Source organism: Microtus oregoni, unplaced genomic scaffold, assembly GCF_018167655.1.
Source record: "Microtus oregoni isolate MIOR12 unplaced genomic scaffold, Mior012 000018F_ref0000195, whole genome shotgun sequence".
Classification (NCBI taxonomy): Eukaryota; Metazoa; Chordata; class Mammalia; order Rodentia; family Cricetidae; genus Microtus; species Microtus oregoni.
Genome location: NW_024543077.1, coordinates 39,058,519 through 39,346,876, shown reverse-complemented (window position 1 = coordinate 39,346,876; position 288,358 = coordinate 39,058,519). Strand labels below are relative to the sequence as shown.

The following is a 288,358-nucleotide window of genomic DNA, read 5'->3' as shown; positions in this document are numbered from 1 at the left end:
GTCCCACTGTTGGCACCGCTGAGGGCTTCCAGGAGCCTTGGACCCGGTCCTGGGACCAAATGTTCTGTGACCCCTTGTAAAATAGTCTCTAGAAATACTGGTTTGGTTCTTGAATTGTCCCCCAATCCCACAAAACAAACAAACATTATGTCAGCTTTCCCCTCTCGTTTTTGTCCCTCCCAGTTTTAGTGAAGCGTGTGTTTCAACCCTGGTCAGCAAGTTGAGAGTGAGGGGCTGTTCAGAGAAGCATGAAAAGCCACTGGACAGAAGGGTCCTATGAAATTCCAGACTTCTGTGACTCAGGTCTGCCTTTGCAAGGCCTCCTGGAAGACCTTCAGGGGCTCTGGTGACCCGCACAGCAGCCCTCTGGCGTTTGCTGTTTGTTCTTCAGAAGAGGAACACTGAATGCAGATATAATGAAAGTTAAAAGTCCGTGTACTGTCTGAGTTCGAGTGGCATAAAAGACACTTCAAACACAGGGACTCTGGCTTTAATTCACTGAAGTTGGTTCCCCTCTAGGAAATCCTGGTTCCAGAGCAGAAGAGGGGGGTCATAACATGTGTGTGGCAGGTTCAGGAGTTCCCTGGGGGCACGGCAGCTGCACAGGTGATCAGAATTGTGTCTTAGAGCTGTTGCTCCTGCAGACCAGGGTCTCAGGCTGCAGAGAGACCACAGAGAGAATCGTTTTCAGACATCCGAGGAGCAGAACCTGGTGACGCTGATTGCAGTGGGCAGAAAGAAAGAGAAAGTTAGAAATATCCCAGTTTTCAAACCTTAGATGTCCTGGCAGAGAGAGAGGCTCTGAGCCGGTTGGGGAAAAGAGGGACGAGAGTAAACTCAATTAACATGAAGGTGTCTGAAGGCCAAACTTATCATATTGCACAGTCTTCCTTATTGCATGTTCCTCAAAAGGACTTGCTTTGTCCTGCCGGTACCGGAGTAGAGTCTCAGGGGAGGAGTCAGCACCGGGTGTGTGCCTTCTCCGCCTTCCTTCCCAGAGGGACAAAGTAGCACAATGTGGAGAAGGATGATTGGCGTTTAAAGCAAGCCATGCTTCTTCTGCCTGTTCTGTGACGGCTGAAGGAATCTCAGATGTGTGGGACATGAAAACAGAAGAGGATACACGCTGGTGGCCCTCAGGGGGAGGGGATGAGTTAAAAACAAAGTAAAAATGCCACAAGTCCATTATTTTATGTGATAAGTTAAAACATTCAATTCAAGTCTTATTTTATGTGTATGTGTGTTTTGCTTACATATATGTCTGTGCAGCAATGCATGCTCAAAACATTAGTTTTTAAATAATTTAATCAAAACAGAGAAAGGGGGATCCCAGGGGACCATGGACTCATCAGTTTCTGCACATGGCTCTCTGCCAGCCCAGTTGCTTACGTGTGCCTAGCTGCACAGCCTTGCGTGTGCCTAGCTGCACAGCCTTGCGTGTGCCTAGCTGCACAGCCTTGCGTGTGCCTAGCTGCACAGCCTTGCGTGTGCCTAGCTGCACAGCCTTGCGTGTGCCTAGCTGCACAGCCTTGCGTGTGCCTAGCTGCACAGCCTTGCGTGTGCCTAGCTGCACAGCCTTGCGTGTGCCTAGCTGCACAGCCTTGCGTGTGCCTAGCTGCACAGCCTTGCGTGTGCCTAGCTGCACAGCCTTACATGTGCCTAGCTGCATAGCCTTGCGTGTGCCTAGCCGCACAGCCTTACGTGTGCCTAGCTGCACAGCCCTGCAAGGCTCTGCACAGGCATTTGCTCCTTAGTCTAGGTATCTGGGGACATGGCTGGTCACGGTCTCCACTAACTTGGCAAACGACTCTTTTACGTTAGCTGCATCCTTCTCTCGGACACTCCGCTCTGCCAGCATCTCCCCTCTCTCCTGCCTTTCTCCCTCCCTACTCCACTGCTCTGTTCTGCTCTAGGGTCTTTCTAGGAGAAGCAGGGTAGAGTCGCCAGTGTTCCTGGGAGTGGGAACAGCTGTGATATTAGGGAACAGTGATGATTCCGGATGAGGGACAGGCAGGGCTGGACGGTTACACTTTCCCTGCAATGTTAATGCTTGCACATCCCGGGTGCCTTTCCCACAGGTCGGCAGGGTCCTAAGCAGTGTGAACATAACTCATACCAGCTCTTGCGCCCATCACTGTGTTTCTCTCTCACAGGTGATAGAAAAGCATGCCGACCCTGAGATGATGCTGTTACCGTACCTGAGGAAGACCCGTATCCTTTGCTGTGTGCTGTGAGAGCGTGTGCTTGTGAGTCTGTGAGACTGAGGGTCTATGTTTGCCTGTTAGAGTTCTCAATTGCTTAGCCCCAAAATAATCACACAGAAACTATATTATTTAAGACACTGCTTGGCCCATTAGCTCTAGCTTCTTATTGGCTAACTCTTACATATTAATTTAACCCATCTCCATTAATCTGTGTATCGCCGCATAGCTGTGGCTTATCTGGTAAAGTTCCGACATCCGTCTGTGGAAGCTCCATGGCTTCTCTCTGACTCTGCCTCCTTTCTCCCAGCATTCAGTTTAGTTCCCCCCGCCCGCCCCTGCCTAGCTCTGTCCCCTATAGCTCTGCTATAGGCCCAGAACAGTTCCTTTATTAACCATTGATGTTCACACATACAGAAGATATTTGAGAGAGCAGTTAGAAGTCTCCGCTGACAAGATGCAGGCAAATGACTCACTGTGTTTCTAGTGTGACACAGACATTTCATAGAGCATTTATAACATAACATTTTAACATCATATAACATCAGAGACCCACACGATGATAAGGGCAGATATACAGTGTGCCTCCACCTGCACATTCTCAGAGCACTGCCAGGCACAGCCTCCTCTGCAGTCTGGCCCTGTGTTTGGCAGACTGAGCTCCAGCTCCATACAAAGGATGGGTGCAATCCGTAACACACAAAAGGAAACAGGAAGTTATCAGACTTAAGCAGCGGCCTTTGGTGAGTCTACATGAATCTTTTTAATGCATGACTATAATGGTGTTTTGTACTAAGTCCTGGCTATTCTGGACATAAATCCATAGACACCGCGATCTTTAACTCAGCCTCTTCCAGTCCGACTCCCAGGCACAAAGTACGGCTGCGGAGGGGGAGGCTGTGGCGCCTGCACGGTGATGGTCTCGCGGTACAATCCCAGCACCAAGACGATCAGGTACCAGCTTTATTTCCTCCTCTCTTGGCGACGGTGCATGGTACATCACCGTGTGGGAAGACCTGTGCGGGCGCTGGGGACCCAGGGATAAACAGGAATACAGAAAGGGTGGGAACATGACCTCAGCAGAGGTGAAAGGCCGCCGACTCTGCCGTCTAGGAAGGAAGGCCTCCGTGAGATGACCATGGAGGAGACAGCCGTGGTCACGCATGCGTAGTGGGGGCCCGCTAACTTCTCCGTGGTCCTACACGTGCGTTCTCCGTTGTAAGCCAGAGACCTCTCACTCAGGAAAGGATCAGGCGGCCTCGCTCTCCTGCTCACAGTCACCTGTTGCTTTGTTTTCGCGCTCTGTATTATCTCCAACGCATTATTGTTCCACATCTCCATCTGTTCCCGTCTCTCTCGTCTTCTGGGATTTTCCCATCATGCATCTGTCAAACCACTTCCCTCATCCCTACGTTCCAGATGAGGTCGAGGATCTGAGCAGCAGCCAGAGCTATGCTGGGCCTGCATTAGCTGGGAAACCACTCCCTGCCTCCCAGCCTGGCTGCCAGCTCTTTGGGGTACCGGAAGTTCTCTTTGGGCTCCTCTCTTACCGATGCTTCAGGAGATCTTGGGTCACCATGCTGCCTTATCCGTAGCCCCTAAAGGGGGAATGATGGCTTTATAATCAGTGAAAGCTTAGCGCGTTCTCTCAGCTCTGCCCATCATGGGCTTCTTTTCTTAAGAGGCTGGGGAACCTCGTTCAGCTTGGTCCTCTCCTCCACTTTGAGCCACACATCGGGCATCTTCAGTAGTGGTCCTGTGGGGTGGAGCAGCTCTTCACCTGGCGCTACCTCTTCTTCTGAAGAGCGACAGCAAACTCACTTTATCGCCCACGTAGCCTTCGCCCAGCTCCACCCGCAGGACGCAGGACGAAAGCGGCTTTAGTTCATAGCCAATCAGTTGCAATTAGAGAGAGTCGGCCCCGACTTGAGAGGGAAATAATTTAGGTTGGTGGAAGCTTTCAGGGGTTGGAATCATGAGGTCTAATTTCCATTCTGCCACCGGCTCTCCAGCTGTGACCCTGAATCCATCACTCTGATTCTAGAACCGTTTCTGTAACATGCCTAAGTGCTGAGAATGAGCCGCCTACGGGAGGTGCCCACGGGGCGCTCGGTCCCCTTCTCACGGGATGTCGTGTAGTTTGTCACCTGTGCTTCTCTTTGCTTCTGAAGGCATCATCCCGTCAATGCCTGTCTGACCCCCATCTGCTCTCTGCATGGCGCAGCAGTCACCACAGTGGAAGGCATAGGCAGCACCACGACCAGACTCCACCCTATTCAGGTGAGGCTGCGCGGGTCCCTAAAGGGACTCTGAGCTCCCGGGCCTGAGAATGGAACATCCGGACCCTGCTGCTTGGTCAGGGAGGACAGTAAAAGTCTCTGGAGCTGAGGATAAAGCTGGGATGCGGGGACGGATGAGGAGCTGACTTCTCGGGAAGGTGCTCTTGGAAGACTAGAAGATTCCCCTTCCTAAGCAGATGCTGGCCTGACCGGTTTTGTTTCCTCTGCGTTCCAATTAGAGGGAGATACCCATCTTGTACCTCCCCAAACCCAGAAGGAAACCCCAGCCACGTGCATTGACACATACAATTCTGTTGTTGTTGTTGTTGTTGGAAATTGAAGAATAACTTTATTTAAAAGCTGAATTAAAAGAATCAGACCCCCCTTCACCCCATCCCAAATGCTGTGTGAGCTTAGACTTGTCAGAGGAAGATGTAAACACTCATGAAAGAGAGAGAGAGAGAGAGAGAGAGAGAGAGAGAAAGAGAGGTGTGGAGTTGTGCCCACGTTCATTCCCAAGTGTGTGCACTATCACACTTTTTCCATGTTTTTCAATTTGAACAGAGTTTGGTCATTTCTCCAAGCTCTTTCTCTGCTGCAGGGACTCACACTCCCCCTGCATACTGAGGAGTCTTTCACAGACATGCAATGTTCCCTCAGCCTGATCTAACAGTCAGTTGATCTGGTGTGCTGCTGGGGTGGAAATCACAAACTCCTTGGCCATGCAAAGTCTCAGAACCACTGTCTGAAGTCAAGCCGAGCAGTTTATGGGGCTCAACCATCAGACTGGCCCAAGGGAAGCCGCCTGAGATGTGGGCTTTCAGGGGGCCTCCTCTCCAAATGCAGTGAGCTCAAGAATGTCCTGGGGACGCTGCTCTGACTTTGTAGGCCTGGAAGAGAGCGCATTTCTAACCTTTGCTTCCAGGAGAGGATCGCCAAGTGTCACGGCACACAGTGTGGATTCTGCACTCCCGGGATGGTGATGTCCATGTATGCCCTGCTCAGGAACCATCCAGAGCCCACTCTAGATCAGCTGACAGACGCCCTAGGGGGTAAGTATGCTTTTATTTTTATGTGATAATGACAGAAATAATTGGACACATCCTACATGTCATGTGCTGAATTAAATGCTATTTGGAAATTCATTTAAATATGTTTACAAGATAGTTACCATTATTATCATCATTTCGTAGAAGGAGAAGCTGAGATTTAGAGAGGGTGGTGTATTAGAAATGATCCCTGTAAGCAGAAGCATTGATTTCTTGACGTCAATCTGCAAACCGGATCTACACATTGACTTGGAAGAGAGGAATAGAGGCTTTGGATGCACACTCTGAGGAATTTCAGGCCGTCATGCAGAGTCCACCTGGAATCCCACTGGGGTGTTTGGCAAAGGAGACAGATGGAAAGGACGGTAGAGATGGCAGGTGTCATGCTGGGTTTGGTTACCATCACTGCCTGTGGGCCCAAGGGAAGAGTCAGCAAAAGATTGTTTAGCAAAAGTAGCTTCTAAGTCCTGTGATAGATGCCCTCCCCACCCCAGAGCAAGGGTCGGAGACTGTCTTTGAGTACAGCTGGAAGTTGGGCCAAAATCTGCTGGGGATGCTTATTTTAATGACTCTCTCTCTCTGTCTGTCTATCCATCCATTTGTCCATCTATCATCTATCTATCTGTCTGTCTATCTATTATATCTATCATCTATCTTCATCATCATCACCATCTATCTCATGTGCACGCATGTGTGTGTATGTGTACGTGTGTACATTCATTGATAATGTTCTGAACACATTCTAAGCATTAATAGCTTCTTAGATTCTATGTCTGTCTGCTGAAATGCTCCCTGGCTCTATTTCTCTTTGTCTCTTACCTCTTATTTTCCTGTCCAGGGAACATGAGTCTAAGCTTACTTGTTTGCTTCCTCTACAAAATATTTCAGGGGCACTCTGAGCAAACACAGGCAGAAAGGAGTGACCCAGCACCTAACCTGGATCCTGCCTGATTTCCAGGAGGTCACATTTTGCTTTATGGCTGTTTATGTTATAAACACTGATGAAGGATTTTCAAATTTTAATAGCTTAAGACAAGGGTGGGAAATGTATAAATGATGAAGATTGGAGGAAATCTCTCAGCGGAGAACTCGATCTTGTGCTGTTTCTAAAATGAGGCCTCAGGAGCTGGGGAAATGGGCTCAGTCAGTGTCCTTCTAGTTTTGGTCACTATCACCCACGTAAAAGTCAGGGACAGATGGTGTATAACCACTGTCCTGGGGGAGGAGGGTGCATCAGACACTGGGGGACCCCTAGAACTCATTGGCCAGCCAGCTTCCAGGTTCCAGACTCTGTCTCAAAAAAAGGTGGAGAGAAATTGAGCAAGACACCCAGTGTCAGTCTCCAGCCTCCGCATGTACTCACACACTCGGTACACACACCGACAGATGAGTACATAGAACACACACACATGCACACACACAACTATAATATGACCTCATATTGGGGTGGGGTAAGGACACAGACCCACTGTGAGAGAAACACCGACCGAATCATCTATTGCAGTCACTTGTGTGTGTAATCGCCTCCAGGTTCAGAATCTACCCACTTTTCCCACCTTTTCTTTACTGTTACAGAGCAGCTTTGATCAACTGAAACTTCCCTCTCTGTGTCTCTCTCCTTCCTCCCTTTGCTCTGCCTCTGTCAAAACTGATAGCTGCCACGGTAAGTATTAATTCTGAGAGATATCTTCCTTTTTGTCTTTAAAAAAAAAAGAGGAAAATCCTTCACTAGTAACAACACGCATGGACTATAGCACAGGATGCTAAGAGAAAGAAGCCAGGCCCAGGAGAACAAACATTGTATCATACGGACAACCTGGAGTAGAACATTAGCAGCAGGGATAAGAATGGTGATTGAATAGCGATTACCTGAGGTTGGAGAAGGAGAAAATGAGGAATAATCAAAGGTTGCAAAGTTTATTATGCGAATTAAATAAGTCCAAGAAACGCAACTTGGTCCCCACAGCTATTGGTATTATGCTATAGAAACAGTTGTCATGAGGGTCGATCTTTTGTTAGATGCCTTCCTTCTGGTTGAATGGTTAAATAAATAGATGGCGTGAGGAAACAGAGTGTTAGGTCTGCTCACAGAGCAGACTGGGAATACTTATCTCAGATACACCAATCACTAATCAGTTGATTAGACACAGGAGGGTCCGTAGCGTCTCGACAAAGTGGCTATTGTTTTAAATTGAGCTCTTGATTGCAGCTACAGAACAAGTTTTTGTCTTAAAATTACTGTGTCCTTTGAGCATCTGTCCTAAGAAGAGGGTGTAAGATGTGTCTACAGAGAGTAAGTACAGATGGCCGAGATGTTAAAATATACTCCAGGACTCTTGGCTAAATATCCCAGGATGCTGATGTAAAAAGGAAATCTCAAACGCAAGATTTCAAAATGAAGGCGTCAGGCAGAGCTTTCTTCTAAGATGGGGCCCTTCATGCCATCATTCACCTGGCGTTCCATGGCTCTGTCCAGGGCCCTTGAGTAACCACACCTGCTCTGTCTCCTTCAGGAAATCTGTGCCGCTGCACTGGATACAGGCCCATAATCGACGCATGCAAGACTTTCTGTAAAGTGAGTAGAAAGGAATGCATGGCCAAATGTGTTCTCCAGGAAATAAAACAAAGCAGCGTAGGAGTTCCCTGGTGTGTTATGGCAACAGTCATTTTTACTAAGACAGGACCACTTCTTAGCTCAAGGTCTACAATTCTGTGTGTCATTTTGTCCTGAGCAGGAGGCTTAATATCATTGCCTGGGTAGTCAAATTGTGAGCATCCAAGAAGTTTGCAGTTGGCCGTAAGTCATTCCTGCCAAGAAGCTGCTCTTGACCTGTTCGCCTAAGTTAGGGACCTGCCTGGGTGCCCGCAGCCCCCTGCAAGCGTGATGTGTATGTATGAGTGACCTAGCATGACCCTGGTCACAGTATGGTTCAGCATGACCCTGGTCACAGTATGGTTCAGGATAGCCCTGGTCACAGTATGGTCCAGCATAGCCCTGGTTACAGTATGATCCAGCATAGCCCTGGTCACAGTAAGGTCCAGGATAGCCCTGGTCATAGTATGGTCCAGCATGACCCTGGTCACAGTATGGTCCAGGATAGCCCTGGTCACAGTAAGGTCCAGCATAGCCCTGGTCACAGTATGGTCCAGCATGACCCTGGTCACAGTATGGTCCAGGATAGCCCTGGTCACAGTAAGGTCCAGCATAGCCCTGGTCACAGTATGGTCCAGCATGACGCTGGTCACAGTATGGTCCAGCATAGCCCTGGTCACAGTATGGTCCAGGATAGCCCTGGTCACAGTATGGTCCAGCATGACGCTGGTCACAGTATGGTCCAGCATAGCCCTGGTCACAGTATGGTCCAGCATAGCCCTGGTCACAGTATGGTCCAGCATAGCCCTGGTCACAGTATGGTCCAGCATGACGCTGGTCACAGTATGGTCCAGCATAACCCTGGTCACAGTATGGTCCAGCATGACGCTGGTCACAGTATGGTCCAGCATAGCCCTGGTCACAGTGTGGTCCAGCATAGCCCTGGTCACAGTATGGTCCAGCATGACGCTGGTCACAGTATGGTCCAGCATAGCCCTGGTCACAGTATGGTCCAGCATGACGCTGGTCACAGTATGGTCCAGCATAGCCCTGGTCACAGTATGGTCCAGCATAGCCCTGGTCACAGTGTGGTCCAGCATAGCCCTGGTCACAGTATGGTCCAGCATGACGCTGGTCACAGTATGGTCCAGCATAGCCCTGGTCACAGTATGGTCCAGCATAGCCCTGGTCACAGTGTGGTCCAGCATAGCCCTGGTCACAGTATGGTCCAGCATGACCCTGGTCACAGTATGGTCCAGGATAGCCCTGGTCACAGTATGGTCCAGCATAGCCCTGGTCACAGTATGGTCCAGCATAGCCCTGGTCACAGTGTGGTCCAGCATAGCCCTGGTCACAGTATGGTCCAGCATAGCCCTGGTCACAGTGTGGTCCAGTGGTCCCTGTGCCTCTGCGTGTGTTTACTGGACTGTTTGACAGCGGAGGCAGTCCTTCTCCAGGACAGGGCCACCACGTGCCAGTTAGTAAGATACTCAGTCATAGAATAGACTAATAAAAATAGAACTAATAAAAAGTTTTTAAAGTTGTTGCTTTTTTTTCTTTGTTTTTAAACTATTATATAAAGCAATAAGCTCTTGTGGAGTTTTAATACACGTTCCGTCATGGTTGGTCCTCCCCCACCACTAGAATCAATACCATGGAATCAATACCTCATAGATAAGATCAGAACAACCTGTCAATTCTTGTTACTACTATTAGCAGTATTTAAATATTGTTAGTATCAATAATTAACATGGTTAATGTTTATTGCTGTATAACAGGATTATCTAGTAAGGCCTTTATAAACTTTATTAAATAACCGCTGGCATTCAGAATTGTGTATACTTGGTTTTCATTAGCGTTACCTTCGATGTGTTGAAGGGTAAATGGTTTTCTTTTACAACGCCTTACAATATTGGTTCTGCAGCTGTAGGCACCCAGTTAACAGTCGAACCCCCCAGGGAATTCTCATTGGCTCATTTTGGTCTTGTTTTCCCCACTAGGCTTCTGGCTGCTGTCAAAGTAAAGAAAATGGGGTGTGCTGTAACGGGGATCGAGGAGTCAATGGGTTGGCGGAAGTTCAGGAAGCTGATGAGGTCCGTGAATGGGGACGCTTTCATACATTTGTTTGAGACATGAGCAGCTGCTCACCGAGTCTTTGGAAGAATCAGTGACTGCTTGGGTTGACAAATTCGTCTATGTTGAGATGTTCCCTCTCCTATCCTCACTGTCACCATATAGTCTAAAGATTCAGCCCAGGAGGCGATTGGGGGTAGAGGAGGAGGATGAGCAGGTCCGTGGTGCAGCAGGCTGAGAGGATGCCTTCTAATTGTTCTGTAGCATAGCCGGGTGACTTTGTTTGACAATGGGTTGTTATTTCAGAATAACTAGTAGAATCTTTATCATTCTCACAACAAAGAACCAATTCACGTCTGAGATACCAGATGCTAAACAATAACAAGATCTTCTCATGCACGTGCGTGTAATGTCACTCTGCCCCACAAATAGATGCAATTATCATACCAACTGGAGGATTAATAATCTGTTTATAAACCTGTCGCATCCACATGGTCCCTCATTGCTCACATCAGTCCTGCTCAAACGCTGCCGTCTGCAGGACAGAAAAGCACTGGCCCCCAGGGTCTCTCAGTTGTTAAACAGCATCTTTAGTGACCAGAAGCAGAGTGGAGATGGAGACGGAAGAACAATGACAGGAGAGGCGAGACTCTAGGTCTCCCTTAGGTCCTCAATGTCTGCCTGCTCCTGCCTGTCCCCTCCGCTGTCCCCAGACTCGAAGGGAACAGGTAGGGAGCTGAGGACCGCAGAGGTGTTCTAAGACCTGCGGAGTTATGAGAGGTCAGGTCTGCAGCAGAGTCCTTGGCTGGCAGCTGGGACTATGACCGATCTGCTCCTGTTTGTCCTCTGTCTGCCTGTCTGTCTGCCTTCTTCTGGGGGGGGGGGGGATGAGGTCCTGTGGAGCCCATTCTGTCCTCAGATGATCCTAGAACTAAGCCTGGCCTTGAATTCCTGCTGTTCCTACCTCTGTCTCCCAAGTTCATGATAAGTTCACGTGCCACCATCCCTGGACTGTCTGAGCATCTTCTTCCGGTCTTGTTGCATAAAAGCTTGAAGTAGAGGTGCCAGACAATAATACAGTATTCACCTCTTATCTACAGATTCTCTTCCTGCAATCTGAATTACCTGTACTTAACCATATTCTAAAAATATTAAGTGGGAATTCTAGACATAATATAGGTTTCTAAACACATGCTGTTATGAATCTCATGAGATAGTCCCACTGTGCTCATCCCTGGCTCACTTGGAAGGTGAACCACCCCTTCTTCCAATGTATCCATGCTGCATACCTTACCTGCACACCTGTAACTAAGCAGTTGCCATGGTTATCAGATTGACTGGCTCAGCATTGCAGTACTTGTGTTCAAATAACCATTGCTTTACTTGATAATGGCACCAAGCCTGTATGTTCAGATATGCCAATGAGTGGTTACAGGGTATTTTTTTTTTTAGGGAAAAGGTATGTTTAGTACTAGAGTGTGTTGCTAAGAATGAATAGGAAAACTGGAGTGTGTTCACGAACCTTCTAAAGTTCAACCTGCCCCTGGTTTTGGGTACCCACAGGGAGAGATGTCTCCTGAGAATAGGGGATATTTCTGTAACTTCTGTCATTTTCTATTTTTACAGACAAGTCCAGAACTCTTCTCAGAAGAGGAGTTCCTGCCTCTGGACCCAACCCAGGAGCTGATATTTCCTCCAGAGCTAATGGTAAGGAAGGCAGCTGCTCACCTTCCTGGTGACATATCAGGGGGAGTCTTGTCAAAAGCTGAGGGCACAGCTCTCTGACCTCATCAGAGACACGTACTGCAGCAGACAGGGGTTAATGCAGACTTCACAGCTTGTCAAAGGGCAGAGAATGTGTGGGTGCTCAGCTCAGCATGAATGGGACATCTACATTACACCCACTCCCTCCACGACTCAGGGACCTTTGAGAAAAGAGGGTGGAATTAATGTCTTCTAGAAATGACAGGGTCATTGCCCCATGAACTCATTGCCTACACATGCTCATTCCAGTCAGCATTCAGAATGGAGAGTTGAGAGTCTTGCCAGCCCCTACCCTTAGCTGATGAAGTTAAAGGCAGCTAGGGAGGGAGGGTCAGTTTTCTTCAAGGCTGTGACCACTTCTAGGTTGAACATGACCCAGTGGATGACCCCATATCCATGAGTCTATGGACATCACAGAGTGTACTGAGTGTACTCAGTTGGCTGGGAGGGTGGGAGGTGAACTTTGGAGGAGTTAGGTGGAGGAATGGGAGGAAATATAATAAAAGTACACATGTTCATACACGAAATTCTCAAGGAATTAGTAAAATTGTATAAAGAACAAACTGGTGGGCAAATAGGCAATGTTCACCCATCATCCTCACCCCAGAGTCCAGAGAGTGTGAGCCCAGCAGGAGGTGGAGAGGGGAGGGTGGAGCTGCCATGAGGGCTGGGACATGAGACACAGCTGATGACGTCTGTCAAAGCCAGGAGGCACAGTCAATGGGCTTCAGTGTAGACTTGTTTCTCCTGTCTATGCAGAAATTCATGTTCTGTAGAAGGATTTGACCAAATGAGCACATTTTTATGACAGTGAGCATCAAAATGAGTTACTCTGAGTTTCCCAAGGGCCAATGGGAGCTTCAGTTTCCAGATCTAAACACTGCCAGTCTTTAATTTTGAACTCTGATCCCTGGTGGGGCTCAACTTTATGTCACAGAATTTAGTTTTTAGAAGATAAGCATTTCTTTTCTCTGTTTCAATAAAATCGAACGAGAAAAGGAGGGAATTTTGTCACAAGCTCTTGTATCCCTGTTGCCTTCTCAACAGACAATGGCTGAGAAACAGCCACCCAAGACCAGAATGTTCAGTGGCGAGAGAATGATGTGGATTTCCCCAGTGACTCTGAAGGAACTTGTGGAAGTTAAATTCAAGTATCCCCAGGCCCCCATCGTGATGGGGAACACCTCTGTGGGTATGCGAACCCCCTGGGATATCTTATGAGGGAAACAAGCTTCACGTGGGTGTGTTGTCAGGACCACAGCCAGGAAACCCAGTGTTGTTCAAGAGATGTTCCAGCATCAGAAAACTGCCTGCCCTGTGCTTCACTGGTGCAGAGGCTGGCTTGCTGATCCCATGCTAACCCAGCAGCAGGGCTAGCCTGGGCTTCAGAGGTGCAGAGGCTGGCTTGCTGGCCCCATGCTAAACCAGCAGCAGGGCTAGCCTGGGCTTCACTGAGCAGAAGCTGGCTTGCTGGCCCCATGCTAAACCAGCAGCAGGGCTAGCCTGGGCTTCACTGAGCAGAAGCTGGCTTGCTGGCCCCATGCTAAACCAGCAGCAGGGCTAGCCTGGGCTTCACTGAGCACAGGCTGGCCCCATGGTAGGTCAGCATCAGGGGTGCCAGTGCTCTGGTTTTCCATCTGGGGACCACATCGGCTCTCATCCTGAAACTTCTTTGTCCTTGCTCTCTGGGTGTGTCTCTGTGACTATAATGTGCCTTACCTAAAAGGCAGTGTCAGGGCCTTCTCCTTTTCAACATAGGCCTAGGGTGGCTGCCCATCTCTCTGCAGGGCCCCCAGGATCTTCTTCCACTGACATCTGAGCGTGCCATACAGCACAAGTTTTAGGGCTAACAATTCTAAAGAGTCCCCGAGTTTTAGCAGTCACTGTCTCTGCCTGTGACAATAAAAGGAAACAATGTTTATATGTCCCAAGACATGGGGTTAATCATAATTCAAATTTAAGAGAGTAGTTAAAATCTTTTTATTCTAATCCTGTGTCTCTTCCACATTCCCTCAGGGCCAGAAGTAAAGTTTAAAGGTGTCTTCCACCCCGTCGTAATTTCTCCTGACAGAATTGAAGAGATGTGTGTTGTGAGCCAGGCCGGTGACGGTGAGTTCATACCCTCTGTGTTTCCCCGGTGTACTCCTCTGGTCTGCAGCTCAGCCCAGTGATGGACAGCGGAGAGCTGTTTCTAGGTAGACTTCCCAGTTTCTCTTCAGACAAAGAAGGGAGTGTCTGGAGGGAGTCCAGGCAGAATTCTCTGAAGTCCCAGTTGACCCTGTCTGAGAAGTCAGACTGTCACTGAGGGACTTTCCTGTTTGCAGTATCAGGGAAACTAACAAGGATTCAAGGGGCATCTGGGCCATGGAGGAGAAGATGCAGCTGAATGAGACATGCTGCCTGCTCTCCAGAGCGAGGCAGAAGGAAAAGAGGGGGTGCTAAGCCTCTGCTGTCTGGCCTGTGTCATTCTCACGAAGGGAGTGTGGTTAAATGGCAGTGAGACCCAGCAGTCCTCAGGATAAAGTTCCTGAAATCCGATTCTTGGTGATGACATAATTTATCTAAGATCTTGGGGCCGTGACTGAGCTGAGTCTTAGTTTTCCCATCTCTGAAGTGAGCCTATTAATATCTCGTGGTTGTGTTTACCTTTGTGGAGGTTTTTAAAATCACTATCAGTATAATGTGTGATAGACTCAGTCTTCAAGGAATCCAGCCTTCACGCTCTCCACCATCGATCCACGCATCACCGCCAATCCCACACCACCTGCATCACCGTCACCATCACCACCACGGCCGATAGGCACAGCAGCGTGGATCCAATATTAAGATTTCCACGCCTGTAGCTTTGGTCCAACACTTGGAGGCCATCACTGACTACGTGCCACTACTCACAGGAGACTTTATTTCAGGGCTGACCCTCGGTGCTGGCCTCAGCCTGGAACAGGTGAAGGACATTCTGGCTGATGTGGTCCGGAAGCTTCCCGAAGAGAAGACACAGACGTACCGCGCCCTCCTGAAGCACCTCAGAACTCTCGCCGGGTCCCAGATCAGGAACATGGCTGTATGTATTTAGCAAGTCAACTCTGGCATGGTGACTTCTATGACTGTAACTGGTGACTCCTTCCTGCTCTTTAAAACAAACCAAAAGAACCACTCTCCGATGCATCGCTTGACTTTTATTTTAGTGCTTGTGCTTCATAACTGTGTAACAGAACTGACAGTGACCACTTTTTAAAGTCTCTAGGGGGCCACATCGTGAGCAGACATCTTGACTCTGATCTGAATCCCCTCCTGGCTGTGGGGAACTGTACCCTCAACTTACGGTCCAAAGGTAACAGCAGCCTCTGCTTGGGGAGTTACTAAGCTTGATTGTTTCTCTCCCTCTGGGGAGGCAGGAAGTCCTGTGTGGAACATGACTGTTCTCTATAACATCAATAATTTCCTTTACCTTGCTGAGTCTGAGAAGTTGCTCAGTCTGTCCCAGGGAGGAGGGCTAGGTTAGAGGAAACATATTAAGATTCTGTCAGACATCACACACACACAAACACACACACACACACACACACACACACACTACCACACACAACAGCCCGTAGCATCATTTCCCAGGTTTGGGAAGTTGGTTCAAGAGACTGAAGATTCCAGAGAAGGTGTCATGTTTCCACAGATGGAGATCGACAGATCCCTGTAAGCGAGCAGTTTCTCCGCAAGAGTCCCGATGCGGATCTTAGGCCTCAGGAAGTCTTGGTCTCAGTGAGCATCCCGTGTTCCAGGAAGGTGAGGATGGCCCTTCCTCTCCCCGTCAAGTGGCCCCACCGGCTGTGGCTTGTGTGGGCTCAGGACACAGACGTGTGTGTGCAGAGGGGATGAAGTTCACTCTAGGAAGTGACAGAAGCCACTGATGCAGGGGGGACTCGGACACAGTCACTGTCACCTTGCTGTGTAGCCCCTGCCACTTCTAGAGCTAGGAGACCTTCTTCCCTCTTCCTCTGCCCCAAACTCTAAAGTTGCTTTTCCAAAGACGTCCTTCGCCCTTTCTGACGTCTTCCCCTAAGTAAGACAGCTCTGCCTAGATCCTGGGGCCTGAACGAAGCTGAAAAGACATTTACAGGGCAACTTGGAGGGGGAAAGCACGGGTTTGGAGCTGGATATCCTGAGGCTTGAGTTCTGGTTTCAAGACTTGAACTAATTAATGAATCACCCCCAAGTCCATGGCTCCTCACTTGTAGTGTGGGAGAATCAAACCTGCCACGTGAGATGTGATGGTTTACGCAGACTGCCGTCCCAAAGAAGCGCACAGAGTGGCTCAAATAATGGAGCTTTAGTTCCTGGGATGTCTGGGGCTAGAACTCTGATATTGAGGTGTCAGTAGGGTTGGTGACATCTTTTAAGACCTCAGACCTTGACCGTAGTTGCCTCTCTTCTAGCGTTTTGTGGTCCTTTTCATGCCTCTGCCCAATTTGTCTCTTCACAGACACCAGTCAGTTGGGATTAGGGTCCCGATTTATTGGGGCTTCTCTTTACCTTGTCCCCAAGAACTGAAGTACTGGGATTTAAAATTCCAGCATCTGAACTTAGGGAACACGCAACAGAGGCCAGAAAGTGCTGAAATCAAATCACCTCTTTAGCATGGGGTTGTCTCTCAAGAGAGTTCTGTTTGTGTTTCTTTCCCTCAGTGGGAGTTTGTGTCAGCCTTCAGACAAGCCCAGCGCCAGCAGAATGCACTAGCGATTGTCAATTCTGGAATGCGAGTCCTCTTTAGAGAGGGAGGTGACGACATTAAGGAGCTCTCCATTGTGTATGGCGGTGTTGGTCCGACCACCGTCAGTGCTAAGAACTCCTGCCAGAAACTCATCGGAAGGTGAGACGCTGTGTTCTTAGCTTCCAGGTACCTGAACCACCTGCCCTGTGGGAAGCCGCAACAGAAAGAAGACACAATGCTTGGGATCTCTCAGTTTGATGGCTGGGAACGCCAACAAGATATCATCATCCATGTTGCTTCTTAGCAAATTCAGAAATGAGCATCTGTAATCTGTGTACATAGTGTGTGAGCATGTATGAAGTGCACGTGTGTCTGGTGTGCATACATGAGTGTTTGTATATGTGTATGTAAGAAAGAGACAGAGACAGAAAGGGGGTCAGATGCTCATTTTTTCTCGTATAAATTTATATTCTTTTCTAGGGGGAATCTGAAGAGCTTATTCTGATTAAAAATAGAGTGTGTGCTAACTGGTTGCTAACCTTCTCTTTTGCTTACCTGAGCTGTTTTACCTGTAGGTAACAATAGCTAATCTTTCCTGAGAACTTTCTAGATGAATTAAGAGAGAGCAGTGATTCGGCACTTGTATTTTAAGCCTTCAGTGGCTCAGACTGCCTGGTGCAGACTGCCTGGTGCATATCTTAGTCTCCTTTCCTCCTTAACTTAACTCAGTCAGCCTATTTCACACCATGGAGCCTCCCTTTCGTGACCTGTTACAGAGAACCAAACCTACCTCACGAGTGGCTGAGCAGGTTACATATACGAACACACACAGTGCTACCCTAGGAGCTGGCGTACAGAAATGTCTAGGAGTAGATGAGGCAGGGAGTGACTCTTGAACTAAGGACTTCTGTTGGGTGAGGATATGGTGAGACCCAGCCAGATGCTTGGAGAGTAGCTGAGCATCCTAAACTCGGCTTGCCTGGCTGTAGACCCTGCTCTCCTGCTTCCCATAAAGACTGCAGCCCTGGGCCTTATCTGTTAGCCCAGCCTGTGAGATCATGAGCCCTGGAAGACTGAGTCTCCTCCCGTGCCTCTCACAGGCCCTGGGATGAAGAGATGTTCCACACAGCATGCAGGCTGGTTCTGAATGAAGTCACCCTGCCAGGCTCTGCTCCCGGGGGGAAGGTGGAGTTCAAGAGGACCCTCATTATCAGCTTTCTCTTCAAGTTTTACCTGGAGGTGTGCCAGAATCTGAAGAGAATGGTGAGTGGGGCCATTGTGTGGACCGTGATGCCCAAAGCAGGGCAGCAGACCCTGCTGAGCATCCATGGACCGGAAAGGATGAGAAACTAGAATCACATCCTCCCGACGGCTTTCACTGGGCGGTCTCGCGGATGGCTGTATGTCTGAGGAGGGATTGCAAGGAGGGCACAGACCTGCACAGGGGTTTGCTTGACACCTCAAGTTATTAGGACTTCTCATCTGTCTGCATAATGCTGAGAAAACTTGTTAAGGAGGTGAATGCATTTTCTTCCCACCTGCTGAAGCTTACCTTATTGTGTGTGATTCCTTGTCTGGGTTCACCCTCATTCATTCTTGGGTGGCGGTCAACCCCGTATTGGCACGTGAGTCAGCAGAGGGAGGAGGCTCGGCGTGGTCCCCAGCGATTCAGAGAATGCTGGGTAGAATGACGGTTCTTAGCGATGCTGGTGGCCCTCAGGCATTCCTATCCTGCTTTCCCTGAGCACAGGGCCACGTGATTGCTGCCCAGAGAAAGCACACCTGGAAAAAGTTCTCTGAAAAGCATTTTCTGGGTGAAAGGAACTTAAACCTAATTGTCCTCATTAGCCTCCCGCCACAGGTAACCCAATTAGACGAGAAGCCAGGACTCCTTGCCTTGTACAGAAATCAGACCGTAACTTTAAGTCGGAGGGAAGAGTTGGGAGAGGGGGCCAATTGGATCAGAACACATTATACAGAGCTCTCAAAGAATTCCTAAAAGTTAATACATAAATAAATCAGGAGAGGACAGGAAGTCCTCTCGTGGAGGTCTTGAAAGGCTGCCTTCTCAGTATAGATGAGAATAAATAAGAACCAATAGGCCGTATCAGATGTTCACAATGATGAGCTGGAAATCATATATAAATGACGTATTTCCACCAGGTCTCCAAAAGTGAGAAAATAAAGCAACTGTAGACCCTCACTCCCAGTGACCAGCAAACAATACAGTTCTTGGTGAATCCGCTGATAAATTTGACAACGTCTGCCACCATTTACCTTCCTCTCTTTGAAAATACTACCTGCTGTCGGCTTTATTTTCTAGTAAATTCTTTTAATTATAAAAGTTAAATCATGAAGTTTATCATTTAACGTCTTCTATAAAGTAGCGCCTGACCTCCTGTCTGTTCTCAGAGGTCTCTTCTGTGGGGAGACGGCAGCTGTTCCCCCTCTGCCCTTCTCTGTGCCTGCAGATGTCACCAAGCAGCTTTGGGGACATTTGCTATAATAGGCATTGGTTCTGACTTTTTCTGCGTATCGACTTTTGTTTCTTCTGTTTTATTTGACTTCTTTCTGTTGCTGTATTGGTGCATACCCCCCTCCTGCTACTTAGGAGAGCAAGTCTGTCTATCTAGACAAGGTTGAGAAAATAGTGATGACCAGATAATAATCTAATAGAACAGAGACGGTGGCAGTGAGTGATATTCTGATTTCGTGTGGTCTGTCCCATCACGGAGGAGGATATGTACCTGCAGGGTCCTGTCCTGTGGTCAGGAGGGCGTTTAGATTTCCAGGGTGAATACTTAATCAACTCCAGACTTCAGGGTAGAGATGTTTGCTGGGAGCTGCACCAGCGTTCTCCCCTAGAACATTCTGGTCGATTTAAATTCCCACTGTTCTTTTCCTCTGTCTGCAGGACCCTGCTCACTATCCTAGCCTGGAAGTCAGGCATGAGAGTGCATTAGAAGATCTTCATTCAGCTCCTCACTGGAGAACATTGACCCACCAGGTTAGTGCGTGTGTACGTGTGCATGCATGTGTGTGTGTGCTCTCGAGTGTGGGTGTTAGCGTGTGTGTTAGTGTTTGTGCACACGTGCGTGTGTGTACACGTGCTTGCGTGTGTTAGTGTGTGTGCGTGTGTGTGTCTGTGTTAGTGTGTGTACATGTATGTGTGTGTTTAATTTCAAATACAAGAAGGGCGTTGAGGGCACATGACTTTAATCCCAGCACTCAAGAGATAGAGGCCGGAGGATCTCTGTGAGTTCAAGTCCAGCCTGGTCTACAGGAATGAGGTCCAGTGTAGCTAGGGCTACACAGAGAAACCCTGACTCAAAGAACAAAACAACCAAATAAGCAAATCAAAGAGGGGACTGCAGAGCCTTTGCCTGTTGGAGACACGTTGCCTTCTTCAGTATTTATCAAAACTTCCTAACTAGGTTGGGCGTGTGGTTCGGTGGTGGAGTATGGACAGGGCCTTGATTTTGATACCTAGTACCTCAAAAAGGGAAAAAGAAAAGTAGCCCAAATCAATTAAAAAATCACGCTAAAAAACCAACCCCCCCCCCAAAAAAAACCCAAACAACAAAACAAAACAAAACAAACTAAAAACTAGGAAATGTTAAAGAAATATGCCTGGTTTTATCTTAAAGCCCCCTCCCTTTTTTTTTTTAATACTATGGCTTCAGGCCATGGACATAAACAAGTTGGCCCATTGCTCCTGGCTTCCTACCCTGGCTTTGTAGCTATTCATCAAAGCCTAGTTCTGAGTTGGCCGGTGAAATGTTTTGGTACATTTCAGAGGACAAGAACACACCCCTGTCCCCAGGGGCCATGGAACCACAACACAAGATGTTGCAACAGCTGCTAGTTTGTTTTTCTCCTGTACTGTTCTACTTTCTTCCGGAGTCCTTCCAGTCCACGTGGGTTTCCACAGGTTCATATTATTGTGAAATCAATCAGAGCACTGTGAGCAATTCCCCAGGTTTCCTGCTGCAGGCTACACTATGAGAGTGTGCGACCCTGTAGCTTTGGTTGTTTTGGTTTGTTTTTCCAGACATGGTTTCCTGAAAGTATAGGACTCCAGTAGCTTGGGTTGTTTGTTGTTTGTTTTTTTGTTTGCTTGTTTTTCCAGACACAGTTTCTCTGGGTAGCCCTGGCTGTCCTGGAACTCACTCTGTAGACCAGGCTGGCCTCAAACTCAGAGATTCACTTGCCTCTGTCTCCCGAGTGCTGGGATTAAAGCTGTGTGCCATAGGGCTGGCTTTCTCATAGCTCTCAAATGGAAGTTCCTGTCATAACATCATAAAAATACAACTGGATAAGATTTATGTGTGCTTTCTTGAAATAATTGTCAGGAAACTGGACCTAGAGTTTGTTAAGCAAGGAATGGGAAGCAATTTTAAAACCTCAGTACACCCAACCTGTTGACAGATTTCTTTATAAAAATTCAAATCACACCACAGTGAACACTAAATTTGCTGAGGGTCCCTGGAGGTTTGCAGTTCAATATGTTCAAAAAATTTAAATATGCCAAACTGCTTTGGAAGTGAACATTTTGAAAGTTAAGAACAGCTGCCTTTTCCCTAGTGTTCTGTGAAGAACATGCTCACGGTCTGTGACTTATGAAGAGATAGCACTTTGGTATGGATGGCATCTCGGGGAGGAACCAAAGTCAGTGATGGTTGTTCAGGTGATCAGAGAAAACTGAGTCTCCTGAGCGGTTGATATTAAATGGGTGTAATGAGCATGGAAGTCCCCCAGCTCATAACAATGGGTTTTTACAGCAGTGTTCTGAATTGATGTTTGGAGTGTTCTGTGTCTCCCACATAGATAAATTTTGTGGTCTCAGTCTCTCTCTCTCTCTCTCTCTCTCTCTCTCTCTCTCACACACACACACACACACACACACACACTCATTCTCTCTCTCTCTCTCACACACACACACACAGACACACCCACACACACTCTCTCTCTCTCTCTCACACACACACACACACACTCACACACACACACATGAATATCCAAGTTTCTAGAGTTATTTCAGCTCTCACAACAAACACTTCTCCCAATCACGTTCTTGCTTTGGAAGTTTGCTTTCAGACCCTCACAGACACAGGTCATCAGTGACAGAGGAGGGTTGTTGGCCATCAGGGTCCTTGATGAGTGGACCCCTGCTTTAAAGCTCTGCCGTGAGGAGTAGATGGCAGGGTGAGGGACGCATGGCAGAGCCAACTGTGACCCTCATACCAGCAAGTAAGAAAGAAACAGGATACGCTCCCCCAATGGCCTAACACCTCCCACTCCACCCCGTCCCAGTAGAACCAAGCCTTTGGGAGACATTCTGCAATCAGACCGCCCATGGTGACTCCAGGAGATCACCTGACTGGGGGCTAGCCACCTTCGCCCACTGTCTCTAGTCATGTAACAAGCAGAAGGAGGTAGCCAAGTGTGCTCGCCCGGGGTCCACTCCAGCTGGCTGCTACTTTGATAAATCAGCGTTCACATCTGGCTGTCACGGCCTTGAAATTTTCCTCAGTCTTTTGGAACACCGAACACAGTAAAGTTTGAGAAGATTTTCTTCACGGTTGTGAAATGTTCTATTATTTACAGTAAAAGGTGTTAGCATTAATAATAGAAAACTCCAGGAGCCTTTTAGATCCCTGGGAACACGTTGGCTCAGTGTCCAAGCCTATAAATTACCTAGAATTCTGTTCCTCAGGATGGAAACAGAAAATCTCTGAGAGTATTTTATAAAAACAAAAAAGAGATGTGGGTAATTTTTCACTCAAATAGTGTGGAAGCTGAGAGCCTATATAATATGATTTTTCTGTACTTTGGGGGGCAATTTTTTTCAGAGAAACCAATTTCTCCCTCTGCAGCATTTGAGCAGGCGTACCTGGTGATGCTGTATCATCTGTTTGTGTTTTCCTCCCCAGCTCAGGTCTCTGAGGAGAGGGAGGGGGCGCTGTCAGGGAGCAGGGCAGTGAGTTGGATAGGTGGAGCCGGTGGATGTTGGGGCCCGCTTCATATCCCCGCTCCAGCCTGAATCCCAGGGTACTGAGAGCAGTGGCGTTTCCGTCAGCGATACCTGGGATCTGCGTTTCAAAATCTAAGAAAGTGAAAATGTGTCACACTTCCACGTTCCAGTCTGACTATTAAAGTGTTCTGATAGGCTGTCTGGAATAGTGAAGGCAATGGCAGTTTTCACACTCAGGAGTATTCTGGCATCAGCATACATGTGCACCGCTACTCTCTCATGGGGGACACACTCTGTGATCATCCCTGCAGTCTCTATGGAAACCTAAAGCTAGATGTCGGTCCTCTATTCCACAGAGCGTGGACCCAAAGCAGATTCCTCAAGACCCGATTGGGCGTCCCATCATGCACCTCTCCGGGATTAAGCATGCCACCGGCGAGGCCATCTTCTGTGACGACATGCCTACAGTAGATCGGGAGCTTTTCCTGACTTTGGTAACCAGTTCCAGAGCACACGCTAAGATTGTGTAAGTGTCCTCACCCCGCAGCTGGGGAGATTCTCCTCCATGTCTGACTCCGCTCTGTTAATGGAAAGTAGTGGAATGGAAGGGGTGAACGGAGGCTCAGTGACCTCCAAACTAGAGAGGACATGGGCTTGAAATGTCGGATTCTGCACGAACATCCTGCACACAGTCACTTGACTGTGCCCCAACTTCGTCCTGTGTCTGGCAGAGAACTGTCAGAATAGTTACCTCTCCTACGATCCTCATTTCCCAACTGCCACATTCTCCGTGTCTCTGGCCCTCGTGTCTGCTCTGAGGAGCTGTCTGCTCTGTTTCCCAAGGTCCATGGACCTGTCAGAGGCGCTCAGCCTGCCAGGCGTGGTGGACATCATTACTGCAGATCATCTTCAGGATGCAAACACCTTTGACACAGTGACATTCCTGGCCACAGATGAGGTATTGCCTTTTTGCTTTCTGTTTGAACAATTTTCCCAGTCAGTGGTACCTCATGTTTTCATAGAGATAGTGTCTAATTTGTGGTGGGAGGAGTGAGAATATGAGCAAAGAGGTCAAACCATGATGGGTTGACCCACTAAAACAGTTTACCTGAGCTAATGGGAGCTCACCAACACCAAACTAATCCCTCTGAATGTGGTTGACAGTTGCATGGCTGGGGCACACTGAGGGGCCACTGGCAGTGGCACCAGGATTTATCCCTACTGCTTGTACTGGCTTTTTGGGAACCTGTTCTCTTTGGATGGATACCTTGCTCAGCTTAGGTATAGTAAGGAGGGCATTGGGCAGTCCCCAAAGCAGTGTGCCTTACCCTCTCTGAGGAGTGGATGGGGGTTGCTGGATATGTGGAGGGGAAGAGAGAAGGGGAGGGAGTGAGAACTGGAATTTGTATGTATAACGAATTCAGATTCTAGAGGAAGGAATCCACGGTTCATTCATCCACACTGTTCCATATCCCATGGCATTTTATAATGAACTCAGCAAAGACAAGCAGACCCTGTCCTTACACCACTTCCCCTCCAGGGAAGACCTAATGGGCTCAGCCCCCTCTCCTTGTGATAAGTTCATTTACATGTTGTAGATAACCCCCTGCCTACCGTAATTCCTGAAGTGAGAGCTCACGCTTTATTTATGTGTCTGTTTCATGTACTGCTTCCCAGATGGGGTGAAGCCGAGGGGAGCTGTTCTAACACAGGCCAGGTGAAGGTGTCAAATGATTCACTTTGGCCACGGGATCTCAGGCTACTGCAATGCAGCAAAGACGGGATGGAGATTCTCTGCATAGCTGAGATGTCTCAGTCCTCTGTCTACCCAAAAGAACTTCCTAATTTCAAACAGCCCCGCCTCTGGCTCTCCCTTAAAGACAGCTAGGCCCTAACTAGTCTGTAGTCAAGTGTGAAGCTCCCCAAGGCAGGCCTGTGCACACCGTTAGAGGCCATGTGACTCATGGCCTTTCCATGTTAACAAGCCAGTGCCAGGCTGCACACAGGACCTGTCTGCCCCACAGTCTACCCCACACAAGCAGAGTTTTGCCTCTCTAAGAGTGGGAGCGAGGACCACAGCCAATGGGAGGAGCCCAACTGCATGTGCCTCCTTTCTGTGTCTCAGGTGCATTGCGTGGGCCATCTGGTCTGCGCCGTGATCGCTGAGTCTGAGACCCAGGCCAGAAGAGCAGCGAAGCGAGTGAAGGTCGTCTACCAAGACCTGGAACCGCCGATCCTGACGATTGAGGTATGAGGTCAAGCTGATGGAGGCAGATCAAGGGCCAGAGCGCCGGTGTGAGTGGTCAGCCGTTGGTCCGTTCCAGGGCTGTGGTACCTTGGCAAGCCTTACATGAGCCGTCAGTCAGGGGCTGATGGCCCCTGGTGCCCCACTGCCCTGCGCAGAGGAAAAGCTCATGGCTCTCCAGGACGAGCGTGACTCTAGCAGACAGAGCCAGTGACTCCAGTCATTGGTGGTTTAGCCAGCATTTATAGGTGTTTACGCCATGGAGCCCTTTATGTGTCTCATGTCACCGAAGGCTGTATGTGCGCCTGCCACGGATGATGCACAGAGAGGCCGGGCAAACACTAGGAAGTGGGGGCAATGACCAGGGATGGATAGCTCTGTCTCGGTCTGCGTCTGCCTGGATCACAATCGTTCTCCACTGGGTCCCCTAGGTATTTGGTGTTTCTGAGCAGGCTGCGTCCTTGGACTCACTGGTCACGTTTCCATTCGCTTCCTAAAGAATCTCTGAAGCTTGGCTTTCAGCTTAGCGTCCCAGGGCCAGTGGGGGAACGCCAGGATTCCTTCCAGAAGAGGAACGCGACCCAGACCCGATCTTTTTCCACGGGGCTTGGACTCCCAGGCTTTCTAACCCAGGAAGCCTCGCTTTTCTCCCCATTTCCGTTCCAGGAAGCCATACGGCACAAGTCCTTCTTTGGGCCGGAAAGGAAGCTGGAGTGCGGGGATGTTGATGAAGCCTTCAAAATGGCTGATCAAATTCTTGAAGGTAAAGCTTGCTTTAGCAGGGAGCCGCAGGGAAACTTTCTAGTCATGTCTAGTTTAGGTCTTGCCTTGCCTCCTAGAAACCATCCCACAGCTTCAGGGGTGCTGCTCCCAGGGAGCAAGTCCCCATTCAAACCACCTTTCCCTGTGTCTCCAGTGGCACCCACAAGCCACATGAGGGACCCAGAAGCAGGGCGTCTTCTTGTCCATCGCCAGCCTGCTCTGTTACTGTGACTTCCCCCTCGTTGTTGGAGGATATTTTCCTCAAATACAGAATTCTGGGTTGACTACAGTCGAAAGTTTTGTTCCAGTTCCTCTGTCACCATGGTTACCGAGGAGGAATAACAGTGTTCTCCGAAGTGCTTTCTTCTCACAGAGCAGGCACCGACCTTTTCCCTGGCTTAGTTTAATCTTTAGTTTTTTTTTTCTGAAATTAAACCATGCTGTGTCATGCCGAGGATTGCTTTGGATTTATCCAGCTTAGGGGTCACTCAGCATCTTAAATCTGTGGGTTTCTATTATCTGCCAAGTTTGGACAATTCTCAAATACTTGATTTCAATGACACAAGCACCCGATGCCCTGTTCTTGGCCACATGGTTTATGAGACTCCATTTTTTATAGTCTAATTATTATATTTTTTCAGATTGGCGTATTTTTTTATTATTGTTGTTGATGCTATTATTATTATTATTATTATTTGAGTTTTTCATGGCATGTTTTTTTTTTTTCCCTGTCTGTCATGGAACTCACTAGGCAGACGAGGCTGGACTTGAACTCACAGAGATCTGTCTGCCTCTGTCTCCCAAGTGCTGGGATTAAAGTCATTACTACCATGTCTTTCTTGTTGGAATCATTGACGTGGCCCAGCAAGGAGTTGGGGAGTACTCATAACACCCTGACATGGGTGGGACTCTGGCTCCCCTCTTGACCTCTGCAGATGGAGCTGGGGCTCCAGGTCCTTCTGTGGCATCTGTTGGTATCGACTGCTTCCTGGGTAAAGGGATTCTGCTTCTGAGTTTTCTCTCCTTAGGGTCCTTTGGTGTTCATGAGGCTGTTTGTTTTTCCATAGCTCCAAAATTAGTTATGTAACCAAGCGGGCATCTTTTGATGTCCTCTTGGCTGTTGAGAAACAGAGGGAAAAGGAGAAACACCTGCCCTGTCAAGTGATCGGACCCGTTTTACAAGAAGCAGTTAGGAGACAGTATTGGAAAAGACGTGGCAAGGCACTAAACCCGCTAAGTCGAAAATAACCTGAGTGGAGGAACTGAGAGAAAGGAGAGTGGGCCGAGGGTCAGAATCACCCAGAAATCCTGCAAAGAAGTTTTCATTTACCTCTGTAGTGGGAGTGAGGTTTGTACTTCGCCTGTGGGTGTTTTGGGATTTCTGGCTTCTCTAGAGCCAGTACTGGCACACAAGAGGTGCAGGATAGCAGAAACTCTGAGAGCCAACTGCTGTTGGGGTCCTTTATTGTATCCTGAAGTCCCTACTCACGCTGCTTTGTCTCTCTAGCTTTAGGGACTTCTGTCAGTTTGTAATGAGAGAGAGAGATAAAAAGAGAGAGAGAGAAAAGAAGAGAAATAAAATCTTGAATGGATTTATTTGGGGGATAATATACAAAAAATAGAGATTTCAGTATGGGAGATGTATGCAGAGAAGGGCTACCCTATTATCTAGAGAACAAAGGGAAAGGTCAGGTTTGTTGGTGGAGAAAAGAGTATCCAAGTTCCGTTTACAGAAGCCCAGTGACGTTGGCAGCATCGCCGCCAGAACAGGGGCACACTCTGACTGGCGTGTGTCAATATTTGGTAGATAACAATTATGTGTAATATTACATTAGGTCCTCTTCACTTTGGGTTGGGCTTGGGAGATAGTTCTGGAATGCAGACACACAGGCCGTGTTCTCTCCTTTGGCCTCCTGCTGCCATTTCTGTTGTGTTTGACCCGGTGACTCGATTTTGGACAATTAACTGTCATACTTCTTAGGTTAGCTTTCATGTAGGGTTGAGGGGACTAGATATATTTAGGAGGAGGAATGGGGAGGAGCACAATATTCTTCTTATCTTGGACCTAGAAGTCTCCTGTCACAGAATTTTGACTCTAGAGACCCAGAGGTCTTTCCTTAGACAGGCCCAAGATCCCCCCTATAGCTCTGCTTTCACTCTGGAAGCTGAACATCGGGATTCGTCACCTTCGTGGTGAGGCTTTTCTGTCTAGAGCTCACTCAGTGGAGTTTCTGTGTCTGGAGACCGTGGGAGTGGGTGGGAGAGATTGCCTGCTTTTCTGCCAGCTTCTGATGTCTAAGTATTTCCTGTAACAGGTGAAATACATATAGGAGGCCAGGAACATTTCTATATGGAAACCCAGAGCATGCTTGTTGTTCCCAAGGGAGAGGATGGAGAGATTGACGTCTACGTGTCCACACAGTTTCCCAAGTACATACAGGTAACACAGGGTCCTAAGGAGGGGGGCGCGGCTAAGTGCTTTCTGCCAGCAAAATGTACTGAGAACAATTACAGGCAGAACAACATATTAAGTACGAATAACCATACTAAATTGGATATAAACAGCCATATAGCTTCCGAACATAGAAGAGGGTTTTTATTAAAGTAGAGAGAAGACTTTGTCTGTGGATCCATAGCTTTAAAATCAGCAACAGCAGGCATCTTTTGATGTCCTCTTGGCTGTTGAGAAACAGGGAAAACGAGAAAGGCCTGTCCTGTCAAGTGATAGGACCAGATTTACAAGAAGCAGTTAGGAGACAGTGTTGGAAAAAAACGGGGCAAGGCACTAAACAAAATAAGTGGCTAAGTCAAAAATAACCTGAGTGGAGGAACTGAGAGAAAGGAGTGTGTGGCGAGGGTCAGAATCACCCAGAAATCCTACAAAGAAGAAGCCTTAATTTGCCTCTGTAATGGGAGTGAGACTTTTTAGATGGCGGAAGTGAGGCTATCTCTGGCAGTTCCGCGGTTCAAACACCACTCAGCCATTCAACCACGGGTCTCTTCTGAAAGCACTGGATGCTTTGGTCGGCCTCACTGGTCTAAGCATCTAGGTATAAGTTAGGGGGCAAAGCAAAGGGACCTGGAAGCCATGAGGAGGCACCAAGGAGCCAGGGGAGGAGGAGCGTGGGGGTGAACAGGGCACTGGGCAGGTAGAGGGACCAGATCACTGCTGTCCACAGCTCTCCTGCTCCACTTCCTGAGTGACAGTGGGCCATTAATCTTGGGCTCCCCCTCAATAAAAACCAGTTGTTTAGACAAAATGGTCTATAAGTATTAGGATGTTCAAGACATCCTGGGAAGTCCAGCTGGGCAGTATTCTCAGTTTCCCAGTAAGGACAGGAAAGGTAGAGACGGGCAAATAGAGAAGCTTAGAAGACCACAGAATCCAACTGATTCAGAAAAGCTCCCTGAGGGATTAGGGGGAAAGATACTCTGGTCTAGTAGACACAGGACTATTTCACTGCTATAGAAAGAACTAGTTAATATTAACAGTGGTTTTGGCAATGTCATTGCCAAATAAGCTAACTGTGAGCCAGGGTGTGGGTGATGTAAGGTTATTGGACATTTTCCTTCTGTTATTGATGATAACTACATAAACCTCATGGTTTGTGTATTGTGCTCAATATTATGAAATCCATCTGTGTAATGGCCCGGGCACTTGGGGAAAGACTTCCTGTTAAGTCTGTGGGTATAACAGTGATGGCCGTACATTTTGCTGAAGATGGGACTAATGAAAACTGTTACTGTCCCCAGGATGTAGTTGCCTCTACCTTGAAGCTCTCAGTCAACAAGGTCATGTGCCATGTAAGGCGTGTTGGTGGGGCGTTTGGAGGAAAAGTGGACAAAACCAGCGTCTTGGCCGTCATCACTGCCTTTGCCGCCAGCAAGTAAGTGGAGAAACTCATTACCAGATACCAGGTTAGGAAACGTCTTTGCCTTATTTAAGAACCAAAAGGAGTATCAATTACTGAAAAATATGATGGAAACCAGTGTGAAAATATTACAGAGAGGAAGAAGGATCTCTGAGTTCAAGGCCAGCCTGGTCTACAGAATGAGTTCCAGGACAAACTAGTCTACACAGAGAAACCCTGTCTAATAAAGCCAAAATAAATAATAAACAAACAAATAAATATTATTGTACTTGGAAAGTCAACAGGAACAGGTCCTGAGTGGATGAAGTCCCTTGCTTTGAGTATTGAGAGTCTGATCTGTATGCTTATTGATCAGCTCTGTAACTAGTTAGTCTCCCCAAGTCAATCAACCTCCCTCTTTCCTCCCCTTACTTCAGTGTGTTTGTCTTTCTTTCTCTCTCTTGAATTAAATAGATATTTTCTGGGTTAAGCTTACATTTATTTGTCTCTCTCAAAACCTCACCATAGGAAATTGTTAGCATACAAAAGAGTTCCACAATAGCCCCAAATGGATATTTATTTATGTGGGAATAATCACACAGAAAGAGTAGAGATCTGTAGTTCTCTGTGTACTCCGGGAACTGGAACTGAATCCAGCAGCCAAGAGGCATGCATGCCCCTACATCTGCATAAATAGCACACGAAACCATGCCCAAAGTGGGGTAGCATCCCAAAGGACATTGGCTGGATGATTTCCCACAGCAGGAAATTGTCTTTGGAGCCAACACACCTAGAAGGCATACTATCATTGAGGAAAACTCGCTAGCTCACTTGCTCGCTTGTTTCACGCTTCTTTATTTTCTGTGGCAGACATGGTCGCGCAGTCCGCTGCATTCTGGAAAGAGGAGAAGACATGTTAATAACTGGAGGCCGCCACCCTTACCTTGGAAAGTATAAAGTGAGCAGGAGAAGGAGCCGGGAAAAGAGTTGTGCTGCAGATAGAATATTCTATACAAGCAGATGTCAGTGTCTGTCTGCTCTGCCAGGGAGAAAACACGCATCAACAGATGTGTCCTCTTCAGGGTGTCTACAGCTGTGATGAAATGCCATGACCCAGCACTTCAGGGAGGAAAGGGTTAATTTTACCCACAGTTGAATATTACAGTTCATCATTGAAAGCATTTAGGGCAGAAACTCAATCGAGGCAGAATCCTGGATGCAGGAGCTGATGCAGAGGCCATGAAGGAATTGTTTGTTTCCCGTCACTCGCTCTACCTGCTTTCCTATAGCACCCAGGACCACCAGCTCATGTTGGCATCACCCCAATGAGCGGGGGCCTCCCCCATCAATCACTAATTAAGAAAATGTCCTACATCCTTGACTACAGCCCAATCAATTGCTGTTCCCTCCTCTCAGGTGACTCTAGCTTGTGTCAAGGTGACATAAAAACCAGGACAGAATGATCATCTGTTTTTCTACTTATGTGCTCCAGTTGAATTACCATCTAGTTAAATGAGATTTCCTGCTTTGCTCAGAGGTGTCAGAGAGAGAGAGAGAAAGAGAGAGAGAGAGAACCAGCTAGAATTGTGCACTGCAGAGTGAATAATAGGAAAACCTCTGACTGTGTATGTCCATGAATGGAGATCTGATAACCATTCTTTTCACAGAAAAGGAAAAAATAGAATAATTCCTATAACAATAGTGCTATATGAAATTACAATTATTTGCAAATTGTTCCTCATTTTTAATATATAAAACATATCTTGAAAAACCATGACCCAGAAATTCCTAGAAAAGGTTTTATCATAGAAATTCATTATCTTTTGCCTTTTAAAAGACCATTTTACATTTTCAAGTTGTCTGATAGCTTTAACAAATAACCAAAATCTGTCAGGATCTTAAGCCTTTATTATGTCATTTCTCATGTAGGTAACAGCTTTGTAGCAAGCATAGATTTGGGGAGGGAGGCCTTGCTCTAGTCATTCAGGGACCTGTTTCTCTAATGACAACTTTATCCCTTAGACTGCACTCTCTAACGCTGTGACCATGAGCTGTGCGTAACTATTTAAATTAACAAAATACGATTAAACTAAGATTATGTTCTATAGTGGCATTAGCAATATTTCGAGTGCACAGTGGCCACCTGTACTTACTGACTGCCATGGTGCACGTGTAGTCACGATGTTGTCATCATCCCCAAGGACTCTATTGCAACTCTCTACAGGGTCTCTGAGTCCCCCATGGAGCGGTATACACAAGGCAGTGGGCAAAGGCACACGAATGAGGCGATACATCAGGCCCAGCCCTGTAAGTGGGGGACTTAGCTTCTGTCTTTGAGACTGACTTTGCCACTCCCTGGCTAGGAAATGGAGTGCCCAGATACCAGACTGGGGGAGCCTCAGAGCCTCAGAATAACAACTTTAAACTTGACCTCACACAGAACAGTGAGACTGAGTTGATGGTTGATGAGTTACAGCCGTAACTGGTTTGAGTCCTCACAGGAGGCTCGTGATACTGCTGCAGGCAGGATGGTCTGAGAGTGAGAGGATGGAGCAGGATGTGGCTCAAGAGGCAGGATGAATGCAGGCAGGAAGAGGTAGCGTGGAGACATGGTTGTAGAATATGGACCAGATGAGCTCCCGAGTATACTGTGTACAATAAAACAGTGTTTGTTGAAAACCTTAGCACCACGTGACAAAGAAGGCCACAGAACACAGCCTAGAGATTTCTTTTTTAAATATTTATTTATTTATTATGTATGCAATATTCTTTCTGTGTGAAGGCCAGAAGAGAGGACCAGATCTCATTACAGATGGTTGTGAGCCACCATGTGGTTGCTGGGAATTGAACTCAGGACCTTTGGAAGAGCAGGCAATGCTCTTAACCACTGAGCCATCTCTCCAGCCCCCAGCCTAGAGATTTCTAAAAGAAAAAAAAATCAGAAAGCAGTGAGCATTCTGGCAGGAAACTGGTGATCTGGCTTGTGTAAGTTTGGGGGAGAAAGGAAAACTGGACATGGAAACAGAAATGCCCTTCACCTAAATGCACCTTCACTAAAAGAAGTGGGCCATAGTTCCAGAGGCCATGACTATGGCAGTGATGGTCAGTGGTGGAGAGCAGTGTGAGGACTGGGAATGAGATTGGTATTTACATGGTAACACGGATGCTCTGTCTAAAGAACTCCTGTGTTGATCATCTTTCCCTACCTCTGCATATCCCTGATTTATTTCCATTTCAAAGCTAGGAAGAGAGGTTCCCCGTGTACTCTCTGTGTTTCCCGTGGCTGTGACAACACACCCTCCAAACATCTTAAAGGAGTAAGGATTTATTTCACTTTCTAGTTGGAGGGAAGTGCCCATCATGGCGAGGGTGCGGAGAGGGCAGGAGCAGAGCGTGAAGGGTGTTCACACTGCAGCGCAGTTGGAAGGAGGGGAACTGCCTATCATGGCGAGGGTGTGGAGAGGGCAGGAGCAGAGCGTGAAGGGTGTTCACACTACAGCGCATACCAGAGGAAGGGAAGTGTTAGAGCTGTGCTCAGCTCCTGGTCTTCTCTGAAGCTGCTAGGACCTAAGTCAAGGGGATGGTGCCACCCACCGTCAGGGTTGCTCTTCCCACTTCAGTTAACACAATCAAGATGATCCCACCAGGGATGTCCAGAGGCGATTCTAGATCTGTTAAACTGATGATTAACTGCCACACAGTGTTTTCCCAGGGTCACTAAGCCAGCTCCACATCAAAGAAACAGACGTCCAGTCTGACTCTGTAAAGCTTTCCAAAGCATGGCTAAGCAGACTTTCTGTAGACTCGATCTCATGAGCCAGTATCAACAGGCATTTCGCTGCCCTCTGCCCACAGGTGGGATTCATGAAGGATGGCCGAATCGTGGCCCTGGACATGGAGCATTATTGCAACGGAGGGAGCTCCCTGGATGAGTCGTTATGGGTAAGCATATTAAAGGAGGTTTTCATTGTCCAAAGAGTGTGACAGGAAATGACTCCACTCAGGAACCTTTACTCTATGTAACACTTAAGGAAAGTACGGAGACTCACTGCACAGTAGCATAGAGTTACTGCAAACCACAAGTGGAGAGGAGACCATGGCCAAATTGTGTCTCTGCTTCTTCTCCATGCTGCCCACACCCAGCTGTGAGCTCTGGACTGAGCTTTCTCAGCTTTGGCTCTCTGGATATTTTCCAACTGTGTAACTCTTTATGGGGCCATCCTGTGCACTATGAGATGTCACCAGCATTCTTGACCTGTAGATATCCCTGTCATGCCAGGTCCCAATCTGAGCAGCCAAAACTATGTTCAGACATTGCTAAATATCCACATTTGGTAGAAGGATTTCCTCTGGTTGAGTATCGAGCATTAAAGCAGATACCAGAATGCCTTTAAAATTTCTAGACTGTCTCAGTCTATAGGCCCAATGCTTAGGGGATACAGACATATCCAAGGCTTCTAGAAATAGCTAGAACTTGAAAAAATGATTTGCGCAAAAGTGTGAAAATCAAAGGCAATAATTGAGAAGAACTCAAATCCCTTAAAATTGTATTACAGCAAATTGTATGGACCTGGGGTGTCACGTATTTCGGTGTTCTTGTTGAGATGTGAAGAGGGAGCTGTTTCCAGCCTGGTTTCACTGGGAGGTGTCTGCATGATAGGACATTCACAGAAGGCCAAAGTTTTCTCATGTCCATTCTGGGTTTCTGCAGGTGATTGAAATGGGGCTTCTGAAGACGGAAAATGCGTACAAGTTCCCCAACCTACGCTGCCGGGGCAGAGTCTGCAAAACCAACCTTCCATCCAACACGGCTTTCCGTGGATTTGGCTTTCCTCAGGCAGGACTGGTTACCGAAGTCTGTATCACAGAAGTGGCAATCAAATGTGGCCTGTCCCCTGAGCAGGTAACCCTCCTCTAACTTGTGTATAAAATATGCTGACTATCTGAGCTGGGAAGGCTTGGGGTCTTTCCGGCTGAAGAATTTGAGAGGTGATCCAGAGAGGAAATCACTGGCCTGAGTCTGTCCAGCCTTTATGGCCTCTGTCCTCTTATTTTGGTAGCAGGAGTGAGAGAGGAAATACTCAAAGGTATCCCTTCCTGTCGATAGCAATGTAGATCTCTTAAAATCCACAATACCTCCAAAGGCACATTGCATTTTGTTCCACTTTTTCTCTTACAGGGATCTAGGCAATTTCTAGACCGGTTTCTGGGGGAGCGTGTGTTTTTATAATGGCCTCTATCTGCTGTGGACGGAGCTGACCATAACTGGGAGGGTTTCTCATCTAGGAATAGAAGACACTTGGTGTCTTTTGCTCTTGGGTGAGGGTCTTTGCTGCTGGTTCTGGGAAGACAGTCACCGTCTACTCTGGGTGTCAGACTTCTGGGGAGATCAGAATATGTTTGGTTGTGGTTTCCTGTGTAAGACCTATCCAAGACTGAGCCAGTCAGTATTTCATCATGGGTAGTGCAAGGAGATCATGCAGCTTCACCCTGCCTTGAGGGAATAATGGCTGTTAGTGGTCACTCTCGGCAGGGCATGTCGCTTTCTTCAGTGGTGTAACCACTAGTCAGTTCCCCATGCTGCAGAAAATAGCTTCCTACCCAAGACTGCATGAGCCACAGGAGTTGTGTAGAGTTGTTCATACAAAGCATGCACAGGTGGGAGAGCCTGGGAAGGAGAAAGGTTTCAGTGGGATGGGCCAGGGGCTAAGGAGGACAACGGGAAGGGAAAGAGCTAAAATGTGCAGTGCGCATGCATGGAACTCTCTAAGAATTTACAGAGTAATCTCATCTGTCCTTCCTCCTAGCCATCAGTTCAATTTAGACAAATATCCCCGTGGGTTGGCTTTGGGAATAAGTGGTCCTATCTCGCCAGAGCATCTACGTAACCCAGGTTACATAGCCCAGGCACCTTTCAACAGATGCCCACAAATACAAGAACTGAGAGTCAGGGATGTAACCGGACCATACTGAGACACACAGGAATAGAGGCCAGGGGCTCCATCCTATAAACTTGAACAAGAATGGCATATAAACAAGAGAGTCTAGTATAGCTGATGCGATTCTGAGTGGGGGATAAGGAAAACGTCGTGCCTGAGAAGGGCTTTAGCGCCCACGGGGCAGCACATAAGTTGGCCCTTTCAGGATGGGCAGAAGTGGAGGAAGAGGACAGGGGGTGAACAAACTGTGTCTTCTGAGCTTCCCCTCACTTCTCATTCTCCTCTCCTTTCATAGGTTCGAACCATAAACATGTACAAGCCAATCGATTGTACCCACTACAAGCAAGAGATCAATGCCAAGCCCCTCCTGGAGTGCTGGAGAGAATGCATGGCCAAGTCTTCCTTCGCTATGAGGAAAACAGCTGTAGAAAAATTCAATGCCGAGAATTCCTGGAAGAAGAGGGGGCTGGCCATGATTCCCCTGAAGTTTCCTGTGGGTCTTTTCACAGTAGCCATGGGACAGGTCAGTTCTTGGAACCCAGGCTGGGATGTCACCCGTCCGAGACCTGGGGAAACAGAGGAGCTGAGGAAATATCCTTCACACTGGATCAGCCTGTGATGGCCCGGCCCAGCTGTTAAGCCCCACCCAGGCTGGGTTTAGCATAAGCTGCAGTACTCTGGGACGCAATGGCTCTTCTGCTTATGCCCCCACCGTGGGTAGGGACATTCTTGGTGGGAAATGAGGCACCTGTGATTTACTGCAGGCTGACACTAAGCAGCTGAGATACCAGCTTTGGGTCCTGTTCATGTGTCCAGGAAGAGACTCCTCTTCTCCCACTGGGACTTGGTGTTTCTAGATATGAAATAGACATGGGACATTGTGGGGCACTGGGTGCCCTACTTCTTGCTTGGTAAGGGTCAGCTAAACCTGGAAAGGTAAATTATTTAACTTTTTAAATGCAATTTTAGGAGTTGCTTTTCCTCGTAACTTTTTCTTTTTTTAATGGGTTTTTGAGATAGAGTTTCTCTGTAGCTTTGGAGCCTGTCCTGGAACTAGCTCTTGTAGACCAGGCTGGGCTCAAACCAGAGATCTGCCTGCCTCTGCCTCATGAGTGTTGGGGTTAAAGACAAGCACCGCCACCACCTGGCTCTCCTTATGCCTTTAAAGAGAAAAGTTTTTGAATTGCTGTCCTGGTTCCTTTAGCTGACTAAATCAGTCTTTGCTTAGCCCTTAAACCCCACTTACTCTTTCTGCCTCGGGTTTTGAATAGAACTTGCGTGTGCTCACTGGTGAAGGACCTCTGTGTTCTAGCTTGCTGTATAGCAGCGATGGGGACCCCTCATCTAATCTATTACACGTATGTGTGTATGTTGTGCATGCACACAGAGATGCAGCCAAGCCCTGACGTCACTGGTTGTGCCTCCTCTGTTTGCATGGGTCTCATGGAGGGAGAACCAGGAATGGGTGGGGCCGTGGGATGGACTCCTATCGACACCTATGCACCGTGTGGCGGGAGCGAGAAGACCGTGAGCAGAGAGTAGGAGGGTCCCTTCCTCTCCCCATCTTTATCCTGTCACCTTCTAGATAAACAGTCACAGTCGCACACTGAATTAGAATCCACAGTGGACAATTCTAGCCTAGTAAGACTTGGCAGAAGCCGCAGGCTCGTCAGTTGTAAACGAGGTCACTTAATCTAGCTGCTTCTGAGTAGACGAGCTTTATATTCTGTGGGCAGCGTGGTTGCTTCGGCACCATTCGGAGGAGCTGTGCGGTCAGGTGATCCACTCCAGAGGTCTGCAGCTCCGTGCCAAGATGGCTCACGTCAGTGGTTCTCAACCTGTGGGTCGCGACGCCTCTGAGGGTCACAAATCAGATATCCTGCATATTAGACGTTTACATTAAGATTCATAACAACAGTAAAATTACAGTTATGAAATAGCAATGAGAGAATTATATGGTTGGGGATCACTACAACTTAAAGAACTATGTTAAAGTGTTACAGCATTAGGAAGGTTGAGAACCGCTGGTGTATTGTGGTTCTGGGTCATTTTGCAACTAAACCATAAATGTTTCTCTGTGAACCTTATTTGGATTAGCATTTTGGGGTGATCACCATGCAGCACTGGCCCTGCCGTTGCCCTGGTTCTGTTAGGATATATATTTTGGGGGACAGGGACTGGGGAGAGGGGTGGACAGTGTTTTAGTTTCAGCGACAAGTCCTGACAAGGGTCAGCGCCTCTTCTGATTCGCCTCTTTTCTTCCCCTCCCCAGGCAGCCGCCCTGGTTCACGTTTATCTCGATGGCTCAGTACTCGTCACTCATGGTGGCATTGAGATGGGGCAGGGCGTCCACACTAAAATGATCCAGGTAAGTGTACAAACTCTGGATTCTCTTGAGTGAGTCCATACAGATGTGTTCACGAGCGAAGACGGTGAGCGTACATCGCTGTCCCAAAATAAAAGGGTAGGACACTGTAGCTTGACAGTTTAGCATTAAACTGTTAGCAGAAACTGGGCAAATAAGTCAGTTTTATTACTGAATGCCAGAAAAGTGTGTGCCAAAAGATGGGTTTGTTGTATTGCTGAAGATGGCTGTGTACTTGCTTTCTGCTACCATTTCGATGATTGACAACTGAATTGTCCTTTTCTGAGTTCTTGTTGGGTGGTGAAAAGATGTGTAAATTCAGAAGGATTGTAATGGTTTCTTGACCAGGCTGGCCTCAAACTCACTGAGATCCTCCTATCTCTGCCATCCAAGTGCTGGGATTAATGCCATGTGCCACCACCGCCCAGCCGATTTACCTACTATAAAAATTACTAAGATGTTGCTGGTGTTATGCTGTTCATTGTCAGTTTTTTTGCAACCGGCTTACACAGGAGGACCACTGCTTCCTGTCATCGCAAATTCTTCACAATTTGCCACACTTGTGCCTGCCTATAATCCTAGCCCTCTGGAAGCTAAGGCAGGTGGATCAAACTGAGGCCAAACTCATCCTTTCTCAAAGGCAAAACAGACAAGCAAAAGAGATTCTTAGCAATCAGGACTTTTAATGGCTGCTTGGGGGGGATGTATTTATAATCAACTCTACCCCAGTTACTGAGCTATTCCATGAATATTTCTCAAAATAAACCTGTGATCCTCTCAGCAATTGTTTTCTTAACGTGACTCACCAGCAGAGGAATCACTGGATCATGGGTCATGGGCATTTGGAATTACTTGACATGGGTTGTCAAATTGTTTTCCATAAAGTATCTGTTGTTTCATTGTGCCGTTAACTAACGCTAAGTTTGATGAATTGTTGAAATAATTAGATAATTTTCCAGGTGAGTGAAAGCAGCTCAAGTGATACCATTTAGATTTTTTAAATTACAGGGACCTGGGATATTCAGCGGTTTTTTTTGTTTTTTGCTTTCATGCTGCTAAAACTTGAGAGTTCTTGTTCTATTTTTCAGGGAGTTTTCAGTGTTTTTTTTTTTTTTTCCTTCCTTGAGCCAAAGTCCTTATGTTGAGAGCCTGTGTACTCTGTCAGGATGCTTCTCTGAGAGCCTGCTATTTTGGAAGGGTTCAGAAGGCCCGTGTCCTTGGACAAGTTGTGAAAGAAAAAAAACTCTAACAAGCATACTGCTAGCCAGACAGAGGTTAATTTGAATCAACTAAAATGTAAAGTAATAGACCAAAGCAATCCCTAATCCCTATGTTGGCCCCTCAGAGGCCCCAGCCCCATCCCCTCTTCCATGGTTCACGTGTTCCTGAGGCCCGAGTCCTTCCTGGGAGGTGTTCATTTCCTGCAGTGTGTTCAGAACTGCATAAAGAAACATACAGCTCCTGCTAAAGTCATATCCTCTTGGCTAGGATTTTGCAGAGTGTGGTGGTGAGATTAGCTTGACAGTGCTGATTTCATTAACCCAGAAATGGGGATGAAGCTTCTCCCCTGCACTATCCTGGAGCCTTTCCTTCCTTTGTTTCACACGAGAAAATCAGCAGAAAAGAAAGATGCATTTAGAACTTGGAATCTAGACTAGCTAGCCACCAGGATTTTAGAAAAGAGGGGTTTTGTACTTGAAGGAGCTCAGGATTCTGCTTCTTCATCCCTGTCCTGCATCTAAGGGTGACATACATGTTCTGTGTCAACTACGCCTGAGCACAGGATGCAACTAACCAAAGCGCCTGAAAAGAGACCTTGTTCCAAACCTAGGTGGTCAGCCGTGAGTTAAGGATGCCGATGTCCAGTGTCCACCTGCGTGGGACAAGCACAGAAACCGTCCCCAACACCAATGGCTCTGGAGGGTCTGTGGTGGCCGATCTCAATGGGTTGGCAGTAAAGGTAAAGCCTCCTAAAGTAGCATCATTCACAAGCCCTTCGGGGTCAGATCCATGGCTGGGGATCAGAAGAGAAGAGTCGTTCATTTCCCAAGTCTCCTCAGTGCAAGGCTGGGTGGGCGCACAGACCCAGCAGGGACGCAGCACCCAGCAGGGATTCAGTGCCTGCTGCTCCACTGGTCACCAGTCCTCTTAACTCCGCCCCAAACCTCCAATGTCTTCCCCCTTCTGTGTTCAGTCAGATTCCTACCTCTTGCCAGGCCTTTGGGCGATGCCCTCTCCATCCCTGTTCATTGTGTTTCACTCTGGTTTCTTGAACCCTGAACAACATGCCCAGAAGATTCATGTTCTGCCACCAGTGTTTAGTAGTGTAGAAGGGTCCCCCTGTTAAGTGTTGCCCTAGTGCAGGATGTGAGGAGACTGTCGCTTATACCAGTGCGTGCCTGACGTGCTCACACCTGCCAACATCCCTGCATGACGTCTTTCATGCCATCCTCTACTGCACGGATACCCTATGTCTCCTTGTTCCTCTGTACCGTGGAGGGGACTCTGTGGGATGGCATACCGTGTTGTTTGGACATTGATGTCTTCATGAAATTATTAGAATTGTAACTTAAAATCACTTACAGGATGCTTGCCAGACTCTTCTAAAACGCCTTGAACCCATCATCAGCAAGAATCCTCAGGGAACGTGGAAGGATTGGGTGAGACTCACCGCTTCTCTGGGTTTATCGTAGAAGCTAACGCGCGAGAGGAAGGGGCGGGGGGAGAGACAAGTGCGGGTTATGTTCATGGAGAGGGTAATTCAAAGGCTCTGTCCTTGCACAATGACAAGCAAAGGCTGCTCTGCCTGTGGCACATGGAGACCCCATGCAGTGGGAGAAGGGGTGCACGCAGGCGTGTTTCTGTGACACAGAAAGATGGTGTCCGTGCTCCGGCTTCTGCCCTAAGCTGTGTTCATGCATGTTTCGTCCCGTGGAACCTGGGTGCTCCCTGGATACCTGCGGTGTGTGAACCTGGATGCTCCCTGGATACCTGCTGTGTGTGAACCTGGATGCTCCCTGGATACCTGCTGTGTGTTCTCCTCCTTCAGACTCCCTGTTCCTAAACAGAAAAGCAATGCTGGAATCATTCTGCCAAGCTCAGATAGATGCTCACTCAGAGATGGGAAACCAGAGGCAGGAGAGACGGCTCACAGGTTAAGAGGACGTGTTGCTGTCCCGATGGACCTGGGTTCAATTCTCAACACCTACACGTCAGCTCACAGCTGTCTGTGACTCCACTCCTGAGGGATCTGATGCCCTTTCCCAGCCTCTGTAGGCAGTGCACACACAGTCAAGCCTTCAGGGAAAACATCCATACACACAAGAATAAAACAATTAATAGGGCATATTCTCTACAAGTCACAGACTGGACCAGTGGACTGGAAACATTCGCCTGCTTCCTGGTGCACTGGCAGTCTGGTTGGAGGAGAAGACACACGCCCTGTCATAGACCAGCTAAGTTTTCACAATGGCGGATTGTTAAGCGTTAGATGATGTGGAGCTTACATTAATAACCCCTGGTGCGGCTGCCATGCCGACTGCTCTACGTGATTAGCTCTGCAGTATCAAAGGACAGGTTTGGCAAAGGTTTGCATACCGTTCTGCTTGGAAAGACCCCAGCGCTGAGCTAGCCCAGTATGAGAGTTTAAGCAGTGTGCCTTAAATCCTGATGGCTCAGTTCAGTCACCTTTCTCTCACCCAAAAGCTCCTGCTATCATAAAGGCTGATTTCATAATTCCCAATTATGGAGTAAGCTGGGTGGTGCTGGTCCATGCCTTTAATCCCAGCACTCGGGAAGCAAAGGTACACTGATCTCTGATTTCGAGGCCAGCCTGGTTGACAGAGTGAGTTCTAGGACAGCCAGGGCTATTCAGAAAAAAAAAAAAAACAAAACCAAAAACAAAAAACCAAAACCTGTTTTGAAAAACAAACTACCTACTTCTACTACTATTATTATTATGGAATAGGAGAATATGAAACTTCTGCATCTGTTCTGGGCATCATAGTTTTCCCCCTTCCTAGTGTCACCTGACCTCAGAAAGGTTGAGAATGGCTGACTGGAGAAAGTTGCCCCCAGATGTAATTCTGGAACATCCTCCTTTGCCATCCATTGGAGGATGCTGCCATGGAGTCTGTCTTCTTCCGTAACGCTGCGCCTGTCACCGTCTCTCTCGAGTCTGTTGGCCTGACCTTTGGTTATCTGTTGAGTAGCCTTGCAGAAATGGGAGACCTGTTGATGTCATGGCACAGTTTAGCAAAATCAATCTGTCCGACTGAAACTGTAATGTACACATGATATCAAATTAAACAGCCAACCATTGTATCCCAGAAGTAATAGCCCAAGTCTCTCCAGATGACTGAATGATCCCTTCATAAGCAGGACGTGGACGACCATTATAATTCAGTTGGCGAGCATAACATATCCCAGCAGACATTTACCACAACCATGTACACTGAGCTAGTGTGGCTATTACACCCATTGAGCCATGGTTGCTTATGTCGATGGAGATTGGTGACAGGAATTGTTCATCTCGGGCCATCCTTGTGACTGTAATACGTAAGACATGTTGAGATAAACCAAACTCCTGAGCAGTTCTCTCGGGACTCCTTCTTATATCTTGCTCTGCTTGTTCCTCTCAGGCGCAGACCGCTTTTGACCAGAGCATCAGCCTCTCGGCTATTGGATATTTCAGGTAAGACCGTCCCTTCAATTCAATGTCATGGAAAATTCCGGTATGAGCTTGAGGAAGAATTTCAGTTCTATTTGCGATTTTGGCCCCCAACCTGATGCACGACGTTCAGTTAGCCTGCTGTGGGAAGAAACTTTTATCTGCTACTTAATCCAAGTTCCCAGGCGACCGGCTCTGGGGAAAATAGTTCACACAGGTGAACGTGGTGCTGATTCGGTTCCCACTGTGGCCGTGAGGTGGCTTTCTGTGAACTGGTGCTTGAAATCCACAGCCATGGCTTTTGTTGAGAGTGCAATTTATCCCTGAAGTTAAGACCCAAGAGTATGGGTGAAAGTGTAGCCAGAATGAGGATAGGCGCCTCCTGTGTGAGCAGAGATCTGAGTAGCTGTGGAGCATCCCACCGTCTAGGAAACGGTTGGTTGACTGTTTCCATGGGGGAGTGAGTGCTGAGACAGGGCAGGGTCTTAGCTCCTGTTCTCACTCTGCCTGGGACTCCAGCTGCCTTTCAGGGACAGACACTGGTAGTGTTTTTTCATGGCCACCTCCAGGCTGGGGACAGAGGGGAGACAGGGGAGTGGACTCAGCAAGCTGCTGGCCTGGACTTCTTTTCTCTTTGACATTCACCTGTTCTTACTGATGAGAGGGGGATGGAGCAAGCATAGAGCCAGCTCATGGGAGCCAGGGGACCTGAATCCTCACAGGCAACACTGAATCCTGGAGCCAGAGGGAGAGAAAGCAGGCAGATAAGGCCCCCTTGAAACCGTGTTTGCTTTAAGATGCAGGCTGAACCCTCAATCTGAGGACCATAGAAGACGTGTTTCTTGGACACATGTGTTAGGCATGTGTTATGTGCTGGCATGGCCCTAGACACAGGTCCTCCTCTGAGTGCCACAGCTCCCTTTTTGCTGTCTTAATCATCGTTGTCTGAGATTGCAGGCGTTGATCACCTAACAGTGCTCCTCAACAATTTTGTTTCTTTCAGGGGCTATGAGGCGGAAATGAACTGGGAGACAGGGGAAGGCCATATCTTCGAGTATTTTGTGTTTGGAGCTGCCTGCTCAGAGGTGGAAATAGATTGCCTGACTGGGAACCACAAGGTCAGTTCCACCAGGGAATGTCCCCTGACTGTACTGAGTGAGATGCTAAACATTCCACACATGGTGCCTACTGGAAGGAAGTTGGGTGTGTGGCAGCACCATACATTAGCCCTAAGGGTGATCTCTCTGTATTGCTAGAAAAAAAAATGAAACTCACGAGTTTCCTTAGCATTATAGTACCCTCTGTGGAAAACAATAATCCTTCTTCTTAGGTGTTTCCTTCTTTCAGTTTTAACTGGAAATAGGAAAGAAACTACTTCGAAACAGCCCGACAACAGCTTCCATGCAGACTCTTTTCTCAACTAGCAATCCTACCTCGTATGAGAAGTGTCTTAGCATGATGCTCTTGAAGGGCACCACAGGTGTCCACAGCTTGTTAAGAAGGACCAAGGGTCAGCTCAGGAGAGGCAGTGGTCAATCATGCCCTCTCCTTGGATGTCTTAAATGTCATCTTATACTTTTATAGGATGGGTGGGGTGTAGATGCACACTCCTGGACACACACAACAGCTTCAAGGACTTGGTTTCCTTTCTTGTACTTGGCCTTTTGTGGTAAAGAAAGTATTCATTGGTCATTGTATAATAAATGAGCACAGATACATCAAATGGGACTGCGGTAGCCTTCACAATGTCATGTCACTAAGCTACTAGGTTAGTGACAATCTGCCCCAAAACCTACCAAGAAGTAACCTCCAGCTTTGATATTTCCAAAATTTTGTGTCTATGTTCTTAGATTGTTATGCATAACTTTTCATTTATATCTTCTTAGCATATATTTTCAAAGTAGAGTCAGCCTTATCTTTGAGATTAGGTTTAGCCTCATTGAGCCTCCCTGCTAGAATATCAGATTTGTCTGGATTCTAGCGCAGACTGCATCTCTCTGGGGAACTTGGGACAGAAGCAGTGAACTGTCACCTCAAGCCTGACTCTTGGGTTAGAGTGGCTGTCCCACACTACGCTGAGAGTTCTCTCGTGCTAACTAATCTCTGAATCCCTTTGCCCTCAAATAAAAAGTCAGCGGGAACATACCTGTTTAGGTTTTTCTTTTGTCTTGGCCTTGTGGGCGCTCAGAACAGTAATGACTAACCTGGTGTTGGTTCAGGGTTTTGTTTCTTTGCTTGTTTTACTGTAATTGGACCTTTATGGACCCACTTAAGCTTCTGCCTCTGCTCCGGAGTGCTGGGATTAAAGGCGTGCGCCACCACCACCCAGCTCTGCATTTTCTTTGCTCCTTAACTATCAACAGAGTGTGTTTGCATGGTGGAAACCATCATTCACACCAAGGATCTACCGACTTGTTGGAGGATGGAGGTGTTGCCAGCACATAGGCAGGGCCCGCTCTTTTCTGCACTTTTAGGTGAGCAGAACACAAGCCCTAAGTTCATGTTTGTTCTTTCCCCCGCCCACAGAATGGAGTTCTATGGCAATGGAAAGCAGTTTGACTTTCTGTTGCCCCGTCCTGATCCATGGCTTGGTGATGTCACCGGGCTGGGTAGACTCCATGGATTAGCTTGGATAGAAGCCACAGGGCTTTGTGACGAGGCTTTTGAAGGACAGAGATATTGACATTTGTTGTTTCACTGTTTGTTGTGATAGACTAAATTTAGTCTCTTGAATCAGCCATCTTGAAGCTAATCCAAAGCAAATGAACTTTTTTATCCCCCTGGAAAATAAATATTACTTAATCTGGGGCTAAGAGCATTGTGTGGGGCTGAAGAGATGGTTCAGTGGTTAAGAGCCCTCGCTGCTCTTGCAAAGGATCCAGGTTCTGTCCCTAGTCCTCACATGCTGGCGTTCAACCATCTGTAACTCCAGTTTCTGGTGGTATGACACTCTTCTGACCTCAGTGGTCACCAAGCACACACAGAGTGGCCATACATACTGTGATATGAGAGGAAAAGTGTATTGGCTCTGGACCCCCCCAAGGTCAAGTTCTTGGCACAGTGGAGATTTATCTGCCCCAGAGGGACAGAGGGCAGAGAATGAGAGACAAAGACAGGAGACAGAGGACAAGGGAGACCCGGCATGGGTAATTGTCTCCAATGACAAAGTTCTGCCTCTGGATACAGGGACACAGACGTGTCACAGAGGAAAATGGTGGTTTATAAAGGGAGAAGGGGAAACCCCATGTTAGGATGAGGTGTTAATTAGGCGAGCCAAAGGAGAATTTTGATTGCTTGACTTCAATAGTTTGATAGCTGGACATTGATAGCCTCAGAAGGAGGAAGCAGCCATATTAGTGACCAGACCTTGATGGCTGTCTTTGGGAATGTAATCTGATGGTTTTTAGCAAGGCAGAGAGAAAGGGAGAGAAGGGCAAGGCCAGTGGGAGCCACACCCGCCAAGATGGAGCTGCCTAGATTCCCTTCACAGGCATGGAGGCAAACACCCAACCACAAAAAATAAAAATAAATAAATGTGGTTTTTAAAGCCATGCAGAATGGAGGGTGGGAATGGAGCTCAGAGGATGGAGCGTGTGCCTAGGATGTACAAGACCTTGAGTTCGATCCTCAATACCATATAAGCCATGCATGGTGGTGCATGTCTTTAATCAGTGGGGAGGTGGACTCAGGAGAAACAGAAGCTGAAGAACAACTTTGGCGACATTTAAAGCCAGTATGGCCTACATGAGACCCTATCTCAAAAACAAAGGTTTTAGATAACAAACGTGGTTACACAATGACAATTTGGTTGCTTCTTTATCATGAAAATAACATGATCTGTCCAAAGAAACACTTGACCCCATACCTGGAAGAAGGCATTTCTCAGCTTCTTCTCTCTGTGTTACCTGCATTAAACATTTATTTTTGTAGACCATCAGAACAGACATTGTGATGGATGTTGGCCACAGCATAAACCCAGCCCTGGACATAGGCCAGGTACGTGTAACTGTTTGTTCTTGTTTCCTGTTTGGGGAGCAGGAAGTGCAGTGAGTCTGAAGAGGAAACATCCCCTGGGGACCTTTACCCTGGTAGATGGGTCCGTGAAGGGTTCCGTCTGCCTCACTGGAGGAAGGCATGATGGTGTGTGCACAGGCCTGTGCAGACTCATTTAGAGTTACCATTGCAATGGCTACAACTAAAACCCAAAACCACCGACTTGGAGTCTAGCACTGAATGGGACATACAGAAATGGCTGTAGATGGGGTTCTGGGGACATTCTCCAAGATGCCCTGTAAGGCCCCTTGAACTGCAGTTCTCCAGGTCAGGCAAGCCACAGGCAGCGGGCATGCTCCTGGGAAGCCTCCTGGTGGGACACATTCCTTCTCTCCCCTCAGGTGGAAGGTGCATTTATTCAAGGAATGGGACTTTACACCATAGAGGAGCTGAGTTACTCCCCTCAGGGCGTTCTGTACAGCCGCGGTCCAAACCAGTACAAAATCCCCACCATCTGCGACATCCCCACAGAGATGCACGTCTCTTTCCTGCCGCCGTCTGAGCAATCCAACACCCTGTATTCCTCTAAGGTGAGCTGTGCTCGCTGACAGAGCCAAGGTTTCTTTGTTGTCTGTAGGGCGGGGAGACACTGGTCTACTTGGTGTTTGAGGTCTTTAGGGCACTACAGAAGGAGTCCAAAGTAAACATTTAATTATAAAGTAACTTAATGACATGTTGCAATATTTCCAATATGCCTAACATGGACTATCAGATCCCATTAGACTTTTTATATTGCAATCATCAACTTCATTTCTATATATGCTTGCTCCATTTGAAATCATTTTCTTAAGCTAGAATTCTAAATATAAAAATATTAAGGTCAGTGGGTAAAATACTTTTTCAAAAACAATATATGTATGGCAGTCTGAAGGTTTTAATATATGTGTGTGTGTATACTACATGTGTGTACATATATGCATATGAAACTATATTCAGAGAGGGAGGGGCATGTTGTGTCCTAACCTACCTGGCTCATTGCTCTCAAGGGTCTAGGAGAGTCTGGGGTCTTCCTGGGTTGTTCGGTGTTTTTTGCCATCCATGATGCAGTGAGCTCAGCGAGACAGGAGAGAGGCATCTCTGCACCACTGAGGTTCACAAGTCCACTCACTCCAGAGAAGATCCGCATGGCCTGTGAAGATACCTTCACAAAAATGGTATGTTGCACTCGAGATAAAAAAAATCATAAAATTCTTCATTTCTGTCCCCTGGCTCCATGGCCACGTTTCTTTAGCCCACTGCTGTGGTTTTCCAGGGAAGAAAAGACGGCAGGAACCCCTTAGGGCATGTTAGCTGGATGGAGTAGCTCTTGAACTTGTGCCCCTTGGTTATGGGTTTCCATCAGCCTGGCCTCGGTTGGTCTCCTGGGTGCTCGGGCCCTTATCACTTGAGGGGACCAGAAGGTTCGTTCTCTCGGTTTTATGTTTCCCCTGAGTCAGGCTTATGAGTTCAGGGGCTGTGGCTTGAACCTGGGGCACAGCCAGGAGTCAAGGTCACTGAGCTACAGTCCACTGTCACCCACGCAGGCCCTGGCAGCGTGAGGGAAAGACCCCCCTCCAGTGCAGCGTCCACGCTGAGCACACACTAGGGTTCTCTGCTCTCTGTACAGCAGCACGATTTGTGATATTTCACAGTAAAGGAAGCCACGCCACTCAGTTCCCTCCCCAGCTACAAGACAAGTTTCCTTCACTTGTGGGGGTGTCCCTTCCGCCCTTCTTCCATGCCTGCTCTGCATAGGATCCTGGGCCTCACCCTGGACAAACAGCCACCACCGACTCCACGTTTTCTTAGTCCTCTCCACACGGGGTGGAAAGCTCTCCACCCTTCTGCTGGATCCTGTCCAGGACGCCTCTGTACATCACGTGATGTGGTTCTCTGCTCTCTCATTGGCCCTGCTGCCTGTGCTGGTTTTAGCCTTCACTGTCTTCTGCTATTTATTTAACCTAAGTCACCAGCGTGTTTCTAACTGATAAGCATCCAAACTTGCTCTTTCTGTCCAGATTCCAAGGGATGAACCTGGATCCTTTGTTCCCTGGAGCATCCCTGTGTGAGTCAGATGCGAACTGCAGGGACTGGGTCCACCCGTCTGCGGGATGCACCTCCCGGTCTCTCTGCTGGAAGATGGTAACCATTAAAGCCAGATTTTCACAGCCCGGAATCATCCACAGCTGATTTTCATGAAGCTGATTTGGAAGTTTCACTTCAGGATGCTCCAGCATTATAAATTCTCTAAGTAATTATAAATCTTCTTGTAAATCGCACAGATATTAAATCGTTTCCTCTGAAGTGGTTTCATTCATTCATTTCTTCATTCATTCGTTATTCTGCCCCTCACATCTGTACAGTTAAATACGACAGCTAGGCTGTGCTCGCTTTTGGTATGTATACACCAACACAATTATACTATCTAATGAATGACGATTTTATAAATGATTTCTTTCCTATTGTGATCTGGAAATGTATTTATTTTTTCATTTCTCCCTGAGAGCAATCACCCCACTTTCCTAATCAGGACAGATATGGGCCCCGTATCTAAAGAGTCTCTGGGACCACGGGAGTCAGGAGGAGAGAGATAAATGAACTTCATCAAAACTTCAAAGGTGGCAACAGCATTCCCACTAATCAGGAGGGTGAGGAAGGAGGGTCTAGAGTCCAAGGCTAGCCTGGGCTACATAGCAAGACCGTGTCCCAACAAAACAAGGGCTAAGGATATAATTGGTGATGGAGTGTTTGTCTAGTGTGTTCAGGGCCCTTGGTTCATTTCCAGCACAGGAAGGAGAGAGAGAAACCCACAGAATAAGACAGAATTTTTGAAAATATATGACAAACGTCTTGTGTACAGAACACTTACAACTTAGAGCAAATCACTTTTCAGTGATTCAGGGCAAAGCACAAGTGGGAACGGAAGGAGGAAGCAGGCACACGGGCATGTGTAGACCCCAGCCAGCAGGCATCCCATGTCAGCCTCTCCCTCAGCTCACACTCCATGACGGAGCAGAGTGGACTGTCCCACTGATGGTTTGATGGGCACGGAGAGAGGTGCAGCTTGGTTCACGGGTTGGCAGGCAGCAGATGCAGGTGCAGACAGGATGGCAAGTGTGCTTGACAGTCTCTCTAGCAGTTGGTGAGGGGCACGTTTTCCCAATGGACAGAGTTAGATAGTGCATGTGATTATCACCTTCTTCTGGAACATGCAGGTGTCCAACGAATAGAATGATCGTGGGGTAACAGATGGTTTGGCCAGGTGTTCAGAGCGCAAGAAGAGACCGGTGGGGAGTGCAGACAAGAGCTGCATAAATGGAAGAGCGTGAGCCCGCTGTGTGAGGGGTTTTATATCACAGTGTCTTAGTTACTTCTCTAATGCTATGATAAAACATCAAGACCAAGACAACTTATAAAGGAAAGCATTTAATTCGGACTCCTGGTCCAGAGGATGGTAGAGTCGGTGATAGTCATGGCAGAGGACATGGCAGCAGGCATAGCCTTGCGCGGTAGCCAGGAGTTCAGATGCTGAGACGACAACCATGAGATGTGGGATCGAACTGGGAAGGTGTGGTCTTTTTAAACGTCAAGGCCCACCCCTGCGCTACATCTCCTCAAACAAGTCACACCTGCTAACCCTTCCCTTACCGTCCTGCCAGCTGCAGAACAAGCCATGAGCTATGTGAGCGTACAGGTGCCAAACACATTCAACCACAGCAGTCTGGCACCCGGGAGAAGGCCTCTGTGATCTAAGGTGCCAAACGAGCAGCTGGATAAACTGGCCCAGCCTCTCCCCTCCTCGGTCGCCCCAGTGCGGACACAGGTGTGAAGTTGTGGCGGCCATCACCATCCCAAGCATGCGCCTTTACACTCGCCGTCTTAAGGTTTCACAAGACACGGTGTCAGAAGGGTTCACCGCACGTGGGAGCGCGGAGCCCCCCACATCACGCATGCTCTGTGCTCCAAGACACCGCTCACGTGACAGTGCCGCCATGGCCGCCATGGCCTCAGAGACGCGGCTGGAGTGTCAGGTGGGACGTCCCGCCTCTCAGGAAGCAGATGTGTGATGGAAAAGACTTAGCAGTGTGCTGCCCTGGTGACCATAGGGGAGCAGAAAAGAGTCGGGCATTTATAGGTTATGCAGCTATCCGTTGTGTGCTTGAAAATTCCCCAAATAAGAAGGTAAACAACGCTGATAGAAAACAAAGGACACAAAACGAAATAGAAATGTTTAGTAAAAATAGAGCAAGGGGATCATGTCAGGTTCAGAAGAGGAACGCTAGGTACATCCTCGTGTAACCGGACCTTACTGGGGCACCGGGCACTTCTCTGGAATTATCATTAAGGAAAACATCAGTCTGGACCAGTAAGGCCAAGTGATGTTAAGGTGATTGTTCCACTTAGCTCTTCAGAGGTGGGTGGTGGCCTGGGGTCCTGTTTCCACTGAGGTTTCACCGCACATCTTGGGTGAAATGATCAAACCTCTTTGGGGTGCAATCTCCTCTCCTATACATTAAATGTACCGGTCCTTTTCACCGACCTGCTTTGTGGATCCAAGTGTCCCGACCCTAAGAGCTGGGTGGGGAGAAGGTCCATTCTGACACTGTAAGACATTGTTGAAGGAGCTGGCTATGTCTACTCTGGAAAGATCCGCACCTCTGCATGCTTAAGGTATTTGCTGCAAACTCTATTCTGTTTGCTTCTCTATGCCAAGGCTAATTAAGAAATAAAAACCAAAGATGCCAGTGGCTATTGTAAACCTTTTGACCTCATACCTTCCCAGAGATGGGCATGAAAACCAAGATGAACGCTTGGTCTGGCTGCAGGCTTGCGTCTGGTAGTGCGGCAAGGAAGTGATCATCCAAAGGAATCTGCTGTGCTCCTTCTTCCAAAGGAAAAGCATTTTATCAAAGCCCTATACCACTGTACCTTTTATTGATAATATCCAGTGGTGTTCTTATTCTAAAAACAAGTTACAAGTCGGGCAGTGGTGGTGCACACCTTTAATCCAAGCACTCGGGAGGCAGAGGCAGGCGGATCTCTCTGTGAGTTCAAGGCCAGCCTGGTCTTCTACAAAGTGAGTTTGGTTCCCGCCACCACTGTGGGCAGTTGACACCGGCCTGTAACTCAGGCTTCAATGGCTCTCTCTTACCTACACAGGCAGCGCCCCCCTCTGTCCTCACACAGACAAAAGCACATACATTAAAACACAAATAAGATTTAAGTAAGGTCTGGAGAACTAGGATATTAGCTCCTTTCCTGGTTACAGGCACAAATCCCTGACACATAGTGATTTAAGCGAGTGAGGTTTTCTTCAGGCTGCAGCTGGAAGGGATCAGGTCCACCGTGGTGGAGAAGGCATGGAGCAGGCATGCGAGGTCGGGGTCCCATCTCAGCCACAGTCAGGAAACAAGGTTCACGTTGGTGCCCAGCGCACAGGTGACCCCAGTCTGTGGGACAGGGCTGCTCTTCCCACCTTCGCTAGTCAGGAAAGCCAGGCACAACAGGCCCAGGGTTTGTCTGCTGCATGACAGCTACCATGGCCTGGGCGCTAAGATTACAGATAGTGGAAGTGATCAAGAAGCTGACGGCTAACGAGTATTCCTGAAATCAGCATGGCGGAGGAAATGGTAACAGGCAATAACGTTCAAACCCTCTTTCATCTTCATGTCTCCTCAACGCTCAAAACAGAAAGCAAGGTATCCTGCTGTACAAGATAACCAATGCAAGTGTGTTTATTTGGCTAAAAGGAAATGAGTTGAACTGCTAAATGACGTTCGGTAAGAATTTAAATTAACAAGTTATGTGATGGCCAATGCTTTTTAAAAAAAGTTTCCTATTTAAAATATAGTTATTGGATGCACACACACCTCAATGTAAGTATAGACAAACAATAATCCAGGAAAGTCCCCCAAAATAGAAAACAACAGAATACTTCATGTAAAAACCAAACATAATACTCCTTCATGTCTCATGTCTTGATCTTTGTTATGCTTCTGTTCTGACTTGTGCTTTGAGAACTCAGAAAAGCTAGGATTCATATCTCCTTCATCTTCTCATCTTGCTGCAAAGAAAAAGAAAAGGCAAGATTAGCAATAATGATTCCACACTAATTATCTCTTTCTGGAAGAACTGAGAAGAAAACCATTTCCAGGAAGCGGTTTCCTTAAACCATAGCTTTGTCCCAAAGATGAGGGGGGCACCGAGATGCCGAGCTTTTCTCTGTAGTTTTTGGCACCTATGATTGTTCTCCTACAAAGAGCACTGGGGGTTACTACATCAGGTCTCTTTAGCTCAGTGAACCACACTGTGGGTTTTTCTGGGACTTGCTGTTCTCATTCAACATCCTGGTCACCTTCAAGTGTGCCCTGGCTGGAGCACAAACCCTCAGCTCCTACTCTGTATGGCTGCACCATTGCTTCTGCGGAACCGCGAGCTCTCCTGTGTGCGCTGAGGTTTGCGGTGGCTTCTTCTGTTTGTGTGCTGTGAGCCAGCTGTGCGCTTCCCTCAGAACAGCAGCTGTGGGAAATGCATGAGGCCTGAGATGCAGGCGTCCTCCTCCAGAAAATATTTGTCTTCTTCTTACGACAAAAGGGGACACTCCAGGTCATGGGTCGCTCATCCTCCATCCTAAACTCCACGTCTGCACTTACCAGATAGTAGACCCCAGATGGAACCAGAATAAGGACTTAGTATTCATTATAAATTCTCAGGTTTGCTCTACGTTCAGGACTTTTACTCTGCTGCTCTGTTGAGACAGTCCCACTGCACCGAGAGAGTCTGCATAGACTTTATTTCAGTCCAGCCCTAGGCTTCATTCTGCCCCAGGACTGTAAGGCTGGGAATATAGGTCAGGCTCCCCTAGATAGACAGGTGGCTTCCGGTAAAAACCAGCTCCTGGTCCATCTACCTCTCTGGGTTCCTTCTCACCTCACTCTGATCTGAGTCTTTTTCTACTTTAGTGTTCGCTAAAACGTCCAGTTCACTTTTCCATTTCAGTATTTCACCCACATTCCTGTGTTCTCAGAAAGAGGGCTGACCCTGCTCCACAGTGCTGTGGGTGGGGTTAATCTCTTCTCTACATTGCGTGTGCATGCACACGTGTAAGGTGTGTGTGCTTTTCATGAAATGTATGTGTATAGCCTCAACATGAAAAGACAGAAAAGGCAGGCAGGGAGCAGATCCCTTCTCTTCCGTAACTCATCTCCAGAGACAATGACGCTACCACTCTGAGTAATTGAATTTGATAAAAATTTTAAACAAAGATCACAATATATTTTCAGGGAAATACTGAATAATAACAACCCAGCTGTGGAAACAGAACACTGCAGATGTGTCCGTCTCCAACAGACACCTCCGCACTCGAGGGCTGGAATGCAGGAGCGGATGGAACAAACATATTTTAAAAATCTTTATCTTTTAAGTTGCAAAGCATTGAAGATGAAAAAGAAGACGTTACAGTAAAATCCACAAGCCATAGTGAATATATAATCACGATTTCATATTAAATCAGAACAACTGTCTTTCTGAAACAAAGACCAAACAGGGGAGACAGATAGGGACACACAATACAAAGATTTCACTGCAGCACTTTTAATATAAGGAAGATTGGTCAGAGAAGAAGTAAGAGCTGAGGACAGAGAACACCTGGGCCAGGACCCCAGAATGTCAGGGGCAGGGACAGGGTGACAACTTCTCACCTACTGCTGGCAAGAACTGTAAATACGACAGGACGTTCTGTTACGGCTGCGGTGCTCTCCCCCAGGACTGGTGGGAACACACATCGGGACGATAAAGAGAAGCAGTGTGGTTGAACCTCACGGGTTTATGAAACCATCTAATCTAAGGCAAAGAATTATACATCACCCCAGGTGGTGAAGTGCTTCTAATGCGGATACGGGATAACAGTTATGAAATTATGTGCTAGAATTGAACAAACAAGCAAATACTTTCAGATAATGAGAACTAGGCTTCTCACTGATTGAGAAATTACAAATTAAGCAAAGGGGAATGCTAAAACGAACCCTGTGGTATTGAATTCAAACCAGAGGTATTAGATCAACTCTAATATATCATGGTTCCATTACACACCACATACAGGAATAAAAAAGCATATGTCTATGTGGATGGTGTATCAGTTTCCTCTGAGATTAGAACATTCCATCCTGCGGGTTCCTTAAACAGGAAGGTAAACGACTCAAAACAGCTTCAAGAAGTTCCTGAAACTGAGCAGATCCACTAGAGCAGTGGTTCTCACCTGTGGGCCACGACCCTCGGCGCGGGGATCACCTAAGACCATTGCAGAACACAGATGTTCAGGTATGAAGTAGCAATGACAATAATTTTATGGTGTGGGGGCCACCACAACACAAGGAACTCTATTCAAGGGGCACAGCATCAGGAAGGTTGAGAACCGTGACATCAGAGCAAGCAATCAACACGGAGAGTCTCACTCGGACGGAAGGAAGCTAAGCCTTGAAAAGGACTCGCACATCAGTCGAGCTGCAAAGACTCTGAAACCCCAGCCGCCTGGAAGCAGAGACCAGCTGAGCTGTCTGCAAGGAAGGTCATTGGCTAATAAAGGCACTGCCCTGGCCCATTTTATTGGTTAGAGGATAGGTGGGAGGAGTAAACAGAACAAAATGCTGGGAGGAACAGGAAGTGAGGGCAGAGACTCGAAAGCTCTCCTCTCAGCAACAGACGCCTGAGAGAGACGCCATGCCCCGCTCCCGGGATGAAGCTCCGACCCAGGATGGACATAGGCTAGAATGTTCCCGGTAAGCGCACCTTGGGGTGCTACACACAGATGATTAGGAATAGGCTAAATTAATATGTGAGAATTAGCCTAGAAGAGAATGGGCCAAGCAGTGATTAAAAGAATACAGTTTGTGTGTTGTTATTTCGGAGCATAAGCTAGCCATGTGGGCGGCCGGGTGTGGGGGACGCAGCCCTGCCGCCCCTATTACTACATATGGCGCCCACGTGGACAACTGCTTCCACATAAAGCCTGAGACAGCTTGGGAAGTAATTCTAGGACAAAATGAAAGCATTGTCCCTGGTTTCTTGGTAGCAGCAATTTCTCGGTTTTACTCTGCTTGCTAGAGGCAAGCAAGCGCCTCATCTAAGAGAGGCTTCCTGACTCAGCTTTAGCTGCAAAGCCGGCAGCTCATTAAGAGGTCCTGCCACGAAACACTTAAACAGTGTTGACGAAAAGCTGAACACATGCTTTTCGGTTTTCAGCCATAGCAGGAAAAAAGCTGCGCCGTTTAAAAATGCCGGCTTTCTGGGCTGTCCTGCCAGGACAAACTCTGACTCTTTTATGCAGGCGGTTTGTGCGGTTTGCAAGCATAGGCTGCTGAAGCTCGCTTGCTGGCTACAGCCAGTACCTCAGCCATGAGGCTGGAAAGCTAAGGAATGGACTGGATCTAGCTGGCAAAGCCACGCCTTTAGTCCTACTGAGATAGCTTGGTAAATTAAAGATTCATGTGGTCAGAAAAAGAGAGATATACAGTAAAGAGAGATTCAAAGACAGAAAAAAAATGTAAATGGTTTAAATTGTGTTAAAAATATATGCAGACTAAAAGTTGAAGTTCTTAAAGTAAAAAACAAAAAAAGGAAGAGAGTTGTTGTGTGTAGTAGCACACGCCTTTAATCCCAGTGCCTAGAAGGCAGAGGCAAACAGATCTCTGTGAGTTCAAGGTGTAGTAGCATACACCTTTAATCCCGAATGCCTGGGAGGCAGAGACAGGCGGATCTCTGAGAGTTCAAAGACAGCCTGGTCTACAGAGTTACTTCAGGTCAAAGATACAGAGAACCTGTCTCAAAAAACAAAGAGTTAAAAGTAAAAATAAACAAAATAGAGGTTAAAACACAGCTGCACAAAGATGGAAAATACACAGAGAATTTTGATACTGTATGCTATTATGCTCTCTTTGAATTGTTTAAATGCTGAGGAAGGAGAAACAGATGCTAAAAGATATTTATTTATAAATACTGCTGAACTAATCCAACATAGATATTATGAATTTGGATCTAAGGATATGATACTTTGGAAAGGAGTTTCTTATTTTGTTTTCACAGAGGCTGAGACTTTGTTCATTTCTTCTATTCCGATTTGGTATGATGGACCACGCCCTCCTGAAGGGTTGGTGTGAAGGCCTTCAGAAAATTGCTTTGCTCAACTGCCAACTGAGATGAAACTAGCACACAGGTTATACCATGAAAGACCTAATTAACGACGCCCCCATTCAGCAGGAAGCAGTTTGGAGAGAAATAACTGCGCCCATATTCCCAAATATGGTTTATAAACGTTCTTTTACATTTAAAGGGGGATATGATATAGATATGAATAATTTGCATTAGTATAGATTTTGCTTTATTGATAGAGATTTAAGGTCAATTTTGTTATATGTATAAGTGTTTCTGATTTTGATTAAGGTATTGTGATTGTGTAGTTCATTTAAATATGTACTGTATAATTAAGAAATATAGGTTGTTAATGGATAATCATCGATAATAGTAAAGCTTGTAGTCATGTTAGTTAGATTTTCTAGATATATAGAGATATATTTGAGATAGACATTCTTCATGTCTTTCAAAGGTTACAGAATAGGACATTTAATGTTTTAATAACTGAGGACTTTTCATGACAATGAGACACTCTGCTCCTGGCAGCACCAATCTACTTCAAGAGGAAGATGGGCATCGAAGAGGCACCTTATGGAGTTTGATAGCCATTTGGGCAAGAAACTGCTCCTGCCTGGACTATTGCATAAACTGGACACAGAGAACCCGCAGAGAGAGGACTACTAAACTTGCCTAAGGTGAGATGATCTTTCGGGGTTCCTGATTCATGAAAGAGTCTGCGAGACATTTTGCAGGACACAACAGATAGTGACTGAACTGACTTTGAATTTTCCTGCTTTATGGAAATGTCTGCTGGATACCATGGGCCTGAAGGCTGAAGATGGATGCCCCAACGGTACAAAAGAACTTTGGGTGACTGTCCAAGCAGAGAGATGTCTTTGTCATTTCTAGAGTTTGAAGTTTCTTAGTTCTTGTTTACTTAGGTAATATTATATTTTTCTGGAGTCTTTGATGGAGTTAAGAATAGTTAGTTATAGTTATAGTTTTCCTTAGTTATGATAAAGATTATTGTAACTTTTACTTGATAACTGTTTTGTTATATGTAATTTTGCTATGTTAAAGTTAAAGCTTTTTTTTTGTTTAAACCGAAAAAGGGGAAATGATGGAGGAAGGTCATTGGCTAATAAAGGCACTGCCCTGGCCCATTTTATTGGTTAGAGGATAGGTGGGAGGAGTAAACAGAACAAAATGCTGGGAGGAACAGGAAGTGAGGGCAGAGACTCGAAAGCTCTCCTCTCAGCAACAGACGCCTGAGAGAGACGCCATGCCCCGCTCCCGGGATGAAGCTCCGACCCAGGATGGACATAGGCTAGAATGTTCCCGGTAAGCGCACCTTGGGGTGCTACACACAGATGATTAGGAATAGGCTAAATTAATATGTGAGAATTAGCCTAGAAGAGAATGGGCCAAGCAGTGATTAAAAGAATACAGTTTGTGTGTTGTTATTTCGGAGCATAAGCTAGCCATGTGGGCGGCCGGGTGTGGGGGACGCAGCCCTGCCGCCCCTATTACTACAGGTGAGACCAGTGGAGGCACCTAAAGGACTCTCTCCAGCCTGTTGAGCTATCTGCACGCTACTCAGGGAGCTCCTGCTTCCCGGCTCTGTGGGCTTCACCCATGCTCAGTGGGCTTGGTGATGCAGCTGTGTCTGGGTCATTTCTCCTCTGTAAGTAACCCCTTACCCGTATAAGCACATTCCTGTAAGTGAAGTTGGACGTTGGTGGTACCTGTCTGTTGTGGGCTTCCTATCGGATGTGAGTAGATGTGTGGGTGCATCCCCCAGGAAAGCTGTGTCCCCAACACTGGCTTAACAGAAATACATATGCTTCCTAGTGCTGTCTGTGAGAGGGCCCAGCCACAATCCCTGGATAGACGGACTTGAGCCAGGACACCACCCACAATCCCCTCTACTGGCATTCGTGCCTTTATGTAAGCCCTTCCCGATGGTGACGGGAGGAACAGTGATTTGTGTCCAACCACGGGTGACACGGGTGAGAGAGAGGTCGTCTCACTTCTGAGAGCATATTTCACAGAAAAGACGATCTCACTGCAAGGTTCTGCTGTAGACTCTTTCTATAGCTCTGAGCCTTGTGGGAGAGGGAGGCTGGAAGTGAGAACAGTCCAGGGCCAAGATCAAGATGAGGAAAGTCTCCCGACAACATCTGTTAGGAGATCCTCAGAGAAGATCCAGTCTCTCTGACACCCTGATTGTGGTACTATAAAGCCCTAAGCCGAACCCCCATGAAGCCACGCCCAGAGTATGAGAAATGATAGTAGGTGCTGTCTTCTCAGCAGCTAGATTTACGGTGATGCTGTGCAGAATAGATAGGAAGACAGTACCACACAGTGTCAGCCATGAGCACACGGAGAGTATCATCTGATCCCAGGCCAGGGCAGGAAGAACATTATGATGACTGAACACCTGTGTGGTCAGACAGCAATGGACCGGTCAGAAGAGGAAGACGCCTTGTTGATGGAAATCAGAAGCAATTCTGAGGGCTCCCAATGCCAGAGTTGGGATCACGCAAGTAATGAAGTAAAGATGGACCACGTTGGATTCCAACTAGAATATAACAGCAGCTATTGGTTCACCTCACCGTGTCAATATTAAGAAAGAAAGGACACTATTTCCTCAGAGAAGCAGAACAGAAACTCAGCGATGCTCTCACGCATCACACTGGAATGATTTCAAGCAAACCCTACTAAAAATATTAAAATCAAAAAGCAAAATTTTGTGGAACAGGATGTATGTACTCAAAGCATCTCCCCCAATCCTTAAGGAAAAAATAAAATTTTCACACCGTAGAAACCCAGCAGGTCAGATCAAGATGAGCCTTCCCTGCTAGTGGAACAGACCGACATAGCGAAGCCCTGACATGTTGCGCCGAGGATGTGTCCTTCACGTGGAACTCATTCAGAAAAGCATCACACGTGTAATTATGAGAACAAACAGGAACAATCCCCAAGCCTCAATTTGTGGATATTCTAACAAAATAACTGACCTGCGATCTTCAAGTGCAAGGAGAACAAAAGGATTAGGGAACCGGCAGGTGGGGTAGCCTAAGGAGAAACAGAGGCTGAACGAAACACAGGGCACAGACGAGTCCTAATGCAGAGAAAGGCCATGAGCCGCGTGCAATTGGCCAGCAAGTACATGGAGAGATGATGGAGGAAGGTCATTGGCTAATAAAGGAACTGCGTTGGCCCATTTTATTGGTTAGAGGATAGGTGGGAGGAGTAAACAGAACAGAACGCTGGAAGGAAGAGGAAGTGAGCTCAGAGACTCCACAGCTCTGCTTTCCGGAGCAGACCCCTCAGCAGAGACGCCATGCCCCATTCCCGGGCAGACACACGCCATGAAGCTCCGACCCAGGATGGACTAGGCTAGAATCTCCCCGGTAAGCGCACCTTGGGGTGCCATACACAGATGATTAGAAATGGGCTAAATTAATATGTGAGAATTAGCCTAGAAGAGAATGGGCCAAGCAGTGATTAAATGAATACAGTTTGTGTGTTGTTATTTCGGGGCATAAGCTAGCCGAGCAGGCGGCCGGGGTGCTGGGAACGCAGCCCTGCCGCCCTTATTACTTCAGAGAGATGTTCGGCAACCCTGCTCACCAGAGCTTCACAGAGAGGCTAGAACCAGAGAGCCAAACAAGCGATGAGCGTGAAAGGAACTGGATTCTAACACAGGGTGGCAATGTAAAACAGTCTGGCTCCGCACACAATTTCCAGCCTGGGTGTAAGATCAGAGAGAAATCAAAACATGGCCATGCGAGCATTTACATACCACCTTCCAGACCGCATCGTTCCTGACAGCGGGAACGACAGGGAAGAGAAATGAACAAAGGTCCGGTCCAATCCCGATAACGGGGGAGCGGAACTGTGGTCTGGACACACAGCAAAACGCTGTTCATAGAGCACAGGACGAATGCTTGCTCATCTACCACATGGAGGAGCCCAGAAAACCCCGTGGTAGCAGAGTAAGCCAGTCTCAGCGTCTAGATATGATTGTGCTCACACACGTCCAGAACAGAGGTGGCTACAGCTAGGAAGTAGAACAGTTAACTCCAGCTAGAAGGTGCACAGAGGACAGGATTCCTTTCTCGGATAAGGAAATGTTCTAAATTGATTGTAGTAGTGGCTGTACATACTCGTGAGAGGGTTTTCTTGGTGGTGTTCAGAACTGAATCCATGGCAAGGGCTCATACACTCAAGTATGACCTGCATTCCTTATCTGTGCGCATTTAAAAACCTATGATTCTGTGCACTTCAAAATGGGGCAACATATAGTATGCCCCCAAAGACACAGTGTACATCTCAAAAAAGATAAGTTGTAAAAACCCCTTGGCCCTGCCTTCCCATCTCACCCTCTGTGGAGTACTGCCACCTGCTGGTTCCTGCTTGGAAATGCCAGACAGAATCATCAGGGTTTGACAGGAGGAGCAAACACTAAAATGACCCAAAGGACATTTTGTGATCATTTTCTCCAGCTTATGGAAAATATTTGTACACAATAGGATTTTTTTGAGAATTTTGAGAAAAAACTGATTTTATGAGATAGGCTACTTGACTTAGTTTTAAAAACCTGAGATTTCTGAAGAAAACAATGTCAACAGTCATTGGGGATGAAGGAAATGTGCAAAGAGTGGTTATTAGAAGGCAGTAAGAATTTATAGAGTTTTGTGAACTACAGTCTCATGCAACCAGGGCGAGGTCTACCCTGAGCTGTAACCCAGTCCTGCCGCATCCTAATGCGGTAACTTCGTTAAGAAATTCCTGAGTGTGCACGTGTGTGTGCATGCGTGCGTGTATGTAAGAGGGAGAACGAGAGAGTACATACATATGAGTGTGCATATGTGTGTGTGTAGAGCCCAGATGGACGTCAGTGTCAAGATGCCTTCCTCGGCTGGCTCTCTCTGAGCTGGGGTCTCCCACTGAACTTAGATCTGCTAGACCGGCTGGCCAGCAAGCACGGGAACCCTGCTGTCTGCCCCTCCCTCTCCAGGGTTGGGAAGACAGGCGCACGCTGCCCTGCCTGACTTGTACGCGATTTCTGGGGCTCTGAACTCAGGTCCTCGTGTGTCTTCTAGCTCTTTACTGATGAAGTCATCTCTCCGGCCCCAGAAAAACCTTATTCTTTAAAGACAAACACATAAGTGTTGTGTGAATGAAAATCATTCAGCATCAGAGACCTGCTTTAGAAGCACAGCTGAATCAAACCCAGCACACTGTCGATGACTACTAAAGCTGGGGGGGGGAGGAACTGGGTAAAGTGGCTACAAGTCTTTCTCTGCTAGTGTACATTTACAGTGAAAAAAATTAAGAAAAAAAATTGTTTCTCTTCGGGACCAGAGGAAATATAAGCCACACTGACTTCTAGGGAGCAACGCAGGAAATAAATGTGGGTAATAGCTATGAAAACAGTGGTTGGTAAATTGTATTCAACAAATATAAAAAATTATAGCTACCAATTAAAGTTTCTAAAATGACAGCAGTAAGATGGAAATTAACTGAAACTAATTTAAAACCAGAGCTGAAAGAGAGAGGAGAAGTTTCAATTGATGGCCTCTCTCCCAAGTTCATCCTGCGTACATATGAACATGTTTCAGGAGTGTTCAACACTAATCCAGGCCAAGCGCTTCTCGAAGTACAGTGACAAGCCCTGCCACACTTGCCTTATGAGGTTCGGCTCTCTCAGGTTGAGAGGGGCGCACTGCCTTTTCCTTCTCATCTGCTCTGCAGCCTGGTCTTCTGACCCGTTCTTGGGGTTAGCGGGGTTGCTTGACACAGAACTGGTGTCCACCAAGTCTGGGAATATTCCTCTACCTGAAAGGAATATTTTCACAAATATTTGTAAAAGCATATATAAAGATATGGAAATAAGTATGAAGTAAATAAATACAGTTGGCCTAGCAAAGAGAACACATTTTAAGACATAAAATTCATTTTGTGAAGAAAACGGGCTTACTTACTTAGGGTTCTCACTACTGTGACAGAGACCCTGGTCATAAACACCGTGGGCAGGGCAGGACCTACTTCACTCACAGTCCGTCACGGGAGGCTTCAGGGAAGGAACATGGAGGCGGGAGCACATGCAGAGGCCATGGAGGGCGCTGATTACTGGCTTGCTCCTCTTTGTTCAGCCTGCTTTCTTATAGGACCCAAAACCAGCAGCCCAGGGAGGCCACTACCAACAACAACAACGGACTGGGCCCTCACCATCAATCACTAATCAAGAAACTGCAATTTAGGTTTGCCTACAGAAGGCATTTTCTCAGCTGGGAGTCCCTTGCACAACTGACTCTAGCTTGTGTCAAGCTGAACTAAAACTAGCCAGCACACCACTAACAAGGGCTACAATGTTGCAGCTCTAAAACACAAAAGTTCTTCATGTTCAACCCTTCCTGAACCTACAGCAATCTCTGCACACTCATTCACACACACACACAGCTCTGGCTACTCGGTGTGACTGTCACCTGGGGGCAGACAAAGAGGAGTTATTCTTCTAACATATCCTACCACCCGGACTCTTGTGACTCTTTTACCTAGGGCCCCTTTTATCTAGACTAGCCTTAGCCTGTAAATTCCAGTGTTGTATAGACACACTGAAATGTTGGTCCCAAGTAGAAAAATTTTTACATACAAATGTCTAATGCTACAAAATCTTACAAACTCTCTGATGACAAAGAAAATCTTTATGACTGGGCTTTCAGGAATAAGTGGGGTAAGTAGTTTTATATAAAGCATGATTATAGTATATGTTTAAAGATCCATAATGGTAAATGGTGACAGCCAGTTTCAGCAATTTTTTTCCCATCGTTGTATTTGGTTATTGGTAATAACTATTATTTTTTATAAGCAGGGTTAAACAAAAGTAAACACTAATGCTGAAAGTCTTGACAACCCATCAGTCTACAGTGCGACCTACATGATCATCTCTGCAGCTCACTGTCTGCTTTACAAACGACTTCCCGCACACTGCGCGGCGACCCTTACATATCTGTGTGCCCACCCTGCGGGGAGGAGCAGTCTTACTGCTGCTCTGACCACACGAACTGAAGGCACCTTCCCAAACTCACAGTTTCCCTCCCTAGAATAAATTCAGTGCAATTAGCCACCACAAGCATTTACGACATTTAATCCCCTTCCAACACACGAAGAGAGGTGTGATCTGCCCCACACCATCATTAGATAACGCCTAGTAAAGCCTGAATCGGGGTTTAGATGCAAATGTGCAAGAGAATCTGTTACCCTCTCAACGTACAAACCTTTCATTTTTCTGTTTCCATATGTGCAGTCATATACTGCTTTAAAATTTTTGCAAAACTGCCCATTTCAAAAGCAAATACACCAGTGGTCAAGTGAAAAGAACATAACTCTAAAACCTTGGCCTACCTATTCCGGACTTCTGCCTTCTGCAGCAGCTTTTCTGAGTCCTCTCCTTTGTCTTGTCAGGAGCAGGCCCAGGCCCGCCTGCTGGAAAGATGCTCGCACTCTCCAGGAAGGAACTTCCTTCCATCAGCAGAGTTTTACAAGAAGTCGTCGTCAGAGGCAGTGAGCTCTCCCACATGTCGTCAAAGGAAGAATTCTGTATGTTAGAGGAGCGCATCTGAGATAAAGGTTTCAACGCCTTTGGGCAGAAGTCCAGTTTATTCTTGGCAATTTTCCCATCCTCCAAGTAGTTTTCCTTATCGGCCTGCTGGGAGTCGCCTGACTTTGTGTGGTCAGTGCTGGCTGTCATTTCCACCGCCCCATGGGTATCTGAAGGAAGAGCTAGGGGCCTCTTTCTTTTCTTTGATTTGGATGTCACTCTATCTCTTCTTTTGGCTGGGCAACTTCCTCCTTTGGCCACGCCCAAAGAGCCGGCATCTCCCAGTGCAAGCACAGAGCTCTCTTCCTGGCTCTTTGGTGGGTTAGTGGGCTCTCCGGGACCAGCATCTGGTTCTCCAGGACCAGCATCTGTTCCGTTCCTGCCCTGGGGTGATCCAGACTCCAAGGCGACAGACTGCTGTGAGGCACCTGGAAGCTGTGAAGTATGTTCGCTCTTCCCTCCTGTCAAGATGTTCTCCGCTATGCCTGCAAAGTCTCTCTGCTTTTTAACTAGTACACACGAATCTGGGATTGGCTCACCATTTCCCTCTTTATTACTCTTGATTCCTCCAGAGTAGGAACTCGTAACAACTTGGTCTTTGACACAGCTCTTAAAGCCATTCACGTCTGCATTAGTATTCTCGTGTATCTGGCTCATTTGAGAAACAATTTCTGATTTATTGACCTTCTGGCAGACCTTATTTAATGGGTCATGCACACTTCCTTCATCATTTTCATGCATTTGGTTGGTTTTAGAAATTATTTCTGTCTTTCGAAGTGCCTTTTGTCTAGGCTTCTTATCTTCTTTTGAGTCCTTGTGACTAGCAGGTGGCACCTCACGGTCGTGCACTCTCATCCCCAGGAGCGTGTGACTCTTATGCTCATATAACTTTGCACTATCTTTGTTACAAATGGCAGGCACTTCAAACTTACTAAAATCTTTTAAGGTTCGGGGAATGTCTTTATCCTTTTGAGGTAAGAAAGACTCGTCCATTTCTGAACAATGACCACCTTCGTCATTACTAAAATTATTCACCTTGGAGATTACTTCTGTCTTGCGATTTACCTTGTGCCTAGGGATCCTGCTAACATGGGACTCTATCCAAGCAGGGTGCACACTGGTGGTTTGCTTGGACAGATCCAGAACATTCTGCGCCCGACAATCATGTAAGCGTCCGTTGTTTCTTGCGACAAGTGGAGGTGCTTCTAACCCTTCTGCAGCGTCGACGGCTGCACGGGTGGACTCTTTACTCGCTGGGGTTTGGAGGGGGACGTCTTTGTCAGTATCCTCATATATTTGGTTCATACTAGAAATTATTTTTGTCCTCCGATTTATTTTCGGCTTAGGATTATTTAGCTTGGACTGAATGTGCTGCACACTGACCAACTTTTTCAAGTCCAACATAGTCTGGGTCTCAAAGTCGCATACAGTTTTGTTATCTTTCGTGGAAAGATCAGCTCTATGGAATTCATTTGCCACGTCTAGCTTTTCAGAACTGGCCTCTTCGTCCTTCTGGTTTGGATATAAATGATCCTTTTCTGAGTTACGAATCACAAATGTCTGTCGAGAAGGCTTATTTTTATTACAATGCGGGGCGTTCTGACATTGATCAAACTCACTACCTTGAAGGAGTCTGACTGAACATGGAGAGAAAGGGCGTGTTTCCTCTTGCTCGCCTGTCGTGCGTCTTTGTTTCCTCTTTTTATTTTGGATGGTCTCTTGATCCAAGCTGCTCGGGAGGGTTATTTCCTTCAGCATGTTTGCCTGAGGTGGCTCGGTATCGGCAATACAATTTGGATCTTCCGAGTCCCCTCTGCCACCTAAGACAACAGAGCCTCGTTCTGGTCCGTTTTCCGTCTTTCCCTCCGCACCCATTTCCGAACTACCTTTACATTTTCTCTTGGCTCTTTCTCTCCTTTTGTCAGAGCTTGGATCTTTTACTTTTCTGAACGCTTCCTTTCCACAATCTGTCTTTTTCTTCCTTTGATTTTTATTGCTTTTTGAAATTGCAATGATTTTGTTCACTTCACTGGCAGTTAAATCCATGTCGGCGTTTTCGTACACAGATTCTCGCAACTGAAACCCATGGGTGTTCCGCACTGTGGCCACGGGCTGTGTCTGAGGGTCGCTGGCAGCCTCAGCAGGGAAGCGGGGAGAACACTGTGTTTCTCTTTGCGTTTTAGTACTGGTTTCACTAACACAACCATTTATCTCAACGTCCCAGTTGAACCCTGGACTGGACATCTGTGGGTAACCTGAGTCTGTGCCGTGCAGATTCTCTGCAGAAGACCCGCGCTTTCTCCTCTCAGTCACGTTGTTAAGTGACGGTTTTTCCCTGCTGAGGCAGGAAGATGGCGCAGTTTTCACCTCACTCAGAGGACTCTTAGGGCTTTGGGTTGAGTCATCACGGCTTTCTGCAAAATAAAGAAATATAAAAGTAAGTATGCTACAGTAAACAAAACATACTTGGCTATTGCCGAGAAAACTTCTGCTAAGCCGTTCTTCTCAGATCCTTGCATCTGTTAACTGTGTAACGCTGACCACAGTTAGTCCGGTAGCCAAGTTCCTAGAAGCTGTGCTGGCGCCACTGTTGGGCACAGGCCATCCTAATCCTGAGCAGGGTGCGGCTGTGTCCATTCTCATGGATGTGAGGTAAAGTGGGACGTGGGAGCGCTCCATTATCCTAGTTAATGTTTCTCAGCAGGCTCTGAGCTCAACAGTTAGGGTTCCGTGATCCAGTCTGAAAATCTCCAGCCAATCTGTGAGCACCGCAGACTACAGCCCAGGACCGTCAATCAGGAAGACGTGTAAATGGAATGTCTTCTCAGTGAGCCAGGATCAAGCTCATTAGCACGACAGTCTCGTTTCTGGCACTCTGACTAAACAGACACTAGCACTTAAGGGAGTTTATTCAGCTCACAGTTCTTGTTACAGTTCACCCTCGCCAGGAAGTCAAAGCAGCAGGACCCTGAAACGGAAGTGCCCTCCCCCTCCGCAGAAGAGTCAATGGAGGGTCACTCGCACTCAGCTGGCCTTCTCCACTTGAAAGGTCAAGCATTGCCTACCTGGGGAATGGCGCCACCTACAGGGGACGAGTCCTCCCAACTCAATACAACCAAAACAATCCTCCACAGACCTGCCATGGCAACCCTCCTCGCAGGCAATCTCTCACTGAGATCACCTCTCCAGGGCCTCTAGATTATGTCAGGTTGGCAACTAAAAACTTATCATCATAACCAGTAACTGGTTGTGATTAAAAAAGTCACTATATCCATCTACACCCCCACTTTTCAGATCCATGAAAAGGATTAGATAAGACTAAATCAATGTAGTAGAGTTGTTCAAATCACGATAAACAAAGTGGGAGTCTTAGTCCTGCTCATTTTTCAAGATTGCTTCCAGACTAACAGTCTTAGGTCCCAGAGGATGTGACATTTGTGGAGCTTCTTTCTTCTAGTTGAAATTTTCACCAGCAGTTTTAAGTGTTAGAAGTTGGAAAGTACAAGTTAGTAATGCAAGAGACCTGGCTGACTGTGGCAGACTGAACATGACTGGCCCATAGTCTCAGGGTGTGGACCTACGAAGTGTGGCCTTGTTGGAAGAAGCGTATCACTGTGGGGGTGGGCTCTGAGGTCTCCTATGCTCAAGATACGGCCCAGTGACACAGTTCACTTTCCTGTTGTCTACTTCTCCAGCTGCATGCTCCCTGCCATGATGATGACGGACTAAACTTCTGAAACCATAAGCTAACCACCTCAGTGAAATGTCTTCCTTTATTAGAGTTGCCTTAGTCAGGGTGTCTCTTCACAGCTATCGAAACCAGAACTAAGACACCAACTCATGAGCTTTTTAGACATTGTTATCTTCAAGAAAGTCTGATGAACAACTACATAAAGTTTCTAAAACAATCCTACCTTTAGGATGAACATCAACACTAGAAGAAGTTTGTTTTGAATAACTGGAGACACATGTATTCTGGTTATCTTTCGTGGGAAGCAATATTTCCAAGTCACACTGGCGTAAGGACAAAGATTGTCTTGAGAGCGAGGAGGTGACGTCAGGTGACGTTTTTGATGCAATTCTGCTGTAACACTTTGTTCTCCATTCATCACCATCACCATCATCGTCGTCATTTTCTGAAGTTAATAGAACCCTAAAGGCAAGTGAAAAATCAGACAAGAAATTCTGTGTTTTATAAAAATCGTATAGAAAAAAAAAGATACCACTGTACATCTGCCAATAATCTGACCTGTTTCTTAGAAGAAAAGCAAAAATTATGTGAAGAAAAAGAAAACAGTAATAAGCAAAACATAGGGATTATTAAAGAACTGGGATAGCAGCTGGAGTGATGGCCGAGCAGCTAAGAAAAGGTACTGCTCATCCCGCGGACCTAAGTGTGGTTCCCTCCACCCAGGCTGGGCTACTCCTGCTCCAGAACGATCTGTCTCCAGTCTGCATGAATTAAAGATAATAAAATATGCTAAAAGAAATGAGATACAATCTAAATTTCTCTGCAAGAAAACTTAGATAACTTTCCTTAAGTTCTTAAGGAAAAATAATCCTTTATGATATACTTCCAGAAAACAGAATTTGTATCAATCAGCGCTACGAAAATACCTAACCCTGAAAAATAATTGCAATAAAAAAATTATGAATAATTTTCATTGTAACACACATGCAAACACCTTTAAACAACAACTGTGAGTCTGTGATTCAGAAAAACAATGCAATGGAGGGTCAATATTTAAAAATCGATCACTGAGAGACACGGCCCAGCACGTCAGCGTATTTGCTGTGCAAAGCCTGAAGACCTGAGTTCAATTCCTAGAACCCATTACAGAGAGATTCCACAAAGCTGTCCTGACATCCGCAGACACGTCATGTGCTTGCACACCCAGACACACATCATGTGCACAAACACACACACTAATAATAATGAACCAATCATTGTATTCTGTTACACGAATAGGAAATGTAAAAGCTCATTGCACTAACAGAGAAAAGTCGTCTTTTCAACAGTGGCAGGAAAAGCCCTCGTTTAACTCTGCAGCTCATGAAGAAACTTTTACTAACTAGCAACAAAGGAATTTTATCTGTGTTTTGTTTCCTGAGACAGCTGACTGTGCAGACTGACTTTATTAGTTATAATTTGACCCTTTAGATGATGGAGAAGAAATGGAAGAATCCTTTAAAGAGAAGTTAAAAACTTGACAAATAGGAAATCTGAATGCCCTTGTTAGTAATGAAATGGGATATTGTCAAAAACTTTTGACAAAAAACTAACAAACAAACAAAAAACCCAACAACTGCAGGCGTAGGCCCAGTGAGGTAAAGTGGCTGCCATGTGAGCCTAGAACACCGTGGAAGGAAATGACCATTTAATGTTGTCCTCTGACCTCTGTACAAACTCTGTGCACACACCAGCCACACACACACACACACACACACACACACACACACACACACACTCACAAACACAGACACACACACCAGCCACACACACACCATACACACTGTAATAATGAATGCATGGAAAAAACCCAAAAAACCAAACAGCTGTGGGCTTAGATAACTCTGGCTAGTTTTTAGCTTGCCTTGAACTTGTGACATTTCCCTCAGTCTGGACCTTTGTTGGTCTGACTGTACTGACTGTAATCTGACTGTACCCTCTCAGGGGCTGCGATTACAGGCAGGCACCACCACAGCTGGCTGAATATGAATATATTCGAAAGAATAAATGCCTAACAGCCAGTGTGTGCTTGAAGAAATAAAGGTACAGACAATACAATTTACCATTTTAAAAATACAATAATAAAATGTACTGGTAGAAAGCGGTATCAATACAGATAATAGATAAATCGACAGAATGAACTAGAATAAATAAATAGGAAGCGAGATAAGTGATCTGACAGGAGGCTTCTTTTTTCTCCTGTGGTATAGGATATTTCATATCTAAACACGCCTTCCTGTTTAATGTTTTCATTACAATGCGAAGGTTCCCCTTCATTAAACTACCCAATGTACAACTAAAATTCTACTGATGCTTCTTGAAATCACCTTCTAATTTTCTGCTACGTACAGGAGTAGTATACGTGCATCCACCCACACATACTAAGACCTTTACACAAGGCAATGCATGACTATGTACAGGAGTAGTATACATGCATCCACCCACACATACTAACATACTAAGACCTTTACACAAGGCAGTTCATGACTATGTACAGGAATAGTATACGTGCATCCACCCACACATACTAAGACCTTTACACAAGGCAGGTCATGACTATGTACAGGAATAGTATACGTGCATCCACCCACATACTAAGACCTTTACACAAGGCAGGTCATGACTATGTACAGGAATAGTATACGTGCATCCACCCACACATACTAAGACCTTTACACAAGGCAATGCATGACTATGTACAGGAATAGTATATGTGCATCTACCCACACATACTAAGACCTTTACACAAGGCAATGCATGACTATGTATGCACTATGTAATACACAGGGTTTGTAATACTTCAACACAGATAAAAGCACCAGACTGATGAAGCCATACACCAGAGGCACCGAGAAGCAGACAAAGATTCCGGCCACTGCTGTCCACTCTCACTCAGCCTCAGTGTTTACTGTGCAATATGTCAGGGTTGAAACTGGGTACTTTGATGACTTGTAACCAATAATTAAAACAAGAAAAGACTTCAGAGAAGAGAATATCCAAAATGAGAGTTAATCTCACAGGTTAAGACGTGATGTTAAAAGTGGAAAGAGTTATTTGCTAAGAGAGGAGGAAAGAAAAAAAAGAGTCCAGAAGAAAAGTTAAACTACTATAGATGAACTTAGTTATCTGCATTTGGGTACAAAGTTTCCCCAGAGCCCCGAAGACCGAGTCTAAAGAGTCACCACACACAGCTCCCATTTCCACCTGAGTAGCACAGCCACAGGCTGACCAAGAGAACAGGGTTTCATGAAGCCAGGGCCATTCGAGCCCAGGTAACACATGAACATGTCTAATTCAACAAAGCAACGTAACAAACTATTTACAGCTGTTTTTCTGGTTTAGGATGTGAGTAAACAAAACACTTGAAGCCCAACCTAGCATCTTCTAAGGCAGAAACATATAAGTCGGTATCTAACCAAATTTTAAACAATTACCTTGCAAATGGAAGATGCGCGGACTTGCTTTGCTTACTGATCCTTTTCCTCTTCCTAGCTGACAGGAAAAAAGGACTCTGATGGAACTGTTTGTGAATAAAACAGAGAAAATGGTGAAATAGTTGACCATCTCAACCTTGTCATTAAAATAGCAAGCTATACCAGGAAACCAACAGAGACAATAGCAAAATAGCTCCCTCACTGCGTGCGTGCGTGCATGTGTGTGTGTGTGTGTGTATGTGTGCGGCTGCAGACTGACTGCACTGTGCATGTGTGCGGCTGCAGACTGACTGCACTGTGCATGTGTGCGGCTGCAGACTGACTGCACTGTGCATGTGTGTGCTGCAGACTGACTGCACTGTGCATGTGTGCGGCTGCAGACTGACTCTGCACTGTGCATGTGTGTGGTGCAGACTGACTGCACTGTGCATGTGTGCGGCTGCAGACTGACTGCACTGTGCATGTGTGTGGCTGCAGACTGACTGCACTGCGCATGTGTGCGGCTGCAGACTGACTGCACTGCGCATGTGTGCGGCTGCAGACTGACTGCACTGCGCATGTGTGCGGCTGCAGACTGACTGCACTGCGCATGTGTGCGGCTGCAGACTGACTGCACTGCGCATGTGTGCGGCTGCAGACTGACTGCACTGCGCATGTGTGCGGCTGCAGACTGACTGCACTGCGCATGTGTGCGGCTGCAGACTGACTGCACTGCGCATGTGTGCGGCTGCAGACTGACTGCACTGCGCATGTGTGCGGCTGCAGACTGACTGCACTGCGCATGTGTGCGGCTGCAGACTGACTGCACTGCGCATGTGTGCGGCTGCAGACTGACTGCACTGTGCATGTGTGCGGCTGCAGACTGACTGCACTGTGCATGTGTGCGGCTGCAGACTGACTCTGCACTGTGCATGTGTGTGCTGCAGACTGACTGCACTGTGCATGTGTGTGCTGCAGACTGACTGCACTGTGCATGTGTGTGCTGCAGACTGACTGCACTGTGCATGTGTGCGGCTGCAGACTGACTGCACTGTGCATGTGTGCGGCTGCAGACTGACTCTGCACTGTGCATGTGTGCGGGTGCAGACTGACTGCACTGTGCATGTGTGCGGCTGCAGACTGACTCTGCACTGTGCATGTGTGCGGCTGCAGACTGACTGCACTGCGCATGTGTGCGGCTGCAGACTGACTGCACTGCGCATGTGTGCGGCTGCAGACTGACTGCACTGCGCATGTGTGCGGCTGCAGACTGACTGCACTGTGCATGTGTGCGGCTGCAGACTGACTGCACTGTGCATGTGTGCGGCTGCAGACTGACTGCACTGTGCATGTGTGCGGCTGCAGACTGACTCTGCACTGCGCATGTGTGCGGCTGCAGACTGACTGCACTGTGCATGTGTGTGCTGCAGACTGACTGCACTGTGCATGTGTGCGGCTGCAGACTGACTGCACTGTGCATGTGTGCGGCTGCAGACTGACTGCACTGTGCATGTGTGTGCTGCAGACTGACTGCACTGCGCATGTGTGCGGCTGCAGACTGACTGCACTGTGCATGTGTGCGGCTGCAGACTGACTGCACTGCGCATGTGTGTGCTGCAGACTGACTGCACTGTGCATGTGTGCGGCTGCAGACTGACTGCACTGTGCATGTGTGCGGCTGCAGACTGACTGCACTGTGCATGTGTGTGCTGCAGACTGACTGCACTGTGCATGTGTGTGCTGCAGACTGACTGCACTGTGCATGTGTGTGCTGCAGACTGACTGCACTGTGCATGTGTGTGCTGCAGACTGACTGCACTGTGCATGTGTGTGCTGCAGACTGACTCTGCACTTTAGCCTTTAATAGTTGAATTAGTACAGTATAAAGATAAAATTTACTTTTCAGTGATAATCATTCCTGATACTTTTTAGGCAATTTTCTAAGTGTTCTATAAATAGAAATACAAATGCATACACCCATATATGTGTATACCTCTCTCTCTCTCTCTCTCTCTCTCTCTCTCTCTCTCTCTCTCACACACACACACACACACACACACAAAATAGTTGTAGCTATATGCAAAATGTCTGCTACATGTGTGTTATACAGCATGGAGACACACATTTGGGAGTTATCAGTACTTGTCAGTAATTAAACAAAGACTGGAAGAATTACGCAGTGGGAATGAGTACAGACAGAACAGAGAAACCTGCGTCTGGGACTCTGAAAATTAGCAGCTGGGGAAGGAAACCAACACAGGCTGAAAGAACAGCAGAAGGTGGAGAAAGGGCTTGGGGGGGTGTGGCCTCCGGAGAGCCCTAAGACTGGCCCGGGACCTGGAAACACTAGAACCACTGCTCACTTTCTGAAGAGCTGCAGCAATGGAGAAGCCCAGACTGTGACTCCAGAGGAAGGAGTATGGGAACAACTCTCTCAAAAGTAACACAGACAGTAGCTGAGAAGGGGACTTAGTCTTTGTTGCTGCTTTCAAGATTAGTTATAATAAGTTTTTTGTATAAGGATGCAAAATAATCCAGAAAAGAGAAAAATGTAATGATACAGGAGAGGAAAGTACTCTACACTAACCAAGGCAACAGGAAAAGACAACCACGTGTCTAACAACAGGAGATGCTGTGGGTAGAGGGGTGGGGGCTGGAGGAAGTCCTGACAGGTCTCCCGAGGCTCAGAACAATGGCGAAGCTTTCCCCTGACTCAAATATGAACGTTGACACGGTTTCCTGTTAGCTAAAACCAGCATGCACAGAAAGTATCAACTCTCTGGGATGCCCTCAATCTGAGATCGCTCCCCTACAAAGACCTGCTACATTAAATAGCTAATCTGCCTCCTCCTCGGGCTGTGTCTGGGCTGCTGGTCATACATCTCCATCAGCATGCATGGGTCACCTGATTCCAGCTTTTCACTTGGTGTGGCTATTGTTTCTTCATTCCCAGGCATTCTAGTTAGGTCAATGCCTAGGCCATCACAGCATAAAGGGATTGCCAAGGAAGCCTGAGCTCAACCCCTGGAATCATATTAAGGTAGAAGGAGCGAATCGACCACACAGAGTTTCTTCTCACTTCCATATGCACAACAAGACTTGGAAAGAAAAAGAAGTATTTACTTTGGGTTTGCAAGACGGATCAGAAGGCATTTACACACAGATCTGATGACCTGAGTTCAATACCAGATCTCACAAGCTGGTGGAAGAACCAGCTCTGTCCTCTGACCTCCACACCCCATGGGTACCCACCACATCCATACATACAAAATAACAAAGAAAACTAAAAATGAGAGCAAAAGACAGAAGTAGGTGTGAGACCTCATTGTATGCTCATGTATGCTCGTGATATTGCTCCCGAGTTAGAAGGGTCTGGGCCTTTGTCTCCTGTCAGTGATAACTGCAGGGAGAAGAGTCTGTGCAAGGTGAGACAACAGTTCCAAGAGCCTGGACAGCACAACCCCAGCTCACTCCCCACTCTCACACGCCTATAACAGACCAATGACAAGGTTGTCACAGAATTCACAACAATAAGCTAAGCAGTGCTCCTGGGACAAGTATCCAAAGTCACCAGCAACCATGACAACCATGACACACCCCCCTCCACAGCTCAGCAAGCCCTTGCTTTCACTTCTCCAGGTCAGTTCCTATTCTGAGTCTGTACATCCATTTATCATTTGTTTTATGTAATCATGCAGCCACCTAGAATTTATCTTAGAGACCGATACACAATAGGATCAGCCTCTGGTTTTCACCCCAGTACATTTTCAATTTGTCTTTTTATTTTAAAATAAACTCTTTTCTAACTTGAAAGACTACCTTTCTACTGAGACTTTGTTTCTAAGTATGTCTGGAGGGCCATCATGTTCCAAAGAGCTATTCAATCTATGATTTTAAATCAAAATTTGATTTTAATGAAATAATCTCAATAACCAATTATAAAAATGATAAATTATTTTATATAATTGGAGAAATGGCTCAGCAGTTAAGAGCACTGGCTGTTCTTCCAAAGGTCCTGAGTTCAATTCCCAGCAACCACATGGTGGCTCACAACCATCTGTAATGAGATCTGGCACCCTCTTAAGGAAGAGACCTGGTAGGTCGTCCTCATCAACTTAGACCATGAAACCCACTATGGACAAGTTCAACACAACCGCCATACACAGGCAGCCCACGCATGCTCCAGCACTGCTAGGGCATAAACTTCAATTTTTTTTCAGATTGTGCAAGATTCCTGTTCTTTTTTTTTTTAATTTTTTTTAAATATTTATTTCATTTATTATGTATACAATATTCTGTCTGTGTGTATGGCCAGAAGAGGGCACCAGACCCCATTACAGATGGCTGTGAGCCCCCATGTGGTTGCTGGGAACTGAACTCAGGACCTTTGGAAGAGCAGGCAATGCTCTCAACCTCTGAGCCATCTCTCCAGCCCAAGATTCCTGTTCTTTCTTTGCTCTGCACACCTGAGGCTCTGGCCCTGATGCCCCATGGTTTGGCTCATCCAGGCTCCTGTCAGCTACTACATGGTCCCATGGTTTGGCTCATCTGGGCTCCCATCAGCTACCACATGGCCCCATGGTTTGGCTCACCCAGGCTCCTGTCAGCTACCACACAGCCCCATGGTTTGGCTCATCCAGGCTCCCGTCAGCTACTACATGGTCCCATGGTTTGGCTCATCCAGGCTCCCGTCGGCTACACACGGCCCCGCTCACAGGGGCTCACTTACCTCAGACAGGCTGCTCATTTCGATTGCCGTGATCAGATTATTGTTCACAAGGGATTCTATTTCTATAAGCTTCTTATTCTGCACATGCAAAATAAAGACACCTTTGAGTTAAAATTCGGAGTTGGTTATAACGATACCACATTTATGGAGAGCATCAGTATAAGAAGAGTCAGTTTTAAAATGGTTGTCTTTATTCTTGTGTTTTGAGACAATTGTCTCACACTGTAACTCAGACTGGTCTACATAGCAGAGAGTGGTTTTGACTCCATAGCAAGCCTCCTGCTTCGGCGTCCAGACTACTGGGGTTACACCATGAACTCATGGCAAGCCTCCCGCTTCGGCGTCCAGACTACTGGGGTTACACACCATGAACTCATGGCAAGCCTCCCGCTTCGGCGTCCAGACTACTGGGGTTACACCATGAACTCATGGCAAGCCTCCTGCTTCGGTGTCCAGACTACTGGGGTTACACCATGAACTCATGGCAAGCCTCCCGCTTCGGCGTCCAGACTACTGGGGTTACACCATGAACTCATGGCAAGCCTCCCGCTTCGGCGTCCAGTCTACTGGGGTTACACCATGAACTCATGGCAAGCCTCCTGCTTCGGCGTCCAGTCTACTGGGGTTACACCATGAACTCATGGCAAGCCTCCTGCTTCGGCGTCCAGACTACTGGGGTTACACCATGAACTCATGGCAAGCCTCCTGCTTCGGCGTCCAGACTACTGGGGTTACACCATGAACTCATGGCAAGCCTCCCGCTTCGGCGTCCAGACTACTGGGGTTACACCATGAACTCATGGCAAGCCTCCTGCTTCGGCGTCCAGACTACTGGGGTTACACCATGCAGTCAGGCCTGGCAACTGTTCTCAGCCGAGCGCACACTGAGCTCCAAGGCTACTGCAGTGAACAGTCAAATCAGCTGTGCACACACGCAGACACACTGTGAACACTTACAACACCAGTCATAAAGATCATTTGCTTTCCCATTTTCTCACTCTTACATATCTCACGGAAAATAACACAGTTGGTCAGGAATAGGAATTTAATCATCACTTTATTACAGTCCATTTTTTCCATTTTAAGCTAATTTCTTCTCATTTTTGACCTAGATACTGGCTCTCACTGCTGTCTGCCTGTGGTTGGTGGTGGGTGTGTAGCCAGTGATGTGCAAGGCCGGAAGAAGGCAGAGACCCTGTGGGAGCCCCTTCAGTTCACTACAGGAGCTTTGCTCACAATTTAAAAGGCATGGACAGCCAAGTGCTGCTGATTATGGTGTTATGCTGGTTTGCAGAGCACACAGCATGCGTTTAGAATAAGACTTAAGATGTCTATTCTACTGCCAGGAGGTATCTGTCCTTAAGCATGGATTTCCATGGCATGCTGACTTTCAACAGTTCTTTAAGACTGGAATCTAAAAACATCGTTAAAGTTTCTACACGATTTAGCTATGAGGTTCTATTGTAATGCAGAGATTAAAGCAATACAATTTCCATACCAAGTTACTTAGCTTGAGGCGAAGAAAGGTATTTTCAAAGTTCAGTTTCTCTACTTCCTTCTGTAATAGCATCTTCTCCGTAGTGACTCTTCGGGAGTTCTCCTTCTCTCCACTCAGAGCCCGGGCTAAGGCTCTGTTGTTGTGCTTTAGAGAGATCTTGAAAATAGAAGAATTGTCTGCAACAATATTTTTTAAAAGTTAATACTGAACTTGTAATTTATATTTCCTTAATAAAACTGCACATTCCTTAGTAAAATAATTTCAGAAAAAAATGCAATTTACTTTATAATATCAAATGATGGTTGGAAAAGAAGGGCAATACACGTATAGTTTCAGAGAAAGAAAATATTCCCCAAGTTAGAAGCTGAAGAAACAAAAGCTAGAGAGAAGCTGAAAAGCAGAGAGGCATGCAGCTGGGCAAGGGAGTGGTGGCTCTGCAGACAGAGCGGTCACGGGGGTCACGGGGACTGTGACTGCCCGCTTCCATCTGGACAAGAAGCAGGCTGGGAGGCTGACCGCACAGTGCTCACTGGAGACCCACAGGAGCTAGGGCAACCAACCTGAATGTTTACACATCTTTCTGTGCTCCACACTCAATAAAATCATCTATGCTCCCAAATCCCTTCTCTTAACCCTCAAATGAAAGGATTGATTTGTCCAGGACCTGTGAGATCTTCACCTCTCCCCAGGATATTATTCCTTTCTAGTAATCTATTGCAATCTAGACTTGACCTCTTTTACTGAACAGAAGTATGTCAGACTAAGTGAAATCAGTACTGAAGTGGGAACAAAGAGATTCAGTGAGGATTTAATGGCTATAGTTACCCTAAAAGTTTATGTCCCACCAGGCAGTGGTGCACGCCTTTAATACCAGCAGTGGGAGGCAGATCTCTGTGAGTTCAAGGCCAGCCTAGTCTACAAGAGCTAGTTTCAGGACAGAGAAACCGTCTCAAAATAACCACAAAGAAAGAAAAAAAAAAAAAAGAAAAAAGTATTATATCCCTTTAGTATAGTTAAATATAATTAGAATTTAGATTCTACTACATGCCAATAACCTACCTACTCCACAGTATAATACACACAAAGAGTTTGTGAACGGGCCTTGCTATGTAGTCAAAGGCTAGCCTTAAAATTGTGATTCACCTCTGTTAAATATATCTTTTTTAGATATTCAGAGAAGGTCTAGAAATCTTCAGGAAAAGACTCCACAGCAGGACCGTCTATGGCACAGAGTGCCCCACTCGGCCCTCCTTGGCATACCCCAGAGAAACAGACCGCAGCTGCAGGATTTTCAGAGGCTCAGAAAGAATAATAGCTTCTTGCTGTTTTCCAAACAGTCTTGACAAATGAAGGAAGACAGGTCACTAGGGGAGGAAGGCAATTCACAGGATCTTTCTACAGATCCTGATAGGTGTCTGTCATGATTTCAAGATATTTAAGAGTCTTAGGTGTGACATCAGCAGGATATGTCACTATGGAAGGTAGTGTCCGATGTAGCTAACATGGGTATAAATGACTGAGATAATCTGTCGGAGCAATAAAAGTTTAATTTGGGGAGTTTTCCACCTCCATGGGTTTTTTTTTTGGGGGGGGGGTTGTTTGTTTGTTTGCCTTCCTGACACCTTACTGCCAGCACTGATAAAATCTCATTTCCAAAGCCCACAGTGCTGTCTTAGCCTTGGCCTATAGGAAACCACGAACTACCACACTCATCGTGGCCAAGAACCTCTAGGTTACTCCCTGCCTGCCACAGCACACGCCAGGCCAAATGTTTACTCTCTTTAGCTCTTCTCCAGAGAAGCCATACTGGTGCTGTCATCGCAGGCTAAGAGGTAGCTGCCTCGGGCGGGACCCCCCAGCCACACAGCTTACAATTCAGCTGTCAGCAAGGGTAAATTAGCTCCCACTCAGCAGAGGAGCTGGAGGCCATGGAAATAGCAAATGGAAAAGGTACCAGCTGACATTTTAGTAGCAAATGAACGAAATCTTCAGAGAGCCAAAGGTAAGTGGAGTTAAAGATGAATGGTGCTTACTTAATATTTTTGTTTTGATTTTTGAAGCAAGAGAAACATTTAACTTTGTCTTTACAATTCTGTCTTTCACTCGTCTCTTGATTCCTGAAGTAACAGTGGCAGCTTCCATCACTGGGTACTCCATCACTATACGAAAGGAAGAAAGGATGGGGGAGACTATTAGTTAGTTACTGGTTACTAAGAGTAAAATAAGAGCAAACTGATACATTCTAAAGAGAAGCCACCATAACTTAAAATAAACTGTGTACACAAATATTTACAAAATCCTTTGCATAAAACCTGAAAACAGGAATTTATATGATCAGGAGAACTAATAAATTCCAAAAAGGTAAATACTTTGTCTTCCCATTCAAGCTTGTATCGTACACCTGGCAGGCACGAACATGTAGGGGCAGGTGGCAGGATAGGGTCCCTGCTACCATGGAAGAAATATCCAGCCAGAGACGGGCAAACGTGGAACTTTAGGTAAGAGGGGTTTAACGGGAGCACAAAAGAAATAACTAACACAGGAGCAGAAGAGGGCTGGAGAATGGACGGGAAACTCTAAGCTTAGCCATGCCTACTACATGTATGGTCTACTAGGTTTACAGCATAATAGGAACAGGCGGAGACACAATTACGCAATCTGACAAGAATACTGAAAATCACACAAGATAACAGAGAAGGAGTCAATGCTGCCTGGGCAGAGAAAACGGACCAGAGAGCCCTTCACTGGGGTGCAGGGGTGCTGACCTTTGTGTTTAAATGGGGAAGACCTCCCAAACCTACACTCCCTCCAGGAGCCTTCCTGTGTCCACCTGCTTGTACCTATAGAAACCTGTCACCTGCCCCAGACTCAGCTGCTCCACTACTACCTGCTTTGAGTCCACAGGACTCTCTCAGTTCACCTTTCACGTCCATCACAAGAATCCCTAGATTCCTGTCATCCTCATCGTCCTCCCTCTAATTCTCCTCCAACTCTGCACATCTTGTAACTGGTCCTACATAGGCCAGAAGACGACAGCCAGGCCCCTGCAATTCTGTCTATGTCGAGTCTGCAGATTTAAGGATTCAGGATGAGATTCTCATTCATCGAGGCAACACCATACCTAAATACCATCCCAAGCATCTTTACAGGGAAGAGCAGAGATTAGAGCCATGCTGTCACAAGCCTTTGCTCAAATGTCACTTTCTTAATGAGCCTTCCATGTTCAGAATACCCCATCGTCCGTCTCTACTGGACACGATGAAAAGACCAAAACTAAGAATAATAGGTTCAGAGGAAAAAGAAGAAACCCAGGTCAAAGGCACAGAAAATATTTTCAACAAAAATCATAGAAGAAAATTTCCCTAACCTAAAGGAGATGCTTATCAAGGTACAAAACACCGGACAGGACCAGAAAAAATATACAGAACACCAGACAGGACCAGAAAAGAAAGTCCTCTCGTCACATACAGAACAAAGAACGGATATTCAAAGCTGCAAGGGAAGAAGACCAAGTCACATACAAAGGCAGACCTATTAGTCACACTGGACTTCTCAATGGAGACTCTGAATGCCAGCCCAGACTACTATACCCGCAAAACTTTCCATCACTACAGAAGGAAAAAATAAGACATTCCATGAGAAAAACCAAATAAATATATTTCATTTATACAAATAAATATAGCCCTATATACTAGAAGGAAAACACCCACCTAAAGAGGTTAACAACACCCAAAAGAACATAGGCAATAAATAATCCCAGACCAGAAAATTCAAAACCAAAGATTACTATCCCATAAACAGTAGACTATAAAAAAAAACACATAGCCAATAAACTGTCACCCCTAAACACACTCGAAAAGAAACCCAATATTAAAAAATCAGCCGGTTTCCAAATACTCCAGTCAAAAATAAATAAATAAATAAATGCCAGCGGAACTTTCCTTCCCCATCAGCTGATCCTCTTTAACTTCATAAATGTCGCTGTCGCCCATCCAAATGCTTGTGTTTCTACTAGAGTCTCCCTTAACCGCCCAGCCCACCTCCTACATCAGTGACTTCACCAAGCGGCACGAACAGAAGCCAGAAGCAGGCCCCTTGGGGTACGATATAGACACCGAAACATTCCGGGCAACGGTTACGACTCTTTTGGGGGTCCCAGCTCCAAAGCGCAAGGAAATAATGGCTAAGTCCCTCGTAGGTGCTGGGCGAACGGATGTGTGCGGTGCCGACAAGGGGACCGGGCTGCCTGCTCCGCACTCAGGACTCCTCCGTTATCCCCCGGCCACTCTCGTGCAGCCGGGGTCTCCCCTCCCCGAAAACCAGAACCCGCCGCCCGTGCTCCCGGATGAGATCCTCCATCTCATCCCAGACAGCTTCCTAGATCCGAGCCGAGCCGGCCGGACACTCGAGCCCGCCGGGAGCGCTCGGCGCGCCGGCCCCGGGGCCCAGATCCCGTTCCTCAGGGAAGGCACTGACCTGCAAGCCGGTGGCGGCGGCCGCAGCGGCCTCACCGGCGCCGACTCACCGCCCCTGCAGCCTGGGAGACCGCCTCACGCCCCGGGAGCTCCGCCGCCCAGCCGACCCGTCCTCCGATTCAAACTCCGCGACGGTTGGCGGCCGACGCCACAGCCAATCGGAGTGCGAGGAGGCGGCGCGGAGGCGCGCTGGTCCCCGGATGTGGAAGCCGGAAGGGGCGGGACGCGCTGCTGCGGAGAGTAAAGTGGGCGTGGCTAGGCGTTGCCGGGCGTGGCTCCCATCGATCCGGTACCCGGAAGGTTGCCAGGCAATCTCTGTCAGGGCTTGGGATCACTCGCCTGCGTCCAGTTTCTGCATCCTTGCCTCCCAGTGGTGATCCTCGCTTCTTGCTCTTGTAATCCTTTCTCATTTTGTGCTTGCAAGAGCGGCGGTGATTCTCTCTTTTAACAGGACCGCGAGACTGGCATTTTAAACTGTCACAGCTATATTTTAAAATGTGTGAGCCTCTTTATTTTCCAAGACAGTTTGGTTCCCTTCACAAATGATTATAGTGCATATGAAGAATTTAGAGAAACTATACAATAACTTTTGCTTTAGTCCATCGTATTAAAAATGCAATAGGGACCTGGAGAGATGGCTCCGAGGTCATGAACATTTGTCGGTCTTGCAAAGGACCCAGTTTGGTTCCCTGCACCCACACGGTGACTCGCAACTCTTTGTAATTCCAGTTCCACGGACTCTATACCCTCTTCTGGCCTCTGCAGATACACATACGGTGCACATACATATATGCAGGCCAAATATTTATCCACATAAAATAAAATAATAAATCTTTTAAAAAAACTTTTAAATAACTTGTCTTTTAATTGACCATAAAGTAGTCATGTCTTGACATTATTTTTTATCGTTTGAGGAGATTTGAGCATTATTATAACTGCATCTTAAAAAGTCTATGAAATGGCAGCTTGCTTTATAAATGCATTTGGGGGAGGGAGATATGTAAACATCTTTTGCTAAAACAGTGAAAACCATTTGACCAAATTTGAGAATAACAGTGAACAAAGGAAGCCTAGATATAAAGAAGAAAACTTTAGATCTTGACATAAATATCACTTAAATGTTTTAGATTGGTTTATGTTCCTCACACATAGTGCTATGCTTCATAATGACAAATTTAGGTATAGCGGACGTTTTGACAGAATTCAACCCCTGTCCCGTCCACTTCCCTTCTTCCCTTTGTGTCTCCCATTCGTTTCCTCCCATCCCCTCGTCCTCCTTATGATTTCATGTTATGTACGTCTGTGTAAACCGTTTTATCATCTATAAAGAATTCTAGTGCCTACAGATGAGAAAAATGTCATATTTGCCTTTCTGACTCGTTTCTTTAATATGTTGATCCCACTTGAATCCCTTTAGGAAAACATAGGGGAAATATTTCAAGATAGCAGCATAGGCAAGAACGTTTTTTTTTTGTTGTTGTTGTTTTTTCCGAGACAGGGTTTCTCTTTGTCACAGCCCTGGATATCCTAGAACTCTCTTTGTAGACCAGGCTGGCCTCAATCTCTGCCTCGGCCTCCCAAGTGCTGGGATTAAAGGTGTGTGCCACCACACCCTGCTAGGCAAGAACTTTTTAAAAAGGATTCCGGTGTTTTAGGAAGAAGACTAAACGCTGGCAATTGGGACTGTGTTACATTAAAAGGCTTCTGCATGACAAAGGAAGAAATGGAAAATGTATGGATGAAAATCTTTGCTGCATCTTGGGAATGTGCCCAGGTGAAGTCCTGGTCCCACACTGGATATGGGTATCTAAAATAAAAAGCCTCTTCTTCCTAAAATTTATTTATGGTCCTGGTGAATCTCTGAGAAAGCCCAGACCCACAAGACTTTTGATGGTTCATTTTGATTGTTAGCTTGACTGGGCTTGGAATCACCTAGGAGACACACCTCTGGGCCTATTTGTGATGGTGTTTCCCATAAAGACTTACCCGAGGAGGAAACACCCACCCTGAATGTGGTCAGCACCCATACCCTAGCCTGGAATCCTAGGCGGAATGGAAAAGGAAAGAAAGGAGAAGGCGGCAGAACGCCAGCACTGATTTCTCTCGACTTTCTGATTTCAGTTGCAGTGCGATCACTTCCTTCATGCTCCCAACTACTACCTCTTTCTTGCCATAACAGATTCACTGTATAACAGTTTCCTCTGAGATTGAAACCTTGCATCCTGCAGGAAGCTCTTTAAACAGAAAGGCAAGTAATGGGAAGTCCTTGAAACTGACCAGATTCACTACGCCCTCCCTGCCAGAGTAACCAACAGAAGCCGAGTGTTTGAGGGATTTGAGATGCCAAGAAGACAGTGAAGTCAAACGCAAAGAGGATTCTCTGAGAAGAGCTGCAAAGACTGAGACCAGAGCAGCTGCCTGCAACAAGCAGAAACCAGGGGAGCTGCCTGGGTGAGGCGTAAACCAAATGAGGCACCTGGAATGGTTGTTTTCCAGCCTGCTGAGCTGCCTACAGGCTGTGCAGTGAGCTGCAGGTTCCCAGCTCTGTGAGACGTCACCCATGCTGGGGGGGGGGGCTATGGTGATGCAGCTGCCTTTGGGTCATTTCTGCTCCTGTAAGTAACCCCCCACCCATATTTCTGTAAATATCGCAATAAAACTCGCTGGTTTACCCAGCTGGACTTAGGTGGTATCTGTAAGTTGGTCTGTTATGGGTTCCCAGCAGGGGTGAATCAAAATGTGTGTTCCGTCTCCTCCCAGGAAACGCTTTGCCACCCGAGAATGTGTTGCAGAATATGAGGACACCAGGGAAAGACGCCACGGGACAAGCTTCAATTTAAAATATAAGAAACCAGTGTGGCAACAACAGCGTCCATTTCAAATCTGAGGGCTGCTGCAGAAGGGGAAGACAGGCTGGGGTTTTTAAGGCAGTATTGTAGCCCATGATGTTTTCATATGAGGCTCAATTATTGTTAATCAAATTAACAGCGTTCCCGGTCTAGTTGTGACACTCCCCGAGGGTGGACAATGCCTTTCCCCCAGTTCTCCTTGATTCCTTCAGCAATTAATTGTCTGCTCTTCTATACCTCAGGCAGAATTCCAGGCAATTAAATTCCGATTGTCTGGAGACACCTACCCACACACCCAAGGAAGCTGGAAGAGATGAAAGTGGGGGAGAGCTTGCTACATGTAAAGAAATCCTCCTTAACAAACCAGCATGACCGAAAGAAAAATCATCGAAGAAAAATGATCTCTGAGAGCCGGAGCCCGGCAAAGGACACTGCAGATCAATAAACCAATAAAACAAAGCAGAAACAGTGTCGTTATTTCATTTAGCCACCTGATCTTATTTGTAGTAGTCTGGGAGGTAGAACTGCTCCGTTACAAATTATGTCTGGCTGACAGAAGCGAAAGATATTGTGTGGTGTAAAGCATCTGTGGAGAAGACAGAGAGGGTGCCTTGGCGAAGGGGCAAGGCTCGCCACAGATTCCCTGCCTTAGTTTTTCCCCGTTGTTGTACTAAACACTGCAGAAGCAGGCCCAAGAAGGGGGTTTGGCTCACAGTTTGGGGGTACAGTCCACCGCAGTGTGGAAGTCACGAGGGACCAAAGCTTAAGATGAGCGGTCTCATTGCACCCACAGTCAGGACGCCCAGAGAGGGCTCAGCTCAGTTTCTTCTTCTTTTTATTCAATCCAGGACTCCGACCCATGACTGGTGCCACTCACACTGAGGGTGGGTCTTCCTGCCCCAATAAACTCGGTCTACGAACTCGCTCACAGGTAGGGAGAGGCGATTCTGCATCATTTCAAATGGACGATATTAACCGCCACGCATCTAATCCTTGTCAACTCGATACCCAAACGTATCCCTTTTGAGTCATAGCTTCTCCACCCCTCCTCCCCGTAGACTCAAGGCCAGCTCACCATTCAAAGTGCATTCTGCTCAACGTCAAAGTCCTAACTAACAATATACCCACCTCCTCATTGAGGTTAGGGAGTTTTTCTTCTGTGATTTTGTTGAAAATATAATACATATAATGAATTCTCCTACTTGCGATCCTTTTAATATGTCTGCGTGGAGTCCAGTGGGCACACTGATAGGAAACCATGGAGCTGACAGTAGGTAACGGCAAAGTCCTGCCCTGTCATGGATGGCGACCTTATAGAAGCTGCACAGCAGAGTCCCATTGCAATCAGGCTTTTACTTCATATTTCACTAGCATCTCCTAATGTCACTTGAGCTGGGGATGGAGGAATAGCTGAAATCCCCTGCTAAAGGCAATCCGTAACCCCGTTGCCATCACCATGGCTTTGGCGACTAATGTTCTGTTTCGCTCTAGTTGCCATGTTTAATTTTCCATATCGTCCTTGCTCTCACCCAGCTTCAGATAGCCTAGCTTCCTTTCTTGCTACAGATTTCCAAGTTCTTTTGTGCCGCAATGACCTTCCACCCATTCTCTCTCTTCTCGAAAATATTGTCACGGAGTCTCTTCAACACCTCGGCTCTGAACTCGCTCTCATTTTTCAGCTCTCGGCTTAAAGTTCCCCGTATCGGTAAGGGACTCTCCATTTAGGTTTTGGTCTCAACCCAACACCGCCCTGACGCTGCTCCGAGGGAGCTATCACTCCCTGTAACGACTGACGGTCCTTAGTGTCTGTGTCTCCCACAAAGTATGGCACAGAAGCCGCCATTCTGATTTTCTACAGCCCGTGACCCAAGAATCGGTATTACATATTTTAGTGCTACGACAAAACTTGCGCGTCTTGGGGCTGGAGAGATGGCTCAGTGGTTAAGAGTATTGCCTGCTCTTTCAAAGGTCCTGAGTTCAATTCCCGGCAACCACATAGTGGCTCACAACCATCTGTCAGGAAGTCTGGTGCCCTCTTCTGGCCTGCAGACATACACATGGACAGAATATTGTATGCATAATAAATAAATAAATATTTAAAAAAAACTTGCGCGTCTTGAAGAGGAATATTTCACGACCTGTACAAGAATAAAACTCGCATCTTATTCCGAGGTACGAAATTTCTAAAGATCTAATAAAAAATATCTCTAGAAACCAACTGCCGCCTTTGACAGTTGTCACAGACTAAATTGAAGAATCCGGAGTGAGAAAAGTTTCTGCAAGCCACGCCCTATGCAAACGACAACACTCAAGTTATAGATTTATGAATGGAGGCACCTTTCCTTTTCCATCAGAGGAGCCGGGGGCGGGGCATGGTGCTTTGGGTCGTGACCTATGCCCTGGGGGCGGGGCTAACCGGGGGCGTGGCCTCCCTCCCTCCTCCCTTCCGGCGCCCTGCGCGTCGGGACCGCACGGGGGCGCCGCGCGGAGCGGGCGACGACGGCTCACTTCCGTGTCCGGGCCCGCGGCTTCGGGCGGCTGTGCCGAGGGCCGGGCGGCCGCAGGTCAGTAGGCGGTGGCCGCTCCGCTCCGCCCGCCGGGGTGGAGGCCCCGGGCGCGGGGTGGGTGGCGGGGCTCGGGCCCCGAAGCGTTGGGGGCGTCCCGAAGGAGGCCCGGCCGCTCCGACGCGACGGCGCCTGCGCGGACCGAGGAAGACCCCGGCGGGGCCTGTTGATGCCCGCTCGCCCCCAGCTCGCTCGCTCGCCTTGCCCGGTTTTGTCCGGCTGGGCGCAGGGCCGTGAGCCCTTTGAAGTGTGCTCCTCCGAGTGGAGTCCCCGGCCCGCCGATTCCCCGCCGATTCCCCGCCGATCCCCCGCCTCTCAGGCTCTCTGAATCCTGCCGTGGCTGGGGCGTGTGCCTTTTCGGCAGGCATCCTCGACGGTTCTGCGCGGAGGGTCTTCCCACCACAGGAGGCCCCAGGGGGTGCATCTGAGCAGTGCCCTCCCCGGGACTGGCCTTGGGCAGCTGATAGTGAGGGCAGGGCCGAAAGCGGGAGCCCTGGAGGTGGGGTGGACTGTGGGCGCATCCCCTAGGTTCACCCGGCTTCCCTGGGTTATCTCTGGTTCCACGGCTTACCCCCCAGGCAAGTTCGTGTGGCTGCTGCACAATCCAGTGATTCCATTGCCCAGTGTTGTCATCTGTCTGTAGGGACAAGGATTCTTGTGTGATCAAGTCTTTTCTGTGTATTAGGTGATGTCTGTCTAGTTCTCTTCGCAGTGTCTAGTGCACAGTAGGTGTTCAGTAAACGGGATTATCGACAAGGACACTGCCCTTGCCTTCTTGAGTTTAGGGGAGCAGGATGGGGTGGAGAAGAAGAGATTAAACACATGCCATAAAATCTGGGCAAGGATTCTAACTCTGCACAGAAGGACCTTGCAAGAGATAAATGAGACTTATCTAGGAGCAGGAAAAATAGGATTGTAGGGAGCAGGTAACTGCGGGCAGCTCCGGGACTTTGAGGCAGCAAGAGGTCGCCTCAGTAAGTGTAGCGTGAATAATCAAAACCCAGAGACAGATATTGGGTTCAGCCTGAAGATCAGAGAAGCAAAGCAGCCAACTACTAGAAAGCTCTTAGGTCTTTGTAATCTTCAGACTGAAGGAGCAAATTCTGTCTCATCCCGCCTTATATTCCTCTAGTGCTGGGATTAAAAGCGTGTGTGACCACTGCCTGGCCTGTATGGCCGACTAGTATGTCTGTTTTGCGTTCTGGTCTTCAGGCAAGCTTTGTTTATTAGAATACAAATGAAGCTGTAATCCCAGCACTTGGGAGGCAGAGGCAGGCGGATCTCTGTGAGTTCGAGGCCAACCTGGTCTACAAGAGCTAGTTCCAGGACAGGAACCAAAGCTACAGAGAAACCCTGTCTCGAAAAACCAAAAAAAAAAAAAAAAATAAATAATAAAATTAAAAAAAAATAAAATATATATATTTTACAAATGAAATACCACTACGAGTAACTGGTCTTTGGAAGACCGAACCTTGTTGGATTCCTAATGCTTTTTGTCGGTTGGCCTTCCTCAGGCTCTAGTGGTTGGCCTTCCTCAGGCTCTAGTGGTCTCCTTCCATTTTATTGGCGTTTGTTGAAGTTGGTGTCTCTGGGAAAGGATTTCAGTTGATCAGTTCATACAACTGAATTGGCATGGATATAGTTGAGTTTGGCAGCCACCTTAAGACTTTCTGTGAAAGTTTAGATACTTCAGATTCTTAATGGAGAGTACATGTTTCCAGTCCATTTCAGATTCTGTAGAGAACCATGGTCATTTGTTAACAATGTTCGGAATGGATAAAGAGATTTATAAAAGAACATCCCCAAAGCGTTGGCCGTTTTGGAATGTAAGAGCCAGATGACTGACAAGCTATCACCTGTAGGTCTAGAGCAGTCTGGCTACCTGTATTAATAGAATTCATTTGTGGACATTCTGTTTATTTTTTGTGTATGTGGGTATTTTGCCTGCATCTGTATCTATCTGTGCGCCATGTGCACGCAGTGACTGCAGAGGCCAGACGAGGGCGTCCGATCAGACAGTCCTGAGCCGTATGGTGCTGGGGATTGAACCCAGGTCCTCTGCAAGAAAAACCTCATGATCTCAACCAGGAGCCATGGCGTAAACACACTTCTGATTCCAGTTAATAAAGGATACATTACCTAGTTATATAATTAGCTACAATTTCAGGATCACAGTTATCGGCTGTTCCTTATCTTCAGTGTTTGTCTCAAGTCCCTCAGCGTGTACCTTACGGGAAACTTGTGTCACCGTGTAGAATTCGTCATTTGCTGCGTTTTGAGTTTGTGGCAGATGTTTTTTTCTTTGTGTGACCTAAACTGCTTCTCGGGAGATCTGTGGACCGTTGCTGCCTCCATTTTATATATAAGGGAACAAGAAAATTAAGACGATTGACCCAAGCACCAGAGGTTGTAATTGGTAAAGCCCTGCGGTTCCCTGTTACACGCCGATCTCTTCAGTCTAGATGGTTTTTTCAGCCTTGTTCAAAACCCACGCCAGTGCCAGAGGTCACAAGCATGTCTTGTCTTTACTTTCCATGTGCCTGACTGTGCCTTATCTTGTATAATCTTTAGTGATTTTATCAACTGTGATTTATAATCGCTGGATATTTATAAATTCTCAGATGCAAATTTCCCCAGCTTACTACATTGTGGATGTCTTTCCTATCACACAGAATAGAATCTGTTTAAACTACATTAAACTATATTTATCTTATCCATTTATTTTCAGCAAGGTCAGTGATATTTGTCCTTTGTTTCTACAGACATCTGGGACAACTGTGATTGTTTCAAAGTGTGTGAGAGCTTCCGTCAAAACTTTAGGCGTCCAAGGGAGCAATGGCAGGCCCCCAAGCAGAAGAGCTGCTAGATATTCTTCGTCTGAACGTGGGCGGCTGCATTTACACGGCCCGGCGGGACTCTCTGTGTCGCTTTAAGGACTCCATGCTGGCATCCATGTTCAGCGGGCGTTTCCCTCTGAAAACAGATGAATCCGGTAAATGTGCAAAGTCAGGAGCATGAGTGTGAATATTCCTCCAAGTGGGGCTCTGTTGTAAAGTCCTTTTCTTAGTTGTGTTAGAACGTATCATATCAGCCCACTAATTACTGAGCTGACTAGGACTGTATGGAGATTCATAGAGAGATTAAATAGCAGTTTCTGAAGTCTGTGGTGCCGCTGCTGCACGGAGACAACCATGACCTAACGATGGGGACGACTGTATTTTGAAAGTTGATGCTTTCCTGCGGCATTCCGGGTGATGGTACTGAGGCTGACCGCACACTAGCTTCTCTCTGCGTTCTTCAGGGAAGACAGCGCGTTTCCCTGGAGAAGCAGCTGTCCTATAGTTGACAGAGCAGCCAATGCTGGGCTCTGTGATTGGTCCAGCTGTGTGTGCACGTGCGTGGAAGCTGATGTGCGTGGGAGCTGATGTGTGTGGCTGAGACATGAAGCGTCCAGATTGCTGACGGGTCTGCCCAACTGTCTCGGGACTGTCTTCCAGGGGCGTGCGTCATCGACCGCGACGGACAGCTGTTTAAGTACATTCTGGATTATCTCCACGGAGAAGTGCAGCTTCCCTCAGATGCGCAGACCCGAGCCGCCCTGCAGGAAGAGGCCGATTATTTTGGCATCCCTTATCCGTACAGCCTGTCTGACCACTTAGCCAATGAAATGGAGACATATTCTTTAAGGTCAAATATAGAACTTAAAAAGGTCTTGGCATTTTCTCAAGTTTTAAAATACATGTTTATTATGCACAAAGAAGTATATTATTCTGCATAGTTGTGATGTCAAATACCGAGCGTGAGGCAGTTTGTAATCATTTTTGAACACGCTTCTTAATTATTCCTACTCATACTGAGAGTCCAAGATTAATTCTAGGGAAAAAAGCTTTATTATATACCGTACTGAAGATGTAACACTTTTCATTCCTTTAGATAGAACTATTCTTCTGAAATCGTTGTTTTTATTTTGAGGTCGGGTCCTGCTCTGTAGCCCTGGCTGGCCTAGAACTGGCTTTGTAGACCAGACTGGCTTTGAGCTCACAGTCATCCACCTGCCTCTGCTTCCTGAGTGCTGGGATTAAAAGTACACACCACTACACTTGGTTTCTGAAGTTCTTGTTAAATTAGAGAAATAATATCATTAATGAGGGTGTAATGGTATTATTTTATTTACTAAGATAACTTGTTTTTACAAGAATTGTTCTAATAATAAGCTCTTACCTGACTTGTGAGTGTAGCAGTTTGTAAATGAAGCATGCCGAATTCACTTTAAGAGCAGCAAATCTTTCTTAAAAGATGTTTTTACTTTACACCACATTTTAAAGATACTTACATGACTTGAAAGTTTTGTTATCCATGTCCTTTCAATACGTATTGTATTTTTGGCTATTTAGCACGTAAGAAAATTGTTTCTGCTGTCAGTTGTTGATCCTGAAAGTTGCTATGCACTGATTTGAGCTTTAGCTTCCGGTGTCAGCTCAGGACAGACTGACGGACGGTTGGTTATCGGGACTGCAGCACAGAATCCCTTAGGAATTTGCATGGGTGTATGAATTCTGCTATTGAGGTTTCGGACTTTTAATTGTCAAGTGATAGTCTTGATAACGCTACTTACCAAACTAGAGAATGGGGTAGAAAAGCCCTGCAGGAAGATTAGAGCGGGTTAGCGTTCATCTTCTGAATCCCAGCTCTGTAGTCCTCGGCTCCTGATTCGTATTAAAAAGGATAAAGTGTACCTGCATTTATTCCAGCATCAGGCTCATTTATTTCAAATGTTGTGGCGTGCATGGCGTTGCACAGGGGCTGTGTGGAGTACCAAGAAATGGAGTCCAGTTCTCGCCCTAGAACAGTTCACAGTGTAGTCTGGGGTTCACATAGGTGCTCACATAGTGTTAAAGATCAGTGTTTAGCCGTATTCAATGAAAGCGCCAGCCGCCCGTGAGGAGTAGCGGCAGGTGTCATCTTCCTGCCGCCTGCTCTCCCTGACCCGAAGGATCTGTCAGTGGACTCAGCAGACAGTGCAGATGAATGAGTGACATCAGCGTGTGAATGCCGGATGAGTTCAGACCCTGCTGGGCCGCACCATAGCAGCCCTGCAGTGTAGAAGGACAAGTTAATCTGGTTATCCGTAGTTGGAATTTGGAGTGGGAATAAGGACCAGTCGTGGGGCCAGCTAATAGAAAGAAAAACGGAGGCTAAGTGAGAAGTTTGAGAAGGCGTTCTAATAAGGAAGGTGGAGAACTGACTTTAGTTACTATATGAAGACTAAAATCAAAAGTGATGCTGGCAAGTCAAAAGAAGAGATAGAAGAGAAGCTCTCTGGATAAGTATTCTCTCTAAAGAGTTGTGGAGATTTTTGTTGTTACAAAGAAAAAAAAACCTCCCTTCAATTAATTCATTACCTTTATGTTTATAGACTAAGTCAGAATTGATGGTCTTTTTATTTCCCTTTATGACCAGCTCAAATTTTAGCTTTACATGTAAGTAATAACAGCACATTTATCTCGTGTTCCATAATTAAATCTCAGTTTGTATACATATTTGCTTTAGGCTTTGACAGACTTCTGTGACTCGTACGGCGTAGTCTGTAGTAAGCCGACAGTCTGGGTTCTCCACTATCTTAGCACATCTGGTGCCAGCTGTGAGAGCAGGATTACCGGTGTCTATGCCACAAAGGCCGACGGGACCGACGCCATGGATAAGCAGCTGGGTGGAAGGATGCACAGCAAAAGCATCTTCAAAAGGTGCGTTCCGATCCAGGGTGCTAGAGAGCGAGGGCAGGCCTGACATCTCTTAGCCATTCTAGGAGTCGTCACTGTGTGAAAGACTGCGCCCGACTCAGGGCATCCGGAGCTTCTCAGTCACTCAGCCCCCATGCCGGGTCTTCAGAGTGAACAGAAGAGCCACACACTAGCGTCTCCCCACAGTGTGGGCAGAGCACCAGCCTGGAGTCCATGCCCACTGCTGACCCAGGGTCAGGGCTAAGCTGCCATGGCTTGGACGTGTTATATTCTTACAGGTTGTCCTCTTACTATGTCCCTGTAGTATTACTGCACCAGGAAAGTCACTTAACGTATTTTCTGTCGTCTTCATGCTCTGTGGGAGAGTGAAGTTGGTCACGCTCGTCACTAACTTGTAGCCGTGTGAGCTTGCTTTCTGAATCCTTTCCGGGCAGTAGTGTTTCTGCGTCAGACACCCGAACACCTGCCTGATGGAAGGAAATGGCAGCACAGTTGGATCTTTTCTAATTAGAGTAGCGGGTTTTGTTTTGTTGCCCTTTTGTTTGTTTTTGAGACAAATTCTCACTATATAGCCTTGGTGGCCTGGAATGCCTGCCTCTGCCTTCTAAGTGCTGGGATTAAAGACATGAGCTACTATGCGTGTGTGTGTGTGTGTGTGTGTGTGTGTATTTTAAAAATATATTGAGATGAGAGTTATGAGTGCACACTTGAAGCTTAGGGTCACAGAGGAACAACATGGTGCCTAGATGTTTTGTAACTTGCTTATCAAGTATTTGTTGAGCATATGTTAGCTGGATATAAACAGACACATCCATACATAAATAGTAGATTTTCATATCATTTTTGAATGTTCCTAGAGAGGCGGGAAATAATGTTCAGTACATTTGGAGCTATTACTCAGTAGCCGAGCTGAAGAAAATGATGGATGCCTTTGACACCTGGGAAGGAAAAGGTACAGTGCAGTTCTTCCGTTTCATGGCCTCCAGCCCGTGGCCTGCCCTCCCCTCGCTCTTCCTCCGGCCCTTCTCTTCCAGGGTGTCAGCTGTCTGTCATAAGGGGATAGATGTCAAGGAGCCTGCTTTCCAGTCTTCATACCCACCATGAGGTGCTAGATGTTGTCACCTGTCCATACATAGCTCAGTGACTTCAAGGATGGCTCTCTGAGTGTCCCTGCTTAGTCAGAGTTTACATAGACCTGCGGTGTAGCTGGCAGTGCTCTAAGAATTGCTTCTGACCTGAGCATAAGGTGTAAGCCAAGGAGTCTGCTTAACAGGCAACGGTGCTTTTCATCCTAGAAGCCACGAGGTGGAAGGAAGGAACTGACTCCTGGACCTTGTCCTCTGACCCCGGTGGAGACTGCGCCATGTCCATGTCCATGTTCACACAAAGTAAAATACATATGAAAAAAAGGAGAACAAGCCGGGCGGTGGTGGCGCACGCCTTTAATCCCAGCACTCGGGAGGCAGAGACAGGCGGATCTCTGTGAGTTCGAGGCCAGCCTGGTCTACAAGAGCTAGTTCCAGGACAGGAACCAAAAGCTACGGAGAAACCCTGTCTCGAAAAATCAAAAAAAAAAAAAAAAAAAAAGGAGAACAAATGGACAAAGAGTGGAATTGACTGGACGCATGCCTCACTCCTGAACACTGAGCACTGAGGAGGCTGAGTGCTTAACATGTTCTAAGGACTTAATGGCTATTAACTTAAGACCACAGCAGCCATGCAGGGTGCATGCTGTGACAATTAGCATTTCACCAAGGAAACGAAACTTAGGATGAGAAAGTAACTTTCCCAAGGTCACATTAGTAAGTGACAGTGGGATTTAGACACAGGGTCAGAGCCACTACCCTTAAAGCCAGCGTACACTCAGTCACTTTCTAGGAGGCAGCGCAGAGCCCTGGCTTGCAGCCAGCGCACGAGCTGTCTCCCTCTGCCGTCCTGGGGCCACTAGTGAGCTCCTGTTCATGCTGTGAGCACCTGCATCCATCACCTGACAGGAACAAGCTACAGATGGTTGCTGTGCAGTCTTGGATGGCTAGTGTTCACCCATGGCTCTTAATTCTCTTTTTATCTTGAAGGTGTAAGCTACTGGCGTGTGCCTCACGAGCTGATAGAGTGCTGGACTCTGGAAGAGCAGCCGTTGCATGGAAGCCTGCATCATATGGCCCCCATCCGAAAGAGGTTATCTGTGATTCTGTTGTGTTTTTAAAGCTGTAGCTGCTAAGATTTGCCACCGTGGAAATAACTCTTGACTTCACTAAGCTGATTAATCACCTGCGCGGGTGTTATACATGTCAGTGAAGTAAAGTTACCACCACTGTGGAGAAGTAGGGGCTCTCCTCGAGTTGTGATGTGCCTTATGCTCTTGTTGGAGAAGGCGGCTGTAAGAGCTGTGCTGACCCTGGGGCTGCTGTCTCCCCACAGATGTGAAATTGGGCTTCATTGGCAGTAGTGAAGAGTCTTTAGGCTTGACACTTGAAATCTCCTGTGGCATCTTGTACGTGGAGGCCAGGGATTATGGCGCATACCCTACTGTTGGCATCTTGTAGGCAGAGGCCAGGGATAATGGCGCATACCCTACTGGCAGTGTCCCCCAAACAAAGAAGTATTTTGCTCTAATGGTGATTGTACCTTCGTGGAGAGTCTAGTTACATAGACAGCGGAGCAGGGGGAATGGCTGATGGTGACCTCCCTCTTTTGTCAGTGATCTTTCCTCTGGGATTTTAGGAAGCATTGTTGATGGTAGACAAGACAGTGAAAGCCATGTATTCCTTTGTTCAGTGAGGTTTTAAAGTTGAGTGTAGTAGCATATTAAGCTATATATGGAAATTTTCATAAAACCTGACTTCGATTCTGTTTCCAAGGACAAGTGTTCGCCATGTTGTAGTTGCCTCTAGCCCCCAGACCGTGGAGAGGAAGTGCTCCGGGAGGCCCCTGCTCCCTGTGTGTTCAGACGTGTCTCAGGACAGAACAGGCAGGACGGTCAGGAATTTTAAGGTCCATTCTGGCAGTGCTTTCCCTGTAGGCTGTTTATAATGAATGGTTGATTGAGTTCAGGACTCTCTGGGTAATGTGTTCAATACTTTTCATATTCAAAAATACCTAGCTTCAGAGTGGGCTTGACTGTCATAGCAGGACCCAAGTGTGCCCCATGGCACACAGGCTCTGTGGGTGTCAGGACAACGGTGGCCGGCAAACACAGCCGTACCATTTAGTAGCCCCTTTCCTGAGACCCTGCCGGCCTCTCTGTGTCACAAGGGCTGCAGACCCCCTTTGTCATTAAGCGTGTAAATTCTGAAGTTCTTGGAAAAAAGCACTGCCTATTCTCAGTTACTCTGTGGGTCCCGGCAGAGCCCTTGGGAACAGAGTGGTGTGTGGTCTGGTTCCTGTCCAGGGCTCCAGACTCTCCCTGGTGGAAATACTGTAAGCCACAGTTTGTAAAGCCACGGAAGCAGTCTCTAGTGAACGTGTTCCCCTTCAGTTGTCCTCGGTGGGAGTAAGCGAGGAGGCGGCTTGCTGTCTGTAAACTTATGCCTCTTCTTGGTAACCCTGAATGTGAACTCTGGAGACTTGCTCTTTAGTGCTCCCCAAAGCGGAAGTGCTGAAATGGATGCTTCTGTGTTTCCAGGCGGCTGCTAACCCTCGGTGAGGAGGACGAAGGTCTGAACTGCAAGGCTGGTCCTACGCCGGTCAGGTTTCTGGGCCCTTCCACAAGCACCCAAATTAAAGTCAAGAACTCTGCTTCTGTGAGAGTGTCGCCTGTCCGTGCTGCCCAGATCTCCTCTCAGGCCACAGCAAACTGGTCTCGAAGAGGCAGCTGTGGAAAGGCCCCTGTGGCCACTGGGGCATCTGGGCATGCTCCTGCTTCCCCTCACTCCCAGAATGCTGAGAACCCAGCCACACAGCCACCGCCTGCCAAGGTGCTCCTCTCTGACAAGAAGTCTCTGCCGCACCGAGTGATCAAGCTGAGGAGGACTCCACTGTGTCTGGGGCCTTCCCCGCCCACCCCCTCAGCAGGGAGCCAGGGCAGCTCCCCACAGCAGCCTTCTCCAGAGGTGTCCATCACTTCGGTTGTGCGGACTGAGACCAGGGAAGATCAGCCTGATGGGTAAAGTGGACTGAAAACTGCCTGTCTGTCCCGCGGCTTCCCGTACACCGGTTCCAGCAAGTGCGCTCTGTTCCTGGCAGCAGAAGGGAAACCCAAGTGGATGTCTAGGGTGTTTACAGGGAAATTGAGTTCCATGACGTGGGGTAGAGGAAGAGACTTGGCGGTTGTGGGATTACTTCCTTTGCGTTTTCCTAAGGTTGTCTGTGTGCAGTTTGGATTCTAGCTTTTAATGTAAGCTTTATTTAGATGGTTAATTGATGTCAAGGTGACCGAGCAGTGTTCACTGGAAACATCTCCCCTTTTGCAGTAATACTACAGGTTGTCTGGCCACTCTTAGGATGTTACTCCTGTAGCCCAACGGTGGGAGTGAGGCCTGGCATAGGTTCCTGTCAGATGGAGGGCACCAGTGCTGGCCACACTGTATGGCAGCTGGGCGCGTCTCCGCGGCAGTGTGCAGCTACAAGCTGCTTATTCTTCAAATACAGCCTGAGAGCAGTGAAGGGGAGAGGAAATAACACAGTTACAGACCAGACTTGGGCTCTCACTTGATCGGGCCATTCTCTTTCCAGATGTCTTCAGGCACACCCTGTGCTTGTGGTAGGAGCTGCAGAATGGGTTCTGGGATGGTTCAGATTTTGGTTTCAATAGTCACGTTTCAAAGTGCTTTGGAAAAGAGAAGTTGAGCAAGTTTAACTTTTTAACTCAAGTTAATTTGTTCTTAGAAGTGACCATTGAAGAGTCCTTTGGTTTATACACTATGTTTTATGCACAGTTTCCATATAACTTGAATTTCATAGTTTTGAACAAAATATTTTGATTAATCCTCTATTTTTTTCATAAACATTGAATTGTGTGTGTTTACTCTTACACATTGTTTGGTAACGGGATCGTCAGTTTCTACTTTTCATGGACTCTGTGCTTCAGTGGTTAAAGATGGTTCTAGAGCACTGTGCTCCTTACTTGGGTCCTGGGCACACACTTGGATTGCTCTGGAAGAGTGAGACAGGCATATGTGTAATGTTTCTTTTAAATAAATAAAATGTTTCCACAAAACCGTGACATTTTCCATGACAACTTATTTAAACTCGGCTCCCTGCAATAGTGTAAGAGCTTACTAATTTATGTAGGTTTTCTCTTCGTGTTTCCAAAATTACTTTGTCTTGCTAATCCACGAAATAATAAAGCCAACTTTGTTTTTTTTTGTTTTTTTTTTTTATAAGCTCAATGTCCTTTATTTAAGGCTAGAAACCAAATATGAGTGAGTACATCCCATGGTCCTCTTTGGGTCTGGCTTACCTCACCAGGAGACCATCCTACGTATAACCCCAGCAGCACAGACACTAAGGGCATCATTGAATAAATGGGACCTCCTGAGGCTGAGAAGCTTCTGTAAAGCAAAGGACACTGTCACTAAGACAAAAAGGCAACCCACTGACTGGGAGAAGATCTTCACCAACCCCGCAACTGACAAAGGTTTGATCTCCAAAATATATAAAGAACTAAAGCCAACTTTGAATAAATATCTGCTGGTCCCTTTCTCAGAAGATGGTTTAGCCGAGTAGAAAGGCTTTTAATTGAAGATCCATAATGACATTCTGGAATATTAAACTGTTTAATCACCTTTAAAAACTGCTATTTTAGAGAACTCAATCAACTTGACAATTAAAGATGAATGCATTCTTGGGACTACCAATTTGGACATTGCACTTGTTACCTGACCTAGGATATTCTGAATGGCTAACTCACACACATAACCAGGAAAGGGAACTTGTGAAGATGGATCATGGGCGAATCCGTCAATAGCCTCCCTGTCTCACAGCAGGTAATCTGAGGACATGGCTGCATACAGCACACCTAGCCTTTGTCAGAACACACGAGGGCCGTGGGTGAAGGATGCACTAGACAGGAGAGACGGCTCGGCAGGTAACGGCACCGCCACCACCAAGGCCGATCACCTCCCTCAACCCACAGGGTAGGAGAGAACCTGCTTCCACAAGTTGCTCTTTGACCTTCACACAGAAGTGGGTGTCGTCCCCTCCACTATTAATTAGAAAAGGAAATAAATGGTAAGACTGCATTTGGGGCTGGTCCTAGGTAGCAGGGGTGGGGCACGTGGGTAGATCCACCGATCCAAACAATTAAGGCCAAGTTCAGAAAACTCGAGTGTCAGAGAGTATTGCTTGAGAACAGTTCCCTGGATGTTGCCTTTACCTTTTGTGGGAAAAAAAAGTTAAAAAAAAAATGTTTTACTTCTTCTTTGTCCTTACAACGCTTTATTTAAGCCTCTGAAACAAGAGTAGGCAGCGCACCAGAAGTCAGTGCTTTCCTGGATTGGAAGAAGGAAAAAAGTGAAAAGGAAAAGTGTGTAGTTTGAAAAGTCGTTTCCTGTGTCTGTGTCAGGAGGCAGTGACTTTAGTCATGAAGACGTGCGGGCATTATTAATCTGAAGAAAAATGTGCCCATCCGGGACTCCTTGTTGGAAACTGGTTGGTCCTGGTCAAGTCCGGTTTCTCGTGAAGTGAAAAGCTGGAGGCTGACCTAACAATGGATTTTTTTTGGTTGTGTTGACACGTACTCTAGATCACAGAGTATTTTCCTATGTTTTGTTTACTTTCTTTCAGTTTCAGAACAGCATCAGCATTAAGGAAGTCTTTTCTAGTTCTTAAAGATCCAGAGAACGAGGTTGAGAAAGTTAATCCTGAACAGGAATGAGCACACTCCATCATCCCAGCCCTGGCGTCTTCTTGCCAGAGGGAGGACATGGGTGTAAAGCTTGGGAAATTGACCTGCAGCGGGCAAGACTTTTTGTAGGACTGTACTGAAGTAGGATCGTCCGTCTTGAGGTCTCTTCTGTAGTTGTGGTGTCCGGTACCCAGGGGGCCAGTAGCACATTTCCACACAGTTGGAGGCAGCCCCTGGCCGTGGATCAGAACATCTGACACCTTCAGGGATACAGGAGCGGATTTCTGACGGACCCTGCAAGGTTCCTGCTATCTGGAGAAGGAGGGATGTGCTAATGATCAGTTGCCATTAGCAACCACGGTCCGAGTGATAGTTCTGGTGAAGTCATCACAGTAGTTCAGAGACACACAGCTCCCAGGGCTGGAGTAGGTGGGGCCACGGCTTCCTAACCTTGGCCTGTCTCTCCTAGTACCTCCTTAGCAAGTTTATCCACTCAACCTGTGTCTGGTTAAATGTGTTGCAACTGTCTTGATCTCTAAAGAAGGGATTGACTCACAAGCATATTTAACTTGGCCTGAGAAATCTTTTGATGTAGCATTTTGAATATATACGAAGTCCTGTGGTGGTAAAGTGTTCCCTAAAAGCTAACATCATGAATGGGCGGTTGTCTTATAGAAGACTGTGTTACACCTTCAGCTCCTTTGAATAGGCTTACTCCACACTGGTACTGATGTTGGTTAAATACTGAATTGAAAGCGTGAACGTGATGATGGAAGGGGCTTCTACTTCAGCAAAAGTGTGTTGTAAACTCACTAGGACCCTTTCAGCTACGGTGAACACTGTCCCTCCTCTCGTGTGGAAACTCTCCCTCGCAAACAGTCAATGGGTTGCCATTTCCCCAGCCAGTGAAGGGTGGACGGGTGACACTTGGTTCTGACCGTAGTACAGCCAGGGAAAGAAACATCATGAATAGCTAACAGGGGAAAAATACTGGTTTTCAGCTGTTCTTAGAATTACGAATTCACAGAAGCTGGCTGGTGGTGAGGCCTCGAAGGAGCCGTTTCACGTTGCTCCTGTCAGCCTCATGAAATACACATGGTTTACATTGTTACAGAGAAGCTAATTTTTCTTTTTTCGGGTTTCTGTAGACAGCCCCTACACATTTCATATTCGCTAGCTAGATGGCTTCTGCTGCTGGCTGTGGCTAAGACGAACAGAATTTTACAGTGACTGCCAGTCCGGATTTCTGCCCTACTTGTTTATTTAACAGGTTTTCCTTCTATAAGGCTCCTTTTTAGACTTTATGCTGGCTTCTTCCACCCCAAAGCCCTCATTATTTTAGTAAAATTCTGCTGAGCTCCAGGTATGAATTTGGGGGGCGCTGGAGCTTAGAAAAGAGAAACTGGTTTCAAAAGCAAAGAGCGAACTTGCTCAAGTTGGAAAAAGGCAAAAGTCACTTCTTTCTGTCAAGGTTTCTTAAGAATTCAGACATTCCTAGCTCAATTACAGATCTTTCAAGAATTCGCCACCTAATTTCTTTATTTGGAAAACTTGGGAACTCAGCTTGAGTGTTGACAACATGGACAGTTTAAGGACATCAGAAGCCACACATCTGGACCAGGGATGTTGGTCAGCAGAGAAATGAGTTGGAGCCAGTAGAGAATGCAGCCACCTGACGTCCAGGTACCCCGTGGTCTCCGTCTGTGGGGTCATCTCTTTCTCCAATCCCTAGTATCTATCCTCTTTCTTTTGCTGGGACAGGGGACCAGAGAGACTCAGTGTTTCTAAGGAAGACTTCTTATAGTTCTGGAAGCTAGGAAGTCGAAGATTGAGGAGCCCACAGGCCTTTCCTGCTCCATCTCGTGTTGTAGCAGAAGGGCAGAAGGGAATGAGAACACAATACTAAACGAAAAGCCCCTAGGCCCTTTGTATTGACATTAGCTCACACTCATGAGTGTGGAATGTTTGTCAACTAAATGCTTTCCCTTAGGCCTTGCCTCTAGGTGTGGTTGCATTTGGGATAAATGCATGATCTGGAGGTGACAAACAGCATGGAGCCCTTCTGGATCCCGCAGAGTGATCTAGTGGCCTTGGTGACATCTTGGTCTAGATTGTACTCTGCACTGGAGGGTGTCTGGTGGCACCCGGTCAGCGATCAAAATTACCCAGATGCCTTCTGCAAGTGGCGGAGGTCACTTGGCCCAGTTGAGAGCCATTGCTCTTGCGGGGTGACTCAACCTGAGCAAACGATGCCTTCTTATTAGGGGGTATAGGCGAGTGAGAGAACATTGGGGCCGGGAGGGGCAGGCAGGGGTGGCACTAAGAGGGAGGACGCCAACAAAAAATGACAAAGAATGCCAACCAATGAAGAATTCTCTCCTTTGAGTTCCCAATTACATTTCTGGCTTTAGTACAGTGTTAGATAGAAGTGCATATTCTTTGAGACAGGGTCTCACGTAACCCCGGCTGGTCTCGAACTTGCTAGGCAGCTGGGGATGACTTTGAATTCCAGGTCCTCTTTCCTCTACCTTCCAAGTGGGAGGATGATTGCAGTTATGTACCATCATGCCACGTTCCCTGTTAGAAACATTTTGTTTATTATCTGATCAAGCCTTTACCTAATAAGGACTAAGCTCTAGGGCCCCAGCAGTCACTACTGTTTCCTAACCGTAGTTGCTGGGCAATCAGTAGCCTCACGCTCCTGCTGCCATGGTGCCCTCGTCACGATGGTCTGCACCCTCAAATCATGAGCCGGAATAAATCCTTCCCCTCTTAAGTCACCAGTCATAGTAACAGAGAAGCAACTAACAGGGAATATTGGGACCAAAGCGCGGGGCAATTAATGTAATACACCTGATTCTGATTCGTAGGCCTTTGGGGCTTGAGCATGGGAGAAACAGAAGTGTTTAGAGCTGCAGGCTAGAGGAGTTCTAGCATTGTCCTGAGTCTAACTCAAAGTTGAGTTCTCAGGTTAAAAATAGGATGGTTTATTTTACCCCTTGACAAGAACTATGTTTAACAGTTTTCAGTAGCTCTTTGGGCCTTGTTGAGTCACAGTTCTGGGTTTTGTGTGTGTGTTGAAGTTTGCTAACCGCCCCCCCCCCCCCAATAAATAAATTTCCTTTTGAACTGCGTTTTATGGAAGCGTGTGGCGACTTCTCCTGTGAAACATGAACCTAGTGGAAGCGCCCGGAGCTTTTCTGGGCATTGGGAAGGGACAGTCCTCAGATAGAGGGGCCTCTGGAAATGAAGCCTGAAGTACGTTTGAGAAGCCTGTGTGGCGAAGTGGCTGAGAACCACAGTTCTCATCTATAATAGCTAGGTTCAGAAGCCACGCCCCTGCCCATGGGACTGCAGCCGTAGGATTCAACACTGGTGTTGGTCGATCCGCCTTCATGGATGGGAACTGAATCTCAGAAACTACGAATAGACAGTAGTCTTTTTCAGGACTTATAAAGACTTGTTTATGTAAAACAAGAGGGTTGAAAAAAAATAACCCTATGTTTTGTAAGTATAGTATTAAAATTGAGTTCACATTTTCATCTAAATGATCCCAGGGACTTCTCAATTCTTCATACTTGTTTTTCTCAAACATCACAACTACTAAGATGTTCAGTAGTTTCAGGAAAACTCAACTATATTAGTCAGTTAGGGAACAATGATTGATTCTTTTGTTATTTTGTTGTTGTTTTTCTGGGGTTTTTTGTTTTTTGTTTTTTGTTGTTTTTTTTTTTTTTTTTGAGACAGGGTTTCTCTCTAGCTTTGCAGCCTGTCCTGGAACTAGCTCTTGTAGACCAGGCTGGCCTTGAACTCACAGAGATCCACCTGCGTCTTTGTGAGTGCTGGGTTCTTTTGTTATTTTAAAGGTAGCCTTTTTAAAAAAAAATTTTTTAATCAGTACCTTTGCTTCCTGGGGCCATTTGGGTCATGGCCCTTCTGTGCCTGAATTTTAGGGATTTTCTCTCAATGGAGGAGGGGGAAAAACACATGACATTATTTCTTAAGCTGTCACTAGAATGTCTGCTGGAGAAGCAGAGTGTTTACTCTTGTTAGACACACGAGGGCACCACAATCAGCCAGCAACGCTGCCGGCCTTGCATAAAGGGTGGGAGAGAGAATGAGAGAATGCTGTGTCAGGGGCAGTGAGGAATCCAGACATCTTCTGTACAGCTGGGGAACAGCCCAGCCTCCCGGTCCTCACTGCAAATGGGTCTAGGAAACACTGGTCTCTGCTTCTCATGATTAAATCAGCATTGAAACCTAGGCTTAGAAAAATCAGAATTCTCAAGTCTGTTACTTTAACAAAAACTCTTAGCTGGTCACTTTTCCCATCAGCTCCTCTGAGAATGTTTAATTAAAATCCCCGTTCCTGAGGTGAACAGAAGCCCTGCCTGTAACCCGAGCTTTCGGTCGGGACTCCTGTTACTGGTTCCTCCCACTAAACTCAGTCTTTACTGAGGGTGAATTTCTTCGTGGTTAAACGCACTGCGTGCCGGCAGGCAACATTCTCATGGCCACAGAGTGGGACCTGCAGACTCCCCGGTGAAAAGTGTGAATTTGGAATGTAATTGGGCAGCCATCAGGGAGCTTGGATTTCAGAGTCTGGATGGAAGATCTATGTGGTGAACTGTAGGGGAGATTTGAAATTATGCACACATTCTTACCATTAAACAGTTCCGACCTCTATCAGAGACGTGTTAAAGAGAGGGCTCTATTCCTACTTCCCTATGTTAAGTAGAGAAATCAGTGTTCATAAAGCTCATGGCTTTTGAAAAGGCATTTAGCACTCTTTATTGAGAATGGCAGAATTGGGCTGGAGGATGGCTTGGTCGGGGCAGGGTGTGACATTCTAGCACAAAGAGTTGACTGCGACGCTAATAACCCACATACAAAGCTGGGCAGGCACCGGTAGTCTTAGTGCTGGGGAGGCAGCCCCCGGTGGATCCCTGGGACTCACTCCCGAGCACAGAGAGAGTCTGATTAGGGAGCCTCAGGCCAGTGAGAGGAAAACCAAACCAAACTAAGGTGGACATCCGAATGGTGAACAATACCAGAGCTTGTCCTTTGGTGTCCATGTACAAACATGCATCTACACATGAGTGCACACACAGGTACACGCACGCGCACACACACACACACACACACACACATCTGCACACACGCATGCACACACACACATGCACACACACTTAAGAAGTGAAAATGGAAGACTATGACCCAGATCCATCGGATTACACAAATGGTTCTACCAGAGGGGAAGAAATATGCTATGGTACAATGGTCTGTGCCCTGTCACTTGTATTTTAATAAAACGCTGATTGGCCAGAAGCCAGGCAGGAAGTGTAGGTGGGGCGACCAGACAGGAAGTAGAGGGAAGTGACAAGAACAGGAGAATTCTGGGAAGAGGAATGAGGCAGTCTGCAGTGGTGACCCAGCTGCAGAGGAAGCCAGATGAGAATCCCTCGCTGGCAAAGGTACCAAGCCACGTGGCTAACACACACAAGAGGAATGGGTTAATGTAAGATGTAAGAATTAGTTAGTAAGAAGCCTGAGCTAATAGGCCATCCAGTTTATAATTAATGTAGACCTCTGTGTGTTTCTTTGGGGCTGGACGACTAGACTGGGCAGGACAGAAACCTCTGAACACAAACACAGTATTTGTTTCAAAGAACTGATAGTGGCCTAAAATATCTAATTACCACTTTAAAGTGAAGATTGGGAAATGCCCCCATGACAGAGTCCAAGGCAAAAAATCGAGGGGGGGGAGAACTGTCATCAGGTCTGAGCACTTTTCAGCATTCTTTCGTCCTTCCCAGTGACCTGGGCGTGTTTGCTCTGCACTCAGGAATGTGTCTGAGCTTTCTTAACTCCAGGGCAACTTGAGGGAGCAGGGCCAGGAGAAGAGCGGCTGACTCGAACTCTGGAGAGGGCACATTCCTCCCTGGCATGTCCATTTTCCTTCCCTCTCTAAGAATAATCTGCCATCTTTACGGCTGTCAGATAGCGACTGACATTTTTCAGGGGCTTGGCAGGATCTTGCTACACGAAACTTGTGTAAAATCCTCCTGCTTCGTAAGCTATGAATTCAGGGCCTCAGATGGGTTAACAGAGAGTGTGGTCCCAAACATTCATCTTCCTTATTTGAACCAGTTCCTCTTCCTTCCTTCCTGGAATGTGACTTGACATTTTGAATTCCTATTAAATGTCTGGGTACCCTCAGAGACCTTGGAAAGCTCTGGTGAGAGGAAACATCCTCCTGTACTTGGCAAAAGAAGAAACGGATGCCTGTGTGGCTTGAATGCTGGGCTGTTCAGGAGAAGAGAACCAATGAACCTGGAACCAATGAACCGGGAACCAATGAACCCAGAACCAATGAGCCCGGAACCAATGAACCGGGAACCAATGAACCTAGAACCAATGAGCCCGGAACCAATGAACCTGGAACCAATGAACCTGGGCTGCCAGGAAAACAAAAATCTCAACATGGAGTTGAAGCGTTTGCACTTGGAAGTAGCCAGTGAAGGAAACCCCACAGTCCAAAGAGGGGAATTGGGGCTCTTCGGTTTTGGAGATACTCTATGTTCATTCCCCTTTTCTGAGGTCGCAGTAGCTTTACACAGCCAGTGCTTCTGGAGAAGCCCAATGTCAGTGTCAAGGGCTCTGATTGGTTCATGCTAATGTATAGTATAGGCTATACTATACTCATTAGTATAGGCTAATGGGCTTGTTCTGTTAACTCGTTCTCCCCATGGGTGACCAACAACAATCCGGTCTGTAAGTCATGGCATGCCAGGGCTTTGCTGTGACTTCTAACAAGACACTTGCCCCACACAGAAGCCACAGAGAGAGCTCAGCAAGTTAGTCATTATCATTATTCTGAATACAGTGTCAGCATATGGAGGACAGAATTCAGAATTAAGAGAAAGGAGCAGGAATCATGAACAAATTGGACCAAAGGCATGCTTTAATTCTGGACTTTGGTTCATGAACCAATCATCTCCAATGAACTAACAACTATCATCTCTATTGTCAAAGCTATACGGAGGGAAACTTTGTTACAAACATGGTTTCTAATTACCACGTAGCATCCGTGTCTGGGCGTCTAGCACCTATCCGAATAGTAACTGAGGGAATATCACTGCTTCCTAAGAGTTCTTGTTTCAGACAGAGCTTGGCATTAAACCTCTGGTCTTTACCTCTGCTTCAAAAGTGTGTCAAAGAACATTCCACACCAAGGTAGCCATCGATGAAAGAACCAAGCCGGGCGTCAAATGCAGCATATTTTAATTTGTTTCAAATAAAGCAATATATGTTTATATATATATTTATCTATATTTCAGAAAAACACCAGATGTTAAGTTCTACAAAAGCACATGTGTCTTCAGCAGATCACGCTTGTCTGAGCGGGAATTTCTGGTTCCAACATTGAACTCTCTAAAGACAACCAACGGATGGACGCCAAGGCCGCAGCGGCGACACAGGTCAGCTAGCAGAGCCTCCGATCCCCAGCCTCATATTGGTTTCCCTAACAACGAGTAAATACGGCCTGGCTAACGTGAGGAGAAGCGACAACAGGAGCAAGCAAAGCATGGGCACGATGGAGCGAGCTAGAGCAGGGCATCGGGATGAGTAAAAATGACCGAGAGAGAAGGACACAAACACACGGGGTTTGTATATTCTCACCGACTCTCTTTTGGCAGCGAATTGGGTCAGCACCTCGGGCGGGGAACCAAAACCAGGCAAAGCCTGCTCTTTCCTTTCCCGGCTCAGGCCACCAACGTCACAGCTGGGACGGAGAGAACCGTGGCCTCCGTGGAAACCTCTATTCTTGTGGGACAAAGATTGCACTGTGTTACCCTACCCACATTACCCCGGAAAGGCCTGGCCTCTGAGTTGTCTGCAGCATGCTGCCGTCGACGGGGCTTTTCAGAATGCGTTGGGACCTCTGGGGCCTTTGTCCCCGAGGAGGCCTCTTGGTTTTTGGCACCACCTTTGTTTTTGGGACGGAAGCCATTGTGCGGCTGTCTTCTGTGTTCGTGCCGACTGTTGCTCTTCAGTACGGGGTCGGCTTCGTTGCCACCGCCCTGGGACTTGGCAGGACCGTTTAGCCTATTGTGATACTGCGGGTTAAATCTTCGTCTTTGGCTAGAAGGTCCATTCTGCTAAAAAGAGACATGAAGTAAGGGTCTGAAGCCAGCAAACCACAAAGACACTGGTATTGGGGAAACCTACCCCCTAAATCACAGACAAACTTTTTCAAACCACAGTAGTGAAAGACAGTAGGCAAACTGGCCAGGTTGACATAATTCTCAGATCTAGCACTACAGTCTTGTAAATGGAACTGGAAGAAAGTTAATCATCTTCAAAGAGAAGAGGAGGAGGGAGAAGAGGAGGAGGGAGAAGAAGAGGAGGGAGAAGAGGAGGAGGGAGGGGAGGAGGAGGGAGGAAAGGGGGAGGGAGAAGAGAGTGCTGATTCTGGGTATATATCTCCTTGGCTTCACTGACCCCTAACTCTGTAGAAGGGACAGTGATGTGGGACTCATAACAGTTATTCTGGAACACAGGTCCCTTCCTGCCTGCTCTTCCCTGTTGTGCTTAGATATACAAGGGAATTACCACTTAAATTAGCCATCACCTACACGCTAACTTCACCGAGCTGAAGAGGAATCTACATGACAGCAATGGGTTTGGCAGATACTGTGGAGACAGAGACGCACTTAGCCTGTGCGTTTGTACCCTGCTCCCTTAACCAGCCACTACTTTCAAAATCATGAAGTCATTCAGGACCACAGAAACGCCTGGCAGCATCAGCAGCGGGAACTCCTAAAGGCCAAGAGAAGGCGACTCCCCAGGGCACTTGCTAGCAAGCCAGTGGTTTGAAACACAGAGGAAGGGAGCTGCAGAGATCATGAATGCTATCTCTGCAGTAGGCTCAACACCCACGTCACCGAATCTGAATCCCGCTTCTTTTCTACTTTCTAAACTCGGGCTACTAATTCCCTCTCAGAAACAGGAGGAGAGGTGGAAGACTGTTCTTTGAAAAGTTCAGGGTTTTTTTTTGTTTGTTTGTTTGTTTTGTTATTTCGAGACAGCGTTTCTCTGTATAACAGTCCTGGCTGTCTTGCAACTCTCTTTATAGACTAGACTGGCCTTGAACTCACAGAGATCCTCCTGCCTCTGCCTTCCAAGTGCTGGGATTAAAGGCATGCGCCACCACCAGTGAAAAGCTGTATTTTTAGAGGCCATGGAAGACAGGAGTGAACCAAGATAGTCATTTTGAAATGTGTGTCCCTCACTGAAATTCCACGGCAAGACAAGTTTGTCTGACTTTGACCCGTTACTCCAAACCTAAGCAGGAACTTTTTAAAATCATAAATAACAGCAACGGCCACTTTCCCTCTCACTAATGGTTTCAGTGGACTGTCCAGGACCTGGAGATGCTGGCAAGAAGAGCATGAGAGGACCTGTCTCCATTAGGTGAATGAGGCAACATGGTGAAGCTCATAAGGCAGGAGGTGAGGCCAGGCAGCCAGTGCTCTCGAGCTTGAGGGAGCCCGGACAGGACCCCTAGCTCAGTGGCTCAGAGCTGTTAACTTTCTTCCTCTGGAAACGGGCGGTGCCCTTGCTGGCATCATGTACCAGCACCTGCAGAGACCCTGCAGGCAGTGCCACGAGGCCCTCCCGGAGTGGCTTACCTGCTTGTTCGTGGGCATGGTCTGGTGACAGGCATCGGCAGTGCTGGGAAGACCGCTCACCATCTTGGGGTTTGCCACTCTCCCCTCCGAGGGCTTGCTGTGACTGGACGATTTCCGGGCAAAGTTCCCTTGTTTCCCGGAAGCCACGGCGGGAGTGTTCAGCAGAGGCAGCAGGGAGCTGCAGGGGGTTCTTGAGGAATAGTTGTTCTTTGGATGTGTGACTGCAAGGGAGAATGGGTTTGGTGTTAGGGGCTGTGCCAAGAGCACCGCTGCCCAAGGAGCCATTAGAGACTGCCACGGAGGGGAGAAATTGGCAAGAGCTCCAAACAGAGATTCAGGGTCATTCTTTAAGATGTAGTTCGAAAGGACACATTTCTCCTGCGAGACTCCATGAGGAGAGGCATTTGCAGGAACAAAGACACACCTCTGTAACTTAAAGATTCTTCTTTAGGTCAAGAACCAGCACGGATAGCGAGGTAATGACATTGTGTGTTCCCTCTCTGGCTCATGCGTAAGTGAATTAGTTCTTCCATTTATCAGGTTCTGTGTTAGCCCGTGCTGCAGACACGTAAGGATGGAGAGGCTGGCAGAGTCCTGCATTCTGAGAGCATGGGCGTGGATGGACGTTATGCCTCAGAAATTCTGTAGCCCTGGGTCCTGAGTATCCCTGATCATAGGGCAGGCCGGCCAGTCCCCGGCATCTCCTATACTCCACCAGGGCTACCCAGACGAGTCTTTAAGCACAGACCTGCATCATCCCCGGGACAGCGTGCTCGGCAGGCCGATCAGGCAGCTGCTTTCGGGCACACATTCGGGTCAGATAGGTCTGTTCAATGCTTATTATTGTCAGTCCTGTTGTTTCTGAAAGTGGTGGTTTCGGGCAGGGTGATTTCTGTGTGATTATACTGAATCGAGGCCAGAGGGAATCAATTCTAGGATAAAGCCGTGACTTCTCTCACAGCTTTCTGGGATTCAACTGCCAGGCTGGACAGGGAAAGACCTTCTTGTGAATTTTAAAATTGCCACCAATTTTTCAAAGCAATTTTCTCTGTTCCTTTTGTCGGATCAGGACTTAATCCCGGGGTTTGGCAGGAGGATTAGGAGTGGCTAGCAAGGCTCGGCAGAATGTTAGAAGTGGAAAGGACGGGGGATGCAAGCTCCGGCCCCTTCATATTGTAGGTAAGGTGTGATAAATGATTCTGGGCTGTCCAAACACAGCCAGGGGATTTCAGCAGCTCTCGGGCTCACCAGGTTCAGGCGCCTGGGGTCATTATTTCCCGTTTCCACTTCTGGGTCAGTTGCTGCAGCGATGCACACCCTCCACGCAGGATTTTCGTGAGGATTACTGTCACAAACACTTGAGGCTGGCTGTTTTTATGTGGACACTCGTAAATTTGATAAGGGGCGGCTTCTCTCACTAGCTGGCGCCTGGAGGGAAGCCAGTGGAGTGCCCCTCCCCCTCCCCCAGCAGAGCCAGGTGGCACAGATTCACCCAGGATTGGAGCCCAGCTTATTTTCCGATTCAAGGAGAACTCGGGACGTGCAGGTTCCTTCCCCAAGGTCAACCAAACTGCTTGTTTGGAGAAGGGCCAAGAGGGAGGTCCTGCCATCAATATGAAGAAAAAACAAAAAACCCTAAAAAGCACAGCAAGAAAATCAGGTGGCTGGCAAAGATGGCCAACAGGAAGCCGAAGGCATTGTTTTCTGGCGCTCAACGGGAGGTTATTTAAAGGCTACAACTTCAGGACTGGTCACATCAGTTACATAAGTGATCAGCTGAACATGCGGACACGGAAAAAGGTCTAGCATCTACTGTGACGAAAGTAGCTTGTATTACTACACATGTACGTGGTATGTAATCGGTAGACAGGTGACCTGAAAGCAAGGTCACATGCTAGTCAACGCAACTTGGTAATTTTTAGATTGCGCTGATAGACTTTTTTTATTTCGAGGAGGAGAGAAAAAAAGAAATTTCAACGTAGAAAAAGAAGCGCAGTCAAATCTTAGCTTCCTGCTGATTATGGGGGTTGTGGAAGGCTGCCGGTCCTCCTCAGTGACTGTCCTCAAAGCCACCGTTAGCGCTTGTCACTCATCCCCGCCTCCCCTCGTGTGTGGGCCTGAGAACAGGAAAACGCAGCAGCCAATTTAGCTGCACATCAGCCTCTCCAATTAAGGCTTAATAGGGAACAAGACTAAACTAATGGCTGACGCGAAGTCTCTCATTACCTCTGGCTTCACTCAGCAAGGGAACCCAGGCTAAGCAGGGAGCGGGGCCCGAGGGAGTGGGGGCGGGGCCCAGGGAGTGGGGGCGGGGCCGAGGGTTGGGGGCGTGGTGCTCAGGGCTCTCAGGCAGGCTGCAAGCGGGGCAGCAGCCTACCTGGACAAGCTCAGGGGAAGCCTGTGAAAGGTAGCAACCAGCTGACCTGCTCTATTCAGCTTAAATCCTGGGGATCTGCTGACGGGCAGTGGCATCTGAAGAGTCTAAGTTCAAATCCTGACATTTCCAGTGACTAATGTCATGGCCATATACCATTAAAGCTCCTCAGACCTCCGTTTAGCCATGGGGGAGGGGGGCGCGACTGTCCACCTGACCTTTCTGCCATCAACCCCAAACCGCATTAGGCTGACTCACGCGGAATTATTTAGTACGCATGCACAACAACTCACTTTCTCCGCAGATCATGATTTGGGCTTTCAGCTGTTCGATGTCGCAGGAGAAGCGGGCCGCCTTGCCCAGCTCTTCGTCATATTTGCGCTCGCTGACAAAGTGCTGGAGGGAAGAAAAGCGGAGGAGGAGTTCCAAACCGCGGCCAGGACACCCGCGCACCCCCTCACTGTGTTCTTCCTGTGCCCACAGATGGTGGACCTGAGGAGTCTCATTCGTGTCCAGTTGGCCTGAGCCTTGGTTCTGCCTCCGTCACCCTCCACCTTCTTCTGGGAATAAGTTAGGAGACCCGACGTTCCCCACTGCAGCTTAGACAAGAAGAAGCTCTATGTCCAGGCTCATCTATTCAATCCTTTAGCATCCCTCACTAGTGTGGTTTTCCGAGATTCATCCCATCCTGGACCGCCTACCTTGGCCAAGGGCCTGGTACGATATTAACCGTCAAAAGAAAATACGCCGTCCTCCCTGGACACCTCGTCTCTATCTTAATAAGAAACCAAGTCTTCTGCGTCTAGAAAACACAACCTTCCTGACGGAATCTCAAGTGCCGCTGTGGGGGAGTGGGAAAGATTAGCTTTCAATTCATTTAAATTCCACTTGAAATTAAGATCGCGGTGTAGACAGCGCAGTGAGAAACACAGAAACAACTGTGACTCACACCCTCCTTGAGTATCAGGGAGTTTACTAGAGAGGAAAGACATGCCATTCAATCCAAGGGTGAAGTGGCTGGCACTTGGGAGACATAGGAGCGGAAGAAATTATCTCTCGCTGAGTGGCACGCGGAGAGGGTCTTAGAAGAGAGAACACGGGAGCTGGAATACTTTAAAAAATTAAACCGGACGCTGACTGAATGACTTCTTAAGAAATAACCTCATTTTCGCCTGATCACGTTATCCTGAAGTCAGTATTCTTATTACCTCTATGTTACAGATGAGGGGGCCGGACTCTAAGAACCTAAGACAATATGTAATTTACCCAAGCCACAGAAGTAGAAAATTTGGGAGCTATCCTGTTTCACGCCAAAGCCTGTGCTATCAACCATGTAATGAAAAGTGGGATTCTGATAGGCAGAAATGAAACCTGAGAGAAAATTGATTTCAATTGACTAGGAAGCTGCGATCCCACACTCTTCGCTTGAAGTTCTAACAAGCTGGAATTTTCAGAGGAAATAGGCGCTGCGGTATTTACTGAGTCCTGTACTGTATTGGATTCTGAGGCGGGGGGATGGCTTGTACTAAGGGAGTACAAGCTAGGTCTGTTTGGGAATTGAACTCTGGACCTGGAGCAGAGAAGCTGGAAGAAGACAGGAGGCCCTTGCAATTGGCTGGGTAGGAGGAAGCAAGAGCCAAGGGGGAGGTGAGAAGGGAAATACCTCCAGGGTTCTTGACGCCCAATCCCCTGCTCCCTTCCATATTTAACCAGGATGGAGGGGATGCATCAAATGCCACCTGACCCTTTCTGCTCTTGCCACGTAGCTTTCTCCTGCGACAGACAGACTGTTCTAACGCCAGCAGCCGCTCTATGCTGAAAGGACCCTGGGTTTCTAGATGCCAGGCGGAAGCTGGGTGCAGACACACTGTGTGTTTAATAACTGGGTGTTCGTCACCTTCCTACTTCGTTATGAGCATTTCTTGCCTTCCTGGTGACCACCTCCCCTCTGACCACTTTACCCCGTGCTGTTTACAAGAACCATCTCAGTGGGTCTATAAACTTAAGGATAGCGATTGTTTCTTCACCTTCTGTAGTCTGTGTTCCGACCCCATGGGAGGGCGCGGGGTATATATGGTCTGAGTAGCCAGCTATTGATACAAACCACACACAGCGGGATCAGAGCGCCAGCTCGGCATTCTGCTGGAGTTTCACAGAACTGACCTTAATCTCCGCTCTGAGTTCGGCCAGCTGCATCTCCGCCATCTGACTGGCTAGGTCGGTCAGTCTCTTCAGCTCTTCCGCTTTCTTCTGACGGGCAGTCAGGATCTCCACTGCCAAAGGAGAAGGAACGACATGTCAGGACAGGGACTTAAACACATTAAATGGCAGGGTTACTTGGAGTCGGTTCTCTCCCAACAGGCAGGTCGCCGTGCAGGGCCATGACCGAGTTGCTCATCAAGGGGGCGTGGCTCTTCATGTTCATCACCAACAACACATTTCCTGGTGTCCTCATCTGCCAATCCCCTAAGAAAACCCAGTCCCCTGAGTTACCGCTGTCCCCTCACACTGCTTTCCTTCATTTTCTACCCTGGTCTCTGAACTCACTTTCTTAATTCAGAGGCTTCAATGTGTTGTTCAGAACCAGCTCTGAAAAAAAAGATGTTAAAATCCTACGGAATGAGATTATGAAAACAGAAGGCCACTCCGTATACCCATTTTCCTGTAGGTGCTATTAGACTCTCTAAATCTTACCACATACAGACTCAGGTGGAGATCAGTGGCAGAGCTCTTAAGTAGCACACAAAAGGCCCTGGATTCGATCCCTAGTCTGGAATATTTCAACACAAAGTCACTTGGGGTAATGAGTTGCAAGACTGGAATATGACATCCAGGATTTACTCTATTAGCTTTTGATGAGCTAAAAAACAAAACAAAACAAAACAAAACAAAAAAAACCCTGCCTCTGCCTCTGATGTTCTGACACACACTTCTGTTTTACAAAAGAAGAAGTTCCAGGCTAGAGTATCTCGGGTCTTTGAAGCGTCTCTGGTAGAAAAAATTTCGAGGCCAGTCAAGCTACCATGACGTGGATGTGTGTGTGTGTGTGTTCCTTAGCATCTACACCTGTAGAGATGACAGTCAAGAATTCCCTGGTCCCTTACTTCCTCTTCTCTGACACGTGAACTCAGGTTTCGGAGAGATGCAGAAACCCAGGTTAACTTGTATGTGTTTCCCCGAGAGACTACAGTGCACCAAAGCCATAAATAAGACGTCTGAACTCTCCGTACACAGACTTCGGGCTCTCTCGTTCATCATACACGCATTTCCCGCATTTCTCTTGGCCAGTCACACTGAGCCCTAAGAAACAACAACCCATGTGAGATTACACGCACGTTGAACTCTGCTCCATCCTTGCTGTGAAAGGGCAAACTGCCCTGTCAGATTGCATCCTCAGTACAGAGCCAACAAGGGATCTTCTTGATTTTGAGTTTTGATGTATGACCTCATTGTGTAGGTCAGCTGGCTTCGATGGTGCATCCCTCCCGTCTCAGCCTCCATGGCTGGGATTTCAAGCCTGTGATTTCTGATTCTAAGAGACCTTAATAAATACAGCATCAAACAAGTCGCTTAAAAAAAATCAAAGCAAGCAATCAAACAAACAAAAATAAAGACAGCTGCACACAGTCAAAGGTTAAGATTCCTGCACACCGAAGCCATTCTTCAGACAGATGTTATGTTTACGTCAATATCCATGTTGAGATGCCAATAAAATAACCCTCAACGTAAGGCTCAATCATCTTCCAATTACACTAACCATTCTTTGGGTATTTACCTGACTGCCCCTGCCTAGCAGAGAGCTGGGCAGACTGACCTATACCTATTGGTCTCAGGATTCAGAAAAATCTACAAAACCATGTCTGGATAACTTTAGTGACTAATATGTACCTGGATGCCGACGGTGTCGTACTGAAAGATGTCTTAGGGTATCTAGTTGTGCCAGAGACCACGGCATTGCAACCTGCTATTACTTTTAGCCAGAGAACACGTTTGGTTGATCTATACATTAGCTTTGCAACAAACTGAGTGTCCACATTTAGAAAGTAGGAAATACCATTTGAAAGAGATTTCTAGAGGTCCTTAGAATAATGGAATGTGGGCTAGGGGCGTGGCTCACTTGGCGGACTCACCCCATAATGAGGCTCGGTGCTAGGGGTCCGCAATCCCACCACCTGGGTGGGAGAGGCAGAAGCATCAGAAGCTCACGGTCATCTTTGCTACACAGTGAGATGAGATCAGCCTGGGATATGTGAAGCCCCTGTTTTTAAAACTGTGATTTCCAGCCACCCTTGCTCAGCATCCCAAGGGACAACTGAATGAAAGCGTGGTACCCAGTGTGCACCGTTCCCAAGGACCCTCTGACAGCATTTACGTTACCTGCCTGAGAGTGTAGAGGAAGACATTCAATGTTCACCTCTAACCTCCACATGGATGCACACAAACACGTATGGACACTCACTCACGTGCCACATATATGAACCAGTATGTCCCGCCCATAGTAGTGACGCCATACTAGTATAAAAAAAGTTTTTAAGATCCATGGCTTTGATTACTTGCTTTACTTGTCATTATAATTCAACATACAAATGGGACTAAAGTCTGCAGCATGAGGAATGATTATTGGGTAAGCATAGGAAATGCTATGCTCCCTTCTTGCAAAGTGCGATTAAAAAAATATATATATATAAATTCCGAAGGCTGAGATTTGAAAGGCAATGAGTAAAAGGGATGGGCAGACAACAGTGACGGCGCGGTGAAGCCGATCTCACTTTTCTCAATGGATCATTTGGGAGGCTGGTGCCAATTAGAGGTCATTGTTCTTTTTGATTGTGCAGAAGTTGGGCATTCACTTGAGACGGGAGCCTCTGTAAAAATAGATATAAATGGGCCCTAAACTGGGGATGCAGGTGCAAGATCGCCAATAAGTTCTGAGTTTAAACTCATGCAAATCGTGACGATGAAGACCGCGTATCAGCAAATGCCAGGGTACAGTCTCATTAACATCTCAAAGCCTTTCTTTATGAAAAAGCCTGAAAAGTTAAAATCCAGCGCCCGTGTTCTTCAGGGGCTCACATTTTCACCATCAGCAATGCCCATGACAAAAACAAAAAGCAACGACAAAACCAGATCAGACCTTAAGAACGGGTACCCATAATTTAAAATCGAGTAACACGTATGTTTCGAAAGCACCACGCTTTCAGAGATCTGTAGAGGGAGACAGTTCCGTGCAGCTTGGGTCCCCTCTACATGCAAGACGATGTATGCAGCTTTGTAAACGGAATCTGGCATGCTAAAATCCATTTTCTCAACTGGATTTGCAAATCCCTTCAGATTCTTAGACCACACTGGAAGCGTGGCTCATATTGCTTGAACCATGTACAGCCTAAGGCTTCTCCAATAATACTCAACAGTGCAAGGCTTTGTGCTCAGACCTGTGGGGCCAGGTGTGGACTGCTAGCGCTTCTTCAAGCGTAGAGACTCTTTGAACTCCTTCGTATTCCGTAACGGTTCTTGAGAATTTGCTGTTTTGCTTCATAGTGAGCTCTTGTTTTACAAAGTCATGTTTTCTTCCCAAATCGCCAGAAAACCTGTCAAGAGTATGTCTGTGTGACCTTCAGTTCCCTGGGGAGGCAGACAAAGTCTGAAGGCCTGGTATGCATGCTGACTTGTTCATCTGTAAAATGTAACAATCCTTCACTCCCTTCAGGGTCGCTGTGTAGTTAAACAGCAACATTTGCAACTCGCTGAAACACACACACACACACACACACACACACACACACACACACCATGCTAACGTAGTAACCAAGTGAGATACATTCATCTAAAATATACTCTGAGAATAATTACATTAGTGTTTGCTAATATGGATATTGCCATCTGTAGACACGGATGCTGATTGTAACTGTGATGGTTAGTTAGTCTTGGTCGTCAACTTGAATACATTTGGAATCAACTAGAACCTAACTAATCAGCTGGGCATGCCTGTGAAGGGACGTCTTGATTGGATTACCTGAGGTGTGAAAACCCACCCTAAGTATGGGCCACTCCTTCTGATGGTAATCCACCAAAAAAAAAAAAAAATAAATAAATAAAAATAAAAATGGAAGAAGCAAATGTTTGATTTTTTTTTTCCTGCTTGCCTTCACTTTTGCTGGCAAGTTCATCTATTCTGCTGCTGAAGCCTTCCTTCACGAGAATTAGAATCTAGTTCTTCACCATGGAAGGCTAGGTAAGACACTGAGCCTCAGGACTGAACAAGTACTGAATTCTAGGCCAGAATTTACAGAAGTAGCAGGCCCACCACACACAAGCACAGAGTGGGGGGTGCGGAGCCCCTAATCCGGGCAGAGACTACACAAAGGCACCCGAGGTTTTAAAAACAACTCTGACTTTGGGTCCAGTCCCAGCTCTTCCAGACATCTCCAAACCTTTTCAACTGTTTGTTCACAAAACAGAGACATTATAAAAGGGGGTTTAACCCAAGCTTTGGAGCCAAGGAAAAGCCCTGTGACATACCTGTCCAAATGACTGGACCCTGTAGTCACAGGATGGCCCATCTGGCAAAGAGCTGTGGCAACTACTACTAGTCTAATTAGACACACACACACACACACACACACACACACACACGTTAACAAGTTAACTCTGGGCTAAGATACCTCTCAGCACTCCATACCACGGTGGCCCTCCTCCAGGGAACACCAGAATGCGGCTGGCTATTTAATTCCTGTGTAACCCAGCACCAGGTCCTACTCCTGGAATCACCCTCTTACAGTCTGAAGTTGGCAGGTGATGGCATTTTTGGCAGTGTTTGTAAACAGAACGGGGGTATTTTTTTTTTAAATTCATTTGGTGCATCTCTTTACTTGAATTATTACTCTTGTACAAGTTGCTTCAAAGCTTGGGGGATCTTCTGCTTGTTTGGTTTATCAGTGCAATGGAAGGTTCTGATAAATGCTTGAAGAGAGAGACAGGTAATATAAACACACGCATACGCCCCTTTACAAATATTTAGGCAGCCCTGAGTGGCGCAAATTTTGTCGTTTGTTTTGTTTTTCATTTTATGAAAGTTCCTCATTGGCTCCAGGTTCCTCCAAACTCACTATGTTGATCTTCTGGCTTCCACTTCCTGACGGCTGAGATTACAGGCATGCATCACCAAGTCTGGTTTAGGTCACGTGGGGAATCAAACCCAGGTCTTCAGCATGCCGGACAAGTGCTCTCTCAAATTGAGCTACATCCTTAGGCTAAACAGGAGCAATTTAAGGGAAAATCAATAACTTGAGTTATTTGAACTTAAAAGAGAATGAGTGTCTCAGTTAGGGTTTTCTATTGCTGGGAAGAGGCACCTTGACAAAGGCAACTCTGATAAGGAGAACATTTAATTGGGGCAGCTCACTTACACCTTTAGAAGTTTAGTCTATCATCATCATGACAGGGAACATGGCTGCGTGCAGGCAGACGTGGTGATGGAGCTGAGAGTCCTACATCTTGCCGGCAACAGAAAGATGACGGACTGTCACACTGAGGGAAGCTTGAGCAAAAGAAACCTCCAGGCCTGCCCCCACAGTGACATACTTCCTCCAACAAGGCTACACCTCCAAATAGTGCCACTCCCTTTGGGGACCATTTTCTTTTAAACCACCCCAATGAGTCAAAACTACTCTGAATGACATAGTGAGATTGTAAGTTGTATAGACTTCAAAACGACTGTCTTTAGATTTAATGCCTGCTGCTTTCATATCAATGCCAGGGCTGAGGAGATGACCCAGGCAGTAGAGTGTTCATTGTTCAATCTGGAGGACCTGAGTTCACTTCCCCAGGACGCACATGAAGAAGGTAGGACAGGAGCACTCATCTGCAATTTCAGCCCTGGGGTGGGGATGGGGGGTGGCAGAGGCAGGTGAATCGCTAGAGCCTACCAGCTGTCTAGCCAAACCGATGAACTTCAGGTTGTGACACCCTCTTTCTCAAAAGATATGGTGGCATGTGATACAAAACTCGAGTTGATGTCTGGCCTTCACACCCAGGTGTGTGCACACCCTCCATGAAGTCACACGCACACGTTTACAAGCCCCACCCAAACACATGTTGCACACATCTACATAGATGTGATATTAGATTCATTGTCCTTTTAAATTTAAGTTTAGTTTCTGTGTGTATACGAAAGTCCTCTTGAGTTAAAACAAACAAACAAACAAACCAGTAGACACCTCTTACTTACTCAGGGAACACCCTGCACAGATAGCTCAGAGGAATGGACAGCAGCTCTATCCTTTTGCCAGACGGTGTAGCAGAAATACAGAGACACAGAGACGAGTGACCTGCCTGGCATTCCGGAGCTCACCCACCAGAATTTCAGTGTGAATTGTAGGGTCTTTTCCCCAACCCAGAATTACTGCTGTCAAACTGTGTGATGGATCGCTTTGGGTTGGGGGGGGGGCATCTTGTCATACAGCCACATGCCTACTTACTGGCTTCCTCTTTGACTTTATCCATTTCCGCCATCAGTGAGACTTCTTTGTCAATGATGCTGGGGAAAAACAGAAACAAAAGGGACAGAAACTTAGGAACTTTACCAGGCGATGGGAACACACAAAGGAGGATTGTCATTAGGCAAAATTACCCCAAATATTTTGTATGACATTGCCAGGAGGACACCCTGTCTCTAAAACAAGCACATGGAAGAGATGTCCCCGACGATAACACAGTGACATCTGCTGATTAAATCACTGTCAACACATCTGAAAAGAAAAGGCCTTTCTGACTTCCAGAACTGCATGACTTTGCATTTAATTCTGGCTATATTTTTCCCTTACACACTCTAAAGTTTCCAAACAATAAGTACTGAAAAGCTGGTACTTAGGCCGTCAAGGGCAGTTCCCAAATGATTCTGAGTTCTTGTTTCTGAGATCCTAGCTTAGGGGGAGGGAGGTGAACCCAGCTCTGATGGTTCTAGGACTCGGACACACCTGTTCCAGGGTGCTGCTCCTGACAGCTCTGTAATACAAGCACACACTCTCCCACCCTCCTAGCATGGCGAGGTTCTGGTGAACTCATTCTAATATAGTTTATTAATTAAAGCAATTATTCAAGTTTATTTCTCCCATCTCAGCTCCTAATTTCCCAGCTCCACTCCCCAAAGCAGTAACACATCATAAATCCCTTCTATATCTCTTCTCAGATTTGTCTTTAAATCATAGATATGACCTGTGCTTTTAATTTTTATTTGATCACAAATTATCTATCACCTATCTGTGTATTTATCTATGTATCTATCATTTATCTATGTATCTATCTATCACCTATCTATCTATCTATCTATCTATCTATCTATCTACTGTCTGTCATCTACCCATCTGCACACGCACACATGCACATATCTGAAATTTAAGGACTTGCTGAAATCACAACCACATTACTTTATCACCTAAAACATTAATAATAGTTTAATGCCTCAGGTAGCTACCCTTCAGGTTTCTACAGCTGTTCTCGAATTCTTCAGTAGTTTGTTTAAACCAAGATCTAAAGTAGACTTGTTATCGTAACAGGATGACTCTCTTCAGTGTGCTTTAACTGACCAGTTCTCTCTCATCCGCTTTCTCATTTCCTCTGCAATTTATCTGAAAAAACCAAGTTGTCCTCAAGGGATACCCAAAGTTTGAATTTTGCTAATTATTTCTCGATGGCTTTATTAAACCCATTCTTTTTATATTTCCTGTAAAATTATTAGATGTAGAAATTTGTTTAGATTCAGGATTGACTTTTTCAGACATGGAAGACTTTATAAATGTATTGTATCTTTGTGTATGTGCAGACAGAATTATACACTTAAAATATTTCTCCAGAAGACAGTTCCGACCTGATTTTCATCACCTAATAAAGACATTGCACTGAATACAAGACGTTCTTCTTTTTGTTATTAACAGCCATCAGCATCATTGTCAAGATCAACACAGTTTGTAGGGAATTCTGATTTGTCTGAATCTTTCTTTCATTTATTTCCTGAACTCTTTCTGTAAAGATAAACTTCACAGGCTTGGGTTCAGCTCAGTGTTAGAGTGCCTGGCTAGCATGTTCAGATCTGGGTTTAATCCCCATGGTCTCTGTCTCCCAAAGAGACACAAACACAGACACAGAGGTGGGTAGAGAGGTGATCAATTGTTTCGTTACCATTAAATATCCTTTGTATAGGTAAGGGAGTTGTTTGATTTTCTTTTTGTAAATTGGTTTTCAAGCTAGCTAGTTTTTTTTATCATCCTCCAAAGGGGTCAGTGAGTTTTTATTCTTGTTTATATACTTTAATTATGAATTCATATAGTATGTGTTCCAATGCATTGCAGTTATTATTAGTTTAGATTGTTCAATCACCTGTACCTTCAACATTTACAGCTCTGACAACTTCCTTCTTGGTTGTTTGCAAAACTGGGCAAGGCAAGGAGTGGTCTGTGAACATTTCTAACCATTTGGAACTCTGAACGAGGTGTTATAACCCAGACGTGGCAAATGATGCGTGTCTGCTCAGCTCTTCACAACCAGGAAGTCACAGTGGAAAGGGACATGTGCTGTGACAGGCACATTCTTCAAGACCAGCCTCTGAGACTCATCCCTCAACCACAGACAGCATCAGGAGACCCCATGAATCACACGGCTTAAGGTCACGGGGTTTGAGCACTTTCGTGTAACCAGTCTTCTGTATGGTCTTTATTGATGAAACATAGATATGACGATAGCCTCTTAAATATGGGAAATCCGCAACACTGACAGGTTAAATGGGGAGAAGGAAGTCTTTACCCCATCCCTGCCCCCAAACAACTCAGCTCCTCTCTCTAAAATTCTTCATCCTTCCAAGAGTCTTCTCTTTCTTTTAAGTACAAATCGGCATATACTGAACAATGTGTCAGACTGTGTCAACACACCTGGGCTTCCAGTGATTACCAAGTAGATGTAATTTCTCTTGTCGAATCTACAAAGGCCGCCATAAGAGACACAAGTGTGGTTTTGGTTTGTGGCGCTTGTTTTAGTTAACATTTTTATAACTCTCTTACAGTGGGTACTTCCGGTTTAGTTTAGGGGAACCAGGGTTAGCAAATAAGCTGTTACAGAGATCAGGTGAAACTGGAGTCAGGAGCTCAAACGACAAATTAACTACTCTGACTGGGAATATGTTTTGAGCTTTGATTCTCTACAGAAAGGTAGGAGAGAAGATTCAGCGAGAAGGCGGAGAGCCAGTTGCAACCCCAGCAGTGGGGTAAAAAAGACCCTCCCAGAGCCAGGCCATTTTGGGTGCCATCTTAAGTGGTTGCTGTGGCCTTGCACAGTGGCAATGGGGGTGCCTGTATCACCTTAGACTTGGTGTGGATAGCTGAAGTGAGCATGGATGCACGTACACACACACACACACACACACACACACACACACACACACGCTGTGGACGTGACTGGGCTTCACACCTGGATTTTAGGGAGAACAGATGGAAGGAGGTGGAGTCTGAAGGCACAGCAACGTAAACCCACTCACACCCTCAAAACTCACACATATCTTGAAATAGGCTTTCGATTTCTGCAGAACCTAGAAATGTTGGTCAGAAAAAGCTCAAGGGCTGGGCAACCTCAGTAGACCGCTGGGTTGACAGAATGACCGAGTCACGTAAGACGGGCCTGTGACTCGTGCTACATGCTCTTCCCAAGTAGAGCGACGCAGAGGTATGTAGGGTCTAGATGTCATTTAGAGATACGGTGCAAAGAGAAAGAGAGAGAGAGAGAGAGAGAGAGAGAGAGAGAGAACTGGGAAGAACCACAAAACATGAAATCATTCAGTCAATACTTGCTAAAGAGTTGCCATGGGCAATCAAGGGTTTTGAAGTTGGGAGCACAGCCACAGAAACAAAGAAAGTGGGGGGAGAAGGAAGTGGGAGAGAGCTAAGATTTCTTCTATCATCGCAGAATCTACATTCTTTCTGCAGGACTCACCAAGAGGGTAAGCTGGAGAGAAGAACGCGATGACGGTCAGAAGGAAGACCTAGCAGACATCTAAAGAGAGCTGAGGGCTTTGAAGCAGACCTAGGAAATATGTGAAGGGAAATCCATCCATCCATCCGACAAGGTTGGCCTGGCCTCAGGGGGCTGAGAGTTGGGAGAGGCTCAGACAATCTTAGGAGGCCGGCAGTCTCCACAAAGCTACCTGCCCGCACTACCCCAGTTCCTCTGCAAAGAAGGGAGTCCAGGAGCTATGAAGCCTGCAAACTGTGTGTGTTCAGACCCCAGGAGGTGTGTTGGGTAGGGAGCATGTCGTGGGGAAGAGGCTTTGCTAGGTTTGTTACCAGCATGTCCACGATCATACTGAGTTTTTGTTGGTAGGATTTGCTAGTATATTATTGTGCTCAGAGAGCTGACAAGATGGGCATCGGTGGTATAATACATAGCCCCAGGAGGGACACATATTAAACAAAGCCAGATAGTCGCACAGTGGTTGGTTTAGACCTTCTCGGCTGGCAACTGGAGGGATGGAGGCTTACACAATAAACTCGTAATCTGTTTAATGCGTGCACTCGGGGATGTAGAAAAGTCCGTGAAGTTGGCATCAAACCAGGCATCTATTCCTCCCTGTGTGTTTCAGCACTGCTCTCTGTTAGACTGTTTTCAAAACTCATGCAGAAAGGCAAGCCCAAGATTTTAGCTCCGATCTGACACCAAGCTCAGGACGCTGTGTAAGGAGGGTCCGTTTGACCAACCCCCAAGGATCTCATCACACTGGATCTGCGGTCCCTGGGTTTTGCTTCCAAGGCATTAGGCTTGGGAAAGGGAAATGGATGTGGCAGATGGATTAGTAGAGGCTGGGCTGTCCCTTGTAAGCTGTCAGACAGTAAGGAGCCAGCAACACATCATCCTGAGCCCCAGACGAAGAGCAGGTCAAGAAGAAATGGCCACGTCTAAAACCTTTCAAAGCCTGGGTTTCCCAGTCGGCCTCGAGAGTGATTTAATCAGGACCATTTGCATGACTCAGTCTTCTCAGAAGGACAAGGTCAGGCAGCAGGTTGAACAGGGACTGAGGGCCTCTTGGCGGAACTCTGGCACAGAGTCATCAGAAGGGAATGATGGGAGGTCCCCTCGGAGAGGACTGGCATCGGCACACACCACAGGTATGCTGGCACCCATGCTTTGGAGGTTCTCCTCTGCAGGTAGACATCAGCTTGTAGCTGCTTCAAGGCGACTTAGCCGGTACTGAGTGTGAATTGCCTCTGCCAGGCCCATCAGCTGCTGGGCCAGTGCCATCCGGGACTGAAGCCTCCCAACACCCCAAGTGGCAGGAACCCTGCTCAGTCTCCACCACAGAGCCTTGCTGGCACTCTGCGTCCAAGACGATGTCCCGCTTCCTCCCCAAACGCCTCTCTTCAGCTAATGAACTCTCTTCAAATCTTTGCTTAACTGTCAGTGCCTCAAAAAACCCCTCGTTGAGGTTTTAAAACCTTACCTGTGTGCTCTTACTGTGTTATGGATTGTTCACTAATGGCTGAACTATAAAGGAAGACAGCACGCCCATATTTCTGTGGCATAGCAACAATGTAGCTCCTTAGTGGGTCTACTATAGTGCTTGCATATAAATTGCTTCTCGGTAAAAATACATACGCTTTTGGTAGGTCTACTATAGTGCTTGCATATAAATCGCATCTAGGTAAAAATACATACGCTTTTGGACATGGACTGTCTCCCATCACTTAAGATATAAGCCGAGGAATAAAACTGTAATGATATTCACCAAACAGAGAATGAGCACAAGGAGTTGGTGGCACTGTTGCCTGAAATGCCTGCTTTTCCATTTATCCAAGGGCCTAAGGATGGAGTGGTCTTGCTTTCCAGTAGTGATGCCCGGTACTTGACAGAAACACGTAACTCTTTAATTGTCTTAGACTTAAGATATATCCGGCGTGTTCTCCATCCATCCAGCAGAATGACCATAAACCCCACGCCAAACTCACACATTTCAGACGCACCTTTCCACCCTTCCAAACACATCTTCTCCTTTTATCTCAACCACTTGGATAATAAAATTTTATCCTGTGGCCATAAAAAAGCCTTTATTACCAAGGCAATAAGGTCTAAGGAGGAGATTACCATGGCAAAAACTTTATAATTTATTATGTAGTTAATCACAAAGATAAAGTGTCATTTCATAAAAACGTTCCCACTGTCTGCATTCTTCCTATAGGGAACTGATACCCATGGTAAAAAGGAAGCAGAGGGCTGTTTGTGATTTTTCTGCTCTGTGGAAGACTCCCCTTTAATTCTCGAGACCGAGACACTGGATGAGAAAAACAGCTTCTTCTGGGAGACTGGATGAGACACACAGACTGTGTTCTTATATTTTTGGTTGTGAGCCTAGCCTTTAACGGCTGAGCCATCTCTCCAGCCCCAGACCTGTGTTCTTAAAGAATAAAGATGCTACAGAAGGAAACACTCACGGGACGACGGCGGTCGTGGGCCTGCCTGGTCAACACTAGCCCCAGAGCTGGGGAATTTACTTTGTTCTACACCAGTCTGAGTACTGAAGGGAGGAGTCTGTGCTGCCCAACATCTTGGGGGGGGTGTCTTCGTCCCTCGGAGGAGGGGCTTGTGCCCACCAGGGAAGAGCAGAACTTCCTCTACATGTGAGTCCTCATGCCCTGGTCCCATGGGCCGCATTTCCGTTCCAACTCAAATATTCCAACCGTTCTTGAAACCAGAGCGAAACAAGTCAGAGACTTCAGCTCGGCCACTTCTTAATGATTTCAGCTGTCAACGGGGCTGCTTCCTGGGTTCGAGGAATACAAAAGCAGCAAGACCATGTGTGGTTCTGTATCCCTAGGCTGGGGGTGTGGGGTAGCAGCTCTAGCTGCAAGTGATGCCCCATCTTCCAAGCTGCCGACCCCAATTCCGTTCTTCCCATTAAGAATCCTGCCACCCCGTCCCCTCTCCTCCACCCTGTGCTGACTGCAGAAGCCATCCCTCACTCTTCCCTTCCCACACCATTCTGTCCCCAGAAGTCTACCCCAATAGAGAAATAGCTCCCCTACCCGCTTCCACTGTAGCGGGTTTAACCCTGACCTCATTAAAGAGTAATGGGTTGCCTGTGTTTAGATATTAGTTGCATTGCTGGGATTCCTGGACTGCCATCCTCTATATTTCATTTGGATTTTTACAACGACTTGGATTCTGTTCATAACTGGAAAGGAAGGATATTTTCCCTTGAACAGAACAAAGGTGACAAGTGGCTCTTTCTAAAGATTTAAAACCCACACAGGACATGCCCATTTAAAAACAACAAAAAAAAAACCCCAAAAAAACAAAAAGGAGGGTAAAGCCAACTATTTCAAAATAAAACTTAAGACATAAATCTTTCTTCGCCTCGTGCACAAAACAGAGCCAACCATTCTCAGCTCCCTGCCATCTCTTCTTCCACAAACATTCTTGGGAAGCCAACCGCGGCGGGGGATTATCTCTTATCTCTGTGGACGCCCTCATGGATGTTCAGCGCGAGTGACTGGGACTGGAGAGCGTGAGAGACAGCTGTGGTTTGGAAGAACCGTCATACCTAACAAGCCAGTCCCGGCCTTTACTGTCCCTGGCTATCTGGCAGGCTTTACAGTTCTGTTGGCTCTTGATGGAGAGGGGAGGAAGGGAAAATGCGTACAGGGACCCACCCTCCAGTCAAACAAGTCACTGTTATCTCAGTAACACCCCGCTCTACGTAGCTCCACACTGGGAAGGCAAAGAAATATCAAACTCTCAAAAGTAGCTCTCTTGCATACAGGTGAATGGTGACGGATTTTCTGATTTGAGAGGCACGTGTTCGCAATTCATCAATGAACTGGCCGGGAGAATTTAGTCCTCCCGGGTATACTGTGTTCTTTCACGCTTCTGCTTCCTTCTGTTTCCTTCTTTATCTGGAAAAATCTCTACCTTCAAGATTCAAGGGCCACCTTCTTGATGAGCCCTTTCCTAAACAGCCAATCAGGACTTATTTCCTCTTGCTTCTCCACACCCCTCCCCCCCCCCCCCCCACTGCACCCCGTGCTGTAGAGGATTCAGTGTATCTGTCTGCACCCCCCCCCCCCCCCCCAGCCCCACGGCTTTGTCGGGAGAGAAACCGTTCTATCCTTCAGTATTTGTCTCAGTGTTCTCCAGCTGTGGTGAGCAGACTTGGGGGCTCAGGGTAACTCGCAGAATGCAGATTCTGGGGCCCTATGTGGGTGGAATCAGAATCTCTGGGGGAAGGGCTCGGATGATCCCAAGGCACAAACAAGTCTGAGAAGCGCCACTGAAATTGGATGAATGGATGATGAAGGGGGAGGGGGGAGGGAGAGACAGACAGACAGACAGACATAGCAAAACACGAAGGGAGGGTGAACTATCTTGGAGCAGATGCAGCCACTCAGAATCGGGAGCTCCTTTATTCCACTCCTCTCTCTACCCACAGAACAGTAAAGTTGTGGCGAGCTGCTCACAGCTCATCCCCGAGATCCAGCACTTTCTCAACGCCCACAAAGCTGGAGGGTAACAAGGCGACGGAATCTTCCAGACCCAGCAAGACTAACACACACATGAACTCACAGAGACTGTGACAACACACACAATGTCCAAACCGGAAAACAATCCCAGCAGTGAGGAGGGGGAAGTGGACACAAAGTTCCACCCCTAACCAAGAAGCTCTTTACAAGTGATACCTGGCGGGAAAGGGAAGCCCTGTTTTCTTCATAGAAGGGTCACGGGGTAGATCAACCAGACTTTGGGGCAGGGCGCATGCTCAGGAGTAAACAGCCAACACAAAATGAACTCCACTTTTTAAATTTTTTTGGTCCATTTTTTTTGTCTTGTTAGTTTGTTTTTCTTTCTTTCTTTCTTTCTTTCTTTTTTTTTTTGAGAGTGTCAGGAAACAAGAAAGAGGGAAAACAGATCATGAAGTGGGTGGGTAGGGAGGTAGAAAGGATCTTGGGGGGGGTGAAATAATATGATTATAGTATAATTATGAGACAACCTTTTTAATTAAGAAGAGCTGAGAAATAACTTTCTGCCAGTATTTCTTGGCAGAAAGAAAGAATGTTCCAAAATGCAATGCTAGAAAAAAAGAAAGACTTAAGTGAGCACCCACCATGGAGCAGGCTAGTACTTTTCTAGAATGATCTGACGTCTTAGTGTGTGGGTGCACCCCTCGTGGTCCTGAGTTCCTTGCTCGTGCTCCGTCTCCTTCTGCTCCTGATTTGGACCTTGAGATTTCTGTCCGGTGCTCCCGTGTGGGTCTCTGTCTCTGTCTCCTTTCATCGCCTGATGAAGGTTAATATTCCTGAGGATGCCTATGTGTTTGTCTTTGGATTCACCTTATTTAGCTTCTCTAGGAACATGAATTATAGGCTCAATGTCCTTTATTTATGATCCTACTGCACGTACTGGCTTTGTGGGAGCCTAGGCAGTTTGAATGCTCACCTTACGAGACCTGGATAGAGGTGGGCAGTCCTTGGGCTTCCCACAGGTCAGGGAACCCTGATTGCTCTTCGAGCAGATGAGGGGGGGGACTTGATCGGGGGAGGGGGAGGGAAATGGGAAGCGGTTGTGGGGACGAGGCAGAAATCCTTAATAAATAAATAAATTAAAAAAAATGATCTGACGTGCTTACAGACTTACAAGGGAATATTCACACAACCCACAGAAAGTGGTTAACTGTATCCTGGTTTCAAAGCCGAGCAGATTCTGAGTTGGAATACAGGAAATGAAATCCAAACCCCGTTTTGTCTAACTCCACACCACGGGCTTCCTTATTAAGTGCTTAATAAACCTTGGGAAGTGGGACTTTTATTAGAATACGGCCTCTTGAGAATCAAGAGTTTACAGCCGCCAAAATAAAGCTGCGTGCACTGCAGGAATTCTTTGAATCCTGCTTCACGCCCAGAGTAACTCCTGACTCCTGTGCCCTGCTAGCCTCACAGGTTAAAAACAAACAAACAGCCCCCCAAAGCAGCAACAACAAAACTCCAAGTCCCATTCTCAAATTATAACACAGAATAGTTCTCTTTAAATATTATAATGCATTTGCTACTCATGATAATGCTTAAGAAATGCATCTTAGTTTTCCTAGGGAAATGCACTATATTATAAATTGTTTTCTTTCTTATTTTTGGGTTTTTCTTTATTTTTCTTTTTTTTTATTTCAGACAGGGGTTTCTTTGTGTAGTTTTGGCTATCCTAGAACTAGCTCTGTAGACCAGGCTGGCCTCAAATTCACAGAGACGTGCCTGCCTCAGCCTCCCACGTGCTGGAATTAAAGACGTGTGCCATCACCGCCTGGCTGTATTATTAATTCTTAGAGATATCAGACCCAACAGGGGTATGTAGACAGAACACTTTGCTTAACTTCCCCTTCTATTTCCATTCTAAGACGTAAAACACGCACTTCTTTTCAGAAGCGCATGGCCAGCGGGCTGATGGGCAGCCTTCATCTGCTGAAAAGATGTAGATGGATGTCAGAGCAAACTCGGGAGCAATCCCGAGTCCCCTCTTATGGGTGTCTGCTCTGCAAAGAAGCCTCCAGGGGACGCGAAGCCGACCCCCAGGGCCTGTAGTGCCTGTGTAGCTGACGTAACATACAGCGGTAATCCACAAACGGGGCCCAGGGAAACGATTCACGTGACATGCTGCTTATGATGATTTCCTGGGACCATACCTAAACCCAAAAGGCCAGTTCGGTACTTTTTGTATTTATCGGCCTGCTCCTTCAACTGACTCATTCAGTCCCAGTCCCAGTAGTGGCCCCAGGGGAAACATCTAATGTAGAGGAAAATCCCGAGGGAGGAAAGAGAATAGAAATAAAGTTCTCCACCTCCACAGAGCGAGCGGCACCTATTGAGAGTGACATATATTCACAAACGAGGCGAGGTCTGGAGGCGCGCGGGACCACAGGGACATGCCACGGTTGCAAAGTCGCAGGCACCTTGAGTCTCTCCGCATCATGCGGCGTTTACCGTTTCCACGGTTTTGGGACGAATCCCGGAGACCACCCCTGTTGATTACACTCGTGCAGAGAGAGGAAAAGGAGTCATTTGGGGCCATTTGTCAGCTAGACGGCAACAGAATCCATCCTTATGGCTCTCTTGAGGCATAAATATATTTATTAGCTTCTTTCCTTATTGTCTCCTTGTGTCCTTCGCAAGTGTGGGCTAACGCTCATGCGGTGTTTCTTTTAATATTCTCAGATAATATGGACTGGTGTGTGTGTGTGGGAGGGAACAGGTTTAATTTCCTTTGTACAGTGTCTTGTGCACGGCACAAACAGGTGGGCACCGAGAGAAGCCATCTGATGCGAAAGAAAGGGATTCCTGAGAAAGTCTGGTTCGGCAGGTTTTGATAGTTTGCAAGATTGCATTCCCTTCCAGAGCAGAAAGGCCACGGAAGCCTTCTATTACATTTTAAAAATAAAAGCATAAGTCAAACTTCTGATTTTGATTTAAAAAAAAAAAGAAAAGCAAAAACTGAAAATCACATCTCCTGACCTCTCGCTTCTGCTCTTTGTTCCGTGTTTAGGCTATAGCCAGCGTTTCACACACTTCTTATAATTAAACGGGGAATTGAAAACCTTGCGCGCGATCACTATGTAGCGGCGCCAGGAGGGCTGGAAACCCTCCTCGGGTCATCCCCGTGCTAGCAACCCCCCGCGATAAATAGATCTTATGGGAAGGGACATGGAAAAGCATCATTCTGTGACTGTAGGATCACGCTACGCCAGGAGCCAAGGCTCAGTCTTTCAACGGCGCTGGCTTTACAATTGGGATTCCTACCCATCCCCCACGCTTATGTCAAGATCCTTCGAGTGACTGAACTCAAAGCCACATCTACTTTTGATACCATCTGTTCTGGGACCACAGACCAAATTCTAGGGTCGTTTCTTTTAAAAAAAACCAAACCCAACTATGTGTCATGCCTACCAAAGTATATGTAACTCCATAATGCTAACGGTTCTCTTAACTAAGGGACGGTAAGTAAATGACCAAGGATTTGTTCAACGACCGCTGCATCATCAGCTATCCAAAAAGACCTTCTGCTTCCATCTGGCGTGAACAGAACAAGGGCTTGCCCACCTGAGTGGGCCACTGCGTTAGAGAGACTGGACATGAACCATGGATACTTGGGAATGCCAAGTAACCTTGCTGCCTGCCCGAAGCCAAGGAAGAATACCCCCAAACAGGTGCTTCATGAAACAATTCCCTACTGTACGTATCTTATTGTGCCTCGGATCTCCGTCCTAATCCTGGTCCCCGCTGTGATATCTGGCTTTCTTGTAAAACGACCAAAGGGCTCTGGTAGAGACAGAATCGCTAATGAAAGGGCCTGCCTGTCATTAGCTGCAACCTCCAGTTCTTAATTTTTCCATTTCCTTCTAAGGGCTGAGTTGAATTCTATAATGAAAAACAGAGACCCCCCCCCCCAAGCGAAGCCTTCAATTTCCTATACTACATTGTAATTGTTTTTCTGATCTCAAGGAGGCAAAAATCTAATTTGACCTTTAAAACGTGTAGCTGGAAGGGTTATGTTTCAGGCAGTATGGAAAAAAAATTTTTTTTTTCTACCACTGATTGAAAAGGGAAGGCTTTGTGGTTCGAAAGCAACGGGGAAGAAAATCCCCCTTCTTGTATCCCCGTTACTGGCCTTGGAGGATGGGGTGCCCGAAGATAGATACTCACAGTGTTATAGAGTCTGTCTTTTTCTCAACGTACTGCATTCTCTTCCCGTAGGGAAGTCTCGGTACTACCGACATCTTGGACCAAAGATGCTCTTGCTGTAGGAGTGTGGGAAGGAAGGAAGATGGGCAGAGAGACCATCCCATGCATCCTTGGCTGTTTAGCAGTGCCCCTGGTCTCATTTGTGCTACCAGAGACTGGTCACATGCCCTCCCTGTCGCTCTGATAGTCAATGATATTGCCAGACTGACCGTCTGCCAGAGGGGAGCCACTGTGAGACCAGTGAGAGACCTTGACGACACTGGCTTCGGACTCACTCTCTCCTCCACACGCTTTGTGACCAGTGACTTTCAACTGTTACCAGACCCAAAAGGGAACCAGCTGGATTTAAATGGACACAAACAAGTTTTCATTACCTCATCATCCGGTGAGGGGCACTAGCTTGGTCCAAATTTCTTGCTATCGTGAATTCCACTCATCTGTTAATGGACACCTACTAGGCTGGTCCCAATTTCTTGTTATAGTGAATAAAGCAGCAATATGCATGGGAAATTTGGTACAATAACAACAATGAAAATTACATATATTTACTATATACAGCATACTATATATGTGGTAATATATATGTATATATATATATATATATATAAATACTATTTAGTTCTAAGAAAAATAAAATCACAAAATCGGCAGGAAAATGGATGGACTTGCACAGGGGGGAGAAGAAGCCCTGAGGGAGTGAGGTTCTGGGTGAATGTATATAATGTTGACATGAGCTGAACAGCCATGTCCAAGACCCAGAGACTAAGACCCATGGAGTAATGGCAAAGCCTTCTTCCTGGGAGGGGAGACCCAGAGGGACATGGCACAGCCTTTCTCTCTGGTTCATGTGTGGATGCTGAGAATGTGTGCAGAATATGTCCACCATAGCTCTCTCCCACCTAACGTTTAGGGCATAAAGACCGTTTGCCTACAGAGACCGTTCCTACCTAGACCGTCTCGTGATCCACCTGTACACCATCAATCCCGCCTCCTTGTCTATCTGTACGCGATAGCCCCACCTCTCTGTTCAACTCTATATAATACACACACTGAGCTGTCAGGGCACTGCGGGTTTCTCCGTCAGACTCTCTCGCCTACCTGATCCCAGCCTTCTGTCTGTGTCTCTGACTCTGGGTTTTCCTTCACGTCCTTGCTGCCTTGATCAGGTTCATCCCCGGAGCCACGCTGGATGCATTAGATATAGAATATATAATATCAAGCAAGGACACAAGCTCAGGAAGGAAAATGCTGCGTGTCCCCGCTTACACACAGACACTGACCAGCACATGTATGTATAAGTGCATGTGGGTACAGTGTAACATGTAGGAAAACACTCAAGAGTCCAAATCAAGGGGTGAGGAAGGCCATGAAGGAAGTAGACACTCGAGTCATGAGAAGGGAGACACAGCTAATTTTTTTCCTAGTTTTAACTCTGTAGGGATTTTTCTGATGGTGGAGAAATCTATAAAAATACAATCCACACTGCAAGTGTGAAGTCCAGCATCTTCAGGGTACCTGTTGTGAATATATAGAGGTTCACTGAGATGTAGGATCTGCTAATTCCAGCGTGTGATGGATTTTAAGTCCTTCAGACTCAAGTTGTAATGAAAAGACCACCCAAAAGAGAGAAGATGACACTGAATTCTGGGACCACAGAAGTAAGTTTGGGGGTGATACCTTTGTAAAGGAGTCTTCAAACTATAGTTTCCACACATGAGGGTGTGACGGGGAAGCAAATACTAGCTCATAGGCACTGTCTCTCAGTAACTACCAAGCTGTGCACAAGGAGAGCGACGAAAGACCTTCAGAGCACAGACAAACCAGATTCTCGGCATTGCGAGCAAATCCTGGCACCAGACAAAAGCAGCCCCAAGGCGGCAAGAAAGGGTGAGTGTTTGGAGCTGGTGGCAGGGAGCGTTGGTCGCTGACAAGAGAACTTGTAAAGGAGGAGGATGGTCTTACTTGGCCTCAGACTTAGGTGGCTCAGAGGATGTACATGTCAATAATTTTACACTCTTTGAGCATCTGAGGAGCAACACTGGGAATAGGGTATCACCTGTGACCAGGTACTTCTGAGATGCAAGTCTCACCGGTTACTTTCCCGTTGGGAGGCCTCCCCAAGCTCACATCCCGAAAACAACACAGGATTTAAAATGTCAAAGAGACGATATCTGGCTGGTATATAGGGCCATCCTGCCAGTTGGGTGAAAATGTGCGCAGAAAGGCTTTGCCTAGCTACCGCTAAGGCTTCAGGAACAGGCAAATGACAGCTACCTTAAAACGGAGTTCTTCAGCTTGGGGTTCTCACACTAGAATTCATCTTTTGGTTAAGGGACAGGGTATCTAGTGAGGATTGTTGCATGCGATTATGTTGCTTTGGGTGTGGAGTACATCTTCACAAGGATGAGGTCATGAACAATGGAAGACCAGCAAGGGTCAATGAATCAAAAGAAAAAAAAGGGGTATGGAGACACCAGGATCTCTGGCCTAAAGGGGGCAACAGGAGGGAGCCTCAGAAGAGATACGAAGGAGGAGGAGATGACCTGAAAGGTGGCAGAGGAAGGGGAAGAGGGCAAGGGCTGAGATATCTCACCTCTGGACTTGGCCTAGATAGACCTCACCTCTGTTGTGGTTTAAACATGAAAGCTCGTCATAGGACCATAGGTATGGAATACTTGGTTTCTCCCCTGGTGGGCACCGTTTTGGGAGTTTGTGAAACTTTCCGAGGCAGAGCTCGTGGGAGGAAGCAGGTCACTAGGGTCAGCTTCCGGTCAGCTCTCCGCTTCCTGACTGAACTGTTGACATGACCAGCCTCTTCATGGTCTTGCCCCTGGGCCTTTCCCTCTAGGAGGGATGTGTTCCTTCTTTACTGTGAGCAAATCATTCACTCCCTAAAGTGCTTCTTGTGTTAATTGGCCATAGCTATGAGAAAGGTAATGAATACAGCCCCACTTCAGGAAAACAAGACACAGGACACAGGGCCAGTGTGGTCTCAAGCTACAGAATGAGTGCTCTAAATGCCCTTTTTTTTTATTTAAAATAAAACTGCTTAAAACAATTGCTCCCTCCATCCCCCCCATCTCTACAACCTCATCACCACCCCCACCCACCCTGCCACGACTTTGCTGGCTCCCGACCAGCTTCCCTCTTCCTCAGGAGTGCTCTTAGTTAGATGTTAAACTGACAATAACACCTAACAGGATTTTTATAGCTCTATTTTGGGATGCTTTCTCTCTCAGCATATGGCAGAAATATAGAGTATTATTATACTTCCCGGATGTTTTTTCAATCTCATGTTTTATTGCTCATTTTAAGCCTTCATAATCAACTTGGACACACACTCGCCGGCTCTGTGATGAGAAGCTAGGCTAGTCTGTGCACAGAGCAATTAAATCTGGCAGCGATGATTCCAAAGGATGACTATTTCCCAGCTGTGGCAGGAGGGCCAGTCGGACAGAGACGAAGCCAGCTGTTTCGCATTAGTTCCTGGTATTATTTTTACGCTCCCATTGCCAAGTTTATCTTCTGTTCAGGCACAGCGGGAGAGGATCATGTCATAGCTTGGTTCCTTGCTCAGATCCCCGGTTCGTTCTGAGAATTTGGGAAAGTCCCACGTATGGCCAGCTAGTCACATGGGACAGCGTTCCGGTGGAACGCCCATGTGGTTTTCTTCCGTTAACTGTATCGAGCAAGCGTTCTTCACGGCCTGCTTGGGAAGGATCAATGCCCAGCTCATTCAGCCCTGGTGTGTCCTCGGTAAGGCTGGCGGATGACCAGCCGCCCACTTTCTTCTAACTTCTTTAAATCGCCATTCCCACGAACTCATCACGATCGTTGGTGGGGTGTCCTCAAGCAGATTTGTGTCCTCAAGTTGGCAATTGGTGGCAAAGTGAAACTTATTTTTAATGTTTTACATTAAATGTATGTTTTTATTCATTTATTTCTGAAGGACACACAAGGCCTCCTATTGAGTACTTGGGAGTTAGGAGGACTGGGCGACCCAAATAAGGATCGGAGAGAGGACCTAGGCATGGGGCTCACTGGCTCGCTGAGGGTCACGTGACTTAAGTACCGTTTCAGAATGAATAATTTTTTTTTTTCAGGAAACCAAAGGATGCGAACCATGTGTTTTGTATCTATAAACCTCGTCCAATGGAGCCCAAGGTTTGCCTGTATTTAAACTGGTGGTGCCAGGCACACAGCTCCCTCTGCTGCCTATGGTACACGATTTAGCCACCAGTAGGGAAACTTCTTTACCAAGTCTTCCGTAGCATGGTCTTTCTATGAGTACCACAATTCCCCAAATTCATCCTTCCCCTCCCCTCCGCAGAGACAAGGGAGGCTCTGTCTTAGTTTGTCACTGTGCTGCCTGGGCCCAGGTCTTATCTGGAACAGAAGCAAAGGTTTCCTCTTGGCAGAGACACACGCCAATGGTTATGCTTACACAGTAATTTGATTTGATTTTTAAGTTAGCGCACAATTGTGGGATCATTTTTATAAAGGGTGAGGTCAGAGGTCAGAAAAGGAGTGTTGGCGCTTACTCAGTAGCTGCCACATATAGCAAACAGTTGAACTTCACACTTCCTTCTGGGTCTGGAAGGAGGCGTCGTTTTGTCTTGTGGGTGACTTTTTAGCATGGTAAGGCTCGTTCAGGCCCCGTCTCCCCACCAGGTTAAAGAGCAAAGGAAGAATTGAAAGCAGAGAAACCACACATTGCTTCCATGGGCACTGGCTTTCCTGGACCACACTTTGAAGAGTGAAAGAAACTCAAGCCTGCTGTAAACCTCCAGATGCCTCGTGATCCCTGTGCTCTTCCTTCTACTGACACACAAAATTAAGTAAATAAAAAGCAGTCATAGCAGCTGGAGGCAGGGGGATTAGCGGTCACGGCTCCACTGGGTAAGCCAGAGCCCGAGTCACTCAGATGCAAGGTCTCATGAGGGGCCTTGGGAGGAAGCGCTTACTCTACAGTGGCACCCACATGGATAGGGGGCAGAACTCCCCTCCAAAGACCGAGGCTGCCAAGCTGCAGACCCCAGGAGCAACCTTGCCCCAATGTCTTTCTGCATTGTCCAAGGTTGCTTTCACAAGAGCAGAGCTGAGTGACCATATGTCTGGAACGCTTAACAAATTTACTCGTTGGCCTTTTCCAGAAGCCCTGCTGCCTCTGGCTCTAGACACTTGTTGGGTAGACTTATAAGCAACGGGGCAACCGGCTTAAGGAGAGATTGGAAAAGTCCTAACTAGAAACCACTAAAAAGTCTGATCTTCCATAGTACAGCATCCTTGTTGTATGTAAGTGCTCACATGCATCCTGGGAGCTGCTTTGGACAACTTAGCTACAATCTGGTCAAGAGGAAAGTTCCACGGACTCCGTGTCTGGGTGAGGGTAAAGGGCTGCTCATCTCAGAAGACCTGTAAGGGGCTGAGTGGTGACCGAAGGAGACATTTCATGTCAAGTTCCTCGTGTCTTCTGCACCCTCGGGATCGTGTAGGTAGCGGATGGTTTAAAAATGCATGTATTTTAGATCAAGCTAAGTGTGAAGCTTAATCCTTAATGCCACAGCTTCTGCTAAAAAACACAGCAGTATCAAAGCAAGGACATGGCGTAGAAAATTATGTAGAAAATGCAACCAGCTGTAGCACCAGGAGAGCTCAAGGAGAGATGGGGACGACTTCCATGAAGAACCTGGGTGCCGCGGTTGGGTGGTTTCTTTCAGTGTGAGCGCCTACAGTTTGACCTGGGTAACTGTGGCTCTTCAACTTTCAGCTTATGAGGTTGAGCTGGGACTGAACCCGCTGTCGGCTCTACAAGAAGCATTTGACTTGGAACGGATAGCGGGAAGACCGTTTCTCCTGCTGTAGTGGTTGGTAGATAGAGACTTACACGGGACCAAAGCAGCCAATGCTTTTGACCAAAAAGCCACTGCCGTTTTTTTGCTGGAGCTACTTAGCCTTAAGGGTTAAGACTGAGGGAGAAGCCAAGAAGCAGGGTGTCTGTCTAAGAATGAAGTAAGAAATAAGCAGAAGAGGGAAACGGTGGGAGATCCTGCACGAGAGAGATGGAGGGAGGAAGTGAGGGAGGAGGAGAATGGCCGGCTCCTGATAGTGGGATAATACAATTTGACTTAGAAGTAGATTTACCTGAATGAAGTTTCTGCAATATTTCTGGATGCATCAGCCACGAGATTCTCTTTTGTCTTTAGTGTGTCTTTTCTCATTTGAAATGGAGTCTTAAGTGGCACACTGAGAAGATCTTTCCCATGGTAATAGCATTCTATATAATGATAAATACCTCACTCCAATTCTGTCCATAATTAATCGCCCAGGAATCAGAGAGACTTTTTTTTTCTCAGTAAAACCAGCTGAAGGGCGGGAAGGGCAACACCTAAACCACACCAGGGAACCATCTTTTTTTTTTTTTTTTTTTTAAGAAAGCAAGCATGTTTATTTGGTATAGAACAGTGAGCTGAGTTGTACTGAGAGTAGCATTGTGATTGGCTAAGAGTGATTGTCAATCTGATGGGATCTAGAGTGGCTGAGGAGGCAAGCTTCCGGGCACACCCATGAGCTGTTACCTAGATTAACCAAGATGGGAAGGCCTGCTCGATTGCTCTATCTGTGGTCGGTAGACTGGAGTCCTAAGCTGAATATAAAGAAAAAGAAGAAGCAAGCTGGGGAGCAGCACCTACCGACTCTGCTTCCCAAACACAGTCACAAGGCGGCCAGCTGCTTCCAGCTCCTGTGCCGTAGTCATGAGTTCCTGCTACAGTGGCCTGCACTCTCAGACTGTATGTCCAAATACATCTTTCCTTCCCTGGGTTGCTTTTGTTACAGGGATGCAGCCACCACAGCCCACGCCAAGAGGGGAACTCTATCACTAAGTTTACTCAATAAGATGCTTCTTTTTACTAGGGGAATTTAATGATAATGATGGGAATATTTTTGCTTTTTCAAACATCCCTCATGTGATTAGCTTTTCACAGAAGTCAACGCCACGTAAGCACGTCCCATAAGCTTTCGTCCCTAGCCCCGATACGCTAGTAGGTCAGCTTCAAACTCCAGTGAATTGTGACAGCTATCAGAGTTCTTATTCAAAATACCTTTTCTAGGCGGATCTCTGTGAGTTCGAGGCCAGCCTGGTCTACAAGAGCTAGTTCCAGGACAGGCTCCAAAACCACAGAGAAACCCTGTCTCGAAAAACCAAAAAAAAAAAAAAAAAAAAAAAACCAAAATACCTTTGCTTTTTCATTTCCAAGATCTATTTTCCTGCCTGCAGAACTTTAAAAAGAGTCAGCCAGAGAGCCGTTCTGGGATGTTTATGCATTAAATAAACCACCTTTTCCATCTGATGCTTTTTAGAGGCCACGGGAACGGCCCGGAGGCTGGGAATTTACTGCTGTGGGGTCGGCTTTTACTCACCAGTTGTGTAGCTCCGCGAAAGCGGCTTTGATCTTCTTCACGGAGCTGTCCACTTCCTCCTTGATCATGACGCGGTACCGAGTCAGGGAAACGGTGCAGCGCTGCAAATCCTTCACTGATTTCTCGATATTTGGGCCTAAAATGGACGCCAAGAAAAAGACGATCAGCGGGACCACTTTATCATTTATTTATGAACTAAAAGAAACAAATGAGGCAACCCACCCACCCCACACAGACCTGGCTTTTGTTTTCTAGAGGAAAAACATTGCTAAAGGGAAATGGTTTGCCTGGCCCTCGAGAATGTCTTCACCCAGAGGAACGCTGGCTGTGCCACATAGAGTCTGTCCTTCTGCCTGAAGCGTCATAAACTTCAGTGTCTTCCAATCTAAAGGCCATTCGTGCAGCTGGCTCCCTCTGTAAGCACCACCGTGTGTGGCTCAAAGTCAACCGGGATTTAGAGCAGGACAATGACAGAGAGACAGGGGAGGTACAAACTGGTTAGAGTGGGGAAAGAGTGTCAGGTATGCTGGCTCCTGACCGGCATCCTGAGCCAGGCCTGGAGTGACAGGAACAGCATGCAAGCATCTCTGTGTGTGCCCATCTCCCTGGGTTTCCTGCAATCGGCACCAGGGTGGAAAGCATACCCAGCCCACAGGCTGCTCTTATCTCATCAAGAGTATGTTTCGTCAAAGAAAGCAATCTCCCTAGAGAAAACGGAGCTAGTGTGTCAAGCCAGAGTCACAGAAATCAAATACAACTGAGGCCGAATCAGAAGTCACTGAGTTATTGAGTCTTGGAATCAGAAAGGAAGTGATTTAGCCATGTCATTCATACGTCTAGTCACAAGTTAAAGACACCAAGGTTTGGAAAATGGAAATTCTGCGTGTCAAATAGCAAAAGGCCTTGCAGTGTTAGATTGTCTGAAAGTTCTACTACAGAACCGAGTTCACACAGGGAAGACCGTCTCTCAGGGAAGAACTGTCAGGATCTACATCCATCTTCATCCACACAGGCCTGGACTTCATATGTCTGGGGGGCACTCATCCGTCCTGCGCTAACACTGCTTCCTAAGTGACCGAGCTAAATGAACACACATCCATCCATGGTGGGGCAGAGAAGGGGATGCCATTCCACCTTGATTCTCTTAGACCTTTGACAGACATGGAAAGGACTGTATCTGTCTTCCTATTTTCCATCCGAGTGGATCATAGAGGAAAAAAATAAAGAAGAAATACCACTGTAAGTAGGATTTTCTTTGCTAAGCAGTATTTTTTTTTCTGGAAAGTTCTGCCATACTGGCACTTTTAAGTGTGTACGGGACATGTCAAGTCATGTGCACAAAAGAAACCACTTTACCTCTTTTCTTTGCCAGCTCATCCGCCTTTATTTCGAGATGAGCTGCGGGGGCATTGGACTTAACAGGAGATGTTTTTGCCTTAGGCTTGCTTGGGTTACAAGGCTGCCCAGATGACCACTGTAGACCATCTGGCCTCTCTGATGGTCCATGAATAGCTTTGGGGCTCCCATCTAAGGACATTCTCTGCTGCGGTAGTCTGTTGCCTTCTGTAAGAGAACACCAGATAATGACTGTGAAGGGGATAAAGCAAACACACGGGCGGCCAAGTGATGGGGAAGGGCAGGAGCTCTGGTTCCATTTGCAGGCTGACAATAATGCCTTGCCCTGCAAAATACCGAGGGAACTGTCTTCTGTGACGTAACACCAGAAAGGGCCTTGGGTTTAGAGTCAGAAGACCTGGGTCTGTGTGTGGGCTCTGGGAACTGCTTGCAGAGAGAGGTGGACAAGCTGTTTAATATCTGAACCCCACTTTCCTCACTTGTAACTGCCTAGCAAGGTATTAACAGGCTTGCAAGAGATGAGTATAAGTCCCCATCTCTCCCTTCCCTGATTCCAGTAAAAGCTTACACATCTTTCAGGGTGAGCTTGCACTGCAACCGAAAAATGCAACCCCCCCATCTCCATTAACGCTTTGGGGTACTTCATTCTGAGTTAAGGAAGGCAGGAGAGGAATTGGAGATGAGGCAAGCATGGAGTGACCACGGGCAACATCATCATTCCATCTAATTTATGGTGGGATTAAATTGGTAAGCATCACGGTAACATCTCAACTATCTTTAAATTCCAAGAGCTGGATTCTCTCTAGAGCTTTGATAGATGAGACAATAAATTAGCAGCACGTTGATTTTGGCATCCTTTAAAGGTAGGGTCCGAGGTAGTGATTGCTAGTGTGAATTAAATGGTGCCTAAGGGCCCGAAAAGGGAATGTATTACTTTTCAGATTTCACCACAGAGATCTCTGGTATGAAAAAAGAAAGAGAGAGAGAGAGAGAGAGAGAGAGAGAGAGAGAGGAAGAAAGAAAGAAGAAAAAACAAAACGGTAGCCAGTGTGCTTCTGAAGGTCAGGTTCATGGACAGGTACGTGGTTAGCAGAAAGAGTACATTCTGGCTTAGAGACTCCAATTCTGAGCTACCCTGCATCCTGGACAGTCCAGTAGGAATGGCTTTACCTCTCTAGCTGGCTGTGGCTCACACGTATGCAGAGTGCCATCCTCTCTTTGAAAGCCCAGCCTCCCTGTCCCTTTCTGGGGCACTTACCCACCCCTGCTTCTTCCTGCTCCTTGTTGGCTTTATATATTGCATTTAGTGGAAGGCTCCTACGCCTGTCTCTCAGCACTGCCTTAAGAGAGGCTATGACCTCCGCGAGGGCAGACACTGAGCCAGATTCCCTTTCCAAGCTCCGGGACTTGTGTCTGGTTCAATAGATTTCTGCAGTACTGTGATTGAGTTAAAGTACTCTTAAAATGATTTCATAGGGAAAAAAAAAAAAAGAAAGAGGCGAGGCACACCTTTCCCGACACTGTCACAAGACGGGGGGGAGGGGGGAGTGTGAGAGAATGCAATCCGGGTCCCAGACAATTTGATTTTAGACATTAGCTCATTTATGATAAATACGATTTGACTCTGGTACAATCCATCATTCATAACCTGCATATCAAGGAGTTTCCCTGAACGATGGAAACCTTACTGAAAGGGAAATTATAGCACACAACGAAATGTCCAGAAAGGGTAGCGAACAGCGAGCAAACACTTAAATCGCATTTCTTGCGGTAACAGAACCGATTGAAATGGTAAGGTATTATTTAATCCTGAGTCACACTAATGTAGAACGTCACTGTGTGAATGATAGGGGCTGTCAAGCTTCAGTGTGAAATGACTCTCCCTCGGGACTGTTCACACAGCAAGTCCCTAAGGGACGGTCTCTGGAGAGCCCAAGTCAGCAGTGGGCCCTGTGTTCTGCATCCCAGGTGGCTCTGAAGGAGTGGAGATGGGTAAGCCCACCTGAGGATGGATTTATAAACAGTTGCGTTGAAACAATGTCTAAATCCAAACTGGTTCCAGCTCATGCCCTTCCTACATTACAGCTGAAGTTCTACATTGGTGTGCGATTCTACATTTGGAATCTTAAATTCAGCACAGCACAGCAGATTAGTTGCGGTCTTGGAAATATGGGGGCGGGTAGCCTAATGAAAATAATGACCTTAGGGAGAAGAACAGAAATTATTCTGTTAAGATGCAAATGAATTTTAACCAGGAGACAAGCATGTAAATAAATGTGAGCTCATTAACCTGTAGCTAAAAATATTTTGTTTGTGCGTCAGAGAAATAAATATGTAGGCTATTGATTCCGTTCACCGTTCATCTCACAAATATTTATGGAGAAATTTTAATAGCCATCTTTTTTGCCCTCTGAAAAATCATTATTGGGGGGAATCATCAGACACTGGGGATTATTTACAGTGCCCAAAGACCACTTGGATCTATCTGCACACTGGCTAGGTAGATTAGTCTATAAATATGGCAAAACCCCGGGGTTCTCTCGGAGAGTTACACAGCCACAACGGAAGGATGGCCATTGGACCACAAGTCCTGGACTTGCAGTCATACAATAATGGAAGTTCTTTCCCGGACACAGTGATTTCCCTTTAGCATCAGAAGCACCATCAGGTCTCCCTCTGGAGTCCAGCTTTAAAACTGAACAGCCTGTAGCTGACCGGAGTTGATCCACACGGTACACGATCAATAAGGTAGCCGTTCCCCACGTGTGGCTACGGAATGGCTAAAATGTGACTTATCCATACTGCCACGAGAAGTCCGATAGGAAGCATAGCCTGTTCTTTTGAAAAGCTTGGCACGATACCTTACAAAGATTCTTTAATAAATACTAAAAATATGGAGACTGGAGGGTATAGCTCAGTGGTGTAGTATTCACCCAGAATATGCAAGGCCCTAGGTTGGATCTTTAGCATTGCAAAAAGTCAACGAATAAATATTAATCACATATTGCAATGATCATATTTTAGATATACCAATTTAGATAACATATTACCCAACTGAAATCACCTTATACCTTTGAATGTGGTTGTTAGAAAAATATAGAATTACATTTGGGCTTGCATTGTATTTCTATTGGTTAACATTAGTATAAACTGTAAGGAATGGAGAGTTTGCAGTGATCAGTCACTACTAATCTATATCCTACGATGAGAAGGCATTTATTTTAGTCTGCACTTTCTGTGCGTGAAAAGCGGAGGCAGAGATACAGGCCTCGCTTATCATCCTAGGCTTGATATCGACTGCTACAGGATAAACAATGAATGAATGAAAAATATGTAGCAATGACCCAGCATTACTGCAGCACTTTACATCGCTAGGGTCATTCCAACAGTAGGGCACCTCGGCAGACTGGAGCCTCTGTGGCTTTAATATTCATCCAGGATTTGAGCCAAATTTGTGACCTCTTCGAAAGAGTGAATTTGCTTAGATTTCAGCAAAAACTACATATTTTTACTTAATTCTTTCCCGGGTGTTTATCTTAGTAATGGCGCCCAGAAACTTCTGTGGCTGTGAATGTCACAATTACGAGAACCCTTCCGAAACGGAAAATACTTAGCAGTTCCTCACACACCTAGCGATTGACTCGCGGAGAAGCAGTTAACTTTCTGATTCAAGGAGACTCTAGGGACACTTCTCATGGGCTCGCTGATGTGCTAGTTCTGCCTTTCCTGTAGAACACAGTGAGCCACATCTCTCTGCCCTTGACACCAATGCACACAATGTAAGAAGCTGATAATGAGCCCAGTGTGACCTTCTTTGTCTCAATGGCCCTGGCAACAGGGTTGGAAAACAACGGATGATTTGCGTGAGTTGGTGTCTGGACTCTCTCGTACCCACTGATGGAGTTATCTATCCTCAGCACATCTACGTAAGAAGTCCCAGTATCAGATAATGTCTCTTCTCCAGATTGATTCATTTTTATTCTAGAGATTATTTTGTCTACCATAGACCCTTTGCATTCTAATGTACATCTAAGAATTAGCTTTTTCAAAAAAGAATTTCAATAGAAAATCTGGCAGAATTTTAGTTGAGTTTGTGCTCAAGCTACAAGCCAATTTGAGAAAAAGCTGGACTATTATCAATATTGAATCCTTTGATTCTAAAACATTATGAACCTCATCATTTATTTGAGCCTTAAAAATGATCTTAACTAAATTGTTTTAGTCTTTGGGGTCTTAAATATCAACAATCAAATTTATTCCTAGGTATTTTAGACTTCTTTTGTTTTGGTATGTAAGATTTAAATTCTTTTATATTGCCAAATGTTGGTTACAATGATAGAAAAAGGAAACTCTAAGGTGTGTGTGTGTGCATAAACAGGCCCCCAGATCTTAGCACAACTGATACCATGATGGAAATGCCATTCAGGCCTTGGAACTCAGCATGTATACAGGGAGTTAACACTTGCCAAAATGGGCACAACAACCTAATCCACCAAAGTCAGGAGTTCTGAGACCCCTAGATTCATGAACCTTGCTTCCTGGCTTCTGTAGTTGTGGTTTTTGGCTAACTGTTCTTGCTAATTGAGGCATGTCAACCCAGGATTTATTTTTTGTGCTTCAATGCTCATTCCTGAGAAAGGCTTGGGACTGCACTCAGGTCCTGAACAGCTAGGGTAGACTCTGGAAGGCTAATAAAGACTTTCTGTTGGTTTGAACCCACATCCAAGTAGTCTTCTCTGGTTGATACCTCCTAACAGATACCACACAATATTAAACTTATATCCAGAGACTTATCTTATGACCTATTAATTGGTCTATTTTGATGAAAACGCCAGATGTTCCTGCAATGTTGGGTCTATGGCCCTATCAATCAGGTTAGTTGACAGTATTGAGTACTGATCTTTAATGTAGTTGTCTCATCAATCAGTAAGAACATAGTATTATAATCTACAACCACTATGAATTGGTCTTTCTTTAATTCTATCAGTGTTGCTGCATAGATTTTGAAGTGCTATAATTAGGTTTAGAATCGTGAACTCTAGTTGATAGACTGACTTATGTGTTACTATGGAATGGCTCTGCCAGCGTTTCTCAAACTGGAATCTCTTCCTCAGTGCTAATGCCGCCACAACTATCCTTTGTATGTAGCTGTTTGCACAGTGTGGCTTTCCTATGCCCTACCTTTAGCTTTACATTTATCATATCATGTCTACTCTGTCACTACCTGCTTTCTAACTGAAGTTTTAGCCGCTTACGTTTAATGTAATTATTAGTACTATGAGATTATATATACCATGTTGAGTTTATATTAGTATAAAAATTAAAAACAATTAGAGATCATTGTAAAGATTACACGATTGTATTATCTGTTTATCACAATGTCCTTTCAATAAACATGTTCTTCATGACTAAGATAAGAACCATGTAAGAGTATAATTTTACTTAACCACTTGTGTCAATACAGACACATGGGCTCACATTTTTTAACCATGTATGAACAACTATGTACAGATATAAATTTTAAAATTTCAAAAGCCTCTTTTCTCTAGATTTTAGTTGTTTTTGTGTAAATCCGATGCTTTCCTAAGAAGACTGTCGGAAGTAGACAGGCAATTTAACTATAACCTCAAGGGGTGTAGTAAATACAGCAGCCCCAAAGTCATTATTTTAACCTATTAAAATGCTCTGAGAGACTTCCCCAAAGATGATATTCCAATAAAGCCTGATCATGCTTAAGGGTTGTAAGGTAGTTTTATCTGGAAAAAATCGATACACAAAGCATAACTTTGTTGCTAAATATTAGGTTTAAGATTCCTAATGTCTGTGTCACTTAAAACATGTCAACATTCTCTTAAAATTACTGAAGTAAATACAATTCCATTTTATGATGACTGGTAATATAATTGATAGCTCTTGGGTACCTGATATTACTGTTTTTCAATATTTATAATAAGAGAAATACAAATGGAAATTACCTTAGGAAATAATTTTTTTAAAAAAAACAATAATATTAGTGCAACCTTTCTAGACAGACGTATATTTAGAACTTAAGCTCACGTATATATGTGCAAGCACACACACATGCACACATGTGTACACACACACAGGCACACTCATCCTTTTTAAACCCAGTAATTACAGGGCCCAGAAATAATGACAGAAGCCTTGCACTACAGTGTGGTTCCTAAAAGCAGAGATAAACTTAAAGAATCCATACAAACAAACAATCTAGAAACAGTTAAAAGATGTGACAAATTTATAAAAATAATACATCCGTTAATAAACACAACATTTTACATAGTTAATATACACTAATAAATATGACCTCCCCTCTCCTCAGAGAAGCTTCCCTATGGGGTGGATGGCTGTCAGTACCGAGTCTCACAACTTCTCCAAGAGAGAGACTCGGTGACTACGGAGGGAGCTTCTCCCTAAACAGACAGCTCGATTGCTGCCCTTCCAGCAAGGCTCAGGCGATGCTGTGGAAGAGGTAGGAAAATCGCAGGAGCCAAAGTTCGGAGAAGATTGCTTAGGAGACTGCACTCTGGGACTCAGGGAAGTAAGGGTTCAGACCCCACCCCAAATGAGGCACTTTGGCAACTGATGGCCCCTGAGGGAAGGGGTGTGAGTTTACGGTGGCCCATAGCCTGTGATCCAGTGGCCGCCTGTGTTCATGAAGGACTAGTCTGGATGCGAGCACACTCTGAGCACATTGTTTCTGGAGCTGGAGAGACGGCTTGGCCTCTGAGAGTACTTCCAGCTCTTAGACTGGACCAGAATTCAGTTCCCTACACCCAAGATGGGTGGCTCACAGCCTCCTGTAATTCCAGCACCAGGGGATCCAGCACCCTCTGCTGGCCTCAGAGGGTGACTGCACGCATGGACATATATACAGACACAAACACATGTACATGCACCTAATTATTTTAAGTCTTTAAATACATTGAACTCATGTATGAAATGACTAAAGAATAAATAAAAAATTAAAAAAGATAAGTGAGAGGCAGAACGTTGAAATAGGGTTGTACTATAACAGAACCTCCTCTCTGTTATAATCATAAATAAAAGATGAGATACCATGGGAAGAATAACCTTAACAGATCTTCAATGATATGATGCTCATCCTTCCATGCTAAGTAAAGCAGAATGCAAAAGAATCACGTGCTATATAATTATTTTTGTGAATAGTCTGTGTGTCTGTGCCTTAAAGTGATTTTGAAATGAAATTTAACAACGGTTGTTTTGGGGAGACAGGATTTATCTAATGGAATTTTCCAAATTTCCTCAATTAGGACAAAGCTATTTTAAACACAGAAACACAGACTCTATAGTTATATCTAAAAAGCAAAAGATAATAACTTAAAATAAGACACAGGGTCCCATATGCATTGAACCTTTAGGTCCAGAAACAAGACTTACTTTTTATTCAAAAAAGTCAAACTTGGGTTTTTGGAAAGAACACAGTTTGCAGAAGGATCTAAAGGGCAAGAGGAGATGTGGGAGCCTCCTGAGCGCACTTCTGTAGTAGTGAGAGAGAGATGGGGCGGTGGTTTGGGTGGGAAGGAAGAGGGAGAGACAGTGAGAAATGGATCCATGCATACCTGGGAAGGAAAATCAGCAGGTCCTGTTGGTGGACTGATAACAGGGGCAGGGGACGGGGAGAGAGAGCTGTCCCGAGTGCTGCTCGACCTCTGCCTTGCATGGATATGAACTCGAAAACAAGAGAACCAAGCTTAAAATGGAGATCAAGAGATGGTTTGGAGCGTGCCATTGAAGTGATCTGAAATGTCTAAATGAAGAATCAACTCTAGTTCCCAATTTCAGAGAGGAATGCAGACTCGGAAGATTGGGGTGAGCCACGCGACATAATTAAAACCAGGGCGTGGTCCAGATGATCTCAGAAGAAGGCATACCTGCATGATGAAGGACTTGGGGCCAGCCAAGCCTTGATGAGACGTAACGGGCCAAAAACCAGACAAAAACATGGTTCTCAAAGAAACCGATGGAAAGCAACAAAGGCACAGAGAAAATAAGGGGGCCATGCCATGGAAACCAAGTTGAAAAAGACACGGCGGGTCAAGACAGAGGTGTAAACAATGGTACATCTGCTGGAAGGAAAGATGAAGGAAAGATGAAACATCTGTCAGATGCAGTCGCTGGGAGGCCCCTGAGGACCCTGGGTGCAGTGTCTTTGGAGAGATGGGGTGGAAGTCATCACAAACGGTCTGAAGGGTGAGGTGGGGGTGATGGCATGGAGACCTGGGTAGAAATAACTCCTTTGAGATATTACAGAATAATGGTCCAGTGATGAAACCTCAGGAAAGTTCTTCCTGTTACAGCCACTTCCCTGCCATCTCTTCTCCCACCTCTGCAGGACAGGGCGGCTGACAGACACACTGACGTTGCCGTAGGGGGGCAGAACACGGAGGTTAGCTAGACATAATGTCAGGTCTGCCCTTTCAAAGATTTCCTTAGTCATTATTATTCCATCCAAATCCCAGGGAACCCGAGCCGCTTGGAGGCCATGAGAGCGGGTGATGCCCTGACCTTGTATTAAAAGATAACAGGTATCAGCAACGGATCAAGCTGTCAGAGGTGGAAGACAGACGTGTAAAGTCAAACGTACGCCACTGTCTTCGTTCCTCTTGAGGCAAGTTCAACCGTCTTTGCATCCGACAGAGCTTCGTTCAAAGCTTTGCTCAAAGAAAAATCTTAAAACCTTTTAGGAAACCCCTTCCTTTCCCCGTGTGCATTCTATTCAAGTCCTTTTGGAACCAAAGCCACCATGTCGAGGTTCCGAAGGTAGGGTATTTAGAGATGAGGATCAATAGAGGGTGATTTTGCTGGACAAGATATAATGTGCTTTGTCAACGATGAAGGGGAGAGAGGCCTCTGGGCTTCACCTGCTTAGGAAACAGAGAAGTAGCTGAGGGCATTGGCTGTCCGGTGGCCTTGGGTTACTATAGCCAATGCCTGTCTGTGTCCATTTCTGCTCTCGACTACCCAGGGAAAGAAAGCAGAGATCTGAGTCACGGAGGGTAGAACCGAAGGCTGCTCCTACAAGTACCTGCCCATTTCAGCCCCAGTACTGCTAGAAGAAAAGGTGAAAGCCGAGCAATGCACACTACACGGAAATGAACCAAGAGCTTGGGTCCTAAAACAGTAACTAAAGAGGAACACGATGGATAATTGTGTGCTTTGAAACAGCAATAAAACGTGTGTTTGTAAGAGAGCACACAATCTCAGCTCTATATAAAATGTATGATATCTCTAATTTTTCAAAGACAGCAGAAACCTACGCTGATAATTGCGGGGGCTTCTTCGAGGTGCTCGCCAAGTCTAAAGAAACAAACGAACAAAAGCTAACAAACCTGGCTGTGGAGCCCACCACGGCCTGGCATGGGATACTGAAGTACCCGCAGCTCAGCTTAAACATCTCCTCTTCGGATGCTTATATCAGTGTGACCTCATCTGAAGCCACCGCACACCCACCGAACATCCACTGTGTCTTCAGAGAAGGGGCCTGTGTGCTTTTCAGAATCTCTGATCATCTTAGGAGCTTCGTTTTATGTTGGCTTATTATCTATCTATTTTCCCTACCCGACAAAGTACGCAAACTCCCTGGGAGCAAATGCATGGTCATCTGGTTCATCTTCACATCGGGTGTGCCTTTAGATGCTCAGACAGATTTGCTCATCAAGTAAACCAGGGGCACAGCGATTTCCTCTCTGCCAGATTCTGTGCTGAGGGCTCTGAGCTATTCATTCACTGCTCACCCAAATCTTGGACAGTTAGATTTGTTTGTTTGTTTTGCTTTGCAAGGGAGTAAAATGAAACACAGAGCAGTTAACTTTCCCATGGGCACACAGCCTGTAATTACACAAGACAAAGGCTTGAGCCCAGACATTTCCATGGCTGGGCACCTCGGTTCTTGCTCATGATCTGTTGAGTCACCGGAGAGCAGGCACTTTTGAAACCCTAGACTACACAGATTTTGCTTTGCTATGAAAGTTTCAGGCTAGCGGTGTTCCTGTGGGTCTTCTCTAATCCTCTGTCCCAGTGCTGGGCTCAGAGGAGCAGGAGGGATCCTGTTGGAGCTCCTCCCAAAAAGTCTGCGTGCGAACCCTGTAGGCACCTCAAAACACGGACGTGTTCTGGGTAACACCCACATTAGAACACAAGCCCCTTTCTTTCTCCTGTGGCTGATTTCCACGTTGAGAACGCGGTGAAGAGGCAGTTCTGTGCGCATGAGCCTCTCAGGGTCTGTATTGTAAAGGGACGGCAGACACGGGGACAGGGACAATCTGCAGTCTAGGTTGTGGAGACCAGCACACACGGTAGGGAGCCCTCCGCTTGTGGCAAACAGGAAAAGAAGATGTGGCCTCCCAGGATGCTTTAGGGATGAGAAACTCTAAAGGGAAGCTTCTGGTGGCCCCAGTCCTGCTTTCCCTCCTCCGTGGGCATGGGTCCAGCTGGAGGGAGACCAGGAGGAACGTGATTTCCTGTTCTGGCCCAAACACAGATAAGGCTTGAGAATCTGAGGCTCAAAAAACACAGCAGGAGGGAGATTTGGGGAAACTGGACCCTAAGGTGCTTTAGATGTTTAGTTTGGAGGCCTTGAGGGGGTAAAAATGACTATCTTTAGCACTGCTTTTCATAAAAACAAACCTCTGTCTAGTCTTTGCTTGAATTTAGTATTTGGAAACAGGACGGTTTGGACTGGAATATATATGAAAGATCTCATCTGAGCTGTTATTAAACATTCTGAAATACAGAAAGAACGACTCTCAGGCCGAAAGCCTACTCTTCAGCCTCCACACTCCGTGCCGACACGCAGCACTTTCTCGGCTGACAGCGTTATATTTACAGCCTAGAATGATGGCGCTCTGGGCGGTTATTTTTCACAGAGGAAGTCACGCTAACACCCCGGAGCCACCCGCATATATCTTAAAGCTAACTTTTCCCCTACCGGAATAATGACTCTGTTTAAGACTTTCAAAAAAAAAAAAAAAAAAAAAAGGAGAAAGATCCTGAATGTCAAGGTGTTATAAAAAGATAAAACATGCCTTGCACACGTCCACAGCCTGCTGCCCGGAGGGACGTACGCGGCAGGCTTTGTTGAGCTGGTGGTTTCATTACTGGAGAGCCTGATGAATGTACCGCCACGAGTAGCCGGGAGATTTCCTTCCGGCTCAGTCTGCGACTCCACTCAAGCACAGAATATCATTATAGGGTTTTATCACTATTACTTTCTTCTAATTTTTCAATTACACGTTTTTTAAAATTTGTTTTTTTTTTAGGAGTTAGAGAGCGCGTGGCTTTAGCATTAATTCTCCATTGCAATTTAGATAGACCTAACTGAGTCAAGTTTTGCCAAAATTCAGAAAGGGGAAGAGTACTTTTTTGGCCTCTCCATGCAGGAGCCTGGGTTCCCCAAAGAAACAGGGCTTAAGACTGCACCTCATCCATCCTTCTGCTCGGAATGGGGTACCATGTATACAAGTTCTGACATTCACCTGTGATTTGTCTGTCAGTGGGCTCAGGACTTCTGGTAGATTAAACACGTGTTTTAGAGTCCTTGAACAGTTTTGGCATCTACTTCATGATGGGCGTTTACTATCTTTGGGGGAAAGAAACCTAACCAATCATAAACTTCTTTTAAAATCTATGACCAGCCGGGTGGTGGTGGCGCATGCCTTTAATCCCAGCACTCGGGAGGCAGAGGCAGGCGGATCTCTGTGAGTTCGCGACCAGCCTGGTCTACAAGAGCTAGTTCCAGGACAGGCTCCAAAGCCACAGAGAAACCCTGTCTCGAAAAAAACCAAAAAAAAATAAATAAATAAATAAAAAAAAATCTATGACCACTGCACGTGGGACGCCGATGGAGCCAACGGTCAACCTAATGACCTTCTACTCCAGTCATGCATTTTTCTGAAAAAAAAAAAAACGCTCACAGAAAGCATAAAGATTTATGAGGAGCCAATGACAGCAACAATCCGTTCAGGTGACACTCAAAAGAACCATAAGGACACCAAGCGGCATTTTGTACTGATAGTACAGATTCTTCCCAGAAAGCCTCTGGATATCCTGCCGGTGAGGATCAAGTCGCCTTTCAGAGAGGACAGCCTTAGTTGGTGCTTAGCTGTCAAGGGGCTACCCGTGGAGAGGTGAAGGGCTTCTGCCTTGCATCCAGTCCATTTACTTGACAGATTTACTGAAACGGTGTTAGGACAGAGGCATAAATTACGAGTCAATGAGCACATACACGGCTCGGCTTTTAGTTTATGATTGATATCAAAACATCAACTTGAGTCATTAGACTTTGAAAGTAATTCGTGTAAAAGCAATACCAAGTAAAGCTGGGAACCTGCCACTCAGTTATTTCATTTCTTCCTCCCGTCCTGACTCTAAATCAAAAGAGATTTAAAAAACCGAATTAGAAATTCCTGGAGAATTTGGATTCAAAATGAACGAGGCGGCTCTCATGGCAGTCGCTGCTTGGTTTTAAGACACTGTCGTGTAGTTGATAAGGATGAGTGACCACAGCACTATGGATGGAGTTGGTAGGAAAGGAGGAGACAAATGAAGGCTGGAGGAGCAACTTAAAGACTTCCGGTGTGATACCGAGTGTCATGACCTGGCCTCCGCTTGTCATGTTCCTCAGTTAGTGTGTACCACCATCGGGTTTTGTTTGTATTTTGAAATCCTAGGCAGGGATTTATTGTGGAAGAGTCTTTTTGTACACTGTGAGTATACATCACTCTGGTTGGTTTAATAAAAAGAACAGCCAAGAGCAAGGCAGTATTTTCGGGAACAGGGGAGTCTGGGAAGAAGAAGGGCAGAGACACCAGGAAACAGAGCAGGCAGCATTGAAAGTAAAGGAAACTGACCCACGTGAAGGAACGGAGATGAAAAGATATGGGTTAATTTAAGTTACAAAAGCCAGTTAGAAACAAGCTGAAGCTATTGGCCAAGCTTCCGTAACTAATCAGTCTCCATGTAGTTATTTGGGAGCTGGCAGGTGGAGTAGAGAAAGACTCATGAGGGATGATCTCACTCACCTTTGGCTTGTCACAGGATAACAACGCCATACTAACTGAAGGGGTACGACAGACAAGGGAGCTGAGCAAAATTCTCTGTACCCCTTATAACCTTCCCAGTCTTCTCCATCACCTTGTCCCTAGCCTTCCCAGCCTTCTTCATCACCTGGTCCCTAAACTTCCCAGCCTTCTCCGTCAACTTGTCCCTAACCTTCCCAGCCTTCTCCGTCACCTTGTCCCTAACCTTCCAAGCCTTCTCCGTCACCTTGTCCCTAGCCTTCCCAGCCTTCTCCGTCACCTTGTCCCTAGCCTTCCCAGCCTTCTCTATCACCTTGTCCCTAACCTTCCCAGTCTTCTCCATCACCTCGTCCCTAGCCTTCCCAGTCTTCTCTGTCACCTTGTCCCTAGCCTTCCCAGTCTTCTCTGTCACCTTGTCCCTAGCCTTCCCAGTCTTCTCTGTCACCTTGTCCCTAGCCTTCCCAGCCTTCTCCATCACCTTGTCCCTAGCCTTCCCAGCCTTCTCCATCACCTTGTCCCTAATCTTCCCTGTCTTCTCCGTCACCTCGTCCCTAACCTTCCCAGTCTTCTCTGTCACCTTGTCCCTAGCCTTCCCAGTCTTCTCTGTCACCTTGTCCCTAGCCTTCCCAGCCTTCTCCATCACCTTGTCCCTAGCCTTCCCAGCCTTCTCCATCACCTTGTCCCTAATCTTCCCTGTCTTCTCCGTCACCTCGTCCCTAACCTTCCCAGTCTTCTCTGTCACTTTGTTTCTAGCCTTCCCAGTCTTCTCTGTCACCTTGTCCCTAGCCTTCCCAGTCTTCTCTGTCACCTTGTCCCTAGCCTTCCCAGTCTTCTCTGTCACCTTGTCCCTAGCCTTCCCAGTCTTCTCTGTCACCTTGTCCCTAACCTTCCCAGTCTTCTCCATCACCTCGTCCCTAACCTTCCCTGTCTTCTCCGTCACCTCGTCCCTAACCTTCCCAGTCTTCTCTGTCACCTTGTCCCTAGCCTTCCCAGTCTTCTCTGTCACCTTGTCCCTAGCCTTCCCAGTCATCTCTGTCACCTTGTCCCTAGCCTTCCCAGTCTTCTCCATTACCTTGTCCCTAACCTTCCCTGGCTTCTCCATCACCTTGTCCCTAACCTTCCCAGCCTTCTCCGTCACCCTGTCCCTAACCTTCCCAGCCTTCTCCGTCACCTTGTCCCTAACCTTCCCTGTCTTCTCCGTCACCTTGTCCCTAGATCTTTCCCTGCCCACCAATCTACAACATCTCAATCGCTCAGGTGGAGGTGGCATCTCTGCTCTCCAAGCCTGAAATTCACTGTATTCCACAGTCTTCACTACAAGAATATCAGAGAATGAGTCCCGCAGAGCCTACATCACGAGTATCCTTCTCAGAGTCCACCTGGCATCTGGTACTCAACTAAGACTCTCCCAGGGGTGCCCATCCCAGTCCTCCTGGTGTAGGCACCCAGCACCCATCAGACTGAATTTGTAGCAGTTGCGTTCTCAGAGATTTTACAGATGCATCTATTTATGTATTGACTCTTCCTTCATATATTAGACAGAAGGAAACACTGTCTACAATATCCAGCTGAATATTGCCTTTTCCATCTTAAGTCCAAAGTGGCTCATTGTATATGTGAACAAGACCTCCCAGTTCACCTGGTCAAAAAGGTCTTAGGTTTTGATTGAAATTCTGTTTCTAGGCAGGTTCCATCACATATAAATTTTATTTTTAGGATTTGTTATAACCATGGGGCAGTGGATAGTTTTAATTATTGAAAGTTATGGCTTGAAGGGGTCCCCAGAAGTACTAGAAAGTGAATTCCTCATACTGAATGCTGGGAGGTAAACCCTTAACGTTGTGACTGGGACTGAGGACGCCATTCTTATGATGAGATTGCAGTGGTTACAGCAGGGGATTTGTAGTGTAGACCTTCAACTCTGTCACGCCTTCTTTGCCAGTGTTTGATTTCCCAGCCTCTAGAACCACGAGCCAAATAAGCTTCTCTTGCTTACAATTTCCTGTCTATAGGGTTTGGTATCGCAGCAGTAGGAAACACACACAAAATAGTTTTCTTATATTACGGAAAAGTAGGGAAGAAATGATGCACCCAAAGATTGACAGTGTACTAAGAAATTGCCTTCTTCCATGCTCACAATATCGGAGCTGGCTTGCCCATGCCTCTGTCAATGGGGTTGGCTAAATTGTGCTGCTCACGCTTGCTAGCAGGGCTTGCTCTCCCGAGTGTTGCAGCTGGTGGCAGGCAGGGGCAGCTCTCCGTTCCTGTGACCTCAGGACCAACTCTCCACCTGTGTCAGGCGTTGATGGTGGTGGTGGGGGGAGGGTGCATGGGGAGCACCCCCCCCATGCTGCTATATTACAGATGGGCAAGGGGGACAGCTCTTCCATATTCATAACTTTGGGGCTAGCTTACCCACACCTCCACCAACAAGACTGGTTCTATCATGCTGCCCAGGCCAAGAGGAGTTCCACTGAGCGTCCAGCCAAGAAACCAGGGGCCTCGAACCAGACCGACGATTCTTCGCAATGAACTCTTGCAAGTTAAGATACACGGACAAAAGGGTTTACGGTGTGACTCACTGTGTCATACTGCAGCTTCCATGACAAGATTGATTTTTTTTCCTTTTTTTTTTTTTAAATTTTATCTGGGGGAGAGGTGTGAGGGTGGAGGGTGGATACAAAGGAACGAGAAACGAATGGGATCCAGATGTGAAAGACTCAAAGAACAGATAAAAAGGAAATTAAAAATAAAAGCACCAAAATAAATAAATAAATAAATAAATAAATAAATAAAGTACCCTTCTGGGGCTGGTGAGCGAGCCCGGTGGGTAGGCATACTTCCTGTGCAAACACGAAGACAGGAATTTAAATCCCCAAGCCCCATGGAAGCAGCTAAACACGGCTGTTCACAACCGCTGTTCACAACCGCTGTGCACAGCAGGCAGACAGGAGGGTCTCTGGGGCTTGCTGGCTGTCAGCTTGCCTTGTGGCACAGCAAGAGGCTCTATCTCAGAGGAATGGGTGGAGGGTCCCAGAGCAAGAGACCCCTTACAAACTCCTCTGGCCTTCATACAGGCATACACGCCTGCACACACGTGTACATAGAACACACACCAGCATACATGTACACACACACACGTAGACTTCTGAAGTTACTTGAGAGCTGCAGCGTATATAATGAATCCACACTCTAATACCCTCAATTTTCTTCCAGTCCACCTTACAAAAGGAGATAAAATAATCTGGTCTAAAGAAAGAATTTAATAACATTTTTCTTGTCATATTGTCTTTCCCTTATCCCAGAAGAAGCATCTCTTTAAGATAGCAATACCTAGTTCCTCCAAGATCCTACTATGAACTAATCTAAGGGACTGGGACTCAGACAGACCCTGACAGGCAGGATAGGGAGAGGGGTAGCAGCTATGTAAGCAAGATGGTAAGGGGCTTCTTCCTCACCCTCCAGCCCTGAGACAAAAGTCTGGCAGCTAAAACAACAGCCTTGAGGGTTTTTCCTCCTGTCCATAGGGGTCCCTGCTCCGCAAGTTCAAGGCTTAATGAGGTCGGGTTTCACAACTGCTGTGAGCCAATCAGTCATTCTGTCTTCCTCAAGCTGAACAACCCTAATTTAGGGGAGGAAGACCCTTTGAAGACTTAAAAACAAACAAACAAAACACAAAAATAAAAACAAAACCCCTAGCCCTTAAGAGAAGCTGGGCCTCAGGCTCCCAAATCCCCCTCTGCTTTGGGGAAGGTTTCACTCCATGTGCTTGCTGTGTGTGTGTGTGTTTCTTCACCCCCTAATAAAAACCTTTCTTTATTGGCGGATTCTGGCTGATCCTCTCTGCGGCCTTGGAAGATTCCCCAGCTGTTCCACGTTAACGCTCAAGATGTTTCCTGCCTTTTAATTCTTTAACCGGCATAGAAAACAACCGAACAGAACAAGGAGCCTAGACGGGAACAGAACTATGGGGCTTTTCAGTGTGGTGGGGTGGAGGTGGGGATCCTCTGAGTCCGTGCAGGGACAGATGGCGCAGCTCTTGGAGGCCACGTACTATGTGGCTTCAGGACTCAGTGACATCTACACACTAACAGTTCAGAGTTTCTCATCCCGTGCAGCAGCACCAGCAGCAGCAGCAGCCAGAGCTGCAAGGCATTAACCTCTGCGTGCATGCGCGTTGCGCTCTCTGCCCATCACCCTCAGCAAACACACTTAGGAACAACTGACCTGTGGTCCCACGCAGAGCCCTCGGGGGTTCCTCCAGTATCGAGATCTTTCTCTCACGTGGCGGGAGGGCCGGTTTTTCTCGGGCAGAGTCAGGGGATGAGCTGTCCTTGTCACAGCCATTCATGTGACCATTTTGCATCAGCGGTACCTGTGGCTGCAGGGGCCCCATCTCCGCCCTTTCCGCCTTGTCCTTGGCATCTTTGTTGCTTGGATGCTGCTTGGATTTGCTTCTTTTCCTTTTGTTATTCTGCATCGGGGGAAAACAGATGAGAAAACAGAGCTGTGTTCAGCAAAGGCTCCTGAGCATGAAGTAAAAGGAGACAATCTTTCTGCCACCTGGTGTTTAACAGAATGGGTGAAAACACATTTTTATTAAACACCCAAGTTAATCTAAATATTGTGCTTCTAAAGTCAGTTATTTAATTTTTTTTATGTTGCGATTGTAGTAAGCGAAAAGTTCCCTTAATTTTTAAGGGAAAAAAAAACCAGGAGTAATAATTAAATAGCAGGGAGGTAATTTAGGCAACTTAAGAAATTCTCTTAGAGCACGGCTGGCAATACAGAAAACTTTAACAGCTCTGGGAGAATTGGTGAGATAAGGAAATAATAGCTTCTGCTTCTGAAGCAGTTCAGGATGGGGGGGGGGGCAGCTGAACACTTGGGTACCATGATCTGGAGGGAGCCTGAGTGACAGGAGTAACCCGCCAGTGCAAAACCAGCCTTGTGTAGCAGTTTCCTGCAACATTGTACCCTTCTGGAAGCTCCTTAAGAAGGAAGGTAAGCAGCTAAAAGTAGCTCAGGAAGTCCCTGAAACTGATCAGATCTACTCGGTCCCTCCGTCCTAAGCTCCTAAGAGTAAACAATAATGTTGGGAGGCCCTGCCCAACCCGACTAACCCAAAGAAGACTTCGGAACAAACCAAGCTGGCTGGGAGAAGAAGAAACCAGCTGAGCGGTCAGGAAGCGGTTTAGACCAACTGAGGCACCTGGAAAAGGCAGCGTCCAACCTGCTGAGCTGCCTGCAGGCTGCGCCAAGTGCTCCAGGTTCCGTTTGGTGAATTGTAACCCACGCTGGAGTGGGTTTTGTCTTTCTGAGTCATTTATGCTCCTCTAAGTACCCCCTCACCCATATTCCTGTAATGAGCCCCAATAACACTTATCGGTTTCACCAAATTAGACTTTGGTCTGTCCCGAGATCCTGTCTGGGGGGAACAGATGTGTGTTGTATCCCCCTAGGGGAAGTCCGTCACACAACCAAAGCAGCACAAAACAAGTCACTGACCAATCAGGAAAGTACAGGAGTGGCTGCCAGCGTCCAGCAAAACCAAGGCGGCCAGAGGCTTCGGAATCATCCTATGGTGATCATTTAAGTCAGGGCAAGCGCTACTACAGGGTAACACCAGGTTTGTCCACTCCACCCGGACCCAGGACCTCTCAGTGGCTAGCGGAACAGAGCAAGGTTTGCTACATACGCTTTGAAATACCTCCGCATTACATTTTCATTCAAAGCGTTTTAGACCTTCACGGAACTTTGCTGTAGTTTTCCTCAGACGCTTGCTTGATCAACGAGCATCCGGGAAATGAAGAACGTGTTCCTAATTTACACATCTAGTTTTCTTAAATTTGCGCATGCTCTCTCTGCTTCTGTCGTGCTGCAAAGCGTGTGCGGATGTCTGAGGACAACTTGCGGGAGCAGGTTGTCTCTTCTCCCACCGCAAACGCAGGAGGTCAGGCTGGGCAGCAAGCGCCTTTACCTGCAGAGCCACCCAGGAGCCCTTGACGTTGGTATTTTCTTTATGTGGTATCCCGTGAACTTAGCAATCAGTGTTGCAGATGCCTGACCCAAATTAGAAAGTATGTCTCCCCCTGTGGAGTCTGTGCCTGCCCGCAGGGCACCAGCCTGGCTTTATCCTCCAAGCACTCAGAGACCTGAGGAAACTGTTTTTCCCTCTTTAGCCTCCCTACTTCCTGACTCTTCCTTTAAAGTCGTAATCATGTCCCGGCTCTTCTGAGTGAGAGATCTGTATTGTTGAGCACAGGTAAAAGGCTATGGAGGAGACTAACACCCCCACGCCCTCACACACACCGCTGACTTTTGGAGTTTTTGTCCAGTGTCCACTGGGTTGGGTCTGGAGACCAAATCCCTATAGAACCCTTAGGACGGAACTCAGTAAGGACCTCTGTCTGCAGCTGCTGATTGTGCCTGCCTGCCATCCCCAAATCAGAGAAATTCAAAACCCAAACCACACATCTGAAACTTTCCCATGTAAAGCTAAATGCGGCCTTTCAGTCACTTGCAAATCCTCTGCCTCTGTCTCCCGGGGAAGATTAAAGGCAAGCAGACAGTGTCAAAAAGGGGTGGCCAGCAAGCCGGGGAGCCTCTCCTGACTCCTCCTCTTCCACGTGAAACCGCCAGGACAGTGCAGGCCTAGTCCAGCACTTCCTGTGATCTTGCGGCTCCACGAAAGCAGCCTTACTTTTTCATCTGTTCAAAACCTGTTGCACAGGCCTGGGATTTTCCCTTTCAGGGCAGGGTGGGTTGGTATCTTATGTCTATGAGTAGCAAAACCCAGGGCTGCGTGGTGCCAGCCTGGAAACACAGTGCTGTGTGGCTATGAAGAGCAGCAGACTTGTGTGTGTGTGTGTGTGTGTGTGTGTGTGTGTGTGTGTGCACGCGCGCGCGTGCGCACGCATGCACACACATGCAAAGACACCGTGCTGTGCCCAGGAATCACAAAAACCTGTGACCAGACGGTATAGCCTTATCATGTGGATAGGACAGAGGAAAACCCCCTGGCCATTGCTGACTAGGAGTGGTTCAGGAGTGTTCCAGAAGGACCATGCACTCTATGGCTTTAAGGCATCTACTCTTTTCACTAAAGACTGACTTCAGGGCAAAAGGTACCTTACAGCAGCCTTAGATAGATTTTTTTTTTCAGTTGGAATACAAAAGTGAAAATACAGTTAGAGCTTTTTTAAGTATCTTGAAGCATTCTTTAAATCTTTCCTTTGTGCTATGGGATATGTTTGGGCAAGTTAGCATCCTCACTACTTTTGAATTCTGTTGCTGGCTTCCCCTCAATACTTACTCATGAAGAAGCACAACTCTGGTCCTCCTTAAGCACCCCTGGTGGGTAAAGACACTGTACAGAAAACAAGGCCATCAGGAGTGGCTGGTAAGGAAAGAGAGGCCCGGAATCGGGAGCTTTCTGGGTGTGCATATTAACGAACATGAAATTGGCAGCTCTGTTGAGAGGGGGTAACAGCTCGGAGGGTTTGATGGAAGATGTTACTAATTCGCCATCACCCTTGATCTGACTTACCTTCTTCTTTCCCGTCATGTTCCATTCTTTGAGAACTTGAATTGCACTGCCTAGATAAAGAGAAAGAGCGTTCAACAAATATCCACGCAATCAAGGCGGCAGAGAATTCATCTGAGCCGTGGTAGCAATGGGGGGAGGGGCGGGGCGGACTCCTTCATTTATTTTGATACAGCAGGCCTTAATAAAAGTGCAAGTTTCGCTTCTCATTTCCAAGATTTTCATTTAATTCACCACACAATCTTGGTTTTATAAAAATATTAAGCCCTACTTCGCGAGGCTTACTTTTTTTTTTTAAAAAAAAATCGTGATATTGTCTTAGGGAATATGAAATATATCTTGAGAATTTTCTGGTCGCTTCATGGCCATAGGTGGAATTAAAATTGTTCTCTTTGATGTGCGAATAAAGCAACTATACTCTGAGCCAAACACAGGATTTTCTGTGTTAAAAGTCGTGGCAGTTGGGCCTTTCTGTGCGGCCATCCTTTCTGTGTTTTCACTCTTGCTCACTGTGCTCGAGACTCGCAGGGGCTGAGGAAGGCAGAACCTGTTCTGGCTTCTCTCTGTCCACCATGAGAGGGGAGAATGTGTTCTTTTCAAGGCTTCTATTTCACAAGCAACCACGTTGATTACATGACTAAAGGGACCCCAAGTTCTGCCTGGTCCGGTCACATCCATGTCCTGATGAGGACACATGCCACCACTGCCAACTACAGTCAGTTTCCACGCACTTGAACCAAATCATTCCAACCTTCTGGGAGCAATTTCGACAAGTTCCTGACAAGGAAGAGTCAGGGGATCCCATATCAGCAGGTACTTCTTCAAGGGTCCCAAGTAGTCCAACAACGTCAAGCATACTCCGATCCCATGACACTGACAGCTACCTACAAGGTCCTGGCTAACCAGAGATTAATTTAGAATGGGTATTAATGGTGAATTTCCAACTAGCAGGCCCCTGTGATGGACGACACTGAGAGTCGAAGGCTATGGTGTTTAGACAGACTGGTCACTCCTATCTGCCCAGAGTTCCAATTCAGGGCCCTCCTTTTGAGTTTGAGTTTGCCAGGCCCTTGAACTAACAAGGCTGCCCACAAAAGGAAACTAGAATTTTCTCTCCCTCCCTCCCTCCCTCCCTCCCTTTTTCCTTTTCCTTTTTTCTTTTTGTTGGGGGTGTTTTGAGATAGGGTTTCTCTGTGTAGCTCTGATTGTCCTGGAACTAGCTCTTGTAGACCAGGCTGGTCTCGAACTCACAGAGATCCGCCTGCCTCTGCCTCCCGAGTGCTGGGATTAAAGGCGTGCGCCACCACTGCCCGGCCATGAATTTATACCTTTCATTAACTGGGTCGGCATTTCTCTAATTCCCCCGAGGAGTTTAATATTTGTGGACAGCGTCCTGGTTTGGAGCGTTACCGGTTGGTTACACATCAGAGTCACTCTTACAGCTAAGCTTCTATCATCTAAGCAAAGTTAAACTTGAGAAAACAGTCAAAGCCATTCTTGTCGGGAGGTGGGCTGCTGTGTTTTCGGTTCCGCGCTCATCTGGTTCATGTTCGTATTTTGATGCTGGTCTCGTTTGCAATTTGGACAATGAGCCTACACAGTAATTGTCAAGAAATCCTTTTATTGACAAAGGATTCGGAAGGCAGCGTGATTCAATTGGCTGTGTCAAAGATGGCTGGAGGCGTGTCCTGTCGGGCCTTTGGGTTCCTGATTTCAGTGTGGCTCACCAAGGACACTCCACAAGTATTTTTCGACTCTGACTGGGTTTTAAGCATCTTTTCCCATTGGTTTACAACTAAACAGATGAGGAGCCTCTCTTAAAGCACTCGGAGAGCTTTAAGGAGGTCTTGACGTGGAGAAACTGAGAGTCGCAGCGGCAGCAAGGCCTTGCGTTCAAATTCCCGCAGCTGCTGGCCTCTGTGCATCTGATTAGGGTCACACTGCAACAGAAACCCCTCAGGATTTCAGGGAGGTAGGGGTGGAAATGGAAGCTGCAAGTAGCCTGGAACATTGTTTTTCCTCAACCTTTTCCTATGCAGCAAGGAAAATCTGAGAGGAGAATTTTGAATTTCTCTATTAGGACATGCCTGTTTACAAAACCTAAATAAGGTGCATGTGTGTGCGTGCATGCATGTGTGTGCGTGTGTGCATGTGTACATGCATGTAGGTGCATATGTGTGCATGCCTGCATGCATGTGTGTGCGTGTGTGCATGTGTTCATGCATGTAGGTGCATATGTGTGCATGCCTGTGCGCATGTATGCGTGTGTGCATGCGTGCAGGCATATGCGTGTATGCATGTAGGTGTGTGTACACGCGCATGTGCACGCATGTGTGTGCATGTGTGCATGTGTGCATATATGCGTGTCTCTCTGTGTGCGTGTGTGTGTAGTGGGGGGCAAATCACAGCTACCATTCGGTCCTAATGATTAAAGATTGTACATTGATATCTTCACAGTGTGCATAGTCACCGAAGCAGGGCAAACGTTGCAAAAGTTGCACACCGCGGCTTTGTTCATGGGTTTGTAAGAACGATCATCATCTGCCCCATGCCCTTAGGACAGAACGTGGGCACAGTGCTTGGCTCTGGCCCTGAAATGCTATTCCCCTTGCAGAAAACTCAAGACATTTATTCCGCGTCTCGCAAATTAAGGGAATCATGCTGTCCTTGACACCACGAGAAAAAGCTATGGCTGAGAGGTGCTGCCCGGTCTTCCTGACCTTGTCTGTCAGGTTGCGTTTAGTAAGTCCATTACTTACAGGGCAGAGAACGATTCCAGGAAACAAGGCATATAAGAACCGCGACGAGAAAGAGATCTTTACTCACAACAAAACATAAGAAAGAAAACCTCTCTACAGTTTACAGAAAAGAAACCCAACCTTGCAAATGTGTAGGAGAAACATTTTTCCAGATCTGAGGTTCACCAGTACCATTGGCAAGGCACTTGCTAAAAAAGTATAGAAGGACTTTCTCCTAGGAAACCAAAATCAATGAAGAGGTGGATGAACTGATGGATATGAAGGTCACGAACAGAAAACATTGCAGTGGGGAATTCAGTCCACTGAGACGGGCCCCACGAGACATGGGACTTCGGCATCCCAGCCACGACTCTCAGGAGGCTTCAGCTAGTTGAAGAGGCAATGCCTTCCGGGTCAGCAAGGTCCTCTACTCACAAGGACGCCACCAAGTAAAGGACATTCTGAGCAAACTGAAATAACTGACAAAGAAACCAGTAGCTTTATAATTAGTGTCCTCTAGGTCTTTACAGTCTTATTTTAAATGATAAGAAAAGACCTTTCTGTATTCTGCTCTTACAACATCTGTGTTCGTTTGATGCCGAGTGTGATTTTTAGTTTCTTTATTTGTTTTGTTCTGAGACAAGGTTACGCTATGAAGCTCTAACTGGCCTAGAGCTTAGGGTCTCATTATGGATCCCTACCCGGTCTGAAACTCACCATGTTGACCAGGCTGTCCTTGAACTCAAGGAGATCTGTCTGCCTCTGCCTCCAGAGGGTGGGAATAAAGGTGTATCGTGCTTTTATTTTTATTTTTTATGAGAAGTATTAGAAACTAAGTAATGTTCGTGTTCAGTTCATTTAAGGGGAAAAAATACAGGGTATCTGGACTAACGAGCCCCAACGTGTTCGGTTTCAGGAGGGCATGCATACGTACCATCGACGAAGGCTTGCACGGCTTTGTCCACGTTAAAATCAAACTGTTGTAGCACCAGGACGATCTCATTATTGCTTTTGTTCGGAACGACCGATCTAACTGCATAGATCTAGAGGAAAAGGGAAAGGAAAGCAGAATGGTAAACACCCGAGTTTTCTTCCTCTTCAGATCTCCCGCTAGATGGAGCAGAAGTATATCTCAGAAAGGCCCTGGAAAGCCAACCATCGGTCTTCTTGCCAACAAGCGTACTCCAGGCCTTGCAGAGAAGCGAGCATTCATCCGGGGGTGATCACCTTGATGGCTACTTTATTTGTGCACACACCTCTACAGAGATCTCCTTGTGAACCCATAGGAACAAGTGTGCGGCGCCAACCCTGGTTTGGCAGCCAACCCTCTGGGAGACTGGAACGCATACAAGATGTGTTTCTTGCCGAGGACACAGAAATCTGTTTCTGTCTCCAGCTTCCTTTCCACTGGCTCGGGGAGGGGGGGTATCTTTAGAAAATATACAGAAATAGCTTCCCGCTACAGCTTCTCGCTGGGCACAGTGGAGGTAGTCATCGGAGGGTCACGGAAGTGTGCTGTGAAACTCCATGGGTGTTTATAAAGATAGGCAAACACGGAGCTCTGCGCTAGGGAAATGGTCATTCCAGCTATCTTACAGAAAATGCTCCCAAACACCCTTCTGAAGGGGGAAAAAAACCAACATCGAACAGAGTAAAAACAAACATGTTATGCACCAAGGAGTCCGATGCTCTGGGGCGGGCGTTCAGTCCTCCATGACGCCTACGCCTCCCTCCATCAGATTTAGCATGGTCTCTCTTTGGTTGCACGCTAGAATCAATTGACCTTTATCTCGAAGATCCTGTGGTTATTGCGGACTGTTCTGTGTCTTGTAGCAGAACCCTTCTCCCCTCTTTCTTTCATGAGGAGCATTTCCATGCTAACCAATGCTAGAGTCCTGCGCGGGGCAGCGGTAGGCGCTCATCAAAGAACCGAACAATCCAGACACAATCCACGTGGAGTTAGATCACGGCCAGCGAGTTTTAGAGTTAAATGGATTTGGTTATAATTGGATTCGTGGGGTATGGATTATAGAAGCGTGGGACGGGCGATATGACACTATTGACCAGACATTTCACTGAGCCGCACAGGAAAACAGACAGCTCGTTCCACACAGATCTGTGTGTAATGGTGTTTAGGTTATAATGGGAAAACACCTAGGCTATGGGCACAGGACTTGTAGAAGTGTTGACGTTATTATTGATCAGACGATTGCTTTCAAATCCTGACATTTAAAAATATTAACTATTTGGGCTTTGCTGAGTTTCTAATAAAACATGTGCTTGTATATGTCAATCTGTACTCTGTCAGGTTTTTATTATTCTCACATTGTATGGCTCTTAGTTTCTCTAGACTTCATTAGAAAAACCAACTCTTTAAAATTCCAAGTTCCTCACTGTTCTGCTACCCTGTCTTAAAAAAAAGAAACAGTTGGGTAAATACTATTTATTTATTTTAGGGCCTCATCATATGGCCTCAAAGTCTCCTGTCTTGGCCTTCCCACTGGCAGATGAGTCACCAAGCTGACAGAATGAATATTCTTTTTAAAATACTTATTGTAGCAGTTCCAAACCCGTGGGTCACGGCCCTTTGGGGGGCTGCGTATCAGGATATCCTGTATATCAGATATTTACATTATGATTCATAACAAGAGTGAAATCACAGTTATGAAGAAGCAAACAAATAATTTTATGGCTGGGGTCACCACACCACGAGGCACTGTATCCAAGAATAGTAGTATTGGGAGAGCTGAGAACCAATGACTTATTGCCTGAGGCGACACCAAACTTCCTGACACCTAAAGGCCACAGGGATGCAGACAACGATCAAACGGCCAGAGAGAGAGAGACCGGACTTACATGTTGCACACACACACACACACACACACACACACGTGCTGTGACATCATTGCCAGGGGCATCTGACGTGGCAGAAGCTCTCAGAGGTGGAGGAGGGGTGAGAGCAGGAGGGTGGGAAAGGAGAGCATTCTGGGAAGAAGGAAGAGCATGGCTGGAGGCTACTCCACAGTAAGGATGGAGGGGAAAGGGCGGGGCTGTTAGAGCCCAGTGCAGGTCAGACTTGACAGGGACCATGCCAGGCGGGGTCTCCCAGGCTTCGGAAATCATCCCTCAGTGGTTTATGGGGGGCTCTTCTTGTGTGTATTTATCATGTTTAGAAAGATAGGTGTTCTTTCTCACTGAACATGAAAATGCTCTTAAGGGAAGCCAAGATGGGGCTGAAGACGGAGCTCAGTTGCTTGGCATGTACAAGGTCATATATTCAAACCAAGATGCAAAGACACAAAACCACTTAGCCCAGGAGAGTCAACAGCAATAACAGGTAATCTGTGCTTTGTCCCCTACGAGGGCCTTGCATTTACCTTTTCGACTTATAGTCTCTTTTAAGTAAATACAGTTTTAGCAGTTCAAGCCACTACAGTTTGTTTATATGCAAAACGTCTTAATAATGACCATTATTATTTGCCACTTCAAGCATGCCTACCTGAATAATAAAATGCTTAGCTATTAATTACATTAAGTCCATCATTGCAACGCTAGACCAAAGTTTTCAGGCCACCTACGCACAGCGGCACGAATAGCGGAGACCAGAATTAGAACACAAACATAAAAAAATAATTGTTTCTCGATTACTCTCCTCTGCAAAACATAATGCTCTATTGTGCTTAGGCGAGAGCAGTGTAAGCTACTGCTTGCGTAGACAACTTTCTCTTCAGGCATTTATTTGTGTTATTTCTCCAACCCTTCTAAAAAAAAAAAACGGAAACAAAACTCATATGAGCACGTTTGGCTATGTGCAGACGGACGACATTCTGTGTCTTCACTGGCATGTGTGTTGGGGGGTGAGCGTATGCACATACGTGATATGAAGGCCAGAAGTCAACATCTGGTGTCTTATGCGCGCGCGGTCCCTCTGCCTTAGATTGTGAGAGCTACTCTCTTAGGGGTCCTGGAGCTCCATCTAGTTGAGTTCCAGGAATCTGCTTGACTCTACCTCCTCAGCCCTGGGATTACCCATGTGCATCATCGTGGGTGCTGGGCATCAAACTCAGGTCCTCATGCATGTGCTGCAAGCGCTTTGCCTATGGAACGATCTCCCAAGCCCTCCTCATTTTACATAGCTTAGCTCTGCATGCTTCTCTGGGAAATCATCACCCACAGAGTTGCGATATCAAGTCTGTGCGATCTAGAGCCAACTCCTGGAGGATGATCCTGAAGTAGAAGGGGTATTCCAAGCTTTGTAGAAACGAGCAGATACATGGTAGAGTCCTTGCCTGTTCTTGGCTACTCCTCAGGGACGCTGAATTCTGGGCTAACTTCTGCTCTGGTCGGTGGGCTTTGTTAATGTGAAGAGGGCGACACAATTCACAAATCCCCCGTCTTATTTCTTCAAGGAGGATGGAGAAACCGTATGTGCTCCTGTGTTGCACATCAGCAAGCAGGAACCAACCGGCTGCTATTCGCCATTGGGCAGAATTGAGGGGTCTGAGCATTAAAGTCCAGGAAAGATTCGTGTTCAAGTGGCGGCAAACACAGGCATGGATGGCCACTGGGGTGCTCAGAGGCTGCTTCTCAGAAACGCAGCTCCCAAGAGCTGGAGGAACAGCCCCATCATGATTCATGAAATGCATGCAGGCTGTGACTGTGTTGCAGGGATCATGGCTGGCGCTGCTTCTCACACAACCACTCATTCCCCACCACAGCCCCAGGCGCTCCCACAGCTCTACAACAAAGCTGGAAGCTGCTGCCCTTGACAGTACTCCTACTGGGCTCCCCTGCCAAACTAACAGAGCCGGTCCATCAGTGCCCACAAGGCAGCCATTCGGGCTTTTGGGTGACAAAACTCCTAGTTAACACTTCATTTAGCAACGGCCTTAGCCTTCCCACGCCACGCTCATCTGTTTTGTTTCTACTAATGTACGTCTGGTCTGGCAAATTCAATGTGCTATTTGGAAAGGGCTTTGCTGTGAAGTTACCTTCTGCGTTGCTTTTATCTGGATTCTCTCCTTTCTCTGAAAACTTTCCTATCCGGCCCCACAGGCTCTGGCATGTTCCATACCTGGTCAACCAGGTTGGCTCCTGCACTAACCAAGCAGCGGGATGTTCAGGGTGTTGTTGGGTTGAAGAGCTGGTAGCAGACATCCTTGTTTACGCTGCACACTATCGAGCCTGTCTGTGATGGCTCCTTAGACGTTCTTCTGGGCTTGCCACTGAGTCTTAAACTATGTTGGAGTTTCCAAAGTAATTCAGACAAGAATTTCCAATCTACTTAAACTGCTGTGGGATTAGCCAAGACCCAACATTATCAATGGACACAAAATAGCTGGTCTCTCTACTTCTAGCTTCTTCTTGAAAATCCCATTCTGAGGCTGCTGCCTTTCCAAAAATATGGCTGTCCCATGGCACAGAGAGACATGTGTTCCAGGACCCCTAGATACCAAAGCCATGGGAGCTCAAGGGCCTTATTTAAAAAAAATGGGTATTTACATGTAACCTATGTAGATCCTCTATGCACTTTCAATATTTATTTTTAAATACCCCCAAAGAATGAAAAGAGTTATACTGCATTGTTTAGGGACTCATGATAAGATAAAAATTCTTTCTATGTTCGGTTTCTTCCCAAAATGTTTCTAATCTGCGGTGAACTAAGCTCATGGGTACAGAACATGTGGGCCCAAGTTTTGCTGCTGTATAATCAGGAACGAGAGTGTTTTCAGAGTTTGGGGAAATAGAAAAAAAAGTGCAAAACCAGAGTCAGCTTAGGAGACAGACATAGGCTGAGTCCTCTTTGAGTGATAGATGCTAAGGATGCAAGAAAGAGCCAGCTACAGTTCTGCCCCAAGGGGGCGCCGTGGAGCAGCGCGGCCAGCAACTCTATCAACAACTCTATGAACAAGGTGCGGGGCGCTCAGAGAAGAGCAAGGACACCTGCCCCAGGACAGAGGATGCTTCCTAGGCGGAACGATGTCGCGGACGGAGCACGGGGTTAACAGAGCTATGTTCTAATCTTGGCTCCAAGCACCAACTCTGTGACACGGGTGAGCTACTCAGAGCTTTGAAACTTGTTTCCGTAGGTGTAAAACAGGCGATTATCTGCAGGAGTCTGTAGAGATGGAGGGTGGGGGTGGTGGTGGGGTGGGGGTGGGGTGATGCCTGCGAGGTGTCTGCTAGAGAGGCTGACCCGAAACAGATTCACAACAAGCCATGGAAATGCAAGAACAAGTAGCTAACGTGCTGGCTGAGATGTATTTGGGAAAGATTACCGTCTGTACCAACTGCTTGGAGAAGTCCTTTCCTCCCCAAACTCAGGGACAGTGGGCCTGACGCTGTCCCCCAAGCCCCCTGTCTTTACTCCATCCATTTAAAATGTGGCCAATGTGCACGTCCCTCTTACCCTCACTTAACTGCTTGCTAAAAGTTTAGTCCTGGCACTGGCATCTGGACCAAGCAGGAAGAGTTCGGCCAGTGGCAGAGCCGGGAAAGAGATGTGCAGACATTGACGAGACGAACAGACACAGATGCCCTGTGGCTCACAACAGCGGTACGGCACCCGTGAGCTCATCCTAAGTCAAAAACCCTGTCAGCCAAAAGTGCATTGGTGGGGGTGGGGGCAGGGAAACAAGGGCTTGGTTGGTAAAGCGCTGGTTGTTTAAGGATGAGGCCCCAAGTTTGGGTCATAAGCACGTACACGCCTGAGAACCCGGCCATAAGAAGGTGGGGGACAGGAGGATCTCTGAGCTTGCTGGCCAGCAGGCGTAGCCAACCAGTGAGTTCTGGGTTCAGTCAGAGACAGTCTCCAAGCTAACGTGGAGGGGTGATTGAAGAAGACATCAGGCATTGACTTCCACCGTGCCTGCAGCTCACAAACACACGTGCTCACACATGTGAGCTTAAGCACATACAAATTAAAAACTTGCAAATGCATCTGGTGTACTTGCCCTAACAGAGTGCAACGGCTTAGGCTAGTCTGCTCACGTGCCACGGCTTAGGCTAGTCTGCTCACGTGCCACGGCTTAGGCTAGTCTGCTTACATGCCACGGCTTAGGCTAGTCTGTTTACATGCCACGGCTTAGGCTAGTCTGCTCACGTGCCACGGCTTAGGCTAGTCTACTTACGTGCCACGGCTTAGGCTAGTCTGCTTACATGCCACGGCTTAGGTTAGTCTACTTACATGCCACGGCTTAGCCTAGTCTGCTCACATGCCACGGCTTAGCCTACTCTGCTCACATGCCACGGCTTAGACTAGTCTGCTCACATGCCACGGCTTAGACTAGTCTACTTACATGCCACAGCTTAGGCTAGTCTATTTACATGTGTTCAGTGCAATCTCAGTAGCCTCCAGTTGGGCAGCGTCACTCAACACAAAGCAGGTTTTGCAGTAAGGTGCCGAATATCTTAATGTATTAATACTGTGCCCAAAGCGTAGCCAGGAATGGCTGCAAGGGTGTCGCATTTGCACAAGTGCGAGGCTGAAAATTTGTAAGTCGAATCATGGTCAGTCGGGACCGATGGTCCGTAATTGCCTCTCACGGTACGAGAGTCGGCACAGGAAGCAATCAGAGCGTATTCACAGCGACAATGGTCAGGAAGCCGGCAGCATGAAAAGCCAAAATGCACCAGTCAGACTCTTTAACGATTATCCGGGATGGGAGACAGAGTGGAGAGGCATGGGGCCGGTCTTGAAGAAAGCTGCCACCCCCCTCACCTCCCCAACCCCCACGCTCTGTTTCCTTAGCTCTCCCAAGTCATCTGACACCCGGACAGACCTGTGTAATAACCTCTTTTTTTATTTGTACTTGTTTGAGAAGGTTTCATTTTCTAAAGCACGTGGCAGGTGCCCAGAGGCTGTATTAGCAAATGGAGCTAGAAATGAAAACAACACAAACTGCCCATCTAATTGGTGAAGGAAGAGAACGCTGGAAGGTTTTAAGGCTAAATACAGTCCGAGGGTAAAGCGAGAGGCCAGGAGATGAGAAGCCACAAGTCTACCTATATACCCCCTCTGGCTCTCACGCATGCTCCGGAATTGGAGCCCGACTCTATCTGATGCAGTGTGAGTTACTTGGGGCGAATCTATACCCCCACAGCATCTTAAACGCTGGGGGAACTCAGTACAGGGCCGAGGCACAGTATCTGCCGAGAGGCCAAAATGAAAAGAGGACGCGAGGGATCTGTTGAAACGGTCACGGGAACACTCCACGGTGTAATACACCTTTGTCAGTGCATGCCCACAGTTCAGCAGGAAGTACCAGGCAGTATTAAAAAGCTTAATAGATTCAAGCCACAGGTCCCAGCTGCAGATGGTGGCCTCCAGCCTCGAAGAACTGACACACTCAGAGATGAACACGAACCTACCCTGCACAATCAGGGCAGCCGTCAAACGGCCAGCAGCCTCCTCTTTGCACCAGTGAGAACCAGTTATCGATGGGTTCACCATTCCTGCCACACTGAAAGGGGTTTATCGTCGGTCGGGACCATTCCTGCCACACTGAAAGGGGTTTATCGTCGGTCAGGTCATAAATTCTCACACGCGGAGCCGTTCGGAGATGCCTTAGAAACAGTTCCTTCCCTTGCTATGTTTCTCTTGGCTTGCTGGACCAGAAGTATTATCTATACATTAACGAAGGCGGTTTCCACGGGAGTCTTCTTGGGGGGGGGGGGAATAAAATATCTTTTGCAGCCTGATACCTTTGCATCGAGAATAATTCCATAATTTAATTGCTTTTCCAAACATCTACTTCCTGCCAGCAAAAAAAAAAAAAAAAAAAAAGTATGAAGTGTTGTCACAGTCTGCTCGGCTGACTTTTTGGAAATTAACACCACTGGCACAAATCAAATTAACTTTTGGGGGTGAGCAGAATAGGATTAGAAAGAAAAATGAAGCTTTGAAGATGGGGGGGGGGCGCCATGTTGACAGAATCATAGGAAACCGGAAGGGAGGGTCTTGGTGACACTCTCCATGGGCCTCCTGAATCTATCTCAGTTAGCTGGAACCTACCCAGAACCACGTAGACACTCAGGGCATGTAACTGAATTATTTTCAAGGTACTGCTTGGTCCCAGAATGTGGCAGGCCAGAGCGGCTTTGTCCACGCTCTGGCTCCCCAGAACCTACGAAGACGTTGAGATTCAGGGCATGCTCGCTCTGCAGCTGGAACGGCGGTTGTTAACAAGCCCCCACTAAAGGACAGAGATCACCCCATACTATGTGAGTGGGGCTCAGTGCCATGACAGGAACCTACAGATATGGAAGGAGGGAGAGAGTAGGTGACAGCAATGTAAAGTAATACATAACAAGCCACTTCCAGGCTTGAAGACCAAGGGAATGGTAAAGCCAGGAGCCAAGACAGCTTCCAAAGTAGAAAAGACCAGAAAACCAACTCTTCCCATCACCCACTCCTGATAGGAATGTGGCTCTGTGGACGTCTTTTGCTGTGCCCTCTAAGTCCTGGTCAGTCCCCTGACCCCCAGAGCTTTCAGGTGCTTCTTTTATACTGCCTTAAGCCCCGAAGCCTTTAGTAATGGTGGGTGCAATGAACCCCCATTTGAGGACCAAAGTCCACTGCGTGCTTGCTCCTAATCAGGAAATACGATTCCTTCCCTACCCGGTAAGCAAACCCCCTCCCTCCCTGACCACACGTCCTCGGCAGTCCCAGTTATTCATGTACTGTAGCTTCATCTCACAAGAGAAAAGTTAGAGGGGTCAGCAAAACAGTGCAGAAGACAAAGTGAAGTAATAAATACCAGCTACTCGGAGCTGGCCTGCTACCAAAATCCCTCTGCCCCTCACCTGTTCGCTCCCTCCTCTCTCTCTAACGTAGGCAGGCTCCTTTTGTCTCTCGGGGAGACTCTGGAAAGGTCTCCTAATTGGATTTCTGGCTTGGTGTTTCCCCCTCTCAAATCCATCTTAAAACAATTGGTGTATAATTTACTGCCTGAAGTGTTTGGGCGTGTCCATTGATGGAGACAGGAGCAACAGTGAGGAGGAATTTGAGGAGAGGAGAGAAAGGAGATAAATTATGAAAGCAGATTCCCTGAGGAAATGAGAAAATGGTGTTGAGCTGTGGAGGGGCTGGGAACATCTCAGGTTAAGCAAGCACTTCCCCGGGGAAACCTGAGGCAAGTTTCATAGCCAGCGCGCACCTAAGAATGCAAGCATGGTGGTGCATGCCTGTCACCGCAGTCCCGGGGACGTAGATCTCCAGGGTCCAGTGGCCAGCAAGCCAATCTAGCAGAAGCAGGACGCAGAGAGACCCTGTCTCCAAAGACAAGGTGGTGGATGGCTTCTGAGGAACAGCACCCAAAGTTGCCCTGCACATGGGCGTGCACATACTCAGAATTCTGAGACAGAGGAAAGGGGAGAGAGGCAGAGTGGAGAAAATAAAAACTCGAGAGTGTTATGGGAACCATTCGTGTGAGCGTTGAGGCTTAGGCAGTGGAGAACCGGGTAGAGCTGCCTTCGTGGGAACTTGAGAGGAAGAGGCCGTAAGGAATAAAGAGTGCCGGATAGGCCTGAAGGTCCGTAAATGCCGGACGGCATGAATCGGTCAAGGAGTCTGCTGGCACGACTTTCCCCAGAGATTCTTAGCAAGCTACCAGCAGAGGAGCGGGATGATCCGTGTTTACAAACTGTAAAGAGTAGAACGGGAAGTCCCAAGGCTTGGGCATTCCAGCGTATTGTTAAAGTAGCTGATGAAGTCATCTAAAGCCTACAGAAGACATTAGGACCCCAGAGAGGAATGATGGGACCAGACATCCTGCTGAGATGAAGGAAAAAATGAAAAGGGCAAGAGACGTTGGCGATGAGAAGCACATAGCAGAAGAGGGACCGCTTGGCCTTTTTAACCCTTGCTCCCGGTACAGCTTTCTGGCATCTAAGAAGGCTACCACTTTTCTACAGCCCAGCCCAGCCCAGCCCAGCACCTGTTTCAAAGAATGCCACCCTGACAGAGCAAACACTCTGCCCTGCGTCTTCCGTGAGCTTCAATCCCCTAGCTCTCGCCGTCCAGTCAAACTCTCGCGAGTGTTTCCTATTGAAAGTGCCTCTGTAAGTAAGCACACTGCTCAACTTTGGGGGTGCAGGGACCAAAGAAGAGAGGTGTGGCACCTGCATCTGTCTCGGGAGGGGGGGGTCCCCACCTACTCATCCCAGCTGTCAGAAATAACACCGATGCTTGAGGGAACACACTAATCGCTGGCCTCCATGGAGCTTATCCGCGGCCGGTTCACCCACCATTCTCGTGACGAGGGCTGCGGCTCTTGGCCTGTGATGAGAAACTAACACACAGGCACGGGTTTGATATCCATCTTTGTTAAATGTCAATATGTAAGTTCAGACTCGGCACTCCAGCCAGCTGTTGCCTTTTGGAGCCTTGAGATCTCACTGCCACAAACAAGGAACACGTTAGCCATGTCTTCCAATTTGGTAGCCCTTAAAAAGCCAGTTGCTGGCTTCTCTTAGAGAAGATTTATTGATTTAAGTTTTGTGTAGGCTGGAGCCAAATTGTTGATTTGAATTATTAGGAGCCTGAGTTGAGTCAAGGACGGGAGTGAGAGTATGGCCACAAGAATGTCCTCAGAGCTCCGAGTAATCTTTTCATTCATGTTCCTTTTCTATTTATTCCTTAACTCAGTCACAGTGAACAGACTCTGAAGCTGGACCACAGGCAGCTACAGACATGCTGCGTGGCCTGCCGAGAAAAGTTACGGTCCCCAAACATAGATGTTTGATGAATTTAGTTAAAAGACATGAAGATGTTTTGTTGTCTGAGAACCAGAGAAATGCAGAGGGCTGAAACTGGCTTAAGGGGGATGAAGGGGAAGCAGATGATGGGGTGTCCAAGAGGAACAACACAGAGGATTCAGGGGATGAAGATGATGGGGTACCCAAGAGGAACAACACAGGACACAGGAAGTATCCTCAAAGCAAAGCAGGCCTGATCCTTGGAGCATCAAGTAGCAAAAGTTAGGATGGAATTTCGGAAACAAAGGCATGGGACCAAAGTGGTCCAGGCCCTGTAACTACCAACCTGGAGCCTGATTCTAAGGCAAAGTCTCTGAAGATTTACTCAGGGGAAAAGTATGATATTTGTACATTTAAGGTCATTCTGTTTTCTTTGTGTATGAGCTCAAGGAGATCAAATGAATGCCCGTTAGGATTTTCACACAGAATTCTGGGCAAGAATTTGGACCAATCTGAGCAGTGTGGAGAAGGGCTCACAGCTTACTTGTGAAGAAACAACTGGCTTCTGTTTAGATGCAAAGAACAGGAAGCAGGAAGCAATTCGGGTGGGGACCAGTTTAGCAGTAAAATTTTCGCCAGGCTCTGATGAGCACCCAGGATTGAGAACCATGAATCTGAGATAAAATGGGAGTTACAGGTCAGGTTTGGCCCCATGCCTTTGTCTCTGAAATTCCAGTCCTTTTAATACATGGCCTGCAAGGAGCATGGGCCGTCCTCCTCCTCTGAGCACGTGCCCTGTGTTGTTCTACTTGGAACACTCCATCTCTCTCCCTTCACTCGCTTCTTAAACCAATCTCAGCCCTCAGTGTTTCTCTGGTTCTCAGACAGCAAAACATCTTCACTCTCCTGACTAAGGGGAGGGAATAGGAAAAACAGAACGGTGGCACAGGAGAGGGCTCTTTGTAGGTCTAAATGCTCACCTCTCAAGTAATCTTGAGGATGCTACAATTCTTCTACAGCTCTCATTATTCACGTAACACTATCACTTCAACGATAAAGCTTTTGTAAAGTAAAACTGTCGCAGGCAGACGTACGCTCTCTTTTTCCTTCTCTCCTAGTGTCGAGGAGCTGAGCCTGGCCTCACTCACTATGTAGTGGAGGATGTCTCTGAGTTTACGATCTCCCCCCTCGCTGTCTCCACCTCCCAAGGGTTCAGATTACAGTAGTGTATCGCCATGCCCAGTTTATGTGGTTCTGGGGGTCGAACCCCAGGCTCTATCTGCTAACCAAGCTATATGTCCAGCTCAGGTGAGCCCTCTCTTGAAGAAGGTATGGTAGTTACCTACTGTTAAGTGACCGCTAAGCACAACTGATCTGGTATTTTCACTGTCTCTGTGGAGATGCACTTGGGAGTGATGTGGGAGTCCCCTCTGTATGCTGTGATTACCATTAATGAATAAAGAAACTGCTTTGGACGTATAGCAGGGCAGAACTTAGCTAGGTGGGGAACACTAAGCTGATGCTGGGAGAAAGAAGGGCAGAGTCAGAGAAGAAGCCATGGAGCTGCCACGGGAGACAGAAGCTGGGAATTTTACCCAGTAAGTCACAGCCACGTGACGATATACAGATTAATAGAAATGGGTTAAATTTGTATGTAAGAGTTAGCTAATAAGAAGCTAGAGCTAATGGGTCAAGCAGCGTTTTAATTAATACAGTATCTGTGTGATTATTTCAGGTCTAAGCTAGCAGGGTGGCTGGGAAGAACAAGTAGCCTCCTCTAACATGGGAGAAGTTTGGTTGAATGAATTTTCCCTGGGTCATAGACACAGAAAGACAATGGGGTGAGACCATTAGCTGAGCAGTGTGTTCTCTTTGTATAACATGAAGATCACTCCATGGGGTTTCTCGATGAGCTTGGCTGGTCTTTCTCATAGCATGGTAACCTTATAATAGACTGTTTACAGAACAAGCCAATACCCCATGCAAGCACCCCAACTATGACATAAGTAGCAGCATCCCCCCACTTTGGAAGCAACTTGTTTCTTACTACACTAAGTCAGCCTGCTGCAAAGAGCCTATCTCCTTTTAAGATGCTAGGTCTTGATACGGGAGATACTTTTGTAGACATCACTGCTGAATACAATTGGCCTGAAAGGGTACAGACAACAAAAGCAAGGGGCCATGTATATGATGGTTGCTAATGGCAACGGTCCCTCTAATATACACTGAGACATGCAACAGGCTAACAAACCCTTCATTTCACCCATTTAGATGGCATGTATTCAGTGTAGGCCTGAGTTGGTTTTTGGCTGTTGCTTTTTTTTTTTTTTTAAGTCACTGTGTTTGGTTTTTTTCTTCCAATTTCCCCAGAATAATTAATTAGACATGCAGATAATTTTAGAGGCAGTGAGCCCCTCAGTCCGCTAAAAGTCTGCTTCCATCCAGCTGGCCACATACTCGGTGGCATTAGGGCTTAGGTAAATATTCTGTCTGTGTCTCTGATGAATTCCATATTTAGACTTATTCCTGAAGAAAAAGAAGCAATGCTATATTCACAAGCTGCTGTTTTGGTTTGGGTATGTTAACAAGAGTAGACAAACAAGATACTTTTAATTTATCCCGTTCCAGAAAGAATATCCAGAACATTCTTTCCGCATTTTCTCTGCGGTTTCCTCTACTTGAGGAAAAAGTGGTAACTATTTCCATTCACCCTTAATGCAGTTCTTCTATCTTTTTCTCATTCACCAAACTTCCCAGATAAGAAGTATTATAAAAAAGGGTGTAATTCACTTATAATCCTTTAATCAATACTAGAATAGAAAAAGGTAATTGCCATTTGGTCAATAGCAGCTGAAGAGAGTTAACTTAATCTCTAAAGTATATTAGCTTTGGATATTTCTTCACTGTGGTGTGGGGAAGCAGATCATAAACCTCCATGGACACTGGGAATACAATTCCTTTTTATTTACAAGGGTGGACCAGTTTTAAAAAGGCACGCTGTTTTAAAATAATCAAAATGATTAGTTAACTGACCCGATCCTGTTTTTCCTACAAGTTTCTGTTTGTTTAGGTTTCCTCTAAAGACAGTAAAGAAAAAAATATATAAAACAGCCTTCAGTCCAATAAGCCAGCTACATCTGGCTGTAGGTATTAAAAGAAAAGACCAATCTCTCTCCCTAATGGATGACAGACACACACAGAAAACTTCCGGTGAAATGTGATGCAGCCTTAATAAAAAGAAAATGCTCAGATATGCAGCAACACAATGGCATGGATAAACTTTAAGGACAGTCTGCTAACGCTAAGAGCCCGTCACGGGACCCATGCGGCCGAGCTCCACTCCTAGGAAGTATTAAATAATCAGACTCTTAAAGCAGACGATACTGTGGTGGTTTCCAGGGACCGTGAAGGTAGGCACCGGGAAGAGAGAAAGGGACAGCTTGATTCTTACCAGACAGGTGAATCTCAGAGACATTGTGCCCATAGCTAACGCCATGTCATAGGTTTGAGATTCTAAGAGGGACATTGTCACGTTAGATATGTTACAATAAAAACCCTCATTATTATATAATTGAGAAATGATATTTATTTCAACAACTTTTCCTAATAGTTACCTTCAAAGATGGAGAAGCAGAATTCTGAAGAGTCCTAAAGACAGAGCCACAAGGAATGTGGGCTGGCGAGTCACAAATGAACGCTTCAGTGGTTTAATGACATTTCTGCATTTCCACAGAATAGAAGTTTGTGCACGCTAATCCAAACAGAGGAGCTACCATGGAGTCTGAGGAAGCACTCCCTCTGCGGTCCAGCACCCTGTCTGTATCTTTTACAGTGCATGAGACCACAGGTTGATCTACTAGAGGGAGGATTCTTGCCCCTTCAGGGTAATGAATCAATTCACCTGGGGCAAAAAGACAACAAGGCGGACAGAGCAGACACTATGTAGCAAAAGAGCAGACACTATGTAGCAAAAGAGCAGACACTATGTAGCAAAAGAGCAGACACTATGTAGCAAAAGAGCAGACACTATGTAGCAAAAGAGCAGACACTATGTAGCAAAAGAGCAGACACTATGTAGCAAAAGAGCAGACACTATGTAGCAAAAGAGCAGACACAATGTAGCAAAACACCAGACACAATGTAGCAAAACACCAGACTTTCCCGGGGAAGGAACTGGACCTCTTTCTACTTTAAATGTGGCTCGAAGCAGAGTTAGGGGCAAAGGTTATTAAATGATGCCTTACTCTAGAAGTTGAGAAGACCCTCATACCAGTGGTAGCACAGTCCAGTGTGCAAAGACAAGGGAATTCTGGGTCATGAAGTGTGTGTGTGGGTGTGTGTGTGTGCCCTTACACATGAATGAGGAGATCAGAGGAAATTTAATTACTGCTCCTTAGTTGTTGTCTATTTCTGGCCTGGTGTTAGACAAGTAGGCTAGGCTGGCTGGCCAGGGAGCATGCAGGATCTACCCGTCCCTTCCTCCCAGCAACGGGACACACGTACACACTTCTGTGCTTGGCTTTTAAATGTGTTTTCTGGGGACTGAAGCCACGTCTTCTTGCTCCATCAACTGTCACCTGTTCTAGCCCACTAGCCCCTTAAGAGCTTGTATTTTAATTTGCTAATTATTTCGGAGCAGTGGTTCCAAAACTTTTTATTTATTTTTTTCCCCCAGCAAAATAAAGAACTCGTGCTTTTACCATATGATAAAACTCCAAAATAAATATCTGAGGAGATACTTTGTTTGTGATCTATCAAATAAAGCTTGCCTGAAGATCAGAGTGCAGAGCTAGCCAGTAGCTAGCCATAAAGGCCAGGCAGTGGTGGTGTTCACCTTTAATCTCAGCACTCAGGAGACTGAGGTAGACGGCTCTCTCTGAGTTCAAGGACACCCTGGGCTGCAATACATTGTTCCAGTTGCAAAGAGAAACAGGGCCAGACGGTGATGGCTCATACCTATAATCCCAGTACTTGGGAGTCACACACCTTTAATCTCCACACTAGGGGGCTGGAGACTGGAAGGGATATGGCTGGGCAGAGAGAGGAATATAAGGTAGGAGGAGACAGGAGCTTATAGTATTCAGTCTGAGGACTTATAGAGACAGGGCACCCAATTCAGGCTGGAGATTTCATAGACATAAGAACTAGTGGCTGGCTGCTCTGCGTCTCTGATCTGTCAGCTTTCATCCCCTAATATCTGACTCCGGGTTTTTATTATTAAGACCAATTAGAAATTGCGCTACGTATATCTCAATTTTCTTTTTACAGTTTTTTGATGCAATTGAGTTTTGTGGAGGCTAGAGAAGTCCGTTGTAGGAGGCACAGTTTGACTGACAGCCCAGCCATGCTGTGCTGGTCCCATGCATTGCCCCTCTAGATGCTGTCAGTCCCCACTGTGAGGGGCATAGAGTCTTCCAGTTGGCAGCTTTGATCTGAATCTCCCCATCAGTTGGAGACCTTTTCTGCTGGATTTTTCTCTTTTTCCCCTCCTCTCAAAGATATCATAAAGGTTGTCTCTAGCTGCATCTGCCTTCTCTCTTACATTTGCCACGAAATCACTACCCTGCACCTCCACCCTACGGAGGCACACCCCACCTCCTGCCTTCCTACGAACGGTCCCTACCCATAATTACCTACGATTACTATTATAGAATCTCGACTAAATTATTAAACCATATTTTGATGGACAGACACCGGGAGGGGAGTAAAATCTATAGCATCACTAAGTACACAAGCAAGTTCAAAGTCTTATCTGCTGGCATAACAAAGAAAAAGCGGCTTCAGGAAAATACAAGAATTTAACTACTAAGTGCTAAATCTGCTGATCTGTGTACCTATGGATCTCTCTCGACGGATTTTCAATGTGCAAGGTCAGAAGAGAAGAAATCATTGCTGCATCCATCTGTGTCAATCTTTATCTATAAAACTGGATGATTTAATTTGGAGGATCGTTGTGGGAAATTAGCTAGAATGTGGGAGAAACCCCCATACATTCCAAGGGATTGTCAACCAAGGTTACTTTCCCCTGCTGCCAAATGATTTTGTTTTTGACACGCTCTCATATTCTTTAGCATTAATCATCTGTCTCCTACACATACATCCCTCAGCCGTCGTACAAAAGGATCTACCATGAAAGGCCAGAAGAAAGGGGGGGGGGCACAGAAGAAACAGAAGAAACCTTGTGTATTCCGGTCATGTAACTTGGCCAAAGCAATGTGATCCCTAATCCTGCGATAGCAAATTCCTTCTGATCCCCTGAAACTGATGGTGACATTTCCATTGATTCACTCAGTTCCTTTAGATGCCTTGTCTGGCCTCCTCTGGTTGCCAAGCAACAATAACAGCGGTTCTGTACGTACGTATTAGGCAATAACTGTTGTCAGTGTTTCTCCTTTCTCTGAAAGGGAAATTAAATGACCGCCTCCCATGAGAAAAGTGATGACAAGCACGGGCCCCACCGTGGAATCTGAGAGCTACAGAGCTGGTGTTCTTGTGATCTGAATCCAACGGTTGGGCTAAATTCAACTCTCGTGAAAAATTATAAAATTAAGGCTTCTCCTGGAGCATAGATTCTTTGTATATATATAACAACTATATGTCATTAAAACTCATCCCAACTCCTACGAAATGGTTTCTCTATGAGACGGGTTAATATTTTAAAGATGTTTCACACTGAATATCAACACCTCCGATCTGATAAAATCTCTAATCAAACTCGTGGCTTCTTCTGGCCACCTTCCCTCCCAAACAAACACCCGAGCTACGTCTTCAGTACTTTGCAAAACACGGACCGAGAGAAATAATAAAATGGAGCTTATTAGAGATAATCATTTGACTGCCACAGCCAGCAGCTTGGGCTCAGATCCGAGCGTTCTGCAGTGACCTGCAGAAACGGTGATGATGCCACTACCTCGGACGCAGAGTGGACAAGAGAGTCTTGTCCCCTTTCATTTCAATGATGCTACGCGGCGATTGCTTACAATCCAATTTACCCCAGCAGCTCTGCCTGCTCTGAAAGCTGTTCCCAATAGATGACTTCCAAGCAATGACATTGCAGGCCGAGCTGGTCCCCATTTCCACAATGTCATACCGTCCTGCCTCAATTATTGGCAGGGCAGCTCACCAATACCTATCCAGATCTGAGAGTCAAGGCCACTTTTCTGTCTTCTCATGGGGACGGTTTTCCCCTTCCCAATCTTGGTTCTACAGGGATTTGCATTTTGAACACTGAAAGATGTGCTAATGAGAGGCAATGTCTCCATTTTTATTTGCAAAACCAACAGATGCTCTTGCCCTGCGCCTGTATCCTACTAAGAACTCATAAAGCATTTCCAGACTTACTGTTGCATTTGATGACTTCATTCTGGGGAACCCTGGAACTTCACATGTGCGTGAAAGAGCTCAGTGTTTGTTACAGGCCATTCAGCTCCTCACTGTGGAAAAGAGAACTCCTGCCTTCTAGACGTATGCTTCCCCATAGCCTTCCTTATTGAGGTCACTCCCAAGGGCATGAAGTCCCCTATGGTGGCTCAGGAATCATTCATCACGGGAATGGCTTACTACACCACACCTGGACACTAGGAGCACACCCTCTCTGTTTTATAAGCAAGGATTCCCTTTACTTTTCATCAATAATTTTCTTACTAAATTGAAAATAACTGATAATATATTTTTAAAAAACCGACAAAAATTCTATTTTTCTATATCACTCATTATTATTCTTTATGTTAAAGCTCTGTAAATCAGTATTACTTGATAACTATGTATTTTAAGCAGGAAGAAGTTCAATAGTACGCTCTCAACTAATCGATCCACGGAGTTGCTAGTGTTGAACTTTGTTTTAAGAAAAATAATTTAAATAAACTCATGTACACACACTCCGCCCACAGGTGGACACACACACACACCTAAATTTTAATTAAAAATAAGAAAAACATACCTTTAACAAGGTAAAATAGATGAGAAAATACTTGTAAACTGTGAACTATCCCCAAAGATAAGATCCCGGGTTGTCTAGATATTTTCTTCTGCTGCCCGTCTTCCATCAAGTTTGCTTTGGAGATCTGTTCCATGAGCATCTGCTCACCTAGCAAGCTCATTAGTTATCCTGATTCTTATTCACCATCTTCTAAAGTCCACGTCATCAGCCCAAAAAGCCCAACTAAGCTCCTGTTTCCAGAAGCAATTTAAAACATGCATTAATAGCCACGGGTACAAAAATGAGATGACATTTCCATTAACCTACATTCCATTTTTCAAGAAGCCTTGAGATTTGATAAAATTTCATAAATGAGGTTTCATCAACTCTCTAAAGACCTTAACTACTCAAATACTTGTGTTCACTCATCCGCTACCCATTCATTTATCCAACTCTAGCCAAGGGGCTAACCATGGGTCAAATCCAAGAAGGTAAGGCCCACACCATGCTCCCAAGAAACAGCAGGTCTTGACGCAGGGAGACAGACACCTAAGCCCACACGACATTGAAGCAAGCTGTGATGAAGGATGCAGAGACTCTAAAGAGTTCTGGAATGGAAGGGGAGTGAGGCTCAGGCTCGGCAAGATGAACCACACAGGCACACAGGAACCTGCCTTGGCAATGCCCTGTGAGCATGCATGTTCAAGGTTACAATGGTGGGCTGAAGGGCACGTGTGCAGAGACAGTGGTAGAGGAAAGGAAGGAAGAGGATGGATCTGGTCCTGAAGAAAATGCACACCACACTGAGGAAATTGGACGGACTTCTGTTTGAGCCACAGATACAGTTTAAATCCTTGTAGTTGTCATCCAATAATACAAAGTCATTTTGAAATAAGTGTTATAAGTATCTATTACAAGTTGATGTGGGAGGTCCTATGTCTATGTGTTGCTTTGATTGGTTAATGAATAAAGAAACTGTTTTGGACCTCTAGCAGGGCAGAACTTAGCTAGGTGGGGAAAACTAAACTGAATGCTGGGAGAAAGAAGGGCAGAGACTGAAAGAAGCCATGGAGCCCCACTAGAGAAAGACGCCAGAACTTTAGCCAGTAAGCTACTGCCATGTGGTAATACACAGATTAATAGAAATGGGTTAAATTCATATGTAAGAGTTAGCCAGTAAGAAGCTAGAGCTAATGGGTCAAGTAGTGATTTAATTAATACAGTTTCTGTGTAATTATTTCGGGTCTAAGCTAGCCCAGTGGCCAGGAACTAATAAGCAGCCTCCCTCCAACATTTATTTATCCTGGATATTAAACATTATTAGCTTCTTTTCTGAACTAAAAAAAAAAAAGCTGCACAAAGACAAAAATTGCTTGTATTCAATCTGTCCCTTTGATCCAGTAGAGATACAGAAAGGACTCATTTCAAGGTCAAACCTTTTTCTAAAACAGAACAGATTATGTATTTCTTCATTACTTGTTATTCTTGTGTGTGTGCCTGTGTATGTCTATGCCTGTGTGTGAGCAGGTGTGTATGTGTGCAAGTGTGTGTGTGTACAGGTGTGAATGTGGGCCTGTGTGTGTCTATGCCTGTGTGCGTGTGGAGGCCTATGGTTGGCCTGAGTGTCATATCTCAGGAACCATCCATCTTAATTTCTGAGTAAGGCCTTTCAGTGGGCCCTGGAGCTCACAGATTTGGTGAGGCTGACTGGCTAGTACACTCCAGGAATTTCCTGGTCTCCGCCTTCCCAATAGGATGACTAAATATTGCTTCTAAAGCACTGAGGATCTGTTCACTAATCAATGAAGACTTATAAATTAAGACCTAACAGTTGTTATTATTCTTAATTTTCAGAACGGAAATGTCATTGCTTGGTGTGACACACTGAGAAACAAACTCATCATTAAAGGCCACAAAAGCTAATAACTAAAGGAAACAAGTCTACTAAAATAAATCAAAGTAAAACTACATATGGTCAGAATTTCTCTTGCTCCTTATGGTTGATTTGATTGAGTTGAGAACGCTATTAACTTTTGACATGGGAGGGGGGAATTCACTCATTGAGTTAGAGGGGTTCTGCCTCATTGTCATGTAGAGTCACAATATTTACAACTCAAACATCAGCCTTTCCCAAAACACTGCCAACACTTTGATGTTTACAGCAGAGCAGTAGCCAAATACCCACCATCCTCACATGGGCACTCACAGGGCCTTCCAGGCAATACACTGAAGCCAAGCATGGCACCTTCCTGCTGAACCCCCACAGCACACATCTGGACACATCAGCCCCTTTAGGCCTTTACAGTGGTTTGCCCACTCGCTGTGCTCTGTCATGGCCCAGGCCAAGTGATGCCCCCCCCCCACCTTATGTCCCACCCCTTCTGCCTGTCACCTGAGGCCCCTACTTGCTCTCTGGTCTCCGAACACACTCAACTCCACACGTTTTATGCACTTACTTTTGCTTTTTTACATAGGATTCTCTGCCCTCAGATCTTTCCATGGTTGCTTCCTTCCCCTCAACTTTCTGTCAGTTCTAATGCAACCTTCTCTCAAAGGGCTCCTGGGACCTCCTCCTGTGAAGTAGTTCCCTCCCCACCTGCCTTCCCACCAAAGCACCCTACTGTGTGTTTCTCAAAGCTGTTGGCCTGAAACGATTGCCTTCAGTTATATGTTCTTGCATTTACTTTTGGCTTCTCGATGGCACTCAATGGGAGCAGGTGCCTCATCTGCATGTCTGGGGCCATGTCACCGGCATCAGGTAAAGAAGAGAATCACTAGGACTTCACAAATGTCACTCCTCTCAGGCTTCATGCTATATTTTTAGGATGGCACGAATACAAAGTGATGAGGGACAAATACCTGCCCTTAAAGAAGTGGCAGTCCAGAGGAGTCTGGGACACCTCTGGGGACTGTGAAGTGAGTGGAGACTGACAGCGGTTTCTGTGTGTGAGTCTCTTAGTCTCTGTTGCCAAGAGGTAGGTGGGACAGCCTTATCTCAATGGCCGAGGATTCTGGACCATTAGGCATCAATCCTACAATGTATTAATTAATACACAGATGAAGATAATGATGACCCACTGGGAAAGGGACCAGTTCATAACAAATGATAACAATGGGAGGGAGAATCAGTGTCATGAGCTCTCAGGGTTGAAAGACATCTAACAGGCCATCTAAAAGGACTGCAGGATGGCTGGAGAGATTGTGTCAGACTTAAGCTCTTAGACGCTGCCTCCCTGCTATGTGAATTGAGCCAGGTGATTCAGCTGTGCAGCATGGAGATCAAGGTCAGAATTGAGCAAATGAATGGACTGTGCTGATCACACAGTCCACAGATGTAACTTTCTGATACATAGTATACCAGCGCAACTGATACATTGTATGCCAGCGCAACCGATACATAGTATACCAGCATGACCGATACATTGTATCCAGTGCAACCGACACATAGTATCCAGTGCAACTGATACATAGTGCCCAGCGCAACCGATACATAGTATACCAGCGCAACCGAAACATAGTATGCCAGCACAACTGATACATAGTATACCAGCGCAACTGATTCATAGTATACCAGCACAACAAACTTTCTATGTATCCCTGCAACTCTTTTTCCCCTCCTTCCATTATAATCAGGTTTTCCCAGCAAGGATTATGGCATCCAGTTTGCAGTTCCTGAGAGCCAACATGCAGCAGCAAGACCTTACCTTCTCCTTGACATTCACGTGAGTGTTGAGCTCAGCCATCTTCCTTTTAGGGGTATTAGCCCTATAAACAAGGGATAAGAGAAATGGTTAATGTTTGAGTGATGGAGGACTTCCCAATGTGTCACTTTTTAAGGTCCTGTTGTGGTTTGAATGAGAATGCCACCCCCCCCCCCACAGGCTCATGTATTTGAATGATTGGTCCCCAATTGGTGGAACTGTTTAGGAAGGATTAGGAGGTATGGCCTTGCTGAAAGAGGTATGTCACCAGGGGTGGGCTTTGAGATTTCAAAAGCCAAGGCCATTCTCAGGTTGCTCTTTCTGTCTTTCCTCCAGCTTGTGTATCAGATGTGAATTCTTAGCTACTGCTCCAGCACCATGCCTGCCTGCTTGCCGCCACGCTTCCCACCATGATGGCCACAGACTCACCCTCTGAAAAGTAAGTTCCCTACAAACTCTCTCTTCTCTATTTGTTATTTTGGTCCCGGCGTCTTAGCCCAGCAAGAAAAAGGAACTAAGACATGCTCCTTTTGACATAGCAAACAATTCCATTCGGTCCTGATCGTGAGGACTATTTGGAAGGCAGAAACCCTTTCCAGTTAACCATTTGATTCAGGTATGTTCTCAAAGCATGGTGCGGTAACTCTGGAAGCCAAGGGAAAATCTTTTCATTCATGCTGTGTTGACGTGGAAAAGGACCCAGGCAGACGGGAATGAACCAAACTGCATTTCTTATCATAAAAAAAAAAAAAAGAAAAGAAAAGGGGAAGTGGTCAAAAACTGAAGTTGTGCCAGTTTCAAGGAAGCATTTCCATGGCATTCCTCGCTGTCACAAGCTTGTCAACAGCCTGGGTGATCTCACATATGTGTTAAGTGTTTTAAGCACAGGTCATGAGGACTACAGAAGGAGCCAGGGAAAAGCACTGCAGCTAAATAGAAGAAACAATATTCCCGCTTTTCCTTCTCTCTGGAAAGTCCTTTAGCAACTTCATCGTAGCTCAAGTGTCTCCTTCCCGAAGAAGTGGCTCTCCTGGCCACTCCAGCTCCAGCAGCCACCTCCCTCGCTGGCTCGCCCTTGGCACACTTAGAATGCACTAACAGCTTCCAGGGCACGCGGTGCTCTTAGCACATCTTTTGAAGACCATGAGTGGATCATCTCCAGTCTTGATGGACCCTGGACACGCTCGTTATCTTCCTACCCCTCACTGCAAGATGCCACCACGACTGTCTCTGAGTCCCACTGTGAGATCTGTGTTCCTCACATCAAACTCTGGCATTTTTTCTTTCTCCTATCTGGTCAAAAATTGCTGACTGCTATTATTGGAAGTGTATCTCAAGTCTTTAATTGTTTCGATTTTTTTTTTTTGAGACAGAGAATACATTACTAAAACACCTGACAGCTTGGCCTGGAAGTTAGCAGTTGGCCACTCTGAACACATAGGACCTATCTGCACACTCACCACTTTTTCTCAATCAAGAATCATGGAAACACTTTCTTGTGTTCTATCTGACTTTTGACATAAAGTAGCCCCATCTCCAGAGAACACATGTGGAAGAGGCTGCTCGCAAGAACATGGTTTGATTTCTTCTACTTTCTTTTAAACCTAGGTCTTTTTTGTTTTTGTTTTTTGAGACAAGGTTTTTCTGTAGCTTTGGAACCTATCCTGGAACTAGCTCTTGTAGTCCAGGTTGGCCTCGAACTCACAAAGATCTACCTGCGTCTGCCTCCCAAGTGCTGGGATTAAAGGCGTGCACCACCACCGCCTGGCTTAAACCTAGGTCTTAAGTAAACTATAAATTTTGATTTAATACCTTTTGCCAGTTTTTGGATGAAAGCTTGACAGTATCCAATGCAGACTCAGTTTTAATCTTAATTATCCTCAAATAGGATCCTGTTTAGACATATTATTAAATACTGGAAACAATCAGATTTTATTTTTAGAACTCTCCAAAGAGCGTTGCCAGCTGACATATGCACTTGGGCCCTGCACACTCACTCCCAGGAAGGTGGTTCTCGGGAATAGGCTCCACACAGACAGACAGCCACACCCCACTGCAAACACCTCTCCCTTCATTCAGTTGGCAAATGCTGTGTCTCCAAAGCTGGCATAAGGGAGACAGCAAATATACTAGCTGGCAAGCTATACTTCTGTTTCATTCTGAATTACCCCGACCTTAAATGGTCCTAGGAAAAGATTATTCTCTGATTGTCTCTGACAATGGACACGGAAGGCATGCAAGGCTTTTTCCGATCACAGCCATGAAAAGGGAAACCTTTGTCAGCCTCTGCCTGCAAACACCTTCACAAAGACGGCACTTCACAGACTTCTGCTTGGTGGTCTGATTCTGGCCTTACATAAGCACCCACCCTCCAAAGCCACAGAGAAACCCTGTCTCGAAAAAAAAACAAAAAACAAAAAAACAAACAAACATAAGCACCCACCAATTATATGGCTTTTTTAGGGGGTGTGACTGTGTATATATGGAAGGGATATCGCGATGTACACACATGAAGCTACATGGGCAGAGAACGGTGTTCTTGCTTTGCTGCCATTTGATAGAGAAAGCCTGGGGAGCTCCACCAGCGGAGTTCTCCAGACACAACCAGTTTCCCATTAGAGATGCATGAAACCAGGTGGAAGAGGTTTTGCTTTCTTCTCTGTTTGCATTTGGGCTTTAAAGGCTAGATTTACAGCATTGTCTGAAACTGAAGAGTCAGAACCCGCAGAGGCCTCCGGGAGAAATCCCAGTGAACAGGTGTTTCTAAGTTCTGAGAAAGTGGGAGCGCTAATGGTAAGCTATGTTCACAAGACAGAATGTGTTCTCTCTCTCTCTCTCCCTCTCCTTTCTTTCTCTCCTCTCTCTTCTCTCTCGCTCATCTCCTTCTCTCTCTCCTCTCTCTCTCCCCTCTCCTTCTCTCCCTCTCTCTCCTCTCCCTCTCCTTCTCTCCCCTCTCTCCCCCCACTCTTCTCTCTCTCTTCCCCCTCTTTTTTCCCTTCTCTCTCTCTCTCTCTCTCTCTCTCTTTCTCTCTCTCTCTCTCTCTCTCTCTCTCTCTCCTTTCTCCCCTCTCTTTCTTTCCTCTCTCCCCTCTCCTCTCTCTCTCTCCCCTCTACCTCCCCCCCCCCTCACACACACTCCTATTTTCTTGGCAATTTCTCTGCTCACTGACCTCACAGTGCAATTCAACAAAGGCCCTTCTTAAGGACAGATTAATCATGACATTATTTTTCCATGAAAGGAAATGCTAGCTACAAATGCAGGATGGGGCTACGTAGGCTTCTCAGATGTGAAGATAGGAGGAATTGTAGGAGCTGATCTCTATTTTTTTTCCCATAAGAAAGGCTGCCCCTATAGGCTCTTCTTTCTGGGTAGATTCCAGTGTCCCTTCCAAACCATGTTCTTTTTTGCTGGTTGGTATACATTAGAAGGTTGGGAAATTGCCCATAGTGCCAATTATTGAAACTAAGTGAAGGGCCTTAATCTAAAAAGACAAAAAATTAGTTTGCCTTTTAAAATGATGAGTTAAGTAACTAGGTATGAAGTTGGGTTCTACTGGTAGGAACAGGTGCTGGGGCACTGTTGGGAGGTGAGGAAGAAATTCAGCTTTGGGGTGTTCATGAGTGTTCACCTCTTCTGGCAGGCACTGGTCCTGCCTGGCTGTTCGGAAGCACACTTTTGCCTTGTTCCTGCTCCTTGAGGACGAGACTGTGCCGTGGCCCTCAGCTTTTGAGACTCTCTGTCCTGCTACGGACTGCATCTGGCCAGCCAGTCCCACCTAATCTCAATCTTGTTTACTGAAGGTAGTAAAGGATCGTGTCCTCCAAGGAGCACATTTTCCCCTTCTTCCATACAATAAGCCCAGGATCCAACTGTGCGAAACTGCTGCAGACGGAAGCCCCCGATGCTGGCATCCCTGGGTTCTCTGGTGTTTAGAGACAAATCCTCCAACCTATGCTTGGTTATCACACCTGGTAGAACACTAGGGCTCGATAAGACACACTCCTCATCCCCTATCCTTGTTGAGTTTAAGATTGTCAAGTCAACAAGGCAGGGAGAGCTCTGACTTCTGGGAGAAGAAAAACCAAAACAGGTTCTAATTCTTATTAGCACTTGAAGATATTCGTGGAATAGACTAGTTCCTGGGGCCTTGCTGTAGGCAGGCACTGTAGTGAACACACAGAGGTTGACACACAACACATAGCCTGTGTGTGAAAGAAGTTGCACAGTCTAGAGTTGTGTACGTATACCCCATGATGTTTGCACAACAACAAAGTTGCCTATGATGCTTTCTGAATATCAGTGTTCTAGGACATACACACTGTATGTATCCAGGACATACACACTGTATGTATCCAGGACATACACACTGCATGTATCCAGGACATACACACTGTATGTATGTATCCAGGACATACACACTGTATGTATCCAGGACATGCACACTGTATGTATGTATCCAGGACATACACACTGCATGTATCCAGGACATACACACTGCATGTATCCAGGACATACACACTGCATGTATCCAGGACATACACACTGTATGTATCCAGGACATGCACTCTCTAGTCTATGGAGACACGTTCGCTGTCAGCCTGTCAGCCAGCGCAGCGAAGATGCCCAGAGACATAAACGCTGGCTTTCACAGCATTTCCAAAGCTTAGTTAATGGCTGAAGATTTTTTTTTCTTAAAACAATAACTTAGATGTCAGTAACAGCATTAGAAATATGTCTAGGTACCGTGTTTTACTATATACCCTAGGCAAAAATAAAGACCAAGGAGTTGCAAAAAAACTTATCAGGCAAAGACATCAATCACAAAGAAAAGAATTCACCATTTTAATATATTATCTCTATGCCCCTCCAGAGTGAAATTAATAAAACATAAATACGGTTAACGCCAAGCACTTCAGCCCCAGAGTTCTATCAAGCTGAAAGCCTTGCCGAGCAACGGCCTTAAATAGTATGCATTAATGCCCTTCTGAAAACCTACTAGCTTCCAAACAAAAGTAAACATTTTTATGAGAAATAAGCCCGAATAGTAGGAATTCTGGCAAATACATCTGCCTCAGCATTTCCAATTGACATAATACAATGAAGTTTAATGTGTATGTCAACGTGATCAATTACCGACTCCCAGTTCAAATATTTGTGTTCCTCCCGCAGTCATGGAAACAGGAAAGCTTCCAAGAGTGGCCTGAGCCTGGCTGCCTGACGTCTCAGCATTTCCCTGGCTCTCTGGGGAGGTGGTGACAATTTCACTTTTGTTTCTCTGAAACCTACCGTGGCTCTGAGATTCACTTTCCTGTTCTCAGGCGTGACGTCACACTGCCCGAACTGGACTTGGAAAACCAGAAGAAGGCTGGGAGAGAAACGGAAGACGACGATCTTAGCAATTTCTGCCGAGGCTTTTAGGAGCGGCTTCCCACGATTTGTGGAAACATCATCACCAGACTGTGGGTCTGGACTCATTAGCAGAGTGGTGGAGCCATTTTCTGTGAGCCGCAGGGGCAGATGGCAAATGTCCCAACTGCATCCTGGTACAGGGCAGGGATCCTTCTGATCTCCTGGCTGATAACCAGAAGCTCCTCTACCGTGTTTGACAAAGGGAAGTGTGTGAGGCCCTGGGAAACCTGGGTAGTGAATAGTGTCAGCTGCTCTCCGGGTCACCCTCCTACACAGCACACAGCTTGTCTGGGTCAGAAAGTGCTGGAACTGCCGGGCGGTGGTGGCGCACGCCTTTAATCCCAGCACTCGGGAGGCAGAGGCAGGCGGATCTCTGTGAGTTCGAGACCAGCCTGGTCTACAAGAGCTAGTTCCAGGACAGGCTCCAAAAAACCACAGAGAAACCCTGTCTCGAAAAAAAAAAAAAAAAGAAAGTGCTGGAACTATATAGTTCCTAGATTTTACAGACTTAGCACAACAAGAATGCAAACTCTCTCGTTCATATTCTAATGTTGACTGGATGCTGAAATCATTGTGTTTCATAGATTAAGTTAAACAAAGTATATTATCCATTTTGTTCCATTTTTCCATCCATTTCTATTATATTATTATTATTATTATTATTAATGTGTCTACCACAGAATTCAAACTTATGTCTGTGGGTACATATTCTGTTTCTCCTGCAAAGTGCTGGGCCAGTGCAGCGGTTCTTGGAGAGTGGTTCCCAGGGGAACGTGCTCAGCACAACTGGGGACTTGCTAGAAATTCAAATAGCCTGTTGTATGCCAGGCTGGGCGCAGAGGAACATGGTAATCAGGATTTCAACCAGACTCAAGGTGAGAGCCCACTCACTAATCTTGAACTAGATCTCTGTCCTCAGACATAAAGAGAGTGTTTTCCTTGGTCTCAACCCAACACACAGTAGCTGGGGTCCCACGGAAGTCTACATGGATAACTGGTAGTTCCTTGCTACATACTAAAGAGTGGATCTTTTGCTAACATTATTCGTATCAATGAGCATACTCATGGAGAATGTGCAGCGAGCGTGCCAGGTACTCTCCTAGCTTTGGACACACGTAGTTTGGCTTGGTTGCTTTTCATTTCACCCCCTCTTGACTCTAGGATGCAAATGATAGATAACTTTTTTCTTTCTCCTCGTGACCAGTGTGGGCAAAGAGACTAGTAAGTCAAGAGTCGGCAAGAAGCCACATGACCAAGGCTCAAACCCAGGCCTGCTGACTCGGCCCCTAGCCATTATCACAGCCTCGTGGACTTTGAACTGTAGGAAGAATACAGTCCTGAGGGTCCAGCCTTTGGCCCTCCAGACAGAAATACAATGTACACACGCTGCAGAGTCAAGCACCGGGAAAGAAAGTCCACTGATGGTTCTACCAATGTCCGGGCTCAGCTGAAAGTGTGTAGAGCCACATCAAATGGTTGTAGGCAACATCTATTTGATGCTACGAAGCTGCTCAGGGACTGCATGGCATGCAAGGGTTTATCATCTGTGTCCCTGTTCTACAGCAATTAATATGTCTACGCGCCTGAACTTGGCACAGCCTAGAACATGCAGTGATGATGTATGAATGGAGACACTTTCTGACACCAGTCTCAGATCTTGCATACAAGATGTTGGTGACACAACACCTTGACCACCAGTCTCCTGGGATAGGGACATCTTGATGACTGCATTGTGACTTAGTTCAGGGCATGCAGTTACTTTTGAAAGAAGGTTTAAGGGTCACAGACTGACTTCTTTCATTCTCTTCCCAACATCCGTCATTCTGGAGCAGCGTGTGGTGGAAACCGGACAGTAGGCACGGACAGGGGAGCTGGGAAAAGCTGACCTGTGGTGTGGTTTCTAAAAGGGTGCCTGCCTGCATTCCTGACGGCCTCAGGTAACTCTGGCACGCGAGCCTCAAGTTTCCGAGGGTGGAGAAAATGTGGATGCATTCAGTGACCTTTAAGGTCCTTTGAGTTGACGGGGACTCTTAGAGTGGCAGGGAGCTGAACGCTCACCTTAAAACACAGAGCGAGTGGGTGCAGAGTTTGATGTAGTAGGCTACTCTTCTATCTAGATCACCTTTAACCGAATTCAGAGACCCACCATCTAGTCTTCTGTGCACAGAGGGGTGCCCACATGTCAACTGGAGAGTAAAAGGCTTATTCTGTATAAACAGGACTTTCTCTAAATTTACTACCTGGACCGGTGGCTGCTGCCTGGACTTCCTTCAGTTTTTCTGGGTCCTCTCTCCTTCACCTGTAATTATTGCGATCTCGGATTTACATTCCATGGATTCTTCTTCTTTTTTTTAATTCTCCCTCTTTAATAAAAGGTCTTGTGTGGTAACTAACCCATCCCTCAGAGGAAAGTCTCTCTGATTGTTAAGAATGAACATTCATAAACAACGAGACAGCATGGTGACAGAAATATGAATTTCGTAGGGCAGTACTTAGTTGGGGCATTTTTTTAATTTGGAGGAAAAAAATCTCAAGGTTGCATTTTTATTCAAAGACACTTCATGTGCTCAACCTCCTGTGAGCACAACTTGACTGAATAGCATTTTAAGGGCAAATGTCAGGGAAAAAAATGGTCACATTTAAAAGCTTTGGCTCAGCCTCCTTTGAAAAGCAGGGCTAGCCTTTCCTTTAGAAATGTCTCTGCCGACTCAATTCTTTGTTGGGGGGAAGAAAGGGAAATTGAATGTTTTATTTAAACAGGTCATTAACAGTCAATACTTATTTGAAAAGGCTTGCTTTCCAAGGCAGATAAAAGCTTCCAATCACTTAGAATATCACTTGAGCAGATCTAGGGCAGAATGTGCTGACAGAGCTGAGTTCCAGGCCATTTTCACCCCCAGGCAGGTGCTGAGGCAGGGAGCAGGGTCCTGTGGCTCTGAGCACCTTGCACACACAGTGGGGAGACCGGCAGGGTGAGCACTTAGTGCAGACTGCACACCCCCACTTTGAATTTTCCCTTTTACTAACAGCACTAGCGGATGGTGATGAGTGAAGATTAGCTGTTTTTTTTTTTTTTTTTTTTCCATAAAGTGCCAACGCATTTCCCTTCCTGGCTGAGCGCAAGTTGGGAGCTAAAGAGAACAGAGGACAGTGGGAATAAATGGGGCGATCTCAGCGGCGGGTGAGGGCACAGACTAGGGACGGGAAGGGGGAGGCTGGACATGTGGCAGGCTCTATTAACATTCTTCTGTGCCATGGTTTTCTACTTAATTTGAAATTATTTGATTTCACAGGTCTTCGATGGCTGGAGAATATAAATAAAATGCTTATCTCTGAAAGCGACCTGATTAAAAACCCACTTTGGATTGCTAGGTTTTAAAACAAACACGCGTTTCCATAGAGATGTAGGGTGACCTGGACCTTGTACAAGTAGCCGCTTGTATCAGCAATTCAATTACACTTGGTTCTTTTAAGATGTAACAATGTAGATTCAAGTCTTTAAAATGTGCTCATCCTCAAGGCTGTCTCTACAAAGGCCAATGTTGTGGGAAGCAAAAAAGGGCCCCAGAAGACCCTCCCCCACCAGGCACACCCTAGGAGGCTGTGGCCATGTAGATCACCCAGGTCTCTATTCCTTCCCTCCAATTGCCCACAAGACAAATCCCAAATCCCAGAAGGCTTGTGACAAGAACATTACGTAACTCTTTACCCCCCAGAGCCCAAAATTCTTACCACAAACTCTCTTCAAAGGCTAAGAGAGAAACAGTGTGTTCTCCTCCCCTCCATCTCTAGCTCCCTGGAGGTGATCCCCTCTGCAAGGACCAAGTTGTCCTTTATTCTCTGAACATTTAATACCAACTGTTCCAGGTCCACGGAGAATGCTGGGAATAGTTGACCACAGCCCTCAGTGACTTTTTACATTGTACCCAGGGCTTCTCTAAGAACTTTCCACGCATTTCCAGGTATTCATTCATTATAGCCTCACAGTCGGCCTTACGCTAGACGAAACTGGGTTCTTGTCAACCGTCTCTTGCAGAAAATGAGCTATCAGTACAGAGGGGCAAGGCACACACCCAAGGCACACACACAAGGCACATGCACAAGGCACACGCACAAAGCACACACACAAGGCACACACCCAAGGCACACACACAAGGCACACGCACAAGGCACACACACAAGGCACACGCACAAGGCACGCACACAAGGCACACGCACAAGGCACACACACAAGTCCCACAACCAGCAAGCAGCTGAGTTAAAATAGGAACTTGAATCTCTGGTTCCAAAGCTCTCCTGCAAAGAGCTCACAGATCAGCGATAAAAACACGTGTGTCCACACAAGGCCCGGACGTGAAAGTGGGAAAAGACTCTGGAGCCTCGGAAGCCATAGGATCAAGATTCTGCAAGGAACGGCTGTGGGATGGGATGTGGTCTGCACCAATGGGAGAGCTCCACCAGATTCCTGCCACAGGCTTGCCGTTTGTTGGTGGTGGAGCTGGCAGGGCTGGGTGATTTTAATTGTCACAGTGTCTTTTCCAGAAGATGGTATGGCTTCCCCCAAAGGAAACAGAATTCTGGACCGGTAAAGAGGGCCCTCAGGAAAGCCAGCGAACAAACCTACAGGAACACAACTAATTCAGGAAGGCTGGCTCAGTTACCACCGAGCAAACTCCCAGTCCAGGAACCACTGGCTATTCAGAGCACATTCCAGCTTCACAATCTCTAGGCCAACCAAGGCACTAGAGTCCTTGCTCACGAAGTCAGAAATTTTCTTACTAAATCTCTAACGCGTTTCTCATAGCAGCAGAGGTTCATCCCAAACTCACTGTGAGTGGGCACAATCGAGGAGTTTGACTCTCAGAACCAAGCAGTGCCCCCTGGTCCTGCCCTCCTTTCCCCATCCACCCCGTCCTTCCTAAGTTGTCCCAACCATCCGACCGTGACTCACACTCTCCAGCTGCCTTGGTGCTTGGCTTTGGGCTGTCCGGGCCTCGTTCCAGCTACTGGCTTCCTTAGGCGCCAAATGGCCAATTCTGTTCCCCCACGGGCCACCTTTATCAACTTTCGTTTACTGTCTGCAACTGTGACGCAAGCAGATCCAGGAACCGGAGTAGTGGCAGGATCTGGGGTGTGGCTGAGTAATCAATCCACAGTGTGCTGGTGGCCGCTGCCACCCAGGATTGAGAGGGCCTCCTGGACCGAAAGGAGGTGCCCAGTGTCTGTGTCTTCATGCCCACGCTAGCAAACACCCAGCTTTCTTCTTCTTACCCCGAGGGAAGCGGATCCATAGAGATGCACCCGCAGCCTTTACCTGGCTGTGCAGAGGCTGGGAAGCCGCACGGGCTGGGGCGGCAGCCATCGTTCCAAAGGGCAGTTCTGAGTATGACTGTCTGCTAAGAGTTTCTCCAGGGCCGGCCGGTCAACAATGAGCCAACAGTTCCGGCACTGGACCCAGAAGCAATCATTATTTCTAAACCCTGTATCTGGCTCCAGACCCAAGTGGAAACATCTGTTAGCTAACTTAGCATTCCACGATAACATGCAGTCGGGCAGAGTCCTACCAAAAGGAGGTGGCTATCCAGTTTGCACGGGCGACAGCCTCGTGGAAGGAGAGTGGGGTGACCATTTGGAGGCAGAGTGTGGAAGGGCTTGTTACTTCTCAAACCCATTTCTACCGACAAATCGGTCTGATCTATTTATGTTAACTATTTGCCAGTTTAATTTTTTTTTTAGACAATTAAAATGTGTCACCCAACCCTGGACTCTGTCTTTTCGATTGGCCTCACCTGACCTCAGCATTAAACGCCCACTCAGTTACCCACACACAAGCAGTGGGCCCAGGAAGTCTCCCGACCCGAGGGTCTTTGCTGTCACTCCCTAGAGGAGCCACGCCTCTTTCCTGCTCGCCAGAGCCTTACGATACAAACGTGCAATGATGCTCCATCACGGCTCAAATCCAGCTCTGCCTCTGACTGATTCGGGAGGTGAGCAGGTCAGCCGATGCCCTGAGCATCCGTTCTCTCATCAGCATGGCGGAGATGATAATAACGGTAGATACCCCACTGGGAGGTAAAAGCAACTGGAATGAATTTCATATTTGTAAAGTGATGACAAGAGTGCCTGACACACAGCAAGTCTCATAAAAATACTACAAAAGAATATAAATAGATTCTGAGGCCCACGAGCCCCATTTCCTGCCATCCTCTTCATACAGATGAGAACCCAAGGCTCATGCACTAAGCCGAGGATGGCGCTAACCCTCAAAGCTCAGCCTTCTGGCTGCAGGTGCCCCTTGTGCAGCTCCACCCTCCCCTCCTCCCACCGAGGCTGCTGCCTGATTCAGGACCCAGGAGGGCAATACCAGAGAGGAGCTGGTCGTCCCAGGCAAGGGGTGATTGCCCCATGCTTGTAGGCCGTGAATGTCTATATTCCCAGCGTTTTAAAAGCCCAGCACTGGCCGGAGCAAGTTCACTACAGTGATCCCTCTTGCCAAATACCACACCTGTTGTGTGTTTTGCTTTCATGGCTACCAGGTGTCAACATCACTTTCGTGACCTAGCTCTCCTTTAAGGCTCTATCTTTAGAGAACAGCAAACAGTTAAGTAGACAGAGCAAAGTCCGAGCAAAGACGGCGAGCTAAGGAGGGAGCCACCTGGAAATCACTAACTCCTCTGATGTCAAGTCATTGCATCAAGGTGGACACAAGAATGCACGGGATCTGGCTGTCTCTCTACTACCCAGATAATAAAAGCTCATTTTGATCCCTTCTGAAGGCTCAAGATTCAAGAAACTGTGGTTAAAATCTTAACAAAATGTCTTCCCGTTTCTAACAGTACTAGAAATAAGTCTGTCACCTGAGTTATGGCTTAATGGGAAATTAGTAAATAATAAAGCGATTCACACATAAGGCAGAAATAGGTTGAATGAATTCCTCTTAAGAAGACTACGTCTTACAGATTCTGCTCACCTGTCTCTTAGCAAGAGTATCGACCACAATGCACAGGTCGAATTAGCTACAAAAAGATGTGGGAAAGAGGAAAAACCCTCTCCCACCATTCCTTCCTTTTTGCAGAGCACCTGAGTTTTCCATTTACTTCCCAGTTTCTGACTCTTTCTGAACAGGAACCGTAGCATCAACATGTGGTACCAGCCACACCACAGGTGCCCTTTCCATCCCCACCACACCATCAACACGACATCACCTCCTCGCCATTCGGAGTGTCAAGGTGTACTGGGAACCGCTCACTGCCTCTCACGTTTCCCTTTACTGGCTCCCACTGTGGCCCTTAACAGCCTCCTAATACTTTCTTCCCTTACATAGAGCTCTGTAGTCAAAATAACAAGCTACTCATTAAGTTCGGGTTCCTCTCCACTAAAGTTTATATTTCTGCTTGAGAAAGATTACAATGTATCCACTCCTTAGAATGTTAGGAGCGTAAGTCCCTTCCACCCAAACAGTGCAAACACATTCAGCCACTAACATTGCAATTACATGCTCAACGTAACCCCCCCCCCCAACTCTGAAGGTTTGCTGCTCTTGACGCCTCTGCACCCCCTCTGGGATCTTAGAAACAGGTTTCTTCTCTGCCTGCCTTATTTCCCTCATCCTTCAGAGGACCAGAGGTCTGAAAGCTGACAGTCACGTTCTCTTGTCTTTGTTGGGAGCTTGGGCCTGCCCTGTAGCTCAGCTCACACTGGGAATGCTTGTGAGAGGCTAAGAGCCTCAGCCATAGGTAATTTCACCCTCCCCAAAGCATTTTTCTAAAGATTGAATGCATCAAAACTGGTTTTTTTTGTACAGCACATCAAATATTTAACAGGTCTCTCAAACAAATACAAGACCATATATTATTTCCCGTTGGAAGACTTTCAGCTAGTTACACAGTCTACCTTCAAGCAATTCTGAGGTGTACATCTATTAGGTTTGGCCACGTGTTTGATGAAATAGATCCATCTTTCAATCTCGGTTCCATTTGTACCCATTCTTGGCAGATTTACAGGGACAAGCAGTCAAGGGTGGCTTTAAGAATTTCTTCAGCTGCGTGAAACATGCCCGGCATGCCTCTCCTGCAAGTTGGACCCTGTGGGGATGCTGTTGGCTGCTGTGCCCCTACACAAGCTGCAACTCCTTTCCGGATGAGGATGTGTGCTGTGTGGCATTCAGATGTCATAACTACGACAAACTGGAATATAACCAAATACGAAACAAATCAGTCTGAAAAGACGCTTTCTAGGGGATGGCGGAGAGATGACTTTAATTTAGCTGACTCTGGCCAGAAGGGCTTCAGGGAGAAGGTACCCTTTGTAGTTCCCCGAGGGAGTACCAGCAACGGTAGATAGGAGTCCCAGGTTAAACCAGAAAGAAAACCTATCTTCTTAGCGTCCAGATGTCAACTGATAAATATTTATTGGTGATCTCCTGCATGCCTCTATGAGATGCCCGAGTTTCCTTAATTGCGACGCAGTTCCAGCTTCAAGGTTGGCTTGTGCCCGGAGATAAGATTATCACGGAGCAAGCAATTAGAAGACAAGAAGGCCACACGCAAGGTGTTGGCTGGCGGGGCTTCAGCTACACACTCAGACTACACGCGTGTGACTAAGTAAATCCCCTGTTCCGTTTTCTCTTGCAGCAAATAGAGATGGCTTCTCCTTCCACTCAATTCAGCCTTATTCCTCTCACTTCTGGTCACAGCGCTCTGAATCCAGATCTTGTTGTTTCCTCTGTCATCTTCAAACGCCGAGCTGAAAACTCGATACTTTTATTGGCGATTTCAATCTGATGCACCCTGAGTTTTTGTCCTCCCGGTTTATGAATGTCGTGTGCTTTCATCTAATATTATGGACCCCCAAAGGAAAGTTTTATAGCCATGTACATGCCTCGGGGAGAGCAACAGGAGACGTACCGAAGGTGTTGTCTGGTTTTATTTGAACCTGGATTTGCACAGTGAGGAGCTGACCAACCGCACATATGTAATTTACCACAGTCAAGCTTGACCAAGAGGTAACCAGCTGCCGAAAGAATGTCTGTGTTTTGCTAAATCTTTCTCTCACGCGAACCCCAACGTATCCGAGATGGGAATGACTGAGACGCAATCTAGGTTGCCCTCTATTTGTGAGTGACTACCAGTCATTGGGTTCCAATTTCACTTCAAGCTTTCAGAGATACATGCTTCGCTAGAGTGAGGCCATTTTAAGCTCACCACGGAGAGCAGAGTAGGGACCAAGATAAGACTACGAAGACTTGGCCTTTGGAAGATCCGGAGGTCATGTGGCATGGGGGAGAAAACACAGAATTTGGCTCTGACAGACCCCGTCAAACCTCTCAATCACACTCATTTGCTCTCATGTCTGACAGGTCTGTCAGCCTTCACAACAGCGATCATTATCAATCAATTCATTCATTCATCCATCCATTCATTCATGTGCTCATTCACTGAACACCAACAAGCACCTACTCTTTATCCAGACTGTCCTTTGTGCCGGGGATAAACACCGGACAAATCAAACAACCCTTCCTCGAGCACCGCAGGTGGTCGTTACTATTCCACTACATCCTTAGAGCGTGCCACAGGGCAGGCATTATTAACTCCATTTTATTGGTGGGAACTAAGGCTTAAATGCTAAGGCCAGGTCCGGGAACCCGTCTTCAACAAAGCTAGTGGTAAGCTTGAGTCACTCTCATGCCGGTGACCGTTCCATGGGCCTAATGCAGTGTCCGTTGGGGTAACTGTCCAATAAGGGTCTAGGAGGTTCATTGCAATTGAGGTATCTTAGTATTCACAAGCATTATGGTCACAAATTAAATGTTCTTTTTTTTTTTAAGCCAAAGAGCTAAAGACAGTTTTCCCGTGGAAAGAATGATGCTTTCTTGATATATTAAATTTTGTTTCCCACTTCTCAGTGAGGACAGATCATTGTGAACCAACCGCTCCCCCGCCCCCCACCAGTTTGGTCCCATTCTCTCTCAGCTTTCCTTGACCTGCAATCTCATATGCTCTTTCTCCTTCCTTCCTGGTGTATCCAGTGTCTTCAAGGGCAAGAAAAGCTGCCCTGGGCTGTCACTGAGTGTGCTGGTAAGGGGCTGGCTGGCCACTGGTGCTCACTGGCAGTGCATAAAGAAGAGGGGGAGGAGAGTGACTCCAGGATTGTTGGGAGCTGTGAACCCCCAGATCCTGAATTTTTGTAAACAACTTGTTTTCCTCTGCTCTGAGATAGCTTGCAGCTGCGCTGAACACGAGACCTTCAGGAGTTCCTGATGGCAGGGGAGTGATTTCCGGTGGGTTTGGCTGGGGCGTGGCTATCTCTATATAAGCTGTCCCTGGACACAATCAGAGGGGCATTCCTGGGGCATTCCTGTTTCAAGGATGACCCGTGTCCTCATCTCTTTGTCTGTCCCTGTGTCTTTGTGTGTTTCAATCTCCAGCCCCTTGCCTGATTCACGAACTGTATGGTAGTGCATAGAGCGCAGATGGGCTTGGTGCGCTACACAGGATCCCAGGGAGGGCAGCAGCCATCCCTTCTGCAATGGCTCTCAGTCCTTACCTGTCACTTCCCATGAGGCACCGAGAACATTCTCATTCCTGACTTGGTTGACATTTACAACACAACCCTACACTGAAGGCTCGGGAAACAGTGTTGCAGATCATGGGGCAGAAAGACTCTAAGAACTACAGGACCAGGAAACCTGCTCAAGATTGCATCTTCTTTTAAAAAAGAAAGAAATAATAATGAGAAACCTTTTTTAAAAAGAGGACACAAAGCGGGGGAGGGGGGTAGGGAAGAACTGGCCGAGGTATGCTGTACGAAGGTCCCAAAGAATTAATTAAAATATATTATTTGGAAAGTAAAATGTAGCTTAAAATCAGTTTTGTCGACAACCACATCACTCTATACTCTGGCCATAATAAGCCCACAGCCCCAAATCTCCAGGACCTGCTCCTGGCATGGAGAGTTTCCTTTCGCAGTTGGTATTGTTGGTAACTTAAGTGCATGAGTTTACATTTGGCTCAAATCCATTCGATGTACTTCTCAAGTCTATTGGGGTACTTTTGAGGAGCAGATCTGTAACTTTCCACTAGGGCCGTTCATCTCACCCTGGCCATTCCGAAACCGAAGGGTATCATTTAAGTCACTCACATCGGGCTTGAATCAGCTGTGTCCCTGAGAAGCTGTGTAACCTTGAGGACGTTAGCAGCTCTGATCGACTTCATTAGGAAGTGAGGACAAACACCAGCATCTGCAGAGAGCTGGTGTGAGGACAAAGGGGGAGAGCACAGAGGACGCTAGTGACCGAGTTCACCCATGTCTGTTTCTGCTATTGTTTCTCCCAAGTCCACCATTGGCGTTGCTGACAAAAAGAGGTCCATCCTCTGCGGCCACGCCCAAGCTCTAGGTTTGGTTCCGTGGTTCTAGCTGGGGGTCAATCTGCTGCTACTCTTTAGTTCATACGCCTCCCATCTCGAACTCCTGGAGTTGGGAAAACGACCTTGATGTGCTTCCGGCTTTACGTTCCGCGTTCTGTTGCGTTGGCAAGGACGCCACAAACCGGTGATGGACGCAGCGTTGCCATTGGGAGCTTCAGGTTTCACAGCGAAGAGAAGAGTTGTAAGGCGACTGTGTGCTGCACAGCTCTGGACTTTCAGGGCACAGGTCCTTCTCTTTTTAGAGTCTCGGGCTCTACCAGTCCGTCTTCCCACTTGACTGAAATATCTGGAATATGCAGTGCCCCGGGCTGTATCTATCATTTGCTTCACGGCTATCACAAACGCCACAAGCTAAGCTGACTGCCAGATACCCAATACTTTTTATTAAATAGATGGATAAAAACTTCCTCTTTCACCAACCAATCTCCCCTTGGTTAAAATTAGATCCAAATAGCCGTTCCCTTCATCTCTTTTACTCTTCTAGAGATGGAAATGTCAGAGAGGCAAATTGGTATCTGGGACCCTGTTTTCATCTAGACATGAATAAGACTTGCAGTTGGTGTCCAAGTAGCTTAAGTCTTTCATCACTCTGACTTATTACCCCCGTGTCATTTTTGTGTGCTATATCAAAAAGTAAATTATCCTGGGCTTGATCAGGCTGAACAGTCTAAAGTTCATTTATTCACTCAAAATTATGGAGTGTTTACTAAGTATGAAAAGCTGTTCTGGGCATGATGATGTCTCCTTCCTTTTTACTTCAGGAAGTCCGTGTCTCTCGGCTTCCGTGCCCTCACCTCTCAGGCCGTCTAAAAGGCAGTCATGAGGCACTGGTGCTTGGAAACAAACCTGTGTGCTTGTCCAGTGCCTTCTTCCTGGGCCCGTTACAAACTCTACCATGAACTGACCTCGTATTTCAAGGGAAATTAGTGGAATCCGTGTTTCTCAATGCTTTCAAAATGACAATAACGTTGTTACATTATTTCAAATGTCCAACTAAGTAACTAGTACTAGTAACAATATTCATAGTTCACAACCCTCATGACCCCCATCAATTCGAAAGCATTTACTTGAATAATTAAAATAAGTAATATTTTGAAACAATGTAGCTAAATTTGCAGTATCATTCTGTGGATCACCCATGGGACAATTACCTTTCAGGAGTTGAGCTTTAATTTCATATTTCCATGTGTGGAATAAACACAGGAGTTAGGTAGCAGGCAGGCATTGCTCACCCAGGGTATCCAGCCCTCGAGTGAGACAAGATCATCAAGATTTTGGGGTATCTTCAATTACGTACAGAGGTCAACGCAAGCCTGAGCTACAGGAGACCTAGTCTCAAAATAAAAATAAAAAAACAAAATAAGAAAAGAAAAAAAGAGAGAGAGAGAGAAAGGAATCCTCATCGGGGATGCATGTATATGAAACTGCTTTCTTAATTTCCTCAGACCATTTTCAGTAATTTACGTAGAACCTAAAGCAAAAGCTGCTTCCCACAGCATCACAGTCTCTTTGTATCACGAGAGAAAGATGTAAACCATGCTCCCATCCTCCTGGAAAAATATAGATTTCTGTCAAGGTTTCTCTACCAACTACCTGAGTCATCAAATCACGTTTTATTGGCTGTGATCTGATTGCAGGATAACTTGTTTGCAGAAAGACAATAAATCCATTTGTCTTTCCTGCTTTCTCGGTGTGCTGTTTAGCAGAATGTGCACACTGTCCGCACGAGGTCACAACCACCTGACCCGGATGCGGCTTTGCTGACTCGGCAAGTCAGAGAGCGTTAGTGACTGCCGCTAAGTAAGCGGCTGATCATGAAGTCATGGGGAAGGGGACCCCCCCCTCCAAGTCACTTCTCATTAGACTAATGGTTGAGACGACAGATTCTGCACGGAGCAACAAAACATTCAATATAAACTAAATATAAACTAAATATTACTTGTAGTGATAATTACATTAAATATAAACTAAATTTTATCTGTAGTGAACTTAGTTAGGGCACTAAAGTTTTGTATTCCAATATTATCATTTCAAGAATATTGATATTTCGCAACAAGGTAGCTTGGTATGTCAGCGAAGGCCAGCCTGCACAGTGTAGTGACGCCGTGTTTCAAAGACGGAAGGCTTTGCAGGAAGATTAAAAATTAATTTCAGCTTACTTTTGAGTCTTGAATTTGTCACAGTTGACGGTGAACACAGGGCAAAATTAAGACAAATTAATCACACCCCTTAAGAATTCTTAGCCAATTACCTCTTTAGCATGTACGGTGTTAATGAAAGGCTAAGCATGTTTAATTGACTAGCGAGAAGTGCCTACAGCATGCTAAGATTCTGGCGCCTAGGGTAGCATCGTAGGACACTGCAGGAAACGCCCTCTAAACTGTGAGACTCAAGTCCAGTCTTTCGGATTGACACAGACACCATGTGTGAGCGGTTGTGATTATTTACATACAGCCGACACTCATGTGTTCACTCCTGTCAAGCGGATGGGAAGCCCTCTTCCTTCTGTCTCCATAGCAACTGTTTCACACTGATAATTATGTGTATTGCCAACGCAGGTTCACGGATGGCCAATATTGGCAGGTAATTTTGATCTGACACCGCTCTTATATACTAGTTCATTGAATTATCATCACCTGATAAATCTTAGTACGGAGAAAGCTCCTGTGGATAGGGGGAGAAAAAGATGAACGTGCCTATCAAAAGTGGATGTAGCGGAACACACCGCTTTGGTCAGCGGCGTCCTGTTAGAAATGTAGAGAGAATCTTGTAGGAAAGAAAGTCTTGGGTCAAGGACAGAATTACAAACATAAATAGGTGTGGATCTGTTGACTGTTAATATGCATGAGGGGGTGGAATTTCATTCTTTCAGAACCAATTCATGCTGGAAAAACGAAACTCCCAGCAACGCTCCCAACTTACGGTTTGCGAGCTATGGACTTTGATTTGCGAGGACAGGACAGGTAAAGAGCTGCATCAGCGTGTCCGTATTTCCTTAAAAGAACTCTCTGTCCTCCCTGAACTTGGACTCCTGCCCCCAGCGTCACATTTAAGAGACCTGTTAAAAGTCACTTAAGAGACCTGTTAAAAGTCACACAGTAAGAGCGGCGGGAAGCGGACAGAGTGGAGTCTTCTGGTTTTGATTTCCTCATTCGGGGAGAGTTCACTGACCATCTCCCCCGTAGGTAACCCTGTGCTGAGAACCAGATGAAGGCAGATGAAAGCAGTGGAGACCTTGAAGGATCCCTGCGAGGACGACCAGGCGGGGCACAGGGTCCCCTGGGGGAAGCTATCGTGGGGGAAGCGCCGTGTTTTCTGAGTGGAGAGAGAGCCAGGCCTAGGAGACCAAGAAGAGCTTCCTACTGTGTGTTAGATCTAAGCCGGGCTGGGCTTCAACTTTGCGGGTAAGTGGGATATGATGACACCCAGAAAGGCCCCCTGTGAGAAGAAAACAAACTTCTGTTTGCTCCAGCACCCATGCTGTGACTAGGTTTGCCCTTCGTTGAACAGTCTGGTCATTTCTGAGCTCAGAGAGTCCAGGGTATGGAGGACTTTCCCACACTCGGCTTTGAAGTGAGAGGTGGCACATAGGCAGTTGGCCAGCAGCAAGTCCCACACAGTTCTGCTGTTCCAGCCAGGCCTGTGCTGTTACCACCTGTCATGAGCCCTTGTTCATTGGCTGTGGATAAGGGCAGCCCTATCTAACGATTTACAATGATTTGAATGTCCCACGTAAACTCACATAGTATTATTAACACTCGGGTGTTAAGGCTTGAAAGCCCATTGTGCTGGCTGGCTTCTTTTCCTGGCACACAAAGTTATATAAATCTGACCTGGCAGAGGGGAGGCTGTACTGTGACCTTCAGTTTATTTGCCCCAGGTCCTGCTCCAAAGATGCCACTGACCCAAGGGGAGTCAACCAATGTGAAGCCATGAAGTCTCTTTTTCAGAGGTTTTTCTGTGTCCACACACACTCACAAAAATTTCTCATTAGTTAAAAGACAGGAAGGAAGGAAGGAAGGAAGGAAGGAAGGAAGGGAGGGAAGGAGAGAGGGAGGAAGGCAGAAAGGAAGGAAGGAAGGAAGGGAGGGAGGGAGGGAAGGAGAGAGGGAGGGAGGGAGGGAGGAAGGAAGGGAGAAAGAGAGGGAGGGAGGAAGGGAGAGGCAAGGAGAGAGGGAGGAAGGAAGGAAAGAAGAAAGGAAAGAGATAAAGAAAGAAGAAAAAGGGAAGGAAGGAAGGGAGGGAGGGAGGGAGGGAGGGAGGGAGAAAGGGAGAAAGGGAGGGAGGGAGGGAGGAAGAGAGGGGGAGGGAGGAAGGGAGAGGCAAGGAGAGAGGAAGGAAGGAAGGAAGGAAGAAAGAAAAGGAAGGAAGGAAAGAAGAAAGGAAAGAGATAAAAAAAGAAAGGAAAGAAGGGACGAGATAAAGAAAGAAGAAAAAGGGAAGGAAGGAAGGAAGGAAGGAAGGAAGGAAGGAAGGAAGGAAGGCCTGGCCAGCCAGGTCCTGACTCAGGATGCACTGCTCTGGCAGGGCAGCCTCCCCTGGGAACTCCCCTCCCTTCCCTGAGATCTTAGAGGCTGGCACTTCACACCTCTGCTGGGAACACCCCTCCACCTCCCCACACAGTCCAACAGCTTCTGTGAATGGAAGAGGAGCACAGAGAGAGAATTGCTTTGAGAAAGTATCTACAGAAGTACACGGAAGCCATCCGAAGGAACGCTCCAGAAAAATGTGTTCCGAGAGCTGAATTAGAACATTAATGGATGTTGATGAATCTGTCTGGAGATCTGCAGAGTCCCTTCAAAGGGTCAAGGCCAGTACAGGAGCCGACTACAGCGCCTAGGCAAGCAGCAACTGGAACACGGCTAAGTGCGCCCACGTTCAGAAAGTGCAGGTCAGAATATTGAGTCTCCTCAGCCAGTATTCCCATGAGCTACTCTGTTTAGAGCTCCCAAGAAAGGGGTGACATGGGCTGTTCTAGTTGCACAGAGCAGGACGACAGGAAACTGAGAACACACACTTCTTCAGGATGCTGCCACAGATCAAAATGAACTTGGTGCAAAACATCTCTGAGTTGGAAGGGCCAGCAGTGCACAGTTCCTTCCCGAAAGCTCTGAGGGACGGACTCCCTGGCTTTCCTGGGTTCCAGATGCCACCTGCCTACTGTCCTTAGCCTGAGCCTCCGTCTTTCGTCCACCGTCACATCTCATGTCCTGTCTGCGTAACTTCCAACATCTCTTAGATACTGAAACTAACCTACTATGTAGGTGGAGTTATAGATTTACTTTTTGTGCCTCGCTAAAAATCATAGATATCCATGTTCTAATTCCATTCTGGTTTTATGGCTTTTCCCAATAATGAAAGGAAGGGGTAAAAAAAATCAGATTTTGCTGCTAGCAGCTTAAATAGATAAAAAAAAAAAAAAAATCAGCCAGGCTGTCAAAATGCAGGTTTGTCTTGTCAGGATGAGATGAAAAGCAGAGTAATAATTGGGAAGGATGAATGTGAACGACCGCTAACAAGGAAGAGCGCTTGGCTAATCAAGTAAACAAACCGAGTCCCAGATGGAGCTTCTATAGCACCGTAAGCGGCAGTAGTGTCTTTTTCGGGTTCTTTTCCTGGAGCAGACGTTCCTAAAGAGATGCATATTTGCAATATGATGTTTGCAGCAGAAGTACAATTTTTTTTTTCAGCACAACTTTTTCACACACCAGCGCTGAAAGCCTAATTATGACCATTACAGGCTTCCAATCCACTCTACGATCCCTCTCGCCGATGTGGAGCCTAGACTCAAGAGGAGGATCTGGGCCGAGGGGCAGCGAGGCCAGTGTGGCCTGGAATCCCACACGAGGCAAGCGACCTTGGTTTTGTACAGGACCTAGAATAAAAATGTCACCTGGAAAATGTACTTTTATTCAACTGTACCATAGCAATAGTTATCCGTGGGGATTATAATGTGTGCACATGTCTCTCTCTGTGTGTACGTGGACACACACATGTGGGGGCCAGGGGGACAACCTAGGTATTATATCTCTGCAGCTGCCCTTGTATTGATACTTTTCCTTTCTAGGTTTGAGACAGGATCTTTCGCTGGGACCTGGGGCTCACTAATTAGGCTGGTTGGTCCCAGGAATCCCACTGGTCTCCATCTCCCCATCTCTGGGACTATAGACATGTACTGCCCTGTCTTGTTGTCACATGGGGGCTGGGGAGTGAACTTAGATCTCCACTCTTGCTCCCGGACACTCTGCAGGTAGACTAAGTAATTTCCTCAGGGCTTTCTCTCTCTCTCTCTCTGTAGGAAAAAAGGTTATCAAGTGTAGAGACCTGAGTCTCACAATGCAGCAAGACCCCGTTCTTACTACACAGGAAGACATTTTACCCACTTAAGATCCTAGGGCATCTTCTGCTCCGTTTACAGGTCCCCTTGCTGAACTCGGGGACAAAAACTGCTTCTCAGTCCAGTGTAGCAAAGCTGGAGGCAGAAAGAACTGTGATTTTCATGTCTGTGTTTGCCTTCTATGCAGAGACCTGGGCTTCCTGGCTTGCGATATGCCTCCACTGGCTTCTTCCCTCCGCGCCCCCTTGACTGCTTCCTCGCCCTCTTGCTTTTCTTCTCCCCTGCATTGGGTTTTCTTATCAACAGGTAGAAGGCATAGCTCAGGTCAAGACCATAGTCTCCCGTCCCCTTGCAACTGCACAGGGCAGGCAGCATACTCTGGCCAAGGGGACGGAAGTGGCAGTGGTGTGCAGGAGTCTAGGCACCTTTAGAAGCAGAGGCTGTGCATCCTGCTTCCTTTAGCTCCTTCCCTACAGTGATGGGAGACAACACCTTCAAATGGAAACCAGGAAGTGAGGGCAGAAACTGATGAAACACCAAGCCTGTGCCCCCTCACCGTGGAGAGTCTCCTGTCAGAACGCTCAGTCTATTACACTAGAGAGGCTGACTTGCTTATTCTTAAGCCACTGCTGTTTGTCTTTTACTATAGCAACCAGATCAATATCACAAACAATACTCAACTCCAAAACTTTCCACACCGGCTTTGCTGAGTTTGCAGCATTCAAGACTCTTTGGATCACCCCTTGGCTTCCTGTTGGGACCTTTGGATAGCCATTGCCTGTCTCCCACTGGGAAGGGATTTTAGTGACACCAGCTCTGTAGCCATCTTCCAGTAAAGCAGCTGCCAGACACAAAGATGGCAGTTTAGTCTCCTCTTGTCTGCCCTCTCCATCTCAACAGTGTGTAGCACACTGCAGGATATCACCAGATAATCTCTGAATGAGAGCATTAATGGATGTCGGGGGGGGGGGGGCGTTTGCTGACTTCCCGAAATGCCAACGAAATTGTTCTAACATTGAGGCATTGCAGGTTTTGATTATTAGCTCCAGTAATTATAGTGTTTGCACATGTAATGAGAGAGAAAGAGAGAGAGAGAGAGAGAGAAGAGAGAAGAGAGAGAGGAGAGAGGGAAGAGAGAGAGAGAGAGAGAGAGAGAGAGAGAGAGAGAATCATTTAGTACATTCATCCCAGGACACCAAAACCGATGTCTACTCAAGTCGATGTGGTATGTGAATATAACATACACAATCTTTAGTATACATTAAATCATCTATATTACCTATACCACCTATCCAATATAAATGCTATATAGAAAAATGTTATATTGTATTATTTAGAGAATAATGATCTCAGGGGGAAAAAAATCTATACAAGTTCAGAAGGCTTTTTTTTTTCTGGGTATTTTTGATCCATAGTTGGCTAAACCTACAGAATAGAGGGCCCACTATGTTCATGGTATTTATAAATGTCAAATATGTATTTCGGCATGAATATGTCCTACACTTTATAGAACTATTCAAATAGAAATTGAACAGATATGAAAAATGTCAGAGTAGATGCTGCTATGTTATTGTGGCAGCCCAGGGGTTTTCTTGAGCTCCATCCTGGAGACCACTGGTCCAGACTGCTGAAGCTTAGGAGGAAACAGATGACGTGGAGTGGTCCCAAGAGGCTCTGAAGGGGCTTGCGGCCATGCCACGCCCTGAACCCCTCACTCTGCCCTGTCAAGGAACTTCCACTTAAATGGTAGACACATGTTTTAAACTAGAATGTGGGACCCGAGTCAGTAATGGGCAGGACTCACAGGGCTAGAAGGAATAGGAGGAGGGTGTCCCAGAAGACACCCTCTGGGTGTCATGTTGAGGCACCTTGTACAAGAACAGACTTATTACAGAAGTGGGGTGGGGCTTGGTGTCTATCACACTGCCTTGGGCACTAGCATGCTGTAGAACACAGGAAACAAAGCCAGTGGCTGGAAGAAGGAGTGGAACCCTGTACTATGAAACCGAAACACAGAAATCGGGACTTGGTTTGCTATAGGACGAAAGAGGGTCACTGTTGATATTGTCTAAAGATCAGACCGAAAGCAATATGTGTTGTGGATGGAAAGGTTCGGATTTGACTGGAATAGCTCAGAAGTCTACCAGAGAAAGCAGCATTGATGAGGAGTGAAATGAGAACCCACCAGAAGGAACAAAGGCCATGGCCAACCAGCAAGATCCGGAGAGGCAACCTAAGATCCCAGAGGATCCTGCCGTTAGTGAAAATCACAATCCAGAATTATTTCTGGAAGCTTCTAGCCTGGTTTTCTACGGTAAGCGATCCCAGGGTGAGCTGCTGTTTCTCTGTGTTACTTCAAGCTTGGAGTTTGCCCTATTGTCCAAAGATCAAGCCTTTCACGTGGGAGATGAGATAAACCATCAAGGTTTTCTGGAAGAAGCAATTTCAAGGCTGTTCTGCCTTGGAAGCGGGGAGCACTCCCCCTTTGTATGTGTGTTGTGGATGTGCGCTTGGCTTCTGAGTGTAAGCAGATATTCTAGTCAACCCCTAGACAGAGACCAACAGTAAGCGTGTGTGCCTGTTCCCTCAGACCCTTCCTCTGTAACCTTGACGGGATTTTCACAGGATGAGGTTTATCTGTGGCGTGAGCTACCTGGGTGAATGTGAGGTGGGACAGGAGGATTGTGTCTTTAACGTGCCAGAGGAAAAGGAATTCCAGGCCTTTCCATCGAGAGACCCTGATTGCATGCACAGTCATACAATGGACCTTGCCTGAGCAGTTCAGTTTTGGAAAGCTGTGTGCTAGACTCTTCAATGACTTATTCTGAAAATGGTCTCTGAAGATGGTAAGAGATGACCAAAAACGGCACAAAGCTTATTTCTTAAATAGAGTCCTGCAGCAAATATAGCTGCCATCTGGTCTTCGGGCTCTCTGCACAGCTTCAGTTGGAGGTACATATTATTTAATTCAGACCATACCATCTATTCCTTCAGTTGGTTCAGGGGGCTTTCTGCACTTAGGGTGCTTGGTGACTAACAGCAAAACTGCTCCAACTGAGGCCAGGCTTGTTTTTGTCTCAGCGGTCAAGCAACCGCGTGTTTGGGTGCTTTCGGCTCCTAAGCCCAGCTGATTAACCTTGTCATCTCTCAGGATGACATCGCCAATACACGAGGAGGTAGCTGTGTAGCCATGCTCTAAAATAACCAGAAACTTCAGAACCCAGCGCCACTTCACAGGGAGCATTCTGACGGTCTGGTTGAATGCAAACGGATCTAAACCTAGTGGGTGTTTTTGGTGGATGCCAAATGACAACAGCTTCTTGGTTCTCACTGGATAAACCACAACTGTGCGTTACCACCTAGCCGGGAAGAATTAACGTATGGAAAGGGGAATCTGGTCTAGGTTGGCTTTTGGGATCTTGTTTAGAGTAAGAAAACAGCATTTAACATGAATAACAAAACAATCACTTGCATTATATAATTGCTTTTTCTTCGGGTCTTTTTTTTTATTTTTATTTTTAAAGGCAGACGTCATTGGTTTTCATAACTCTTGCATGTCTCAGGCGCAGCTGAGAGCCTGGGCCTTGGGACTTCTGCCAGTGTTCAGCTGGCAGGGCAGCTTTTAACGTCACTGGGTTTGGTTTCATCTCCCGCTAGCCAGGTATATGAAGGACTGCAACAGAACCCGTAGCTTGATCCTACGGCTACCACCCACGATGCGCCCTTTGGACCACAACGGTCTCTCCAGAGAGGCGGGTCAGACGGAGGAGGAAAGGCTTAATCCCAAATTAAGATGGAACTCATGAAATCAGGTATCTGTGAAGTCGGACGATGATGCAATAGTTTCCATCATCTTGTTAACTTCTCCTGTTTCCTAAAGAATGTTACTTTCATGGTTGTTAAGGCTTCGTCAATGCTTTATCAAGCAGTTCTCAGATTTTGTCCTGTTATGTCATTTGATGACAAAGTCATTGTTCATTTGTAATGAAATAATTCCATTTCCTTCCCTGTATCTCATTTAGATCATGACATCATAGCGCCAAAGAATGGAAACATCGTGATTGCTTGGTTTTCTCCCCCCTCCTTTTAAGCTAAACACGTACAATTCCAACACCTCTTTTTTTTTCCCTTGAAACCATTTTTACTTCTGGTTTTATGCTAAATGTGAGGCTTTTCTATCTCAGAAAATGGTCCTTATTCCTCTGTTATAATGTTCCCATTGTTGACCGCCAGCGGGACAATCTACGCCGCGCCATTACGGCTCCTTAGACCCAGGTAATGAGCTCTTTGTGATGGGCTTTGCCATGCATTTATCACTTTGAGAACTGTGCTATCTAGACTTTCAGAAAGGTTACCACATGCAAACATTTAATGAGCTTTACTTTCTGGTACTGAATCCCAATAAAATATTACAGATAAAAAAAAAAACCCGCTCACTTACCAAGAAGAGTATGCTGGGTGAGTCATTCCAAACCATGGCATAAATATACTGTTAGTGTGGGCTCAGTCTATAAGTAGGAATATAAAATGGGAACATGTGTGTGTGTGCACGCGTCCACACGCGTGGGTAGTATTCCCATTCATATACATGCGGAGGCCAGAAGGGACACTGGGTCCACTCCTCTGCCCCTTGCCACCTTATTCCCTCGAGGTACAGTCTCTCACTAAGCTGCAGCTCACTGGTTGGCTACACCTGCTGGCCAGGGAACTCCCACGATATCCCAGTCCCCGTCTCCCCAGTCCACCTCCTATGCTGGATTCACAGGCATGTAGGACTCTCATCGGCTTTTATGTGGGTGCCAGGGATTTGAACTCAGTAAATCATGCCGATCTTTCTCCCTAGCCCTAAGGTGCCAATCTTAACAACAAGGGTCAGTGTATTGAATAGGTAATTCTCAGTCTGAAAGAACTCTGCCTAAGACTCATCAAATTTTCAATCTTCCAGAAACAGGGATCTTATAAAGTAGCCAAATACTAAGACTGGAGATGGCCTGAGAATCTCTGAGTTATATTTTGTTTGCCAGTTGTCTGCACGTGTGTTTGCTTCCCTGTTTAAAGGCTCACGGGGCCGCACCATGCAGCAGAGGACGGAAGCAGAACACAGTTCAGAACTTAAACCTGAAGCCCCCAGCCTTGCTTTCACAAATTCAAATATTTCAAGCTCTCTGAGTCCCAGCTCCATCATCGGTAAAGTCACTACACAAAGACCAAATGCTTGTGTGGAAACCATTCATAAGCAATGCAATATAAACTGCTGAACATATGTACCCATGCGTAAACATGCTTGTGTCTGTGTGCATAGATGTGGGCACTAGCATGACCCATTTCATCAACAAACACATCAATGAAAAGGGGTATTTTCCTTTTTCTCTTTCATAAACACCCGATCTTTATTTTTAAAAAGTTATTTTTAAGTCCAAACGAATCAAAGAGAAGTACATTTAAAATAATTTTAACATATTAGAAAACTAAATCCTGGCAGTCCAAACCTGGTCCTACCCAGAACCCAATTCTGGGGTCACCCCTAACTCAGCAGCTTCTTGGCCTTAGAATCCACGCGTTTCTAAGAAGGGCCGACTCTCCCCACCAGGGTTTCCACAGCCGTGCCTAAGGGCCGGCCTTGAAGGTGCCACAGCGAGAGAGGAAAGGTAGAGAAGGAGATGAAAGGCAGAGAGGGAGGAGGTGGGCAGCCTTTCCTTGCATTTACGGGAAACTTGTTTGTCCAATTCGGAGATTGTCTGAATAGCCAGTCAGACGTTACTGCGGTGTTTTAAAAAGTCATTCCGAGTTGACATTTCCTAAATGTCATGTTTAGCTACGAAACACAAGCCTGGCAAGACGTCAAAGTTGTGCCTTTGTTGGTAGGAGCTGGCTTGGGCAGTTTCAGCAAAGTTGTAACACGTGTGAGGTTGTTTCCTCTTGAATTTAAGTGTTCTCTTGCATATACCCAAAAGCACCTTAAAACACACTCAGAAGCAAAAGCTGTGCGTTTTCTACAAACATCACCCAAAGGGAGGACAGTAAAGTAGCAAGAAGTCTTGGCAGGAATCAGGAATCAGCCTTTGCTCTGGTGAGGGCTTGTGAGGCACAAGAACGAAGTCTATGTGAGCTGGACAGGGCATTTCCTAACTCTTTACCCACCATAATGACATATATAAGCCCTAGAGCATCACGTCAAGGAATGGAGGCAAAGGTCAAAGTCACACCACTGTACAAAAGCAGGAGACACCAACACTTTCCCACCGAGAACATAGCTTGCGTGGAAACTTGGTTTTGGCTAATGCATCTGCTCCTCTATGGCAGGGATGACAGGGTCTGAGCTAACGAGTCACACTGTCGACATTCTGGGCACAGGCAAATAACCACACATGATTAGTTAAGCTTAGTCAGCTCCAAAAAGCCTTTGTGAAGCAAGTGCTCTCAGAAGAAACTCCCTCGGCAAATATTTAGTTTCACTGAAGCCTCTACTGACATCAAGAAAGCGTAGCTCCCATCGAGAAGACATGAGAACACGGACTGGGTATCTTTGCCATAGGCCTTGTGCAACGTGCTGTCTGCAGAAGCAGGTTGCCCTCAACAACGGTGACTATTTCTGTTTTAGAACGATTACTCCGGACGTACAAACGTCACTCTTCAGCACAGTTAATTGTGTATTTCGTTCTCAGGGACAATGGAAACGGGTCTGAATGGCAAACACCTCCAGTGCCCTCCTCACTTTTTTTTTAACTTCAAGGAATAAGCTCAACCAAGACAGAATTCTTTAAGAGCTGATATGACAAGATAAATATGGCTATATTTAAAGTCTGAAAAAGAGGGGGGCACCACATCTACTGTGGGTGGAAGACAGAAAAGGGTTTATAGGGGGTGAAACCAGTGATTCATGTTCATGTGTCCCTGCTTTCTGCAATAGGGGTAGTGACTTCATTTAAAAAGCTGAGCGCTTCTTCCTTCCTTCCTTCCTTCCTTCCTTCCTTCCTTCCTTTCTCCCTCCCTCCCCCTCCCTTCCTCCCTTCTTCCTTCCTTCCTTCCTCCCTCCCTCCCTCCCTCCCTCCCTCCCTCCCTCCCTCTATCCTCCCTTCCTCCCTCCCTCCCTCCCTCCCTCCCTCCCTCTCCCCTCTCTTCCTCCCTCCCTGTTTGCTTCCTTTCTCCCTCCCTCCCTCCCTCCCCTTCCTTCCTTCCTCCCTCCCTCCCTCCCTCCCTCCCTCTCCCCTCCCTTCCTCCCTCCCTCCCTCCCTCTCCCCTCCCTTCCTCCCTCCCTCCCTCTCCCCTCCCTTCCTCCCTCCCTGTTTGCTTCCTTTCTTCCTTTCTCCCTCCCTCCCCCTCCCTTCTTCCCTCCCTTCTTCCCTCCTTCCTTCCTTCCTTCCTTCCTTCCTTCTTTCCTTCCTTTCATAACAAGCAACAGGAGAGAGAGGCAGATGTGTGTGGGCTGGTTCTGGCCCTTGATTAGCAGCAAAGCTAGCGCCTCTAAGATTCACCAAATCCATCCGTTGGAGCACAGACAAGGGAGCTCCTCTTGATCCGTGCAATCAAGACCCCGCATTTCAACGGAACGACTGTGCTGTGTTAGCAAGGTCTCAGCGGGGCCAAGTTTCCTCTTCCCACAACCCTCTCAGATGTGGTTTCCAGAGCAGACTTTTCCATCCCCACCCCTCGGCTCCCCTAGGTTGAAAAGTCTGAAATTAAGATATTTGGAAAAGCCTTCTGCACTTTGATCAGGGAAGGAGCTGACAGGGGATGGCTGCAATTGCACAGCAGTGCTTCAGGGTACTGGGAAGGGCATCCTTGGCACAAGAATGCTCCCAGCTCTAGAGAGTGGTGCACAGAACTTAGATTCTCCTGCAAATGTGGCTCTGAGAACACCTGGGAAAGCTCCCTAGGTGGCAGCGATGCTTCTGTATCTTTTTGTTCACCCCACCCCCACCCCACCTTCTTCTCATTTTCCCCCTCAAACACGCAGGGTTTTGTGCTGTGAAGCCACTTGGAAAGTAGCAGAACTCATTACCCATTTAACCTCCTCTGTTGTCCTGGCCGACCAGGCTGTAGGACAGGAGAGGGAGTATCTGGGCAGAGGAGCCCTGAATTCAGGTGTGCCAGAACCGGGGTACCCTGCAGCTGACTGCTCCCATAATCAATAGTGAAGGGGCAGAATTCAGAATGCGTTCCTCACCCAGGGAGTAGTGGGCACCCAGGGAATAGTAGGAACCGGCCTCGTGGCACAGAAACTGCAGGTCCCTATCATTAAACCCAGCTATTTAAAGCCAATGACTCTTGAAGAAGCAAAAGATTCCCAAGAACAACCTGAAATGCCTGTGTACAAGGCCAGGATCAATAGAGTGTGTGTGGTGGGGGTCGGGAGCCGGGGCAGGGGATAACTGGTTAAGCCAACTGTCTTGGATAATGATTAGAACAGGGTGAAAGATACTGTTTAAGTCTCTCCTTTATCTCTTAGCATTTGCTGGGTACACAGTGGCTTCAAAACCAAAATGTGTGTGTGTTTTTTTTTGTTTGTTTGTTTGCTTTGTTTCTTTGAGACAGGATTTCTCTGTGTAATAGCTCTGGCTGTATCCAAACTCACTTTGTAGACCAGGCTGGCCTCGAACTCAGAGATCTGCCTGCCTCTGTCTCCCGAGTGCTGGGCTTAAGGATGTGAGCCACCACTGCCTGACAAAAACAAAATGCATAACTCCTGCTAAGTGCTCCTGTACAGGCCTCTCTACACCCCTTAGATTGTCAATCCGCTCACACAAGAGAACAAACTCGGATCACAAATGAAGCAAGCGACCCCTTTCGGTTCTATGCCAGGAGACATCGCCCCCGAGCGGAACATAAACCAGAGGTGTGACCCAAGAACCCATTAGTCTCTAGTTCTTTCTTAAAGGACATACATACAAAACTGAGCTATATACTGACATAGGGAAGCGCTTAAGGCAGAAAGGCGACTGAACAGACTGTAGCGTGGCCCAGAGAGAGGACATAGTGGTTAACCGGCAGGTCCAGTCCCCAGCCCTCACACTGCCAACTCTCAACTGTCTGTAACTCCAGGTCCCGGGGATGTGATACCCTCTTCTGGCCTCTATGGGCACCAGGTATGCACATGGAGCATGCACATACATGCAAGCAAAGCATTTATATATATAAAGAAAAAATAAAAAAAATAGACCACATAGGATACATAATACCAGGATTCATGAAAAGACAAGTGGTCATCAGCTGAATACAGTGCTCGGTCAAAAGGATGAAACAGAAATGGCAAAGGGTTTTTCGAGACTCTTAAAAATTGTGCCAAGAGGCAGGGGTTTATAACCAAACCCCTAGGCTAGCCAGACTCTACCTAAGGCTAGCCAGACTCTACCTAAGGCTAGCCAGACTCTACCTAAGGCTAGCCAGACTCTACCTAAGGCTAGCCAGACTCATCTAAGGCTAGCCAGACTACCTAAGGCTAGCCAGACTCTACCTAAGGCTAGCCAGACTCTACCTAAGGCTAGCCAGACTCTACCTAAGGCTAGCCAGACACAGAATACCTTATGCTGAAGTCTGTATTACTGCTGTACTCATCATTGTTAGCTATGTCAGTTCAAGGTAGAATTGGGGTTGCATCAAAACAAAGACTCAATCAATAACTCCTCACTATGGGGGGGGAGGCGAATATAAAATTTTTACTGCCCCATCCTTCATAGCCTCAGCTATATAAATCAGCCATCAGCTCTGAATACGGCATTAGACGAATCCCTTCGGTGACAATTACACGAGTCGGAACGTCAGGAGTAATGCGGTAGGAACAAAAATATATCAGGTGTTGGGGAAAAGTTACTGAAAAGTTAGTGTATTTGTATTTTTCATGAAAAAAATATTCAGTTCTTGGCAAACTAAAACATGTGCGAATTCCTTTAATTTTAATTCTCAGTATTTTGAGGAGTTACTTTGCTTTGGATGCTTCCTACGGCAAACATGTGGCGGCTGCCATGGCGTCCCCCATACGTGGTCTAGTCACTTAGCAAACATTTGTCCCCAGTGTGAACACACTTGGAGGACAGTTTTCTGTGGCTGGTTGGTGCGTCTGAAAACACAGACGCTGGGGACGCTTGCTGCTCCCACCTGCCAAGCGCTGGGCTCCAAACAAACAAACAAACAAACAATACTGATTTCCACCCTTGCATAGTGGCACACTTCATAGTCAAAACTCTTCCATAGATGTGATCATGAACCATGCTGTGAGGTTAATTCCTGGTGGCAAAGCAAAGCCTGGGAGGATTCAATTGCTTCTTCTTCCCGCTCAAAGGCTCCTGGCAGGGCCTGAGCATATGACGCTATCTTCATGGCTGCTAACTCCTTGCGCCTGAGAGCTGAGATTTCCTTTACCCTTCCGCGGTGTGGCTGAAGGCCAAGATTCTTGACATTTCGTAAACAAACGAGCAGATGGATGAATACAATGTAACACCACAGCCCAGGCCATGACTGCAGTGTGCAGATAGTGGGTCCCTGTTTCCTTCCAGAGCCCAAGCCCCAAACAGCTTAGACCTGACCCAACATGCTTGGGAACACAGACAGAGGCACAAGGGTTTGTAGACAAGAATACAAAGAGGACGACAGCCTGTGCTCCCCCTGCCCCAAACCCTAGGAAATCCAGGAAAGCAGGAGCTCCGCCTTACTCGGGGCAGCTAGCCAACCACCCGTTTCCATCCCTGTGGGACATGAGTGATTTATTTGCTAGAAAAGTGAACCCACCAGGCTTGAAGCTCAGCCATGTGGAGGCTCTGTGGAGGGAGGGAGGGAGGGAGGGAGGGAGGGAGGGAGGGAGGGAGGGAGGGACGGAGGGCTTTAAATAAAGGGCTGGGAAGGAAGCCTGGGCAACAGCATTTTCAGGACTAATGCTACCCCAAACTTAACTTCTTCACGCTTACTGTTTTTAACTTTCCCCCAAAATGAAGCAAGGGAAAAAGTGAGAGCCAACATCCTTTTCCTCTCCTAGGCTTAGCTATGATACAATACTGATTGACTCATATCAAAAACTTGAGGCAGATTTAAGCACTAACTTAACTCGGTTCCCTGCATGAAGTATCTCTTCCCACGAGAGTCTCACATGTGCCCATTTCCAAGAGCCACGGCGATCTGGCCACACGTGACGTCACAGCGTCCCGCTGAGGCCACACACACACAGCAGCCTCACGTCCTGCCTTCCTCCTTCACCGGCTTGCTCCAGCCCGTCTCCGCTGTCCTCAGCTCAGGTCTATGAGCCCTGGCCGCTGAAGAAATTCCTTCCCCGGTTCTCTCTCTGAGGACTCTCCCCATGGTTTCAAAGGATCAGCACGACCGGACTCAGTGCTGAAAGGCTAGTGGGGGGGGGACATCCTGAAAAATTCAATCATCTGCAAGACGCTGCCTTGTCCAAAGTTAACCCCGAGGGCCATCTGAACACGAGTCACCACGTCCCGGCATGATTGCAATCATGTCAAAAATCATGTTTGCGTAATCCTCCATACCCCACGGAAGACAACATTTATGCCACCCCCCGCAGCTCATCCATCTACGCTCAACACTACTATTATGGTTATGTAGTAGGCAGCCTGCTGACATTCCTATTTTGAAGCATTACTTTTTCGGGGTTTATCACGCGTCGTTTTAAATTTCATTTAGCTCTAACGCATTATACAGCTTTATGTTCAGAAGCGATGTTCTCTGCTACATCAGCAAGCTATCTTGGAAAATACAGTGGCTGGGAGTTGGAAAGAGTTTGTTTGCTAACTTTTGATTTGATCCTTTCGGAGAGGCATGCACAGAGCGGTAATGAGAAAGGAAATTTTTGCCGCGTGTTCTTAAGACATGACTTTGGAAAACCAGAAGAGAGAGCGTTTGCTATCTAGTCTGGATTAATGGTATAGCTTTCAGCTTTCCATTTAATTTACTGCAAATGAATCCGACGTCCAGATCATTGTTTATGAAGCTTTGCAAACCAAGCGATCAGTTGACTAGATTTCCAGTGACTACAATAATTGAAGAAACTGGCAAGCTTCGTGAGAGGGTATTTGTGGCTTGGTAAAAGTTCCATCCATATAACTTCCACTAGCCAAAGAAGTACCATGCCCTTTGGGAGATCCAGTGAAGTTACCGGCAATCAGGGCCCTTGCAACCCGACCCAGAGGAGCTCATCACTCCATGTGTCTTGGTTATGGGTGAAGGCAGCCCCAATGGGTAATCAGGCAATAAACACATAGAAAACTGCTTAAATTGTGAGGAAAATGAGCTTCCTCTTTCTTGCCCATTTCTCTTGGATGATGGGATTTAAGCTGGCTTAGTCACCTCATAAAAATGCAGGGCTCAGAAAGGAATAAGAAGGAAGTCGCGTCAAGAACGATACAGCCCTGCCAACTCTCATTGAAGATGTTTCCTGGAAGACGTCACCTGATGGTTTCTGTACTGACTGCTGCTGACTGCCAGGGAGGGACAAGCAAGCAGGCCTTCTACTGGATACTTTTACTCCACAGACTAAGGTTTTTTGTTTTTTTTTAACACTAACAGGCTGCTGTTAGTGGCTTCTTCTGTGCCTGTATGGGTTAGATTTTCTATGCTTATTGCAGACAGCAGGCCGGTATTTCACATACAGATAGGAAGAGTAACATATTCACAGGTCTATAAATTAGACTAATTAAACATACATGTATTTGATTTGTAAAACCTTTCACGAGACAATAACCTGGTTTATTTCACAGTAGCTCCAACTGAAATTATGATTCAATTTAAAAATATCCTATCTACAATTAAAAATGCAAGCTCTAAGAACACATGCATTAGCCCGATCTTTTATATTCAATTTAGACACTGAATGAATAGTTCCAAAAGTGTTAAAAAAATCCTAATATCTTCTTAAATTATAGGAATAAATCAAGCCATCTATTTATGAGCCCACTGTCTCCAGGCAGCAACCACTCTGTTTCAAATTATGGCTTAGATTTCTATTGGTTAGGTTAGAAATGATAACAAATGTGGAATTCTCTGAATTGACATTTAGCGCCCAGAGGAGAGCTTTTAAAATTGGAGACTAATGGAAGCCTCCGCCTTTAAGATTTTTTCGGCAGGAGTCTCAAAGATACATCATACATTGGAGGATACGGAGATTGTCAAAATGAGATTTGCTCTGAAATTCCATAGTGTAACACAAGAAAAGGAAAAATACACAAGAAAACAGTGGCTTACTGGGACAGCAGAGGTAAGAGGTGGGAGAGAGGATTCCACAGGGCAGGGTGTCAGCTGATGGTCTTTCCTCCACCCTAGCAACAGAGGCAACGATAAAGGGCCTCTGACCACCGCCGCCGTTCAGTTTCAGAACTGGGAGAGAGTCCAAAAGTGGCCAAATTCAACCCTTGAATTTGCCAGGCAGGGCCATCTTTCTTACGTGGCCCACTGGCCCGGGTATCAGAGTGACATAATTATCTCAGAGACAAACAAAATTTACCAACTCAGCTCAAAATCATCCTATATCCTTTCTCAGATATTTTGGAGTTGGTCCCTTTTTACAAAGTTTGGCTAATTTATTTTTCATTTCGGCCAATAACCTTTTACTTAGTAAGAAAATAATACCAAATTAAAAGATTATCAAGACACAGATAGATAAAAGAACATTTTAAATTCCAATAATCTTACCACCCAGTGAATCACTTACAAAGCTCTCAGTCAGTGTTCCTGTCTTATAAGTACGTTCGTGTATGAAGATGTGTTGACACTGTACGTCTTTGGTTTTTAACATTTTATTTCAACAAGACGTTAAAAACATTTCATTGCTGCTATTTACCTGCTATATATCTATGGTGCCTAAATAGCATTTTTACAAATGACAGTAACGTGGTATATGTATGGATATGATGTACACTATCTCAGTTAGGGTTTCTATCGCTGTGAAGAGACACCGTGACCATGGCAACCCTATAAATGAAAACATTTCATTGGGGTGGCTCGCTTAGTGCTTCAGAGGTTCAGTCCATTATCATCATGGTGGGGAGCAGGCAGACATGGTGCTGGAGAAGTAGCTGAGAGTCTTACACCTTGCAGGCAACAGGAAGTCAACTGAGACACCGGGCGATATCTGAGCATAGGAAACCTCAAAGCCCACCCCCACAGTGACACACTTCCTCCAACAAGGCCACACCCACTCCAACAAACACACACCTCCTAATAGTGCCACTCCCTATAATATTATGGGGACCGATTACCTTCAAACTACCATACAGACTATATGTGTTACACTATTGCATCTATATCATTTGTATATTATATATAATAGTATAACATAGATAGTAGATGTACTATATAAATAGCACACGTAGATAAACATGACTCTTTAACTAGTCTATTGTCTTGCTTAAACAATTTTCCTATTTACCATTTTGTAAACAGTGTTCTAGCCGATCTTTGTGGCCAACACCTTGGCATAATCCTCAATTCTTTCATTAGCTTGAATGCCCGGAAATAAAATGCTTGTGACTATAAACCTAATTTAAAGGAATAAGGGAGAAGAACGTACTGTCAGACTGCCTTTTAGAAAGCGAGTCATGCATCTTCACTTACATGAGGTGCGTGGAAAAACTACAGAGGCAGGCTGGGATTGGTGGGAAGTCATCGAGGTGCCGCGCTCTCGGAAGGAATGGGATGCTAACGGCAGTGGAAGGGATGTCACGATATCATTCCATGCTCTCTCTACTCTCTCTCTCAAGCCACAACTCACGGATGACATCGTCTGCTTTGGCCCCAGTTTCACTCATTCACGGTTAGTCACGTTCCAGAAATTTTAAAACAAAACTCCCAGCAGCAGACAATCCATAACAGTTTGACCATCACGCCGCCCTGAGTGTGGCGACCGTATCTTGCAACGCCCTGCCCGGGTGACTGAGGATGCCAGTCATTCCTTTGTCCCAGGCATTCCTTTGTGCTGCAAATGCCACCCTACCGTCAATCACTCGCTAGCTGTGGATCTCGCTTATTAGATTAACCAAGTGATACTGCGGTACCAGGGTCCCCGTCACCCTCAGACAGGACCCTAACGCTACAGTCACAGCGCCTCCATCTTCTCCTCTCCTCCCCTCATCAAAGAGACAACGCCACTTCACATCCTAAGAATGACACACAAGGAACGGTAAGATATTCTGGGAGGGAGAAAAACTTATTGCTGCATGTCATTAAGATTGCTCCTTTGGAGGCGGGGCTGGACGGATGGCACAAAGGTTAAGAGCACTGGTTGCTCTTCCAGGGGACCTGGGCCAGACCCCATGACAGCCCATAACCATTTATAACTCCAGTCCCAGGGGATTTGATGCCCTATGCTGGCATCCGGGAGCACTGTATGCATGTGGTGTACAGACATACAAGCAGATAAAACACCCATACACACAAAATAGTAAAACAAAATTACTTAAAAATATTTTTTTTTGCTATTAACTGTTGTTAATAATCTCTCATAATGTCTAATTTATAAACTGAATTTTATTGAAGAGAAGAATCAATGTCCATAGGGATTGGCATTATCCATGGTTTGGAGCATCTATTAAAGTATATTTTTCATAGATAAAGTGAAATTAACAGTACAATTGTATTCACCCCCTTGACTGAATGCTTTTCTTGTACACTAACCAGTACATATCCTCATTCATTCATATTTTCTCTGTGTGTGTATGCATGCATACGTATGTGTGTGCATGTGTGCTCATGTGCATGTGTGTGTGTGTGCACACACAGAGACCAGATGTCACTTCAACCACTGCTCTACTTTATTTCCTGAGCTAAAGCATCTCACTGAACATGGTACCGGCTCATCTAGCCTGGTAGCTAGTAAGCCCCAGGGATTCTTCTTCCTGCCTCCCCAGAGCTGGAGCCAGGGGCATGTCTCCATGCCCAGCTCCGGCATGGGTGCTGGGGACTGACCTCAGATCATCAGACTTGTGGGATAACCCCTTTTCCAAGTGAAACATCTCCCCAGGCTCATTTTAAACGACGTTTTAAGCAGAAAACCCCTATTTCTATTACTGACGGGCTCGGATTACACACATCAGCTTCAAAATTTTCATCCAAGTTTGCACTCCCAACTAGAGGCCAGAACTAGTCTTCAGCTTGGAATTCTAACGAAGTGATAGAAATGATGTCTGAAATTGAAGCAAAAATCAGCAAACACTCGTAGAACCAGAGAGAGTAGAATGTCTGGTCAGACCACACGTTCCCTTCTAGTTTCATGTTTATTCATTTGATTCTACCTGGTTCCAAAGATGACTTGCAGCCGCTTCCCCTTCTAAGCGTGTTTTCTAAATAGGACATTTCACATCACCGAAGATGCCAACTCTTTTCCTGGTGTAAGGACATTCTTCTATCATAACTGCTTGCCATATTTGGAGACTGAATGGCAAGGGTATTGTTCTTAACCAGAGAAGAAAAAGAAGGGGTGGGGAAGAACTCATTATGATCGCAAACCCTGCTTGGAAAACCTGCCAAACAGGCAGCGATTTTAGGTACCAGTTCTATTGAAAGAAAGAAAGAAAGAAAGAAAGAAAGAAAGAAAGAAAACAGAGCACAGTTCCTCGGGTGCATAAAAGCACTAAAAAAAAAATCACACACATGCAAAGTTGGGCCTCTGGGCTATTCACGTCCCCAAAGGCACTGCAAAAGCTCAGATGCCCCAAAGTCTGCAAGAGAAGAGGATGCAGGGAGGAGCCCCCCCCCCCTCCCGCTCCAGGGAAGGCAGATCCCCTTTGCTCTCCCGGAAGTCAGCAGCACGGAAGCAGCCACTCTCCTGTGGTTCTGCTTCCTTGGTTCACTCTTTTTCCTCCCAGGCCACCTGGCTCTTCCAAAACCAACCAGACCTTTCTGCAGTGCTGGCTCTGGTTTCTTGTTCCACATTTTGGATGATGAAGAAAGATGATGGTGATGATGACGATGATGACGACGGCTGGTTGGTAGCCTTTGCAGATGCCCATCTTTGAATTTCTTACCCCGCATTCTTCCACTGGCCTAACCCTTGTCCAGTACCTCTGCTCGTTGAATGCTTCATGCCTGCAGTCAGGGACATGGTCCCAAACCCTGGACGACACCCTGAAGGACAGCTAAGTCCATGGTATATGGCAAACGGATACTCAGAAGAAAATTTACTCTGCACGACGTAAGAACAAGAATAAAGGCTTACTGCCCCACTAATGGGGATGGGATTAACTGGAAGCAATGACATTGAACTTGTTTGGCAGGGCACATATGTGACGGTTAGTTCTGCTGTCTGAACGCTTCCAAATACCACTGTTTTGGGAAAAAGGATCATTCTCATGATGAAATCGCATGTCTTTTGCAATTTAAAGCCAATCTTAGGGTAAATAGGTCTTTGTTTTTATTTTATCTGATTTAGCAGTATGTTCAAATAGCAAGGGTCAAATACAACAGAACTTCTCCAATATAAAATAACATGTTGATAGTCAGACCAAACAGAAACTCTGCATCTTAACCCTTCCTGGCTTACTGAACTATTTTCAACTGTTTTTCTGATTCTTACAGTTTAGTAGATATTCTTGTCTTCTCTCTTCGGAGAATCATTTAGGAAGTTCAGCGCAGAGGTTAAGAATGTGGGTACGTACTCAACACCTCAGCACTTGGAAGGCACAGGTTGGAAGATCAGGAGTTCAAGGCTATCCTCAGCCAGTTAGAGGTCAATATGGCCCTGGAACTCTTTTTTCACACAGGAACATCGACAACAGAAGAAGACACTGAAACTGGTTTGCCTGGGTGTAACTTCAGCCTCTGCTCACAGAAAGATCCTATAGAAGTCACTGAAACCTACTACGCCTCTGCTCGCCCCTACCCCCATAAAACAGAAAAACCACTCATCCTGTCCACCCGTGGGGCTGCTTCATGAGTACCAACTATGTTCAAACATTAAGGCAGTCATGGTACAGAATCAAACCAGTCAGCGACACAAGAGTCTGCACGTAAACACCTAAAAAGTATCAGCAAGACTCCTCCCTGGAGCTAAATATTTCGCAACTATAGGGGGAATCCTTATCTTTAATCAGGATGCTGCTCCTGTGATTCATAATTTTATCAGGGCACAGATTATCTACTTTCACAAAAGCAAAATATGTGCTAAAAGGGAACCGCTAGTCGGATATAATGACCCAAAAAAGGAAGAGCGAGGGCCAAGGGTTCAAGTGTGGCTTCCTGCCAGAACCCGATTGAGTTTCTGTTTCCACAAAAGTACCTGTGTGCAATTTAAGTGCTTGTAGTCATTTCCAGGCACAATAAAAGGCCACGCTAAATGGAAGTAATACTGGTGACTGTCACCGGGTGTTTCCCACGCTGTTTCCTCGCTGACACAATGGGGTGTTTCTGAGGGGACTGCAGAGCAGCGGGCAGCTCTCCCTGTGGGAAAGAGCACCTTCACCAGGGAACGAGTGGGGCTGGGAAGTCGGCGGCAGCACCTTAGGGAACATGCTTTCTTGTTCCTGGGTTCTCAGAGCAATGAGGGTAACCACAGGTGGCGTGAGAAGGGTGTGGCCCTGGGGGACAGGGAGAAACAGAGACCCACTGAGACACAGGTGGGTAGAATAAGATGCAGGAATCTGACGTAATCGCAAAACCAGTACTAACCTGGAGATAATACCAAACCAAGAAGGCCACAGGGGAGAGAGAGCTAGACTAGATAGAGCGAGCCATAGTAGAGACTGAGAGAGAGAGAGAGAGAGAGAGAGAGAGAGAGAGAGAGAGAGAGAGAGAATGTACCACAATAGACAGCCACAGGAGAGAACCCATGTAATATTTTCATAACAGTGTGACGGGTCAGCTTGCCATAGCAGGGCTCATAGAAGCCTTTGACAAATTGCTAAGGTATCCTCAAGGCTCTTTCCTAAAAAACAATACTTCCTCCTAAAGAACAAGTGTGGATGTGGCCTGGAAGATTCAAAAGGGAAATGCAATATGAAGTCCCCAATTGGAATGTTCAGGCCACCTCTCCACAGGGTTCTATGCTAAAAAGGAAATCTCGCTCTACGCAAGAACACAGCGTCACGCTACGGACTGTCACTGGTCGATACCTTCTACGAGCCACAAATAAAAAAGATCAATAACGCGATTGTTTTCCGTCGATATAGGAGAGTTCCCATCTCCTGTTCCTCGTGGCTGTTTTGCACGGAGCATCTGGACAGGACAAAGCTCTTTCTGTGATTATCTCTTCTTTCCTTCCGGCTTGTGCGCAGGGGGTGCTGGGGACAGAGCTGGGGCCTTACCCACTCACGCCAGGCAAACTCTGTGCTGCAGAATCACACCCACAGCCTATGACTTAAGTCCCCAAGAATCGTCTTTGTCACCACAAGCAAGCTCTTGTGTATGCAGAAGGGGGGAATATCTGAGTGGGGGAGGGGACATGTGCGCGTGTGCCTGTGTGTGTGTGTGTGCACACAAGAGGCCAGCCTTGGGTGCCATTACTTGAGCCCCATCCATCTTGTTTTTCAAAGGCGGAGTCTCTAATTAGACCGGAGCTCACCAAATAGGCTAGACCTGCTGACCAAAGAGCCCCAGTGTTTCCCTGTCTCTGCCAGGATAACAAATATATAGCACACATCTGGTCGCTTTTATTTGGGTTTTTGGGATTTAATTCAAGTCTTCATGTTTACAAGGCAAGTACTACTTCGCTACCTATCTCTCCAACTCCCAGACAAGGTTTTAAAATCTACAGATACAACTGAGAAACTTATGTGCGGGACTGGAGCTATAGCTTAGTGGTCAAGGACTCCGGCAACCAACTGTCACCCCAGTCCCAGGAGATCCGACACACTGCAGGGCACACTGTACCTACACAGTGCACAGACACAAGCAGGCAAAATGCCCACACGCATGAAGATAAACAGAATTCTCAAAGACTCTTATTTATGACTACTTTACATAAAAAGCAAACTGTGCTTTAGGTACTAAATCTATTCTCAAATATCTACTTCTGTGGGGTGACTAATTAAATATAATTTATGCCAGCTAAGCCAGGTGTAAACACTGTGGCATCCGGTACAGACCGTTAACCATATCTCATTAGGAAGTTTCTGAATCTCCAACCCTGCAAACATTCTAAGGGGTATGATATAGATGAGTAATTATGCTACCAAGGAAAGTACTAAAGAAAGTCCCTGAAGGGTCTTTAAAAAAAAACAGCTCTTAAAAGCCGGAACAGGAAGCGGGCTACAAGGTTATGAAGAATGGCAAAATAAAAATATGACGGTGGCCTATTTCCATAGTGAAGCACCGGGGGGGGGGGATGACTTCCATTAAGTGAAAATGAACTGTTATTTCATTAAGCTACTGTCTTATTTACTCTTCTCTATACGATAATAGCGCGCCGTGTGGAGGGTCAGCTGTTCACAGCAGCACCTTTTAATTTAGGGAAAGGAGGAAATTGTAAACCCTACCGGACAGTTCCTTGGTTGACATGGTTCGGCAGGCTGGGGGCTGTGTGTTTGTGTGTGTGTGTGTGTGTGTGTGTGTGTGTGTGAAGCGTATCTCAGACTCAAATCTTTATTAAACCTTTTGTCCTTGAGATGCAAAAATAACCCTCTTACCCACAGTCATCAAGGCACGCCCTTGGGGGTCTTCGGGCTTTTGGGATAAATGTTTGCCCATCTACCCCTATTTGGCCATTGGTTTTCTCTATGGCTAGTGGTGCACATATGGAAGACGCCTGTCTCTGGAAGGAGAGGGAAGCAGAGAGGTACCCCTTGAGCTTCCTAATCAGCCCGAACCCCCATGGGTCTTCCACAGCCCCTCTAGCTATGACTACTGTGTTACTCCCTCGGCTGCCTGTTTCTGTATCATCTGGCCCCGTGTGTTGTTGGATGATCTCAATCCACTCAAGTTAGTGTCTACTGAGGAACCGATCTCCAGCACACGGACGCAACGGGTGAACCTGAATACCTTCATTTGTACCAATGAACATATCAATGGAGTATTCTTGTGGACCAGTCTGTAGACAAGACAGCATTGGGGAAACAGAATGAAACGGAAGCAACGTCACTCACTCGCTGGTCTGTCTCGGGGACAGCTGAATATGCCATGTGCTGCCATAGAGCTTTATCTTTGAAGAGACCACAGAGAAGGAGGGAGACCAGTCATTGGTCGGCAGAGCAAGCTGTTATAGGGCACAGCTATACATCTCCTCCTCTTGGGATTGTCCTGGGTAAGCCACAAATGCCCAAAACTTTTTTTGAGCTTTTATTTTTCAGAAAAATTTGCAAGCTGCATAAACTATTTCGTTATGGCCCAATATGTTCATTTGGAGGTACTTCTTTGAAAGAAAAGAGGCATTGCTTTGAGTTTGGTTTTTTTTTCCCCCCCTCTCAGCAACAAGGAATGCAATTAGGCCTCTACCTGGTGCTCTGTCTGCTCACAGCTTTCCTCTGCCACAAAAGCTTAGTGGTAGAAAAAAAGCCCCCAAGATGCCTTCAGTACTGACCACAGCTGGCCTAGAGCTTGGGGGTCAGCCTCCGAGAACACTTTGTTTCCCTCAGAAGTAACCTTCAAATGCCGGGGATGACAGGACCCAGGGTGCAGAACCCTCTCATCACAGACCTGAAAAACTACAATCTATTAGCCAACACCGGGCGCTCAGTCGGAACACCTGCAAGCCTCTGGCAGACTGCTGCTGATAAGACCTTCTGCCCTTCAAGGCTCAGGGCTTAACGCGCCAAGCACACCATTCTTGGAACCAGTGTGAGGCTCTGGGTTCTTGCTATGGTTAGCACAAGGGAACGCTTGAGTCCTGATACAGCAGGTGCTATGTACTGGATGGCTATTGGCCACAGACCTCTGTTTAGGAGGGTCCAGTTAGAAAAATATACTTTATCAGTCCACCAGAGAAAACAGTTCAAGGCCGTGGTGTGCAGACTGACCTGTCATAAGAAGACTCTACGACCTATTTTATCTTCTTTGCCTTTGGCAGAAGTTTTAGGGTAAACCAGGCTGTTGGTGAAGGGAGTGCCTGTCCCCATTAGGAATGTTGAATTCGGGTCAATGCCTCCTTTTTCATAAGAGGTCAGGGAAAAGTCTGAGGTGGAGGTGAAAGCAAACTTTGGAAGCGCCTTCTAAGCTCAGGAAGCTCCATGGCGCATCCAAAGGCCCCTCTAGAAACTAGTCTGAGTGGCATTAAGCCCAGCGCTCACTTAGAAAGGAAAACGAGACGCCCAGACTCAGTTACGTGACACACTGACGTATCGCCAACGCATCTGTGCTTATTTCTTTACTGTTTACTAGATTTCTCTAAAGAAAGTTGAGTCACTAGCAACCGTGAAACGCCAGTAGCCTCAGTACCAGCTGTGGGATGCAGGACGAAGGTCACAGGCATCCTGGATTTTTCTAAGACGGCCAAGATGTGCCGGGTGAGAACTGCAAGCCAGCCTCACATTCACACCTTGGAATGATGTCCCACGGCAGAGGCTGGCAGGTTAAATGGGAGCCGATCAACCTCGGCTGAATCAATTAAATTCCCTCTTGAGAGGCTTTAAACCAGGGAACCTTGCACCCGAGCGCCCGAAAGTCACGTTGCTTAATTTCAACAGCAGTGACGCCTTAGAGAACACGCAGGCCATCATTTTTTAAAAGACGGTCTTCTAATTGACCTGGAGCTCTCCAGATAAGCTAAACAGCCAGTTCCAGGGTATGCCTGTCTCTGCCAGATTAACAAGCATGCACCATACGTCTGGCCATTTTTATTTGGGTTTCTCTTCAGAGTTTTTGCACTTGATGGACACTCACTTGGGTAACAGTTTAGCCTTATCTGTCTTCATACTTCACATAAACGTAGTAATGTTCTATGCAGCAACCCTCTTTAGTATATTCTTTCGACACCATGTCTGTAGGTAGCTCATTTCATAGCTATTGTTGGTTCTTCCATTGCAACCCAGTATTTCAACACAGGATCACACTGTTGACACATGTCTCTGGACGCACTTGAACATATACTTCTCCAGAACACACATGTGGGGGCGGGTCATTTCAAAGATCTTAAGTGGAATCTAAAGGAAATTAATTCCAATGTGTCTCTTGCCAATCAGTTTTGGTATTAACTAGTTCTTATACGGCTTTGAAGAAAGGTCATTGAATTTCTAGATTTATCTTTCTGCAGACTTTAATTCCTGCACATTTGCCAAATATAAGCTATGACATTCGATACATCTTAACTCGTTCTCCCAATCTGTGATTTTCCCAGTAGATTTATTGAAGCTGCTTCCCCCTCAATCAATCTCTCACCCCTCCCTATTTTTTTTTTTTTTTGTTTTTCGAGACAGGGTTTCTCTGTAGCTTTGGTGCCCGTCCCAGAACTAGCTCTTGTAGACCAGGCTAGCCTCGAACTCCCAGAGATCCGCCTGCCTCTGCCTCCCGAGTGCTGGTAAGGCGTGCGCCACCACCGCCCGGCCCCCTCCCTATTTTTTTACCTGAATATTTTTCTTTTTGATAGAGCCAATGTTGCATATACCGAGAGAAGAAAACGTTCTCTCAAAATTTAAGGCAATTCTGCAGCCAAAGTGTTCCATGTTAGCACTGAACACGGCTGTACAGTAAGAGGTTTTGATTCCGCAGGTGAATTAAAGAACGCAAGCACGAATCATAAAGACTAATTTTAAAAGGATTAAATCCAGCTTCCAAGCTTTCAATGTTTTCATTACTGTGGAGAATATTCTGTAACTCGAGTGTAGAAACGGGACCCAACCGACAACGGTATGGTACCAACAACATATGTCTGCCAGTTGTGACTGGCTCCTTGGTAACAAACTTAGCAACTCACATCCCTTCCTGTACCGGGGACTTTCTACATACTGTTCACATACGTTTCCTTTGATACATTAGTATGATAATGGGATTTATTGAAGTCGATATTGTCATTCCTTCCACCTTATAAGACACGGGAAAGTAATTTAAGTTCCCACATCCGTGACTCAAAAGCCATGCCTCAGGCTGGGTGGGGTGCTATCTCAGATTCAGTTCCCAGCACCCACCCACATGGCGGCTCAGAACGGTCTATAACTCTGGGGGAACCAACACCTCCTTCTGCCCTCCCTGGGAAACGCACACACGGTACACGTACATGCATGCAGGCAAAGCACTCCTATACATATAAACAAATAAATAATTTTTTTAAAAAGCCGTACTGCTCTGAACCTTAGACTGGAGTGCTATGCATTACGACCTTACAAAAAAAGTTAGTGTCATTGTTGATGGCTTCGTTATTGTTGTTTTGATAACAGCAGGTTTTCAAGGTCCCGGAATGGTGTGCGAACCACGGGAGGGAACTCTGCAGACATTTGTTCTGGGTTATGAGAAAGCTGTGATGATGACTGTAACTAGGCAACCCTCTGATTCTGGGAGAACTAATTAAGAAATGAATTAAGGGATCCAACGGGTACCCAAATTAGTCATCAGGACTCGAAGATCTGGAACATGGGTCTAAATCCAGCGTTGGTGTTTGTTTCCAAAATAAACGTGGTCAGAGAAGTACCAGGGCTGGCAACTAAAACGGATTGAGATGGCTTATGCGTCCACGTGGGAAAGACCTCTTCCTAACTGAATTCGGACATCTCTTCAGTTAATATGCTTCTCATTTACCACCGTCCCGGTCATTCTGCAACTGCTGGCAATAGGATTGATTGTGCTGAGGGAGAAATCATTTCAATCAGGGATGTCTGCAGTGCAGGCATAAAAAGATAAAAGCAGAGCGTTTGAGCTGTAATTAGAAAATTCCTTAAGTGTGTTCATGTGCCATATGTTTTAGACAACCACCAACTGGCAAGACTGGTTCCAGAAGGGACGTCTCATGCCCCCCCCGTTCTGGGGCAAACTGTCAGGAGAAACAGCGCTCCGACGTGAGATCGGAGCCATCTCTTCGGGCCGAAGCACTTCCCCGTGCCACCTCTAATGGGATTACTTGGCAGACAGCTGGAGGCGTCTCAGCCTCCTGACGGAAATATGATCAGAATTGTTTTCATCTGGTACATCTTTCCACGAGGCCGCTGCCTTCCAGCGCGATAATCAGCGCTTCTGATTATCGGGCGCTCGTTCCAAGGAAACAGGAATTGACTGTGTCCTTGCTTGTCTGATGGGGAGAAGGCTGCCAGCATTCACGTTATAGCTCTTGGGTTGCCTAAGCGAAAGGCAACTAAACGGGGGGTGGGGGGGGAGGAGGGAGAAGGGGAGAGAGGGAGGGAGAAGGGGAGAGAAGGAGAAAGAGGGGAGGGAAGGAGGGAGAAGGGGAGGGAAGGAGGGAGAAGGGGAGGGAAGGAGGTCCCACGCTCACACACAACGTGCACACGTATGGACACGGAGATAGTTCATCCAGGCTGTACTATAAGAATTCTCTTTCAGTAAATATGAAGGCTTCTAAGAGGACTCAAGCACAAGGAAGTCAAAAATCCCATCCATGCAAGCATTAGGACTGACTCCCACCCTGCGTCAACGGCTCTTTTCAGAGTTAGCGTCTTCTTACTGACGTTTCGGGTGTATGGAAAAAGGATCAAGTTTAAGCATCAATGGGAAACCCAAGTGGCACCACGGCTCGGTTCATCCAGACTGTATCAATGTGGAATTGGTGATTTTTATTTTGAATTTCAAGACCAGAAATCTTTTCACGTGGAAATCAGAATGTTGGGGAATTTCAGACAACGTACGGTGAAGCTGAAACAACACGCTTTCTGTCCTCAAGGGCTTCTAACCCAACCGTTCATACTTGACCGACAATGATGGAAACAGTTATGTTTTTCTTGTGTTTGTTTGTTGTTTGAGGCAGGATCTCGCGCCTTAGCCCTAGCTGCCTCCCCTCCCCCCGCCTCTGCAGCACAGAAGTTACGGGCCTGCCCCACCACACCTGGCAACAATACAGATTTTCTTGGCGGTCAGTTTCTTTTACAAAAACGAACTTGAGTGAGCCAGGGCTTCGGAAGCTGACCGCGATGATCCTAGCTCGGATGAGATCAGGCGCGTTCAGGGTGGCGTGCATGTAGTAGGCTCTCCATTTACTAGTGGAAACCGGAGGCTCAGAGAGGTCAGTAAATGCCATGATTAGGCAGCAGAAACTGGTAGCAACAACGCCGGGCTGTTTTGACTTGGAGGCCCGGGTCTTTCGTGAGGTCTCATGCTGACTAAGGACAACCGAGAGTCCAGCTTCCAGACTCATTGGGGACAGTCTTCCAAAGCAGTGACAAGATCAAGAGTGGCTGTCACTGCAAGGGTGGAAGAGCCAGGCAGTCTGGAGTCCAGTACTCTTAACTCCCTTCTAAATCACAGGGATGTCTATAAATGACCTTGTTTTCGTTTTCTTTTTGTGGTACTCCTAAGTATTTTACATGATGCTATTCTAACAATAACCATGGAAACCATGTAGCTTGGAGGGGGATGTGGGTGGGAAGGGTGTTATAGATGGGAAGGGAAATGTGGGGGGAACAGAAGTGGCTCAGATCGCTTGGCCACAGGGCCCCCACTGGACTGCCTCGGTCCTTGTACTTCAATGGCAACTCTGGTCTGAAACCTTAAGAGGGAGCTAAGACTCCCACAGCTGTGACTGGTCTCCAGGATTTAGCGGCGAGTTGAAGGATGTCATGGAGAAAGAAGGGACCATCTCTTCTTACCTGGGAATCCACAGAGATGATCCGGAAAGCAGCTTAGGATTTGGAGTATTCTAGAAAGAAAATGAATTTGGAGGGTCAGACTGGTTGGTCTCCCACTAGCAACGCCACCACCCCTTAGGAACATCACCACTCCCTCCCCTTGCTAACACAGAATCTTGAGTCTGGCAGATAATGAGTTGGTCTTCACACATGACTTAATTTAACCTTGGGTAGGCAGAGTAATCTCTCCGTGTCTCTGTTTACTCGGCAGCAAACTGGGGATAATAATAGCTTTCTCACCAAGTGTTTGACTGGATGATAAGCAAAGCGTGCCACGCATTCAACACACCTAGCGCATGACGGTGATATTTAACAACAATAGCTAGCGTTTATTATGAATTCAGAGAGTGCCAGGCATTGTTCCAGAGCACTGTTCCCACATGCGTGCCCCTTCAGTATTCCAAGGGAGGCACCAGTATCACTAAAATCTGATCAATAAATAAGACACAGAAATGGTAAATTGCCTGACTAGTGAAATTATACTAGAACATGACATGCTGGGAGTCTATGGTGACAAACAGGACCTAGATCGTGTTCGTATAGTATTTGCCCAACTAATTAAAAATAAGTGTCTGCTGTTGCTTTTGCTATATAATATTATCTTTTACCAGACCCAATCTATAACGTACAACTCTACAGAGCTCACCACTAAGCCAGTTACTATTAAGACACAGAGATGAGCACCCTAGTTGTAAGTCAACCAGCTACTATCTCACACACCACTCCAAACATCCCTGTGTTTCTTTATCATCCCAGGGTCTTAAGTGATCATGGAGCACCCTGTGGGGGTTCAAAGCTCAGGTCAGAGATCTCGCAGAGACCTAAGGTCATGAGACCATTGGGGAACAAGAGGAAGTAAGGGTGCTTGAAAGAATAAAACAAAAGGAGAGTGGTGGAGGTCAAGCAGGGAATAGGAGAGGGACAGCTAAAATGAAGGGCCATTTGGCAACCCTGATACAGTAGAAGATTCTTAAAATATACTCATCCATGAAAGGAATCTAAATAGAATCATCAAACAATGTGTGAAACAAAGCCCCAACTAGACATCTCTTAATACCAAACGGAACCTACAGTGCCAGGAATGGGTTACATCTGGTCAAGCGGTTGGCCAGAGAGGCCCATGAAACCCCAAAACAACCCAGGCTAATGCCAGGGTTATCGGTTGCTCTCCACAAGCTAATGGTAAAGACTCACGGCTGAAGATAACACCTACGTAACTCACTGAACACGGAGAAAGCAAGTTGGTGCTTACACAGCGGCTTCGCTCCTACTGACTGGTGTTCAAGGTACTAGAAGGTACCCTGCCTGCCACCAGAGGAGGAAAAGTAAACACCAACCCAGCTACAACCCCTGCAATCTGCGAAGGTTACCTGCCTGTAAAATACGCTGGTATCATCGTGGCACAATCGTTGTGGGAGTAACCACCCATTATCTGACTAGAATTAAGGCTCACTCCATGAGATGGAACCCACGCCCAACGCTGCTCAGGTGGCCAAAAGCCCAAGACTAGACAGGTTGTAGACCTAGGGTGAAACCAAATACAGCTGTTCTGCTAAAGGAATGTAGCATCACAATGATTACTAATGACATCCTGCCCTACGCATAGTTCAATATCTTTCTCAGCCATCCTCAGAGAAGCTTCTTCCTTCAGCAGGTGGGAACAAACACAGACACCCACGCCTGGACAACGTGCAGAGAACAAGAGACCTTGGAACACGCCATCCTAAATGTGATAATGCCACCGAATCCCTCCCTGCAGGTCTTAGGGAACTACGCGGAAGAGGAGGCAGAAAGAGCACAAGAGTCGGTGGAGACAGAAGACACCGAGAAAAACGAGACCCTCTACACACCAGAGGACAGATGCACGTGTGAACTCAGAGACGGGGGTGGCATGTAGTTGCCACCCGGTTCTAAACCCAATGGGGTCCCAGCGCTGAGAGAGGGAGCAGACACATGCCCTCATCCCCAGCCCAGAATCCATCTCCAGTTGACAACCGCGTGCAAAGGAGATGTGAGTTTTCTCCAACAGAGTCCCAGTGGGCACACAAAGCACACTTCAGGGCAGGCCTTGTGCTCAGCAGGAGGTGCCCCACGTAGAACAAACTCAACAGCATCTCCAGGGGCTTTTTGTCTCATAATACTTGGGACAATTTTTTTTTAAATTTTACAGATCTTTTGCTGATATAGTATGGTTTCCAAATTTGTTTTTAATGGATTTTCTGTGTATGTAAATGTGGATCTCAGCATTGGTAGGTTTCTTGTGCTTTTTCTTTGGCTTTTTTTCCTGTTTGTTTTGTCCTATTCTGGTTTGTTCTCTTCTTCTTCTTCTTCTTCTTCTTCTTCTTCTTCTTCATCATCATCATCATCATCATCATCATCTTATTATTATTATTATTTTAAATCCCTAGTTGTGTTTTAATGAGAAAGAGAAAGAAAGGGGGTGGGTTTGAGTGAGTTGGGAAGTGGGAAGGATCCAGGAGGAGTCGAAAGAAAAGAAAAGATAATCAGAATAAACTGGATGAAAACAATATCTTAAAAATGAATGAATTACTTGTTCATCAATTCGTTCTATGTGCTTTGGTGCATTGCCTGCATATTTGTGTAAAGGTGTCAGGTCTTGGAGTGACAGACAGTTTTGAGGGGCCGTGTGGGTGCTGGGAATTTAACCTGGATCCTCTGGAAGAGCAATCAGTGCTCTTAACCGCTAAGCCATCTCTCCAGCTTCCGAAAAAACAATATATTTATAATAAAACATCTTTTAAAAAAGAGATAAGATGCCATGCCTGGCTCTGACTTCTCTGGGTCCTTCTCCATCTGCACTAACATCTCTGGGGGTCGTACTTAAACGACAAGACTGACCTGGGCATCCTAAGTTCCTAGTTGCCAACTCTTTCCTTCAACATTTGCCTCGGGAATCCAGTTTCTGAGAGAGAATATACTGCTCCAGTGCCACAAACAACGTCAGGACAGCGCCGAGGCCATAAACATAAAACACAACCTACATTTCATAATTGGCTCCGTGAGCGGCATCGATTCTCATCACGGGAAATATTGGCAACCAGAAGACACGGATAGAATGCAGCCCTGAGGACAGGCACGCAGGACTATTTGGTTGCATTCTGAACCCTGGGAGGGGCCCCGAAGAATTCTATAGACTAATCTGAAACCCAGTGTGTTCAGCAGTTGGTGCACAAGGTGAGGAGGCTGATGGGTAGACAAGAAGGACCATTAACAAGTAAAAGAGAAATCAGCCAACTAATGGGATGCTCGGTTTGTCGGTCAGGCGAGAACGCCATGGTACAGAGCTCCCGTGCTCTCCTGACTTCATACCAGTGACCATTTTGACGTGTGTGTGTGTGTGTGTGTGTGTGTGTGTGTGTGTGTGTGTAGAAAGAGGAGGAAGGAAAGGGAGAAAGAGAGAGATCTTTGGGAAACATTTACTTTGATGTGAGATGCTACTGCCTTTATTTACAGACCAGTTCATCACATTTTTGTCCATTTGCTCTCACAAAAGTCCCTTGGAGGGGAATAATTTAGCGAGTGTAATACCTTCCATTAAATAGGAATTGATCTCAAAATATGCTTTTCAAAGTTTTGACAAAAGCAATTTTCTGATTTTCTTTATGTTCCACCAAAGGCAAACACCGTTGTGTTGACAACCTAATAAATGAGTTGTCAAATAAGATATTAAACATTTATGGATTTAATTTTTAATAAAGGCCTTTAAACATACCCCCCCCCCCCGAAATATCCATCACTATTTGACATGAGGAGCAGTAATTTTGGTAAATCCAATCCTCTACTCCAGCTGAACTTGGCACAAGATATTTATGGTTCTTCAACACGACAAGCTGGTATTCCTTATGGGATGGTAAACAGCTACAACGCAGACGTTCGGAAGGCACAGAATGCCTGCACATGTCATAGAGTGTTTTGCTAGACGATGAGGAATGGACATGCTGCCTTTGTAGTGTCTTTCCCCACGCCTGGGAATCACAGAGACTTTAACTCCTAGCAGACTCCGAAATGGACTTTATCTGATACAACAGCAATATGGTTGATTTCATGTGTCAGCCTCCAAGACAACCGTGCACTGCAGGGCTCACTGAGACATATAAGTGATGGCTCCTTTAAGGCTGGAAAGAAAAAAGGTGAAATTTGGTAGCAGTTATTCCCGGGGTGCAGGATGACAGGTCATTGGGTTTTTCTCTTTATTTTGCTTTCTGAACTTTCTATAATGAGTGCGTATTATTGTAACAATTTGGAAAAAAAAAACTTAAGTCTCGTATATTATTAAAGACAAACTCATGCATGGAAAAGTGGAAAAGGCTTGAGAATCAAACACACTTGGGTCCGAAGCCCAGCTTGGACCCTTCTGACCTTGATGCCCTGTGAACAGACTTCAGCAGCTCACACTTTGCACAGATCGGTGCAATGAGAATGGTGTGCAGCCCTGGCAGGGTGGAGGATGCACGGAAGATGCTTAGAGCTTTCCTGGTAACAAACAAGGAATCAATATGTTGGCATCAATAAACGGATGCCTTGGACCAGCTGCTTATAGAACGGCTGTGAGTTAGACCAGGTGATTTTCAAAAACCCGCTAACGGTTAAAAACCCGGAAGAAGAGAAAGTAGGGCTTCACCTCCTCGGTCCCCTTTACTCCTTCTTATTACAGTAACTAGATTTCTCTGTGGTCCCCTGAACCAGTTCCAAGACCTCTTACTGGGAGCCGGGGGGTGGTGGTGCACGCCTTTAATCCCAGCACTTGGGAGGCAGAGGCAGGAGGATCTCTGTGAGTTTGAGCCCAGCCTGGTCTGCAAGAGCTAGTTCCAGGACAGGCTTCAAAGCTACAGAGAAACCCTGTCTCAAAAAACAAAACAAAACAAAAACAAAAGATCTCTTACTGGGAGAAGCTTCTGTTTGCCCTGGGTGGCAGGGAAGGCAGAGACCTGGAACCAGTCAAAGTGCTGAGAATAACCAACAACTCTAGCGCCCCCTCCAAGGCTCGGAGAACATGGTGGAAGAGGAAGCATAAAGAAGGTTAAGTGTCGGAAGACAGGAACGCTAGGACACCTCATCTTCTGAATGGGATATGGCTCCATAGCCACAAACCCTCAGTAGCATTGGCTACCTGTGTAAGGCCTTCACAAGTCTGGGCCATCAGCATTCATCATGGGTTGGGGGAGCTCATGAGACCCTACTCTTTCTTAAGGAGATATAGGCAGGTAATGGTTGCTGGAAACTGGGGGCCCTATTCCTTAGTTGTGCCAACTTTGGTTAGTCACCCTTGCTTAAGCGAAAACAAAAACCCCCAAACCCACAAGCAACCTTAATTAAATTCAGTGGGGGCACACCCAATCACACACAGACGTGGGAAGGAGTTCATTAGCAAGAAATGCTTTGGGAGGGAGGGGAGAAAAAGTAATGGTACATTATAAAGATGTATGGAATTGTGAGAGAATTCAGTTTTAAAAGTTAAACCAAGAAGAACACTGAAGTCCTCAGACTGGGATAGGAGCTGGGGAAGGGCAGAGAAAGAAACCACGGCTACTGTAATCCAAGCCTTTACTTTGTATTTCCTTACAATTAATGTGAACCAAATGAATCAGAAGATGGCATAAATGGAAGTTAAGAAACAAGGATATAGTTCGTTGCCATTCTTTTTACAATATGTGGCTATTAGCATCCTAGCCATGAGAAGACAGGTCAGTCAGCCAGGTTTATGAGAAAATATATATACTCAACAAAATATGGTGGTCGGGCTATGCTGCCCCTTGGATGGGTGCTGGTGTTGATTACAGCAGGAAGAACTGATTTACCGGCTTTAATATCCGGCTTTAATATTGTTGACATGTAGAAATGAAAACTCTCAAAACCGTGAAGAGCCAGATACACAGGTCAAATCCCATCTTGTCACACCCAAAGGGTTTCCCAAAGTCTTCTGCTGCATCGGGATTATGGACTGTGGATGCTTCCTGGGTCGCGATCAGAAAGAAAAAGGATTTTCGTCGTAATTGGATTAGCTACATTAATGAATACTGGCATAGCCCACATTACTGTAGAAAAATTCAGCAGGGCAAAAGAAGGCTCAACGTTGACCCGCCCCCTTTCTCGACATCCATGGTCTGCAGGAGTAATTGTGCTTCTTTCTCTTTCCATATGTCTGCTTTCTCGAAGTACTTTCGCCGGGCCTAGTGCAGACTCCCGGGAAAATGGCTGCTAAAGAAATGAATGGGATGAAGCTTTGGCACCAAAGCGCGAGGGAGTTTCATGAGAGTTTCCAGTGTGGAAAGAAAAATGAAACCCACAAACTGATTTCAAATGAGAACAGCATGCAGGTTTGGGCACCACCGAGCATGCTCAGGAAATCCTGGGCCCAGTGGGCCTTGGCTCAGTTAACCTGGGTCGAAGAGGTTCATTTAAGATATCTAGTACGTGGCTCTCACCCCTGAGGGATGCCTCAGATGCGTTTCAACTGTCAATTGCCCTCAGACATCTTCCTAAGCATCCTCCGATCTATCAAGGGTGGCCAAGGAGCAAATCCCATCCTCCTAGCCCTGACAATCTGGAAGGCAGGAAGAGAGGGAAGTGGGGAAGTGGGAAGAGGGGAAGGAGCAAGACAGATGCACACAGCACAGGCCTGTCTTTCCTGGTGTTCCTGGTGAGAAGTTCCTTCCTTCTCAGTCTCTTTCCTTCTTTCCAGCAGCAAGATTATCTCAACAACCAACGTCTCTTACAGTTTTCCACGAGGCTATCTTACCAGAATATTTTTCTACTTTTTTTTTTTTTTTGGTTGTTTTTGTTGAGTCTTTTTATGCAAAGCTAAAACGGAGAGCAAAAATATCAGCTTTGCCTGTGTTTCGGGACCGCCTATTCAACCCAATGTCTACATTTTAAATTGGAGGTGGAGCCTTGACTATTATAGCCTTGCTGTCCTGGAACTTCCGATGACCTTTGGGGATCCTGCAACTTCCTATGACCCCCGGCTGTCCTGGAACTTCCTAGATAGCCCTGACCAGTCTCCAATGCATGAGTGATCTTGTTTCCTCTGCCTCCTGAGTCCTGGAATTCTGGGCGTGTGTCAACACACCAGTTTAAATGTCCACTTTAATGAAGGGTTTTAATGTGTTCCCAAAGCTATCCTTTCAGGTCCCTGGGCCCCCTTATTCCTCAGAAAAACTTGCCTCAGGAATGGGCATTCGGGTTTTGAGAGATTCTAAGCTAGGAAATCGAGTTTTGGAGCCGAGTAAAGGCCTGTGCCATTATCAACAAAGAAGGGAGCAAAGAGTCAGAAGGGTCTGCAGGATCAGGCTAGGAAAGTGACCTGTTGCATACATCTGTATGAATATATCCACTGTTCATCTGAAGATATTTTAAACTGGCTTCTCCTCTAGGGGGGATGACCTATGACCATTACCTACTAACCAAGAAACAAAGCAGAAAAGAACTCACGAGTTAGCCAGATGGTTTGTCCCATATATTTGATCTTCCAAACAATCTATGACTTTCATCCCTGTTATCTCTGCTGGAGAGTCAAGGGCCTGGGTGGGTCACATGCGAGGCCAGGACCCTGTCCAGTAGACTAAGCGACAGGCCCAGTCTTTAGAAAAGAACTTAAGAGTAGCTGGTGGGGCCCTCCCCACCTACAACACCACCATGGCCGGTACAGGGGCGGCACAATCAGCAGATCCAGCTGGTGGAGAAGTTCTGCCAAGATCCGAAACTTTCCTGACCCCTGGGACTCTGGAGACAATGCTTCAAGAACTGAAAGTGACCAGAGGAAGCTGGATAATTTTCCGAAGACAAAAACTAGGGGAGCTCAAGAGATGCAAGGCCTGGAGACTCCAAAGCCCAAAGCCAGCTGCCCCGACTGGACAGGAACTGGCTATAAACCCTGCAGCAAAGCCTTGTCGCTCCTCTGTGGAAGCCTTGCGCCCAGGGTTTCTTTCTTCATCGTTTGTTTTACGAGGCCTTGGAATCTAGGGAATGACAAACCAGGATCGCCCAGGACAAGGTGGCTTCAATGGCCCCTTTGTTGTGAGGAGCCCGGGTGAGGTACTGACTAGCAACACCCCTGTCTTCATCATATTAATTATACACTTTTCCTACAAGATTGGCTGCCACCCTGCATTCCATGAGTCATACCTGAGCACTGCCAAGATAAATGTTCCAAAAGCCGACTTTTTAAAGACAACCTGCCAGCTCACCAACTACATCTTTGGTCTGGGGGAGGGGTGCTCCGATTATCCATCAAGGTCTCCCTGTATATGGGACCGCTGCCCACAGCGGTTACTGCTTCTCCTTCTGGGTGCACCGTCTTGTGGCTGAGGCTAAAGATTTCTTTTCTTTCAATCCCAAACCGGCAAGTGGAGAAATGGACGCTTTCTTTTGAACGGTATCATTCTGAGTGTTGGCGCGGCTTAAATTCCTAAGCTGATTTCTGTGAGCCACTCCGGTTCCTGGAGAGATAAGTGATCCTGGCCCAGTCCCTACAACTGAAACAAAGAAGGGCTTATAGTCGTGACTAAACCGATGTCTTCTCTGTGTGCTCTGCCTCCCTCAAACAATCACACAGATGCTGCTTTCCCTGGACTTAAGGCATTACTTTAACGAGGCTAGATTCCAAGACACAGAAGAACATCCGTACAGAAGAGAAACTCTCCGGAGCCAGCTGAGAGTTCCAGCCAAGAGTCCTATCTTTTACGTGGCACCCAGTGACGTTTTGTAGAAAGCACAATAGTGACTATTCATTCTGCGGCTTCAGAGTGACAGGCGGGCGGGCGTGCCAGAAGGCTGCCTTGGCCTCCACCTCCACTATCAGTAACCTTGGGCAAGCAACTTATCCACCCTCAGAACGTCCTCCTCTAAAAATGGGGGGGGGGTGACAGCCCTATCTCAAAGGGGCTGCGTCACGGTGCACAGAGAACTCCGTCATAAAGAACACGTAGCCTATAATCTGTCATGTTAGTACACATTAAAGAATTCTTAAATCTTTTATCTTCCCATAAAAACGCCATTGGTTTTTATGGAAAAATAAATCTTTGGGTCTGTTGTCTATGCACATAAAATAATAGATAGGATATTAGCCGTGGTGTTTTTGAGGATGGCGAAGAATTAGAAACGAGCTAACTATAAAGAAAGGATAACACCCAAGTATATTCATATATTGAAATTTACACGGTCACTCTCAGTGTTTTTCAAATGTTTTCTGACAGGGAAATTTATTCTCCTACATTCTGACCCTAGAATCTAGGAGAATAAAGCGAGGAAAAGAACTCACCTAATAACAATAGCTCAACTGTGCACAGCACAGGCTACGATCCAAACGCCACTCTTCCTAATTGTGGCCATAAATACGCACGATAACCAGCCCATTTCACAGAAGAGTAAGTGGAGATTTAAAGAGTTTGGGAATCATAGTCACTACACAATAACAGTCGGTAGGGTGAGAACTAGAATCTCCTGGTGTTTGAACTGAAACCCCTGAGAGGTGGGGTTACTAAGGATTGAGCCCAGTGACCCCCGAGTTACACCCTAAGGATCCAAAGTACCACTAACCACTGTTGTACCCTGGTTCTTCAGTACTAGCTTTCTCTGTCCACCATGGGGCTTGTTTAGGACACACGCACCCCATGCACCCCAAAATGTGTACCTGGGAGAAGCGCACATCAAAAGTCAGTAGTGACAACCTCCAGGGGGTAAAATTTTAGCGATGTCCACTTCTGTGTAGTCTAAAGTCAATAAATATGTATATTTCCACATTTTTTCCCAAAGATAAAATGTGTGAGAATACTTCAAAAAATATTGACCATAACACAAACACTGCTCTATTAACGGGGCAGCAATTCATGCCTTAACTATATGGGTTTGAGTTCCTTATGACAAAGTGACCTTTTACTTTTTACATTTAGTTCAAAACAAAAGAAGAAAGTCTATAAAAAAAGTATTTTGTGCATAAATGCTACAAAATAGTAACAAAAGCACTGTGTGGTATTGGAAAGATATTTGATGTGAATCTAAAAAGTCCAAGTAGTATTCTTGCAAAAGCAACCAAAAAAACAAAAACAAACACCCCCCAAAACTTCGCAAATAAAACAGACTATTCTGCTTGCAGAAGACACATGCACGATTGATTGACAGTGTGCACCAACACAGCTGTACTCATGCTGTTGTCATGGAGCATGTCTGCATGTCTGTAGGTGCCTGCTCACTGTCTGGACGTGTCTCCACCTGACACTCTCTCTCCCAGGAGGTGTGGACGGAACAGCATGCGGAGTGACAACTGAGAAGTGACTTCCTGTCCCTTCCATGGTTTACGAACACGACTCTACACAGAGGAGCTGAATGATGTGATAAACTCAGGAACTTTTTCTTCACAAGAAAAAAGTCAGGGAACCTAAAACTCATTCTAAGTTAATCTCGCTTCATCCACAAAAGGGTTTCTATGCTGCGTAATAAACAGACCAAGAGTTAGCATATTGGGCTGAAACTTGGCCCCCTACACCCTCTGCAACAACAAAGGGAAGGTAAAGGCCATCACCTTAGTTTTTTAGTTTAAAAATCTAACAAAATTCTCAAGCTGAAGTCTCCTGTAGAAATAAAGAGACTCAGCTGGGTCGTGGTGGTGCTCACTTTTAATCCCAGCACTTGGGAGGCAGAGGCAAGTGGATCTCTGTGAGTTCTACAAGAGCTAGTTCCAGGACAGCCTCCAAAGCTACAGAGAAACTTTATCTCAGAAAAAAAGAGAAGAAAAGAAAAGAAAAATAAAGAGACAGGAGACTCAGCTGTCTAGAGTGGGCTGGGGGCTGACTCACGGACAGGGTGGTTACCCCGTCCATGAGAAGCCCTGGTTCCATCCCCAGAACTGCAAAAATCCCAGTGCAAACCAAACCACAAACTCAAGCACGTGCTTGCTAAGTTAATGAAAGTATCACTAAAAAAAAAAAAAAAAAAACAAATTCCGAACTGGATTTCAAAACAGTCTGGACAAGGAGGGGAAAAAGTAGCTTGACAAAAATCAAACACCATACAACAACAAAAACTAAGATAGATATGGGCTCCTCTGAGTAAATCCTCCAAATGCAGAATTGGTTGCTTGAGCAGAGGAGGGACCCCAGCAATGTTAAGAAAAGAACCTGGAAGGCTTGTTCGCCTTTGAATATGAACTAGGATACACTGGCCTCGGCTTATAAAGGGGGCCATCATCATACCCGACTAGATTAATAAAGATCGCCCGTGGTCGAGGGAGTCAAGTAGTTCTTCTGTATTTTCTGCTCCTCAGAATCTCGGACCGAGAGTGATGAACCGGAGAGGTCTCCTCTTAGGAGAAATGGACAGCATGGTGGAGGAGACTTAGCAGGATGAGAAATACTGGATGACAACTGGGACCGTGTCACCCTGGACGGAGAAGGGTCTAAGCAGCAAACACGAGAGCTCTGCAGAAACGCTACTCTCTTTGGCGACATGGCAGAGCCTGACGGGAAGGTGCGGGGGGGGGGGGGGAAGGAGGCTGTGATGCGCTGTGCAGAGGAGAGGCTTTCAGAGATGCTTTCTCTCTTTTGTGCACACTAGTGAATGTCAGCTCACAGTGACACAGGGCCCCACACTAGACGTGCTTCAGACCCAGGAACAGTGCAAAGTGCTGTCGTAAGTGCTGCCTGGCATCACGAGTGTGCAAAGTCCCCCTTCCTGGATGGGTTCAAATAGGTGGGGGGCACTGTGGAAGGGATTTCTGCATTTGGGGGGGACACTGTGCCACCGTACCCATCTCCTTCCAATTTCTTCATAGAAACTTACCTGTGGGAGCTACAAGTACATTTTTATGTAAGCATTAACTAAATATGCCTCGCCTTGATCAATGAGAAAACAAAAACAAAACAAACAAAATAAACAGCTTGAAATGCAATCCGGGAGAGTCCAGAAGGTCAAACTCGATCAGCGTCTGGAAATTATGAATCAGTGTTGCCGTGGAAAGCTGAGTTGATGTCACCCACCATATCTGAAGCAGTTCACAAGATATTCAATGCCACAGATGAGCATTAAATAATATGTTTTGAAAAGGTTGCAGTCAGGCAAGATGGTGCATGACTTTAGTCCCAGCAAGGAGGCAGAGGCAGGCTGATCTCTGTGAGTTCGAGGCTACTCTGGTCTTCCTAGCAAGTTTCAGGCCAGCCATGGAGCCATGGATACAGAGTGAGACCCTTGTCTATAAAAGGTTCTGGCGTTATAGCAGAGCAACCAGCTGTATCAGGAGTGTGGAAGCCTATTGTGGAATATTAGTTAAAGATGTATCGCATTCTTTCATGCCTGCAGGATATTTGTTTAATGATGCGAAGATGTGCTACATTCTTCTATGTTGCGTTTGTTTAACTCTGTGATGGCTGTGTTGCTTTGCCTGCCTAAAACACCTGATTGGTTTAATAAAGATCTAAATGGCCAATAGCTAGGCAAGAGAAAGGACAGGCAGGGCTGGTAGGCAGGGAGAATAAATAGAAGGAAAAAATAGAAGAAAGAGAAGCGGGGAAAGGAGAAGGAGAGGAGGATGCTGGGGCGGGGGAGCAACCCAGCCAGATATGAAATGAGAAGGAAAGAAAAGATATACAGAAATAGAAAAATGGAAAAGCTCAGAGGCAAAAGGTAGAATAATTTAAGTTAAGAAAACCTGGCTAGAAAAACCAAGCTAAGGCCGGCTTTGCATAAGAAAGGATAAGACCCCATGTATTTATTGGGGAACTGGGTGTCAGTCCCCCCAAAATGGTAAAGAATAAGGAAAAAAATACAACTACAGAGGACAGATACATGTCACTGCATCCAGTCCCTGGTGTGGGAGGTCCTTCTGTCTGTGTGTTGCTTTTATTGGTTAATGAATAAAGAACTGCTTTGAGCCTATGGCAGGGAAGAACAGAACTGGGGGGGGGGGGGCTAGGCTGTATGCTGGGAGGAAGAAGGGCAGAGTCAGAGAGAAGCCATGGAGCTGCCGGAGACAGATGCTGGGAACTTTAACCGGTAAGCCACAGCCTCGAGGCAATATACAGATTACTAGAAATGGGTTAAATTAATATGTAAGAGTTAGCCAATAAGAAGCTAGAGCTAATGGGCCAAACAGTGATTTAATGAATACAGTTTCTGTGTGATTATTTCAGGGCTAAGCTAGCCGGGCGGCCAGGAACCAACAATTGGCCTCCTGCAACAAGTCCCCACTCAGATCTCATCAGAGATACAGAAGGACGAAGTCCTGGAACTGGACAGTGGTCGGTGTAACACCTCCCAGTTTCCCTTTTACGAGTACAAGGCCAGCCATACTTACAGCTTCCTGTAACACACGGCATCTGCTCAGCCTTCCTCTTGTTTCCAGAAGGCCAGTGAGAAGGCTCCCTTAGTCAGGTGCAAGCAACCAGCAAAGTGTGCAGAAGTCAGCCCTTAAGGGAGCAACACTGCCTCTAATCAAAATCCCATTTTCTTTGATGTTCTAAAGCTTTTCTCTCCCTGCAAGCAACAAAGCCCTCAGCAAAAGAACTTCCCCAACACCCACAGTTAAGCAAAGAGTGGCTCCCACCAAATGAGTCTACAGAACCCTCTCCGGTATCTAATTTGGACAGGAAGCTTCCTTTTCAGGGTATTTCTGTGACTTCCTTTGTTTGTAATTTATCAGCAAAGAAAAGAAAAACCAAACCACGAGTTTATTTTGATGGCAGTGCACCTGACGATTCCCGGACTCTAAAGCCTGCTCGGCTTACTCACTGTCACGCTATCCTGGCAGAGGATGTAAACAAGCCCCCCCCCTCCCCAAGGCTTCCTGCTGCACCCACAATTCCAGAGGAGAATTTTCACAAATGCAAACTATTACACGGGATCGGACGTCATGAAAATATGATGGCAGCTTCCTTCTGGTCCTTTTGTTTTTTCCATTGCTGAACGGGCAGAAATTGAACTCCTTGGTCTGAATTTTTATTCTTTTTTTTATCAGCCTCAGAGAAAGGCTGAGAAATTGTTCCGGCCAAGGAGTGTGTGTCTAGTGAGCTTAAGTTACCACTTCCATGGCATGAGTTTGAGGAACTTTATATTGTCTTATTTAGTCATGATCAAATCATAACATAACGGTAGACATGGCTAATTTTGCTTCTCACACAACAGAACCTCAGTTCAGAAAGTTAAAGACGTCAGTCTAACTCCTACAGCCAGCCCATGTCAGGCAACAAACAGGGACTTCCAAATGCCCGCCTGGGGCTTTTTTGCCTTTAGAACACACCGGCTTTAGGAAGGAGGATAGAGTTTCCTAAGGTGGACTCTTCATGTGTTAACGAAAGGAGACTATTGGAATTTGAAATGCCCTTTTAGGGGTGTGGATTCTGAAGTCACATGATAAAGGCAGCTGCCTCTCTACTCTGCCCAGCCTTCTGTCTGGAGACAAACAGAGAAATGTGCCATCTGTGAGAAATGAATGCTATCCTCAACCTCCCCTTTGCTTTTCGGTTGGATGTACATACGGTAAAAACTACCTTGACATCTGCGGAGGGGCCACCTGCAAGGTCATCTCTTGTCGGGCATTTGGAGTGAGGGAAGAGTCAACGGTATACCCTGTCAACGTATTTTTGTCTCTCAAAGGTTCTCGTGTTGGGAGTTTGGTCCTGAGTGTGGCAGTATTGGGAACTGAGGCCTCTTGGGAGGTCCTGAGGTCACTAGGAATGTAGCCTTGGAAGGGGTTACAGGGCTTTTGTCTCCTCTGGCTTCCTGTTTTAAGATATATTCCCTTCCTCATACCCACAGGTACTTAAGCCACCTTTTCCTGGACGCCCCCCCCCCCCCCCCGCCAAAGCTGGAGTTGTGTTGTTTGAGCTCTCAGCTTCCCAAGCTGTGAGCTGCATAGACCTTCAGTATGCCTCCTTAATTTTGTTATAACTATAACCAGAAAAAAAAAAGACAATGAACTAATGCAGCCAGAAAGCAAGGAAGATATTTTATTCTACAAATCATGCGTTAAATGTTTTGACCATGACATGGAGATGTCGGTACCGGAAGGACCTGGGGAAGCAGCTGAGACTCAGCTCTAGAATCTGCCGCTCACAGACAACACTGCTGTCCCAAGGTTCAGTCCAGACGACCCGGGATTCTCTCATAAAAACTCGAAGCAGGACTTGCACACGTGAGAGGAAAAGCAGAACTTGGCACGCAGAGCGAAAACTTGACCACTCAAGAACGAGGCTGAGTCAGGATTTCCTGACCAAATGCACCATCCCCTGGATGGCGGCTCACTAAAGTACGGATGCCTGCGTGCATTCCCTCTATGGAAGTCCCACGCTGGTCCCAGCTTGAAATAGACACTAAAGGAACTTGAAAGCACACTCCGAGAAGCCCCCCCCCCCCCCGCTTGAGGTACCAGGAGAGATGCCCAGGGCCAGGTCTGTGCCACCTATTATCCGCAGTCATGTAAGAAATAACCTCACTGGGGTATCCGCAACTCCTCTCTGCTCCTTTTCCGGAGAGGTGTGACTGTCAAAGGTTTATTCCTAGCACAGGAACGTGTCTTCTTAACGAGATCTTAGACAGATTTTCACCACGTAAAGCAAATCAAAACAGATGTTCACAGAGAAATCAAGACAGGAAGGGGTTCTTTTCAGACCCGTAGGGTGCAACAAAACACAGCAGCAAATCCCCTGTCCAGGGAGCCCCGAGTCACACTGCCTCTCTCAGACTCTCCCAGGAATCAGTTCTTGGAAAATTTTCTCTTGATCACCTTGGTTTCTCCCATCGTGTCCTTCTGGAGGACGTTCCTTCCTCTTGCACCAACCTGGCAGGGATTCCCATCATGCTTGCACTGTGAAGGCGTGAAGCTTGGTGCATCTCTTGGAACGCAGAACAGTGTCTGATGGGTCTTCCTGATAACCCTCATAACCTTCTCCCAAAGTCTTTGTGGCTAACTGATGCACAGAAGGCTTCCCAGAGTGCCCGGCAGGAGTCTGCAAAGTTCTTAGCAACTTTGGGCACACTCTGGCTGGATGCACACTTTCGACTCGAAACCCCTTGATTCAGGAACTAGCTTGGGATCTTAAGAGCTAAAGAGCGGGAAAGCTATGGCTTAACCCATCAAGAAGCACTGATGCACAGACCTGGCCCCAGGCATCTCTCCTGGTACCTCAAGGCGGGGGGGGGGGGGGGGGGGGGGGGGGCTTCTCGGAGTGTGCTTTCAAGTTCCTTTAGTGTCTATTTCAAGCTGCCCCCTGCCCCCCACACCACCAGACACCACAAGGCTGCTGCTCCTCTTGCAGTAAGTGGGAAGGCCTGGGGCGAGATACGCTGTGCCTCCATGCTGTGCACGCTGTGTGAGACTCTGGCCCAGGTGCGCAGAATCCGTCTCGGATTCTGAATCTCATCGAAAGCACTCTATACCTCTGGACTGAGAAACCGAACAACTGTTGCTTCTCTGTACTACAGAGCTGACTAAATCAGCCCAGAGACTCGCGGGTTTGTTTCGCTTATACCAGGCACACTTCCTAGGAAGACAGAGCTGTTTCGTAGAGAGGCTGTCTTACAGTAAAATTACAATGCAACCCACACAGGCAATTTCAAATTTTCTAGCAGCTAGGCTAAAACAATGCGGAGCTAGTTTTAATAATCTATTTTATTTAGCTGGTGATATGCAAACCAAAATTATGCTAATGAGGGGTTCAGGAGACGGCTCGTTCAGTTAAGTGCTTGCTGCACAAGCGCGAGACACTGAAACCAACCCCCCACATCTCTGTGGAAAAGTCAGGCACAGAAATGTAACCCCAGAGTTGGGGACACAGAGACTGAAGGGTCACCCACCCAGGGCAGCCCGGCCAGTATGCCGTAGGTTCAGCGAGAGATCCTGCCTCAAAAACCAGGGAGAATATTTGAGGAAGTTATCCAAGGTCAACTTTCACACCTGTGCGAACACAGGCACACACGCTGATGTTAACGAGCTATCTTAAAACCACCCCAGTGTCCCATAAAGTCTTCTGCTACATTCCCAGCCCATCGGACTTGGAACTAACCACATCTCAAGTGCTCACTGGCCACAGGCAGCCATGGTGTGATGGTACCAGACCCATGGCGCTGTTATCTTTCTCCTGTCCCCATCCCTCCCGTGAGTCATTTCTAATAACACCGCATTTCCTTCAGGGAGGATGCTGCGGACGGAAGCAGACAGCAGGACAGGCGGAAGGATGCACACCTGAAAGGAAGGCCTGACCCACCAAGGCCCTTTGGTGCCCTGCTAGGGAGTTTAGACTTGATCCTGGGCTACAGCCGCTGTGCTGGGGGATTTTAAGTGAAGAGTCGCGATTCAATGGGCCTTTTACAGAAGCTGTGTTGTGAGGAAGAGATTGGAATTGAGCCAGACAGAAGGCAGAGAGACTCGAATAAACCTCAAGAGAAAGACTGAGAGCCTGACCCAGTGCAGCCACGAAGGTCACTGTGGAGAGGGGGGAGGGCAGACTATGGCCAGTTTGAAAAGATGACCACCTGGCTTCCACCAGGGCTTAATGGTCATGAAAACATAGGTGTTGGGGAAGAGAGGTTTCCTACATTTGCTGAAGTGGTTTCACTAATTAAGGCAGAAAGCACAGAGGCCTACAAGGGTTTAGAGCTGGGTCCCACTGTAGACTCACTTCACTTAGTTGAAAGCACCCGAGATAACATTAGAAAAGGTACCTCTGACTGGACACACAGGTTGGCACACAGAGGGTGGGCAGAAGCAAAACGCATGAGCCACTGCAGACCAAATGCAAAACGTAAGCAGAGGCCGCACCCCAAGTGTGCTGAGCCTTGAGGAGAGGAGAGGGGTCGTACCCCAGGGGAAATGAGGCTTGAGGGGAGGAGAAGGGTCGCACCCCAGGGGAAATGAGGCTTGAGGGGAGGAGAGGGGTCATAGCAGATTTACATATAAAGACATATATATCTTTTCTCTGCATATCATACATAAAACAGATGGAAGACAGGAAGAATTCACTGGTGTTTTGTTTTCTTCTGTGGCATACTGATGCTGTGGGTTTAAGACACTGTAAATCCTTCACACACCCGTAGACACTGTGGGCAGTAGTGTCCCACACAGAACCTGTTGATCGTCCGAGAACCATAGTTACAAGGTGTTCACTGTAGTCTTCCGGACTAGCCAGTGTCTGGATGAACTGATATAAGTGTCCTCCACGCCACCGTGCTGCACTCCCAGGGGGATGTGAGAAGAAGCAGGAGATGGGGTCAGACCACTCAGAGCCTGACACTGAGTGACCTTTCAGCCAGTCAAGTCCTGGACCTTCCCCGAGCTTCAGCAGCTTAGAAGGGGCATACAGACACCACCTTGCCCGTCCATGGCAAGGCCGGAACGAGTGGACTTGTCTGTCATAGCTGTGATAAGTTATTCAGCTGGTTCTGGATCTCTGGGAACTGGGTGCCTCTGACGATGAGTGAGTGCCTGGTCATGGAGAGTTCTTTCTCCCTACACAGCCAACCTCAGGGATGACAAGGGACCTCACATTTTTCAACCAGGATGTAAGTCTTTGTGACCTTTCTCCATCACAAGGCATATTTGGTTCCTACGTTCACATGGCCTGGCTTTAATGCGTACTTTATAAAGTAACTATCAAATTTTCTAGACTTCAGTTTCGTTTCTCAGTAAAATGGGGTTCATACATGCTTCCAGGATATCTGAGGATAAAGGGGCGTGACATGTATAACTAAGGAAGGCATTTCCTTAAAACGTCTATTTGCACACGTCCCCGGTGATGGATGTTTTACCACCTCATAGAATGGAATCCATAACATAGAACTCCCCTTACAATCTCAAGTGTGAGATTGGTACCCAGGGCTCCTGGCTCTAGGGTCCATGAAGGTAGCTGTATAGTCAGTTGAGGGCTATATGTCCACACATTCCCAGAGTTCCAGCAGACACCTGGGTAGTGTCCCATACTGGTTGCTTGGGACAACAGTATGAAGGATTCTCTGTACTTAGTACTCCTGGGCACGTGGAAGCTTTGGTGACATTCATCCTGCAGGGGGCCCTTCTGAGCATTCTATGTGAGTTGGGCAAACAAAACCAGGCCCACACAGGGTCATACAGCTCACAGGGTTTATCCTGTGCTTTATCTCAGTCAGTTCAGCACTTGGCCTCACACATCAACGATCACAGGACACATCTAGATACACTGTAGGCTCCATGATTGAACATTTCAGAACTCTGGTTGAGAAGACTTTTTTTAAAAAAAAAAAATCCTGGAAACCAAGCTTCCATTCCATGTGAACACTTTCCCTCCCCATTACGCTCCCAACACCACGACTGAAATCGTAACAAATTACTTTAATAATCAGTCCCCACCAGCAGAAGTAAATGTTCCCCTTCTGAGCTCCCGTAGACTCCATCTCCCGCTAGAGCGAGCAACCTCTTCAGAGAAAAGATGCTTTCTATGAAATAAATCTCAAAAACAAGGGTAAGGAGCTGGCCTCCCACACAATACACATTTTTGACCTGTGGGTCACAACCCTCTCCACGAATGGCCTTTGCACAAGGGTCGCCTCAAACCATAGGAAAACACAGATATTTACATTCTGATTTGTCACAAAACCAAAATCACAGTTATGGAGCTGCAGCACAAATAAACTTATGGTTGAGGTCGCTACAACATGAGGACCGGATTTAAAGGGTTGCAGCATCAGGAGGCTGAGAACCACCGCTTTAGCAGATGGGAAAAGCTCTTCCCTGCCGCGGCTTTCACTCTCTGATGAATCCCCAGATGATTTTTCCCCCCAGTTTACAGAGTTGCTTTTAAATGAGAAGGCTGGACACCCCTGTTATATAGTCTGGAGTCTTAACGCCAATTATCAGACCCTTTACCTAAGTGATAACTTCAGCCTGATTATTTTACATATAAAATACTGGCATTGAGCCTGATGCTTTTCATTCTTGCTCACTCTGAGACTCATCATCCCATCTTAAAATAACTGCAGCCTCCTCAATTCCAAGTCACAGCCGCCAGACTCGGTCGGTTGTTATCTCAACTCGGGAGAATGCCCCCACCTCAGAATCCCCACAGCTGATGAAGGGAGAGACTGATTAGAGCCACCCAAGAATGCTGAGAAAGGCTCCCTGACAGATGCCTCCGTCCAATGTCTGTCCCTTTCATCCAACATCAACACCAATATTTGTGTTAACACACGTTTATTGAGGTCATAACCAAAAGCCAGGCTGCGAGTCAGACCCTCAACATAAACCAGCGAGTAAGGCTGAGATGCTCTCAAAGCCCATCCTTGAAGAACGGACCCTTCTAGCTTAGTATTTCTGCGGGTGCATTTATCAGACACTAGATAGGACTACCGGTTTCAGCCGTTGCACACTGAAGTTATACTGATGCCTTCAAGAAGCTCACAAAGCCCCTGGGAAAGCAAGAAGCAACAGTGTAGGAGAAATCTAAGCAAGGGTCTAAACTGAAGGAGGATGCAGACAGAGGGGCAAAAGAAGCGATCAACAAAGGCAGCATGACCAGGGTTTGGCTTTGAAGATGAGTTGGGTTGGGTTGGGTCAGAGAAAAGCAGACAATGCATTCGAAAGAGCAGGGCACGGAGAAAGGGGATGAAATGAAAATACATGGCAGAAGGAGCCAAGCAAAGGAAAGAGGTCATGTTTGGAAGAAGCAGGAAATCAAACCGTTCGGTTAAATTTGGGCAAGAGTATAAAACACATGAAAAACACAATGGGAGGTTGGACCTGATGCCAACCAAGAGCAGGAAGATTGGAAAGTGTCTGAACTCTAGATCTTCCTTGGCTTACTTTGGTTCCCAGTCAACCCACAGAGAGCTAAAACTGTATCCCCTAACCTGCTGAACATCAGAGCCCACCCTAGTACACCTCAAACACACACAGGACACTGCTATTAGCTCATTGGTGGACAAAGAGCATCTGACAGGGGCACTATTTTATAATCAAGTGTTTAACTTACACAACGTATTGGGTACCCACATCTAAAACCACTAGCAACATAAGAAGAGGCGATGATCTTTTGACTTTGCAAGAGAATGCGGCCACCTACAGTGTTCATGCTACAGAACCGTGCAAGCAAGTTACAAGAAAAAATATTGCAAACCAAGAAATCTCATAATGTTTTAAGGAAGTTACAATTCTGTGTTGGCCCCCATTCGTGGCTCCACAGTACCACACGTGGTCTACTGGTCGCAGGTTAGACACCTGTTAGAGCATCAGTTGTTTCTCCTCCTGACGTCATAGCGAACTGTAGCTCATGGCCATGACTCAACGTGGTAAGAGAATATCACATTGTCCATCCCTACCCTGAGGCAAGGCCGAAAATTCAAAGTATGATTTCTGCTGAATGCACATCACATTTTCACCGCATAAGGCTGCAAAATCTTAAGTCAGACCATCCTCATCTGGGGACCATGTTGCATTGAGATTGGCAGTGGCTCCTGATCGAGGAAGCCTGAGCTCACAGGGTGCCAGGCTTTCTGTGGGAAATGCTTGGAGAGGTGCTCTCAGGAGAAGCAGGTTTGCTGGCAGATGGGATGGGGAAAGGCAAAGAGGTGAAGGCAGGGAGGGCTGTAAAAATTCCTGGCCCCAAGGGAGATGGAAGAAAGATAAGGCCATCTAGGGCAGTCTCTGGGAGAAATTGTCACCAGAAAAAGTTAACACTATCTGATGCAGTTCTCTAGTTAGAAAAACAGGTGGAAGGATTCCTAGCTCAGGTGATCCGGAGAAACCACAAAGTATTAAAAGAAAAAAAAAAAAACACAAAAGGAACTTTTATCACCTAAGGTACAAGTTCAGTAGCAGCTGTAAGGAAAGGTCCTCAGGTCTCTAGCCTGAGGATAGGACAACCACCATAAAACGACTTTTAAGCAAGCAGATAAACCAGAAAGGATCCATCCCAACTACAGCAAAAGATCTGTTATGCTAGAAGGCTAGAGGCTACCGTAGAAGTCTTTATTAGAAAATGAAAATGAACGTAGAAGCTATCCAATAATCCAGTATCATGGAAATGCTAGGTGCTATAGACACACACCTTCACAGATTGTTTTCCCTCTGCTGTGGTACTGAGGGAGTCCTAACCGTTCACCGAACAAACAAACCTCCGCAGAAAAATCGACACACACGGCCTTTTTATCTATCAGTCTTTATAACTGCAAATTAGCCATTCTGATGTATCAAGGAAATAACACCTTCATACAGCCGACTTCAAAAGAGGAGACGGGAAACAAGGTTTGCTTTTCTCCTCCAGTGTTTACCGTTTCTTTAACTGTATAATGAAAACCCCATTTTAATGAGCGATTCCACTTGAAGGACACACAGCCACGGTAGAATCAATTGATGAGGTGAATCGCGTTCAACCATTCAGAGATCAACAAGCAATCACTGAAGTCTGACTGCATGGTGTATGCCCTTATACCCCGTGCCGTGCTATGGGAGCCACTCTCCTGTGCACACACCTTAGAAACACCACAGATTGAATTGTCATCATCAAGGGTGGTGACAGCACCACAGACGTCACCAGGGACGCAGGACTGCAGAGCTGTGACCGAGCAGTACCTATCCCACACGTAAGATGGACTCTCGCGATATAGTAAGAAGGGGCGGTAGCAGCCTGAATCGCGCCCTAAGCAATCTCTACATTTCGCCTTATCGTCTACGTTTCCAGTTATCAAAACTGGAGCTAAAGCTTCTTCTGCTGACTTATGTCTTAAGATGTCGGTTGCAGCTGTGTAAAAGTCCTCAGGACTGCCTTTGCGTTTCTGAAACAACCACGAACAAACACGAACTGGTAACAATGGCGCCATCCTCTGCAGACTAAGAAACTGACTTCTGGTTTCAAGACAGGGTTTCTCTGTGGGACAGTCCTGGCTGTCCTGGAACTTGCTCTGTAGACCAGGCTGACCTCGAACTCAGAGATCTGCCTGCCTCTGCCTCCCTAGTGCGCCACCACCACTCAGCCTGATTTCCCTTTTCTTTTAAAGGACTAAAACCGAGAAATTTCTAAGGCTTAAGGGCCATTTCCATGTGGAGGCCACCTACTTGGCAGTGTTACTTCACAGACCGCCATGATGTGGCTTAAGTATTTGTTTCTCTGTTTACTGCTGACACGGTGAGGTACCTTCTGGGGCTAGGAGATTCCTCTTTTCACAATGGCCCCTTGATATGTGTGAGCAACTGAAGACTTCTGTGGGGTGCTCCCCACAACAAAATGAACACAAAAGAAACCCTGCTTGTTTTGCCTGCCTAAACCAGCCCATTAACCAAACCGATTCCTGAGAAATGATTTACTATTTCAGAGATGAAAGAACAAAATTTGCCAATTAACACTCTCTCAGATATTCAGCGTTTCGCCCTTAATCTCTTAAATAATCTCTGCATTCAAGTTATTGTATTTTTATGCAAATTATCTTTTGGAGCTAGTCGTGTGTGTGTGTGTGTGTGTGTGTGTACACGCGCGCGCGCAAAGCCATACGGAATCTGACATGTTTTGTGTTCTGTTGCTCCACACAATAAGGGTTTAACCCAGCTTGAGTTTATTTCAAAACTCTAATTAGAGACTGAAGTAGTATTCGCCTTGTCCAAATAGAAAGTCATTCTTAAAGTTGATTTTTTTTCTTTGTTAAAATAATAATAAAAAAGAAACAGCAAACACCAGATACAGATTTTTTTTTTTACAGCACTCCAGTTACTTTGATAAGATTGTCCCCCATCCACACACACAGCACATTGCTTTCTGGTTAAGTAACACAATTTCATAAGGCTCATAAAATATTTTATCCAGAAAGCAACTTTTTTTTTTTAAAAAAAGAGTTCTTTCAAAATAATTGGTTTTACTACTTGAGTAGTCTTTTTTTATTTCTGACTTCCTGTCCTTTCTTTTCCCTGCCATATTGCACATCTGCGTACTCTCAGGAAAACAGAGTCTGAGTAGCAACGAAACGTTCCTCTAAAGCAAAACAGAATGATGACATAAGGGCCACACGACCTTACTCTTTCTCTGCAGAGTCTAAGATTTCCGTGTTTCTTTTTTTTTTCTCCCTCCCCACCCCCTTAAAATCTGCGGGCTGGCAAGGGCGGCTGATACTTGAGTGTCTTAAATAAGCAACTGAAATAATACACATCATGGTTTACGAAAGGGAAGCACGGCTCTGTGCTGGAAGTTCAAAGGGTCCTCACCAGCCTCAAGCTACAGAGAGACTGCAGAGCACTCAAAGCAAAACGCTGTACAGAAAGCATCTTTAATTGAAAGTGTCCGGTCTCCACAACCTTGGCACCTGCTTAAAACCAGGACTGCTGGGAGCTGAAATCTCATCAAGTTCATAAACACCAACCCCGCTGCGCACTGGAAGCCTCCACTCGCCAGGATGGGGAGGAAAGAAAAGGATGGGAGGCTTCCGTTGCATCCCGGTCCAGGTAAAGGCTGGGTCCTTAGCCCCGGTGTCAGCAATAAACGCGGACCTCCCAGCCTTGAGCGAGAAGCTTGGCTGATCTTCCAGACACGCAAAAGTCAAGTTGTTTCCGCACCTCGGAAACGACCCTCGGTCGGGTCTGCCTGCGGGCTCCCGGGTTTATCCGCCCAGCGGCGGTGCGATGACACCGCTTCGTCCCGCGGCCCCGGCGCCCGCTCCCGCCGCCTGCCCCGCGCGCCCTCGCCGCGCGCACACGGACTCTGAGGACCCGATCCCGCTGGCACCGTGGGGTGCGGGGTGCCGGGGACCTGCGGGCCCCGTTCCGGCCGGGCAGCTCGGCAGCGCGGAGCTGGAGCGCAGGGGGGCGCCCGCGCGGAGCAGCGCCAGCCGAGCCCACATTCAGCTGCCTGCCGCCCTCCCGCCCGCCCGCCCGGGAAAGGCAAGGACGGCGACCTCCGCGTCCGGTCCGCCGATCGCGGGCCACACCCAGCTCCCCGGGAGGCGGCCTCCGGGAGCCCGGACTGTGGAGTGCACGGCCGATCGACCACCTCCACCCCGGCAGCGCAGGCCCCGCCGCGTCCCGCGTCCCGGGGACCCCGGCTTACCTCGGATGCTCTGTCCCGGGCCGGGGCGCGGCGCTGGTGGCCCCTGCAGCGCGAAGGGCAAGCAGCGGAGCGAGAGCCGCGGCAGGGCCGCTCGGCGGGGCCCTCTCGCTGGATTCCTTCACTGCCTCAACTCCGCGCCGCCAGCCCCCACGCAGGGACACTCCCGCCCGCGCAGCCGCCCCCTCCTGGCGGCCGCCCGCCCCTCCGTGTCACTCACCAGGAGCACACACCCCGCCAGCGCCCCTCGCTCCGGCTTGCACACACGCCGCCGCCGCCGATCACGCCTCCCTGGGTTTTGTATCCGCTCACACGCACGTTCTGACACAGATCCCGTCCCTCCACCCGCCCTCCCTAGCTCCTTTCCCACCCTACTTTCTAGAAGAATCCCCTATACAGCTTCCGCACTTCGCTGGGTTGCCCCGCACCAACCTCCACCCCTTTCCCTCCAAACCTCCACCTCCCATGAAACTGCCCACTGTGATCCGACACTCGGGTCACTACCCGCCCGAGGAGCAAGAGAATCGGGTTTTTTTTTTTTTTTTCTTCCCTACCCAGGAAAATGAACTTTGCTGCCCCAGCACCCTCTGCAAAGGCGAGATGCTTCTCCCGGTAGAAGGTAGTAATGCTTTCTGGGGCTGAGCCAAGCTCAAAATGTAAACAAAGATAGCTTATTCGGAAATGCCGCCGAACATCAGGCCCCCTTAGCAGCGCTGGAGCTCAACCCGACCTCTGAAACCCGACTAAGCCCAAGGGTTCTGGCCCCTCGCCTTCGCTGCGGGTCTCAGGGTCTCACGCGCGGTTCTAAGCGTGCATGGTCACCCACCGAGCTGCCCTGAGCCGCCCATGGCATCGGCCGGTAATGTTTCTGCCTGGGAGCGCAGTAGTCGGAAGAGTTAAGGCGATCATTATTCATGATGGACGCACTTTATATCGTATACCTCTTCCAGAGGCAGCCGAGGGAAATGCAGGCTGCTCTTAGGTTTATTTTTGAAGGGTAACTTCCTAGCCGCCTTTTCTCCAGCGGCTTCATGGATCTCGGAGCCTTTTTTTTTTTTTTTTTTTTTTTTTTTTTTTTTTTTTTACAAAGATCTGTCTAGTCAGTTACATCTCTAGAGCTCGTGTATTCCATGTGAGGAAGCCGTTATTTGAAATGAATTACACTGGCAGGTAGCATTGGGATCAACAATGCTACCTGCCAATGCTACCCCAGCTGACAATGCCCACCCTGGTTACAAGGAAGAGTTAAAGGGAAGGAACGCGTTTTGTTAACTGACTGGGAGTGTTCGTCTACCTCATAAGGCTGGAGTGCTGAGTCTAAAAATTAACTCGAGTGAGTGCTTTAGTATCTGATTTCATCCTTCAGATAATCCATCAGGCAGGTGTGGGGTTTTTTGTCCGCCTTTTTGCAAAAAAAGAAAGGGGACAAAAAGGTTAATTAACTCGCCCAAGTTTTCTGCTAGTAAGCAGAGCAAGAGTTGGTACCTAGTCTGGGCCCCGCCATGTTGCGTAGGGCAAAGCTAGCTTCTGCCCTGCATGTCAAGGACAAACACCATTCTATTGCTCATTGAATTCAGAGGAAAATTAATTGGTAACTTGGAATGTTTCAACTCGGAGTGTGGCGAACATTTCATATCTTGTGAAGTAAGTCATTTAAGTTATGAGCGAGGGTTCCCCAAGACGAGAATTCAAAAAGGAGTAATATGTTATTGCTTCCCTAAGGAGGGGCTTGAGAAATAACATTGAACTCTGTCTTCACTGCTTCTTCTCCGGCTTCATAACCTTCCCAGGGACTCCAAATCCAACTTGCTTACTGAAGTCTGACAGAAAAACGCTTTCAAGACCAGAGGGATGAAAGGGTTCTCAGAAGCCAGACCTGGCCTTTTCATATTTGAGGGGGGCTTTCCAGTAAGTCATACCTATAATAAAAACCGCTGTGTGGGACAAGCGCAGAGAAGTCGAAGTGATGAAAAAAACATAGCAAAGGTTACAGTTAGACCAACCCGGCATCAGCGGGGTAGAGGCCCAGCCCACGCAAGGACAAGGATGTGATAACCTTACGGAAACAATAGGATCTTTCAGGAGTTAGACTGACCCAGCAAGAGAAATCAGACTACTGAATGTTTTATAGTTTCAAATCAAACTTAGACCGTTGGTTGCTCGAGTTAATTTACCCTGGAAAAACAGACGGTATGTTTCTTGAGAACAGACGGTATGTTTCTTGAACCAAAGGTTTAAGACGCTCACTGATGTGTAGATAGAAACTTCTTCCATGTCAAATAACTAACAAGGCTGAATTTTGATGAGTCAAACATAAAAGATTACAAAAGCATATAAAATAGATCCCCACTACCGCTACATGGAGATTTAAAATCCCAAAGAAACAGGAAGTGAAAGGGATAAGTCCGTGTTTTTGAGTCCATGTTGGAAAATTGAAAAAGTGCTTTGTTTGAAAATCATAACCAGAAGGCTATGTCAGTATGACACTCTGTTCAGGATTATTTTGTAAGATTATAATCCATGAATCTTATTTTTACTGTGTGTGTGCTTTTAACTAAATTTCAAAGAAATAAAAAACTTCTTTAGGACCAGAGCAGAAAATGTCTTCATGCGGGCAAAGTGTGTTGGTCTCTATTTCCTAACGTCCCCGTGCAGATATTTTAATTGGCGGTCACTTCCTTCTTCCACATCGCCTCCTCAGTCTCTACCCAGTGTCCACTGCAAGCATCCAGGTCAGTAAAGCTGACTGTCACAGTACTGATTTCGGCAAAATGTCATATCCCCAGCTTTTCAGTCTCCGTTGGGCCAGACTCCCGAATCTTCAGGGTGTGGGTCCGTTCAGAGCAAAGCAACACCTTCAGGAAGGCCTGCTTCAGGCAACTCTGTATCCATTTGAATCCATGTATCCATTTGAATGTCTTAGTAAGTGGTCTGGACAGGGCATTAGGCTGCTGCTAGGCTCCCAGGCACCAGACATCTTTTGTCCTGATGTCCTGAGGTGACCGGCCACCTCAGAGAGACCCTGGACGTTGTCCGTGCAGGTGCTGTCACTGGGTAGAATCAGGTTATCTCCCCTAGGGAGGTGGCATATAACTGTTGGAAGATAGGCACTCTTCAAGACCACAGTGGGATTTCACCTCTTTGTTGGACGGGAGCACAGCCCAGCAACTTGCTCCAGCCAGTGATGCAGATGGAAGAATTGGCGATCACCTCTAGATGAGTACACTTGTGACCATGGTGACCAAATCGTCTTTTCCCCTCAGTGCTACAAACAGTGAGGTGCACAGAGGGGACAACTCCTTCAGATGGGAGTCAATGGCTTCATTGAGCACAGCCACATCTGTGACCCTGAGTGAGGATAAAGCTTATTTTAAGCCGCTGGGGCTGGGGCTGTCTGCTTCTACATTACAGTCTAGTCCACTTTGGTTAAAAAAAAAATATGGAGGTGGTACAACCATCTTGGTAGTAGTGAGGATGTTCTAAAGGGAACTGCAGTGTTCTTCCCGTAGGGGATCAGATTACTGAAACAACAGTCTCTAGGAAATCAGAATTTCACTATATATATGTATGAATACACCCCCCCATATATATATATATATATATATATATATATATATATATATATATCAGAGCTTTCGTGTACTTGACTGTCTGGAATATGAACTATGAGCATGCTCATAAACTAATTCACAGTACTTACAAACACTAAAACTGCACACAGCCTCCGCCAGCCCTTTGTCGTGTAAGCCGTCTCTTCTATGGAGATGCCGTGCACAAAACACACTGACACTGATGTCCATTGTGGGGTTAGTATAAGAGACAGAGCATTTGGACCACACCTCAGCACCCACGTAGAGGAGAATAGCTACAGAGCCGGGCCTGTCTACGCAGTGGAATAATAAGCCCTTTAAAATGAAGGGGAGGGGTTAGAGAAAGGACTCTGTGGTGAGGAGCTCTTGTAGGAGCCCAGAGTCCAGCTCACAAATGCCTCTAACTTCAGTTCTAGAAGGTCTGATACCTCCAGCCACCTTGGACACTCAACTGCATGCACATACAAATACAGACGGGCACAGATACATCGATAACAACCTATCTTTTAAAAGGGGAGACATGTATGTGCTGGCATGGAAGACTCTGGTATGGTTTTAAGTCCCAGAGCTCAGGGCATTCAAAATAATATGAGCTCTAGGAAGAAGGGACGGTAGATGCTGAAGGGTGCTTACATTGTGGCTCCCTCCATGAGAGGCTGAAATGCAGGGGACTCTTCCACATTCATCTCTGTGCCCTCCTGGTTTTCCCCGTCAGACATCATTTGTACATCACAATATTATTTTAGACATGAAAGGATGGACGTCAAGCAACTCTGAAAGAGGAGCCCATCATGAACCTTGGCCGAGTGGGGGCTGAGAGGCAGGCATGCAGAGAAGCAAACACTGGTGAGTCATTCCCCTGACGTTCAGCTAGAGCAGATCAAACTACTACCTGGAAACCGGCTTCTGCTCAGAAGTGCTCCAGCGGAGACGAAGACTGGAGCAGAAAGAAAAAGCTGCTAAAGCCCATGAAGCCCAGAAGCAAACAATACCAAAAGCAAGACGGAACAACGATGCATCTTGGACACACCCGTTTACCAATCCTCACTGCTTCTGACTTTTTTGGGCTAACCCCTCTTCTTGGAAGCGGGAGCACACACCCGTGATCAGGCTGGGCTTTGTTTTAAAAGGCACGCCACTAGACATTCCAAAAGGACCCGTCTAGGTCCACCTTGCCTTGGCTGTGTTCATAGGAAGACTGAGGGCAAGAGGTATTAAAATAATACGTGAATAGCCCGTCAACCACTCAAGACTCATGAAATCATTTTTTTGATGAGTATTTAGCTTCCATCCACAGATTGTGCCTTTGTCACAACCCTGATAAACAGGGAGACAGAGCATCTACACTGTCTGCTTACCACATAAGCATTGGTGTCTCCGTGGTCACTTAACACGAAGTGTCATTAAGTCCACGACGCTCTAAGAGTCTCTTCGGTGTTGCCTAGTCTTTATCTTATTAACAGTCCTGCTTGATGCTGTTCATGGGGATTGGTGCCAGTGGCCCTGGAGACTCAGAGTCTACGAGAGGAGATCTCTTCTGATTCCTCAACGACTTGGCCCAAGAAGGAGCCTGAGGCGGTTGTGGGCGTGTCTCTGGTTGATTGTGGATTCTGGGAGGTGACGTGTGTTTCTAGGACCATGCTAGAGCATTAGCTTGTCATCCTGTCATCACACAGGACCTTACATGGTAGACTAAGCAATCGAAACATGCTGTCTCTTTGTGCTAGAGGAGGGAGTCCCAAATCCAGGTGCCAGCAGATGGTTCCTGTCAAGGACTGTAGAGGATCTGTTCTAGGTCTTTCTCCTTCATTGGAGATGACCAGCTTCTCCTTGTGTCCCTTCTCATTGCCTTCCCACTATCTCTATGAGTCTCCAGGTTCATATTTCCCCTTGCATAGGATGCTAGCCATATTGGGTGAGAGACCAGTCTGGTGACTTTCTTATAAAGATCTCATTCACACAGGGGCATATTCTAAAGAACTCAGAGTTAGGGCTGCAGCAGATCTTCCTCTGAAGGAGTTGGTTCCATCCAAAACAGAGAGCCCTGCAGTGAATGATTGGTTGAAATGGCATGAGAATCAGAGACTGGTTACTCAGGGCTCCTGCTCAGATCTCACCACCTCGGTAGCTTCACTGCCCCTCCCCTACGGTCCTGTTGATTCCTGTACCCTGCTCTCCTAGGTAACTGTACACACTATGAGGTGAGTGTGTTTTTTCAAGCATTTGTTCTCAGTGCCTGGCACCATGCACAACCCAGACCATGTGAGTGAATGAATGAATGATTGATTAACATTGCTACATCTTCATCTACGAATCTACACCGCCATTTGTCTCCCTACTTATTCAATGCAGTCTGAAGGAATCAAAGCTCAGACTTATAAAAGAAAGCACCACCCAAAACTGAAAAATTTAAGACCCCCTTTTTTAAAATGCATTGTGATGTAGAAAGAAGCTTCGAGATAAGAAAAGGCGGGATAAGGAAATCTAAACCAAGGGGAAAGAATCCTGTACCGTTTCTTCCTTAAAGGAAGCACGTTCAGCCGAAGGATGCTGCACCCTGCTTCCACCAATAATGAGCATTAGGTTTAAAGTCTAATTGAAAAGTTACTGGGGGAGGAAAGGTAAGTGCTTCTACAGAAATTATTCTTTGGTTAATAGAAAGATTTGTGGGTAAGGTTTACTGGGTTTTTTAAACCTCGGGAGATAAGTCGGAGGGCATCTTCCTCTGCGTCTTCCTTGATACCTGGAGGCACTGATAAGCTTTGCCATCCCTGCTAAGACAGAACAAGAAGAGTTTATGCCCCAGCACGAGAGGGTTCAGTTGACCATGAAGGAAGACCTCCCCGCAGAATACTAAATATTAGGATGGCAGGGATTCAAATGCCAGCTGTGAATTTACGTCTTTCTGTCATTTAAATGAAACCTGAGCCAACCTTTTCTCTCGCCACTCATAAGAACGTGGAAGAGTGATGCCATTCGCTGAAGATCAGTGTCCTTCCTGACAAAATGGCCTGCTGTCGCTGGCTGCCTGAGATCCTTCCTTGCTGGAGAATGAGCGTGAAGCGCTTGGTGCAATGTGAAGCATCTGGCACGGTGTGAGTGCTGGAGAAACCCTACACAGTGAGTGTGGTGAGGGATTGGCTGCAGAAACAGATTAGGGGATGAAGGGCTTGCCGTGTGAGCGTGGGGACCCGAGTTCGGATCTCTAGCGCTCATATGAAATCTGGGCACGGTGATACGCATCCACAGTCCCAACACTACACAACGGAGGGCAGAGACAAGAGGATCCAGTAGCTCATCGGCCAGCCTGTGTGCTCCAGGTTCAGGCAAAGACCATGCCTAAAAAAACAAAAACCAACCAACCAAACAAAAAACAAGCCAAAAAACTACCACCACCACCACCACCACAACAACAATAACAACAAAAACATTGTGGATAGCTCTGAGGCATGACACTTAAGGCTGTTCTCTGCGTGTGAACCTACACACACTCACATACACATGCATGCCCATACACACAGATGCATGCGTTCACACACACATGCACGCACACACATACGCACACACACATTCACATCCATGCATGTACACACATACACTAACACACACATATGCATGCACACATGTTCACACACATGCACATGCACGCAACATACATGCATGCACACACATGCGTGCATACACATACAGAGAGAGAAAGAGAGAGAGAGGAACATGAATGGATGTCTGCCAGTCTGAAGACCTTTTTACCATGCATAAGCCCCCATCCTAAAACTGAAGGGTGTAGCACCTCACTGGGGTCCCCCAGGCATCGTGTGAAGAAGGTGTTTTATTTCCATCCTTACAGATGAAAAACAGTAAGGACCGGAGGGCTTAAGCAACTTGCCCCAAGTCATGAGCTAGTGTCTGCAAAGCTCTAATGTGAGCCCAGCAGCCTCTGTGGCACATGCTGCCCGTCCACCCTTGACACACCACCCCTCTCGATGCCCGCTCAAAGCGGTACTCACTTAAAAAAATATTATCACTCCCTTTAAAAAAGTCTGTTTTTTTTTAACATTATCATCGCCCATCCTTTTTAAAACTGTGATTCCTTCCGTGTTTGAATCATTTTATATATTAGATGCTTCGATGATAATCAATAAATTTAGTTGTTATTGTTATTAATCAGAGACACGGGTCACCCAGCTCCAGATCAATGTGAGGTAACAGCCTGATCTGACTTGCTGTAACTCCTGCCGAGGCCACAACCACTCGGTGTTGTGGTTGGCTTGTGCAGTTTTATCGTTGCGGGGCTTGCTCCAGCCTCTCTGAAATACCTGTAAGAGTTAATTGGCCCTTTCCCTCTAGATAGTAACATTTCAGAAGTTAATATGCTACAATGAGTCATCTCTGGTACTGATTGGTGGATTCACCCTACTGCGGCATCACTGTTACGGAGGCAGGTTTTCCCCTACAAAGGGGACCTCCTTCTGAATTTTACGCGTTCCAAAGACAGACGGACGGACGTCATTAGCAGCTGTTGGCAATTCTGGGAAGGTCCTTTTAGGACTCAGAATGTATTTTCAAAATACATACTCCATTGTCAAACGTTACAAGGGGATGCTTGAATACAGAAGCCAACATTCTAAGTCAAGGGGCGGAGTGGAGGATGGACAGGTGATTGAGGCAAAATGGACTGAGAAGCTGAACTCTGGGGCGAGGAATGGCCTCTGTGTGTGCCAATTCGAGGGCAATCAGTAAGAGATGGTGTGCTGGTGAGCTACTGTTCAGGGAAACAGAAAGCCCTGATTAGGAAAGCTTGTCCGTCGATTTTCATGTTGTCAATAACCCTCCCACAGCCAATTTTAAACGCCAACAGCTCGGCAAATTGTATTTTTGCATTAATTTTTATTTTTAACCGGTCTCCCCTCATCGCCACCCCTCTCCCTCGCCAGTGTCTCCTGCTCCAGCAGTAACTCTGGGAACTGTTTATCAATAGTCTCAGAATCCGCTCAGGCATGGCTGTAATGAGAAGGGGAGCGTGACTGGCCATCTAGGGGGAAGTCGAGGAAAGATAATTTCCAAGATTAAATCGAAGCAGAAGACTTGAGGCTGAAAATGACAGGGCTCCAAGGAGGCCATGAAGACGAGATGTTTCTGGACACAGCCCTGTCACGGACAAACAGGAGAGAAAGTCTCGGACATGGGGACGGATCCTGGAACCGCCGATTGATTAGACAAAGGATGAGAAGGGACGGAGCTGTAACGGCCGGCCGCGTCAGGTAAGCAGAGTAGAGGCTAGCCTGCCCCAGATCAGCTGTACTTCTGCGGGTGATGCCTGTCACTTCCTTTTTCTTCCATTTGCTTCTCCTGCAATGTGCTCCCCCAGGAGATTACACATGGCTTTGACAGCCCTGGAAAGTTCTGCTTACCGGGACATCATAGGCAAGTAGTTCTAACCTGATGCTCAAGGCCTGGGAAGGCCAATAAGGAGTAAGCAAACAGTTTAAACACACAGGGATAGCGTAACAGCATATTCTAGAAGTAGACAGCTTGGGGAGACCTAGGAGGGCAGTGAACAGGAAGACAGAGGAGCAGAAATCCACTAGCAGACATAAGGGCCAAGGGGTAAAGCGGACCCTAGGACAGGAAAGAGGGGGGTGAGGAGCAATGATGTTAGTGCATGCTGGCTTCCCACCATGGACCACTCTGTCTCCTTCCTGAGAGCCCTACTTCCATTTTGCCAGTGTAGCGAGGTTTGTCATTCAGCAAATTTATAGCCAACAAAATAATGGAGAAACTTAACAAGGAAGGCTTTCTGGAAAGTTCCCCAGAGAAAATGATAAGAAGATGGTTTATCATATTTAATCTCTCCGTGTTCTTACTCCGCAGCCTTTGTCTTGGAAGATGACACTGATGGTTGGGGTTTGAACAGACAGTTTGGACCGTGAGGCAAATTTGAAAAGAGAAAGCAGTTGGAGATCGGTCCCTGTTGTAGTGTTCTATTGCTGTGAAGAGACATCATGACCATGGCAATTTTTGTGAAGGAAAACATTTAATTGGGACTTGTTTATCATTTCAGAGGTTTTAATCCATTGTTGATAAAGGCAGGGAGCATGGTGTCACACAGTAGACACAAGACCGGAGAAGCATCTGAGAGTTCCACATCTGATTCCATAAACACCAGGAGGAGAGAGACCCTGGAACTGACTAGGTCTTCTGAAACTTTGAAGCCCACCCTAGTGACACAGGTCCTCCATAAAGCCTCACCTCCTGATCCCTTCAAATAATGCCACTCCCTGGTGACCAAGCCACAGAAGAAGGAAGATGTGACTGTCTCACCAAAAAAGGTACCAAGTCACGTGGCTAACATAGACAAGAATAATGGGCTAATGTAAGTTATAAGAGTTAATAAGAAGCCTTAGCTAATGGGCCAATCAGTTTATAACTAATGTAGACCTCTGTGTGGTTTCTTTGGGACTTAACAATTGCAGGAACGGGGAAGGCCGGAAAACCTCAGACAACAACACACTTCTGAACCCAACTACCCAATGCTCCAACAACTCTCAAAGCCTTGGGAGTGTTGGACTACCTTATCAAGCCGTGAAAAACCACCTTCAATCCTTGAGTGCACCCAGCAAATATTATCAAGGAACAAGCCATTTATTTGAAAAATATGATTAAACTTCTTTCATTTAACATTTTTGAGATGCAATATTGGCATACAAGAGACTACACATTTGAAGCTGCACAGCCTAGTGAGGTTGTGGTACCTATGTCTTTTCTATCTCCACTGTCAGGGTCGAGAACTTGGTCACGATTCCCATCCATCCCATCCCCTCTTCGTGTTCCTTCCTGGTGCTTCCCTTTCTCCTCACCCCATTGCTAGCTAGTCACTGATCCAACTTTTCACAAATTAGCTTCCATCTTGTATTGCTTTTATCTAAATGAGCTTATATTTGTTTTGTACTTGGCTTCTTTTATGCCTCGAAATGATTCTCATATTTCCCTGAATTGCGTTCTACATCAGCCACCCATTCCTTTCTCTTGTCCAGTGTTGTTCCGTGGTACTGCCTTGCTGCTGCCGGTTCATTCGTTCATCTTCCAGTGGAGACTTGCATGAACTTCAGTTTTTAGCTCTTACAAAGTGAGTGGCTAGAAACATCTACAGAAAAGTCCCTATGTAGACTTACGCGCTCATGTCTCTTAGGTCAACAAATAACAGTGCAATTGATGGGTTGGACAGTCATTGTGTCATAAGAGATGACCAATGTTTCCCCCAAAGTTTTCCCTATCTTATGGCTATGAGCTTCCTCTTGTCCACCCCTTCACCAACACTTGGTACAATCAATTGTTTTCATGCTAGCTCCTCGAATAGATACAGTGTCTTATCTAAGTTTTGGGGGTCTTTGAAAAGATTTGTTTTCTTTCTTTGTGAGTGTGGTGTGTGTGTGTGTGTGTGTGTGTGTGTGTGTGTGTGTATAAGAGAGAGTAGGCACATACGTGTATACAGGCACACATGCTTGTGTGTGTCTGGAAGCCAGAAGGGAGCACTGCATCCCTTAGAGTTAGAGGTCTAGGTGTTCCTAGAAGACCCAGCTTGTTATGTGGGTGCTGGGGTCTGACCTCTGGTCTTCATGGTTATGTTGCAAGCGCTCTTATCTGCTGAGCCATATCACAAACCCCTTGCTGAGGTTTTGATTTCATTTTCCTGATGACAGATGCCGAACACTTTTTTCTGCACTCATTTGCCACCTATAATCATTTCTCTTCCTGGTTTAAAGTGTGTTTGTTTTCTAGTTCTGAATGTTGACAGCTCCCTGTACACATTGGATGCAGAACATAAAAACCTAACTTTCCTTTATCGTATGCAAGGTTTGGAAATGTTTTCCCCAGTCTGCAACTTGTCTGCTCATCCCATTGTCTATGTCTCTTGATGAGCGGAAGTTGTGAGTTTTGTTGAAGTTCCGTTTGTTCTTCCATGGTTTGGGCTCCAGGGCTGGAACCTAAGAGCCCTGCCTAACAGAAGATCACCAGTCTTCACTCTCATGCTTCTTTCCAGATATCTTATAGCTTTGGTATTTGTATCATGCTCTTTCTTTGATTCATTTTTTTCAATTCATCCTTAGTTCATGTGGATGGTCTAAGTTGAAGGTTACTGTTTTACATATGGAAATTTAATTTGCTGAAACATGTTGGTTGGTGCAAATTATGAGAAACACCTCTTCTTATGAATCAGCAGAAGCCTTCACTTCAAAATTTTGCATTTAAGATTAATATGCCCATAACCCAGTCTAATAACTTGCCTATTTTTGAAGAATATATCTTCTATTTATCCTATTTTTCAAGTTTCTCATTAGTTTTCTTGTTTTTATAGTAGAGGAAAAATGAACATTGTTTTGTCTCTTGAGCCATTGGGTGATTGGCTTATCAGATTTTGAAATTCTGTAAGCTTGCTTTGATCTGCCATCCCTCCTGGGTCTTGCCAGGTGAAAAAGGAGTAACGAGAAGCAGGGTGGGTGTGGATGAGGGCTTATGTGTTTAGACACCTCATCAAGCTCCGTCTCTGTATTGGCCCTAGCCTCCCAGGGACCCAGAACTAGAGGAGTGTTCTGCCCACTGTGCCAGCCTGAAGCCTCCGCCTTTTGGTTGCTTCCTCTCTGTCTTAAATCTCAGCTTCTCTAAAAATGGTGATCGTTACTGTATGTATTTTGTTAACAGGGTCATCAGTGGAAGATGGAGGTTTAACCAAAGAACTTTCTAGCCCTGGAGTGTCAGACCTGAATAAACCAGGGCTTGGAGAGTTGTGATGGAAGAGATACGGATACCTGCATACTTCCGAGCATCCATCCATGCACTGCACGGATACGGATACCTGCATACTTCCGAGCATCCATCCATGCACTGCACGGATACGGATACCTGCATACTTCAGAGCATCCATCCATGCACTGCACGGATACGGATACCTGCATACTTCAGAGCATCTGCTTGCTACTACGCCATTCTCCGCTGTCTTCAATATCTTCGGGAACTTACGCAGTTCAATAAAAGCTCACCTAGCATCTGCCTTCAGGTACAGAACACTAACCCATTTGCTCCCTCAATGTTCCTGGCCCCGGAGACCAAAGGTAGAGAAAGCAGTCGACACTGAGGCAGGTCCTTGGTTGCTTGTTAACCGGCTGAGTCAAACTTGAGCTAACCACTTCAAGATCATCTCCAGTGTGAGGGGCTGGGCTGACTCCTCCTTTCATCCTTCTGACTTAGCGGAAGTATGTGGTGACGCACTCAAGGTCGCAAAGCGCACGTCCTGTTCCAGCGTCCCCGGATCTATTAGGCTCTATCAGGACATTTCCGCAAGATTAAAAGAAAACAAAAGGAAGGAAAGAATGAAAGAAAGAGATGGATAAACAGCCGATGTTTATCACCTAACTTGCGTGTTAGAGCTGTGTTGTCAATTCAACCCTTCCTATTGCGAGGGCGATCCATTACCCGGCTGCCGCCCACTCATCCTCTCACATTCAAAGTGTGGTTCAGCCAGTTCGCTTCAATTCCAAGCAAGCATTTGTTCCTCACGATCTCTCTCAAGCATCAACGACATATCAATCCCTGCCTGGCCTGCCCTCCCTCCCTACAGGAGAAAATCAATTGTTGAAAAACACGGTGTTCTTAGCAGCTGGCCTTAGCCACTCAGGAGCCTTCTGGTGAATAGGGGAGGGGTGCGTGCAGAGACGGGGTGGGTTCTGGTTTCTGGAATCCTTAGGCTCATAACGGCCGGTATGATGAGGGAGCTGAAGGGGCCAGGAGGCTAATAAGCATTGGCGAGAACCTGACCATGCATTTATAGGGTAGAATGGCCCTGTCGGAAGTTCCTGTGCATTCACGCAGTAAAAAATAACAAAAGATAGCACGCCTTTCATCCCAGCACTCAGGAGGCAGACGCAGGCGGATCTCTGTGAGTTCGAGGCCAGCCTGGTCTACAGAGCTAGTTCCAGGACAGGCACCAAAGCCACAGAGAAACCCTGTCTCAAAAAAACAAAACAAACAAACAAAATAATAAAAGATAATTTTTGACAAACACATCATGGGACTATAAATGCCACGTGATGGACACAGGGCCCCACAGGGGCTCATCCAGCTACTACAACTGAATCTTGCCTCTGGCTTCACGTTGAGTTCAATCAAGAAGGCTACCTACCTAGTGAGAAATGAGGAGATGTTAGTCTGTTTGCTGTCCTGGCTCCCTTCCTACAGGGTGGCCTTAGGTTGGCTGTGTCCCCTAACTAAAGGCCATTGTTCTGCATTCTGTTGACCACAGAACCTCTGGATTTTCTCCTTCTGAGTTCTGATTCTTCTTACCCTCTGCAGTTACAAGCTTTGGTCTTAATCTCTTTTATTGCCTCTGTGGACTTACCACACCCTTAGAAATAGACTTATTCTTGTATTCATTATTGTCTCCAAATTGAATATTGCTTTTATGTCTGATTTAAGACAAAAATGCTGTCTATCCGTAGCCATGAAGCTATTCTTCTAGGTCCCTATTTTAAAATCACGATTTCAGCCCATATTCTTAAGCCTGCCTTGGGCAGATTAATTGTCATCTACCGTATGAGCAAAGGTACAAAGGTCTCCTTGATTTGGATGACGACGTATTATTCAAATGTCCTCTCTTGAAAAGACTCTTTTCGCTTTTGAATTGCTTTTATTCTTGTAGCGATTGAATTTGTTCTTTGTTAATTTCGTACCGTGTATCTAACACACACCGAGTGCAGTCATCACTCTGTCTCTTAACCTCCTCCCACTTCCGCCAACCTGCTCTCTTCCCTTCAAACCTCCTTGCTACATTCCTGTGTGTTGTGTGGACCTCTGAGTTTAACTAGGGCTGTCTATGTGACCCTAGGTTTGGAGCTGTGCACTGGAGCCTGTGGGCTCAGCCGTGGGCATATAGCTGATGACAATAATATACCCCCGCCCACCCAAGACTCCATCAACAGCCAACAACCCACACCTCACTCCTGACTGAAGGGTAAGGCCACAGGAGCTCCCCTCTCATCCAGAACTGCTCATGTGGCCAGTCTCACGCAGGCTGAGTGCAAGTAACCATGGCTACTGTGAATTCATGGCTGCAGTGGTCACACGGTTCCTAGAGGATGACAGTTTGCAGTCTTTCTCCCTAAGTTGTGGTTCTAATGTCTTGTTTCTAAATGTCCTAATGTCTTGCTTAGGGCCGGCCTCTCAACTGCCACTTCTTCTTCACGTCTTTATTGATACAGTTGGATGTAGCTATAGCGTTTCAACGTTGGTATGTTTCTCTGTTTGTTTCTTTCTAAATATATCCCCAAATTTCATTTGGTCTATCTATTGATTAAATATTTTTTTTAAAAAAATTTCTCTAGGAAGCTTATTATCTATCCTTTCCCTTTGGGGATTATTATTGACCAGTTATGTATATGCAGAAATGCTGAGGTCAAATTTCACTTAGCCCCTTTCCTCTATCCAAAGCTTGCCAAGCTCCCTGAATCCCTGCGTAAGTCTAACCCACGTTTCTTAAGGCTGAAGAAAGCGTGAGTTTAAAGTTACTTCCTCTCTACCATCTCCAGCGTTTTCATTCTTTTTCCAGGGTCACAGTTTTAATCCAGCATCCAGTCCCCTTCAGAATGAAGAATATTCTTTGTATTTCTTGCAGTGTATGACTTCTGATAAGGAATCCCTTTAACTAGGCTTGCTTACTTCCAATCTGATTTCCAATGTCTTTATTTCCTCTTCAGGTTTGAAGGATATTTTCTCTCGATGTAACATGCAGGTGCAGATACTTTGCACTTTAAGGATGTCTCTGTAATGTCTTCTGGCTGACCTCGAGCTCCTGACCCCGCTGCTTCATCTCCCGAGTGCTAGGATTGTGCCACCATGCTTGGCTGGTAAGATGCTGGAGAGATGGAACCCCATCCTTCCTGCTTTATAGGAAGGCGCTCAACCTGCTGAGCTACATCCAGGCCTTCCCGCTCTCCCCACTCCTTTTCCGGGACCCCAAGTATTCATGTCAGAAGTTTTGATAACATTGTCTTGCTGCTCCCCTCCTTTCTATACTTCTTTTCTCTCTTCCTCTTCATTTCAGAAGTCTGTTCTTTAGGCTGGATAACGTCTATTGGTCTGTCTTCAGATTCTTTTATTTTCCTTGTCATTTCCTTTATTTTTTTTAATTTCAAACACTTTCTTTTCAGTTCTAGAGACCCCATTAGATTCTTCTTTTTTTTTTATTGAGAAAAGGAGAAAATAAAAAAACAAGTTTCCACCTCCTCCCAGCCTCCCATTTCCCTCCCCCTCCTCCCACCTTACGCCCCCTCCTCCCACCCTTCTCCCCCTCCCCCCACTCCTTTCCCCCTCCCTCTCCAGTCCAAAGAGCAGTCAGGGTTTTCTGCCCTGTGGTAAGACCTAGGACCTCCCACTTCCGTCCATATCTAGGAAGGTGAACATCCAAACTGGCTGGGCTCCCACAAAGCCATCACATTACGTAGGATCAAACCCCCGTGCCATTGTCCTTTGCGTCTCATCAGCCCTCATTGTTCGCCATGTTCAGAGAGTCCAGTTTTATCCCATGCTTTTTCAGTCACAGTCCAGCTGGTCTTGGTGAGCTCTCAATAGATCAGCTCCACTGTCTCAGTGGGTGGGTGCATCCCTCGTGGTCCCGACTTCTTTGCTCATGTTCTCCCTCCTTCTGCTCCTCATTGGGACTTTGGGAGCTCAGTCCAGTGCTCCAGTGTGGGTCTCTGTCTCTATCTCCATCCATCACCAGATGAAGGTTCTATGATGATATGCAAGATATTCGTCAGTATTGCTCAAGGATAGGGTCATTTCAGGTTCCCTATTCTCAACTGCCCAAGGAACTAACTGGGGACCTCAGCTTGGGCACCTGGGAACCCATCTAGGGTCAGGTCTCTTGCCAACCCTAAAGTGGTTTCCTTAACTAAGAATTGTGGTTCCGTGCTCCCCTGTCCAACCTTCCTTTATCCCAATCCTCCTGCTTTCCCAAGGCCCGACCTCCTTCCCTTCTAACTTTTCTCTCCCCATCTCCCCTTACTCCCAACCCTCCCCACCCCAAGATCCCAATTTTCTCCCCGGCAATTTTGTCTACTTCCCTTAGCCAAGTGGATAACTATATGTTTTTCCTTGGGTTCCCCTTCTTACTTAGCTTCTTTAGATTCACCTATTGTAGACTCCGTGACCCTTATTTATGGCTAGAAACCAATTATGAGTGAGTACATCCCATGTTCATCTTTTTGGGTCTGGGATACCTCACTCAGGATAGTGTTTTCTATTTCCATCCATTTGCATGCAAAATTCAAGAAGTCATTGTTTTTTACCGCTGAGTAGTACTCTAATGTGTAGATATTCCATACTTTCTTCATCCATTCTTCCATTGAAGGGCATCTAGGTTGTTTCCAGGTTCTGGCTATTACAAATAATACTGCTATGAACATAGTTGAACAAATGCTTTTGTCATAAGATAGGGCATCTCTTGGGTATATTCCCAAGAGTGGTATTGCTAGGTCCCTGACTTCAAACTCTATTACAGAGCTACAGTAATGAAAACAGTGTGGTACTGGCATAAAAACAGAGAAGTCGACCAATGGAATCGTATAGAAGACCCAGATTTTAACCCACAAACCCATTAGATTCTTCTATGCGTTCCTTCTACCAACTGCCTGTCTTTTCATCCATCTTGAACATATTTTTCTCCATTCCATTCACCAGATTTTAATAGCTGTTTTAAAATTCACACCTGCTAATTCTGATATCTGAATCGTTTTTAAGGTTGGTCTATACATTGCTGTTTCTTTTTATAATTGGTAACCATGTTCTAACTTTAATATGTAGGGTATTTTGATTTGTATCATAGATACCAGTTTATTATATGATCAAGACTGAGTGTCATTCCCCTACAGACTGTTGATTTGTCTCTGTTTGGTTTTGACCGGTTACTTAACTTGCTTAGACTCAAACTTCAAACTGTTTTTATTTAAATTCAGATTTTGGCTCAGTTCCCCAGCTTTCCACTTCAGGGTGCAGGTGGATACCGTCAGGTGTCAGAGTTCTAGCTCTCCACGAGCTTTGTGGGGTCAGCCCCTCGTCTTCTGGCATCTGGATGTCGTGCCTTCTAGTCCGTTGGGGAAGAACAACAGTGGGCTTTCTGTGGTCCGTGCAGCAGCTGCTGGGCACGGTGCCAACTGCAGCAAGAGGAGCAATGCCATTTAAAAGTGAGACTCTCCCCCGTGCCATCTCGACGTCTCAGATTCGTTCTCTTTTCTTCTCTGTGCATGCCTTCGCGTTGTTGAGTTATTATCTTTCTCCTAGAGTTGATAGCTCTTATCGGTGGTCTGACAGGCACTTGTTCATCCATCTCTGGGAGCAGAAGTGAGGGAGACACAAATTCTCAGTGTATTCTTTCACGGGACCTGGATTCCTGCTACAATAACACCATGAGATGCACCTACCTAGAAATGTAGTTCCTGGATCTATTGTTTGAAAATTTTTCTCTTAGCCTGCCTGAGTTTTCTGCCAGTGTCTACTGGGTCATCTTGTCTGTGTACTTCCCAGGTCTGGCTTTGTGGGCATGCTATTTGGCTTTCAGATGAAGCTACTCAGTACCTTTTATTTGTGAATTATCTCGAGGAGCGTGACTTCAGTTTGTTTCCCAAGATCTTGGGTCTCTTTAACGTCTTTCGGTCCATTTTTCTGTGTTATATTCTCATTCCTATAATCAGTTAGACTCAATGCCTCATCTCTTACTGGGTAGATTAAGTGTGATTTCCAATATCTCCTAATCATTCTAGCTTGACTTCAAAGATTACATTTCTCCCAACAAAATGTCTCTCTTCCCCCAGATTAATTGTCCTGTGTCGTCTTTCCCTGGCGTCCCTGCTGCTCCTGTTCTGCAAGTCAAAGCATATTTTAATATAACTTTTTTATTTTCTTAAGAGAAATACATGCATAGAAAATAATCAACAGTCTTACAAAGTCTTAATGAATGGCTATTGTTCTCTGCCCATGGTTTCTCCAGCTCTATTCCGAATCCCTTCCTTGGAGGGAGTCCCTTTGTTTCAAAGCTTCCGTCATCGTCTTCCATGTTGCTCAATCACAGGCAAAGACTCTTACAGGTTATTGATTATTACTACCTATTGATTATTTTACTACTGTCACCATTTGGGTATCCTGAGACCAGAACTCGAGTCAAAGAAATGAGCAAACTAGCTAATTTAGGAGGGGAACCTTAGGTGTCCAGGTAGGGCAGTGGGGAGCTTATTTAGGAGGGGAACCTTAGGTGTCTAGGTAGGGCAGTGGGGAGCTTATTTAGGAGGGGACCCTTAGGTGTTCAGATAGGGCAGTGGGGAGCTTATTTAGGAGGGGACCCTTAGGTGTTCAGATAGGGCAGTTGGGAGCTTATTTAGGAGGGGACCCTTAGGTGTCCAGGTAGGGCAGTGGGGAGCTTATTTAGGAGGGGACCCTTAGGTGTCTAGATAGGGCAGTTGGGAGCTTATTTAGGAGGGGAACCTTAGGTGTTCAGATAGGGCAGTTGGGAGCTTATTTAGGAGGGGAACCTTAGGTGTCCAGGTAGGGCAGTGGGGAGCTTATTTAGGAGGGGACCCTTAGGTGTCCAGATAGGGCAGTTGGGAGCTTATTTAGGAGGGGACCCTTAGGCAACCAGGTAGGACAGTGGGACATGAGACAGGACAGGAAGAAGACTTAATCAAGGACACAGCTTCAAGCATCACCACTGTGGACAGTTGGGGCACAGTGTACAGACAACCTCTGGGAGACAGCGTAGAACCCACCTAGCGACTATCCCTAAAGGGCCAGGGGGAGTTATTCTTCAACTCGTATCACCTGCTGGTTACAAGGCCCCTCTCAGAACTTCCTGCTTAGTACTCTCAGCTGCTGGTGAGTTGTGTAGATTCCACCAACTTGAGCAACCTAGCACGCGGAGTTCCAGGTGCTTCTGCTAAAAGATCGCTGAGTAAGCATATGCCAAGGTGGTGTTGGGGGGGGGACTCCCCCACCCACAGTATGCCATGCATTCAGTTTATAGGGCAATACAGTGGGAGAAGGGACAGGAACAGCAGAGAAAAATGGCATGGGGGTCACGGCTTAGCTTTCTTCCCGTGTGATTGTCTCAGGCTGTGCTGCAGCCTGGAGATCCAGGTCCACTCCTGGAGACCTCACCTCATGATTAGTTCTTGCTGTCTCTGGTATTCTCTTACTACCCTGGGTTGTCAATCAGCTCTGTCCTGGCGCTGCCCTTCCCTGTTCTATGACCCCATCTTTGTAAACAACCCCTTTGTAAATACAATGTCTTTAAATTGTCCTTCTTGAATGCTGTCTTTTTCTCCTTGAATCCTGAAGGGAGAGCATGGCTGGAAATAGCCCAAGTGGTTATGGGTAAGTGAGCCATTTAGTTACCTTTTGACTATGCGATTCTCTTCTGTGGGAGACAAAGTCCTAGAAGGTGGAGAAGCAAGGCAATCTCCACTCCAGGCCCAACTACATCAGCAACAAAGAAGAGGTGAGTGAAAACGGTCCAGTTCCCTTTCCCAAACCAACCGTCTGAATGTGCCGCCCCCTTCTACAGTGTAGACGAAGACAGATATATATCCTCTTCCTGTGGCTTTCAATTGGGTGAGTTTTCCTACTCTGTCGGCCACAGAAGGGATGGTAGGAGGAGGAGGAAGTGTTCTCCGCTGATCCACGGATCTGAGCTTACTAAACCTGCTCATTCGATGCAGCCACACACACGGAGCTCCGGGCTGGTGTCAGGTGTCATGACCTGAGGACCAAATGAAGTGGAACTGGAAGTGGCTGTTTATGAGCAGTGGGAATCTATCAAGAAAGTGTGTTTCTTACAGCGTGTGGCTGTGAGGAGAATAATAAGGCTATTCCCACCACACAAATGAACACTTGCAATCTGTATCCTTATGCTGGCCTGTGTCTTTTCTTTCTTTCGCTTGGGTGTCTTCAAAAAACCACCAGCCTGTAACCGTGAAAAGGGTTACATTGTCAAGAATATTTAACAAGGTTTATTATGTTTATTGATGTTCTTTACCTGCACTGCTCATAGATTGTACTGGAGTCTGTGAGACCAGGGCTCTATAGTTGGGTCCCGTGGTGCCTTGGGCCCAACCCTGCCTCTGCAGGAAAGGCTGTTGTCCAGTGGCTTAGAGGGTGGTAATTTGAACATAATTGGCCCCCATAATCTCATAGGGAGCGGAGCTATTAGGAGGTGTGGCCTTGTTGGGGTGGGTGTGGCCTTGTTGGAGGAAGTGCATCACCATGGGTGCGGCATCGAGGTTTCTCGTGCACAGGGTACCGCCCAGTGTCTCAGTGGACTTCCTGCTGCCCGCAAGATGTAGGACTCTCAGCTACTCTGGCAGCAAGTCAGCCTGCATGATTTCATGTTCCTCGCCATGATGATAATGGACTAAACTCTGACACTGTGAAAGAGCCAACCCAATGCAATGGTTTCCTTTAAGAGCTGCCGTGGTTATGGTGTCTCTTCACAGCGATGGAAAACCCTAACCGTGCCAGAGGCTTTCTTACAGCCTCTGAGGCTCCTGCTTCCACCGACAGCATCTTTTGATGCTGTCAAAGGGCTGAGCCATCAAAGTCAATGAGAGTTTTGCACAGAGTAAGTTGAATTGTCTCCCAAACTTTAGGATGGCCTTGGCCCCTTGAGTGTCAGTCCTAAAAAGTCAACTAGACTAACTGAAAGGCAAGTCCCCCCAAAGCTCTGGATTCTAAAGCTAATCTCTGATTTTTTTTTTCTCCTTCTGTAAATTTTCTGACCCCACGTCTGCCTTCCTAGACATGCTATGAAAAGATTCGTGGGCCTGGGAAAGCTGAAAACGTCACAGCCTACAACCTCAGTTGGAATAGTCCACGCAAGCAGTTCTCGGCAGAGCTGCTCTGCAAAGCCACGCCAAGCAGCCCTGCGAGAGGTCATTATTACCGACTTACTGGCCATTTCCCTGCAGGCCTAGCCGTCAGTGATTTGACTAGGCTCAACATTAAATAAAACCAGAAACCCACAACGCTGGCTCAAAGAGCAGGCTAGGGATTGGCAGCAGCAACATTTCCTCAAATTTTGTTCGAATGTGAATTCTAGGGTACACCCAAGACACAGAGTCAGGACTTTTGGAGTTCAGCATGGGGTTTAGAAAACCCTGTGTGTGAGTATTCAGAGAGGTTCAAGCTTTAGAAACCTAAGCCTCGCGTCTGTACAATCTCTTAAATTTGGTTAGACCACCAGAGGCTGAATGTGGGTGAGCTGTAACAAAGCGAATCACCGTGAATGGCTGCAGCGAATGGGTCTAAACTGTCCACAAATGGACACGCCTAGTCTGGCCCACGTGCAGCAGGAGTAGCACCTGGAAGATGATGTGGGTGGAGAACTCACAGGGCTTTTGTGCGAGCCAAGCAAGAATGGGAGGCAATGCTTCTTTGCTCCCGTGTGTTAATAATAATTGTTAATGCAGCTCCTTTAAATGCTAGGGTCCCACTCATTAACATTTCTCTTCAGGAGACTAAAGCAACATGCACAATGTCTCAAGATGCTTTCTTCAAGTCTTTTATTCAGCGACTTCTGCACATGGATCTGGAATCCTTCCTTCCTTCCTTCCTTCCTTCCTTCTTCCTCCCCTTCCTCCCTTCTTTTTGCAGAGATTTAAGAAATATCTTTTATCTTATTGACTACTCATCGTCAAGCAGGGTAAAGAATCTTTGACTCTCCTGTGGTTTTTGTGTTAATCTGCGTGGACAATTCCGGCATATTTTAGAGGAATAAATGGGTCTTTTACAAAGTACTATTATTTTTCTAAATTGCTACTCTTTTTCCTATAGATGCATTAACAATTCAAAACTTCAATTAGAAATAACCTAAAACTGTCTTACTTTATAGTGGCGAAGTCTATTAAATATAGACGCAATCCATTTTTACAACACCCAGTGAAAAACATATCACACCTCACGGACATCTCTCCTCAGATTCCCTAGAAAACCAGCTGAATAGAGACAGCCTAAGTAAAATGTAATTTTATTGTTATCCTAGCATGGCAGAGCAGAGGAAAGGGAAGGGTTAAGATACAGAAGACCTTTTGAGCTCTTGAGGTGAGGGCTGGATGTTCCATGTTAATTACACGGGGGGGGGGGGGGGGGGGGGAGTATCTTTAAGAGAGTTCAAATAAACATCGGTTATCAACCTGAACTTAAAGCATGGAAAATCTCACCACGCCTTCAGCAGCATCTCCACACTCCTGTGGAGGCCTCAGTTTCCCTACGTTCACCGTTGTCTTCTCATTAGGTTCTGTTTATGATGAAAGGACGCAGTGTGGAAACACGTGACACAGGCGCTAGCGTGTATGCGTATGACAAACACTAATTCCCTCTTTGTCTCTACCCTGCTGTAGCAAACTCAAGGGGACCTAGTCAACTTCTGGCCACATTTTCTTTTTTTTCTGAGCTTCCTATGGCCGTTTTAAAAATGCGAAGTAAATATTCTTGGGAAATGGAATTAGAACTCCAAAGAAAATTAGAGTTCTCGGAAGATGGAAATCTTTTACGTGCTGTTACGTTCTTAAAACATCGTGTAATCATACGCGATGATCGGAAGCATTTTAACGGAGTGTGGTCATGCGCCTGTTGTCCGTGCTCACACTTGAAGCTGCTATTTTCAGACATCACAAATGCAGGCGGAGGGGAGCTAGAAGCCGCGGATGGCAGAGGATCCAGTCAAATGGAATTTGCATTTAAAATAAAAGCAAACACTCCTCTTTAACTATTTTTAGGTCACTGACAGAAATTCCAAACCCAAAGTGGATTTCGAAGTCACTAGTTCCACTGCTCCAGAGTCCCGACTGTGATATCCCCACTGTGATATTCTTCTTCTCACTATTGAAATTATAGATCCAAGCCCCAAAGTGACGCAATGATACCATCGTGTATACTTACAAGTTAAAAATTGAAATTGTCCATATGCCCCGCAGCTGTTACATGCTAATGACATCGGATTCTGCGCATTGCGAACATGCTCACCACACAAAGGGAGCATACACTATTCATCTTTTCCAATGTCAGAAACGCAGGGCCAACTTCTACCTCCCTTCCACTCGAAATTAGGGGTCTCGAAGATTTCGGACTCGAAAACAGGAAATGAAATCCCCTGACCATGCCCACAGAATCGGTACCAGATGGAGAGCCAGGGTTACCCAGTATTTGGGGCAAGGCAGCCCAGATTATACTCTAGCAAATGGCCACGTGAAAGTCGCTGGACCATTAAGAACGCGCTGTGGGTTGTTATTCAGGCAAATGCATGGGTATGCTCGAGCCTTCTCCTTTAATCTCTTCTTTAATCATTTAGGTTGGAGTCTTCAAGGAGACCGTACGAGACGGTAGAGCGATCTAGCTTGTTGTCTTCATTGTACAAACCAGGCTCTGAAGGACTGAGGGACTCGCTCAAACCACCAAGGAAGTGAAAGCATCAAGTCTCTGCCCTGAAGTGCCTCTGTTCAGGAAGTCCTCCATCCATTGTCTGCCCTAAGGACAAACTGCACCCCCCCCCCCCCCCCCACCAAGTAAGTCCTACATCACAAAAACCGTACTGGGCTGGAGTCAAGGTTTTCTCTGACTTGGAAGGTGTTCCAGCCCTGTCCAGATGAGTTTGGAGATCTGGGTGATCCACGTGGGACAGGCTCATGAGCACGGGGAAGCGTCATCTCCAGAGGTCAGCATGGGACACAGCAAGACAGATGGAAACAGGCAAACTGGAACCTCATCGTGGGATCCTCCACCGCCAGGCTCCTGATGGAATTTATCGCCATTCCAAAGACTGCCCAAGACAGATGGAAACAGGCAAACTGGAACCTCATCGTGGGATCCTCCACCACCAGGCTCCTGATGGAATTTATCGCCATTCCAAAGACTGCCCTTAGAAGTTGGCATCAGACAGATATTAAGAGAGTTTTGCATGTACCAGGGAGCAACTCATTTGGGGGTTGATGGAGGAAGGTCATTGGCTAATAAAGGAACCGCCTTGGCCCATTTTATTGGTTAGAGGATAGGTGGGAGGAGTAGGCAGAACAGGACGCTGGGAGGAAGAGGAAGTGAGCTCAGTCTCGACAGCTTTCCTCTCAGGAGCAGAAGCCTAAGAGAGACGCCATGCCCCGCTCCCGGCATGAAGCTCCGACCCAGGATGGACTAGGCTAGAATCTTCCCGGTAAGACCGGTTCTCACAGATTATTAGAGATGGGTTGATCGGGATATCAGAATTAGCCAGTAAGGGCTAGGGCTAAAGGGCCAAGCAGTGATTAAATGAATACAGTTTGTGTGCTGTTATTTCGGGCATAAGCTAGCCGAGCAGGCGGCTGGGGTGATGGGGATGCAGCCCTGCTGCTCCTATTACTACAGGGGGTTGGCTGTGGGCCACATTTGTGTCAGACATCCACGTCGGTCGGCGTCAGATCTTTAGGGAGGATCTGACCCAAGCCTGAAGCCTATTGGTGGTTGAAAGAGTAGACTCAGTTGCAAAGATGAAAAAGAGATTATAGCTGGTCGGAGCATTTGAATGTGTATGCCAAGAGACTTTAAATAGCCTTATTAGTGTATATAATTAGGCTTTTAATTTCTATTTTTGTCGCAGAGA

The 288,358-nt window shown here is 46.6% G+C and overlaps 4 protein-coding genes across 12 annotated transcripts in view; 2 read left to right on the top strand and 2 right to left on the bottom strand.

The window, feature by feature from the left end:
* Positions 1–48,802, top strand: part of LOC121458936 (aldehyde oxidase 1) — a 50,913-nt gene extending 2,111 nt beyond the window's left edge. Inside the window, exons 2-35 of the mRNA XM_041668364.1 lie at positions 2,154–2,211; positions 3,059–3,155; positions 4,373–4,481; positions 5,406–5,532; positions 8,043–8,104; positions 10,123–10,215; positions 11,822–11,902; positions 13,007–13,151; positions 13,976–14,068; positions 14,869–15,020; positions 15,197–15,290; positions 15,627–15,736; positions 16,636–16,820; positions 17,762–17,924; positions 19,576–19,668; positions 22,992–23,161; positions 23,479–23,593; positions 24,761–24,883; positions 25,547–25,643; positions 27,958–28,082; positions 29,396–29,529; positions 30,364–30,451; positions 33,349–33,435; positions 34,205–34,396; positions 35,728–35,955; positions 37,705–37,800; positions 39,629–39,757; positions 40,383–40,457; positions 42,438–42,490; positions 43,470–43,584; positions 46,397–46,462; positions 46,861–47,049; positions 47,506–47,673; positions 48,517–48,802. Of these exons, the coding sequence (XP_041524298.1) occupies positions 2,154–2,211; positions 3,059–3,155; positions 4,373–4,481; positions 5,406–5,532; positions 8,043–8,104; positions 10,123–10,215; positions 11,822–11,902; positions 13,007–13,151; positions 13,976–14,068; positions 14,869–15,020; positions 15,197–15,290; positions 15,627–15,736; positions 16,636–16,820; positions 17,762–17,924; positions 19,576–19,668; positions 22,992–23,161; positions 23,479–23,593; positions 24,761–24,883; positions 25,547–25,643; positions 27,958–28,082; positions 29,396–29,529; positions 30,364–30,451; positions 33,349–33,435; positions 34,205–34,396; positions 35,728–35,955; positions 37,705–37,800; positions 39,629–39,757; positions 40,383–40,457; positions 42,438–42,490; positions 43,470–43,584; positions 46,397–46,462; positions 46,861–47,049; positions 47,506–47,673; positions 48,517–48,567 (3,963 nt within the window). The 3' untranslated portion in view covers positions 48,568–48,802. The remainder of the gene's footprint in view (positions 1–2,153; positions 2,212–3,058; positions 3,156–4,372; positions 4,482–5,405; positions 5,533–8,042; positions 8,105–10,122; positions 10,216–11,821; positions 11,903–13,006; positions 13,152–13,975; positions 14,069–14,868; positions 15,021–15,196; positions 15,291–15,626; positions 15,737–16,635; positions 16,821–17,761; positions 17,925–19,575; positions 19,669–22,991; positions 23,162–23,478; positions 23,594–24,760; positions 24,884–25,546; positions 25,644–27,957; positions 28,083–29,395; positions 29,530–30,363; positions 30,452–33,348; positions 33,436–34,204; positions 34,397–35,727; positions 35,956–37,704; positions 37,801–39,628; positions 39,758–40,382; positions 40,458–42,437; positions 42,491–43,469; positions 43,585–46,396; positions 46,463–46,860; positions 47,050–47,505; positions 47,674–48,516) is intronic.
* A 1,710-nt stretch (positions 48,803–50,512) lies between these two features.
* LOC121459116 (shugoshin 2-like) lies at positions 50,513–82,139 on the bottom strand. Its single transcript, XM_041668637.1, has 9 exons — positions 82,085–82,139; positions 79,642–79,767; positions 77,609–77,784; positions 76,111–76,188; positions 71,403–71,488; positions 68,153–68,391; positions 64,043–66,652; positions 62,323–62,473; positions 50,513–52,562 (listed from the first exon to the last, which is right to left on the bottom strand). The coding sequence occupies exons 2-9, from the start codon at positions 79,763–79,765 to the stop codon at positions 52,547–52,549; spliced, it is 3,480 nt and encodes a 1,159-aa protein (XP_041524571.1). The 5' UTR covers positions 79,766–79,767; positions 82,085–82,139; the 3' UTR covers positions 50,513–52,546.
* A 5,256-nt stretch (positions 82,140–87,395) lies between these two features.
* LOC121458939 (BTB/POZ domain-containing protein KCTD18-like) lies at positions 87,396–98,394 on the top strand. Its single transcript, XM_041668367.1, has 7 exons — positions 87,396–87,496; positions 90,259–90,488; positions 90,994–91,205; positions 93,047–93,240; positions 94,095–94,189; positions 95,313–95,415; positions 96,863–98,394. Exons 2-7 carry the CDS (start codon positions 90,332–90,334, stop codon positions 97,344–97,346), a joined length of 1,245 nt encoding a protein of 414 aa, XP_041524301.1. The 5' UTR covers positions 87,396–87,496; positions 90,259–90,331; the 3' UTR covers positions 97,347–98,394.
* An 8,777-nt stretch (positions 98,395–107,171) lies between these two features.
* LOC121458927 (SPATS2-like protein) lies at positions 107,172–264,043 on the bottom strand. Of its 9 annotated transcripts, XM_041668335.1 has the most exons (14): positions 263,108–263,267; positions 238,065–238,114; positions 193,567–193,645; positions 188,283–188,343; positions 165,898–166,006; positions 162,229–162,278; positions 158,907–159,153; positions 141,622–141,828; positions 140,266–140,401; positions 120,571–120,629; positions 114,257–114,366; positions 112,387–112,489; positions 109,720–109,940; positions 107,172–108,186 (listed from the first exon to the last, which is right to left on the bottom strand). In XM_041668335.1, the coding sequence occupies exons 4-14, from the start codon at positions 188,319–188,321 to the stop codon at positions 107,791–107,793; spliced, it is 1,677 nt and encodes a 558-aa protein (XP_041524269.1). In that variant the 5' UTR covers positions 188,322–188,343; positions 193,567–193,645; positions 238,065–238,114; positions 263,108–263,267; the 3' UTR covers positions 107,172–107,790. The 9 variants fall into 9 exon arrangements, with proteins under 9 accessions (XP_041524269.1, XP_041524265.1, XP_041524266.1 ...); XM_041668331.1 differs by lacking the exons at positions 193,567–193,645; positions 263,108–263,267 and adding an exon at positions 263,931–264,043; XM_041668332.1 differs by lacking the exons at positions 193,567–193,645; positions 263,108–263,267 and adding an exon at positions 263,931–264,043 and having other exon boundaries at positions 107,172–108,183.
* Positions 264,044–288,358: the final 24,315 nt, after the last annotated feature.

Excerpts from the sequence above, each read along its gene's own strand:
- LOC121458939 (XM_041668367.1), top strand. The coding sequence starts at position 90,332 with ATGGCAGGCCCCCAAGCAGAAGAGCTGCTAGATATTCTTCGTCTGAAC. Across the intron at positions 91,206-93,046 it reads CAAATATAGAACTTAAAAAG|GCTTTGACAGACTTCTGTGA; the intron begins GTCTTGGCATTT and ends TATTTGCTTTAG. Across the intron at positions 93,241-94,094 it reads AGCAAAAGCATCTTCAAAAG|AGAGGCGGGAAATAATGTTC; the intron begins GTGCGTTCCGAT and ends GAATGTTCCTAG.
- LOC121459116 (XM_041668637.1), bottom strand. The coding sequence starts at position 79,765 with ATGGAGTACCCAGTGATGGAAGCTGCCACTGTTACTTCAGGAATCAAG. Across the intron at positions 77,785-79,641 it reads AATCAAAACAAAAATATTAA|ACAATTCTTCTATTTTCAAG; the intron begins GTAAGCACCATT and ends ATATTGTTGCAG. Across the intron at positions 62,474-64,042 it reads AAGGCAGAAGTCCGGAATAG|GTAGAGGAATATTCCCAGAC; the intron begins GTAGGCCAAGGT and ends TATTCCTTTCAG.
- LOC121458927 (XM_041668331.1), bottom strand. The coding sequence starts at position 264,020 with ATGAATAATGATCGCCTTAACTCTTCCGACTACTGCGCTCCCAGGCAG. Across the intron at positions 238,115-263,930 it reads GGGCGGCTCAGGGCAGCTCG|AATACTCCAAATCCTAAGCT; the intron begins GTGGGTGACCAT and ends TTTTCTTTCTAG. Across the intron at positions 120,630-140,265 it reads TTCGCGGAGCTACACAACTG|CATCATTGACAAAGAAGTCT; the intron begins GTGAGTAAAAGC and ends GTTTTTCCCCAG.